General features: G+C 41.0%; 1 protein-coding gene across 1 annotated transcript; it reads left to right on the top strand.

Moving 5' to 3' along the window:
- Positions 1–123,684: 123,684 nt before the first annotated feature.
- LOC144792231 (mucin-4-like) lies at positions 123,685–284,494 on the top strand. The gene is made up of 12 exons (XM_078667137.1): positions 123,685–123,888; positions 136,116–136,190; positions 154,466–154,576; positions 167,692–167,865; positions 167,987–168,063; positions 218,676–218,746; positions 224,812–224,990; positions 226,930–227,086; positions 254,632–254,823; positions 267,113–267,150; positions 279,391–279,494; positions 284,172–284,494. Exons 2-12 carry the CDS (start codon positions 136,154–136,156, stop codon positions 284,286–284,288), a joined length of 1,257 nt encoding a protein of 418 aa, XP_078523263.1. The 5' UTR covers positions 123,685–123,888; positions 136,116–136,153; the 3' UTR covers positions 284,289–284,494.
- Positions 284,495–288,358: the final 3,864 nt, after the last annotated feature.

Below are 288,358 nucleotides of genomic sequence, written 5' to 3'. Positions count from 1 at the left end.
AAACCATACATCCACAGTAATGGCCACAGTGAATTCAGAAAGTACAAACTTACCATCTTCAACGACAGGTATCTATTTCTGTATATATTTTCTTTATTGCTCTTTCTAAGTGCTAAACACACACACAGCTGATTTTATCATGTCTCTTTTATTTTCCCTCTTACTTTGTCTCCATTTTGTTTCAACCATCCCTTTCATTTGCATTTCATGTCTTAAAACTATCTTGATTTTTTATTTCATATTTTACTTTAGAATACTTTAACATATTTATTGCTGAATAAAGGACATGAATAATATTTTGCTGGACGTGACACATACTATGTAACAAAGCACAAATACTGTCCAACCAATCCTGACTGCAAAAATCAATAGACAATAAATCAGCTGAAGGGGTGTTGCTTATTGGCTGCAGTATCCTTTCACCTAAATCTGAATCCACAGTAAAATATTCAATGCAAGTGACCAGTAATTTGTGATTGACATTGGTAAAGAAATTAAATGGAAACCAAAATAATAATTTTAGTAGAAAAACCTCTTCTCAATCACACTCATAACAATTCAATAGCTATAGCTGTGATAATATTCAGATTGAATACCAAGAAAACCAAAATAGAAATGTCCAGTAGTAAGAGTGCTGCCTACATGTTATGCTCTCAAAACCTATTTTGCTGTCATTCGACCAAACTGAAAGAACTGAAAGTTACAGTTTCAGGAATTCTAACAGAGCCAAAATGAAAGTATTCATAGTGGCTATATCATATTATTGACCTACATTTGCTGCCTGCTGTTGTGAGCATCACTAATGTAAATTTTAGATTTTTACATTTGATCTTTAACAATATTAATGTCTTCTGTTTTTCTCCGCTAAAAAGAAACAACAACACCAACGTCCATGGAAACTACCACAGTAACGTCTGAACAAACAAGCACAGCACCTTCAACTGCAGGTATCCTTTTTGGCTCATCATTTTCGTTGTTGCTGTTTTTTATTTTGATGCACAAAAACCTTTCTCTTTCTTTCATCTGCATCATGTTTCCTTCGTTTTGTTTTCTTTCCAAAATTCCTTTCATTTCCCTTTCATCTCTTACTCATTTATTGACTTCTTGTTTTCTGTATTTTACTTTATAAAACTTGAACATTTTCCCTGTTTAATAAGAGGGCCTGAAAAGTAATTTTGTAAAGGTGGGACATCCAATATAACGCATCACATAAATTATCCATCCAGTCAAAATTGAGCATGTAATGTTAATGGTCTCAGATAACCTGATTCACAAAGGTAAATTTAAACATTTTTGCAAGTCTATGATTATTTGCTATTACAAACGTAATTACATGAGTATTATCTTTGCAACTGAGGAATCTCTACATTAGTGACATAAAATCTGCACTTTAAAAGATAGGTAGTAATAAAGATACTACTTGAAATGTATTTGTAAATTGCAAAAAATCTTACATTTACACTAAAGTGTAAATTATTTTCTTTCAATCAGGCTCAAAGTGCCCTGATGGTGCTTCTGTTGCTTTTTAGCTAAAGACTGCTCCTTCTTAAATCTAAAACGATCCTAAAATCCTTTTTACGAGAGGTCTGATAATACCAAAGGGCTTAGAACTCAAATTATATGGCCCTTGAAAATTGTAAATTATTCGGAAATACATCTTTGCTGTTGCAATCTAGCTTGAGGATTCACGAACTGCAGACTGGGATAGTTTTCAGAGGAAATAAAGAGAAATATATGTTGGAGTTGGCACAGTAGGTGAATGGACTGCATTTTATTCTCCAAAAATGTATTTTCTCAATATTGCAGCAATCTGAAAGAGTTGTAACCTATAGTAATAGGAATTCAGAAAGTGGAAAAATTACTTTAATTATAATGGCCCACTCAAGGGTCCAAATCTATTACATAGTGCACAACCCAGCACTGATAACAGTTTCAGAATACTGTTTCAGTTAATTCACAATATGAATATCATTTTTTCTGTAACAAGAAACTTCAAACCATACATCTACAGTAACCGCCACAGTGAATTCAGAAAGTACAAACTTACCATCTTTAACGACAGGTATCTTTTTTCTTTATATATTTTCTTTATTGCTCTTTCTAAGTGCTATACACAAACACAGCTGATTTTATCATGTCTCTTTCATTTGCCCTCTTACTTTGTCTCCATTTTGTTTCAACCATCCCTTTCATTTACATTTCCTGTCTTAAAACTTTCTTGATTTTTGATTTCATATTTTACTTTTGAATACTTTAACATATTTATTTCTGAATAAAGGACAAGAATAATATTTTGCTGGACGTGACACATAATACGTAACAAAGCAGAAATACTGTCCAGCCAATTCTGACTGCAAAAATCAATAGACAATAAATCAGCTGATGGGGTGTTGCTTATTGGCTGCAGTATCCTTTCACCTAAATCTGAATCCACAGTAAAATAGTCAATGCAATTGAACAGTAATTTGTGATTGACATTGGTAAAGAAATTAAATGGCAACCAAAATATTAATTTTAGCAGAAAAAACTCTTCTCAATCACACTCTAGCATAACATTTAAATAGCTATAGCTGTGATAATATTCAGTTTGAATACCAAGAAAACCAAAATTGAAATTTCCACTAGTAAGAGTGCTGCCTACATGTTATGCTCTCAAAGCCTATTTTGCTGTCATTCCACCAAACTGAAAGAACTGAAAGCTACAGTATCAGGAATTATAACAGAGCAAAAATGAAAGTATTTATAGTGGCTATATCATATTATTGACCTGCATTTGCTGCCTGCTGTTGTGAGCATCACTAATGTAAATTTTATATTTTTACATTTGATCTTTAACAATATTAATGTCTTCTGCTTTTCTCCTCTAAAAAGAAACAACAACACCAAAGTCCATGGAAACTACCACAGTGACGTCTGAACAAACAAGCACAGCACCTTCAACTGCAGGTATCTTTTTTGGCTCATCATTTTCGTTGTTGCTGTTTTTTATTGTGATGGACAAACACTTCTCAGTTTATCATCTGTCCATCATCTTTCCTTTGTTTTGTTTTCTTTCCAAAATTCCTTCCATTTCCCTTTCATCTCTTACTCATTTATTGACTTCTTGTTTTCTGTATTTTACTTTTCAAAACTTGAACAGTTTCCCTGTTTAATAAGAGGGCCTGAAAAGTAATGTTGTAAATGTGGGACATCCAATATAACACATCAAATATACTATCTATACAGTCAAAACTGAGCATGTAATGTTAATGGTCACAGATAGCCTGATTCACAAAGGTAATTTTACACATTTTTGCAAGTCTATGGTTATTTGCAATTACAAACGTAATTACATGAGTATTATCTTTGCAACTGAGGAATCTCCACATTAGTGACATAATATCTGCACTTTAAGATAGGTAGTAATAAAGATACTACTTGAAATGTATTTGTGAATTGCAAAAAATCTTACATTTAGACTAAAGTGTAAATTAATTTTTTTCAATCAGGCTCAAAGTGCCCGGATGGTGCTTCTGTCGTTTTTTAGCCAAAGACTGCTCCTTCTAAAATCTAAAACAATCATAAAATCCTTATTAAGAGAGGTCTGATAATAACAAAGGGCTTAGAACTCAAATTATGTGGCTCTTGAAAATTGTAAATTAATCGGAAATACATCTTTGCTGTTGCAATCTAGCTTGAGGATTCACTAGCTGCAGGCTGGGATAGTTTTCAGAGGAAATAAAGAGAAATATATGTTGGAGTTGGCACAGTAGGTGAATGGCCTGCATTTTATTCTCCAAAAATTTATTTTCTCAATATTGCAGCAATCTGAAAGAGTTGTTACCTATAGTAATAGGAATTCAAAAAGTTTAAAATGACTTTAATTATAATGGCCCACTCAAGGGTCCAAATCTATTACATAGTGCACTACCCAGCACTGATAACAGTTTCAGATTACTGTTTCAGTTAATTCACAATATGAATATCATTTTTTCTGTAACAAGAAACTTCAAACCATACATCCACAGTAATGGCCACAGTGAATTCAGAAAGTACAAACTTACCATCTTCAACGACAGGTATCTATTTCTGTATATATTTTCTTTATTGCTCTTTCTAAGTGCTAAACACACACACAGCTGATTTTATCATGTCTCTTTTATTTTCCCTCTTACTTTGTCTCCATTTTGTTTCAACCATCCCTTTCATTTGCATTTCATGTCCTAAAACTTTCTTGATTTTTGATTTAATATTTTACTTTTGAATACGTTAACATATTTATTGCTGAATAAAGGATATGAATAATATTTTGGTGGACGTGACACATACTATGTAACAAAGCATTAATACTGTCCAGCCAATCCTGACTATGCAAAAATCAATAGACCATAAATTAGCTGATGGGGTGTTGCTTATTGGCTACAGTATCCTTTCACCTGAATCTGAATCCACAGTAAAATAGTCAATGCAAGTGGCCAGTAATTTGTGATTGACATTGGTAAAGAAATAAATGGCAACCAAAATAATAATTTTAGCAGAAAAACCTCTTCTCAATCACACTCTAGCATAACAATGCAATAGCTATAGCTGTGATAATATTCAGATTGAAAACCAAGAAAACCAAAATAGAAATTTCCACTAGTAAGAGTGCTGCCTACATGTTATGCTCTCCAAACCTATTTTGCTGTAATTCCACCAAACTGAAAGAACAGAAAGCTACAGTATCAGGAATTATAACAGAGCCAAAATGAAAGTATTTATAGTGGCTATATCATATTATTGACCTACATTTGCTGCCTTCTGTTGTGAGCATCACTAATGTAAATTTTAGATTTTTAAATTTGATCTTTAACAATAATAATGTCTTCTGTTTTTCTCCGCTAAAAAGAAACTACAACACCAACGTCCATGGAAACTACCACAGTAACGTCTGAACAAACAAGCACAGCACCTTCAACTGCAGGTATCCTTTTTGGCTCATCATTTTCGTTGTTGCTGTTTTTTATTGTGATGCACAAACACTTCTCTTTCTTTCATCTGCACATCATGTTTCCTTCGTTTTCTTTTCTTTCCAAAATTCCTTCCATTTCCCTTTCATCTCTTACTCATTTATTGACTTCTTGTTTTCTGTATTTTACTTTTCAAAACTTGAACATTTTCCCTGTTTAATAAGAGGGCCTGAAAAGTAATGTTGTTAATGTGGGACATCCAATATAACACATCAAATATACTATCTATCCAGTCAAAATTGAGCATGTAATGTTAATGGTCACAGATAACCTGATTCACAAAGGTAAATATAAACATTTTTGCAAGTCTATGATTATTTGCAATTACAAACGTAATTACATGAGTATTATCTTTGCAACTGAGGAATCTCCACATTAGTGACATAAAATCTGCACTTTAAAAGATAGGTAGTAATAAAGATACTACTTGAAATTCATTTGAGAATTGCAAAAAGTCTTACATTTACACTAAAGTGTAAATTATTTTTTTTCAATCAGGCTCAAAGTGCCCGGATGGTGCTTCTGTTGCTTTTTAGCTAAAGACTGCTCCTTCTTAAATCTAAAACGATCCTAAAATCCTTATTACGAGAGGTCTGATAATAACAAAGGGCTTAGAACTCAAATTATATAGCCCTTGAAAATTGTAAATTAATCGGAAATACATCTTTGCTGTTGCAATCTAGCTTGAGGATTCACTAGCTGCAGGCTGGGATAGTTTTCAGAGGAAATAAAGAGAAATATATGTTGGAGTTGGCACAGTAGGTGAATGGCCTGCATTTTATTCTCCAAAAATGTTTTTTCTCAATATTGCAGCAATCTGAAAGAGTTGTAACCTTTAGTAATAGCAATTCAGAAAGTGGAAAAATTACTTTAATTATAATGGCCCACTCAAGGGTCCAAATCTATTACATAGTGCACTACCCAGCACTGATAACAGTTTCAGATTACTGTTTCAGTTAATTCACAATATGAATATCTTTTTTTCTGTAACAAGAAACTTCAAACCATACATCCACAGTAACTGCCACAGTGAATTCAGAAAGTACAAACTTACCATCTTCAACGACAGGTATCTTTTTTCTTTATATATTTTCTTTATTACTCTTTCGAAGTGCTATACACAAACACAGCTGATTTTATCATGTCTCTTTCATTTTCCCTCTTACTTTGTCTCCATTTTGTTTCAACCATCCCTTTCATTTGAATTTCATGTCTTAAAACTTTCTTGATTTTTGATTTCATATTTTACTTTAGAATACTTTAACATATTTATTGCTGAATAAAGGACATGAATAATATTTTGCTAGACGTGACACATACTATGTAACAAAGCAGAAATACTCTCCAGCCAATCCTGACTGCAAAAATCAATAGACAATAAATCAGCTGATGGGGTGTTGCTTATTGGCTGCAGTATCCTTTCACCTAAATCTGAATGCACAGTAAAATAGTCAATGCAAGTGACCAGTAATTTGTGATTGACATTGGTAAAGAAATTAAATGGAAACCAAAATAATAATTTTAGCAGAAAAACCTCTTCTCAATCACACTCTAGCATAACAATTCTATAGCTATAGCGGTGATAAATTTCAGATTGTATACCAAGAAAACCAAAATAGAAATTTATACTAGTAAGAGTGCTGCCTACATGTTATGCTTTACAAATCTATTTTGCTGTCTTTTCACCAAACTGAAAGAACTGAAAGTTACAGTCTCAGGAATTATAACAGAGCCAAAATGAAAGTATTTATAGTGGCTATATCATATTATTGACCTACATTTGCTGCCTGCTGTAGTGAGCATCACTAATGTAAATTTTAGATTTTTACATTTGATCTTTAACAATATTAATGTCTTCTGTTTTTTCCGCTAAAAAGAAACAACAACACCAACGTCCATGGAAACTACCACAGTAATGTCTGAACAAACAAGCACAGCACCTACAACTGCAGGTATCCTTTTTGGCTCATCATTTTTGTTTGTTGCTGTTTTTTTATTGTGATGCACAACACTTCTCTTTCTTTCATCTGCACATCATGTTTCCTTCGTTTTTTTTTCTTTCCAAAATTCCTTCCATTTCCCTTTCATCTCTTACTCATTTATTGACTTCTTGTTTTCTGTATTTTACTTTTCAAAACTTGAAGATTTTCCCTGTTTAATAAGAGGGCCTGAAAAGTAATGTTGTAAATGTGGGACATTGAAATATAACACTTCAAATATACTATCTATCCAGTCAAAATTGAGCATGTAATGTTAATGGCCACAGATAGCCTGATTCACAAAGGTAATTTTACACATTTTTGCAAGTCTATGGTTATTTGCAATTACAAACGTAATTACATGAGTTTTATCTTTGCAACTGAGGAATCTCCACGTTAGTGACATAAAATCTGCACTTTAAAAGATAGGTAGTAATAAAGATACTACTTGAAATTTATTTGTGAATTGCAAAAAATCTTAAATTTACACTAAAGTGTAATTTTTTTTTTTTCAATCAGGCTCAAAGTGCCCGGATGGTGCTTCTGTTGCTTTTTAGCTAAAGACTGCTCCTTCTTAAATCTAAAACGATCCTAAAATCCTTATTACGAGAGGTCTGATAATAACAAAGGGCTTAGAACTCAAATTATATGGCCCTTGAAAATTGTAAATTAATCGGAAATACATCTTTGCTGTTGCAATCTAGCTTGAGGATTCACTAGCTGCAGGCTGGGATAGTTTTCAGAGGAAATAAAGAGAAATATATGTTGGAGTTGGCACAGTAGGTGAATGGACTGCATTTTATTCTCCAAAAATGTATTTTCTCAATATTGCAGCAATCTGAAAGAGTTGTAACCTATAGTAATAGGAATTCAGAAAGTGGAAAAATTACTTTAATTATAATGGCCCACTCAAGGGTCCAAATCTATTACATAGTGCACAACCCAGCACTGATAACAGTTTCAGAATACTGTTTCAGTTCATTCACAATATGAATATCATTTTTTCTGTAACAAGAAACTTCAAACCATACATCTACAGTAACCGCCACAGTGAATTCAGAAAGTACAAACTTACCATCTTTAACGACAGGTATCTTTTTTCTTTATATATTTTCTTTATTGCTCTTTCTAAGTGCTATACACAAACACAGCTGATTTTATCATGTCTCTTTCATTTTCCCTCTTACTTTGTCTCCATTTTGTTTCAACCATCCCTTTCATTTACATTTCCTGTCTTAAAACTTTCTTGATTTTTGATTTCATATTTTACTTTTGAATACTTTAACATATTTATTGCTGAATAAAGGACAAGAATAATATTTTGCTGGACGTGACACATACTACGTAACAAAGCAGAAATACTGTCCAGCCAATTCTGACTGCAAAAATCAATAGACAATAAATCAGCTGATGGGGTGTTGCTTATTGGCTGCAGTATCCTTTCACCTAAATCTGAATCCACAGTAAAATAGTCAATGCAATTGAACAGTAATTTGTGATTGACATTGGTAAAGAAATTAAATGGCAACCAAAATATTAATTTTAGCAGAAAAACCTCTTCTCAATCACACTCTAGCATAACATTTAAATAGCTATAGCTGTGATAATATTCAGTTTGAATACCAAGAAAACCAAAATTGAAATTTCCACTAGTAAGAGTGCTGCCTACATGTTATGCTCTCAAAACCTATTTTGCTGTCATTCCACCAAACTGAAAGAACTGAAAGCTACAGTATCAGGAATTATAACAGAGCAAAAATGAAAATATTTATAGTGGCTATATCATATTATTGACCTACCACAGTAACGTCTGAACAAACAAGCACAGCACCTTCAACTGCAGGTATCTTTTTTGGCTCATCATTTTCGTTGTTGCTGTTTTTTATTGTGATGGACAAACACTTCTCAGTTTATCATCTGTCCATCATCTTTCCTTTGTTTTGTTTTCTTTCCAAAATTCCTTCCATTTCCCTTTCATCTCTTACTCATTTATTGACTTCTTGTTTTCTGTATTTTACTTTTCAAAACTTGAACATTTTCCCTGTTTAATAAGAGGGCCTGAAAAGTAATGTTGTAAATGTGGGACATCCAATATAACACATCAAATATACTATCTATACAGTCAAAACTGAGCATGTAATGTTAATGGTCACAGATAGCCTGATTCACAAAGGTAATTTTACAAATTTTTGCAAGTCTATGGTTATTTGCAATTACAAACGTAATTTCATGAGTATTATCTTTGCAACTGAGGAATCTCCACATTAGTGACATAATATCTGCACTTTAAGATAGGTAGTAATAAAGATACTACTTGAAATGTATTTGTGAATTGCAAAAAATCTTACATTTAGACTAAAGTGTAAATTAATTTTTTTCAATCAGGCTCAAAGTGCCCGGATGGTGCTTCTGTCGTTTTTTAGCCAAAGACTGCTCCTTCTAAAATCTAAAACAATCATAAAATCCTTATTAAGAGAGGTCTGATAATAACAAAGGGCTTAGAACTCAAATTATGTGGCTCTTGAAAATTGTATATTAATCGGAAATACATCTTTGCTGTTGCAATCTAGCTTGAGGATTCACTAGCTGCAGGCTGGGATAGTTTTCAGAGGAAATAAAGAGAAATATATGTTGGAGTTGGCACAGTAGGTGAATGGCCTGCATTTTATTCTCCAAAAATGTATTTTCTCAATATTGCAGCAATCTGAAAGAGTTGTTACCTATAGTAATAGAAATTCAAAAAGTTTAAAATGACTTTAATTATAATGGCCCACTCAAGGGTCCAAATCTATTACATAGCGCACTATCCAGCACTGATAACAGTTTCAGATTACTGTTTCAGTTAATTCACAATATGAATATCATTTTTTCTGTAACAAGAAACTTCAAACCATACATCCACAGTAATGGCCACAGTGAATTCAGAAAGTACAAACTTACCATCTTCAACGACAGGTATCTATTTCTGTATATATTTTCTTTATTGCTCTTTCTAAGTGCTAAACACACACACAGCTGATTTTATCATGTCTCTTTTATTTTCCCTCTTACTTTGTCTCCATTTTGTTTCAACCATCCCTTTCATTTGCATTTCATGTCCTAAAACTTTCTTGATTTTTTATTTCATATTTTACTTTAGAATACTTTAACATATTTATTGCTGAATAAAGGACATGAATAATATTTTGCTGGACGTGACACATACTATGTAACAAAGCACAAATACTGTCCAACCAATCCTGACTGCAAAAATCAATAGACAATTAATCAGCTGAAGGGGTGTTGCTTATTGGCTGCAGTATCCTTTCACCTAAATCTGAATCCACAGTAAAATATTCAATGCAAGTGACCAGTAATTTGTGATTGACATTGGTAAAGAAATTAAATGGAAACCAAAATAATAATTTTAGTAGAAAAACCTCTTCTCAATCACACTCATAACAATTCAATAGCTATAGCTGTGATAATATTCAGATTGAATACCAAGAAAACCAAAATAGAAATGTCCAGTAGTAAGAGTGCTGCCTACATGTTATGCTCTCAAAACCTATTTTGCTGTCATTCGACCAAACTGAAAGAACTGAAAGTTACAGTTTCAGGAATTCTAACAGAGCCAAAATGAAAGTATTTATAGTGGCTATATCATATTATTGACCTACATTTGCTGCCTGCTGTTGTGAGCATCACTAATGTAAATTTTAGATTTTTACATTTGATCTTTAACAATATTAATGTCTTCTGTTTTTCTCCGCTAAAAAGAAACAACAACACCAACGTCCATGGAAACTACCACAGTAACGTCTGAACAAACAAGCACAGCACCTTCAACTGCAGGTATCCTTTTTGGCTCATCATTTTCGTTGTTGCTGTTTTTTATTTTGATGCACAAAAACCTTTCTCTTTCTTTCATCTGCACATCATGTTTCCTTCGTTTTGTTTTCTTTCCAAAATTCCTTTCATTTCCCTTTCATCTCTTACTCATTTATTGACTTCTTGTTTTCTGTATTTTACTTTATAAAACTTGAACATTTTCCCTGTTTAATAAGAGGGCCTGAAAAGTGATTTTGTAAAGGTGGGACATCCAATATAACGTATCACATAAATTATCCATCCAGTCAAAATTGAGCATGTAATGTTAATGGTCTCAGATAACCTGATTCACAAAGGTAAATTTAAACATTTTTGCAAGTCTATGATTATTTGCAATTACAAACGTAATTACATGAGTATTATCTTTGCAACTGAGGAATCTCTACATTAGTGACATAAAATCTGCACTTTAAAAGATAGGTAGTAATAAAGATACTACTTGAAATGTATTTGTGAATTGCAAAAAATCTTACATTTACACTGAAGTGTAAATTATTTTTTTTCAATCAGGCTCAAAGTGCCCGGATGGTGCTTCTGTTGCTTTTTAGCTAAAGACTGCTCCTTCTTAAATCTAAAACGATCCTAAAATCCTTATTACCAGAGGTCTGATAATAACAAAGGGCTTAGAACTCATATTATATGGCCCTTGAAAATTGTAAATTAATCGGAAATACATCTTTGCTGTTGCAATCTAGCTTGAGGATTCACTAGCAGCAGGCTGGGATAGTTTTCAAAGGAAATAAAGAGAAATATATGTTGGAGTTGGCACAGTAAGTGAATGGCCTGCATTTTATTCTCCAGAAATGTATTTTCTCAATATTGCAGCAATCTGAAAGAGTTGTAACCTATAGTAATAGCAATTCAGAAAGTGGAAAAATGACTTTAATTATAATGGCCCACTCAAGGGTCCAAATCTATTACATAGTGCACTACCCAGCACTGATAACAGTTTCAGATTACTGTTTCAGTTAATTCACAATATGAATATCATTTTTTCTGTAACAAGAAACTTCAAACCATACATCCACAGTAACCGCCACAGTGAATTCAGAAAGTACAAACTTACCATCTTCAACGACAGGTATCTTTTTCTTTATATATTTTCTTTATTACTCTTTCGAAGTGCTATACACAAACACAGCTGATTTTATCATGTCTCTTTCATTTTCCCTCTTACTTTGTCTCCATTTTGTTTCAATCATCCCTTTCATTTGCATTTCATGTCTTAAAACTTTCTTGATTTTTTATTTCATATTTTACTTTAGAATACTTTAACATATTTATTGCTGAATAAAGGACATGAATAATATTTTGCTGGACGTGACACATACTATGTAACAAAGCACAAATACTGTCCAACCAATCCTGACTGCAAAAATCAATAGACAATAAATCAGCTGAAGGGGTGTTGCTTATTGGCTGCAGTATCCTTTCACCTAAATCTGAATCCACAGTAAAATATTCAATGCAAGTGACCAGTAATTTGTGATTGACATTGGTAAAGAAATTAAATGGAAACCAAAATAATAATTTTAGTAGAAAAACCTCTTCTCAATCACACTCATAACAATTCAATAGCTATAGCTGTGATAATATTCAGATTGAATACCAAGAAAACCAAAATAGAAATGTCCAGTAGTAAGAGTGCTGCCTACATGTTATGCTCTCAAAACCTATTTTGCTGTCATTCGACCAAACTGAAAGAACTGAAAGATACAGTTTCAGGAATTCTAACAGAGCCAAAATGAAAGTATTTATAGTGGCTATATCATATTATTGACCTACATTTGCTGCCTGCTGTTGTGAGCATCACTAATGTAAACTTTAGATTTTTACATTTGATCTTTAACAATATTAATGTCTTCTGTTTTTCTCCGCTAATAAGAAACAACAACACCAACGTCCATGGAAACTACCACAGTAACGTCTGAACAAACAAGCACAGCACCTTCAACTGCAGGTATCCTTTTTGGCTCATCATTTTCGTTGTTGCTGTTTTTTATTTTGATGCACAAAAACCTTTCTCTTTCTTTCATCTGCACATCATGTTTTATTCGTTTTGTTTTCTTTCCAAAATTCCTTTCATTTCCCTTTCATCTCTTACTCATTTATTGACTTCTTGTTTTCTGTATTTTACTTTATAAAACTTGAACATTTTCCCTGTTTAATAAGAGGGCCTGAAAAGTAATTTTGTAAAGGTGGGACATCCAATATAACGCATCACATAAATTATCCATCCAGTCAAAATTGAGCATGTAATGTTAATGGTCTCAGATAACCTGATTCACAAAGGTAAATTTAAACATTTTTGCAAGTCTATGATTATTTGCAATTACAAATGTAATTACATGAGTATTATCTTTGCAACTGAGGAATCTCTACATTAGTGACATAAAATCTGCACTTTAAAAGATAGGTAGTAATAAAGATACTACTTGAAATGTATTTGTAAATTGCAAAAAATCTTACATTTACACTAAAGTGTAAATTATTTTCTTTCAATCAGGCTCAAAGTGCCCTGATGGTGCTTCTGTTGCTTTTTAGCTAAAGAGTGCTCCTTCTTAAATCTAAAACGATCCTAAAATCCTTTTTACGAGAGGTCTGATAATAACAAAGGGCTTAGAACTCAAATTATATGGCCCTTGAAAATTGTAAATTATTCGGAAATACATCTTTGCTGTTGCAATCTAGCTTGAGGATTCACTAACTGCAGACTGGGATAGTTTTCAGAGGAAATAAAGAGAAATATATGTTGGAGTTGGCACAGTAGGTGAATGGACTGCATTTTATTCTCCAAAAATGTATTTTCTCAATATTGCAGCAATCTGAAAGAGTTGTAACCTATAGTAATAGGAATTCAGAAAGTGGAAAAATTACTTTAATTATAATGGCCCACTCAAGGGTCCAAATCTATTACATAGTGCACAACCCAGCACTGATAACAGTTTCAGAATACTGTTTCAGTTAATTCACAATATGAATATCATTTTTTCTGTAACAAGAAACTTCAAACCATACATCTACAGTAACCGCCACAGTGAATTCAGAAAGTACAAACTTACCATCTTTAACGACAGGTATCTTTTTTCTTTATATATTTTCTTTATTGCTCTTTCTAAGTGCTATACACAAACACAGCTGATTTTATCATGTCTCTTTCATTTTCCCTCTTACTTTGTCTCCATTTTGTTTCAACCATCCCTTTCATTTACATTTCCTGTCTTAAAACTTTCTTGATTTTTGATTTCATATTTTACTTTTGAATACTTTAACATATTTATTTCTGAATAAAGGACAAGAATAATATTTTGCTGGACGTGACACATACTACGTAACAAAGCAGAAATACTGTCCAGCCAATTCTGACTGCAAAAATCAATAGACAATAAATCAGCTGATGGGGTGTTGCTTATTGGCTGCAGTATCCTTTCACCTAAATCTGAATCCACAGTAAAATAGTCAATGCAATTGAACAGTAATTTGTGATTGACATTGGTAAAGAAATTAAATGGCAACCAAAATATTAATTTTAGCAGAAAAACCTCTTCTCAATCACACTCTAGCATAACATTTAAATAGCTATAGCTGTGATAATATTCAGTTTGAATACCAAGATAACCAAAATTGAAATTTCCACTAGTAAGAGTGCTGCCTACATGTTATGCTCTCAAACCCTATTTTGCTGTCATTCCACCAAACTGAAAGAACTGAAAGCTACAGTATCAGGAATTATAACAGAGCAAAAATGAAAGTATTTATAGTGGCTATATCATATTATTGACCTGCATTTGCTGCCTGCTGTTGTGAGCATCACTAATGTAAATTTTATATTTTTACATTTGATCTTTAACAATATTAATGTCTTCTGCTTTTCTCCTCTAAAAAGAAACAACAACACCAACGTCCATGGAAACTACCACAGTGACGTCTGAACAAACAAGCACAGCACCTTCAACTGCAGGTATCTTTTTTGGCTCATCATTTTCGTTGTTGCTGTTTTTTATTGTGATGGACAAACACTTCTCAGTTTATCATCTGTCCATCATCTTTCCTTTGTTTTGTTTTCTTTCCAAAATTCCTTCCATTTCCCTTTCATCTCTTACTCATTTATTGACTTCTTGTTTTCTGTATTTTACTTTTCAAAACTTGAACATTTTCCCTGTTTAATAAGAGGGCCTGAAAAGTAATGTTGTAAATGTGGGACATCCAATATAACACATCAAATATACTATCTATACAGTCAAAACTGAGCATGTAATGTTAATGGTCACAGATAGCCTGATTCACAAAGGTAATTTTACACATTTTTGCAAGTCTATGGTTATTTGCAATTACAAACGTAATTACATGAGTATTATCTTTGCAACTGAGGAATCTCCACATTAGTGACATAATATCTGCACTTTAAGATAGGTAGTAATAAAGATACTACTTGAAATGTATTTGTGAATTGCAAAAAATCTTACATTTAGACTAAAGTGTAAATTAATTTTTTTCAATCAGGCTCAAAGTGCCCGGATGGTGCTTCTGTCGTTTTTTAGCCAAAGACTGCTCCTTCTAAAATCTAAAACAATCATAAAATCCTTATTAAGAGAGGTCTGATAATAACAAAGGGCTTAGAACTCAAATTATGTGGCTCTTGAAAAGTGTAAATTAATCGGAAATACATCTTTGCTGTTGCAATCTAGCTTGAGGATTCACTAGCTGCAGGCTGGGATAGTTTTCAGAGGAAATAAAGAGAAATATATGTTGGAGTTGGCACAGTAGGTGAATGGCCTGCATTTTATTCTCCAAAAATTTATTTTCTCAATATTGCAGCAATCTGAAAGAGTTGTTACCTATAGTAATAGGAATTCAAAAAGTTTAAAATGACTTTAATTATAATGGCCCACTCAAGGGTCCAAATCTATTACATAGTGCACTACCCAGCACTGATAACAGTTTCAGATTACTGTTTCAGTTAATTCACAATATGAATATCATTTTTTCTGTAACAAGAAACTTCAAACCATACATCCACAGTAATGGCCACAGTGAATTCAGAAAGTACAAACTTACCATCTTCAACGACAGGTATCTATTTCTGTATATATTTTCTTTATTGCTCTTTCTAAGTGCTAAACACACACACAGCTGATTTTATCATGTCTCTTTTATTTTCCCTCTTACTTTGTCTCCATTTTGTTTCAACCATCCCTTTCATTTGCATTTCATGTCCTAAAACTTTCTTGATTTTTGATTTAATATTTTACTTTTGAATACTTTAACATATTTATTGCTGAATAAAGGATATGAATAATATTTTGGTGGACGTGACACATACTATGTAACAAAGCATTAATACTGTCCAGCCAATCCTGACTATGCAAAAATCAATAGACCATAAATTAGCTGATGGGGTGTTGCTTATTGGCTACAGTATCCTTTCACCTGAATCTGAATCCACAGTAAAATAGTCAATGCAAGTGACCAGTAATTTGTGATTGACATTGGTAAAGAAATAAATGGCAACCAAAATAATAATTTTAGCAGAAAAACCTCTTCTCAATCACACTCTAGCATAACAATGCAATAGCTATAGCTGTGATAATATTCAGATTGAAAACCAAGAAAACCAAAATAGAAATTTCCACTAGTAAGAGTGCTGCCTACCTGTTATGTTCTCCAAACCTATTTTGCTGTAATTCCACCAAACTGAAAGAACAGAAAGCTACAGTATCAGGAATTATAACAGAGCCAAAATGAAAGTATTTATAGTGGCTATATCATATTATTGACCTACATTTGCTGCCTTCTGTTGTGAGCATCACTAATGTAAATTTTAGATTTTTAAATTTGATCTTTAACAATAATAATGTCTTCTGTTTTTCTCCGCTAAAAAGAAACTACAACACCAACGTCCATGGAAACTACCACAGTAACGTCTGAACAAACAAGCACAGCACCTTCAACTGCAGGTATCCTTTTTGGCTCATCATTTTCGTTGTTGCTGTTTTTTATTGTGATGCACAAACACTTCTCTTTCTTTCATCTGCACATCATGTTTCCTTCGTTTTCTTTTCTTTCCAAAATTCCTTCCATTTCCCTTTCATCTCTTACTCATTTATTGACTTCTTGTTTTCTGTATTTTACTTTTCAAAACTTGAACATTTTCCCTGTTTAATAAGAGGGCCTGAAAAGTAATGTTGTAAATGTGGGACATCCAATATAACACATCAAATATACTATCTATCCAGTCAAAATTGAGCATGTAATGTTAATGGTCACAGATAACCTGATTCACAAAGGTAAATTTAAACATTTTTGCAAGTCTATGATTATTTGCAATTACAAACGTAATTACATGAGTATTATCTTTGCAACTGAGGAATCTCCACATTAGTGACATAAAATCTGCACTTTAAAAGATAGGTAGTAATAAAGATACTACTTGAAATTCATTTGAGAATTGTAAAAAATCTTACATTTACACTAAAGTGTAAATTTTTTTTTTCAATCAGGCTCAAAGTGCCCGGATGGTGCTTCTGTTGCTTTTTAGCTAAAGACTGCTCCTTCTTAAATCTAAAACGATCCTAAAATCCTTATTACGAGAGGTCTGATAATAACAAAGGGCTTAGAACTCAAATTATATAGCCCTTGAAAATTGTAAATTAATCGGAAATACATCTTTGCTGTTGCAATCTAGCTTGAGGATTCACTAACTGCAGACTGGGATAGTTTTCAGAGGAAATAAAGAGAAATATATGTTGGAGTTGGCACAGTAGGTGAATGGCCTGCATTTTATTCTCCAAAAATGTATTTTCTCAATATTGCAGCAATCTGAAAGAGTTGTAACCTATAGTAATTGGAATTCAGAAAGTGGAAAAATGACTTTAATTATAATGGCCCACTCAAGGGTCCAAATCTATTACATAGTGCACTACCCAGCACTGATAACAGTTTCAGATTACTGTTTCAGTTAATTCACAATATGAATATCATTTTTTCTGTAACAAGAAACTTCAAACCATACATCCACAGTAACCGCCACAGTGAATTCAGAAAGTACAAACTTACCATCTTCAACGACAGGTATCTTTTTCTTTATATATTTTCTTTATTACTCTTTCGAAGTGCTATACACAAACACAGCTGATTTTATCATGTCTCTTTCATTTTCCCTCTTACTTTGTCTCCATTTTGTTTCAATCATCCCTTTCATTTGCATTTCATGTCTTAAAACTTTCTTGATTTTTTATTTCATATTTTACTTTAGAATACTTTAACATATTTATTGCTGAATAAAGGACATGAATAATATTTTGCTGGACGTGACACATACTATGTAACAAAGCACAAATACTGTCCAACCAATCCTGACTGCAAAAATCAATAGACAATAAATCAGCTGAAGGGGTATTGCTTATTGGCTGCAGTATCCTTTCACCTAAATCTGAATCCACAGTAAAATATTCAATGCAAGTGACCAGTAATTTGTGATTGACATTGGTAAAGAAATTAAATGGAAACCAAAATAATAATTTTAGTAGAAAAACCTCTTCTCAATCACACTCATAACAATTCAATAGCTATAGCTGTGATAATATTCAGATTGAATACCAAGAAAACCAAAATAGAAATGTCCAGTAGTAAGAGTGCTGCCTACATGTTATGCTCTCAAAACCTATTTTGCTGTCATTCGACCAAACTGAAAGAACTGAAAGATACAGTTTCAGGAATTCTAACAGAGCCAAAATGAAAGTATTTATAGTGGCTATATCATATTATTGACCTACATTTGCTGCCTGCTGTTGTGAGCATCACTAATGTAAATTTTAGATTTTTACATTTGATCTTTAACAATATTAATGTCTTCTGTTTTTCTCCGCTAATAAGAAACAACAACACCAACGTCCATGGAAACTACCACAGTAACGTCTGAACAAACAAGCACAGCACCTTCAACTGCAGGTATCCTTTTTGGCTCATCATTTTCGTTGTTGCTGTTTTTTATTTTGATGCACAAAAACCTTTCTCTTTCTTTCATCTGCACATCATGTTTCCTTCGTTTTGTTTTCTTTCCAAAATTCCTTTCATTTCCCTTTCATCTCTTACTCATTTATTGACTTCTTGTTTTCTGTATTTTACTTTATAAAACTTGAACATTTTCCCTGTTTAATAAGAGGGCCTGAAAAGTAATTTTGTAAAGGTGGGACATCCAATAAAACGCATCACATAAATTATCCATCCAGTCAAAATTGAGCATGTAATGTTAATGGTCTCAGATAACCTGATTCACAAAGGTAAATTTAAACATTTTTGCAAGTCTATGATTATTTGCAATTACAAATGTAATTACATGAGTATTATCTTTGCAACTGAGGAATCTCTACATTAGTGACATAAAATCTGCACTTTAAAAGATAGGAAGTAATAAAGATACTACTTGAAATGTATTTGTAAATTGCAAAAAATCTTACATTTACACTAAAGTGTAAATTATTTTCTTTCAATCAGGCTCAAAGTGCCCTGATGGTGCTTCTGTTGCTTTTTAGCTAAAGAGTGCTCCTTCTTAAATCTAAAACGATCCTAAAATCCTTTTTACGAGAGGTCTGATAATAACAAAGGGCTTAGAACTCAAATTATATGGCCCTTGAAAATTGTAAATTATTCGGAAATACATCTTTGCTGTTGCAATCTAGCTTGAGGATTCACTAACTGCAGACTGGGATAGTTTTCAGAGGAAATAAAGAGAAATATATGTTGGAGTTGGCACAGTAGGTGAATGGACTGCATTTTATTCTCCAAAAATGTATTTTCTCAATATTGCAGCAATCTGAAAGAGTTGTAACCTATAGTAATAGGAATTCAGAAAGTGGAAAAATTACTTTAATTATAATGGCCCACTCAAGGGTCCAAATCTATTACATAGTGCACAACCCAGCACTGATAACAGTTTCAGAATACTGTTTCAGTTAATTCACAATATGAATATCATTTTTTCTGTAACAAGAAACTTCAAACCATACATCTACAGTAACCGCCACAGTGAATTCAGAAAGTACAAACTTACCATCTTTAACGACAGGTATCTTTTTTCTTTATATATTTTCTTTATTGCTCTTTCTAAGTGCTATACACAAACACAGCTGATTTTATCATGTCTCTTTCATTTTCCCTCTTACTTTGTCTCCATTTTGTTTCAACCATCCCTTTCATTTACATTTCCTGTCTTAAAACTTTCTTGATTTTTGATTTCATATTTTACTTTTGAATACTTTAACATATTTATTTCTGAATAAAGGACAAGAATAATATTTTGCTGGACGTGACACATACTACGTAACAAAGCAGAAATACTGTCCAGCCAATTCTGACTGCAAAAATCAATAGACAATAAATCAGCTGATGGGGTGTTGCTTATTGGCTGCAGTATCCTTTCACCTAAATCTGAATCCACTGTAAAATAGTCAATGCAATTGACCAGTAATTTGTGATTGACATTGTTAAAGAAATTAAATGGCAACCAAAATATTAATTTTAGCAGAAAAACCTCTTCTCAATCACACTCTAGCATAACATTTAAATAGCTATAGCTGTGATAATATTCAGTTTGAATACCAAGATAACCAAAATTGAAATTTCCACTAGTAAGAGTGCTGCCTACATGTTATGCTCTCAAACCCTATTTTGCTGTCATTCCACCAAACTGAAAGAACTGAAAGCTACAGTATCAGGAATTATAACAGAGCAAAAATGAAAGTATTTATAGTGGCTATATCATATTATTGACCTGCATTTGCTGCCTGCTGTTGTGAGCATCACTAATGTAAATTTTATATTTTTACATTTGATCTTTAACAATATTAATGTCTTCTGCTTTTCTCCTCTAAAAAGAAACAACAACACCAACGTCCATGGAAACTACCAAAGTGACGTCTGAACAAACAAGCACAGCACCTTCAACTGCAGGTATCTTTTTTGGCTCATCATTTTCGTTGTTGCTGTTTTTTATTGTGATGGACAAACACTTCTCAGTTTATCATCTGTCCATCATCTTTCCTTTGTTTTGTTTTCTTTCCAAAATTCCTTCCATTTCCCTTTCATCTCTTACTCATTTATTGACTTCTTGTTTTCTGTATTTTACTTTTCAAAACTTGAACATTTTCCCTGTTTAATAAGAGGGCCTGAAAAGTAATGTTGTAAATGTGGGACATCCAATATAACACATCAAATATACTATCTATACAGTCAAAACTGAGCATGTAATGTTAATGGTCACAGATAGCCTGATTCACAAAGGTAATTTTACACATTTTTGCAAGTCTATGGTTATTTGCAATTACAAACGTAATTACATGAGTATTATCTTTGCAACTGAGGAATCTCCACATTAGTGACATAATATCTGCACTTTAAGATAGGTAGTAATAAAGATACTACTTGAAATGTATTTGTGAATTGCAAAAAATCTTACATTTAGACTAAAGTGTAAATTACTTTTTTTCAATCAGGCTCAAAGTGCCCGGATGGTGCTTCTGTCGTTTTTTAGCCAAAGACTGCTCCTTCTAAAATCTAAAACAATCATAAAATCCTTATTAAGAGAGGTCTGATAATAACAAAGGGCTTAGAACTCAAATTATGTGGCTCTTGAAAATTGTAAATTAATCGGAAATACATCTTTGCTGTTGCAATCTAGCTTGAGGATTCACTAACTGCAGGCTGGGATAGTTTTCAGAGGAAATAAAGAGAAATATATGTTGGAGTTGGCACAGTAGGTGAATGGCCTGCATTTTATTCTCCAAAAATTTATGTTCTCAATATTGCAGCAATCTGAAAGAGTTGTTACCTATAGTAATAGGAATTCAAAAAGTTTAAAATGACTTTAATTATAATGGCCCACTCAAGGGTCCAAATCTATTACATAGTGCACTACCCAGCACTGATAACAGTTTCAGATTACTGTTTCAGTTAATTCACAATATGAATATCATTTTTTCTGTAACAAGAAACTTCAAACCATACATCCACAGTAATGGCCACAGTGAATTCAGAAAGTACAAACTTACCATCTTCAACGACAGGTATCTATTTCTGTATATATTTTCTTTATTGCTCTTTCTAAGTGCTAAACACACACACAGCTGATTTTATCATGTCTCTTTTATTTTCCCTCTTACTTTGTCTCCATTTTGTTTCAACCATCCCTTTCATTTGCATTTCATGTCCTAAAACTTTCTTGATTTTTGATTTAATATTTTACTTTTGAATACTTTAACATATTTATTGCTGAATAAAGGATATGAATAATATTTTGGTGGACGTGACACATACTATGTAACAAAGCATTAATACTGTCCAGCCAATCCTGACTATGCAAAAATCAATAGACCATAAATTAGCTGATGGGGTGTTGCTTATTGGCTACAGTATCCTTTCACCTGAATCTGAATCCACAGTAAAATAGTCAATGCAAGTGACCAGTAATTTGTGATTGACATTGGTAAAGAAATAAATGGCAACCAAAATAATAATTTTAGCAGAAAAACCTCTTCTCAATCACACTCTAGCATAACATTGCAATAGCTATAGCTGTGATAATATTCAGATTGAAAACCAAGAAAACCAAAATAGAAATTTCCACTAGTAAGAGTGCTGCCTACCTGTTATGCTCTCCAAACCTATTTTGCTGTAATTCCACCAAACTGAAAGAACAGAAAGCTACAGTATCAGGAATTATAACAGAGTCAAAATGAAAGTATTTATAGTGGCTATATCATATTATTGACCTACATTTGCTGCCTTCTGTTGTGAGCATCACTAATGTAAATTTTAGATTTTTAAATTTGATCTTTAACAATAATAATGTCTTCTGTTTTTCTCCGCTAAAAAGAAACTACAACACCAACGTCCATGGAAACTACCACAGTAACGTCTGAACAAACAAGCACAGCACCTTCAACTGCAGGTATCCTTTTTGGCTCATCATTTTCGTTGTTGCTGTTTTTTATTGTGATGCACAAACACTTCTCTTTCTTTCATCTGCACATCATGTTTCCTTCGTTTTCTTTTCTTTCCAAAATTCCTTCCATTTCCCTTTCATCTCTTACTCATTTATTGACTTCTTGTTTTCTGTATTTTACTTTTCAAAACTTGAACATTTTCCCTGTTTAATAAGAGGGCCTGAAAAGTAATGTTGTAAATGTGGGACATCCAATATAACACATCAAATATACTATCTATCCAGTCAAAATTGAGCATGTAATGTTAATGGTCACAGATAACCTGATTCACAAAGGTAAATTTAAACATTTTTGCAAGTCTATGATTATTTGCAATTACAAACGTAATTACATGAGTATTATCTTTGCAACTGAGGAATCTCCACATTAGTGACATAAAATCTGCACATTAAAAGATAGGTAGTAATAAAGATAGTACTTGAAATTCATTTCTGAATTGCAAAAAAATCTTACATTTACACTAAAGTGTAAAAATTTTTTTTTCAATAAGGCTCAAAGTGCCCGGATGGTGCTTCTGTTGCTTTTTAGCTAAAGACTGCTCCTTCTTAAATCTAAAACGATCCTAAAATCCTTATTACGAGAGGTCTGATAATAACAAAGGGCTTAGAACTCAAATTATATAGCCCTTGAAAATTGTAAATTAATCGGAAATACATCTTTGCTGTTGCAATCTAGCTTGAGGATTCACTAACTGCAGACTGGGATAGTTTTCAGAGGAAATAAAGAGAAATATATGTTGGAGTTGGCACAGTAGGTGAATGGCCTGCATTTTATTCTCCAAAAATGTATTTTCTCAATATTGCAGCAATCTGAAAGAGTTGTAACCTATAGTAATAGGAATTCAGAAAGTGGAAAAATGACTTTAATTATAATGGCCCACTCAAGGGTCCAAATCTATTACATAGTGCACTACCCAGCACTGATAACAGTTTCAGATTACTGTTTCAGTTAATTCACAATATGAATATCATTTTTTTCTGTAACAAGAAACTTCAAACCATACATCTACAGTAACCGCCACAGTGAATTCAGAAAGTACAAACTTACCATCTTTAACGACAGGTATCTTTTTTCTTCATATATTTTCTTTATTGCTCTTTCTAAGTGCTATACACAAACACAGCTGATTTTATCATGTCTCTTTCATTTTCCCTCTTACTTTGTCTCCATTTTGTTTCAACCATCCCTTTCATTTACATTTCCTGTCTTAAAACTTTCTTGATTTTTGATTTCATATTTTACTTTAGAATACTTTAACATATTTATTGCTGAATAAAGGACATGAATAATATTTTGCTGGACGTGACACATACTACGTAACAAAGCAGAAATACTGTCCAGCCAATTCTGACTGCAAAAATCAATAGACAATAAATCAGCTGATGGGGTGTTGCTTATTGGCTGCAGTATCCTTTCACCTAAATCTGAATCCACAGTAAAATAGTCAATGCAATTGAACAGTAATTTGTGATTGACATTGGTAAAGAAATTAAATGGCAACCAAAATATTAATTTTAGCAGAAAAACCTCTTCTCAATCACACTCTAGCATAACATTTAAATAGCTATAGCTGTGATAATATTCAGTTTGAATACCAAGAAAACCAAAATTGAAGTTTCCACTAGTAAGAGTGCTGCCTACATGTTATGCTCTCAAAACCTATTTTGCTGTCATTCCACCAAACTGAAAGAACTGAAAGCTACAGTATCAGGAATTATAACAGAGCAAAAATGAAAGTATTTATAGTGGCTATATCATATTATTGACCTGCATTTGCTGCCTGCTGTTGTGAGCATCACTAATGTAAATTTTATATTTTTACATTTGATCTTTAACAATATTAATGTCTTCTGCTTTTCTCCTCTAAAAAGAAACAACAACACCAACGTCCATGGAAACTACCAAAGTGACGTCTGAACAAACAAGCACAGCACCTTCAACTGCAGGTATCTTTTTTGGCTCATCATTTTCGTTGTTGCTGTTTTTTATTGTGATGGACAAACACTTCTCAGTTTATCATCTGTCCATCATCTTTCCTTTGTTTTGTTTTCTTTCCAAAATTCCTTCCATTTCCCTTTCATCTCTTACTCATTTATTGACTTCTTGTTTTCTGTATTTTACTTTTCAAAACTTGAACATTTTCCCTGTTTAATAAGAGGGCCTGAAAAGTAATGTTGTAAATGTGGGACATCCAATATAACACATCAAATATACTATCTATACAGTCAAAACTGAGCATGTAATGTTAATGGTCACAGATAGCCTGATTCACAAAGGTAATTTTACACATTTTTGCAAGTCTATGGTTATTTGCAATTACAAACGTAATTACATGAGTATTATCTTTGCAACTGAGGAATCTCCACATTAGTGACATAATATCTGCACTTTAAGATAGGTAGTAATAAAGATACTACTTGAAATGTATTTGTGAATTGCAAAAAATCTTACATTTAGACTAAAGTGTAAATTACTTTTTTTCAATCAGGCTCAAAGTGCCCGGATGGTGCTTCTGTCGTTTTTTAGCCAAAGACTGCTCCTTCTAAAATCTAAAACAATCATAAAATCCTTATTAAGAGAGGTCTGATAATAACAAAGGGCTTAGAACTCAAATTATGTGGCTCTTGAAAATTGTAAATTAATCGGAAATACATCTTTGCTGTTGCAATCTAGCTTGAGGATTCACTAACTGCAGGCTGGGATAGTTTTCAGAGGAAATAAAGAGAAATATATGTTGGAGTTGGCACAGTAGGTGAATGGCCTGCATTTTATTCTCCAAAAATTTATGTTCTCAATATTGCAGCAATCTGAAAGAGTTGTTACCTATAGTAATAGGAATTCAAAAAGTTTAAAATGACTTTAATTATAATGGCCCACTCAAGGGTCCAAATCTATTACATAGTGCACTACCCAGCACTGATAACAGTTTCAGATTACTGTTTCAGTTAATTCACAATATGAATATCATTTTTTCTGTAACAAGAAACTTCAAACCATACATCCACAGTAATGGCCACAGTGAATTCAGAAAGTACAAACTTACCATCTTCAACGACAGGTATCTATTTCTGTATATATTTTCTTTATTGCTCTTTCTAAGTGCTAAACACACACACAGCTGATTTTATCATGTCTCTTTTATTTTCCCTCTTACTTTGTCTCCATTTTGTTTCAACCATCCCTTTCATTTGCATTTCATGTCCTAAAACTTTCTTGATTTTTGATTTAATATTTTACTTTTGAATACTTTAACATATTTATTGCTGAATAAAGGATATGAATAATATTTTGGTGGACGTGACACATACTATGTAACAAAGCATTAATACTGTCCAGCCAATCCTGACTATGCAAAAATCAATAGACCATAAATTAGCTGATGGGGTGTTGCTTATTGGCTACAGTATCCTTTCACCTGAATCTGAATCCACAGTAAAATAGTCAATGCAAGTGACCAGTAATTTGTGATTGACATTGGTAAAGAAATAAATGGCAACCAAAATAATAATTTTAGCAGAAAAACCTCTTCTCAATCACACTCTAGCATAACATTGCAATAGCTATAGCTGTGATAATATTCAGATTGAAAACCAAGAAAACCAAAATAGAAATTTCCACTAGTAAGAGTGCTGCCTACCTGTTATGCTCTCCAAACCTATTTTGCTGTAATTCCACCAAACTGAAAGAACAGAAAGCTACAGTATCAGGAATTATAACAGAGCCAAAATGAAAGTATTTATAGTGGCTATATCATATTATTGACCTACATTTGCTGCCTTCTGTTGTGAGCATCACTAATGTAAATTTTAGATTTTTAAATTTGATCTTTAACAATAATAATGTCTTCTGTTTTTCTCCGCTAAAAAGAAACTACAACACCAACGTCCATGGAAACTACCACAGTAACGTCTGAACAAACAAGCACAGCACCTTCAACTGCAGGTATCCTTTTTGGCTCATCATTTTCGTTGTTGCTGTTTTTTATTGTGATGCACAAACACTTCTCTTTCTTTCATCTGCACATCATGTTTCCTTCGTTTTCTTTTCTTTCCAAAATTCCTTCCATTTCCCTTTCATCTCTTACTCATTTATTGACTTCTTGTTTTCTGTATTTTACTTTTCAAAACTTGAACATTTTCCCTGTTTAATAAGAGGGCCTGAAAAGTAATGTTGTAAATGTGGGACATCCAATATAACACATCAAATATACTATCTATCCAGTCAAAATTGAGCATGTAATGTTAATGGTCACAGATAACCTGATTCACAAAGGTAAATTTAAACATTTTTGCAAGTCTATGATTATTTGCAATTACAAACGTAATTACATGAGTATTATCTTTGCAACTGAGGAATCTCCACATTAGTGACATAAAATCTGCACATTAAAAGATAGGTAGTAATAAAGATAGTACTTGAAATTCATTTCTGAATTGCAAAAAAATCTTACATTTACACTAAAGTGTAAAAAAATTTTTTTCAATAAGGCTCAAAGTGCCCGGATGGTGCTTCTGTTGCTTTTTAGCTAAAGACTGCTCCTTCTTAAATCTAAAACGATCCTAAAATCCTTATTACGAGAGGTCTGATAATAACAAAGGGCTTAGAACTCAAATTATATAGCCCTTGAAAATTGTAAATTAATCGGAAATACATCTTTGCTGTTGCAATCTAGCTTGAGGATTCACTAACTGCAGACTGGGATAGTTTTCAGAGGAAATAAAGAGAAATATATGTTGGAGTTGGCACAGTAGGTGAATGGCCTGCATTTTATTCTCCAAAAATGTATTTTCTCAATATTGCAGCAATCTGAAAGAGTTGTAACCTATAGTAATAGGAATTCAGAAAGTGGAAAAATGACTTTAATTATAATGGCCCACTCAAGGGTCCAAATCTATTACATAGTGCACTACCCAGCACTGATAACAGTTTCAGATTACTGTTTCAGTTAATTCACAATATGAATATCATTTTTTTCTGTAACAAGAAACTTCAAACCATACATCTACAGTAACCGCCACAGTGAATTCAGAAAGTACAAACTTACCATCTTTAACGACAGGTATCTTTTTTCTTCATATATTTTCTTTATTGCTCTTTCTAAGTGCTATACACAAACACAGCTGATTTTATCATGTCTCTTTCATTTTCCCTCTTACTTTGTCTCCATTTTGTTTCAACCATCCCTTTCATTTACATTTCCTGTCTTAAAACTTTCTTGATTTTTGATTTCATATTTTACTTTAGAATACTTTAACATATTTATTGCTGAATAAAGGACATGAATAATATTTTGCTGGACGTGACACATACTACGTAACAAAGCAGAAATACTGTCCAGCCAATTCTGACTGCAAAAATCAATAGACAATAAATCAGCTGATGGGGTGTTGCTTATTGGCTGCAGTATCCTTTCACCTAAATCTGAATCCACAGTAAAATAGTCAATGCAATTGAACAGTAATTTGTGATTGACATTGGTAAAGAAATTAAATGGCAACCAAAATATTAATTTTAGCAGAAAAACCTCTTCTCAATCACACTCTAGCATAACATTTAAATAGCTATAGCTGTGATAATATTCAGTTTGAATACCAAGAAAACCAAAATTGAAGTTTCCACTAGTAAGAGTGCTGCCTACATGTTATGCTCTCAAAACCTATTTTGCTGTCATTCCACCAAACTGAAAGAACTGAAAGCTACAGTATCAGGAATTATAACAGAGCAAAAATGAAAGTATTTATAGTGGCTATATCATATTATTGACCTGCATTTGCTGCCTGCTGTTGTGAGCATCACTAATGTAAATTTTATATTTTTACATTTGATCTTTAACAATATTAATGTCTTCTGCTTTTCTCCTCTAAAAAGAAACAACAACACCAACGTCCATGGAAACTACCAAAGTGACGTCTGAACAAACAAGCACAGCACCTTCAACTGCAGGTATCTTTTTTGGCTCATCATTTTCGTTGTTGCTGTTTTTTATTGTGATGGACAAACACTTCTCAGTTTATCATCTGTCCATCATCTTTCCTTTGTTTTGTTTTCTTTCCAAAATTCCTTCCATTTCCCTTTCATCTCTTACTCATTTATTGACTTCTTGTTTTCTGTATTTTACTTTTCAAAACTTGAACATTTTCCCTGTTTAATAAGAGGGCCTGAAAAGTAATGTTGTAAATGTGGGACATCCAATATAACACATCAAATATACTATCTATACAGTCAAAACTGAGCATGTAATGTTAATGGTCACAGATAGCCTGATTCACAAAGGTAATTTTACACATTTTTGCAAGTCTATGGTTATTTGCAATTACAAACGTAATTACATGAGTATTATCTTTGCAACTGAGGAATCTCCACATTAGTGACATAATATCTGCACTTTAAGATAGGTAGTAATAAAGATACTACTTGAAATGTATTTGTGAATTGCAAAAAATCTTACATTTAGACTAAAGTGTAAATTACTTTTTTTCAATCAGGCTCAAAGTGCCCGGATGGTGCTTCTGTCGTTTTTTAGCCAAAGACTGCTCCTTCTAAAATCTAAAACAATCATAAAATCCTTATTAAGAGAGGTCTGATAATAACAAAGGGCTTAGAACTCAAATTATGTGGCTCTTGAAAATTGTAAATTAATCGGAAATACATCTTTGCTGTTGCAATCTAGCTTGAGGATTCACTAACTGCAGGCTGGGATAGTTTTCAGAGGAAATAAAGAGAAATATATGTTGGAGTTGGCACAGTAGGTGAATGGCCTGCATTTTATTCTCCAAAAATTTATGTTCTCAATATTGCAGCAATCTGAAAGAGTTGTTACCTATAGTAATAGGAATTCAAAAAGTTTAAAATGACTTTAATTATAATGGCCCACTCAAGGGTCCAAATCTATTACATAGTGCACTACCCAGCACTGATAACAGTTTCAGATTACTGTTTCAGTTAATTCACAATATGAATATCATTTTTTCTGTAACAAGAAACTTCAAACCATACATCCACAGTAATGGCCAGGGTGAATTCAGAAAGTACAAACTTACCATCTTCAACGACACGTATCTATTTCTGTATATATTTTCTTTATTGCTCTTTCTAAGTGCTAAACACACACACAGCTGATTTTATCATGTCTCTTTTATTTTCCCTCTTACTTTGTCTCCATTTTGTTTCAACCATCCCTTTCATTTGCATTTCATGTCCTAAAACTTTCTTGATTTTTGATTTAATATTTTACTTTTGAATACTTTAACATATTTATTGCTGAATAAAGGATATGAATAATATTTTGGTGGACGTGACACATACTATGTAACAAAGCATTAATACTGTCCAGCCAATCCTGACTATGCAAAAATCAATAGACCATAAATTAGCTGATGGGGTGTTGCTTATTGGCTACAGTATCCTTTCACCTGAATCTGAATCCACAGTAAAATAGTCAATGCAAGTGACCAGTAATTTGTGATTGACATTGGTAAAGAAATAAATGGCAACCAAAATAATAATTTTAGCAGAAAAACCTCTTCTCAATCACACTCTAGCATAACATTGCAATAGCTATAGCTGTGATAATATTCAGATTGAAAACCAAGAAAACCAAAATAGAAATTTCCACTAGTAAGAGTGCTGCCTACCTGTTATGCTCTCCAAACCTATTTTGCTGTAATTCCACCAAACTGAAAGAACAGAAAGCTACAGTATCAGGAATTATAACAGAGCCAAAATGAAAGTATTTATAGTGGCTATATCATATTATTGACCTACATTTGCTGCCTTCTGTTGTGAGCATCACTAATGTAAATTTTAGATTTTTAAATTTGATCTTTAACAATAATAATGTCTTCTGTTTTTCTCCGCTAAAAAGAAACTACAACACCAACGTCCATGGAAACTACCACAGTAACGTCTGAACAAACAAGCACAGCACCTTCAACTGCAGGTATCCTTTTTGGCTCATCATTTTCGTTGTTGCTGTTTTTTATTGTGATGCACAAACACTTCTCTTTCTTTCATCTGCACATCATGTTTCCTTCGTTTTCTTTTCTTTCCAAAATTCCTTCCATTTCCCTTTCATCTCTTACTCATTTATTGACTTCTTGTTTTCTGTATTTTACTTTTCAAAACTTGAACATTTTCCCTGTTTAATAAGAGGGCCTGAAAAGTAATGTTGTAAATGTGGGACATCCAATATAACACATCAAATATACTATCTATCCAGTCAAAATTGAGCATGTAATGTTAATGGTCACAGATAACCTGATTCACAAAGGTAAATTTAAACATTTTTGCAAGTCTATGATTATTTGCAATTACAAACGTAATTACATGAGTATTATCTTTGCAACTGAGGAATCTCCACATTAGTGACATAAAATCTGCACATTAAAAGATAGGTAGTAATAAAGATAGTACTTGAAATTCATTTCTGAATTGCAAAAAAATCTTACATTTACACTAAAGTGTAAAAAAATTTTTTTCAATAAGGCTCAAAGTGCCCGGATGGTGCTTCTGTTGCTTTTTAGCTAAAGACTGCTCCTTCTTAAATCTAAAACGATCCTAAAATCCTTATTACGAGAGGTCTGATAATAACAAAGGGCTTAGAACTCAAATTATATAGCCCTTGAAAATTGTAAATTAATCGGAAATACATCTTTGCTGTTGCAATCTAGCTTGAGGATTCACTAACTGCAGACTGGGATAGTTTTCAGAGGAAATAAAGAGAAATATATGTTGGAGTTGGCACAGTAGGTGAATGGCCTGCATTTTATTCTCCAAAAATGTATTTTCTCAATATTGCAGCAATCTGAAAGAGTTGTAACCTATAGTAATAGGAATTCAGAAAGTGGAAAAATGACTTTAATTATAATGGCCCACTCAAGGGTCCAAATCTATTACATAGTGCACTACCCAGCACTGATAACAGTTTCAGATTACTGTTTCAGTTAATTCACAATATGAATATCATTTTTTTCTGTAACAAGAAACTTCAAACCATACATCTACAGTAACCGCCACAGTGAATTCAGAAAGTACAAACTTACCATCTTTAACGACAGGTATCTTTTTTCTTCATATATTTTCTTTATTGCTCTTTCTAAGTGCTATACACAAACACAGCTGATTTTATCATGTCTCTTTCATTTTCCCTCTTACTTTGTCTCCATTTTGTTTCAACCATCCCTTTCATTTACATTTCCTGTCTTAAAACTTTCTTGATTTTTGATTTCATATTTTACTTTAGAATACTTTAACATATTTATTGCTGAATAAAGGACATGAATAATATTTTGCTGGACGTGACACATACTACGTAACAAAGCAGAAATACTGTCCAGCCAATTCTGACTGCAAAAATCAATAGACAATAAATCAGCTGATGGGGTGTTGCTTATTGGCTGCAGTATCCTTTCACCTAAATCTGAATCCACAGTAAAATAGTCAATGCAATTGAACAGTAATTTGTGATTGACATTGGTAAAGAAATTAAATGGCAACCAAAATATTAATTTTAGCAGAAAAACCTCTTCTCAATCACACTCTAGCATAACATTTAAATAGCTATAGCTGTGATAATATTCAGTTTGAATACCAAGAAAACCAAAATTGAAGTTTCCACTAGTAAGAGTGCTGCCTACATGTTATGCTCTCAAAACCTATTTTGCTGTCATTCCACCAAACTGAAAGAACTGAAAGCTACAGTATCAGGAATTATAACAGAGCAAAAATGAAAGTATTTATAGTGGCTATATCATATTATTGACCTGCATTTGCTGCCTGCTGTTGTGAGCATCACTAATGTAAATTTTATATTTTTACATTTGATCTTTAACAATATTAATGTCTTCTGCTTTTCTCCTCTAAAAAGAAACAACAACACCAACGTCCATGGAAACTACCAAAGTGACGTCTGAACAAACAAGCACAGCACCTTCAACTGCAGGTATCTTTTTTGGCTCATCATTTTCGTTGTTGCTGTTTTTTATTGTGATGGACAAACACTTCTCAGTTTATCATCTGTCCATCATCTTTCCTTTGTTTTGTTTTCTTTCCAAAATTCCTTCCATTTCCCTTTCATCTCTTACTCATTTATTGACTTCTTGTTTTCTGTATTTTACTTTTCAAAACTTGAACATTTTCCCTGTTTAATAAGAGGGCCTGAAAAGTAATGTTGTAAATGTGGGACATCCAATATAACACATCAAATATACTATCTATACAGTCAAAACTGAGCATGTAATGTTAATGGTCACAGATAGCCTGATTCACAAAGGTAATTTTACACATTTTTGCAAGTCTATGGTTATTTGCAATTACAAACGTAATTACATGAGTATTATCTTTGCAACTGAGGAATCTCCACATTAGTGACATAATATCTGCACTTTAAGATAGGTAGTAATAAAGATACTACTTGAAATGTATTTGTGAATTGCAAAAAATCTTACATTTAGACTAAAGTGTAAATTACTTTTTTTCAATCAGGCTCAAAGTGCCCGGATGGTGCTTCTGTCGTTTTTTAGCCAAAGACTGCTCCTTCTAAAATCTAAAACAATCATAAAATCCTTATTAAGAGAGGTCTGATAATAACAAAGGGCTTAGAACTCAAATTATGTGGCTCTTGAAAATTGTAAATTAATCGGAAATACATCTTTGCTGTTGCAATCTAGCTTGAGGATTCACTAACTGCAGGCTGGGATAGTTTTCAGAGGAAATAAAGAGAAATATATGTTGGAGTTGGCACAGTAGGTGAATGGCCTGCATTTTATTCTCCAAAAATTTATGTTCTCAATATTGCAGCAATCTGAAAGAGTTGTTACCTATAGTAATAGGAATTCAAAAAGTTTAAAATGACTTTAATTATAATGGCCCACTCAAGGGTCCAAATCTATTACATAGTGCACTACCCAGCACTGATAACAGTTTCAGATTACTGTTTCAGTTAATTCACAATATGAATATCATTTTTTCTGTAACAAGAAACTTCAAACCATACATCCACAGTAATGGCCACAGTGAATTCAGAAAGTACAAACTTACCATCTTCAACGACAGGTATCTATTTCTGTATATATTTTCTTTATTGCTCTTTCTAAGTGCTAAACACACACACAGCTGATTTTATCATGTCTCTTTTATTTTCCCTCTTACTTTGTCTCCATTTTGTTTCAACCATCCCTTTCATTTGCATTTCATGTCCTAAAACTTTCTTGATTTTTGATTTAATATTTTACTTTTGAATACTTTAACATATTTATTGCTGAATAAAGGATATGAATAATATTTTGGTGGACGTGACACATACTATGTAACAAAGCATTAATACTGTCCAGCCAATCCTGACTATGCAAAAATCAATAGACCATAAATTAGCTGATGGGGTGTTGCTTATTGGCTACAGTATCCTTTCACCTGAATCTGAATCCACAGTAAAATAGTCAATGCAAGTGACCAGTAATTTGTGATTGACATTGGTAAAGAAATAAATGGCAACCAAAATAATAATTTTAGCAGAAAAACCTCTTCTCAATCACACTCTAGCATAACATTGCAATAGCTATAGCTGTGATAATATTCAGATTGAAAACCAAGAAAACCAAAATAGAAATTTCCACTAGTAAGAGTGCTGCCTACCTGTTATGCTCTCCAAACCTATTTTGCTGTAATTCCACCAAACTGAAAGAACAGAAAGCTACAGTATCAGGAATTATAACAGAGCCAAAATGAAAGTATTTATAGTGGCTATATCATATTATTGACCTACATTTGCTGCCTTCTGTTGTGAGCATCACTAATGTAAATTTTAGATTTTTAAATTTGATCTTTAACAATAATAATGTCTTCTGTTTTTCTCCGCTAAAAAGAAACTACAACACCAACGTCCATGGAAACTACCACAGTAACGTCTGAACAAACAAGCACAGCACCTTCAACTGCAGGTATCCTTTTTGGCTCATCATTTTCGTTGTTGCTGTTTTTTATTGTGATGCACAAACACTTCTCTTTCTTTCATCTGCACATCATGTTTCCTTCGTTTTCTTTTCTTTCCAAAATTCCTTCCATTTCCCTTTCATCTCTTACTCATTTATTGACTTCTTGTTTTCTGTATTTTACTTTTCAAAACTTGAACATTTTCCCTGTTTAATAAGAGGGCCTGAAAAGTAATGTTGTAAATGTGGGACATCCAATATAACACATCAAATATACTATCTATCCAGTCAAAATTGAGCATGTAATGTTAATGGTCACAGATAACCTGATTCACAAAGGTAAATTTAAACATTTTTGCAAGTCTATGATTATTTGCAATTACAAACGTAATTACATGAGTATTATCTTTGCAACTGAGGAATCTCCACATTAGTGACATAAAATCTGCACATTAAAAGATAGGTAGTAATAAAGATAGTACTTGAAATTCATTTCTGAATTGCAAAAAAATCTTACATTTACACTAAAGTGTAAAAAATTTTTTTTCAATAAGGCTCAAAGTGCCCGGATGGTGCTTCTGTTGCTTTTTAGCTAAAGACTGCTCCTTCTTAAATCTAAAACGATCCTAAAATCCTTATTACGAGAGGTCTGATAATAACAAAGGGCTTAGAACTCAAATTATATAGCCCTTGAAAATTGTAAATTAATCGGAAATACATCTTTGCTGTTGCAATCTAGCTTGAGGATTCACTAACTGCAGACTGGGATAGTTTTCAGAGGAAATAAAGAGAAATATATGTTGGAGTTGGCACAGTAGGTGAATGGCCTGCATTTTATTCTCCAAAAATGTATTTTCTCAATATTGCAGCAATCTGAAAGAGTTGTAACCTATAGTAATAGGAATTCAGAAAGTGGAAAAATGACTTTAATTATAATGGCCCACTCAAGGGTCCAAATCTATTACATAGTGCACTACCCAGCACTGATAACAGTTTCAGATTACTGTTTCAGTTAATTCACAATATGAATATCATTTTTTTCTGTAACAAGAAACTTCAAACCATACATCTACAGTAACCGCCACAGTGAATTCAGAAAGTACAAACTTACCATCTTTAACGACAGGTATCTTTTTTCTTCATATATTTTCTTTATTGCTCTTTCTAAGTGCTATACACAAACACAGCTGATTTTATCATGTCTCTTTCATTTTCCCTCTTACTTTGTCTCCATTTTGTTTCAACCATCCCTTTCATTTACATTTCCTGTCTTAAAACTTTCTTGATTTTTGATTTCATATTTTACTTTAGAATACTTTAACATATTTATTGCTGAATAAAGGACATGAATAATATTTTGCTGGACGTGACACATACTACGTAACAAAGCAGAAATACTGTCCAGCCAATTCTGACTGCAAAAATCAATAGACAATAAATCAGCTGATGGGGTGTTGCTTATTGGCTGCAGTATCCTTTCACCTAAATCTGAATCCACAGTAAAATAGTCAATGCAATTGAACAGTAATTTGTGATTGACATTGGTAAAGAAATTAAATGGCAACCAAAATATTAATTTTAGCAGAAAAACCTCTTCTCAATCACACTCTAGCATAACATTTAAATAGCTATAGCTGTGATAATATTCAGTTTGAATACCAAGAAAACCAAAATTGAAGTTTCCACTAGTAAGAGTGCTGCCTACATGTTATGCTCTCAAAACCTATTTTGCTGTCATTCCACCAAACTGAAAGAACTGAAAGCTACAGTATCAGGAATTATAACAGAGCAAAAATGAAAGTATTTATAGTGGCTATATCATATTATTGACCTGCATTTGCTGCCTGCTGTTGTGAGCATCACTAATGTAAATTTTATATTTTTACATTTGATCTTTAACAATATTAATGTCTTCTGCTTTTCTCCTCTAAAAAGAAACAACAACACCAACGTCCATGGAAACTACCAAAGTGACGTCTGAACAAACAAGCACAGCACCTTCAACTGCAGGTATCTTTTTTGGCTCATCATTTTCGTTGTTGCTGTTTTTTATTGTGATGGACAAACACTTCTCAGTTTATCATCTGTCCATCATCTTTCCTTTGTTTTGTTTTCTTTCCAAAATTCCTTCCATTTCCCTTTCATCTCTTACTCATTTATTGACTTCTTGTTTTCTGTATTTTACTTTTCAAAACTTGAACATTTTCCCTGTTTAATAAGAGGGCCTGAAAAGTAATGTTGTAAATGTGGGACATCCAATATAACACATCAAATATACTATCTATACAGTCAAAACTGAGCATGTAATGTTAATGGTCACAGATAGCCTGATTCACAAAGGTAATTTTACACATTTTTGCAAGTCTATGGTTATTTGCAATTACAAACGTAATTACATGAGTATTATCTTTGCAACTGAGGAATCTCCACATTAGTGACATAATATCTGCACTTTAAGATAGGTAGTAATAAAGATACTACTTGAAATGTATTTGTGAATTGCAAAAAATCTTACATTTAGACTAAAGTGTAAATTACTTTTTTTCAATCAGGCTCAAAGTGCCCGGATGGTGCTTCTGTCGTTTTTTAGCCAAAGACTGCTCCTTCTAAAATCTAAAACAATCATAAAATCCTTATTAAGAGAGGTCTGATAATAACAAAGGGCTTAGAACTCAAATTATGTGGCTCTTGAAAATTGTAAATTAATCGGAAATACATCTTTGCTGTTGCAATCTAGCTTGAGGATTCACTAACTGCAGGCTGGGATAGTTTTCAGAGGAAATAAAGAGAAATATATGTTGGAGTTGGCACAGTAGGTGAATGGCCTGCATTTTATTCTCCAAAAATTTATGTTCTCAATATTGCAGCAATCTGAAAGAGTTGTTACCTATAGTAATAGGAATTCAAAAAGTTTAAAATGACTTTAATTATAATGGCCCACTCAAGGGTCCAAATCTATTACATAGTGCACTACCCAGCACTGATAACAGTTTCAGATTACTGTTTCAGTTAATTCACAATATGAATATCATTTTTTCTGTAACAAGAAACTTCAAACCATACATCCACAGTAATGGCCACAGTGAATTCAGAAAGTACAAACTTACCATCTTCAACGACAGGTATCTATTTCTGTATATATTTTCTTTATTGCTCTTTCTAAGTGCTAAACACACACACAGCTGATTTTATCATGTCTCTTTTATTTTCCCTCTTACTTTGTCTCCATTTTGTTTCAACCATCCCTTTCATTTGCATTTCATGTCCTAAAACTTTCTTGATTTTTGATTTAATATTTTACTTTTGAATACTTTAACATATTTATTGCTGAATAAAGGATATGAATAATATTTTGGTGGACGTGACACATACTATGTAACAAAGCATTAATACTGTCCAGCCAATCCTGACTATGCAAAAATCAATAGACCATAAATTAGCTGATGGGGTGTTGCTTATTGGCTACAGTATCCTTTCACCTGAATCTGAATCCACAGTAAAATAGTCAATGCAAGTGACCAGTAATTTGTGATTGACATTGGTAAAGAAATAAATGGCAACCAAAATAATAATTTTAGCAGAAAAACCTCTTCTCAATCACACTCTAGCATAACATTGCAATAGCTATAGCTGTGATAATATTCAGATTGAAAACCAAGAAAACCAAAATAGAAATTTCCACTAGTAAGAGTGCTGCCTACCTGTTATGCTCTCCAAACCTATTTTGCTGTAATTCCACCAAACTGAAAGAACAGAAAGCTACAGTATCAGGAATTATAACAGAGCCAAAATGAAAGTATTTATAGTGGCTATATCATATTATTGACCTACATTTGCTGCCTTCTGTTGTGAGCATCACTAATGTAAATTTTAGATTTTTAAATTTGATCTTTAACAATAATAATGTCTTCTGTTTTTCTCCGCTAAAAAGAAACTACAACACCAACGTCCATGGAAACTACCACAGTAACGTCTGAACAAACAAGCACAGCACCTTCAACTGCAGGTATCCTTTTTGGCTCATCATTTTCGTTGTTGCTGTTTTTTATTGTGATGCACAAACACTTCTCTTTCTTTCATCTGCACATCATGTTTCCTTCGTTTTCTTTTCTTTCCAAAATTCCTTCCATTTCCCTTTCATCTCTTACTCATTTATTGACTTCTTGTTTTCTGTATTTTACTTTTCAAAACTTGAACATTTTCCCTGTTTAATAAGAGGGCCTGAAAAGTAATGTTGTAAATGTGGGACATCCAATATAACACATCAAATATACTATCTATCCAGTCAAAATTGAGCATGTAATGTTAATGGTCACAGATAACCTGATTCACAAAGGTAAATTTAAACATTTTTGCAAGTCTATGATTATTTGCAATTACAAACGTAATTACATGAGTATTATCTTTGCAACTGAGGAATCTCCACATTAGTGACATAAAATCTGCACATTAAAAGATAGGTAGTAATAAAGATAGTACTTGAAATTCATTTCTGAATTGCAAAAAAATCTTACATTTACACTAAAGTGTAAAAAATTTTTTTTCAATAAGGCTCAAAGTGCCCGGATGGTGCTTCTGTTGCTTTTTAGCTAAAGACTGCTCCTTCTTAAATCTAAAACGATCCTAAAATCCTTATTACGAGAGGTCTGATAATAACAAAGGGCTTAGAACTCAAATTATATAGCCCTTGAAAATTGTAAATTAATCGGAAATACATCTTTGCTGTTGCAATCTAGCTTGAGGATTCACTAACTGCAGACTGGGATAGTTTTCAGAGGAAATAAAGAGAAATATATGTTGGAGTTGGCACAGTAGGTGAATGGCCTGCATTTTATTCTCCAAAAATGTATTTTCTCAATATTGCAGCAATCTGAAAGAGTTGTAACCTATAGTAATAGGAATTCAGAAAGTGGAAAAATGACTTTAATTATAATGGCCCACTCAAGGGTCCAAATCTATTACATAGTGCACTACCCAGCACTGATAACAGTTTCAGATTACTGTTTCAGTTAATTCACAATATGAATATCATTTTTTTCTGTAACAAGAAACTTCAAACCATACATCTACAGTAACCGCCACAGTGAATTCAGAAAGTACAAACTTACCATCTTTAACGACAGGTATCTTTTTTCTTCATATATTTTCTTTATTGCTCTTTCTAAGTGCTATACACAAACACAGCTGATTTTATCATGTCTCTTTCATTTTCCCTCTTACTTTGTCTCCATTTTGTTTCAACCATCCCTTTCATTTACATTTCCTGTCTTAAAACTTTCTTGATTTTTGATTTCATATTTTACTTTAGAATACTTTAACATATTTATTGCTGAATAAAGGACATGAATAATATTTTGCTGGACGTGACACATACTACGTAACAAAGCAGAAATACTGTCCAGCCAATTCTGACTGCAAAAATCAATAGACAATAAATCAGCTGATGGGGTGTTGCTTATTGGCTGCAGTATCCTTTCACCTAAATCTGAATCCACAGTAAAATAGTCAATGCAATTGAACAGTAATTTGTGATTGACATTGGTAAAGAAATTAAATGGCAACCAAAATATTAATTTTAGCAGAAAAACCTCTTCTCAATCACACTCTAGCATAACATTTAAATAGCTATAGCTGTGATAATATTCAGTTTGAATACCAAGAAAACCAAAATTGAAGTTTCCAATAGTAAGAGTGCTGCCTACATGTTATGCTCTCAAAACCTATTTTGCTGTCATTCCACCAAACTGAAAGAACTGAAAGCTACAGTATCAGGAATTATAACAGAGCAAAAATGAAAGTATTTATAGTGGCTATATCATATTATTGACCTGCATTTGCTGCCTGCTGTTGTGAGCATCACTAATGTAAATTTTATATTTTTACATTTGATCTTTAACAATATTAATGTCTTCTGCTTTTCTCCTCTAAAAAGAAACAACAACACCAACGTCCATGGAAACTACCAAAGTGACGTCTGAACAAACAAGCACAGCACCTTCAACTGCAGGTATCTTTTTTGGCTCATCATTTTCGTTGTTGCTGTTTTTTATTGTGATGGACAAACACTTCTCAGTTTATCATCTGTCCATCATCTTTCCTTTGTTTTGTTTTCTTTCCAAAATTCCTTCCATTTCCCTTTCATCTCTTACTCATTTATTGACTTCTTGTTTTCTGTATTTTACTTTTCAAAACTTGAACATTTTCCCTGTTTAATAAGAGGGCCTGAAAAGTAATGTTGTAAATGTGGGACATCCAATATAACACATCAAATATACTATCTATACAGTCAAAACTGAGCATGTAATGTTAATGGTCACAGATAGCCTGATTCACAAAGGTAATTTTACACATTTTTGCAAGTCTATGGTTATTTGCAATTACAAACGTAATTACATGAGTATTATCTTTGCAACTGAGGAATCTCCACATTAGTGACATAATATCTGCACTTTAAGATAGGTAGTAATAAAGATACTACTTGAAATGTATTTGTGAATTGCAAAAAATCTTACATTTAGACTAAAGTGTAAATTACTTTTTTTCAATCAGGCTCAAAGTGCCCGGATGGTGCTTCTGTCGTTTTTTAGCCAAAGACTGCTCCTTCTAAAATCTAAAACAATCATAAAATCCTTATTAAGAGAGGTCTGATAATAACAAAGGGCTTAGAACTCAAATTATGTGGCTCTTGAAAATTGTAAATTAATCGGAAATACATCTTTGCTGTTGCAATCTAGCTTGAGGATTCACTAACTGCAGGCTGGGATAGTTTTCAGAGGAAATAAAGAGAAATATATGTTGGAGTTGGCACAGTAGGTGAATGGCCTGCATTTTATTCTCCAAAAATTTATGTTCTCAATATTGCAGCAATCTGAAAGAGTTGTTACCTATAGTAATAGGAATTCAAAAAGTTTAAAATGACTTTAATTATAATGGCCCACTCAAGGGTCCAAATCTATTACATAGTGCACTACCCAGCACTGATAACAGTTTCAGATTACTGTTTCAGTTAATTCACAATATGAATATCATTTTTTCTGTAACAAGAAACTTCAAACCATACATCCACAGTAATGGCCACAGTGAATTCAGAAAGTACAAACTTACCATCTTCAACGACAGGTATCTATTTCTGTATATATTTTCTTTATTGCTCTTTCTAAGTGCTAAACACACACACAGCTGATTTTATCATGTCTCTTTTATTTTCCCTCTTACTTTGTCTCCATTTTGTTTCAACCATCCCTTTCATTTGCATTTCATGTCCTAAAACTTTCTTGATTTTTGATTTAATATTTTACTTTTGAATACTTTAACATATTTATTGCTGAATAAAGGATATGAATAATATTTTGGTGGACGTGACACATACTATGTAACAAAGCATTAATACTGTCCAGCCAATCCTGACTATGCAAAAATCAATAGACCATAAATTAGCTGATGGGGTGTTGCTTATTGGCTACAGTATCCTTTCACCTGAATCTGAATCCACAGTAAAATAGTCAATGCAAGTGACCAGTAATTTGTGATTGACATTGGTAAAGAAATAAATGGCAACCAAAATAATAATTTTAGCAGAAAAACCTCTTCTCAATCACACTCTAGCATAACATTGCAATAGCTATAGCTGTGATAATATTCAGATTGAAAACCAAGAAAACCAAAATAGAAATTTCCACTAGTAAGAGTGCTGCCTACCTGTTATGCTCTCCAAACCTATTTTGCTGTAATTCCACCAAACTGAAAGAACAGAAAGCTACAGTATCAGGAATTATAACAGAGCCAAAATGAAAGTATTTATAGTGGCTATATCATATTATTGACCTACATTTGCTGCCTTCTGTTGTGAGCATCACTAATGTAAATTTTAGATTTTTAAATTTGATCTTTAACAATAATAATGTCTTCTGTTTTTCTCCGCTAAAAAGAAACTACAACACCAACGTCCATGGAAACTACCACAGTAACGTCTGAACAAACAAGCACAGCACCTTCAACTGCAGGTATCCTTTTTGGCTCATCATTTTCGTTGTTGCTGTTTTTTATTGTGATGCACAAACACTTCTCTTTCTTTCATCTGCACATCATGTTTCCTTCGTTTTCTTTTCTTTCCAAAATTCCTTCCATTTCCCTTTCATCTCTTACTCATTTATTGACTTCTTGTTTTCTGTATTTTACTTTTCAAAACTTGAACATTTTCCCTGTTTAATAAGACGGCCTGAAAAGTAATGTTGTAAATGTGGGACATCCAATATAACACATCAAATATACTATCTATCCAGTCAAAATTGAGCATGTAATGTTAATGGTCACAGATAACCTGATTCACAAAGGTAAATTTAAACATTTTTGCAAGTCTATGATTATTTGCAATTACAAACGTAATTACATGAGTATTATCTTTGCAACTGAGGAATCTCCACATTAGTGACATAAAATCTGCACTTTAAAAGATAGGTAGTAATAAAGATACTACTTGAAATTCATTTGAGAATTGTAAAAAATCTTACATTTACACTAAAGTGTAAATTTTTTTTTTTCAATCAGGCTCAAAGTGCCCGGATGGTGCTTCTGTTGCTTTTTAGCTAAAGACTGCTCCTTCTTAAATCTAAAACGATCCTAAAATCCTTATTACGAGAGGTCTGATAATAACAAAGGGCTTAGAACTCAAATTATATAGCCCTTGAAAATTGCAAATTAATCGGAAATACATCTTTGCTGTTGCAATCTAGCTTGAGGATTCACTAACTGCAGACTGGGATAGTTTTCAGAGGAAATAAAGAGAAATATATGTTGGAGTTGGCACAGTAGGTGAATGGCCTGCATTTTATTCTCCAAAAATGTATTTTCTCAATATTGCAGCAATCTGAAAGAGTTGTAACCTATAGTAATAGGAATTCAGAAAGTGGAAAAATGACTTTAATTATAATGGCCCACTCAAGGGTCCAAATCTATTACATAGTGCACTACCCAGCACTGATAACAGTTTCAGATTACTGTTTCAGTTAATTCACAATATGAATATCATTTTTTTCTGTAACAAGAAACTTCAAACCATACATCTACAGTAACCGCCACAGTGAATTCAGAAAGTACAAACTTACCATCTTTAACGACAGGTATCTTTTTTCTTCATATATTTTCTTTATTGCTCTTTCTAAGTGCTATACACAAACACAGCTGATTTTATCATGTCTCTTTCATTTTCCCTCTTACTTTGTCTCCATTTTGTTTCAACCATCCCTTTCATTTACATTTCCTGTCTTAAAACTTTCTTGATTTTTGATTTCATATTTTACTTTAGAATACTTTAACATATTTATTGCTGAATAAAGGACATGAATAATATTTTGCTGGACGTGACACATACTACGTAACAAAGCAGAAATACTGTCCAGCCAATTCTGACTGCAAAAATCAATAGACAATAAATCAGCTGATGGGGTGTTGCTTATTGGCTGCAGTATCCTTTCACCTAAATCTGAATCCACAGTAAAATAGTCAATGCAATTGAACAGTAATTTGTGATTGACATTGGTAAAGAAATTAAATGGCAACCAAAATATTAATTTTAGCAGAAAAACCTCTTCTCAATCACACTCTAGCATAACATTTAAATAGCTATAGCTGTGATAATATTCAGTTTGAATACCAAGAAAACCAAAATTGAAATTTCCACTAGTAAGAGTGCTGCCTACATGTTATGCTCTCAAAACCTATTTTGATGTCATTCCACCAAACTGAAAGAACTGAAAGCTACAGTAACAGGAATTATAACAGAGCAAAAATGAAAGTATTTATAGTGGCTATATCATATTATTGACCTGCATTTGCTGCCTGCTGTTGTGAGCATCACTAATGTAAATTTTATATTTTTACCTTTGATCTTTAACAATATTAATGTCTTCTGCTTTTCTCCTCTAAAAAGAAACAACAACACCAACGTCCATGGAAACTACCACAGTGACGTCTGAACAAACAAGCACAGCACCTTCAACTGCAGGTATCTTTTTTGGCTCATCATTTTCGTTGTTGCTGTTTTTTATTGTGATGGACAAACACTTCTCAGTTTATCATCTGTCCATCATCTTTCCTTTGTTTTGTTTTCTTTCCAAAATTCCTTCCATTTCCCTTTCATCTCTTACTCATTTATTGACTTCTTGTTTTCTGTATTTTTCTTTTCAAAACTTGAACATTTTCCCTGTTTAATAAGAGGGCCTGAAAAGTAATGTTGTAAATGTGGGACATCCAATATAACACATCAAATATACTATCTATACAGTCAAAACTGAGCATGTAATGTTAATGGTCACAGATAGCCTGATTCACAAAGGTAATTTTACACATTTTTGCAAGTCTATGGTTATTTGCAATTACAAACGTAATTACATGAGTATTATCTTTGCAACTGAGGAATCTCCACATTAGTGACATAATATCTGCACTTTAAGATAGGTAGTAATAAAGATACTACTTGAAATGTATTTGTGAATTGCAAAAAATCTTACATTTAGACTAAAGTGTAAATTAATTTTTTTCAATCAGGCTCAAAGTGCCCGGATGGTGCTTCTGTCGTTTTTTAGCCAAAGACTGCTCCTTCTAAAATCTAAAACAATCATAAAATCCTTATTAAGAGAGGTCTGATAATAACAAAGGGCTTAGAACTCAAATTATGTGGCTCTTGAAAATTGTAAATTAATCGGAAATACATCTTTGCTGTTGCAATCTAGCTTGAGGATTCACTAGCTGCAGGCTGGGATAGTTTTCAGAGGAAATAAAGAGAAATATATGTTGGAGTTGGCACAGTAGGTGAATGGCCTGCATTTTATTCTCCAAAAATTTATGTTCTCAATATTGCAGCAATCTGAAAGAGTTGTTACCTATAGTAATAGGAATTCAAAAAGTTTAAAATGACTTTAATTATAATGGCCCACTCAAGGGTCCAAATCTATTACATAGTGCACTACCCAGCACTGATAACAGTTTCAGATTACTGTTTCAGTTAATTCACAATATGAATATCATTTTTTCTGTAACAAGAAACTTCAAACCATACATCCACAGTAATGGCCACAGTGAATTCAGAAAGTACAAACTTACCATCTTCAACGACAGGTATCTATTTCTGTATATATTTTCTTTATTGCTCTTTCTAAGTGCTAAACACACACACAGCTGATTTTATCATGTCTCTTTTATTTTCCCTCTTACTTTGTCTCCATTTTGTTTCAACCATCCCTTTCATTTGCATTTCATGTCCTAAAACTTTCTTGATTTTTGATTTAATATTTTACTTTTGAATACTTTAACATATTTATTGCTGAATAAAGGATATGAATAATATTTTGGTGGACGTGACACATACTATGTAACAAAGCATTAATACTGTCCAGCCAATCCTGACTATGCAAAAATCAATAGACCATAAATTAGCTGATGGGGTGTTGCTTATTGGCTACAGTATCCTTTCACCTGAATCTGAATCCACAGTAAAATAGTCAATGCAAGTGACCAGTAATTTGTGATTGACATTGGTAAAGAAATAAATGGCAACCAAAATAATAATTTTAGCAGAAAAACCTCTTCTCAATCACACTCTAGCATAACAATGCAATAGCTATAGCTGTGATAATATTCAGATTGAAAACCAAGAAACCCAAAATAGAAATTTCCACTAGTAAGAGTGCTGCCTACCTGTTATGCTCTCCAAACCTATTTTGCTGTAATTCCACCAAACTGAAAGAACAGAAAGCTACAGTATCAGGAATTATAACAGAGCCAAAATGAAAGTATTTATAGTGGCTATATCATATTATTGACCTACATTTGCTGCCTTCTGTTGTGAGCATCACTAATGTAAATTTTAGATTTTTAAATTTGATCTTTAACAATAATAATGTCTTCTGTTTTTCTCCGCTAAAAAGAAACTACAACACCAACGTCCATGGAAACTACCACAGTAACGTCTGAACAAACAAGCACAGCACCTTCAACTGCAGGTATCCTTTTTGGCTCATCATTTTCGTTGTTGCTGTTTTTTATTGTGATGCACAAACACTTCTCTTTCTTTCATCTGCACATCATGTTTCCTTCGTTTTCTTTTCTTTCCAAAATTCCTTCCATTTCCCTTTCATCTCTTACTCATTTATTGACTTCTTGTTTTCTGTATTTTACTTTTCAAAACTTGAACATTTTCCCTGTTTAATAAGACGGCCTGAAAAGTAATGTTGTAAATGTGGGACATCCAATATAACACATCAAATATACTATCTATCCAGTCAAAATTGAGCATGTAATGTTAATGGTCACAGATAACCTGATTCACAAAGGTAAATTTAAACATTTTTGCAAGTCTATGATTATTTGCAATTACAAACGTAATTACATGAGTATTATCTTTGCAACTGAGGAATCTCCACATTAGTGACATAAAATCTGCACATTAAAAGATAGGTAGTAATAAAGATAGTACTTGAAATTCATTTCTGAATTGCAAAAAAATCTTACATTTACACTAAAGTGTAAAAAATTTTTTTTCAATAAGGCTCAAAGTGCCCGGATGGTGCTTCTGTTGCTTTTTAGCTAAAGACTGCTCCTTCTTAAATCTAAAACGATCCTAAAATCCTTATTACGAGAGGTCTGATAATAACAAAGGGCTTAGAACTCAAATTATATAGCCCTTGAAAATTGCAAATTAATCGGAAATACATCTTTGCTGTTGCAATCTAGCTTGAGGATTCACTAACTGCAGACTGGGATAGTTTTCAGAGGAAATAAAGAGAAATATATGTTGGAGTTGGCACAGTAGGTGAATGGCCTGCATTTTATTCTCCAAAAATGTATTTTCTCAATATTGCAGCAATCTGAAAGAGTTGTAACCTATAGTAATAGGAATTCAGAAAGTGGAAAAATGACTTTAATTATAATGGCCCACTCAAGGGTCCAAATCTATTACATAGTGCACTACCCAGCACTGATAACAGTTTCAGATTACTGTTTCAGTTAATTCACAATATGAATATCATTTTTTTCTGTAACAAGAAACTTCAAACCATACATCTACAGTAACCGCCACAGTGAATTCAGAAAGTACAAACTTACCATCTTTAACGACAGGTATCTTTTTTCTTCATATATTTTCTTTATTGCTCTTTCTAAGTGCTATACACAAACACAGCTGATTTTATCATGTCTCTTTCATTTTCCCTCTTACTTTGTCTCCATTTTGTTTCAACCATCCCTTTCATTTACATTTCCTGTCTTAAAACTTTCTTGATTTTTGATTTCATATTTTACTTTAGAATACTTTAACATATTTATTGCTGAATAAAGGACATGAATAATATTTTGCTGGACGTGACACATACTACGTAACAAAGCAGAAATACTGTCCAGCCAATTCTGACTGCAAAAATCAATAGACAATAAATCAGCTGATGGGGTGTTGCTTATTGGCTGCAGTATCCTTTCACCTAAATCTGAATCCACAGTAAAATAGTCAATGCAATTGAACAGTAATTTGTGATTGACATTGGTAAAGAAATTAAATGGCAACCAAAATATTAATTTTAGCAGAAAAACCTCTTCTCAATCACACTCTAGCATAACATTTAAATAGCTATAGCTGTGATAATATTCAGTTTGAATACCAAGAAAACCAAAATTGAAATTTCCACTAGTAAGAGTGCTGCCTACATGTTATGCTCTCAAAACCTATTTTGATGTCATTCCACCAAACTGAAAGAACTGAAAGCTACAGTAACAGGAATTATAACAGAGCAAAAATGAAAGTATTTATAGTGGCTATATCATATTATTGACCTGCATTTGCTGCCTGCTGTTGTGAGCATCACTAATGTAAATTTTATATTTTTACCTTTGATCTTTAACAATATTAATGTCTTCTGCTTTTCTCCTCTAAAAAGAAACAACAACACCAACGTCCATGGAAACTACCACAGTGACGTCTGAACAAACAAGCACAGCACCTTCAACTGCAGGTATCTTTTTTGGCTCATCATTTTCGTTGTTGCTGTTTTTTATTGTGATGGACAAACACTTCTCAGTTTATCATCTGTCCATCATCTTTCCTTTGTTTTGTTTTCTTTCCAAAATTCCTTCCATTTCCCTTTCATCTCTTACTCATTTATTGACTTCTTGTTTTCTGTATTTTTCTTTTCAAAACTTGAACATTTTCCCTGTTTAATAAGAGGGCCTGAAAAGTAATGTTGTAAATGTGGGACATCCAATATAACACATCAAATATACTATCTATACAGTCAAAACTGAGCATGTAATGTTAATGGTCACAGATAGCCTGATTCACAAAGGTAATTTTACACATTTTTGCAAGTCTATGGTTATTTGCAATTACAAACGTAATTACATGAGTATTATCTTTGCAACTGGGGAATCTCCACATTAGTGACATAATATCTGCACTTTAAGATAGGTAGTAATAAAGATACTACTTGAAATGTATTTGTGAATTGCAAAAAATCTTACATTTAGACTAAAGTGTAAATTAATTTTTTTCAATCAGGCTCAAAGTGCCCGGATGGTGCTTCTGTCGTTTTTTAGCCAAAGACTGCTCCTTCTAAAATCTAAAACAATCATAAAATCCTTATTAAGAGAGGTCTGATAATAACAAAGGGCTTAGAACTCAAATTATGTGGCTCTTGAAAATTGTAAATTAATCGGAAATACATCTTTGCTGTTGCAATCTAGCTTGAGGATTCACTAGCTGCAGGCTGGGATAGTTTTCAGAGGAAATAAAGAGAAATATATGTTGGAGTTGGCACAGTAGGTGAATGGCCTGCATTTTATTCTCCAAAAATTTATGTTCTCAATATTGCAGCAATCTGAAAGAGTTGTTACCTATAGTAATAGGAATTCAAAAAGTTTAAAATGACTTTAATTATAATGGCCCACTCAAGGGTCCAAATCTATTACATAGTGCACTACCCAGCACTGATAACAGTTTCAGATTACTGTTTCAGTTAATTCACAATATGAATATCATTTTTTCTGTAACAAGAAACTTCAAACCATACATCCACAGTAATGGCCACAGTGAATTCAGAAAGTACAAACTTACCATCTTCAACGACAGGTATCTATTTCTGTATATATTTTCTTTATTGCTCTTTCTAAGTGCTAAACACACACACAGCTGATTTTATCATGTCTCTTTTATTTTCCCTCTTACTTTGTCTCCATTTTGTTTCAACCATCCCTTTCATTTGCATTTCATGTCCTAAAACTTTCTTGATTTTTGATTTAATATTTTACTTTTGAATACTTTAACATATTTATTGCTGAATAAAGGATATGAATAATATTTTGGTGGACGTGACACATACTATGTAACAAAGCATTAATACTGTCCAGCCAATCCTGACTATGCAAAAATCAATAGACCATAAATTAGCTGATGGGGTGTTGCTTATTGGCTACAGTATCCTTTCACCTGAATCTGAATCCACAGTAAAATAGTCAATGCAAGTGACCAGTAATTTGTGATTGACATTGGTAAAGAAATAAATGGCAACCAAAATAATAATTTTAGCAGAAAAACCTCTTCTCAATCACACTCTAGCATAACAATGCAATAGCTATAGCTGTGATAATATTCAGATTGAAAACCAAGAAACCCAAAATAGAAATTTCCACTAGTAAGAGTGCTGCCTACCTGTTATGCTCTCCAAACCTATTTTGCTGTAATTCCACCAAACTGAAAGAACAGAAAGCTACAGTATCAGGAATTATAACAGAGCCAAAATGAAAGTATTTATAGTGGCTATATCATATTATTGACCTACATTTGCTGCCTTCTGTTGTGAGCATCACTAATGTAAATTTTAGATTTTTAAATTTGATCTTTAACAATAATAATGTCTTCTGTTTTTCTCCGCTAAAAAGAAACTACAACACCAACGTCCATGGAAACTACCACAGTAACGTCTGAACAAACAAGCACAGCACCTTCAACTGCAGGTATCCTTTTTGGCTCATCATTTTCGTTGTTGCTGTTTTTTATTGTGATGCACAAACACTTCTCTTTCTTTCATCTGCACATCATGTTTCCTTCGTTTTCTTTTCTTTCCAAAATTCCTTCCATTTCCCTTTCATCTCTTACTCATTTATTGACTTCTTGTTTTCTGTATTTTACTTTTCAAAACTTGAACATTTTCCCTGTTTAATAAGACGGCCTGAAAAGTAATGTTGTAAATGTGGGACATCCAATATAACACATCAAATATACTATCTATCCAGTCAAAATTGAGCATGTAATGTTAATGGTCACAGATAACCTGATTCACAAAGGTAAATTTAAACATTTTTGCAAGTCTATGATTATTTGCAATTACAAACGTAATTACATGAGTATTATCTTTGCAACTGAGGAATCTCCACATTAGTGACATAAAATCTGCACATTAAAAGATAGGTAGTAATAAAGATAGTACTTGAAATTCATTTCTGAATTGCAAAAAAATCTTACATTTACACTAAAGTGTAAAAAAATTTTTTTCAATAAGGCTCAAAGTGCCCGGATGGTGCTTCTGTTGCTTTTTAGCTAAAGACTGCTCCTTCTTAAATCTAAAACGATCCTAAAATCCTTATTACGAGAGGTCTGATAATAACAAAGGGCTTAGAACTCAAATTATATAGCCCTTGAAAATTGTAAATTAATCGGAAATACATCTTTGCTGTTGCAATCTAGCTTGAGGATTCACTAACTGCAGACTGGGATAGTTTTCAGAGGAAATAAAGAGAAATATATGTTGGAGTTGGCACAGTAGGTGAATGGCCTGCATTTTATTCTCCAAAAATGTATTTTCTCAATATTGCAGCAATCTGAAAGAGTTGTAACCTATAGTAATAGGAATTCAGAAAGTGGAAAAATGACTTTAATTATAATGGCCCACTCAAGGGTCCAAATCTATTACATAGTGCACTACCCAGCACTGATAACAGTTTCAGATTACTGTTTCAGTTAATTCACAATATGAATATCATTTTTTTCTGTAACAAGAAACTTCAAACCATACATCTACAGTAACCGCCACAGTGAATTCAGAAAGTACAAACTTACCATCTTTAACGACAGGTATCTTTTTTCTTCATATATTTTCTTTATTGCTCTTTCTAAGTGCTATACACAAACACAGCTGATTTTATCATGTCTCTTTCATTTTCCCTCTTACTTTGTCTCCATTTTGTTTCAACCATCCCTTTCATTTACATTTCCTGTCTTAAAACTTTCTTGATTTTTGATTTCATATTTTACTTTAGAATACTTTAACATATTTATTGCTGAATAAAGGACATGAATAATATTTTGCTGGACGTGACACATACTACGTAACAAAGCAGAAATACTGTCCAGCCAATTCTGACTGCAAAAATCAATAGACAATAAATCAGCTGATGGGGTGTTGCTTATTGGCTGCAGTATCCTTTCACCTAAATCTGAATCCACAGTAAAATAGTCAATGCAATTGAACAGTAATTTGTGATTGACATTGGTAAAGAAATTAAATGGCAACCAAAATATTAATTTTAGCAGAAAAACCTCTTCTCAATCACACTCTAGCATAACATTTAAATAGCTATAGCTGTGATAATATTCAGTTTGAATACCAAGAAAACCAAAATTGAAGTTTCCACTAGTAAGAGTGCTGCCTACATGTTATGCTCTCAAAACCTATTTTGCTGTCATTCCACCAAACTGAAAGAACTGAAAGCTACAGTATCAGGAATTATAACAGAGCAAAAATGAAAGTATTTATAGTGGCTATATCATATTATTGACCTGCATTTGCTGCCTGCTGTTGTGAGCATCACTAATGTAAATTTTATATTTTTACATTTGATCTTTAACAATATTAATGTCTTCTGCTTTTCTCCTCTAAAAAGAAACAACAACACCAACGTCCATGGAAACTACCACAGTGACGTCTGAACAAACAAGCACAGCACCTTCAACTGCAGGTATCTTTTTTGGCTCATCATTTTCGTTGTTGCTGTTTTTTATTGTGATGGACAAACACTTCTCAGTTTATCATCTGTCCATCATCTTTCCTTTGTTTTGTTTTCTTTCCAAAATTCCTTCCATTTCCCTTTCATCTCTTACTCATTTATTGACTTCTTGTTTTCTGTATTTTACTTTTCAAAACTTGAACATTTTCCCTGTTTAATAAGAGGGCCTGAAAAGTAATGTTGTAAATGTGGGACATCCAATATAACACATCAAATATACTATCTATACAGTCAAAACTGAGCATGTAATGTTAATGGTCACAGATAGCCTGATTCACAAAGGTAATTTTACACATTTTTGCAAGTCTATGGTTATTTGCAATTACAAACGTAATTACATGAGTATTATCTTTGCAACTGAGGAATCTCCACATTAGTGACATAATATCTGCACTTTAAGATAGGTAGTAATAAAGATACTACTTGAAATGTATTTGTGAATTGCAAAAAATCTTACATTTAGACTAAAGTGTAAATTAATTTTTTTCAATCAGGCTCAAAGTGCCCGGATGGTGCTTCTGTCGTTTTTTAGCCAAAGACTGCTCCTTCTAAAATCTAAAACAATCATAAAATCCTTATTAAGAGAGGTCTGATAATAACAAAGGGCTTAGAACTCAAATTATGTGGCTCTTGAAAATTGTAAATTAATCGGAAATACATCTTTGCTGTTGCAATCTAGCTTGAGGATTCACTAGCTGCAGGCTGGGATAGTTTTCAGAGGAAATAAAGAGAAATATATGTTGGAGTTGGCACAGTAGGTGAATGGCCTGCATTTTATTCTCCAAAAATTTATTTTCTCAATATTGCAGCAATCTGAAAGAGTTGTTACCTATAGTAATAGGAATTCAAAAAGTTTAAAATGACTTTAATTATAATGGCCCACTCAAGGGTCCAAATCTATTACATAGTGCACTACCCAGCACTGATAACAGTTTCAGATTACTGTTTCAGTTAATTCACAATATGAATATCATTTTTTCTGTAACAAGAAACTTCAAACCATACATCCACAGTAATGGCCACAGTGAATTCAGAAAGTACAAACTTACCATCTTCAACGACAGGTATCTATTTCTGTATATATTTTCTTTATTGCTCTTTCTAAGTGCTAAACACACACACAGCTGATTTTATCATGTCTCTTTTATTTTCCCTCTTACTTTGTCTCCATTTTGTTTCAACCATCCCTTTCATTTGCATTTCATGTCCTAAAACTTTCTTGATTTTTGATTTAATATTTTACTTTAGAATACTTTAACATATTTATTGCTGAATAAAGGACATGAATAATATTTTGCTGGACGTGACACATACTACGTAACAAAGCATAAATACTGTCCAGCCAATTCTGACTGCAAAAATCAATAGACAATAAATCACCTGATGGGGTGTTGCTTATTGGCTGCAGTATCCTTTCACCTAAATCTGAATCCACAGTAAAATAGTCAATGCAATTGAACAGTAATTTGTGATTGACATTGGTAAAGAAATTAAATGGCAACCAAAATATTAATTTTAGCAGAAAAACCTCTTCTCAATCACACTCTAGCATAACATTTAAATAGCTATAGCTGTGATAATATTCAGTTTGAATACCAAGAAAACCAAAATTGAAATTTCCACTAGTAAGAGTGCTGCCTACATGTTATGCTCTCAAAACCTATTTTGCTGTCATTCCACCAAACTGAAAGAACTGAAAGCTACAGTATCAGGAATTATAACAGAGCAAAAATGAAAGTATTTATAGTGGCTATATCATATTATTGACCTGCATTTGCTGCCTGCTGTTGTGAGCATCACTAATGTAAATTTTATATTTTTACATTTGATCTTTAACAATATTAATGTCTTCTGCTTTTCTCCTCTAAAAAGAAACAACAACACCAACGTCCATGGAAACTACCACAGTGACGTCTGAACAAACAAGCACAGCACCTTCAACTGCAGGTATCTTTTTTGGCTCATCATTTTCGTTGTTGCTGTTTTTTATTGTGATGGACAAACACTTCTCAGTTTATCATCTGTCCATCATCTTTCCTTTGTTTTGTTTTCTTTCCAAAATTCCTTCCATTTCCCTTTCATCTCTTACTCATTTATTGACTTCTTGTTTTCTGTATTTTACTTTTCAAAACTTGAACATTTTCCCTGTTTAATAAGAGGGCCTGAAAAGTAATGTTGTAAATGTGGGACATCCAATATAACACATCAAATATACTATCTATACAGTCAAAACTGAGCATGTAATGTTAATGGCCACAGATAGCCTGATTCACAAAGGTAATTTTACACATTGTTGCAAGTCTATGGTTATTTGCAATTACAAACGTAATTACATGAGTATTATCTTGGCAACTGAGGAATCTCCACATTAGTGACATAATATCTGCACTTTAAGATAGGTAGTAATAAAGATACTACTTGAAATGTATTTGTGAATTGCAAAAAATCTTTCATTTAGACTAAAGTGTAAATTAATTTTTTTCAATCAGGCTCAAAGTGCCCGGATGGTGCTTCTGTCGTTTTTTAGCCAAAGACTGCTCCTTCTAAAATCTAAAACAATCTTAAAATCTTTATTAAGAGAGGTCTGATAATAACAAAGGGCTTAGAACTCAAATTATGTGGCTCTTGAAAATTGTAAATTAATCGGAAATACATCTTTGCTGTTGCAATCTAGCTTGAGGATTCACTAGCTGCAGGCTGGGATAGTTTTCAGAGGAAATAAAGAGAAATATATGTTGGAGTTGGCACAGTAGGTGAATGGCCTGCATTTTATTCTCCAAAAATGTATTTTCTCAATATTGCAGCAATCTGAAAGAGTTGTTACCTATAGTAATAGGAATTCAAAAAGTTTAAAATGACTTTAATTATAATGGCCCACTCAAGGGTCCAAATCTATTACATAGTGCACTACCCAGCACTGATAACAGTTTCAGATTACTGTTTCAGTTAATTCACAATATGAATATCATTTTTTCTGTAACAAGAAACTTCAAACCATACATCCACAGTAATGGCCACAGTGAATTCAGAAAGTACAAACTTACCATCTTCAACGACAGGTATCTATTTCTGTATATATTTTCTTTATTGCTCTTTCTAAGTGCTAAACACACACACAGCTGATTTTATCATGTCTCTTTTATTTTCCCTCTTACTTTGTCTCCATTTTGTTTCAACCATCCCTTTCATTTGCATTTCATGTCCTAAAACTTTCTTGATTTTTGATTTAATATTTTACTTTTGAATACTTTAACATATTTATTGCTGAATAAAGGATATGAATAATATTTTGGTGGACGTGACACATACTATGTAACAAAGCATTAATACTGTCCAGCCAATCCTGACTATGCAAAAATCAATAGACCATAAATTAGCTGATGGGGTGTTGCTTATTGGCTACAGTATCCTTTCACCTGAATCTGAATCCACAGTAAAATAGTCAATGCAAGTGACCAGTAATTTGTGATTGACATTGGTAAAGAAATAAATGGCAACCAAAATAATAATTTTAGCAGAAAAACCTCTTCTCAATCACACTCTAGCATAACAATGCAATAGCTATAGCTGTGATAATATTCAGATTGAAAACCAAGAAAACCAAAATAGAAATTTCCACTAGTAAGAGTGCTGCCTACATGTTATGCTCTCCAAACCTATTTTGCTGTAATTCCACCATACTGAAAGAACAGAAAGCTACAGTATCAGGAATTATAACAGAGCCAAAATGAAAGTATTTATAGTGGCTATATCGTATTATTGACCTACATTTGCTGCCTTCTGTTGTGAGCATCACTAATGTAAATTTTAGATTTTTAAATTTGATCTTTAACAATAATAATGTCTTCTGTTTTTCTCCGCTAAAAAGAAACTACAACACCAACGTCCATGGAAACTACCACAGTAACGTCTGAACAAACAAGCACAGCACCTTCAACTGCAGGTATCCTTTTTGGCTCATCATTTTCGTTGTTGCTGTTTTTTATTGTGATGCACAAACACTTCTCTTTCTTTCATCTGCACATCATGTTTCCTTCGTTTTCTTTTCTTTCCAAAATTCCTTCCATTTCCCTTTCATCTCTTACTCATTTATTGACTTCTTGTTTTCTGTATTTTACTTTTCAAAACTTGAACATTTTCCCTGTTTAATAAGAGTGCCTGAAAAGTAATGTTGTAAATGTGGGACATCCAATATAACACATCAAATATACTATCTATCCAGTCAAAATTGAGCATGTAATGTTAATGGTCACAGATAACCTGATTCACAAAGGTAAATTTAAACATTTTTGCAAGTCTATGATTATTTGCAATTACAAACGTAATTACATGAGTATTATCTTTGCAACTGAGGAATCTCCACATTAGTGACATAAAATCTGCACTTTAAAAGATAGGTAGTAATAAAGATACTACTTGAAATTCATTTGAGAATTGCAAAAAATCTTACATTTACACTAAAGTGTAAATTATTTTTTTTCAATCAGGCTCAAAGTGCCCGGATGGTGCTTCTGTTGCTTTTTAGCTAAAGACTGCTCCTTCTTAAATCTAAAACGATCCTAAAATCCTTATTACGAGAGGTCTGATAATAACAAAGGGCTTAGAACTCAAATTATATAGCCCTTGAAAATTGTAAATTAATCGGAAATACATCTTTGCTGTTGCAATCTAGCTTGAGGATTCACTAGCTGCAGGCTGGGATAGTTTTCAGAGGAAATAAAGAGAAATATATGTTGGAATTGGCAGAGTAGGTGAATGGCCTGCATTTTATTCTCCAAAAATGTATTTTCTCAATATTGCAGCAATCTGAAAGAGTTGTAACCTTTAGTAATAGCAATTCAGAAAGTGGAAAAATGACTTTAATTATAATGGCCCACTCAAGGGTCCAAATCTATTACATAGTGCACTACCCAGCACTGATAACAGTTTCAGATTACTGTTTCAGTTAATTCACAATATGAATATCTTTTTTTCTGTAACAAGAAACTTCAAACCATACATCCACAGTAACTGCCACAGTGAATTCAGAAAGTACAAACTTACCATCTTCAACGACAGGTATCTTTTTTCTTTATATATTTTCTTTATTACTCTTTCGAAGTGCTATACACAAACACAGCTGATTTTATCATGTCTCTTTCATTTTCCCTCTTACTTTGTCTCCATTTTGTTTCAACCATCCCTTTCATTTGCATTTCATGTCTTAAAACTTTCTTGATTTTTGATTACATATTTTACTTTAGAATACTTTAACATATTTATTGCTGAATAAAGGACATGAATAATATTTTGCTGGACGGGACACATACTATGTAACAAAGCAGAAATACTCTCCAGCCAATCCTGACTGCAAAAATCAATAGACAATAAATCAGCTGATGGGGTGTTGCTTATTGGCTGCAGTATCCTTTCACCTAAATCTGAATGCACAGTAAAATAGTCAATGCAAGTGACCAGTAATTTGTGATTGACATTGGTAAAGAAATTAAATGGAAACCAAAATAATAATTATTTTTTTTCAAAACCGTAGAAACCAAAATAATAATTTTAGCAGAAAAACCTCTTCTCAATCACACTCTAGCATAACAATTCTATAGCTATAGCGGTGATAAATTTCAGATTGAATACCAAGAAAACCAAAATAGAAATTTATACTAGTAAGAGTGCTGCCTACATGTTATGCTTTCAAAATCTATTTTGCTGTCTTTTCACCAAACTGAAAGAACTGAAAGTTACAGTCTCAGGAATTATAACAGAGCCAAAATGAAAGTATTTATAGTGGCTATATCATATTATTGACCTACATTTGCTGCCTGCTGTAGTGAGCATCACTAATGTAAATTTTAGATTTTTACATTTGATCTTTAACAATATTAATGTCTTCTGTTTTTCTCCGCTAAAAAGAAACAACAACACCAACATCCATGGAAACTACCACAGTAATGTCTGAACAAACAAGCACAGCACCTACAACTGCAGGTATCCTTTTTGGCTCATCATTTTTGTTTGTTGCTGTTTTTTTTTATTGTGATGCACAACACTTCTCTTTCTTTCATCTGCACATCATGTTTCCTTCGTTTTTTTTTTCTTTTCAAAATTCCTTCCATTTCCCTTTCATCTCTTACTCATTTATTGACTTCTTGTTTTCTGTATTTTACTTTTCAAAACTTGAACATTTTCCCTGTTTAATAAGAGGGCCTGAAAAGTAATGTTGTAAATGTGGGACATTGAAATATAACACTTCAAATATACTATCTATCCAGTCAAAATTGAGCATGTAATGTTAATGGCCACAGATAGCCTGATTCACAAAGGTAATTTTACACATTTTTGCAAGTCTATGGTTATTTGCAATTACAAACGTAATTACATGAGTTTTATCTTTGCAACTGAGGAATCTCCACGTTAGTGACATAAAATCTGCACTTTAAAAGATAGGTAGTAATAAAGATACTACTTGAAATTTATTTGTGAATTGCAAAAAAATCTTAAATTTACACTAAAGTGTAAATTATTTTTTTTCAATCAGGCTCAAAGTGCCCGGATGGTGCTTCTGTTGCTTTTTAGCTAAAGACTGCTCCTTCTTAAATCTAAAACGATCCTAAAATCCTTATTACGAGAGGTCTGATAATAACAAAGGGCTTAGAACTCAAATTATATGGCCCTTGAAAATTGTAAATTAATCGGAAATACATCTTTGCTGTTGCAATCTAGCTTGAGGATTCACTAGCTGCAGGCTGGGATAGTTTTCAGAGGAAATAAAGAGAAATATATGTTGGAGTTGGCACGGTAGGTGAATGGCCTGCATTTTATTCTCCAAAAATGTATTTTCTCAATATTGCAGCAATCTGAAAGAGTTGTAACCTATAGTAATAGCAATTCAGAAAGTGGAAAAATGACTTTAATTATAATGGCCCACTCAAGGGTACAAATCCATTACATAGTGCACTACCGAGCACTGATAACAGTTTCAGATTACTGTTTCAGTTAATTCACAATATGAATATCATTTTTTCTGTAACAAGAAACTTCAAACCATAAATCCACAGTAACCGCCACAGTGAATTCAGAAAGTACAAACTTATCATCTTCAACGACAGGTATCTTTTTTCTTTATATATTTTCTTTATTACTCTTTCGAAGTGCTATACACAAACACAGCTGATTTTATCATGTCTCTTTCATTTTCCCTCTTACTTTGTCTCCATTTTGTTTCAACCATCCCTTTCATTTGCATTTCATGTCTTAAAACTTTCTTGATTTTTGATTTCATATTTTACTTTAGAATACTTTAACATATTTATTGCTGAATAAAGGAGATGCATAATATTTTGCTGGACGTGACACATACTATGTAACAAAGCAGAACTACTTTCCAGCCAATCCTGACTGCAAAAATCAATAGACAATAAATCAGCTGATGGGGTAATGCTTATTGGCTGCAGTATCCTTTTACCTAAATCTGAATCCACAGTAAATTAGTCAATGCAAGTGACCAGTAGTTTGTGATTGACATCGGTAAAGAAATTAAATGGAAACCAAAATAATAATTTTAGCAGAAAAATCTCTTCTCAATCACACTCTAGCATAACAATTCAATAGCTATAGCTGTGATAAATTTCAGATTGAATACCAAGAAAACCAAAATAGAAATTTTCACTAGTAAGAGTGCTGCCTACATGTTATGCTCTCAAAACCTATTTTGCTGTCAGTCCACCAAACTGAAAGAACTGAAAGTTACAGTCTCAGGAATTATAACTGAGCCAAAATGAAAGTATTTATAGTGGCTATATCATATTATTGACCTACATTTGCTGCCTGCTGTTGTGAGCATCACTAATGTAAATTTTAGATTTTTACATTTGATCTTTAACAATATTAATGTCTTCTGTTTTTCTCCGCTAAAAAGAAACAACAACACCAACGTCCATGGAAACTACCACAGTAATGTCTGAACAAACAAGCACAGCACCTACAACTGCAGGTATTCTTTTTGGCTCATCATTTTCGTTGTTGCTGTTTTTTTATTGTAATGCACAACACTTCTCTTTCTTTCATCTGCACATCATGTTTCCTTCGTATTTTTTTTCTTTCCAAAATTCCTTCTATTTCCCTTTCATCTCTTACTCATTTATTGACTTCTTGTTTTCTGTATTTTACTTTTCAAAACTTGAACATTTCCCCTGTTTAATAAGAGGGCCTGGGCCTGAAAAGTAATGTTGTAAATGTGGGACATCCAATATAACACATCAAATATACTATATATCCAGTGAAAATTGAGCATGTAATGGTAATGGTCACAGATAGCCTGATTCACAAAGGTAATTTTACACATTTGTGCAAATCTATGGTTATTATTTAATTACAAACGTAATTACATGAGTATTATCTTTGCAACTGAGGAATCTCCACATTAGTGACATAAAATCTGCACATTAAAAGATAGGTAGTAATAAAGATAGTACTTGAAATTCATTTCTGAATTGCAAAAAAATCTTACATTTACACTAAAGTGTAAAAAAAAATTTTTCAATAAGGCTCAAAGTGCCCGGATGGTGCTTCTGTTGCTTTTTAGCTAAAGACTGCTCCTTCTTAAATCTAAAACGATCCTAAAATCCTTATTACGAGAGGTCTGATAATAACAAAGGGCTTAGAACTCATATTATATGGCCCTTGAAAATTGTAAATTAATCGGAAATAGATCTTTGCTGTTGCAATCTAGCTTGAGGATTCACTAGCTGCAGGCTGGGATAGTTTTCAAAGGAAATAAAGAGAAATATATGTTAGAGTTGGCACAGTACGTGAATGGCCTGCATTTTATTCTCCAGAAATGTATTTTCTCAATATTGCAGCAATCTGAAAGAGTTGTAACCTATAGTAATAGCAATTCAGAAAGTGGAAAAATGACTTTAATTATAATGGCCCACTCAAGGGTCCAAATCTATTACATAGTGCACTACCCAGCACTGATAACAGTTTCAGATTACTGTTTCAGTTAATTCACAATATGAATATAATTTTTTCTGTAACAAGAAACTTCAAACCATACATCCACAGTAACCGCCACAGTGAATTCAGAAAGTACAAACTTACCATCTTTAACGACAGGTATCTTTTTTCTTTATATATTTTCTTTATTGCTCTTTCTAAGTGCTATACACAAACACAGCTGATTTTATCATGTCTCTTTCATTTTCCCTCTTACTTTGTCTCCATTTTGTTTCAACCATCCCTTTCATTTACATTTCCTGTCTTAAAACTTTCTTGATTTTTGATTTCATATTTTACTTTTGAATACTTTAACATATTTATTGCTGAATAAAGGACAAGAATAATATTTTGCTGGACGTGACACATACTACGTAACAAAGCAGAAATACTGTCCAGCCAATTCTGACTGCAAAAATACAATAGACAATAAATCAGCTGATGGGGTGTTGCTTATTGGCTGCAGTATCCTTTCACCTAAATCTGAATCCACAGTAAAATAGTCAATGCAATTGACCAGTAATTTGTGATTGACATTGTTAAAGAAATTAAATGGCAACCAAAATAATAATTTTAGCAGAAAAACCTCTTCTCAATCACACGCTAGCATAACAATTCAATAGCTATAGCTGTGATAATATTCAGTTTGAATACCAAGAAAACCAAAATAGAAATTTGCACTAGTAAGAGTGCTGCCTACATGTTATGCTCTCAAAACCTATTTTGCTGTCATTCCACCAAACTGAAAGAACTGAAAGCTACAGTATCAGGAATTATAACAGAGCAAAAATGAAAGTATTTATAGTGGCTATATCATATTATTGACCTGCATTTGCTGCCTGCTGTTGTGAGCATCACTAATGTAAATTTTATATTTTTACATTTGATCTTTAACAATATTAATGTCTTCTGCTTTTGTCCTCTAAAAAGAAACAACAACACCAACGTCCATGGAAACTACCACAGTAACGTCTGAACAAACAAGCACAGCACCTTCAACTGCAGGTATCTTTTTTGGCTCATCATTTTCGTTGTTGCTGTTTTTTATTGTGATGGACAAACACTTCTCATGTTATCATCTGTCCATCATCTTTCCTTTGTTTTGTTTTCTTTCCAAAATTCCTTCCATTTCCCTTTCATCTCTTACTCATTTATTGACTTCTTGTTTTCTGTATTTTACTTTTCAAAACTTGAACATTTTCCCTGTTTAATAAGAGGGCCTGAAAAGTAATGTTGTAAATGTGGGACATCCAATATAACACATCAAATATACTATCTATCCAGTCATAATTGAGCATGTAATGTTAATGGTCACAGATAGCCTGATTCACAAAGGTAATTTTACAAATGTTTGCAAGTCTATGGTTATTATTTAATTACAAACGTAATTACATGAGTATTATCTTTGCAACTGAGGAATCTCCACATTAGTGAAATAAAATCTGCACTTTAAAAGATAGGTAGTAATAAAGATACTACTTGAAATTCATTTGAGAATTGCAAAAAATCTTACATTTACACTAAAGTGTAAATTATTTTTTTTCAATCAGGCTCAAAGTGCCCGGATGGTGCTTCTGCTGCTTTTTAGCTAAAGACTGCTCCTGCTTAAATCTAAAACGATCCTAAAATCCTTATTACGAGAGGTCTGATAATAACAAAGGGCTTAGAACTCAAATTATATGGCCCTTGAAAATTGTAAATTAATCGGAAATACATCTTTGCTGTTGCAATCTAGCTTGAGGATTCACTAGCTGCAGGCTGGGATAGTTTTCAGAGGTAATAAAGAGAAATATATGTTGGAGTTGGCACAGTAGGTGAATGGCCTGCATTTTATTCTCCAAAAATGTATTTTCTCAATATTGCAGCAATCTGAAAGAGTTGTAACCTATAGTAATAGCAATTCAGAAAGTGGAAAAATGACTTTAATTATAATGGCCCACTCAAGGGTCCAAATCTATTACATAGTGCACTACCCAGCACTGATAACAGTTTCAGATTACTGTTTCAGTTAATTCACAATATGAATATCATTTTTTCTGTAACAAGAAACTTCAAACCATACATCCACAGTAACCGCCACAGTGAATTCAGAAAGTACAAACTTACCATCTTTACCGACAGGTATCTTTTTTCTTTATATATTTTTTTTATTGCTCTTTCTAAGTGCTATACACAAACACAGCTGATTTTATCATGTCTCTTTCATTTTCCCTCTTACTTTGTCTCCATTTTGTTTCAACCATCCCTTTCATTTACATTTCCTGTCTTAAAACTTTCTTGATTTTTGATTTCATATTTTACTTTTGAATACTTTAACATATTTATTGCTGAATAAAGGACAAGAATAATATTTTGCTGGACGTGACACATACTACGTAACAAAGCAGAAATACTGTCCAGCCAATTCTGACTGCAAAAATCAATAGACAATAAATCAGCTGATGGGGTGTTGCTTATTGGCTGCGGTATCCTTTCACCTAAATCTGAATCCACAGTAAAATAGTCAATGCAATTGACCAGTAATGTGTGATTGACATTGGTAAAGAAATTAAATGGCAACCAAAATAATAATTTTAGCAGAAAAACCTCTTCTCAATCACACTCTAGCATAACAATTCAATAGCTATAGCTGTGATAAATTTCAGATTGAATACCAAGAAAACCAAAATAGAAATTTATACTAGTAAGAGTGCTGCCTACATGTTATGCTCTCAAAACCTATTTTGCTGTCATTCCACCAAACTGAAAGAACTGAAAGCTACAGTATCAGGAATTATAACAGAGCAAAAATGAAAGTATTTATAGTGGCTATATCATAATATTGACCTGCATTTGCTGCCTGCTGTTGTGAGCATCACTAATGTAAATTTTATATTTTTACATTTGATCTTTAACAATATTAATGTCTTCTGCTTTTCTCCTCTAAAAAGAAACAACAACACCAACGTCCATGGAAACTACCACAGTAACGTCTGAACAAACAAGCACAGCACCTTCAACTGCAGGTATCTTTTTTGGCTCATCATTTTCGTTGTTGCTGTTTTTTATTGTGATGGACAAACACTTCTCATTTTATCATCTGTCCATCATCTTTCCTTTGTTTTGTTTTCTTTCCAAAATTCCTTCCATTTCCCTTTCATCTCTTACTCATTTATTGACTTCTTGAATTCTGTATTTTACTTTTCAAAACTTGAACATTTTCCCTGTTTAATAAGAGGGCCTGAAAAGTAATGTTGTAAATGTGGGACATCCAATATAACACATCAAATATACTATCTATCCAGTCATAATTGAGCATTTTATGTTAATGGTCACAGATAGCCTGATTCACAAAGGTAATTTTACACATTTTTGCAAGTCTATGGTTATTTGCAATTACAAACGTAATTACATGAGTATTATCTTTGCAACTGAGGAATCTCCACATTAGTGACATAAAATCTGCACTTTAAGATAGGTAGTAATAAAGATACTACTTGAAATTTATTTGTGAATTGCAAAAAATCTTACATTTACACTAAAGTGTAAATTAATTTTTTTCAATCAGGCTCAAAGTGCCCGGATGGTGCTTCTGTCGCTTTTTAGCCAAAGGCTTCTCCTTCTAAAATCTAAAACGATCATAAAATCCTTATTAAGAGAGGTCTGATAATAACAAAGGGCTTAGAACTCAAATTATTTGGTTCATGAAAATTGTAAATTAATCGGAAATACATCTTTGCTGTTGCAATCTAGCTTGAGGATTCACTAGCTGCAGGCTGGGATAGTTTTCAGAGGAAATAAAGAGAAATATATGTTGGAGTTGGCACAGTAGGTGAATGGCCTGCATTTTATTCTCCAAAAATGTATTTTCTCAATATTGCAGCAATCTGAAAGAGTTGTAACCTATAGTAATAGCAATTCAGAAAGTGGAAAAATGACTTCATTTATAATGGCCCACTCAAGGGTCCAAATCTATTACATAGTGCACTACCCAGAACTGATAACAGTTTCAGATTACTGTTTCAGTTAATTCACAATATGAATATAATTTTTTCTGTAACAAGAAACTTCAAACCATACATCCACAGTAATGGCCACAGTGAATTCAGAAAGTACAAACTTACCATCTTCAACGACAGGTATCTATTTCTTTATATATTTTCTTTATTGCTCTTTCTAAGTGCTAATCACACACACAGCTGATTTTATCATGTCTCTTTTATTTTCCCTCTTACTTTGTCTCCATTTTGTTTCAACCATCCCTTTCATTTGCATTTCATGTCTTAAAACGTTCTTGATTTTTGATTTCATATTTTACTTTTGAATACTTTAACATATTTATTGCTGAATAAAGGATATGAATAATATTTTGGTGGGCGTGACACATACTATGTAACAAAGCATTAATACTGTCCAGCCAATCCTGACTATGTAAAAATCAATAGACCATAAATTAGCTGATGGGGTGTTGCTTATTGGCTACAGTATCCTTTCACCTGAATCTGAATCCACAGTAAAATAGTCAATGCAAGTGACCAGTAATTTGTGATTGACATTGGTAAAGAAATAAATGGCAACCAAAATAATAATTTTAGCAGAAAAACCTCTTCTCAATCACACTCTAGCATAACAATGCAATAGCTATAGCTGTGATAATATTCAGATTGAAAACCAAGAAAACCAAAATAGTAATTTCCACTAGTAAGAGTGCTGCCTACATGTTATGCTCTCCAAACCTATTTTGCTGTAATTCCACCAAACTGAAAGAACAGAAAGCTACAGTATCAGGAATTATAACAGAGCCAAAATGAAAGTATTTATAGTGGCTATATCATATTTTTGACCTACATTTGCTGCCTGCTGTTGTGAGCATCACTAATGTAAATTTTAGATTTTTAAATTTGATCTTTAACAATAATAATGTCTTCTGTTTTTCTCCGCTAAAAAGAAACAGCAACACCAACGTCCATGGAAACTACCACAGTAACGTCTAAACAAACAAGCACAGCACCTTCAACTGCAGGTATCCTTTTTGGCTCATCATTTTTGTTGTTGCTGTTTTTTATTGTGATGCACAAACACTTCTCTTTCTTTCATCTGCACATCATGTTTCCTTTGTTTTCTTTTATTTCCAAAATTCCTTTCATTTCCCTTTCATCTCTTACTCATTTATTGACTTCTTGTTTTCTGTATTTTACTTTTCAAAACTTGAACATTTTCCCTGTTTAATAAGACGGCCTGAAAAGTAATATTGTAAATGTGGGACATCCAATATAACACATCAAATATACTATCTATCCAGTCAAAATTGAGCATGTAATGTTAATGGTCACAGTTAGCCTGATTCACAAAGGTAATTTTACACGTTTTTCAAGTCTACGGTTATTTGCAATTACAAACGTAATTACATGAGTATTATCTTTGCAACTGAGGAATCTCCACTTTAGTGACATAAAATCTGCACTTTATAAGATAGGTAGTAATAAAGACACTACTTGAAATTTATTTGTGAAATGCAAAAAATCTTACATTTACACTAAAGTGTAAATTTTGTTTTTTTTCAATCAGGCTCAAAGTGCCCGGATGGTGCTTCTGTTGCTTTTTAGCTAAAGACTGCTCCTTCTTAAATCTAAAACAATCCTAAAATCCTTATTACGAGAGGCCTGCTAATAGCAAAGGGCTTAGAACTCAAATTATATGGCCCTTGAAAATTGTAAATTAATCGTAAATACATCTTTGCTGTTGCAATCTAGCTTGAGGATGCACTAGCTGCAGGCTGGGATAGTTTTCAGAGGAAATAAAGAGGAATACATGTTTGAGTTGGCACAGTAGGTGAATGGCCTGCATTGTATTCTCCAAAAATGTATTTTCTCAATATTTCAGCAATCTGAAAGAGTTGTAACCTATAGTAATAGGAATTCAGAAAGTGGAAAAATGACTTTAATTATAACGGCCCACTCAAGGGTCCAAATCAATTACATGATGCACTACCCACCACTGATAACAGTTTCAGATTACTGTTTCAGTTAATTCACACTATGAATATCATTTTTTCTGTAACAAGAAACTTCAAACCATACATCCACAGTAACCGCCACAGTGAATTCGGAAAGTACAAACTTACCATCTTCAATCACAGGTATCTTTTTTCTTTACATATTTTCTTTATTGCTCTTTCTAAGTGCTATACACAAACACAGCTGATTTTATCATGTCTCTTTCATTTTCCCACTTACTTTGTCTCCATTTTGTTTCAACCATCCCTTTCATTTGCATTTCATGTCTTAAAACGTTCTTGATTTTTGATTTCATATTTTACTTTTGAATACTTTAACATATTTATTGCTGAATAAAGGACATGAATAATATTTTGGTGGACGTGACGCATACTATGTAACAAAGCAGAAATACTGTCCAGCCAATCCTGACTGCAAAAATCAATAGACAATAAATCAGCTGATGGGGTGTTGCTTATTGGCTGCAGTATCCTTTCACCTAAATCTAAATCCACAGTAAAATAATCAATGCAAGTGACCAGTAGTTTGTGATTGACATTGGTAATGAAATTAAATGGAAACCAAAATTATCCAATCCAATCCAAAAAATCTTTATTTCGACCTTTTAGGCCATAAAAGATGCATAAAAATATACACACATTTAAAATCCAAACAATTAGAATGCATACAGGGAACGAGTAGCAGCAATTCATAATATTTAAAATCAGTAATATAGATAGATAAAAAAAAACAAAAAAAACAAGCAACAACATTTCCTGTCGTTAAAAAAATGGAATAAGTGGTGTGATAAAAAACGTTAACAGCAGGAGCCAAAAGGTTAACATGTCACAGTGGTGTAGGCATTCATCCTATGATGATTTTGCCTTAATCAAATTGGACCTAATGCGCCACATAGCCAAGAGAAATTTTGCAACTGCGAAAACAATGTGGGGGGAGGAATCAGTTTTCAATATTCTGTAAGATGTAACACAATTCCTTATTGCCATATTCCTACAAAGGGGCACCAGCCAGTATTTCCTGGGTGACTTGTAGGTAGGGCAAAAAAACAGAACATGGATTTCCTCCTCTTCGCAGGAATTACAGCCAGGGCATAATTTGTCCCCTCCATTAGTCCATTTACTAGTAAAAGATTTGATAGGTAGGGTGCCAAACCGCCACTGTATAAAAAGCTATAGATAAAATCCATAAAAGTCTCAAACTTATAAGAATTTTTGGATTCAGTAAAACAATGGGTTAAAGTGCCAATGCTGGGTGCAGTCATGTGGGAAACAAGATTTTGTTCCTTGTAAACTTCCACAAGTCTTTTCCGGGGGACCCTATTACACCCTATTTCCGGGACCTCCCACAGCTCATTAAAACCAAGCCGAAGCAGTTCTTTTTTAACAAAGGCTAGCCAAGGAATCTTATCATTGGGATTTAGATTCATAACATGCACAAGATCTTGCCTGTAGTGGCTGAGCTCCCCTGTTGACCATAGTCTATGCCAGAATCTTAAAGGTTTGGATTCAAGGTCCTCCCTGATGGACGGCAAACCCAAATCTAGACGTAAGGGAAACAGAGGAGTTGCAATTGGGAGGGCCAGGAGACGCCTCATGAAGTTGTTTTCTACACGTACCAACTCACTAGCAGCTTGATGTCCCCATAATTCACTACCGTAGAGTGCAGCTGATTTCGCTTGTGTTTTGTACATCTCAACTGCAGGGGCTATGGGTTTATAGGTTGAGGTGTTCGTAGCCTTTAAAATAGCCCCAGAAAGTTGAGAAAGCCTTATTCGCGCACTCGAAATCTGTGGACCCCAGGATAGGTTCTCTTGGAGGGTCACACCCAGGTACTGAAATGTTTTAACCCTCTCTAAAACCGTGGAGTTTAGGGATGGGTTAGGTCTAGTTGTGGGAGAGGGGTTAAAGATCATAAATTTGGTCTTCCCTGTGTTAATCTCAAGGCCATACTGCCTGCAGAAAAGACCAAATCCATCTAGGATTCGCTGAATTCCCATGGGTGATTTGGAGAGCAGGAGGGTGTCATCAGCAAACATTATTGGCAGGCACCCTCCTGCCTGCCAAAACCGGGGCGTCATTGTCCCTAACGTTAACTAAGTGTGAAATGACACTGTTCACGTAAAGACAAAAAAGGGTAGGGGCAAGGACGCATCCCTGCCTAACCCCCCGGGAGACAGGGAACCTTTTTGTCAAAGCTCCACCCCGCCCACATCGTACCTGGGCAAAGTTACCCTGATGAAGTCTTATTATGGCCTGGAGCAGGTTAGTGGGCACTCCCATCTCCTTCAGGACTTCCCAGAGTTTGTTCCGTGGTACCAAGTCGAATGCTGACTTCAGGTCTACGAACACCATGTACAATCTCCCTCCCTCGATGGTCACCGATTTCCAAAAAAGGAGGACGAGGCGGAAGATTTGGTCCATGGTGGACGTATTTTTCCTGAAGCCAGCCTGGAGGGGACTTAAAATTTCGTTTTCCTCCATCCAGTCCAAGAGTTGGTCCAGTAAAAGTCGCGAATAAATCTTCTGGGGGACATCTATAAGGCTGATCGGCCTGTAGTTGGATGGGAGCAGAGGGCAGCCCTTCTTGAAGATTGGGACTATCTCTGCCCCCAGCCAAGTACAGGGGATCGCCATTTCACTTGCAAGTGAATTAAAAAGAATGTGAAGATAAGGCGCCCAGACCTCTGGGTGGGACCTAAAAAGGTCGCCTGGTAATTTATCAAGGCCGGGGGCCTTTCCCAACGCTAGACCCTCTATTGCGCTGGCCACTTCCCCTAGCGTAAACTCCAAGGTGTCTCCAGGAAGGGAAAGGAGTGATGCAACAACGGCGTCAGTGTTCTCTAGGGTATCTGCGTAAAGTTTACTGAAATGGTCTTCCCATATATGTGCTGCTATATTGGGTTCCACTGCAGCTTTGGGTTCCCCTGAGCCAGTAGTGACTAGTGACCAGAACTTTCTTGAGTCCTTAGATATGAGGGTGATTGAAAGATCATGCCATCTATCCCAGTCCCAGTCTGACCTCGCACGATCCATCATGGCCTTATACTGACGCCGCAGATCGGCCACCCTGTTCCGAGCTTCGCCCTCTTTGACTGCGGTAATAAGGTCAGATTTGGCCTTTCTGCAATCAGAGTTATACCAGGTGGAGGTTCTAGTCTTGTGTTTGGGCTTTGTCACCTCAGGGTAGAGAACCTCTCCTAGAACTCCCACTAGGTCTTCATGAATTAAAGGTAGAATTTTATGTAAATCCTGGGGACTGGATTGACTGACTAGTTCATCCAGGGCCTCAAATTTAGGCAGCACCAGATTGTAGATTTTCCCAATATTTTCTTCTGATTTGGAAAATTTCTGCCATCTCACCCTACGCCTGTTAGAGGATAGTACCAGGTTTCCCTGATCATCTCTGTCCTCGAGTGGTAGTGATCCAGGATATACTGGAAGATAGGCCAGGAGGAGTAGGAGAGCGTCATGATCACTATCTGTGCGGGGGATTATTTTAAAATCCTCTACCTTTGGCCAAAGACTGGTATCCACAAAAATGTAGTCCAGTCGTGACTCATGATTTTTCCTGTTAAATGTACATTTTGAGGGAGTATCTGAGGGCGTACGTCCATTGCAAGCTCTTAACGCAAAATTAAGGGTTAGTGACATAATTTGGACCGCGAGTGGAGACCAAGATCTGGGATGGGGCGATTGGCATACTGGGATACCCCAGAAGTCATCTTCTGCCGTAAGGGCCCCTTCCCTCTAGCCCTCTAAGGGCTCAAAGTGACAGTTAAAATCTCCGCCCATTACCACCTTGTAATCGGTCGGCAGCTGTCCCAAAAAGGACGCTTGATCTTCTAATGTAGTGGATTCCGCCGTTGGGCCAACTGCGCGGGAATAAACATTTATAATTGCCAACTTTTGGGCACCCGGCCAGTTTAATAAAACGCACTGGATGTCTTGAGAGGACGTGGCTATGGTTTCCGCAATGCAACCAATATGACATGCTATCCACACTGCCAGGCCACCCGAGGGCCTCCCCTTACCATTCCAGGAAGCCTGGATTTCGAATACCGCATAGCCAATTTTAGGGACAGGTTCCCTCGCCCATGTCTCTTGAAAGAGACAGATGTCACTATTTATTATTAAAGAGTCCCATTCTTCAGTGTATATCTTATTGGCAATGCCTGCAACATTCCATGACTGTACCCTCAGGGCTCTAGATGGAATGTGTAATGTAGTTCCCTGCCCCCCAGTAGTATCACCACCACTACATACATGTGAGATAGGAATCCCTGGAGGGGGAGATGGACTAAGGTTGGGTGAGACTAAAAGAGTTTGAGTCATGCCATGGGAATCGCTTGGCATCTGAGGAGGAGAGTTTGCACCAGATGAATAAGATTTAAACTCCTGTACGCCTGACCCCCTCTCTAATACAGAATGATCAGGAGAGAATCCCAGGCGTCAATCACAGGAATCCAAACCAGAGAAAGCTTCGAATCTATTACTAACTTCCAGGGGAGTGAAAGGAAGCAAATGGTCCATTCCCCCTGTTTGAAAAGAATAGTCCGATCTCCCATGGCTTAAACCGTAGCCCCTTTGCGGAATGGATTCCCACCCATAAACATTCTTTGAAACCATTGGGCCAGACTGCAGGGAGAAGTGATGGTTATTTTGTTTTGGAGCAATAGGACCTGTCGGGGCCATAGAAGGCCAGGGGCATGACAGGGGAGCTACTAGGGCTCTGGGATAGAAGTAAGTAAGGTCGCACGGCATGATTGATTTGCCTAAGTTCCCTGGCATCCAGCTCAGGATGTGCCTAACAACTTCAGGATCCCTAAAGTTGATCACAATCAAGTCGCCCTCTATATCTTTCTCCCGCCCCCCCAACCAAGAGAGTCGACGCACGTGTACAATATCCCCAATAACATTCTCCGGTAGTGGCCTATTTTTAGACAGCCAGTACATAGTTTTATTTTTAAGCTGCTGTGGACCTTCTCGCTTGTCAGGGTCAAGGGTGGGAACACCCGTAAGCACCACTACATAGGGTAGTGCTTCCGGAGGAAGTTCAACCTGTGGAATTCTACGTTTAAATACTCTGGTTGGGGGTTCCCTCTCCCCAGCCGGCTGCATTGGTCTTGCGACTGTACTATTTCCACCCTTCTGGGTGGCACCATCCATGTGCATGGCAGGTCGGGAAGAAGTGATAGGGGTTGTGATCCCTTGAGAATTGTGAGTCACTGTTTTGGTAGAGACATTAGGCTTGGGGAGTAACACCGTTGTAGTGGTGTTAGATGTTGTATGAGCCACCTTAGCTGAATTGTTAGATGTTGTATGAGCCACCTTGGCTGAGGTAGGTTTTGAGGCGTTAGGTAAACCGACCGCAGCCAATGCTGTATTAAGAATGGGAGGGGCTTTCTGCTTATCCGATTTGTTAAGAATAGCCTTTTCCAGGTTCCCTAGCCGTTGTTCAATAGCCGATAGTCTATCTACAATAGGAGAAGTAAGCGTCCTGAGCATTTGCCCAAGAAGCTCCAGGGTGGTGACTATCGGCTGAGTCTCCTCAGCATTGACACTTGTGGGGGTAGTGGCAAATGTAAGTGGTGGTGTTTCTTGTGTAGTCACTAAAGTGATAACAGGTGTAGTGTCCGCTGTTAATTTTGGGGCAGAGGCTACACCCCCCCTTTCCCTTTGCCAAATTCAGAATGACTAATTTTACCCTTTTGAATAGAGCCCCCCTTCCTCATTCTCTTTTTGGGCGGTGGACCGTGGGTTTTCGGGGCCTCTATCTTCCTCGGTTGGTTTTTAACGATGATTTTACCAATATGGAGGGGAGCTGGTGTTACTTCCTGACCTAGAGCAGAGTTACAAAGTACTGAGGGAGCCGCAGTTGATGGGCTAAGTGGGGCCCTGGGAGAAGATGGTATGGGAGATGTGTCCCTTAAAAGTACTGGAATTCCCTGGGTTGAAAAAGGGTCTTCAGTGATAGGGGACACCCCTGAGCTAGATGTTAATATATGCGGGGGTGATGTCAAAGAGGGTCTGGCCTTATAACCCTCGATGGAGGGACGGCGCTCCACCCTTTTCTCCGCTAGGGCTTCTTCCCTTTCTATTTCCGAAATAGATTTTTTGAAATAATTGTCTAGTGTGCCCTTGTTAAGGTTTGCCCCCGCAGTCCCAGGTGAGGCCGTATCCATAATGCCAGACGAGTGCACAACTATGGAAATTAGACTGGAATATCAAATCTGAAAATGGCCTAGCCAAGCAATACCAGTGAAACAAGAATTAGCGCAAACTATAAAAGGCAGTAACGCGCTACAAACATAGGAGAAATGTGGATATTATTATAGTCGTAGGGAACTCAGGTCTGGGGACAAACACATGGGAATAAAAGAAACGGGGCCCAGCCCAGCCTCTCCAGCCACCTAACGTCCACACAACGGCCCGCTCTTTGCCCGGTCTTCGCCCCGGTCTCCCGCGCGCTCCCGCGCAGCGGATGTTCCGCCCTATGATAGAGGGCAGGGCAAGGGGCGTGGCCGGCAGGGAGAGCGGCCACAGGTGTTACACGCAGGGACTCCTGGTCAATGGAGTCCCTGCTAGGCTGCTCGCAGCCCTGCCGGTGCACGGGAGGTTGATTGGTCTTCTTCTTCCCTCCCGTAGAGACTCCTGGCGCAGCGGGACCCGCGCAGCGGGTCCGGCAAGGTTCAGAGTACTCCCCTCAGCTCAGGACAGATTGGCGACGACAGGCAGCGATTCCTTGGTCCTCCAGGCAGGCAAGCAGCAAACAGGAAGGTTTCCCGCAGTTGGCAGACACAGAGCTGCTTTTACGCTGACGGGGGGCGTGGCCGTCAGGGAGAGCGGCCACAGGTGTTACACGCAGGGACTCCTGGTCAATGGAGTCACTGCTAGGCTGCTCGCAGCCCTGCCGGTGCACGGGGGGTTGATTGGTCTTCTACTTCCCTCCCGCAGAGACTCCTGGCGCAGCGGGACCCGCGCAGCGGGTCCGGCAAGGTTCAGAGTCCTCCCCTCAGCTCAGGACAGATTGGCGACGACAGGCAGCGATTCCTTGGTCCTCCAGGCAGGCAAGCAGCAAACAGGAAGGTTTCCAAAATTATAATTTTAGCAGAAAAACCTTTTCTCAATCACACTCTAGCATAACAATTCAATAGCTATGGCTGTGATAATATTCAGATTGAAAACCAAGAAAACCAAAATAGAAATTTCCACTAGTAAGAGTGCTGCCTACATGTTATGCTCTCAAAACCTATTTTGCTGTCATTCCACCAAATTGAAAGAACTGAAAGCTGCAGTATCAGGAATTATAACAGAGCAAAAATGAAAGTATTTATAGTGGCTATATCATAATATTGACATGCATTTGCTGCCTGCTGTTATGAGCATCACTAATGTAAATTTTAGATTTTTATATTTGATCTTTATCAATATTAATGTCTTCTGTTTTTCTCCGCTAAAAAGAAACAACATCAACGTCCATGGAAACTACCACAGTAATGTCTGAACAAATAAGCACAACACCTTCAACTGCAGGTATCCTTTTTGGCTCAGCATTTTCAGTGTTGCTGTTTTTTATTGTGATGCAGAAACACTTCTCATTTTATCATCTGTCCATGATGTTTCCTTTGTTTTGTTTTCTTTCCAAAATTCCTTCCATTTCCCTTTCATCTCTTACTCATTTATTGACTTCTTGTTTTCTGTATTTAACCTTTCAAAACTTGAACATTTTCCCTGTTTAATAAGAGGGCCTGAAAAGTAATATTGTAAATGTGGGACATCCAATATAACACATCAAATATACTATCCATCCAGTCAAAATTTAGCATGTAATGTTAATGGTCACAGATAGCCTGATTCACAAAGGTAATTTTACACATTTTTGCAAGTCTATGGTTATTTGCAATTACAAACGTAATTACATGAGTATTATCCTTGCAACTGAGGAATCTCCACATTAGTGACATAAAATCGGCACTATAAAAGATAGATAGTAATAAAGATACTACTTGAAATGTATTTGTGAATTGCTAAAATTCTTACATTTACACTAAAGTTTAAATTATTTTTATTCAATCTGGCTCAAAATGCCCGGGTGGTGCTTCTGTTGCTTTTTAGCTAAAGACTGCTCCTTCTTAAATCTAAAACGATCATAAAATCCTTATTATGAGAGGTCTGATAATAACAAAGGGCTTAGAACTCAAATTATGTGGCCCTTGAAAATTGTAAATTAATCGGAAATACATCTTTGCTGTTGCAATCTAGCTTGAGGATTCACTAGCTGCAACCTGGGATAGTTTTCAGAGGAAATAAAGGGAAATATATGTTGGAGTTGGCACAGTAGGTAAATGGCCTGCATTTTATTCTCCAAAAATGTATTTTCTCAATATTGCAGCAATCTGAAAGAGTTGTTACCTATAGTATTAGGAATTCATAAAGTTTAAAATGACTTTAATTATAATGGCCCACACAAGGGTCCAAATCTATTACATAGTGCACTACCCAGCACTGATAACAGTTTCAGATTACTGTTTCAGTTAATTCACAATATGAATATCATTTTTTCTGTAACAAGAAACTTCAAACCATACATCCACATTAACCGCCACAGTGAATTCAGAAACTACAAACTTACCATCTTCAACGACAGGTATCTTTTTTCTTTATATATTTTCTTTATTGCTCTTTCTAAGTGCTATACACAAACACAGCTGATTTTATCATGTCTCTTTCATTTCCCCTCTTACTTTGTCTCCATTTTGTTTCAACCATCCCTTTCATTTGCATTTCATGTCTTAAAACTTTCTTGATTTTTGATTTCATGTTTTACTTTTGAATACTTTAACATATTTATTGCTGAATAAAGGACATCTATACTACTATTATAAAGTAAGAACTGGGAACCTTTGAGGCGGGTAAACTCGGGAACCACAGCGCCAATCCAAACACGATACATCATTGGAATTGTCAGGGTCTGCAGAGTGACATAGGCTATATAACCCCCAAAAATATACGTTCTTTAAAAAATATACCTTACTAAAAAAAATAGTCCCTTGGAAGTAGCGCTGGCCGTGTGCACGAACGTGCTGACATCATCAGGAGCACAAGGAGTACAGCCGTGGGGAGGAAATCGGCGGGAGGAGCACGGAAGAGAGCGGCGGGGACGCGAGGTAAGGGACTTCCTGGAGCGCGGAAAGGAGCTGACAATTTGTGACGGGTGTCAGTATTGCAGGGGGCCCTAAAGCAGCCTTTGGCTCCAGGGCAACGTCGGGACGGGCTACAAATAAATGAATAAACAGGGAAAAAGAAGGCCCCTCGACAACTCAGAAAAATAAATAAAACAGGCCTGTGGTTACTCGGAATCAGTAAAAGTGCGCAGCAATACAGGGACTGAGGGCCCGGATTAACCCTCCACCCCCCGGAGCTACTGAGACTCACAAGAGGCAGAGATAGTTGATAAAAACACCTGAGAGTGGAACATGGACGCGGCGGGGGGGAGGGAGGGGGGAGAGGATCAGTGGTTTGTGATATTCATCGGGTGAAGTCATTTCATATTTGTTGCTGTTTCCACTTTAACACCACGTGCATGATGGGTGGATGCATGATGGATGGATGGGTGGATGCATGAATGAATGGTGTGTGGATTCAGGACGGGTGGGTGGGTGGATGGATGGGTGGATGCATGAATGAATGATGTATGGATGCAGGGTTGGTGGGTGGATGGATGGGTGGATACATGAATGAATGATGTATGGATGCAGGATGGGTGGGTGGATGGATGGGTGGATGCATGAATGATGAATGGATGCATGCATGATGGGTGGATGAATGATGGATGGATGGGTGGATGAATGAATGAATGATGTATGGATGCAGGATGGGTGGGTGGGTGGATGGATGGGTGGATGCATGAATGAATGATGTATGGATTTATTTATTTATTTATTTTTTAAACTTGTATGGCGCACAGCTACCCAAAAAGGGTTTCCCGGCGCCGATGACAGATCAGAACAAGTGGAAGAAAATTGATAAGTGACAGGAATTATTTGTGGAAGAGCCAGGTCTTCAGGTTCTTCCTAAATCTGGCATAATTATCTTCCTTGCGGATGTGAAGCGGGAGCTTATTCCAAAGAGCAGGCCCGAGTACCGAGAATGATCTCCCTCCCATTCTCGCTAGTTTGAATCTCGAGGTTGCGAAAAGTGCCGCGGTCTGGGAGCGCAGTTCTCTAGCAGGAAGGTAAGGGGTAGCAAGAGATAGTAGATACTTTGGTGCAGTACCAGATTTAATCTTGAACATATAGCTCAGGGCTTTGAACTTTATACGGTTTTCCACCCTGAGCCAATGAAGGTCAATTAGATGTTTGGACACACTAGATTTCTTAGGGAGATTGCAAAGCAGTCTTGCGGCCGCATTTTGGGCAAGTTGCAGTCGTTTGGTAACGGCTTGGTTTGAGCCCAGATAAAGGATGTTGCCGTAGTCAAGCCGAGAGGTTACGAGTGCATTGACTACGGTCTTCTGGGTGGCAAGAGGTAGCATCCATAAGATCTTTCTTAGCCATTTCATAATGGTGAAGCAAAGGCCTACCACTTTGTTTGCCTGGTGTTTCATTGAGAGGGTGTTATCAATGATAACACCAAGATTTCTCACATGTGTGGCCGGGGTAGGGATGGAGCCAAGTTCGGCAGGCCAATGAGATGGATTCCACAGGTCTTTTTTTTTCCCCAGAAGGAGGACCTCGGTCTTGTCTCCATTTAACTTCAGCTGGTTTGCTGACATCCAGCTGAAGATATTCTGGAGACCTTGCTTGAGACATGATGGAGTCAGTGGGCTTGCCTCTGATAGGGAGAAGATGATTTGAGAATCATCGGCATAAGTCATCAGAGTAAGCCCAGATATATCCGCTAGATCAGCCAGGGGTCTGAGGTATAAATTAAAAAACAGCGGGCTCAAGATGGAGCCCTGTGGTACTCCGTGAGGGGCATTTACTGACTCTGAGCAAGCTATAGGGGATGTGATTTGGAAGGTTCTGTGTGATAGAAAAGACTCGATCCATTTTAGTGCTTCACCACGGATACCGATTCTCTCTAGGGTGGCCAGGAGTTTGGAGTGGGAGATGTTATCGAAGGCCGCACTCAAGTCTAACAAAATGAGTGCGACTGTCTGGCCATCGTCTAGGAGTTGCCTGATGTTTTCGGTAACTCCTAGTAAAGCAGTTTCCGTAGAGAAACCCGCTCTGAAGCCGGACTGTGATGAGTGGAGGAGAGAATTCTCTTCAGTGAAGAGGGTAAGGGTGGTGTGAACGTGACGTTCCAGCAATTTTGAAAAAATTGGAAGAAGGGAGATGGGTCGGTAGTTTGTTAGAAGTTCGGGGTTGGCTGTCGTTTTTTTTAATAAGGGACTGACCATGGCGTGTTTCCAGAGTGAGGGAACTGTGGAGAGCTGAAGTGAAGAGTTCAAAGTATCAGCAATAATGGTCAGAGAGGGGGAGTCCAATTGCTTAAGAACAGAGGCAGGAATTGGAACACGAGGGGAGCCTGATTTGACGGTTCTAAGAATAGAATTGAGTGATTCCAGTGTGATGGCAGGCCAGTGTTCAATAGTGTTAACACTTGAATTTGGGGGGGTGTCCTCTTCGAGGATATGGGTAGGGAGGTTGCTTTTTATTCCCGAGATGATCGTTTCAATTTTATCACAAAAGAAAGAGGCGAGGTCTTGGCATTGTTTTTTATCAAGCGGCTGGACTGGTGCAGTCGTTTTTTCTCCAGCGAGGTCTTTGACTGTATTGAAAAGTGTTTTTGCCTTATTGTGCGCGGAGTTAATGGTATTTGCCACATAAAGTGCTCGAGCTCTGGTACAGGCTGAATGGTATTCGTTCCTGGCAGTGTGGTATGTTGCTTTGTTTTCGGGGGCGTCGTTTTTCCGCCACTTCCTTTCAAGGGCTTTGCATTTGGACTTTTGTATTTTGAGAAGCTCAGTAAACCAGGGGGCTGGGGGGCGGTGAGTGTTATTTTTAACTCTAGAAGGTGGGAGGCAGCTGTTGACGGCGCTTTCCAGCCATGAGTGTGTGGCTAGAGCTATGCTTTCTATATCAGAGGCTGGGGTTGGAGGATTTTTGGCAAGAGTTCTGTTAAGGTCCCCAATATCAAGCTGTTTCCAATTTCGGAAGACAGAGGTAGGCCAGATGTTTTTAGGTTTAGATGTGGGTAATTTAAGGCTAAAAAATATAAGATGGTGGTCTGACCAACAGATTGGGAATGTGTTAGACCATTTCAGTTCAGGAATGTTTGAAAAGATGGGATCCAACAGATTCCCTGCCCTGTGGGTGGGACCAGAGTTCAGTAAAGATACATTTAGAGCTGTTAGATCGTCCACAAGGTTTGTGCAGGCCGTATTAGTGGGGTCATCAAAGTGCATGTTTAAATCTCCTAGGAGGGTGAAATTTTTTGAGGTGAGATAAAAGGGTGTAATGAGGTTAGCCAGGTTAGCGGCCCATGTAGTGGCGTTTCCCGGAGGTCTATATATTAGGATGCCAGAGGCTGTGAAGTTATGATTAAGGGTCAGTTTGAAGAATGCAGCTTCGCAGTCAGGGATAAGGGAGGGTTCCAGGGTGCAAGTGAATTTCCTGTTAAAAATGATAGCAATTCCTCCGCCAGTTTGACCAACACGGTCTTTCCTGACTATGGCATAATCGGGGGGAGGAGCCGTTGCTATGTCTGGGCCAGAGCTTTCGTGCAGCCATGTTTCAGTTAAAAAGAGGGCGCATGGTTTATGGTCGAGTAGAAAGTTAAAAATATCCAACTTATGCTGTGGCAAAGATCTGCAGTTAACGCTGCAAAAAGAGAATTCTTGGTAGTCAGAATTCCCATATTGTTTTCGCTTAGGGTTGCTAAGTTTGGGGTCAGGGTAGGGCTGAAGATTGGTGAGAGAGAACTTGCAATTGTCGCATGGGGGGCATCCGGTAGGCGTAGGCAGGAGTACAGTACAATCTTTATGGGGTTTGGGGCGTAAGGATTTAAGGTATTCTGCAGTCATACCTTTATTGTGTGGAATAGGTAGCGCATGAATTTGTGCCCTATGCCCCGTACTGTCATGGACGGGCACAGACGGGCGGCTCTTTGGCGGGTCTTCGGCGCGGCTTAGGCGCGGACGTTGCGCGTTCTCGCTGCGCGTCGTAGGAGGCATCAGGTTTAAGTAGAGGACGGGCTCTTACTCAGCTCCGCCTCTACCCGTTCGGCAAATGGGTGCCTGCCTCGGCTGGGAAGCCGGAAAAAGGTGCCTCCCTGCGCCCTCCACTCAATCAAGCCTAGCGCTTGCGGTGGACCGGGGCTGCAGGAGCAAGAAGTTACAGAGGTCAGAGTGTTTTATTAAAATCAAAACAAAAATCAATTACACAGTGCTAATTTTTAAAATTCAATCGGCGCAGTGTTTCTAAAATAGACGGATGGATGCAGGATGGATGGGTGGATGGATGGGTGGATGCATGAATGAATGATGTATGGATGGATGCATGGATGCATGCATGATGGAAGGATGGGTGGATGCATGAATGAATGATGTATGAATGCAGGATGGGTGGGTGGTTGGATGGGTGGATGCATGAATGAATGATGTATGGATGCAGGATGGGTGGTTCGATGGATGGGTGGATGCATGAATGATAAATGGATGGATGTATGGATGCATGCATGATGGGTGGATGCATGATGGATGGATGGGTGGATGCATTAATGAATGATGTATGGATGCAGGATGGGTGGATGGGTGGATGCATGAATGAATGATGTATGGATGCAGGATGGGTGGGTGGATGGGAGGGTGTGTGGATGGGTGGGTGGTTGGAAATTGGATGGATGGGTGGATGCATGAATGATGTATGGATGGATGCATGGATGCATGCATGATGGATTGATGGGTGGATGCATGAATGAATGATGTATGGATGCAGGATGGGTGGGTGGGGGATGGATGGGTGGATGCATGTATGATGTATGGATGGATGCAAGGTGGTTCGGGCTCGCTCGCTACACTCGCTTGCTGGGGTGCAATATGTAAATTAGTTTACGCTCTCCACTTTCAAATGTCACCAGCCGCCCCTGATTGTCTGCACTTTTTAGTTTATTCCTGCATAACGCTTGCGCTGTGCTTGTGAAATCAATTGTATCTATCCATACTAATGTAATAAAGAGAGAGCCCAAACCTTTGAGGCGGGTAATCTCAGGAACCACAGCACCAATCACAACACCCAATACAGCGTTGGAAAGGGCAGTTGCAGCAGAAGGACATAGGCTATGAAGACGCCCACCATATACATTTAAAAGGTAAAAGAACCGTGCCAGAAAAGTAGTCCCTTGTGGGCATGTCTGCGTTGTGCTGTGGGGGATGTGCTGGGGGGCGTGACACATGCTGGGGGCGTGTGGTACGTTCCGCCCTTCATGCCATGCCTCATATCGTGTACTGGGGGTGTGGGCGAGTGCGGGGCACGGGATTGCGGAAAAAAAAGCGAGCGCTGTGCCTAATATTTCATTGTTTTTTCTTCCCAGGTTATGTACATTCCAGCTCCGGGTGTCCACCCTGCTCCCTTAGAATACCCCTGCACCCCATAATCATAACCCACCCTTACTCCTTAAAATACCCCAACACCCTTAAACACTAACCCATCTTAACCCTATAAATATACGCTGTACCCCAAAACGCAAACCTATCCCTAAACCCTAAAAATACCCCTGTACCCCAACACCCAAACCTAGCCCTGAGCCCTATAAATACCCCTGTACCTCAAAACCCAAACCTACCCCATAACCCTAAAAATACCCCTGTATCCCAAATCCCAAACCTAGCCCTCAACCCTAAAAATACCACTGTACCCCAAAACCCAAACCTACCCCTGAACCCTAAAATACCCCAATACCCCTGTACCCCAAAACCCAAACCTACCCCTGAACCCTAAAAATACCCCTGTACCCCAAAACTCAAACCTAGCCCTGAACCCTAAAAATAACCCTGTACCCCAAAACCCAAACCTACCCCTGAACCGTAAAAATACCCCTATACCCCAAAACCCAAACCCAGCCCTGAACCCTAAAAATACCCCTGTACCCAAAACCCATACCTATCCCTAAACCCTAAAACTACCCCTGTACCCCATAACCCAAAACTATATCTGAACCCTTAAAATACCCAAACAGCTCACAACATATACCTCAGTACCCCAAAACATATACCCTTATACCCATACTTACCTTATCCAAACATTAAAAAAAACATGCTTTTACCATTCATGCATTTACAACGAATTTTGTTGTCAATGTATGCATGGTAAAAGCATATAAAATTTAATGGCATTGCGAAGTCATGGTACTTTTGTAATGAAAGTATGCGGAGTGATGGTATGCGGAAAGAAAGTTGCGGAATAATGGGTGTTTACCCTCACCCGGTAAGTACATTGGTGTCACAGCGGCCCACATCTCCAGCAACATACTCATATTTTTTCACCATCCATTTGAAAAATGCACAGGTCTCTCTCATTGATGGCCAGCACCAACATACACTTTTAGACACACCTCACGCCACAAGTTCTAGAATTGCGAACCTTAGAGCTGGGGAGCTACGTTCGAATCTCGGCAACAGCTCAACATCCTGTGATTCCAAGCAAATCGCTTTGTCTCCCTGTGCCTACCACAAATGAATGTGTTCTTCTGTAATGTAAATTGTGCTCATGTCATGTTGTCGAGTTCACGCTATATAATACTGCAAGGAAAAATAAAGTAGGGAAACTCGAGTTCACACACTACTGAACGTGCACGCTTAAGTGCATCAGCAGTGCACTGTGAATTGGAGCGTTTCACAGGCCTGTCACAGATAAGAACGAAATCATACAAAACAATATACTACTGGCCGGCAGCAATTCATACCCGGACAACGTCGGGACGGGCTGCTAGTAAATAATATTTTGGCGGACATGACACATACTATGTAACAAAGCAGAAATATTGTCCAGCCAATCCTGACTGCAAAAATCAATAGGCAATAAATAAGCTGATGGGGTGAAAAACCATTTCTCAATCACACTCTAGCATAACAACATGTTGCTGTTTTTTATTGTGATGCACAAACACTTCTCATTTTATCATCTGTCCATCATGTTTCCTTTGTTTTGTTTTCTTTCCAAAATTCCTTCCATTTCCCTTTCATCTCTTACTCATTTATTGACTTCTTGTTTTATGTATTTTACTTTTCAAAGTTTGAATATTTTCCCTGTTTAATAAGAGGGCCTGAAAAGTAATGTTGTAAATGTGGGACATCCAATATAACACATCAAATATACTATCCATCCAGTCAAAATTGAGCATGTAATGTTAATGGTCACAGATAGCCTGATTCACAAAGGTAATTTTACAAATTTTTGCAAGTCTATGGTTATTTGCAATTACAAACGTAATTACATGAGTATTATCTTTGAAACTGAGGAATCTCCACATTAGTGACATAAAATCTGCACTTTAAAAGATAGGTAGTAATAAAGATACTACTTGAAATTTATTTGTGAATTACAAAAAATCTTACATTTACACTAAAGTGTCAATTAATTTTTTTCAATCAGGCTCAAAGTGCCCGGATGGTGCTTCTGTTGCTTTTTAGCTAAAGACTACTCCTTCTTAAATCTAAAACGATCATAAAATCCTTATTACGAGAGGTCTGATAATAACAAAGGGCTTAGAACTCAAATTATGTGGCCCTTGAAAATTGTAAATTAATCGTAAATACATCTTTGCTGTTGCAATCTAGCTTGAGGATTCACTAGCTGCAGGCTGGGATAGTGTTCGAAGGAAATAAAGAGAAATATATGTTGGAGTTGGCACAGTAGGTGAATGGCCTTCATTTTATTCTCCAAAAATGTATTTTCTCAATATTGCAGCAATCTGAAAGAGTTGTAACCTAGAGTAATAGGAATTCAAAAAGTGGAAAAATGACTTTAATCATAATGGCCCACTCAAGGGTTCAAATCTATTACATACTGCAATACCCAGCACTGATAACAGTTTCAGATTACTGTTTCAGTTGATTCACAATATGAATATAATTTTCTTCTGTAACGAGAAACTTCAAACCATACATCCACGGTAACCGCCACAGTGTATTCAGAAAGTACAAACTTATCATCTTCAATGACAGGTATCTTTTGTCTTTATATATTTTCTTTATTACTCTTTCTAAGTGCTATATACAAACACAGCTGATTTCATCATGTCTCTTTCATTTTCCCTCTTTCTTTGTCTCCATTTTGTTTCAACCATCCCTCTCATTTGCATTTCATGTCTTAAAACTTTCTTGATTTTTGATTTCATATTTTACTTTTGAATACTTTAACATATTTATTGCAGAATAAAGGACATGAATAATATTTTGGTGGACGTGACACATCCTATGTAACAGAGCAAAAATACTGTCCAGCCAATCCTGACTGCAAAAATCAATAGACAATAAATAAGCTGATGGGGTGTTGCTTATTGGCTGCAGTATCCTTTCATCTAAATCTGAATCCACAGTAAAATAGTCAATGCAAGTGACCAGTAATTTGTGATTGACATTGGTAAAGAAATTAAATGGCAACCAAAATAATAATTTTAGCAGAAAAACCTCTTCTCAATCACAATCTAGCATAACGATTCAATAGCTAAGGCTGTGATAATATTCAGATTGAATACCAAGAAAACCAAAATAGAAATTTCCACTAGTAAGAGTGCTGCCTATATGGTATGCTCTCAAAACCTATTTTGCTGTCATTCCACCAAACTGAAAGAACTGAAAGCTACGGTATTAGGAATTATAACAGAGCAAAAATGAAAGTATTTATAGTGGCTATATCATATTATTGACCTGCATTTGCTGACTGCTCTTGTGAGCATCACTAATGTAAATTTTAGATTTTTACATTTGATCTTTAACAATATTAATGTCTTCTGTTTTTCTCCACTAAAAAGAAACAACAACACCAACGTCCATGGAAACTACCACAGTAACGTCTGAACAAACAAGCACAGCACCTTCAACTGCAGGTCTCCTTTTTGGCTCATCATTTTCGTAGTTGTTTTTTTTTATTGTGATGCGCAAACACTTCTCATTTTTTCATCTGTCCATCATGTTTCCTTTGTTTTGTTTTCTTTCGAAAATTCCTTCCATTTCCCTTTCATCTCTTACTCATTTATTGACTTCTTGTTTTCTGTATTTTACTTTTCAAAGTTTGAACATTTTCCCTGTTTAATAAGAGGGCCTGAAAAGTAATGTTGTAAATGTGGGACATCCAATATAACACATCAAATATACTATCCATCCAGTCAAAATTGAGCATGTAATGTTAATGGTCACAGATAGCCTGATTCACAAAGGTCATTTTACACATTTTTGCAAGTCTATGGTTATTTGCAATTACAAACGTAATTACATGAGTATTATCTTTGAAACTGAGGAATCTCCACATTAGTGACATAAAATCTGCACTTTAAAAGATAGGTAGTAATATAGATACTACTTGAAATGTATTTGTGAATTGCAAAAAATCTTACATTTACACTAAAGTGTAAATTAATTTTTTTCAATCAGGCTCAAAGTGCCCGGATGGTGCTTCTGTTGCTTTTTACCTAAAGACTGCTCCTTCTTAAATCTAAAATGATCATAAAATCCTTATTACGAGAGGTCTGATAATAACAAAGGGCTTAGAACTCAAATTATGTGGCCCTTGAAAATTGTAAATTAATCGTAAACACATCTTTGCTGTTGCAATCTAGCTTGAGGATTCACTAGCTGCAGGCTGGGATAGTGTTCAGAGGAAATAAAGAGAAATATATGTTGGAGTTGGCACAGTAGGTGAATGGCCTGCATTTTATTCTCCAAAAATGTATTTTCTCAATATTGCAGCAATCTGAAAGAGTTGTAACCTAGAGTAATAGGAATTCATAAAGTTTAAAATGACTTTAATTATAATGGCCCACTCAAGGGTTCAAATCTGTTACATACTGCACTACCCAGCACTGATAACAGTTTCAGATTACTGTTTCAGTTGATTCACAATATGAATATCATTTTCTTCTGTAACGAGAAACTTCAAACCATACATCCACAGTAACCACCACAGTGAATTCAGAAAGTACAAACTTACCATCTTCAACGACAGGTATCTTTTTTCTTTATATATTTTCTTTATTGCTCTTTTCTAAGTGCAATACACAAACACAGCTGATTTTATCATGTCTCTTTCATTTTCCCTCTTACTTTGTCTCCATTTTGATTCAACCATCCCTTTCATTTGCATTTCATGTGTTAAAACTTTCTTGATTTTTGATTTCATATTTTACTTTTGAATACTTTAACATATTTATTGCTGAATAAAGGACATGAATAATATTTTGGTGGAAGTGACACATTCTATGTGACAAAGCAAAAATACTGTCCAGCCAATCCTGACTGCAAAAATCAATAGACAATAAATCAGATGATGGGGTGTTGTTTATTGGCTGCAGTATCCTTTCACCTAAATCTGAATCCACTGTAAAATAGTCAATGCAAGTGACCAGTAATTTGAGATTGACATTGGTAAAGAAATTAAATGGCAACCAAAATAATAATTTTAGCAGAAAAACCTTTTTCTCAATCACACTCTAGCATAACAATTCAATAGCTATGGCTGTGTTAATATTCAGATTGAATACCAAGAAAACCAAAATAGAAATTTCCACTAGTAAGAGTGCTGCCTACATGTTATGATCTCAATACCTATTTTGCTGTCATTCCACCATACTGAAAGAACTGAAAGCTACAGTATCAGGAATTATGACAGAGCAAAAATGAAAGTATTTATAGTGGCTATATCATAATATTGACCTGCATTTGCTGCCTGCTCTCTTGAGCATCACTAATGTAAATTTAAGATTTTTATATTTAATCTTTAACAATATTAACGTCTTCTGTTTTCTCCGCTAAAAAGAAACAACATCAACGTCCATGGAAACTACCACAGTAATGTCTGAACAAATAAGCACAGCACCTTCAACTGCAGGTATCCTTTTTTGGCTCATCATTTTCAGTGTTGATGTTTTTTATTGTGATGCACAAACACTTCTCATTTTATCATCTGTCCATCATGTTTCCTTTGTTTTGTTTTCTTTCCAAAATGCCTTCCATTTCCCTTTCATCTCTTACTCATTTATTGACTTCTTGTTTTCTGTATTTTACCTTTCAAAACGTGAACATTTTCCCTGTTTAATATGAGGGCCTGAAAAGTAATATTGTAAATGTGGGACGTCCAATATAACACATCAAATATACTATCCATCCAGTCAAAATTGAGCATGTAATGTTAATGGTCACAGATAGCCTGATTCACAAAGGTAATTTTACACATTTCTGCAAGTCTATGGTTATTTGCAATTACAAACGTAATTACTTGAGTATTATCCTTGCAACTGAGGAATCTCCACATTAGTGACATAAAATCTGCACTTTAAAAGATAGGTAGTAATAAAGATACTACATGAAATGTATTTGTGAATTGCTAAAAATCTTACATTTACACTAAAGTGTAAAAAAAAAAATTCAATCAGGCTCAAAGTGCCCGGGTGGTGCTTCTGATGCTTTTTAGCTAAATACTGCTCCTTCTTAAATCTAAAACGATCATAACATTCTTATTACGAGAGGTCTGATAATAACAAAGGGCTTAGAACTCAAATTATGTGGCCCTTAAAAATTGTAAATTAATCGGAAATACATCTTTGCTGTTCCAATCTAGATTGAGGATTCACTAGCTGCAGCCTGGGATAGTGTTCAGAGGAAATAAAGAGAAATATATGTTGGAGTTGGCACAGTAGGTGAATGGCCTGCATTTTATTCTCCAAAAATGTATTTTCTCAATATTGCAGCAATCTGAAAGAGTTGTTAACTATAGTATTAGGAATTCATGAAGTTTAAAATGACTTTAATTATAATAGCCCACTCAAGGGTACAAATCTATTACATAGTGCTCTACCCAGCACTGATAACAGTTTCAGATTACTGTTTCAGTTAATTCACAATATGAATATCATTTTTTTTCTGTAACGAGAAACTTCAAACCATACATCCACATTAACCGCCACGGTGAAATCAGAAAGTACAAACTTACCATCTTCAATGACAGGTATCTTTTTTCTTTATATATTTTCTTTATTGCTCTTTGTAAGTGTTATACACAAAAGCAGCTGATTTTATCATGTCTCTTTCATTTTCCCTCTTACTTTGTTTCCATTTTGTTTCAACCATCCCTTTCATTTGCATTTCATGTCTTAAAACTTTCTTGATATTTGATTTCATATTTTACTTTTCAATAATTTAACATATTTATTGCTGAATAAAGGGCATGAACAATATTTTGGTGGATGTGAACATACTATGTACCAAAGCAGAAGTACTGTCCAGCCAATCCTGACTATGCAAAAATCAATAGACAATAAATCAGCTGATGGGGTGTTGCTTACTGGCTGCAGTATCTTTTCACCTAAATCTGAATCCACAGTAAAAACATCAATGAAGTGACCAGTTATTTGCGATTGAACTTGGTAAAGAAATTACATGGCCATCAAAATAATAATTTTAACAGCGAAACCTCTGTACAATCACACTCTAGCATATCAATTCACTAGCAATGGCTTTCATAGTATTCTGATTAAAAACGAAGAAAAACAATAGGGAAATTTTCTCTAGTAAGAGTGTGGCCTACATGTTATGGTCTCAAAACATATTTTGCCATTAATTCACCAAACTGAAAGAACTGAAAGCGACAGTAACAGGAATTATAAAAGAGCAAAAATGAAAGTATTTATAGTGACAATATCATATTAAGGATCTAAATTTGCTACCTGATGTTGAAAAACATCACTAATGTAAATTTTAGATTTCTACATTTGTTCATTCACAATATTAATGTCTTTCGTTTTTCTCCTCTTAAAAAAAAATAAAACCCACTTCCATGGAAACCAACACAGTGGCGTCTGAACTAAAAAGCACAGCACCTTCAGATCAAGGTATCCTTTTTGGCTCATCATTTTCCTTTCTGCTGTGTTTTATCGTGATGCACAAACACTCTCATTTTATCATCTGTCTATCATTTTTCCTTTGTTTTGTTTTCTTTCCAAAATTCGTTCCATTTCCCTTTCATCTCTTACTCATCTGTTGACTTCTTGTTTTCTATATTTAAATTTTTAAAACTTGAACAATTTCCCTGTTTAAAAAGAGGGCCTGAAAAGTAATGTTGTAAATGTAGGACATCCAATATAACACATCAAATATACTATCCACCCAGTCAAAATTGAGCATGTAATGTTAATGGTCACAGATAGCCTGATTCGCAAAGGTAATTTTACACATTTTTGCAAGTCTATGGTTATTTGCAATTCTAAAAGTAATTACATGAGTAGTATCTTCGCAACTGAGGAATCTCCACATTAGTGACATAAAATCTGCACTTTAAAAGATAAGTAGTAATAGGAATTCAGAAAGTGGTAAAATGACTTTAATTATAATTGCCCATTCAAGGGTCCAAATCTCTTACATAGTGCACTATCCATCACTAATATCAGTTTCAGATTACTGTTTCAGTTAATTTAAAATATGAATGTCTTTTCTTCTGTAACAAGAAACAACAAACCATACATCCACCATAATAGCCATGCTGACATCAGAAAGTACAAACTTACCATCTTCAACACCAGGTATCTATTTTCTTTATATATTTTCTTTATTGTTCTTTCTAAGTGCTATACACAAGCGCAGCTGATTTTATCATGTCTCTTTCATTTTCCATCTTTCTTTTTCTCCATTTTGTTTCACCCATCCCATTCATTTACATTTCATGCCTTTAACATTCTTGATTTTTGATTTCATATTTTACTTTTAAATACTAAAACATATTTATTGCTGAATAAAGGGCATGAATAATAGTTTGGTGGATTTGAGACATACTACGTAATAAAGCAGAAATACTGTCCAGCCAATCCTGGCTATGTAAAAATCACTAGACAATAAATCAGCTGATCGGCTGTTCCTTTTTGGCTGCAGTATCCTTCCACTTAAATCTGAATCCACAGTAAAAACATCAATGCAAGTGACCAGTTATTTGCGAGTGACCTTGGTAAAGAAATTACAAGGCAATCAAAATGATAATTTCAGCAGCGAAACCTCTGTACAATCACACTCTAGCATAACAATTCACTAGCCATAGCTTTGATAGTATTCTGATTGAACACCAAGAAAAACAATATGGAAATTTTCACTAGTGAGAGTGCGGCCTACATGTTATGCTCTAAAAGATATTTTGCCATTATTTCACCAAACTGAAAGAACTGAAAGCGACAGTAACAGGAATAAAAAAAGAGCAAAAATGTAAGTATTTATAGTGACGATATCATATTAAGGACCTAAATTTGCTACCTGATGTTGAAAAGCATCACTAATGTACATTTTAGATTTATTCATTTGTTCATTCACAATATTAATGTCTTGTATTTTTCTCCTCTAAAAAAAATAAAACCCACTTCCATGGAAACCAACACAGTGACGTCTGAACAAAATAGCACAGCACCTTCAACTGCAGGTATCCTTTTCGGCTCTTCATTTTCCTTGTTGCTGTTTTTTATCGTGATGCACAATTACTTCTCATTTTATCATAGGTCTATCATTTTTTCCATTGTTTTGTTTTCTTTCCAAAATTCCTTCTATTTCCCTTTCATCTCTTTCTCATCTATTAACTTCTTGTTTTCTGTATTTTACTTTTCAAAACTTGAACATGTTCCCTGTTTAATAAGAGATCCTGAAAAGTAATGTTGTAAATGTGGGACAACCAATATAACACATCAAATATACTAGCCATCTAGTCAAAATTGACAATGTAATGTTAATGGTCACAGATAGCCTGATTCACAAAGGTAATTTTACAAATTTTTGCAAGTCTATGGTTATTTGCAATTCCAAACGTAATTACATGAGTAGTTTCTTTGCAACTGAGGAGTCTCCACATTAGTGACATGAAATCTGCACATTACAAGATAGGTAGTAATAAAGATACTACTTGTAAATATATTTGTGATTTTTAATTTCATATTTTACTTTTGAATACCTAAACATATTTATTGCTGAATAAACGGCATGAATAATAGTTTGGTGGATTTGAGACATACTATGTAACAAAGCAGAAATACTGTCCAGCCAATCCTGGCTATGCAAAAATCACTAGACAATAAATCAGCTGATGGGCTGTTGCTTTTTTGCTGCAGTATCCTTCCACTTAAATCTGAATCCACAGTAAAAACATCAATGCAAGTGACCAGTTATTTGCAATTGACTTTGGTAAAGAAATTACATGGCAATCAAAATAATAATTTTAGCAGCGAAACCTCTGAACAATCACACTCTAGCATAACAATTCATTAGCCATAGCTTTGATAGTAATCTGATTGAACACCCAGAAAAACAATATGGAAATTTTCACTAGTAAGAGTGCGGCCTACATGTTATGCTCTAAAACATATTTTGCCATTGTATCACCAAACTGAAAGAACTGAAAGCGACAGTAACGGGAATTTTAAAAGAGCAAAAATGTAAGAATTTATAGTGACAATATCATATTAAGGACCTGAATTTGCTACCTGATGTTGAAAAGCAACACTAATGTACATTTTAGATTTCTACATTTGTTCATTCACAATATTAATGTCTTGTATTTTTCTCCTCCAAAAAAAAAAAAACACTTCCATGGAAACCAACACAGTGACGTCTGAACCAAAAAGCACACCACCTTCAACTGCAGGTATCCTTTTTGGCTCTTCATTTTCCTTGTTGCTGTTTTTTATCGTGATGCACAAACACTTCTCATTTTATCATCGGTCTATCATTTTTTCCGTTGTTTTGTTTTGTTTCCAAAATTCCTTCTATTTCCCTTTCATCTCTTACTCATCTATTGACTTCTTGTTTTCTGAATTTTACTTTTCAAAACTTGAACATTTTCCCTGTTTAATAAGAGATCCTGAAAAGTATTGTTGTAAATGTGGGACATCCTATATAACACATCAAATATACTAGCCATCTAGTCAAAATTGACCATGTAATGTTAATGGTCACAGATAGCCTGATTCACAAAGGGAATTTTACAAATTTTTGCAAGTCTATGGGTATTTGCAATTCCAATTGTAATTACAAGAGTAGTTTCTTTGCAACTGAGGACTCTCCACATTAGTGACATAAAATCTGCACATTAAAAGATAGGTAGTAATAAAGATAGTACTTGTAAATATATTTATGGATTGCAAAAAATCTTACATTTACACTAAAGTGTACATTTATGTTTGTCAATCAGGCCCAAAGTGCTCGAATGGTGCTTTGGTTGCTTTTTAGCTAAAGACTGCTCCTTCTTAAATCTAAAACTATCATAAAATCCTTATTACGAGAGGCCTGATAGTAACAAAGGGCTTAGAACTCAAATTATGTGGCTCTTAAAAATTGTAAATTAATCGGATATACATATTTGCTGTTGCAATCTAGCTTGAGGATTCACTAGCTGCAGGCTGGGATAGTTTTCAGAGGAAATAAAGAGAAATATATGTTGGTATTGGCACAGCAGGTGAATGACCTGCATTTTATTCTCCAAAAATGTATTTTCTCAATATTGCAGCAATCTGAAAGAGTTTTAACCTATAGTAATAGGAATTCAGAAAGTGGAAAAATTACTTTAATTATAATGGCCCACTCAAGGGTCCAAATCTATTACATAGTGCGCTACCCAGCACTGAAAACAGATTCAGATTAGTGTTTCAGGTAATTCACAATATGAATATCTTTTTTTCTGTAACAAGAAACTTCAAACCTTACATCCACAGTAACCGCCATGGTGAAATCAGAAAGTACAAACTTACCATCTTCAACGACAGGTATCTTTTTTCTTTATATATTTTCTTTATTGCTCTTTGTAAGTGCTATACACAAAAGCAGCTGATTTTATCATGTCTCTTTCATTTTCCCTCTTACTTTGTCTCCATTTTGTTTCAACCATCCCTTTCATTTGCATTTCATGTCCTAAAACTTTCTTGATATTTGATTTCATAATTTACTTTTGAATACTTTAACATATTTATTGCTGAATAAAGAGCATGAATAATATTTTGGTGGATGTAAGACATACGATGTAACAAAGCAGAAATACTGTCCAGCCAATCCTGACTATGCAAAAATCAATGGACAATAAATCAGCTGATGGGGTGTTGCTTATTGGCTGCAGTATCCTTTCACCTAAATCTGAATCCACAGGAATAACATCAATGCAAGTGACCAGTTATTTGCGATTGACCTTGGTAAAGAAATTACATGGCAATCAAAATAATAATTTTAGCAGCGAAACCACTGTACAATCACACTCTAGCATACCAATTCACTAGCCATAGCTTTGATAGTATTCTGATTGAACACCAAGAAAAACAATATGGAAATTTGCTCTAGTAAGAGTGTGGCCTACATGTTATGGTCTCAAAACATATTTTGCCATTAATTCACCAAACTGAAAGAACTGAAAGCGACAGTAACAGGAATTATAAAAGAGCAAAAATGAAAGTATTTATAGTGACAATATCATATTAAGGATCTAAATTTGCTACCTGATGTTGAAAAACATCACTAATGTAAATTTTAGATTTCTACATTTGTTCATTCACAATATTAATGTCTTTCGTTTTTCTCCTCTAAAAAAAAATAAAACCCACTACCATGGAAACCAACACAGTGGCGTCTGAACTAAAAAGCACAGCACCTTCAGATCAAGGTATCCTTTTTTGGCTCATCATTTTCCTTTCTGCTGTGTTTTATCGTGATGCACAAACACTCTCATTTTATCATCTGTCTATCATTTTTCCTTTGTTTTGTTTTCTTTCCAAAATTCGTTCCATTTCTCTTTCATCTCTTACTCATCTATTGACTTCTTGTTTTCTATATTTTAATTTTTAAAACTTGAACATTTTCCCTGTTTAAAAAGAGGGCCTGAAAAGTAATGTTGTAAATGTAGGACATCCAATATAACACATCAAATATACTATCCACCCAGTCAAAATTGAGTATGTAATGTTAATGGTCACAGATAGCCTGATTCGCAAAGGTAATTTTACACATTTTTGCAAGTCTATGGTTATTTGCAATTCCAAACGTAATTACATGAGTAATATCTTCGCAACTGAGGAATCTCCACATTAGTGACATAAAATCTGCACTTTAAAAGATAAGTAGTAATAGGAAATCAGAAAGTGGTAAAATGACTTTAATTATAATTGCCCATTCAAGGGTCCAAATCTCTTACATAGTGCACTATCCATCACTAATATCAGTTTCAGATTACTGTTTCAGTTAATTTAAAATATGAATGTCTTTTTTTCTGTAACAAGAAACCACAAACCATACATCCACCATAATAGCCATGCTGACATCAGAAAGTACAAACTTACCATCTTCAACAGCAGGTATCTATTTTCTTTATATATTTTCTTTATTGTTCTTTCTAAGTGCTATACACAAGCGCAGCTGATTTTATCATGTCTCTTTCATTTTCCATCTTTCTTTTTCTCCATTTTGTTTCACCCATCCCATTCATTTACATTTCATGCCTTAAACATTCTTGATTTTTGATTTCATATTTTACTTTTAAATACTAAAACATATTTATTGCTGAATAAAGGGTATGAATAATATTTCGGTGGATGTGAGACATACGATGTAACAAAGCAGAAATACTGTCCAGCCAATCCTGACTATGCAAAAATCAATAGACAATAAATCAGCTGATGGGGTGTTGCTTATTGGCTGCAGTATCCTTTGACCTAAATCTGAATCAACAGTAAAAACATCAATGCAAGTGACCAGTTATTTGCGAATGACCTTGGTAAAGAAATTACATGTCAATCAAAATAATAATTTTAGCAGCGAAACCTCTGTACAATCACACTCTAGCATACCAATTCACTAGCCATAGCTTTGATAGTATTCTGATTGAACACCAAGAAAAACAATATGGAAATTTTCTCTAGTAAGAGTGTGGCGTACATGTTATGCTCTCAAAACATATTTTGCCATTAATTCACCAAACTGAAAGAACTTAAAAGACCGTAACAGGAATTATAAAAGAGCAAAAATTAAAGTATTTTTAGTAACAATATCATATTAACGATCTAAATGTGCTACCTGATGTTGAAAAGCATCACTAACGTAAATTTTAGATTTCTACATTTGTTCATTCAAATTAAAACCCACTTCCATGGAAACCAACACAGTGGCGTCTGAACTAAAAAGCACAGCACCTTCAGCTCAAGGTATCCTTTTCGGCTCATCATTTTCCTTGTTGATGTTTTTATCGTGATGCACAAACACTCTCATTTTATCATCTGTCTATCATTTTTCCTTTGTTTTGCTTTCTTTCCAAAATTCCTTCCATTTCCCTTTCATCTCTTACTCATCTATTGACTTCTTGTTTTCTATATTTTAATTTTTAAAACTTGAACATTTTCCCTGTTTAAAAAGAGGGCCTGAAAAGTAATGTTGTAAATGTGGGACATCCAATATAACACATCAAATATACTTTCCATCCAGTCAAAATTGAGCATGTATTGTTAATGGTCACAGCCTGATTCGCAAAGGTAATTTTACAAATTTTTGCAAGTCTATGGTTATTTGCAATTCCAAACGTAATTACATGAGTAGTATCTTCGCAACTGAGGAATCTCCACATTAGTGACATAAAATCTGCACTTTAAAAGATAGGTAGTAATAAAGATACTACTTGTAAATGTATTTGTGAATTGCAAAAAATCTTACATTTACACTAAAGTGTAAATTTATGTTTGTCAATCAGGCCCAAAGTGCTCGTATGGTGCTTCTGTTGCTTTTTAGCTAAAGACTGTTCCTTTTTAAATCTGAAACTATCATAAAATCCTTATTACGAGAGGGCTGATAGTAACAAAGGGCTTAGAACTCAAATTATGTGGCCCTTGAAAATTGTAAATTAATCGGAAATACATCTTTGCTGTTGCAATCTAGCTTGGGGATTCACTAGCTGCAGACTGGGATAGTTTTCAGAGGAAATAAAGAGAAATATATGTTGGTGTTGGCACAGTAGGTGAATGACCTGCATTTTATTCTCCAAAAATGTATTTTCTCAATATTGCAGCAACCTGAAAGAGTTGTAACCTATAGTAATAGGAATTCAGAAAGTGGAAAAATGACTTTAATTATAATTGCCCATTCAAGGGTCCAAATCTCTTACATAGTGCACTATCCATCACTAATATCAGTTTCAGATTACTGTTTCAGTTAATTTACAATATGAATGTCTTTTTTTCTGTAACAAGAAACAACAAACCATACATCGACCGTAATAGCCATGGTGACATCGGAAAATACAAACTTACCATATTCATCAGCAGGTATCTATTTTCTTTATATATTTTCTTTATTGCTCTTTCTAAGTGCTATACACAAGCGCAGCTGATTTTATATTGTCTCTTCATTTTACCTCTTTCTTTTTCTCCATTTTGTTTCAACCATCCCATTCATTTACATTTCATGCCTTAAAAAATTCTTGATTTTTGATTTCATATTTTACTTTTGAATACTTAAACATATTTATTACTGAATAAAGGGCATGAATAATAGTTTGGTGGATTTGAGACATACTATGTAACAAAGCAGAAATACTGTCCAGCCAATCCTGGCTATGCAATAATCACTAAACAATAAATCAGCTGATGGGCTGTTGCTTTTTGGCTGCAGTATCCTTCCACTTAAATCTGAATCCACAGTAAAAACATCAATGCAAGTGACCAGTTATTTGCGATTGACCTTGGTAAAGAAATTACATGGCAATCAAAATAACGATTTTAGCAGCGAAACCTCTATACAATCACACTCTAGCATAACAATCCACTAGCCATAGCTTTGATAATATTCTGATTGAACACCAAGAAAAACAATATGGAAATTTTCACTAGTAAGAGTGCGGCCTACATGTTATGCTCTCAAAACATATTTTGCCATTATTTCACCAAACTGAAAGAACTGAAAGCGACAGTAACAGCAATTATAAGAGAGCAAAAATTAAAGTATTTATAGTGACGATATCATATTAAGGACCTAAATTTGCTACCTGATGTTGAAAAGCATCACTAATGTACATTTTAGATTTCTACATTTATTCATTCACAATATTATTGTCTTCTATTTTTCTCCTCTAATAAAAAAATAAAACCCACTTCCATGGAAACCAACACAGTGACGTCTGAACAAAAAAGCACAGCACCTTCAACTGCAGGTATCCTTTTTGACTCTTCATTTTCCTTGTTGCTGTTTTTTATCGTGATGCACAAATACTTCTCATTTTATCATCGGTCTATCATTTTTTCCGTTGTTTTGTTTTCTTTCCAAAATGCCTTCTATTTTCCTTTCATCTCTTACTCATCTATTGACTTCTTGTTTTCTGTATTTTACTTTACAAAACTTGGTTTTATTTCTGGAAGGGGGACAACTCACCATACCAGGAAAGTTATAACTCTATTTGACTCTGCCGAGGTAACAGCGGACCCGATGGCAGTAATGCTTTTGGATGCGGAAAAGGCATTCGATCGGGTCTCCTGGCTTTATTTGTGGCAGATTTTAGCCAGAGCCGGGATCAAGGGTGGTTATTTGAAAGCACTTCAGACTCTGTATAAGGAACCAGTTGCTGCATTGAGAATAAACGGGGGTACTACAGGACAATTTAAGATTAAGAGAGGAACTCGGCAGGGTTGCCCATGCTCTCCCCTGCTTTTCGCCATGTATATGGATCCATTAATAGGTAAAATAGAATTATTACCAGAGATTATCCCACTTTGCACAACTTTAGGGCCATGCAAGATATTAGCCTACGCTGATGATGTAGCGGTAATAACAACATGCCCTACGGAAGCAACTACATTGGTAGAGGAGGAGGCAATAAGATTCGGACAAGTCTCAGGGTATTCATTGAATGCATCCAAAACTCAAATTATCAAAAATTCGTGGGCATCCTGTGATGACAGGCGAGTGGTTCCAGCAGGGAAGTATCTGGGAATTAATATCACGTCTAACTTAGATAATTTGGTGGAAAATAATATTGCCCCAGTAATCGATAAAGTAAGAAAAGACCTGGATCGTTACGAGAATTTACATCTGTCACTAGTAGGACGAGTCAATATTATTAAAATATTGGTTTTACCTAAATTTTTATACCTCTTCAGGGCAATACCACTTTTAATTGACAATAAGTGGTTTAAAATCTGTGAACACATGATAAATCGGTTTATTTGGGCAAGAGGTAAAACCCGGAGGGCATTAAGATACATGTCGCTCCCCAAGGAGAAAGGAGGGTGGTCATTACCGGACCTAAAGGTCTACTATTGGGCTGCAGCACTACAAGGAATGGTGGGACTAATTGGAGGGGCAGAGAAGGATGGTTGGGATAAGATAGGCTCGCTTGCTATTTATGGTATAGTTTTGGGTGCAAATGCTGAAAATATTTTTTTGAGATTTACAGATGGAAGTTATTTTAAAAGAACACGATTTAAGACAATTATTGCTGCTTATAACATATGGAAAGGATTTACTAAAAAGGTTGGAATAGGGAAATACAATGCATATACAAGATTAAAAAATAACCCTACTTTACCTAATGCAGTGTTTTCAGGAATGGTATATCAAGAATGGGAAAGACGAGGGATAGGTAAAATTGGTGACATGTTGGATGATAATGGTATGATGCAGTTTATAGACTTGAAAAATAAGTATATGTTAAATACAAATCATTTTTTTAAATATCTTCAAATAAGGAGTTGTTTACTAAATAAAAAAGGGGGTCCACTAGGTTTTGGGAGGAACATAATGATGGATCTTATACAAAATGGTCATGAATGCACTATAAAGAGATTCTATTCAGAAATGACAAAGTTAAAGAAGGATGATCTTGAGAAATGGGCAGTCAAATGGTCTTCAGATTTAGACATAGATAGAGAAAGGGATATTTTTTTTGAATCACTTGAGATGGGAAGTAAATTATTGTGCTCATCGTCCCTTCAGGCCCAGCATTACAAGACTTTGTATCATTTGTATTATACGCCATGGAAAATTGCTCAATGGGGGGGTTTATCCGGTACTACTTGTTTTAAGTGCGGCAGTATGGAGGCTAATTTGATACATATTTTTGCTACCTGTCCGCACCTAGACAAGTTAAAAAATGATATTGAGAAATTTCTCAGAAATGTTTTAGAAACAACAATTGAGTTAAACCCGGTGACCATTCTGCTAGGGGTATACCCCAATGGGCAAATAAATTGTAAATATTTTATGTTTGTAGCAATGGCGATATTTAGATTGTTAGTGGCTTCAGCTTGGCTTGATCCAAATCCTCCAACGTATCATCAATGGCTAGGCAAAACATTATCAATACAAAAATTAGAAACAGCTATATATGCCAGGAAGGGCAAAAAGGGTAAAAAACTGGGGATACAAATCTGGGGACCTCTGATTCAGTGGAAGTCTGAAACTGAATAATGTAATGTGAAGAACAAGCAGCTCTGAATGTAGATATTTATGATTTTGTTTGTATATGCATAGTCTGAACCCGTATGTATTAAGTTTACTGTAATATTTTTCTCCAATTTTTATGATTTCTTTATATATCTCAATGTGTTCTGTCCATGTAATTTGGGGGGGGGGGAAATGAGGGAAAAAATTACTTTTCAATAAAAATATTTAAAAAAAAAGAAATACACTAAAGTGTAAATGTATGTTTGTCAATCAGGCCCAAAGTGCTCGAATGGTGCTTTGGTTGCTTTTTAGCTAAAGACTTCTCCTTCTTAAATCTAAAACTATCATGAAATCCTTATTACGAGAGGCCTGATAGTGACAAAGGGCTTAGAACTCAAATTATGTGGCCCTTGAAAATTGTAAATTAATCCAAAATACATCTTTGCTGTTGCAATCTAGCTTGACGATTCACTAGCTGCAGGCTGGGATAGTTTTCAGAGGAAAGAAAGAGAAATATGTGTTGGTGTTGGCACAGCAGGTGAATGACCTTTATTGTATTCTCCAAAAATTTATTTTCTCAATATTGCAGCAATCTGAAAGAGTTTTAACATATAGTAATAGGAATTCAGAAAGTGGAAAAATGACTTTAATTATAATGGCCCACTCAAGGGTCCAAATCTATTACATAGTGCGCTACCCAGCACTGATAACAGTTTCAGATTAGTGTTTCAGTTAATTCACAATATGAATATCTTTTTTTCTGTAACAAGAAACTTCAAACCATACATCCACAGTAACCGCCACAGTAACCGCCACGGTGAAATCAGAAAGTACAAACTTACCATCTTCAACAACAGGTATTTTTTTTCTTTATATATTTTCTTTATTGCTCTTTGTAAGTGCTATACACAAACACAGCTGATTTTATCATGTCTCTTTCATTTTCCCTCTTACTTTGTCTCCATTTTGATACAACCATCCCTTTCATTTGCATTTCATGTCCTAAAACTTTCTTGATATTTGATTTCTTATTTTACTTTTGAATACTTTAACATATTTATTGCTGAATAAAGGGTATGAATAATATTTCGGTGGATGTGAGACATACGATGTAACAAAGCAGAAATACTGTCCAGCCAATCCTGACTATGCAAAAATCAATAGACAATAAATCAGCTGATGGGGTGTTGCTTATTGGCTGCAGTATCCTTTGACCTAAATCTGAATCAACAGTAAAAACATCAATGCAAGTGACCAGTTATTTGCGATTGACCTTGGTAAAGAAATTACATGTCAATCAAAATAATAATTTTAGCAGCAAAACCTCTGTACAATCACACTCTAGCATACCAATTCACTAGCCATAGCTTTGAAAGTATTCTGATTGAACACCAAGAAAAACAATATGGAAATTGTATCTAGTAAGAGTGTGGCCTACATGTTATGCTCTCAAAACATATTTTGCCATTAATTCACCAAACTGAAAGAACTGAAAAGACAGTAACAGGAATTATAAAAGAGCAAAAATTAAAGTATTTTTAGTGACAATATCATATTAAGGATCTAAATTTGCTACCTGATGTTGAAAAGCATCACTAATGTAAATTTTAGCTTTCTACATTTGTTCATTCACAATATTAATGTCTTCTGTTTTTTTCCTCTAAAAAAAATAAAACCCACTTCCATGGAAACCAACACAGTGGCGTCTGTACTAAAAAGCACAGCACCTTCAGCTCAAGGTATCCTTTTTGGCTCATCATTTTCCTTGTTGATGTTTTTTATCGTGATGCACAAACACTCTCATTTTATCATCTGTCTATCATTTTTCCTTTGTTTTGTTTTCTTTCCAAAATTCCTTCCATTTCCCTTTCATCTCTTACTCATCTGTTGACTTCTTGTTTTCTATATTTTAATTTTAAAACTTGAACATTTTCCCTGTTTAAAAAGAGGGCCTGAAAAGTAATGTTGTAAATGTGGGACATCCAATATAACACATCAAATATACTATCCATCCAGTCAAAATTGAGCATGTAATGTTAATGGTCAGAGCCTGATTCGCAAAGGTAATTTTACACATTTTTGCAAGTCTATGGTATTTGCAATTCCAAACGTAATTACATGAGTAGTATCTTCGCAACTGAGGAATCTCCACATTAGTGACATAAAATCTGCACTTTAAAAGATAGGTAGTAATAAAGATACTACTTGTAAGTGTATTTGTGAATTGCAAAAAATCTTACATTTACACTAAAGTGTAAATTATTGTTTGTCAATCAGGCCCAAAGTGCTCGGATGGTGCTTCTGTTGCTTTTTAGCTAAAGACTGTTCCTTTTTAAATCTGAAACTATCATAAAATCCTTATTACGAGAGGGCTAATAGTAACAAAGGGCTTAAAACTCAAATTATGTGGCCCTTGAAAATTGTAAATTAATCAGAAATACATCTTTGCTGTTGCAATCTAGCTTGTGGATTCACTAGCTGCAGACTGGGATAGTTTTCAGAGGAAATAAAGAGAAATATATGTTGGTGTTGGCACAGTAGGTTAATGACCTGCATTTTATTCTCCAAAAATGTATTTTCTCAATATTGCAGCAACCTGAAAGAGTTGTAACCTATAGTAATAGGAATTCAGAAAGTGGAAAAATGACTTTAATTATAATTGCCCATTCAAGGGTCCAAATCTCTTACATAGTGCACTATCCATCACTAATATCAGTTTCAGATTACTGTTTCAGTTAATTTACAATATGAATGTCTTTTTTTCTGTAACAAGAAACAACAAACCATACATCCACCGTAATTGCCTTGGTGACATCAGAAAGTACAAACTTACCTTATTCAACAGCAGGTATCTATTTTCTTTATATATTTTCTTTATTGCTCTTTCTAAGTGCTATACACAAGTGCAGCTGATTTTATCGAGTCTCTTCATTTTCCCTGTTTCTTTTTCTCCATTTTGTTTCAACCATCCCATTCATTTACATTTCATGCCTTAAAAAATTCTTGATTTTTGATTTCATATTTTACTTTTGAATACTTAAACATATATTTGTTACTGAATAAAGGGCATGAATAATAGTTTGGTGGATTTGAGACATACTATGTAACAAAGCAGAAATACTGTCCAGCCGATCCTGGCTATGCAAAACTCACTAGACAATAAATCAGCTGATGGGCTGTTGCTTTTTGGCTGCAGTATCCTTCCACTTAAATCTGAATCCACAGTAAAAACATCAATGCAAGTGACCAGTTATTTGCGATTGACCTTGGTAAAGAAATTACATGGCAATCAAAATAATAACTTTAGCAGCGAAACCTCTGTACAATCACACTCTAGCATAACAATCCACTATCCATAGCTTTGATAGTATTCTGATTGAACACCAAGAAAAACAATATGGACATTTTCACTAGTAAGAGTGAGGCCTACATGTTATGCTCTCAAAACATATTTTGCCTTTATTTCACCAAACTGAAAGAACTGAAAGCGACAGTAACAGGAATTATAAAAGAGCAAAAATTAAAGTATTTATAGTGACAATATCATATTAAGGACCTAAATTTGCTACCTGATGTTGAAAAGCATTACTAATGTACATTTTGGATTTCTACATTTGTTCATTCACAATATTCTTAATGTCTTCTATTTTTCTCATCTAAAAAAAATAAATAAAACCCACTTCCATGGAAACCAACACAGTGACATCTGAACAAAAAAACACAGCACCTTCAACTGCAGGTATCATTTTTGGCTCTTCATTTTTCTTGTTGCTGTTTTTTATCGTGATGCACAAACACTTCTCATTTTATCATCGGTCTATCATTTTTTCTGTGGTTTTGTTTTCTTTCCAAAATTCCTTCTATTTCCCTTTCTTCTCTTACTCATCTACTGACTTCTTGTTTTCTGTATTTTACTTTTCAAAACTTGAACATTTTCCCTGTTTAAAAAGAGGGCCTGAAAAGTGATGTTGTAAATGTGGGACATCCAATATAACACATCAAATATACTATCCAACTAGTCAAAATTGACCATGTAATGTTAATGGTCACAGATAGCCTGATTCACGAAGGTAATTTTACACATTTTTTCTAGTCTATGGTTATTTGCAATTCCAAACGTTATTACATGAGTAGTTTCTTTGCAACTGAGGAATCTCCACATTAGCGACATAAAATCTGCACATTAAAAGATAGGTAGTAATAAAGATACTACTTTTAAATATATTTGTGAATTGCAAAAAATCTTACATTTACACTAAAGTGTAAATTCATGTTTGTCAATCAGGCCCAAAGTGCTCAAATGGTGCTTCGGTTGCTTTTTAGCTAAAGACTGCTCCTTCTTAAATCTAAAACTATCATAAAATCCTTATTACGAGAGGCCTTATGGTAACAAAGGGCTTAGAACTCAAATTATGTGGCCCTTGAAAATATTAAATTAATCGGATATACATCTTTGCTGTTGCAATCTAGCTTGAGGATTCACTAGCTGCAGGTTGGGATAGTTTTCAGAGGAAATAAAGAGAAATATATGTTGGTGTTGGCACAGCAGGTGAATGACCTTTATTTTATTCTCCAAAAATTTATTTTCTCAATATTGCAGCAATCTGAAAGAGTTTTAACATATAGTAATAGGAATTCAGAAAGTGGAAAAATGACTTTAATTATAATGGCCCACTCAAGGGTCCAAATCTATTACATAGTGCGCTACCCAGCACTGATAACAGTTTCAGATTAGTGTTTCAGTTAATTCACAATATGAATATCTTTTTTTCTGTAACAAGAAACTTCAAACCATACATCCACAGTAACCGCCACGGTGAAATCAGAAAGTACAAACTTACCATCTTCAACAACAGGTATCTTTTTTCTTTATATATTTTCTTTATTGCTCTTTGTACGTGCTATACACAAACACAGATGATTTTATCATGTATCTTTCATTTTCCCTCTTACTTTGTCTCCATTTTGTTACAACCATCCCTTTCATTTGCATTTCATGACCTAAAACTTTCTTGATATTTGATTTTATATTTTACTTTTGAATACTTTAACATATTTATTGCTGAATAAAGGGCATGAATAATATTTCGGTGGATGTGAGACATACAATGTAACAAAGCAGAAATACTGTCCAGCCAATCCTGACTATGCAAAAATCAATAGACAATAAATCAGCTGATGGGGTGTTGCTTATTGGCTGCAGTATCCTTTGACCTAAATCTGAATCAACAGTAAAAACATCAATGCAAGTGACCAGTTATTTGCGATTGACCTTGGTAAAGAAATTACATGTCAATCAAAATAATAATTTTAGCAGTGAAACCTCTGTACAATCACACTCTAGCATACCAATTCACTAGCCATAGCTTTGATAGTATTCCGATTGAACACCAAGAAAAACAATATGGAAATTTTCTCTAGTAAGAGTGTGGCGTACATGTTATGCTCTCAAAACATATTTTGCCATCAATTCACCAAACTGAAAGAACTTAAAAGACCGTAACAGGAATTATAAAAGAGCAAAAATTAAAGTATTTTTAGTGACAATATCATATTAAGGATCTAAATTTGCTATCTGATGTTGAAAAGCATCACTAATGTAAATGTTAGATTTCTACATTTGTTCATTCACAATAATAATGTCTTCTGTTTTTTTCCTCCCAAAAAATAAAACCCACTTCCATGGAAACCAACACAGTGGCGTATGAACTAAAAAGCACAGCACCTTCAGCTCAAGGTATCCTTTTTGGCTCATCATTTTCCTTGTTGATGTTTTTATCGTGATGCACAAACACTCTCATTTTATCATCTGTCTATCATTTTTCCTTTGTTTTGCTTTCTTTCCAAAATTCCTTCCATTTCCCTTTCATCTCTTACTCATCTATTGACTTCTTGCTTTCTATATTTTAATTTTTAAAACTTGAACATTTTCCCTGTTTAAAAAGAGGGCCTGAAAAGTAATGTTGTAAATGTGGGACATCCAATATAACACATCAAATATACTATCCATCCAGTCAAAATTGAGCATGTAATGTTAATGGTCACAGCCTGATTCGCAATTTAATTTTACAAATGTTTGCAAGTCTATGGTTATTTGCAATTCCAAACGTAATTACATGAGTAGTATCTTCGCAACTGAGGAATCTCCACATTAGTGACATAAAATCTGCACTTTAAAATATAGGTAGTAATAAAGATACTACTTGTAAATGTATTTGTGAATTGCAAAAAATCTTACATTTACACTAAAGTGTAAATTTATGTTTGTCAATCAGGCCCAAAGTGCTCGGATGGTGCTTCTGTTGCTTTTTAGCTCAAGACTGTTCCTTTTTAAATCTGAAACTATCATAAAAGCCTTATTACGAGAGGGCTGATAGTAACAAAGGGCTTAGAACTCAAATTATGTGGCCCTTGAAAATTGTAAATTAATCGGAAATACATCTTTGCTGTTGCAATCTAGCTTGTGGATTCACTAGCTGCAGACTGGGATAGTTTTCAGAGGAAATAAAGAGAAATATATGTTGGTGTTGGCACAGTAGGTGAATGACCTGCATTTTATTCTCCAAAAATGTATTTTCTCAATATTGCAGCAACCTGAAAGAGTTGTAACCTATAGTAATAGGAATTCAGAAAGTGGAAAAATGACTTTAATTATAATTGCCCATTCAAGGGTCCAAATCTCTTACATAGTGCACTATCCATCACTAATATCAGTTTCAGATTACTGTTTCAGTTAATTTACAATATGAATGTCTTTTTTTCTGTAACAAGAAACAACAAACCATACATCGACCGTAATAGCCATGGTGACATCAGAAAGTACAAACTTACCATATTCAACAGCAGGTATCTATTTTCTTTATATATTTTCTTTATTACTCTTTCTAAGTGCTATACACAAGCGCAGCTGATTTTATCTTGTCTCTTCATTTTCCCTCTTTCTTTTTCTCCATTTTGTTTCAACCATCCCATTCATTTACATTTCATGCCTTAAAACATTTTTGATTTTTTATTTCATATTTTACTTTTGAATACTTAAACATATTTATTGCTGAATAAAGGGCATGAATAATAGTTTGGTGGATTTGAGACATACTATGTAACAAAGCAGAAATACTGTCCAGCCAATCCTGGCTATGCAATAATCACTAGACAATAAATCAGCTGATGGGCTGTTGCTTTTTGGCTGCAGTATCCTTCCACTTAAATCTGAATCCACAGTAAAAACATCAATGCAAGTGACCAGTTATTTGCGATTGACCTTGGTAAAGAAATTACATGGCAATCAAAATAACGATTTTAGCAGCGAAACCTCTATACAATCACACTCTAGCCTAACAATCCACTAGCCATAGCTTTGATAATATTCTGATTGAACACCAAGAAAAACAATATGGAAATTTTTACTAGTAAGAGTGCGGCGTACATGTTATGCTCTCAAAACATATTTTGCCATTATTTCACCAAACTGAAAGAACTGAAAGCGACAGTAACAGCAATTATAAGAGAGCAAAAATTAAAGTATTTATAGTGGCGATATCATATTAAGGACCTAAATTTGCTACCTGATGTTGAAAAGCATCACTAATGTACATTTTAGATTTCTACATTTATTCATTCACAATATTATTGTCTTCTATTTTTCTCCTCTAATAAAAAAATAAAACCCACTTCCATGGAAACCAACACAGTGACGTCTGAACAAAAAAGCACAGCACCTTCAACTGCAGGTATCCTTTTTGGCTCTTCATTTTCCTTGTTGCTGTTTTTTATCGTGATGCACAAATACTTCTCATTTTATCATCGGTCCATCATTTTTTCCGTTGTTTTGTTTTCTTTCCAAAATTCCTTCTATTTCCCTTTCATCTCTTACTCATCTATTGACTTCTTGTTTCGGGAATTTTACTTTTCAAAACTTGAAAATGTTCCCTGTTTAATAAGAGATCCTCAAAAGTAATGTTGTAAATGTGGGACAACCAATATAACACATCAAATATACTAGCCATCTAGTCAAAATTGACAATGTAATGTTAATGGTCACAGATAGCCTGATTCACAAAGGTAATTTTACACATTTTTGCAAGTCTATGGTTATTTGCAATTCCAAACGTAATTACATGAGTAGTTTCTTTGCAACTGAGAAATCTCCACATTAGTGACATAAAATCTGCACATTAAAAGATAGGTAGTAATAAAGATACTACTTGTAAATATATTTGAGAATTGCAAAAAATCTTACATTTACACTAAAGTGTAAATTTATGTTTGTCAATCAGGCCCAAAGTGCTCGAATGGTGCTTTGGTTGCTTTTTAGCTAAAGACTTCTCCTTCTTAAATCTAAAACTATCATGAAATCCTAATTACGAGAGGCCTGATAGTGACAAAGGGCTTAGAACTCAAATTATGTGGCCCTTGAAAATTGTAAATTAATCCGAAATACATCTTTGCTGTTGCAATCTAGCTTGACGATTCACTAGCTGCAGGCTGGGATAGTTTTCAGAGGAAAGAAAGAGAAATATGTGTTGGTGTTGGCACAGCAGGTGAATGACCTTTATTGTATTCTCCAAAAATGTATTTTCTCAATATTGCAGCAATCTGAAAGAGTTTTAACATATAGTAATAGGAATTCAGAAAGTGGAAAAATGACTTTAATTATAATGGCCCACTCAAGGGTCCAAATCTATTACATAGTGCGCTACCCAGCACTGATAACAGTTTCAGATTAGTGTTTCTGTTAATTCACAATATGAATATCTTTTTTTCTGTAACAAGAAACTTCAAACCATACATCCACAGTAACCGCCACGGTGAAATCAGAAAGTACAAACTTACCATCTTCCACAACAGGTATCTTTTTTCTTTATATATTTTCTTTATTGCTCTTTGTAAGTGCTATACACAAACACAGCTGATTTTATCATGTCTCTTTCATTTTCCCACTTACTTTGTCTCCATTTTGATACAACCATCCCTTTCATTTGCATTTCATGTCCTAAAACTTTCTTGATATTTGATTTCATATTTTATTTTTGAATACTTTAACATATTTATTGCTGAATAAAGGGTATGAATAATATTTCGGTGGATGTGAGACATACGATGTAACAAAGCAGAAATACTGTGCAGCCAATCCTGACTATGCAAAAATCAATAGACAATAAATCAGCTGATGGGGTGTTGCTTATTGGCTGCAGTATCCTTTGACCTAAATCTGAATCAACAGTAAAAACATCAATGCAAGGGACCAGTTATTTGCGATTGAACTTGGTAAAGAAATTACATGTCAATCACAATAATAATTTTAGCAGCGAAACCTCTGTACAATCACACTCTAGCATACCAATTCACTAGCCAAAGCTTTGATAGTATTCTGATTGAACACCAAGAAAAACAATATGGAAATTTTATCTAGTAAGAGTGTGGCCTACATGTTATGCTCTCAAAACATATTTTGCCATTAATTCACCAAACCGAAAGAACTGAAAAGACAGTAACAGGAATTATAAAAGAGCAAAAATTAAAGTATTTTTAGTGACAATATCATATTAAGGATCTAAATTTGCTACCTGATGTTGAAAAGCATCACTAATGTAAATTTTAGCTTTCTACATTTGTTCATTCACAATATTAATGTCTTCTGTTTTTTTCCTCTAAAAAAAATAAAACCCACTTCCATGGAAACCAACACAGTGGCGTCTGAACTAAAAAGCACAGCACCTTCAGCTCAAGGTATCCTTTTTGGCTCATCATTTTCCTTGTTGATGTTTTTTATCGTGTTGCACAAACACTCTCATTTTATCATCTGTCTATCATTTTTCCTTTGTTTTGTTTTCTTTCCAAAATTCCTTCCATTTCCCTTTCATCTCTTACTCATCTGTTTACTTCTTGTTTTCTATATTTTAATTTTTAAAACTTGAACATTTTCCCTGTTTAAAAAGAGGGCCTGAAAAGTAATGTTGTAAATGTGGGACATCCAATATAACACATCAAATATACTATCCATCCAGTCAAAATTGAGCATGTAATGTTAATGGTCAGAGCCTGATTCGCAAAGGTAATTTTACACATTTTTGCAAGTCTACGGTTATTTGCAATTCCAAACGTAATTACATGAGTAGTATCTTCGCAACTGAGGAATCTCCACATTAGTGACATAAAATCTGCACTTTAAAAGATAGGTAGTAATAAAGATACTACTTTTAAGTGTATTTGTGAATTGCAAAAAATCTTACATTTACACTAAAGTGTAAATTTATGTTTGTCAATCAGGCCCAAAGTGCTCGGATGGTGCTTCTGTTACTTTATAGCTAAAGACTGTTCCTTCTTAAATCTGAAACTATCATAAAATCCTTATTACGAGAGGGCTGATAGTAACAAATGGCTTAGAACTCAAATTATATGGCCCTTGAAAATTGTAAATTAATCGGAAATACATCTTTGCTGTTGCAATCTAGCTTGTGGATTCACTAGCTGCACACTGGGATAGTTTTCAGAGGAAATAAAGAGAAATATATGTTGGTGTTGGCACAGTAGGTGAATGACCTGCATTTTATTCTCCAAAAATGTATTTTCTCAATATTGCAGCAACCTGAAAGAGTTGTAACCTATAGTAATAGGAATTCAGAAAGTGGAAAAATGACTTTCATTATAATTGCCCATTCAAGGGTCCAAATCTCTTACATAGTGCACTATCCATCACTAATATCAGTTTCAGATTAATGTTTCAGTTAATTTACAATATGAATGTCTTTTTTTCTGTAACAAGAAACAACAAACCATACATCCACCGTAATAGCCTTGGTGACATCAGAAAGTACAAACTTACCATATTCAACAGCAGGTATCTATTTTCTTTATATATTTTCTTTATTGCTCTTTCTAAGTGCTATACACAAGTGCAGCTGATTTTATCATGTCTCTTCATTTTCCCTCTTTCTTTTTCTCCATTTTGTTTCAACCATCCCATTCATTTACATTTCATGCCTTAAAAAATTCTTGATTTTTGATTTCATATTTTACTTTTGAATACTTAAACATATTTATTACTGAATAAAGGGCATGAATAATAGTTTGGTGGATTTGAGACATACTATGTAACAAAGCAGAAATACTGTCCAGCCGATCCTGGCTATGCAAAACTCACTAGACAATAAATCAGCTGATGGGCTGTTGCTTTTTGGCTGCAGTATCCTTCCACTTAAATCTGAATCCACAGTAAAAACATCAATGCAAGTGACCAGTTATTTGCGATTGACCTTGGTAAAGAAATTACATGGCAATCAAAATAATAATTTTAGCAGCGAAACCTCTGTACAATCACACTCTAGCATAACAATCCACTATCCATAGCTTTGATAGTATTCTGATTGAACACCAAGAAAAACAATATGGACATTTTCACTAGTAAGAGTGCGGCCTACAAGTTATGCTCTCAAAACATATTTTGCCTTTATTTCACTAAACTGAAAGAACTGAAAGCGACAGTAACAGGAATTATAAAAGAGCAAAAATTAAAGTATTTATAGTGACAATATCATATTAAGGACCTAAATTTGCTACCTGATGTTGAAAAGCATCACTAATGTACATTTTAGATTTCTACATTTGTTCATTCACAATATTATTAATGTCTTCTATTTTTCTCATCTAAAAAAATAAATAAAACCCACTTCCATGGAAAACAACACAGTGAAATCTGAACAAAAAAGCACAGCACCTTCAACTGCAGGTATCATTTTTGGCTCTTCATTTTTCTTGTTGCTGTTTTTTATCGTGATGCACAAACACTTCTCATTTTATCATCGGTCTATCATGTTTTCCGTTGTTTTGTTTTCTTTCCAAAATTCCTTCTATTTCCCTTTCTTCTCTTACTCATCTACTGACTTCTTGTTTTCTGTATTTTACTTTTCAAAACTTGAACATTTTCCCTGTTTAAAAAGAGGGCCTGAAAAGTAATGTTGTAAATGTGGGACATCCAATATAACACATCAAATATACTATCCAACTAGTCAAAATTGACCATGTAATGTTAATGGTCACAGATAGCCTGATTCACAAAGGTAATTTTACACATATTTTCAAGTCTATGGTTATTTGCAATTCCAAACGTTATTACATGAGTAGTTTCTTTGCAACTGAGGAATCTCCACATTAGCGACATAAAATCTGCACATTAAAAGATAGGTAGTAATAAAGATACTACTTTTAAATATATTTGTGAATTGCAAAAAATCTTATATTTACACTAAAGTGTAAATTCATGTTTGTCAATCAGGCCCAAAGTGCTCGAATGGTGCTTCGGTTGCTTTTTAGCTAAAGACTGCTCCTTCTTAAATCTAAAACTATCATAAAATCCTTATTACGAGAGGCCTTATGGTAACAAAGGGCTTAGAACTCAAATTATGTGGCCCTTGAAAATTGTAAATTAATCGGATATACATCTTTGCTGTTGCAATCTAGCTTGAGGATTCACTAGCTGCAGGCTGGGATAGTTTTCAGAGGAAATAAAGAGAAATATATGTTGGTGTTGGCACAGCAGGTGAATGACCTGCATTTTATTCTCCAAAATGTATTTTCTCAATATTGCAGCAATCTGAAAGAGTTTTAACCTATAGTAATAGGAATTCAGAAAGTGGAAAAATGACTTTAATTATAATGGCCCACTCAAGGGTCCAAATCTATTACATAGTGCGCTACCCAGCACTGATAACAGTTTCAGATTAGTGTTTCAGTTAATTCACAATATGAATATCTGTTTTTTCTGTAACAAGAAACTTCAAACCATACATCCACAGTAACCGCCACGGTGAAATCAGAAAATACAAACTTACCATCTTCAACGACAGGTATCTTTTTTCTTTATATATTTTCTTTATTGCCCTTTCTAAGGGGCCGATTCACAGAACTAACTTAAGACAAAATCCTAAACTTACTATTTTTGGTATTCACAGAAGTTAGGATTTTGTCCTAAGTTTGTCTTAAGACAAACTTAAGACAGACTTAAGACAAACTTAAGACAAAATCCTAACTTAAGTCTGTCTTAAGTCTGTCTTAAGACAAACTTAAGACAAAACCCTAACTTCTGTGAATACCAAAAGTAGTACGTTTAGGATTTTGTCTTAAGTTACTTCTGTGAATCGGGCCCAAAGTGCTATACACAAAAGCAGCTGATTTTATCATGTCTCCTTCATTTTCCCTCTTACTTTGTCTCCATTTTGTTTCAACCATCCCTTTCATTTGCATTTCATGTCTTAAAACTTTCTTGATATTTGATTTCATATTTTACTTTTGAATACTTTAACATATTTATTGCTGAATAAAGGGCATGAATAATATTTTGGTGGATGTGAGGCATACTATGTAACAAAGCAGAAATACTGTCCAGCCAAACCTGACTATGCAAAAATCTATCTATACTACTATTATAAAGGAAGAACTTTGCACCTTTGAGGCGGGTAAACTCGGGAACCACAGCGCCAATCCACACACCCGATACATCTTTGTAATCCTCAGAGTGTGCAGATGGACATAGGCTATATAAAGTAAAAAAATATGTTATATTTAAAAAAATAGTCCCTGAGAAGTAGTGCCGGCAGTGACCTGCGTGCTCACGTCAGACATGGCGCGGGGGAGGAGCGGTGACGAGCGGCTGGTGAGGAGCAGCGGACCGGGCGGACATGGTTATTGATTAGGGCTTCATGTCATATAGTCTGATTGCCAGTAAGTTCATCTTGCGTTACAAGTTATGTGGTTTCTTTTCTGTGAATTGTTGTTTTTAAAACTCGAAATGTCCAAAGACTGTTGGCAGGTTTGCGGCTCCGTACCCGGTCCCAGGCAAGCCAAGCACTTCACGGCCTGCTGTTCGCCCGAGTTTGGTTTCGTCTCTGCTTTCCAGGGCGGGCGGAGGGGAGAGAGTGGGCGGAGGAGAGAGAGCAGGCGAAGGGTAGAGAGCGGGCGCTGGACGGGTGAATCAGACTTTCAGCAGCAGACGAGGGAGTGAAGAAATCTGCTGCCAAATGAACCCAGTTTGTTCGTAATCCATCATCAGAAAGAGACATTTGAATGCACTGCATCTACCTGCAAAATAAACCCATTGTGTGTGATGCATGCGCCAATGTTCCAGTCCAGGCCAAGCAAAAGAAAGCAAACAGTGCTTATCTGAGCCCCGTCTCCCTTCTGTTCTTGCATCTGCCCTTGCATTCTCGGAGTCTGGGGGCCGCAGAGGGCAGGCCAGGGGTCGTAAGGGGCATGATGCCAACTGAATTCCAGGAACATGAAAGGTCGGGGGCTGCTGGCGGGTGCCGTTGTGTAGTGCCCCCTGCACACACACAACCCCTCACAGCAGACAGCGGCTCTCGGACTCATCTTGAGCGAGTTTGGGGTGCTGCTGCTCCCCGGGCGCCCAGTCTCTCAAGGAGTCGCACCCCCGGCCCTGTCTTGGCCCTGCCTTCGAACACTGCTTTAAAATACCAGAGGTAGAAGAACAAGAAATAATGCTTTAGCACACTGGTGACTGAGGAACGCAGAGGAATGTTTTCATCCATGGTGTAGACGTACAGGACGGCACGGCACTTTATACTCCCACACAAGATGGTGAAGTGAAGTGCTTTGTAACACAGGAACAGCAAGGAGACAAACCTGGAAGACAACCACATTGAAAGGTGTCTGCAGGACTCGTGCGCCCGCTCGTGGTAAAAAGATGTAATGCACGGCGTGTGCACATAAGGAGGTAGTTACAGGGAGGATAAAACCAGCCAGACTTTGTGGGGATGCAGTGTGCAGGCTGACAACTTTACCCTCTGGATCCTGGCCCACCATCACATAGCACAGAACCTGACCGTCTCCCACACCCGGCCTCAACACTGCACAGGAGGTGTTGAATGAATACGTCTTTATTGTATAAAATCTATATCTATATCTATATCTATACTACTATTATAAAGGAAGAACTTTGCACCTTTGAGGCGGGTAAACTCGGGAACCACAGCGCCAATCCACACACCCGATACATCATTGTAATTGTCAGGGTGTGCAGATGGACATAGGCTATATAAATTTAAAAAATATGCGTTATTTAAAAAATTTACATTAAACAAAAAAGTAGTCCCTTCGAAGTAGCGCCGGCTGCGACCTGCGTGCTGACGTCAGGAGCGCGGAGAGGAGCGGCGTCCAGGAACGCAAGGAGGAGCGGCAGACATGGCGCGGGGGAGGAGCGGTGGACATGGCACGGGGGAGGAGCGGTGACGAACGGCGGAATGGCGGTGAGGACCGGCGGACAGGCGGGAGGAGCGGTAAGCGTCGAGGAGCGGCGGAGCGGTGAAATGAGGAGCGCGGGGGAGGAGCGGCGGCTGTGGTAAGGCTCCAGGCAGGCAGGGGTCGGGGCAGGCGGGGGGCGGGCGGGGGACGGGACGGGGCGGGCGGGGGCTCAGGCTGCTTGTTAATGTCGGGGCAGGCGGGGGACGGGCGGGCAGGGGAGGGGACGGGGCGGGTGGGGGCCCAGGCTGCTTGAAAATGTCGGGCCGGGCGGGGGGGCCGGGCTGCTGCTGCACAATGTCCGGGCGGGCGGGGGTCCCGAAAGCATGATTGCTCCCGGACAAGGTCGGGACGGGCTGCTAGTAGAATATAAATCAGCTGATGGGGTGTTGCTTATTGCCTGCAGTATCCTTTCACCTAAATCTGAATCCATAGTAAAATAGTCAATGCAAGTGCCCAGTAATTTGCGATTGACATTGGTAACGAAATTAAATGGAAATCAAAATAATAATTTTAGCAGAAAAACCTCTAGTCATTCACACTCTAGCATAAGAATTCAATAGCTATATCTGTGATAATATTCAGACTCAATACCAAGAAAACCAAAATAGAATTTTCCGCTAGTAAGAGTGCTGCCTACATGTTATGCTCTCAAAACCTATTTTGCTGTCATTCCACCGAACTGAAAGAACTGAAAGCTACAGTATCAGGAATTATAACAGAGCAACAATTAAAGTATTTATAGTGGCTATATCATATTATTGACCTACATTTGCTGCCTGCTGTTGTAAGCATCACAAATGTCAATTTTAGATTTCTACATTTGTTCTTTAACAATATTAATGTCTTCTGTTTTTCTCCGCTAAAAAGAAACAATCAAACCAACTTCCATGGAAACTACCACAGTAACGTCTGAACAAACAAGCACAGCACCTTCAACTGCAGGTGTCCTTTTTGGCTCATCATTTGATGCTCTTTTTTATTGTGATGCACAAACACTTCTCATTTCATCACCTGTCTATCATTTTTCCTTTGTTTTGTTTTCTTTCCAAAATGCCTTCCATTTCCCTTAAATCTCCTACTCATCTATTGATTTCTTGTTTACTGTATTTTACTTTTCAAAACTTGAAAATTTTCCCTGTTTAAACAAAGGGCCTGAAAAGTACTATGGTAAATGTGGGACATCCAATATAACACATCGAATATACCATCCATCCAGTCAAAATTGAGCATGTAATGTTAAAGGTCACAGATAGCCTGATTCAAAAAGGTTATTTTACACATTTTTGTAAGTCTATGACTATTTGCAATTCAAAACGTAATTACAGTAGTATTTTTGCAACTGAGGAGTCTCCACATTAGTGACGTAAAATCTGCATATTAAACGATAGTTTGTAATAAAGATACTACTTGTAAATGTATTTGTGAATTGCAAAAAATCTTACATTTACACAAAAGTGTAAATGTATGTTTGTCAATCAGGCCCAAAGTGTTCGGATGGTGATTCTGTTGCTTTTTCGCTAAAGACTGCTCCTTCTTAAATCTGAAACCATCAAAAAATCCTTATTACGAGAGACCTGATATTTAACAAAGGGCTTAGAACACAAATTATGTGGCCCTTGAAAATTGTAACGTAATCGGGAATACCACTTTTCTGTTGCACTCTAGCTTGAGGATTCACTAGCTGCAGGCTGTGATAGTTTGCAGAGGAAATAAAGAGAAATATATGTTGGTGTTGGCACAGTAGGTGAATGACTTGCATTTTATTCTTCAAAAATGTATTTTCTCAATATTGCAGCAATCTGAAAGAGTTGTAACCTATAGTAATAGGAATTCAGAAAGTGGAAAAATGACTTTAATTATAATTGCCCATTCAAGGGTCCAAATCTCTTACATAGTGCACTATCCATCACTAATATCAGTTTCAGATTAATTTTTCAGTTAATTTACAATATGAATGTCTTTTTTTCTGTAACAAGAAACAACAAACCATACATCCACCGTAATAGCCTTGGTGACATCAGAAAGTACAAACTTACCATATTCAACAGCAGGTATCTATTTTCTTTATATATTTTCTTTATTGGTCTTTCTAAGTGCTATACACAAGTGCAGCTGATTTTATCATGTCTCTTCATTTTCCCTCTTTCTTTTTCTCCATTTTGTTTCAACCATCCCATTCATTTACATTTCATGCCTTAAAACATTCTTGATTTTTGATTTCATATTTTACTTTTGAATACTTAAACATATTTATTACTGAATAAAGGGCATGAATAATAGTTTGGTGGATTTGAGACATACTATGTAACAAAGCAGAAATGCTGTCCAGCCGATCCTGGCTATGCAAAACTCACTAGACAATAAATCAGCTGATGGGCTGTTGCTTTTTGGCTGCAGTATCCTTCCACTTAAATCTGAATCCACAGTAAAAACATCAATGCAAGTGACCAGTTATTTGCGATTGACCTTGGTAAAGAAATTACATGGCAATCAAAATAATAATTTTAGCAGCGAAACCTCTGTACAATCACATTCTAGCATAACAATCCACTATCCATAGCTTTGATAGTATTCTGATTGAACACCAAGAAAAACAATATGGACATTTTCACTAGTAAGAGTGCGGCCTACATGTAATGCTCTCAAAACATATTTTGCCTTTATTTCACTAAACTGAAAGAACTGAAAGCGACAGTAACAGGAATTATAAAAGAGCAAAAATTTAAGTATTTATAGTGACAATATCATATTAAGGACCTAAATTTGCTACCTGATGTTGAAAAGCATCACTAATGTACATTTTAGATTTCTACATTTGTTCATTCACAATATTATTAATGTCTTCTATTTTTCTCATCTAAAAAAATAAATAAAACCCACTTCCATGGAAACCAACACAGTGACATCTGAACAAAAAAGCACAGCACCTTCAACTGCAGGTATCATTTTTGGCTCTTCATTTTTCTTGTTGCTGTTTTTTATCGTGATGCACAAACACTTCTCATTTTATCATCGGTCTATCATTTTTTCCGTTGTTTTGTTTTCTTTCCAAAATTCCTTCTATTTCCCTTTCTTCTCTTACTCATCTACTGACTTCTTGTTTTCTGTATTTTACTTTTCAAAACTTGAACATTTTCCCTGTTTAAAAAGAGGGCCTGAAAAGTAATGTTGTAAATGTGGGACATCCAATATAACACATCAAATATACTATCCAACTAGTCAAAATTGACCATGTAATGTTAATGGTCACAGATAGCCTGATTCACAAAGGTAATTTTACAAATTTTTTCAAGTCTATGGTTATTTGCAATTCCAAACGTTATTACATGAGTAGTTTCTTTGCAACTGAGGAATCTCCACATTAGCGACATAAAATCTGCACATTAAAAGATAGGTAGTAATAAAGATACTACTTTTAAATATATTTGTGAATTGCAAAAAATCTTACATTTACACTAAAGTGTAAATTCATGTTTGTCAATCAGGCCCAAAGTGCTCGAATGGTGCTTCGGTTGCTTTTTAGCTAAAGACTGCTCCTTCTTAAATCTAAAACTATCATAAAATCCTTATTACGAGAGGCCTTATGGTAACAAAGGGCTTAGAACTCAAATTATGTGGCCCTTGAAAATTGTAAATTAATCGGATATACATCTTTGCTGTTGCAATCTAGCTTGAGGATTCACTAGCTGCAGGCTGGGATAGTTTTCAGAGGAAATAAAGAGAAATATATGTTGGTGTTGGCACAGCAGGTGAATGACCTGCATTTTATTCTCCAAAATGTATTTTCTCAATATTGCAGCAATCTGAAAGAGTTTTAACCTATAGTAATAGGAATTCAGAAAGTGGAAAAATGACTTTAATTATAATGGCCCACTCAAGGGTCCAAATCTATTACATAGTGCGCTACCCAGCACTGATAACAGTTTCAGATTAGTGTTTCAGTTAATTCACAATATGAATATCTTTTTTTCTGTAACAAGAAACTTCAAACCATACATCCACAGTAACCGCCACGGTGAAATCAGAAAATACAAACTTACCATCTTCAACGACAGGTATCTTTTTTCTTTATATATTTTCTTTATTGCCCTTTCTAAATGCTATACACAAAAGCAGCTGATTTTATCATGTCTCCTTCATTTTCCCTCTTACTTTGTCTCCATTTTGTTTCAACCATCCCTTTCATTTGCATTTCATGTCTTAAAACTTTCTTGATATTTGATTTCATATTTTACTTTTGAATACTTTAACATATTTATTGCTGAATAAAGGGCATGAATAATATTTTGGTGGATGTGAGGCATACTATGTAACAAAGCAGAAATACTGCCCAGCCAAACCTGACTATGCAAAAATCTATCTATACTACTATTATAAAGGAAGAACTTTGCACCTTTGAGGCGGGTAAACTCGGGAACCACAGCGCCAATCCACACACCCGATACATATTTGTAATCCTCAGGGTGTGCAGATGGACATAGGCTATATAAAGTAAAAAAATATGTTATATTTAAAAAAATAGTCCCTGAGAAGTAGTGCCGGCAGTGACCTGCGTGCTCACGTCAGACATGGCGCGGGGGAGGAGCGGTGACGAGCGGCTGGTGAGGAGCAGCGGACCGGGCGGACATGGTTATTGATTAGGGCTTCATGTCGTATAGTCTGATTGCCAGTAAGTTCATCTTGCGTTACAAGTTATGTGGTTTCTTTTCTGTGAATTGTTGTTTTTAAAACTCGAAATGTCCAAAGACTGTTGGCAGGTTTGCGGCTCCGTACCCGGTCCCAGGCAAGCCAAGCACTTCACGGCCTGCTGTTCGCCCGAGTTTGGTTTCGTCTCTGCTTTCCAGGGCGGGCGGAGGGGAGAGAGTGGGCGGAGGGGAGAGAGCGGGCGAAGGGTAGAGAGCGGGCGCTGGACAAGTGAATCGGACTTTCAGCAGCAGACGAGGGAGTGAAGAAATCTGCTGCCAAATGAACCCAGTTTGTTTGTAATCCATCATCAGAAAGAGACATTTGAATGCACTGCATCTACCTGCAAAATAAACCCATTGTGTGTGATGCATGCGCCAATGTTCCAGTCCAGGCCAAGCAAAAGAAAGCAAACAGTGCTTATCTGAGCCCCGTCTCCCTTCTGTTCTTGCATCTGCCCTTGCATTCTCGGAGTCTGGGGGCCGCAGAGGGCAGGCCAGGGGTCGTAAGGGGCATGATGCCAACTGAATTCCAGGAACATGAAAGGTCGGGGGCTGCTGGGGGGTGCCGTTGTGTAGTGCCCCCTGCACACACACAACCCCTCACAGCAGACAGCGGCTCTCGGACTCATCTTGAGCGAGTTTGGGGTGCTGCTGCTCCCCCGGCACCCAGTCTCTCAAGGAGTCGCACCCCCGGCCCTGTCTTGGCCCTGCCTTCGAACACTGCTTTAAAATACCAGAGGTAGAAGAACAAGAAATAATGCTTTAGCACACTGGTGACTGAGGAACGCAGAGGAATGTTTTCATCCATGGTGTAGACGTACAGGACGGCACGGCACTTTATACTCCCACACAAGAGGGTGAAGTGAAGTGCTTTGTAACACAGGAACAGCAAGGAGACAAACCTGGAAGACAACCACATTGAAAGGTGTCTGCAGGACTCGTGCGCCCGCTCGTGGTAAAAAGATGTAATGCACGGCGTGTGCACATAAGGAGGTAGTTACAGGGAGGATAAAACCAGCCAGACTTTGTGGGGATGCAGTGTGCAGGCTGACAACTTTACCCTCTGGATCCTGGCCCACCATCACATAGCACAGAACCTGACCGTCTCCCACACCCGGCCTCAACACTGCACAGGAGGTGTTGAATGAATACGTCTTTATTGTATAAAATCTATATCTATATCTATATCTATACTACTATTATAAAGGAAGAACTTTGCACCTTTGAGGCGGGTAAACTCGGGAACCACAGCGCCAATCCACACACCCGATACATCATTGTAATTGTCAGGGTGTGCAGATGGACATAGGCTATATAAATTTAAAAAATATGCGTTATTTAAAAAATGTACATTAAACAAAAAAGTAGTCCCTTCGAAGTAGCGCCGGCTGCGACCTGCGTGCTGACGTCAGGAGCGCGGAGAGGAGCGGCGTCTAGGAACGCAAGGAGGAGCGGCAGACATGGCGCGGGGGAGGAGCGGTGGACATGGCACGGGGGAGGAGCGGTGACGAACGGCGGAATGGCGGTGAGGACCGGCGGACAGGCGGGAGGAGCGGTAAGCGTCGAGGAGCGGCGGAGCGGTGAAATGAGGAGCGCGGGGGAGGAGCGGCGGCTGAGGTAAGGCTCCAGGCAGGCAGGGGTCGGGGCAGGCGGGGGGCGGGCGGGGGACGGGACGGGGCGGGCGAGGGCTCAGGCTGCTTGTCAATGTCGGGGCAGGCGGGGGACAGGCGGGCAGGGGAGGGGACGGGGCGGGTGGGGGCCCGGGCTGCTTGAAAATGTCGGGGCGGGCCGGGCTGCTGCTGCACAATGTCGGGGCGGGCGGGGGTCCCGAAAGCCTGATTGCTCCCGGACAAGGTCGGGACGGGCTGCTTGTAGAATATAAATCAGCTGATGGGGTGTTGCTTATTGCCTACAGTATCCTTTCACCTAAATCTGAATCCATAGTAAAATAGTCAATGCAAGTGCCCAGTAATTTGCGATTGACATTGGTAACGAAATTAAATGGAAATCAAAATAATAATTTTAGCAGAAAAACCTCTAGTCATTCACACTCTAGCATAAGAATTCAATAGCTATAGCTGTGATAATATTCAGACTCAATACCAAGAAAACCAAAATAGAATTTTCCGCTAGTAAGAGTGCTGCCTACATGTTATGCTCTCAAAACCTATTTTGCTGTCATCCACCGAACTGAAAGAACTGAAAGCTACAGTATCAGGAATTATAACAGAGCAACAATTAAAGTATTTATAGTGGCTATATCATATTATTGACCTACATTTGCTGCCTGCTGTTGTAAGCATCACAAATGTCAATTTTAGATTTCTACATTTGTTCTTTAACAATATTAATGTCTTCTGTTTTTCTCTGCTAAAAAGAAACAATCAAACCAACTTCCATGGAAACTACCACAGTAACGTCTGAACAAACAAGCACAGCACCTTCAACTGCAGGTGTCCTTTTTGGCTCATCAATTTCGTTGATGCTCTTTTTTATTGTGATGCACAAACACTTCTCATTTCATCACCTGTCTATCATTTTTACTTTGTTTTGTTTTCTTTCCAAAATGCCTTCCATTTCCCTTAAATCTCCTACTCATCTATTGATTTCTTGTTTACTGTATTTTACTTTTCAAAACTTGAAAATTTTCCCTGTTTAAACAAAGGGCCTGAAAAGTACTATGGTAAATGTGGGACATCCAATATAACACATCAAATATACCATCCATCCAGTCAAAATTGGGCATGTAATGTTAAAGGTCACAGATAGCCTGATTCAAAAAGGTTATTTTACACATTTTTGTAAGTCTATGACTATTTGCAATTCAAAACGTAATTACAGTAGTATTTTTGCAACTGAGGAGTCTCCACATTAGTGACGTAAAATCTGCATATTAAACGATAGTTTGTAATAAAGATACTACTTGTAAATGTATTTGTGAATTGCAAAAAATCTTACATTTACACAAAAGTGTAAATTTATGTTTGTCAATCAGGCCCAAAGTGTTCGGATGGTGATTCTGTTGCTTTTTAGCTAAAGACTGCTCCTTCTTAAATCTGAAACCATCAAAAAATCCTTATTACGAGAGACCTGATATTTAACAAAGGGCTTAGAACACAAATTATGTGGCCCTTGAAAATGTTAACGTAATCGGGAATACCACTTTTCTGTTGCACTCTAGCTTCAGGATTCACTAGCTGCAGGCTGTGATAGTTTGCAGAGGAAATAAAGAGAAATATATGTTGGTGTTGGCACAGTAGGTGAATGACTTGCATTTTATTCTTCAAAAATGTATTTTCTCAATATTGCAGCAATCTGAAAGAGTTGTAACCTATAGTGATAGGAATTCAGTAAGTGGAAAAATTACTTTAATTATAATGGCCCACTCAAGGGTACAAATCTCTTACATACTGCGCTATTCATCACTAATATCAGTTTCAGATTACTGTTTCAGTTAATTTACAATATGAATATCTTTTTTTATGTAACAAGAAACAACAAACCATACATCCACAGTAACCGCCGTGGTGACATCAAAAAGTACAAACTTACCATCTTCAACGGCAGGTATCTTTTTTCTTTATATATTTTCTTTATTGCTCTTTCTAAGTGCTATACACAAACGCAGCTGATTTTATCATGTCTCTTTCATTTCCCCTCTTACTTTTCTCCATTTTGTTTCAACCATCCCATTCATTTATATTTCATGTCTTAAAACATTCTTTATTTTTGATTTCATATTTTACTTTTGAATACTTAAACATATTTATTGCTGAATAAAGGGCATGAATAATAGTTTGGTGGATTTGAGACATACTATGTAACAAAGCAGAAATACTGTCCTGCCAATCCTGGCTATGCAAACATCACTAGACAATAAATCAGCTAATGGGCTGTTGCTTTTTGGCTGCAGTATCCTTCCAGCTAAATCTGAATCCACAGTAAAAACATCAATGCAAGTGACCTGTTATTTGCGATTTGATCTTGGTAAAGAAATTACAAGGCTATCAAAATAATAATTTTAGCAGCGAAACCTCTGTACAATCACACTCTAGCATAACAATTCACTAGCCATGGCTTTGATAGTATTCTGATTGAACACCAAGAAAAACAATATGGAAATTTTCACTAGTAAGAGTGTGTCTCTTTCATTTTCCCTCTCACTTTGTCTCCATTTTGTTTCAACCATCCCATTCATTTGCATTTCATGTCTTAAAACTTTCTTGATTGTTGATTTCATATTTCACTTTTGAATACATAAACATATTTATTGCTGAAGAAGGGCATGAATAATAGTTTGGTGGATGTGAGACATACTATGAAGCAATGTGTTACAGATAAAGGGGTATACCCAAACGAGTCACTGGGACCTGGATCGCAAATGGTACAGTAATAAATGGTCCCAGCGTGGAACCATCAAAGAACAAAAAGAAAGGAAACTTACAAGTTTAAGAAAAGGAGTTAGAAGAAAGTAATCGAGATTCAACATTAATCAATCACATGGAATCAAAAGACAATATATGGTTCACAATTTAATTCAGTCACAAGTAGGTTCAATAATTTAAAAAAGGACCAAAAAGCAACAGTGCCCCGGGGAGGGAAGGGGATAGTGCAAGGAAATGTGTGGGTTTGAGAGATAGATAGTGAAATAATACTGGTCAGTGGGACCCAATTTTCAACAATAATTGCAATGTGTGTTGGCTTATAAATTCAGCCACACTAAGTACATGAATGTTATACAACATTGATACACAAGCCTCCAAAAATAACCATTTAAGTTAATATAGCAATATGTTTTTTTCGTGGGCAAAATGAAAGATCGTCGATGTTTCAACTCCTCTAATTCTAGGTAGCGGTGTAACCTTAGGCTGGGGTCTTTATCAGGACAAACGTGGAAGGGGAAGGGAACCTGTGGGGAGGTGGGGGCAGAGAGTGAAAACGATGCAAAGCATAAAAGAGGAAATGAATCATTTGTAGTTAATATACATGGACAATAATGATTACCATGATTAAAAATTCATTGCAGATCTACGACTACATGGTGGGTATGGGCCAAAGGCTCCTAGCGAGACGGTGGTATAAAGACTATTTCTAAAAAATATACAATGAAAAGAAATACGCGAGTAATACAAAACTCCCAATTATGATGAGCACATTAATGCACAAGAACTCAATGACAAGCATGAAACCAACTCACTTGATCCAGTGGAGTAATTTCAGGACACCATCAAATAAATAACGCCGCCAGGGATTGGTCGGCACAAACCACAACCTGGGAGAATGAGTGACAATGAGAAACTTGGCGGCATCGAGCTGAGCTGCTGTGGTGCTCTGAGCTCGAGCTCCCGCTGACGGGCCGTTATGCCAGGTTTTGATCGCTAGAGATGCGGTCTGGAGGTTGTTTTATTCCCCATGCGATATATGGTTTTATTTTTTCTGAGAAGTTTACCGTTTTAGTTGCCGCATGGTTACTTCTCCACAAGCTTCACTGTTTCCTGAGGTTTTGCTACGGGAGTTAGGTCTGTCTTTCCGCTCCATGCATTTGGAGGGGCGTGTCCGTCATCGTTGGAGCACCCGCGATCGGTGTTGCTGGGTCTGTCGAGCACGCCGAGTCTGCCGCTGTTCGCCTTGGTTCCTCTAGACTTACAGCCTTGGTCCTGGGCCACCCTGGAGCTCAGGGGAGGCAGAAAGCTCCGTAGTCTCCTTCTAGGCACCAGCAGCATTGCTGCTGGGCCCCTGGGGAGTGGGGAAGTTTTAAGAGCAACGGAAAAGGCTTGGGAACCATCTCTTCAGCTGCCAGAGGAATCTGCTAAGAACACTGAAGGGGCTGGACAAATTGGTGAGGCTACTGTTTCTTCTATTTTGGCGCCACTTTTGCCGTCTTTGTCTGAAACTGCTTCTCCTGTATGCACAGCTACAGGAAGAAGAGATAAGCGTGGGCCTAGAAGGAAGGACTTTAGTGGGGTCAGAAACACGGATCTCGTTGTAACTTCAGAGCTAGGTACTAAGTTAAGTACTAAGGGGGGATCCTCAATTCCAACTCAGAGCTTTAGTCCGGATTTAAGCACAGTAAAACAGAAAAAGAAAAACTCTACATTTCTTTGTGCAGAGGTTAAAGCAAAACGCTCACAAAAGTGCAAAGCAGCTAAGGGTCTTAAGACTGTTGTTAGTCTTGGGTCTAAGATCACACCATCTCTCCAGTCTTATTTTAAGGTAATACCACAAGTATTAGACCTATCAGAGGCCTGTGATACATCTGGATCTGTGTCTTTGATTTCTCCCTTTTCTCCTATGGACTCTGAGCTATCTTCTCCACTATCTAAGACTCCTCTGGCCGGAGTCATGAATGTAGTAACACCGGTGGAGAAAGTTAAGGTCAGTGAAGGGAGCGCTATGGCCCTGGTTTCTGTTCCCGCAATATCATCTCCGCTAAGAACTGCTCAGCAACCTGTAATATTAGAAGAGTTAAGTGAGGTGGATGCCAAAGCACCAAATGGGGCTGCTACAGTGGCAGCGGCAGAGGTTGGCTTACCAGTGATACAAGGGCAACACGGAGCTCCATTACAGGACTGTATGGTCTTGCTCCCTAATGGTATTATGGAGGGTGATGATACTGGCGGGATGGACGCTTCCCTGCAACTTATGTTCCCTTCCCTGTCTACAGATATTAAAAAAGGCTTTGATGCGTCAACCACAAACCAGCTGGAGATTAGGAATTTTTGCGAATCCCTGGAGAACAAGATAGACGGCCTTACCTCCAGAACAGCTGTTCTTGAAGAGACTGTGGCTGGTCTTTCTTTGCATTCAGATCAGGCTAAGGGTGATAATATTAAGCTTAAAAAGGAAGACCTTATGTTATCTGAGAGATAGGAAACATTGGAAAACAATGCCAGGCGCAACAATTTCTGCATTCTTAATGTTCCTGAGGGGAGTGAGGGTACAGACATCAAACAATACGTAATCTCACTCCTAAAAGAATCATTGAATTTTGAACAATCAGTGGAGGAGCTGGCTATTGATATTCAACGCATCCATAGGGATACCTTTAGAAAGAGCCCTCAAAGGTCTAAACCTTGAAAGATCCTAGTAAACTTCCACACTTATACTCTGAAGGAAGTAATTCTTAACCTTGCCCTGCAGCAGAAGTCCTTGTTTGGGAAGGGATTCAATTTCCAGATTAGGTCAGATCTTTCCAGGGTCACCTTGGAAAAACAGTGGGAGTTTGAAAGGCGGCTCGATGCTTTTAGGAAGTTAGGCGCAACCGCACAACTCATGTTTCCAGCCGCGCTGAAGATAATGCATAATAACAAGATGTATAACATCAGATCTGTTCAGCCGGCAGATGAGTTATTGCTGGCCTTGGGGAGGGATAAGGGGTCCTCTGGTTAGGTATAAGTCATAAGCTTCTATCACGCTAATGTAGTTCCATGGTTTCTAATGTACCTAGTTCCTCTTACTTGGTTCCAGACGAAAAATAAGAGAAAACAAGGAATATAAGGAGAGGAAAATTAAAAAAGAAAAAAAACCTAAAATAATAAAATCCTGTATATTTGGAAATTACACATAGAAGGGGACGGGTGGAGTTTAGTACAGATAGATTCTTAAACTCTACCTTTTTGCTTTATTAGTTGAATTACTTGGTTAGGGGGATTACTAACTTTTTTCGGTACACTTTTTTATTATATTTCTTTTCCGCAGTCTCTAGTTTGTACAATTTAGAGGCCGGGCGGGAGTTTCGGGTTGGGGCACTATCATCTGGACTTGCTCCGGATAGATAGAGCAAGGGTTTCCCAAGGGGGGGGTATAGTTTAGGGCACTGGGGTAGTGGGTGGGTGTGGCAAGGGAGAAAAAGTAAAAATTTCCTCATTTGCTGCTTGGTACTGATTAGTTTTAGCGATGAGCGATTCTTTTGCAATAGAGTGGGAATTGCTGGCTTTTCTTTCATAGGAGGTTTGATGGCGGTGGGTCTTGACTCTTATGAATAGTTTGAGAATTCTCTCCTGGAATGTCAAGATTATGCAGTATCTGCGATATTCTGATGTGCAGGTCATTGTTCTCCAGGAGACGCACCTCATTGAAACTGAAATGCTCGCTTTAGCAAAAAAAAATAGATGGATTGACTTCTCTATTTTAACTACACAATCCATGAATATTAGGGGCGTTACGATCATTTTCAAGAGACCTTTAAAAGCAAGGCTAGTTTCTAAACTAGTGGACCCAGGTGGCAGATGGGTTATTGTAACGGTAGTCATTGCTGGGGCCCAAATTACTATCTTAGGTTATTATGGGCCTAACCAGGATGATCCATCAGTCCTGAAGTCTATTTTCTCTCATTTATTGTCTTTCCCGGAACCGACCATTCTGGCAGGGGACTTTAATATAGTATTGGACCCCTTTCACGATAAAACCCCTGGTAGCCATCTTTTAACTCTTTCTAAAACTAGGGTCTTCTTGCTTAATTGCATGAAGCAGTATGGCTATAAGGACATCTGGAGAATTAAGTCGGGCCAGATTCAGGGCATTTTGTTTAGTAATAAAAAATACCATCACCAGTCAAGAATCAACTTTATTTTAATTAGCCAGAAACTGGCTGATCTGGTTAAGAACGTCTGTTACCTTCCCTCTCATTTATCGGACCACTCTGCTGTATTTATGGAACTTCTTGGGTTCCCTAAAGTTCCCCCTAGAATTTGGTCTGTTGACCGCTCACTACTCTCGGCGTCAGAAGACAACGCTTTCTTTATAACTAAAACGCAGTGCTTTATGAATGATAATATTGGCTACCCTGCACCAGGGACTGTATGGGACTCTTTTAAGGCCTTTTTAAGGGGTGTAATTACTAATAAGGTCGCTTATCGGAGGAAACTCCATAGGGAAGAGGTATCATCTATAGAAGCTGAGATGGTCAAAACTCAAGCTGAAATTGATGTAAATACTGGCTCGACCACCGACGCTTTACAGCTATTGCATAATAAGTTGCTTTCCTTAAAGGGCCAGTTGGGCTCAGTCCTAAACAAACGGATTCTTGAAAAATGGGAGGCATTAAAATTGCACATTTTCAGTATGGAGAAGGGGCTGGCAAACTATTGGCCTGGAAGGCAAAAACCGACCAGGTTCGTAACAACATAGATTCCCTCACCTGTAACAATGTTGTATTTACGTCGGATGATGATACCAGAAAATTATTTCGACAATTTTTTCAAACCATCTACCACGAAGACAAACTAATCAAACCAGAGCAAATTGAGAGTTGGTTGAGTGGGATTTCTCTCTCCTCTTTGACCTCAGAACAGCGTATCTCTCTTGATAGCATTATTACGGAGGAGGAGGTTAGAGCAGCTATTTTATGTAGTAAGAAGGGTAAGGCTGCAGGAACTGATGGCCTCCCTGCCGAAATGTACAGGGCTCTGGAACAGTCAATTGTCCCCTTCCTTACTACATTATTTAATCAAATCCTGCAGGAAGGTCTGCCACCTCCCCCCTCCTGGGATAGGAGGGGGGAGGTCAATAACACTGTTCTTAAAACCAGGGAAGCCAGCATCATACTGCCGGTCATATAGACCAATTTCCATTTTAAATGTTGATTATAAAATCTTTGCCACAGTTTTGGCTAGAAGGTTGGGAGCTGTAGCACCCAGTATTCTACATCAAGATCAGAAGGGATTCATCAAGGGCCGTCAACTTTAGGAATTGACATACGATCTGATAGGAGCCATTGACATGGCAACATCTGACTCCCTTCCTTTGGCTGTTCTGACCCTCGACACTACCAAGGCCTTCGACAGGGTGAATTGGTCTTACCTGTCGGGGGTCTTGGCAAAATTTAACATCGGTGACAGATTCTGTTGAGCAATGAGATTGCTCTATCAGAACCCAACAGCTTGTCTGTTGGTAAATGGAGAATTGTCAGACCTGTTCACTATCACAAGGGGAACACGTCAGGGCTGCCCTCTCTCCCCTCTCCTATTTAACTTATATATAGAACCCTTTGCGCAGAGATTGAGGGATGATAATAACATCAAATCTTTTAATTATAGAGGATGGGAGAAGAAGGTGGCCCTGTACGCTGACGACATCCTGATTTTCTCTTCAGAAATAAGCACAGCCCTTCCAGCTGCTATAAAGTTGGCCTTGTAATTTGGGGAAATCTCTGGTTATGAGGTTAATGCCTCAAAAACTGAGATGTTAGTCTGGAATGATGATGGCTATAGGACAGGTATTCAGCCTAGTCCAAGTTTGCGTTATCTAGGACTTAGTATTGTTAAATATATAGATAAAATCGCTACAATTAATTTTGCTGCCGTAGCAAAAGACTGTTTTCGACTTATGTGATCTTGGTCACAACTCCCATTATCCATCTTGGGAAGAGTTAATTTGATAAAGATGACCATTTTACCAAAAGTTTATTTTTTATTTAACACTATCCCGCTTTATTTTGAACCATCATCTTTGTCGAAACTTCAGAGTGAAATTAGTTATTTTATCTGGGATAAACATATCCCAAGGATCACCGGGAAAAAACTCAGGGGACGCAGAGAAAAAGGTGGCTTAGCAGCTCCAGATCTCCAACTATATGCATGGGTGTTTCAGTTTTCTCATGCACGCATGTTATTAAAGATGCCCACAGATTTCGGCATTGGATGCATGTTTTCAGCCTTGCTCAAAGGGGAAGGTGTGGCTCAGACTGGCTTTTTGTTTAAATTTGGAGATCCTAAATTTTTTAAGAAGATTAAACTGAAGGTATTCTATAAAGCTGGGGTATTTCTCTAGCGGGTCACCATTGTGGGATTCTCCTGGGAGCCCTGGGTGGCTGATGGACAGCTTAGCTGTGCCTCTGAGACTGGCAGGCTTAGAGGCTTGGGGTGATCTGTTTGTGGAGGGTTGTTTGCTATCATGGGAATCCCTGACGGTTAATGTTGGGCCAAATCTTTCTAGATTTAAATACATCCAGATTGCAATTGGGCCCATTCATATGCCTCATACACTTCTTATAGTAGCAGATTTCCAGTAGGACGGGGTAGCCACCTGGAGTCTCTATTGCTCGATAAAGCCCCAGCTAGAAAGGAGGTCTCCTTATTGTATAACCTAATGTTAGAGGAGGCGGATGGCGAATTCCTGCTGCCAGAAAAATTGTGGGGTTCCTCCTTAGCAGGTCACAACGTGGAACATTTGTGGTATACATCGTTCAAAGTAATGTGGGACATTGTTAAGCCTGCTTTGCTTTGGAGGAACGATTTTTTCACCCTTCACAGAGCTTATTACTCTCCACGGAGGCTTTCAAAATTCTCTAACGACATCTCTGTGGCATATGCTAGATGTGGGTTGACAGCTGCCTCAGATGCTCACATGTTCTTTGAGTGTCCCCTCCTGAAGTCGTTTTAGGACTCTATAAGTGTTTTACTCACGACCTCTTCGGGTTTCCAAATTTTGATTGACCTTCCTCTCGTAATCTTTGGGGTCATAGACGGGGCTCGAAGTCCAGCTAAAAATCTTCTCTTCTATTCTACCTTATTGGCCAGAAGGGAAATCTGTAAAAAATGGAAAAATTGCGCACCATCCTCTATTTTGGACTGGCGTGCCTCTGTTTTGCAGGTGTCAAAACTTGACTTGGTCAGGGCTGGCAACCAAGAGAAAAGAGTCTTCTGGTTTCTGCTGAAAAGGGACTAAAACACAAATCTCGGCTGTGGGGTTTTGTTTTTTCCCACGGTCCAATGATTATGCTGCGGTGGTTTTTAACTCCCTGCTCTATCTGTACTCCAGAATGAGTCTTGTGACGCGAAGACAACAACCTTTTTCATTTTTATGGTTTCGCTACGGTGTAGCCTCTGAGAATCTAACATTGCTGTAGCGGGACCCCAGTTCATCTAGCGTTCCCTCCCAGTTATACACTGTGACAGTGTGTTGCTCTCTATCGGCTTTATCACTGAAAGCCACGGTGGAAAATGAGGACCAAAAAAAAATAACATTAAATCACAACCTGGGAGAATAAGAACTAACACTTAAAATGCCCACAGTAGTCCTAGGACTAAAACAACATATGCTTGTGATCAATAGGTAAATGGAGAAATGTGTGTACGAAAAGACCAGTACCTTAATGCCAAAAACAACAAAACGGGTGCACAACATTGCGTACTTCATTCATTCAAGGCTAAAGGTGACAAACGGTAATCGGACGAATAGTGTAGACGTCATAGCGTCTCTGATTGGAACATGACTGGATGTAACTCAATGCGATCGATCGGTAGCGAGGATTGCAAATGCGGTTGGTGAACTGATTTGAGTTAAGACATACCATGAAAGAGATGCGTACAGTCAAAGCCTGTATTAAAGGGCCCAGGGAGGGAGGTTGTCATAGTGGGAGGAGTGAAATGATACGAGCCCACCGGTGCTTGGATGAGTGGAATGCGAGCCGGGCCAGGGTTCGTTATCGTAGTATTCCCGAGTAGTCAGAGGCACCCTAGTTACCCGTAACACCCAGTGAACTGATAAGAAGAACACGCCAGATACTTACAGTTTGCAACCAAATGTGATGCAATCTTTTAGCAAGGAACGGGGTTACCGCCTGATAAGGTCCGGACTCATGTTCTACAAAGGGGAACGCAAAATGACATCCGTTGAGGAAAAACATGAATGGCCGGGGGTACTCGCTGGGGGAGGAGAAAACGATGTGAGCCTATCTATCTCTTACCAGAGTGCCAGAAAGGGCCGCAACAAAGTCGGTCATGTTGAATCTGGGACCGGCTCAAACTCACTGGTTAAGTGAACGCTTTCAATGGGCTGGCACGAAAGTAGAAGGGGGTCGAAGGCCAGTGTATGAGCTCTTCGGCGGGGAGACCGAGTTCCTGAAAAAATATCGAAGTCGTATTTTACGGAAAAATTTGTGCAGCTCTGATTTGATCGAACATCTGTTGGGTAGTGCAGTCGGGACAAAGGAAAGCCCTCTACTGAGGAGGTGTAGTTCTTCTTCCTTCAATTGATAGGAGGAGATATTGACCACTGGGTGAACTTCTGGACTCACCACCGGTATACCTTCCTCCGTGCGGAGATCTCCCCATGTTGTTCCGGCTGGAATCGGACTTGCTTGGGCCCCCTGCCCCGTCTGGTATCCCAATTCACGTTGGGTGACTGTTGACTGCACTGTTGGCCTCGTGGCTACCACCAGGGGCACATCGAATAACAATATGCTGACTGTCTGTTTTGCTCTCCATGTAAGACACCTGTTGAGGCCATTTCGCCCTCTTGCATTGAGAGGCGCTGACCTGCTCCTTTCATCTGAACCAATAATTGACTGTCTCGTGACAGCGCTGTGTATTTGTAATTATATTTATATTTTGTGGCCCACAATTATTTGCTCATTCTTGCTTTTGCCTCCCGTTTGCTTAGAGATGCATTTGTGTTCGCCTTTATTGTTTCTGTACCCGTGCCCCAAGGCTTCACTTATACCGGGTGGATTCACTATTTTCTGTGTAATCCGACAATCCTCACTCCCTGCTGACTGGTTTCCCTGGAAACCAGTTAGACTTGAGCGGCTTTCTATTCACCACCCTGACGCACGCAAGCAACCAGCCCAGTGACAGCGTTCACTTAACCAGTGAGTTTGAGCCGGTCCCAGATCCGATGTGACCGACTTTGTTGCGGCCCTTTCCGGCGCTCTGGTAAGAGATAGATAGGCTCACATCGTTTTCTCCCCCTAGCGAGTACCCACGGCCATTCATGTTTTTCCTCAACGGATGTCATTTTGCTTTCCCCTTTGTAGAACGTGAGTCCCGACTTTATCAGAAGGTAAACCCGTTCCTTGCTAAAAGATTGCATCACATTTGGATGCACGCTGTAAGTATCTGGCGTGTTGTTTTTATCAGTTCACTGGGTATTACGTGTATCTAGGGTGCCTCTGACTACTCGGGACCACTACGATAACAAACCCTGGCCCGGTTCGCATTCCACTTGTCCAAGCACCGGTGGACTCTTATCCTTGCGCTCCTCCCGCTATGACAACCTCCCTCCCTGGACCCTTTAATACTGGCTTTGATTGTACGCATCTCTTTCATCTCTTTCATGGTATGTTTTAACTCAAATCAGTTCTCCACCCACGTTTGCAATCCTACCTACCGGTCGATCGCATTGAGTTACATCCAGTCATGCTCCACCCAGAGACGCTATGACGTCTACACTAATCGTCCGATTACCGTTTGTCACCTTTAGCCTTGAATGAATGAGGTACGCAATGTTGTGCACCCGTTTTGTTGTTTTTGGCATTAAGGTACTGGTCCTTTCGATCACGCATTTCTCCAACTACCTATTGATCACAAGCATATGTTGTTTTAGTCCTAGGACTACTGTGAGCATACTAAGTGTTAGTTCCTATTCTCCCAGGTTTTGGTTTGTGCCGACCAGTCCCTGGCGGCGTTATTTATTTGATGGTATTCTGAAATTACTCCACTGGATCAAGTGAGTTGGTTTCATGCTTGTCTTGAGTTCTTGTGCATTAATGTGCTCATCATAATTGCGAGTTTTGTTTTACTCGCTTATTTCTTTTCATTGTATATTTTTTTAGAAATAGTCTTTATACCACCGTCTCGCTTGGAGCCTTTGGCCCATATCCACCATGAAGTCGTAGAACCTTGATGACTTTTTAATCACGGTAATCATTATTGTCCATGTATATTAACTACAAATGATTCATTTCCTCTTTTATGCTTTGCATCATTTTCACTCTCTGCCCCCACCTCCCCACAGGTTCCCTGCCCCTTCCACGTTTGTCCTGATGAAGACCCCAGCCTAAGGTTACACCGCTACCTAGAATTAGAGGGGTCGAAACGTCGACGATATTTCATTTTGCCCACGAACAAACCATATTGCTATATTAACTTAAATGGTTATTTTTGGAGGCTTGTGTATCAATGTTGTATAACATTCATGAATTTATAAGCCAACACACATTGCAATTATTGTTGAAAATTGGGTCCCACAGTATTATTTCACTATCTATCCCTCAAACCCGCATATTTCCTTGCACTATCCCCTTCCCTTCCCGGGGCACTGTTGCTTTTTGGTCCTTTGTAAATTATTGAACCTACTTGTGACTGAATTAAATTGTGAACCATATATTGTGTATTGATTGCATGTGATTGATTAACGTTCAATCTCAATTACTTTCTTCTAACTCCTTTTCTTAAACTTGCAAGTTTCCTTTCTTTTTGTTCTTCGATGGTTCCACACTGGAACCATTTAAAACTATATAACAAAGCAGAAATACTGCCAAACCAATCCCGACTATACAAATATCAATAGACAAAAATCAACTGATAGGGTGTTGCGTTTTGGCTGCAGTATTCTATCACCTAAATCTGAATCCACAGTAAAATCATCAATGCAAAGGACCAGTTAGTTTCAGTTGACCTTGGTAAAGAAACTACATGACCATCAAAATAATAATTTTAGCAACAACACCTCTGATCAATCACACTCTAGCATAACAATTCACTAGCTATAACTATGATCATTTTTGGATTGAACAACAAGAAAAACAATATGGAAATTGCCACTAGTAAGAGTTCTGCCAGCATGTTATGCTCTCAAAACATATTTTGCCGTTATTTAACCAAAATGAAAGAACTGCAAACAACAGTAATAGGAATAATAAAAGTGCAAAAATTAAAGTATTTATAGTGGCAATTTCATAATAAGGACCTTCATTTGCTACCTGCTGTTGTAAGCATCTCTTAAGTCAATTTTAGATTTCTACATTTGTTTATTCACAATATTAATGTCTTCTGTTTTTCCACTCTAAAAAGAAACAACAAAACACACTTCCGTGGAAACCACCACGGTGATGTTTGAATCAACACGCACAGCAACTTCAACTGCAGGTAACCTTTTTGGCTCATCATTTTTGTTATTGCTGTTTTTTATCATGACAAACAAACACTTTTCATTTTATCATCTCTTACCTATCTATTGATTTCTTGTTTTTTTGTATGTTACTTTTTAAAACCTAAAGGGAGCATAAAGAAGCAAGAGAGGTACAGAAAGAGAAGTATAGAAAGTAGCAACAAAGGGACAGAAACTGAGACAAAGAGGTGCAGAAAGAAGCCCGTCAAGGTCAGACAGAAGTAGCCCAGGTGCAGAAAGAAGCTACTGAGGAGCAGAAATAAGCAAATGGGGTGCAGAAAGAGGCAAGAGAACTGGAGAAAAAGGCAACACAAGTGCAGAAAGGTACAAGAGAGGTGCAGAAATAGGCATGAGAGGTGCAGACACAGGGAAGGGGGTGCAGAAAGAGGCTAGAGGGATATAGAAAGAAGCATGAGATGTGCCAAAATAGGAAAGATAATTACAAAAAGAAGCAACAGACTTGCAGATAGAGGCAAGAGAAATCCAGAAAGAGGCAAGAGGGGTGAAGAAAGAAGCAAGACCTGTGCAGCAAGAAGCAAGAGAGGTGTGTAAAAGAAGCAAAAAAAGTGCAGAAAGAAGCAACAAAGGTGCAGAAAGAGGCAAGAGAGGTACAAAGACACAAGCGAGGTGCAGATATAGAAAAGACAGATGCAGAAAGAGGCAAGAGGGGTGCAGAAAGAATCAAGAGAGGTGCAGAAAGAAGAAAGAAGTGTAGAAAGAGGCACGAGTGTGCAGAAAGAGTCAAGAGAAGTTAATGTTAATGTTAATGTTATTTGGGATTTGTTGAGCGCTCGTACGCCCGGAGGCTTCATGGCGCTATAGGAAGGAACCAGGCAGGCAGTCAGTGAGTGGAACTATACTGTCAGTGATGAGCTTGAGAAAAAAGCCAAGTTTTCAGGGATTGTCTAAAGCTGAGGATGTTATCATTCAGCTTTATGTGAAGAGGGAAAGAGTTCCAAAGAACAGCAGCAAGGTGGTCGAAACAGCTACCTCCAAGGCGCTTCCTTTTGAATAGAGGTACAGTCAAAAGAGATTTATAAGTGGATCGGAGGTGACGGGAGGGGCAGTATTTTTTGAATAACTCTCTGATGAATAAAGGGCCAGAGTCGTTCAGGGACCTGAACAAAATACATCCGGCCTTAAAGGCCACACGCTGCTCGACAGGCAACCAGTGTAGCTGTTTAAGGCCAGATCTGATGGATTGCCTCCTGGGTATATTCAAAAGAAGCCTGGCGGCTTGGTTCTGAACAAGCTGGAGACGTTTGAGCTCTCCAGTTTGGAGGCCAAGATAGAGACTGTTAGAAAAATCCAGCCTGGACAGAACCAAGGAGATGACAATCTGTGTGAGGGCTGCTGAGGAAAAGAAGCGAGCAATTTTTTTTATTTTCCTCAATTGGAAGATACTGGAAGATACCACCGCTCCAACCTGTCTTTTTAGCGAGAGATCCTCGCTGATGAAAATACCTAGGCTCTTGACCACGGATGACTTAGATGGGGGGACTCCCATACTAGTAGGCCAGAAGCTGGAATTCCAACTAAGTAAGCTCTGTCAGGGCAAGACCAACTCGGTCTTGCCCGGGTTGAGCTTCAGGTGATTGCAGCTCATCCAACTCAGTATATGGGACATAGTTCTTTGAAATTCAACCACTGAGTCCTTGGTGTTAAGAGGGAAGATGAGCTGCAAATCATCCGCATAGTTAAAAATAGTTACATTTGCATTCCGAAGGGAGTGCAAAAGAGGGCGTAGGTATACATTAAAGAGCACGGGAGACAACGTGGAACCTTGTGGCACCCCGCAGGTGGTAGATATAGTGGGAGCAGAAAAGGAGCCCAATCTAACCGATTGTGTGCGGCCCGTAATAAAAGAGCGGATCCAACTCAGAGCAGGGCCCCTGAGACCTGCCTGTTCGACACGGTCGACCAAGATGGTGTGGTCGACCGTGTCGAATGCAGCGGAAAGGTCCAGTAGCACGAGCGCCTGGTGAATTCCTGCATCTGCATTCCGCCTCAGAGTATTTAGCACCGAGAGAATGACCGCCTCGGTGGAATGGCAAGGTCGAAACCCTGCTTGATTCGGTGCCAGATACTCAGATTTTTCCAAAAAGCTGGAGATACTTTCACAAACATGTGACTCCAGCAGTTTGGCGCAGTATGGCAGCAACGATATGGGCCTATAGTTGATAGGATCTAGCGGGTTTGCTCCTGCCTTTTTTACGAGGGGAACGAGAAGAGCCTTTTTCAGATTGCATGGGACTTTGCCCTGTACGAGTGACCCATTCAGTAAGGAGAGTGAACACCCAGGAAGATTGGTGCCCACTTCCTTCAGGATGTGAGGGGGACAAATGTCATCAGGGGAACCAGTTTTGACTTTGGTTAGAAGTTTGAGTAAATTGACATTGTCTATGAGAGGATAGGAGTCTAAAGTGGCAGAGTTGTACGAAGTATCTGCAAACAAAAGAGGGGGCTGAGTGATGCGGATACTTTGTTTAATAGTGCAGATTTTATCAAAGAAAAAAGTGTTAAGTGTGTTACAGAACTCTTGGGTAGGGACCATCGGAAGAGAAGTTCTATCGCTAGAGCTAAGATTTTCCACGATATTGAACAGCACTTTTGACTTATTTGGGCCTTAAGAGGCAAGAGAAGTGTAGAAAGGCAAGAGAGGTACGGAAATAAAGAAACAGGTGCAGAAAGAGGCAAGAGGGGTGCAGAAAAAAGCAAGAGGTACAGAAAGAAGAAAGAGAAGTGCAGAAAGAAGAAAGTGATGTGCATAAAGAAGCAAGTGAGGTACAGAAAGAGGAAAGAGAGGTACAGAAAGAGGCAAGATACATGTACAAACAAGAGAGTGAGGTGCAGAAAGAGGCACATCAGGTAGAGAAGAGAAAGATCCAAGAGAAGTGCACAGAAGAGCAAGAGAGGTACATAAATAGGGAAGAAAGGTGCAGAAAGAGGTAAGAGGGACGATGAAAGAGGCAAGAGAGATACATAAAGAAGAAAGAGAAGTTCAGAAAAAGGCAAGAGGGGTATAAAAAGAAGAAAGTGATGTGAAGAAAGCGACAAGTGAGGTACAGAAAGAGGCAAGAGACATGCACAAACAAGAGAGTGAGATGCAGAAAGAGACAAGAGAAGTGCAGAAAGAAGGAAGTGAGGTGCAGAAATATGCAGGAGAGGTACAAAAAGAATAGAGAAATGTGCAGAAAGAGGCAAGTGGTGTGCAGAAAGATGCAAGAAGGGTACAGAAAGAGGAAAAAGAGGAGCATAAAGAAGAGAGTGAGGTGCACAAAGAGGCAAGAAAGATATAGAAAGAGGCAAGGAAAGTGCTGAAAGGAGAGGGTGTGGTGCAGTAAAAGGCAACTGAGGTAAGGAAAGAGTAAGTGAGGTGTAAAAAGAGGCTAGTGAGGTACAGAAAGAGGCAAGCGAGGTAGAGAAAGAGGCAAGAGAATTGCAGAAAGAGACAAGAGAAGTGCAGAAAGAGGCAAGTAAGGTGAAGAAAGAGGCAAGAGAAGTGCATAAAGTAGCAAGAGGTGCAGAAAAAGAGAAGATTAGTGCAGAAAGAGGCAAGGGAAGTGCAGAAAAAGGCAAGCGAGTTGCAGAAAGAGGCAAGCAAGTGAGGTGCAGAAAGAGGTGCCGTAAGATGAGAGTGAGGTACATAAAGAGGCAAGAGAAGTACAGAAAGAGGCAAGAGAGAAACAGAAAGAATCAAGAGAAGTGCAGAAAAAGGCAAGTTTAGTGCAGAAAGAAGTGCATGAGGTGAATAAAGAGGCAAGTGTGGTCTAGATTCTAGAAAGAGGCAAGTAAGGTGCAGAAATATGCAAGAGAGTTACAGAAAGATAATAGAGAAAAGCAGAAAGAAGAGAGACAGTGAGGTGTAGAAAGAGGCAAATGAGGTGCAGAAATAAGATCGTGAGGTCCAGAAAGAGGCAGGAGATGTACAGAAATAGGCAAGAGATGTGCAGAAAGAGGCAAAGGAAGTGCAGAAAGAGGCAAGTAAAGTACTGAAAGAGGCAAGAGTAGTGCACAAAGAGGCAAGAGAAGTGATGTGAAGAAAGCGACAAGTGAGGTACAGAAAGAGGCAAGAGAGGTACAGAAAGAGGCAAGAGACATGCACAAACAAGAGAGTGAGATGCAGAAAGAGGCAAGGGAAGTGCAGAAAGAGGCATGTGAGGTAGAGAAGAGAAAGAGGCAAGAGAAGTACAGAAAGGGGCACAAGAGTTACAGAAATAGGGAAGACGGGTGCAGAAAGAGGCAAGAGGGGTACAGAAAGAAACAAGAGAGGGGCAGAAAGAACAAAGAAAAGTGCACAAAGAGGCAAGACAAGTGTAGAAAGAGGCAAGAGAGGTACAACAAGAGGGCAGACTGGTGCAGAAACAGGGTAGAGTGGTGCAGAAAGAGGCAAGAGCTGTGCAGAAAGAACCAAGAGAACTGCAGAAAGAGGCAAGAGAAGAGCAGAAAGAACCAAGAGAAGTGCAGAAAGAGCCAAGAGAATAGCAGAAAGAGTCAAGAGAGGTGTAGAAAGAGGGAAAGGGATACAGAAAGTGGAAAGAGGGATACAGACATAAGCAAGAGAGGTGCCAAAAGAAGAAAGAGAAGATCAAAAAGAAGCAACAGACTTGCAGATACACGAGAGAAGAAGTGCAGAAAGAGGCAGTAGAAGTGCAGAACGAGACAAGAGAAGTGCAGAAAGAAGGAAGTGAGGTGCAGAAATATGCAAGAGGTACAGAAAGAAGAGAGAAATGTGCAGAAAGAGGCAAGTGGTGTGCAGAAATATGCAAGAAGGGTACAGAAAGAGGAAAAAAAGGAGCAGAAAGAAGAGAGTGAGGTGCACAAAGAGGCAAGAAATATACAGAAAGAGGCAAGGAAAGTGCTCAAAGGAGAGGGTGCGGTGCAGTAAAAGGCAACTGAGGTAATGAAAGAGTAAGTGAGGTGTAGAAAGAGGCTAGTGAGGTACAGAAAGAGGCAAGAGAGGTTGAGAAAGAGGCAAGAGAATTGCAGAAAGAGACAAGAGAAGTGCAGAAAGAGGCAAGTAAGGTGAAGAAAGAGGCAAGAGAAGTGCATAAAGTAGCAAGAGGTGCAGAAAAAGAGAAGATTAGTGCAGAAAGAGGCAAGGGAAGTGCAGAAAAAGGCAAGCGAGTTGCAGAAAGAGGCAAGCAAGTGAGGTGCAGAAAGAGGTGCAGTAAGATGAGAGTTAGGTGCATAAAGAGGCAAGAGAAGGACAGAAAGAGGCAAGAGAGAAACAGAAAGAATCAAGAGAAGTGCAGAAAAAGGCAAGTTTAGTGCAGAAAGAAGCGCATGAGGTGAATAAAGAGGCAAGTGTGGTCTAGATTCTAGAAAGAGGCAAGTAAGGTGCAGAAATATGCAAGAGAGTTACAGAAAGATAATAGAGAAAAGCAGAAAGAAGAGAGACAGTGAGGTGCAGAAAGAGGCAAATGAGGTGCAGAAAGAAGATCGTGAGGTCCAGAAAGAGGCAGGAGATGTACAGAAATAGGCAAGTGAAGTGCAGAAAGAGACAAAGGAAGTGCAGAAAGAGGCAAGTAAAGCACTGAAAGAGGCAAGAGTAGTGCACAAAGAGGCAAGAGAAGTGCAGAAAAAAGAGAGTGAGGTGCAGAAAGAGGCACATGAGGTGCAGAAAGAAGTACAGCAAGAAGAGAGTGAGATGCAGAAAGAGGCAAGCGAGGTACAGAAAGAGGCAAGAGCAGTGCAGAAAGAAGAGAGTGAGGTGCAGAAAGAGGAAAGTGAGGTACAGAAAGAGGTACAATAAAAAGAGAGTGAGGTGCATAAAGAGGCAAGTGAGCTACAGAAAGAGACAAGAGAAGTACAGAAAGAAGGGAGTGAGGTGCAGAAAGAGGCAAGTGAGGTGCAGTAAGAGGCAAGAGTGGTGCAGAAAGAGGCAAGTGAGGTGCAGAAAGAGGCAAGAGAGGAACAGAAAGAGTCAAGAGTATTGCATAAAGTAGTAAGCGAGGTGCAGAAAGAGGCAAGAGAGATACAGAAAAAGGCAAGATTAGTGCAGAAAAGGGCACAAGAAGTTCACAAAGAGGCAAGAGAAGTGCAGAAATGGGCAAGAGATGTGCGGGATGCAGAAACAGTGAACAGAAGATCAGAAAGAGGCAAGAGTGGTGCAGAAAGAACTAAGAGAGGTATAGAATGAGGCATGAGAATTGCAGAAAGAGGTAGTAGAAGTGCATAAAGAGGCAAGTGAGGTACAGAAATAGGCAAGAAAAGTGCAGAAAGAGGCAACAGAGGTACACAAAGAGGCAAGAAAAAGACAAAGAGAGTGAGGTGCAGAAAGAGGCAAGTGAGATGCAGAAAGAGGCTAGAGAAGTGCAGAAAGAAGAGAGTGAGGTGCAGAAAGATGCAAGTATGCATGTGAGACTGGCTGCAAGTCAGGAAAAATGTCAGTCAAAGAAAAGTTGACATACCAAAGCTTTCATCAACAGTATTGCATCGATAAACATAATGGCTGAAGACAAATGCAATGAATTATCTCCATTACCATGACCCACACCATCAAAACCCAAAGTGTACATATGGGTTCATTTGTGGAGACAATGAAACAAAAGAAAACGAAGGTGCAAGTACCCACCATGTGATTCAAGGTACAACGTCAAGTACCTGTCTGCTCAGTTTCAGTACAGCTGCTGATATGAGACTAATATTGATGAACTGCAACATGAATGCTTATCACGAAATAAAAAGACCTCAAATTATTACTTAAATTGACATTATTGAGCATTCAACTGCACTGACACCATGGGTTTCTCCCATAGTATTAGTGCCCAAAAAGGACAGTGAGGGAGCTGTATGCATACGCATCAACATGTTTCAAGCAAACAAGTCAATTGAACAAGAACAGCTTCTATGTCTACATATTGCTGGCAATGCAATTGAATGGTGCAAAGGTCTCTCGCCTGATTTAAATAAAGAGTATCAGTTGGAACTCGAACAAGATTACAGATACATTACAACCTTTTCTGCACATATTGGTCTGTGTTGGAGATGGCCTATTGATTTTTGAAGCTACACAGAAAAAACATGAGAAAGCTCTCACACAAGTATTCTATTTTTTTACTAAGGCAGGGTTGACTTTGAATTCAGAGAAGCCTGAGTTTCACAAGACAAAGCGCCTTGTTAAGAGTTTCAGAGGTCCTGAAGTGGGTGTCACACCACCGATCCACTCCAGGACTACTGAAACTCCCTGCCAACCAAATTACAAGTAATCTTGTGGTCTGGCGGGCAGGCGGTGTGGCGTCCCAGAGGCGGTGATGTTTATAGGCTCACCGTGAGCCTTAAACAGGAAAGACGTGGGACTGTCAGTGCACATTCTTGCATGGGAAGGAATGCACAAGACGTTTCTATGGTATGTTCATCTCTTGGCATGGCCAGTTACTATTAAAGTTACATACAAGAGTTTGCTGCTATAAGTGCTCCATTACAAGAGTTAATTAAGAAAAATGTTTATTTAAGTGGTCACTCATAAGAATGTGGGAGAAGTTTAAAAATATTAACAAGCCACTGAAACTTTTGTTGAAATGTCCTGCTCCAATCCAAAGCTCAAAGGCATATTGTGACATTTGCCAGCAAACATTTGTCCCAGACAGAATGTGCTTACTCACAACCTGAGAAAGAAAGTTCAGCCATAGTATGGCTTGTGAACATTACTATGATTCCTGTACAGAAAGCTGGTAACTGATTATCAATCTTTACTGACTATCTTTGACAATCCAAGATGCCTACCGCATTGAACATTGGGATTACAATTTCAAGAGTACAATTATACTGCTGTGCATCATCCAGGGAAGGAACAAAACCCTCCTGACAACTTTTCCAGAGTTCCTACATAAGGTCAAGGTCCTCCATCCAAGTCGGCTGAAGCCTACATTAATTTCCATGTAAATTCAAATATGTCAGCTGCTATATCATTAGCCAAGTTCATCAGAAGGCCAAGTTCATCATGATAGGGACTTGCTGAAGATGAAATATATAATTACTCATCAGTCATGGAATCAACACACTTGACCTCTCACTAGTGATGATTAATATCAAAATGCTAAAATGTTAAAGATGTACTGTCTGTAACTCAGAACGGAGTTATACTGCAAGGGTCGAGAATCCTGATTCCAGAGAATCTGTGACAGAAAGTAATTAAAGTAGCTCACAAAGGACATTGTGATATTGTTGCCACCAAAAGAGATCTCTGAGTTCGAGTTTGGTTTCCTTACTTTAAACGGTTGAAAAGGAACTGTCATCTATGTAACTGCTTTCAACATTACTCAAAATACTCATAACATGTCAGAACTCCTTAAGCATGCATGGGAGAGAATAGCCATCAATTTCTTTCGTTCACTTGATAATGGACATGATCTGATTGTAATCCTGGTCGAGTTCTCACATTTTCCATCAATAGAAGATCTCTTATCCACCACTTGCGAGAGGGTCTTTGAGAGACTAGATCATTGTGACATGGGGCGTTCCAGCCATTTTGAACTATGATAATGGCCCACCTTACAACAGTTAAGAATCCAAGAATTTCCTGGAGCATCTGAACATAAAGCATTAGAAGCCTAAACCATTTTTGCCACAGGCCAATGGACTCATCGAGCATTTTATGTGGATGCTAAAGAAAGCAGTATAGTGTGCCACTTTTGAAAGGCTCAGTTTAAAAACCCTATTGAATTCTGCCCTGTGAGTCTATTGTACAAAACCTAACTCGACCACAGGTGAAAGTCCTGCTATCTTGATGTTCGAGAGAGCAATGACAACCAAGTTACCTCAGTGGACCAACAAAAGAAAAGGAAGTGAGAACACAATTCATAAAAAGGATTGATTACCAAGCAAAAAATGAAAGCCTATGCAGTCAATAGGCAACACGTAAAGAACATCAAGTTTAAGAAAGAAGATCTAGTCATTGCAAACAAGGAAGTCTGATGCTACATATGATGATCCACCTTTTCATGTAGAGGCCACCAAGGTACAAATGGTGACTGCCCAGCATCCTGTAAAAACTGTTACCAAACACTCTTCTCACTTTTTGCACTTGTTTCATGGGTCTTCTGATTGAGATAGTGAAGGAAAGACTGACCCTGAAAACTCAGTCACTACTGTGAAAGTCTTCAAAAATCTCCGACATTGAAGATGACAGCTGCCAGCTAGCTTCCAGTACCCAGATCAGGTTGAATAATTAAAGCAGCAAGAAGGTTGATTAAAGAGATATAATTGTAAATATATATGTAAATTGTAATTTGTAAAAAAACCAAAATAATAACAGAGGGGGGATGTAAGGTCTTGTGAGTTTTATGACGGAACTCTTTTGGCATGTTGAGCTGTGACGTAGGTGTCAGATTGGAATTTTTTTAATATGCAGTTACACGTAGATGAATAAAGATGTGTAATACTAATCACCCAGAGTGAGGTAGTCATTGACAGGTACCCAGGCTGGGGAAGATGCTACACATTCCTTCCTTGTAAGCTTAAAAAAGGAGTAACCTCTGCACTTAACCTTCTACGAGTATGGCACCCTAACTTGCAGCAACAACGTCGAGTGGAGGGTGTATGGGGATGTTAATGTTGGAACCTATAAAGCAAATACTGCGGACCCAGTTTGTAGAAGACCCAATGTATAGAGACCAGTGCCTTAAATAGGACCCTCTTCTTTATCGGGAACCAGTGCAATTCATACAAAATGCTGGTAATGGGTTCCTGTCTGTGAATGCCCAGAACCAGGTGCTTTTTTGTCCATTCTTCAGGGAAACCCAAATACAAGATGCTGACATAATCCAGCTCTTGTAAAACCAGCTCTATGGTTTTCTTCTCAGCTCAAAGAAGCTAAGACTAAACTCTGTTGTTTAGAAGTGCATCATGGATTAGCCCATTCAATTTATGCTACAAACATATGTAAAGCAAAAATTATAACGTATAAACAATTACTTTTTACGAATAAACAGAATTAACATTCCAACAAAATAGCGACTTTTGAAAATAATCATAAAACTGAATTTCATCTAATGAGGACCTTTCCGATGCCACTAAAGTGCAGTTTAAGATTGGGCCTTCACAAGAACTTTTTGATCAGCTTAACCACTTCTTTAATTAAATAAAATCACCTTAATTAGAGATGAGGTGGATCAAGGAAGCTTTCCTTCTAGTTAGCATAATCACAAATTTGGGCTGCCCATCACTTCTCCTTGATTTCAATTGCTCCATATTTTGCAAGTGGTCCAGAACACAGCAGCTCATTTTGCTCTCTCCAGGTCCTAGCCTGCAGAAATTGCAAGAGATCTTTGGTGATTGTGCGCTAAAAAAATTATCAAATACTTAACATAAGATCTGTAAGTAAAGTGCGTACATATTGCTTAATTCATGGATGTTTACATCCCCACTGTAACTAGATTTGAAAGCTAACTATTTGAAGATATTTGCAGGGTGGCTATTCGCTGCACTGCCTGTTCTTCCTCTTAAAAATGTACTAGTCTTCCTCAGTGCTTAAACTGAGCTGGTGGTTGCAGGCTGGGCCCACTGGCACTTACGTTTCAAGACCGGCACTTATTTTTCCTCAACAGACTTTGATATAGAGCAAGAGAGAAAAAACCACAAAAGAGATGGATGGTTAAACTGCGACAAAGGTGGGAGGCAGGTATTAAAACAAACCTGCAATAGTGCGATAAAGAGGCAGGGAGTGTCTAGTGGTGAATGAATGAGGCAGTGAAATCAAGACTACGCAGCCGTGAAATTCTACACCAAGTCCATCGATTGGCACTGAAAAAAATCTTTGGGCCCCAGCACTTATGATTTTACAAATTAAGCACAGGACTCTTCAGTAAGAGTTATACTAGTTAAATCCCTGATTTTAGGCATACTGGCTTTCCAGAATCAATGCATTGGAACTCCCCCAGATGCCATACGTTGCACCTTTGCATCTTTACCCTCTGCACATCTCTCCATCATATTTGGAAGGTATAAAAAACAGCGTTTCTGTTTGCATTTACTTCTACATTTTAGTTTCACATAGCTTTGTGTTATTTTGCAATTAGTTACACTTTTCATTTTTCGATCGCAGCTACTCACATGTTTCGCTGTCTGAAGGCAGATCTATTGTTTCCTAAACATAACACATTCTTTGAGTTGATTTTAGATCTGCCCTGGCTCATGACTGGATGGTTTTGTTATCTATCTAAAAAGTCTGCTCATGATTCAATTGTTGTCTTCCCTATTTCTGACTCTCATACATTTCGATCTCACTGGGCTCTGATTGGATGAGTTGCATTCAACTACTGTCAACTTTGGTGGAATTATTTTTTGTTCTGTACCCCATTAGAATGTATGTGTTTTCTTACCCTCTATCCAGTTTTCTCCTCTACCTGCTCCATGCAATCTTTTGTCATTTCCTCCTACCCTGCTCTCCCAATGCTCCATACCAACTTCCTTAATTATTCTTTTTTTTACTTTGTACAAGGGCTGTATTGTGTTGAAAGCTAGCTCACTTTCTTTCTGCACTTCACCCACACTTGTCCTTCACTGCTTTATTATTTTAATGTAGCTTTCTAATAAGGTTTCAATGTTAAAGCACTAAAATAAAAATGCCTGTCATTCATCATGAGGCAGGACGCATTTGTCAGGATGCACATGTCAAGACGAACACCTGCGCATGATACATGCCATCTTTGAATGGTTTATCTTCAACAGAAAATCCATTTCAAGATTGCTGGTCATACTTGTACCTGTGTAATGCCACTTGTGTTATCATGCAACAGGTAAATAAGCATTGGCAAAGCCAATAGGTGAGCCTTTTCAGAAATAAGACTCACTGTTTTGACCAGTGTTTATTTTATACTCAGAATAGAGAAATGACATGAGATAGATAATAAACAGCTTCATATTTCTTCTCCACTCATGTCTGGTACTTAAATAGTATTGGCTTATGTTGCTAATGGAAACAAATGTGTTGTCTGTTTAGTCATGGAGCTAAAGGAATTTAATTAAAGGTATGAATAACATAAAATAATACTGCCTAGCATTTCTGATAGATACATCTGCCTTGTGGATTCCTCACCTTGTGAATATCCCCCTTGCGTCAGCAACGTTCGGATTTTTTCTTTGTAGCACGCCGGCGTGTTGGACGTCATAGGAACGCGGCATCGCGCGCGACTCCGTCTGACGTCACAGACCCCTTATTAGGCCTACGTCGGCGTGATGACATCAGTTCCCTTTTTTCCGCGTCGTCGACGCTAACGGTTTCAGGGATCTTCTGTAGTTACAGATAGAGACTTTGTTTCATTTTGTCTGTTACTGTTTCTGTTCTTCGTCGAGGATGTCGTTGAAGAAAACGGGATTCAAGCAGTGCGGCTCGTGTGCCAGGATGATGTCAATTACTGATCCACACAAGGATTGTTTATGGTGTTTGGAATCAGATCACGACGTCAAGGGCTGTCGATCCTGTTCAAAAATGAATCCGAAGGCTCTAGGTGAACGAGAAGCTAAACTTTTATTGGCCAAAATTAAAAGTAAAGAAGCCGATAGATCTTCAAGATCAAGACACTCCAGGTCGAAACCGAAGTCAAGATCGAGGTCGCGATCGAAGTCATCGAGGTCGCGATCGAGGTCGAGGGCCAGATCGGAGTCGGCGTCGAAGTCTGCTTCTGCACATGCTTCGGGTTCCTCGAAGAAAAGACATAAGAGGAAGAAGCATAGTTCTCGCCATCATTCGAGGTCTTCGGACTCCAAGAAGAAATCTTCTCGTAAGCATCACAAGGACTTTGTATCTCCGTCTCCTGTTGATGGTGCCACTCCGGTAAGATCTCGAGAGCATACACCGGAGCTGGAACTGGATCCGAATCCGGATTCGGATCACTCTTCGGAACATGAGGACGTCGTGGAGGTTCCTTAATCTCCGATTCCAGAGGATGAACCGGAAAATCAAAAGGATCAAGAGGAGCTGAATCCAGTACAGCCTCCTACTAATCCTATGGGTTCTTACCCTTCTTTTCCTGGTCAAGATCCATCGCATTTCCTTAATGCTATGTATGGAGTGTATGCAAGGACAATGTACCCCACTGGAGCACCTGCGGGTCCTATGGGTCCTTTGTCTTTCAACTTGGGTGTTCCCCAAGCTTATGCACCGGCGCCTTTTCTACCTTTCATGCCGACTCCATATCCTTCATGGATCGGTTCGGCGCCGCCGAGGTCATCGACTCCGCGCACTGCTTCCCCATCTCCGGAGCGACCTTGGAATTCGGATCGGGGCTCGACGCCGGTTCCTGTTTCTCAACCCTCTGTTGTTCCAGCTCCTCGATCGACGCCGGCTCCGACTCCATCGGAGTCGTTGCCGAATCCATCGACGTCGATCCGTATGGAGTGGTCGAGATGTAGAGCCCAGCGTCTACTGGAGGAGAAAGAGTATATGGAACCTGAAGTGGAGGAGGGCGAGCTTCAGGAACATGATGATTGTTTTGAGGATCTTCATTCTGCTAGCAGTCTTGAACTTTCTCCTGAATGGGGGTTACCTGTGGTTTCAGATGCACCCTCAAAAGATGTGGTACTATACCATGTAGTAATTAGGAAAGCTGCTGATTTACTGAACTTAACTTTACCAACAGTTGAGTTCAAACCTAATATCCTCACAGAAGTCTTGCATTCGCCTTCTTCTATCATTGAGCCTACTCTACCTTTCACTGAAGCTCTGACCGAACCAATTCTGGAAGTTTGGAAAAAGCCTTTGTCTACACCTGCAGTATCTAGATCGGTAGCGAGACGTTATAGGGTGGCTCCTGGAGATCCTGAGTTCTTGTCATCTCACCCTTCGCCAGAGAGTCTGGTAGTTCAGGCTGCTTGTGCGAATAGATCGGCTGGCTCCTTTCCTCAAGTTCCTGGGGATAAAGACTCCAAAAAGTTGGATCAGGCCACTAAGAAGGTCTTCTCCTCAGGTAGCATGACCTTAAAATCAACAAATGCTACTTGTTTGCTTGGCAGATATGTGCATGCCTTGATGGACTCGGTCAAACAATTATCTGCTAAACTTCCAGAAGAAGACAGGAAAAACTTTAATGAGGTTGTTTTGGACACTCAGGCTGCAGCCCGCCAAGTTATTCAGAATGGCATGGACACTGCAGACTCTGTGGCTAGAATAATGGGTTCTTCAATAGCCACCAGAAGAGCTGCTTGGTTAAAGTCCTCAGAGTTTTCCACTGATGTACAGGCTACTCTTTTGGATTTACCTTTTGACGGGGTTGGTCTCTTTGGAAAAAAAGCAGATACAGCTCTGGAGAGGTTCAAAGATAGCCGAGCGACGGCTAGATCTTTGGGTTTGCAAGCGAAAGGTACAACCACCAGAAAGTTCAGAGGCTTTGACAGATCTTCCTTTCGTCCTTTCAGGCAAGGCCAGCAACAGCAGCAGCAACAGAACCCTCTGTACAAGTCTTATAGAGGTAGACAGAAGGGTCGTGGACGTGGATGTCAAGTCTCTTCCTCCTCTACTTCCTCCTCTAATACCCACCCCCCACCTGCAGCAGCAAAGCAGCCCTAGATCCGCCATTCCAGATCATGCAGGTCCGGTAGGGGGTCGGCTTACTCATTTTCTACGGGATTGGGAATCGGTTACATCAGATCTTTGGGTTCTCAATCTCGGAGAACATGGGTATGCCCTTCCCTTTCGGGAATTTCCTCCCAATTACCATCCTTGCCAAGGTTATTGTTCGGAGGACCACCTGCTTCTCCTGCAGGAGGAAGTCCTGGCGTTGTTCAGAAAGGGTGCGATAGAGGTGGTTCCGGAGCAGAAGAGGGGTCAGGGATGCTACTCCCGGTATTTTCTGATCCCCAAGAAGGATGGCAGGCTTCGGCCAATCCTGGATCTCAGGATCTTGAACTTGTATCAGAAACAAGAAAAGTTCAAGATGCTCGCTCTTGCGCAGGTTCTTCAGGCGCTGTTGGAAGAAGACTGGATGGTGTTGATCGACTTGCAGGATGCTTATTTTCACATCCCTATCCTGAATTCGCACAGGAAGTATCTCCGTTTTACGGTGGGTTCGCAACACTACCAGTTTGCGGTCCTTCCGTTTGGACTTACTACTGCGCCTCGAGTTTTCACCAAGGTGATGGCAGTGGTGGCAGCACATCTCAGAAGGTCGGGAATTCCTGTATTTCCGTATCTGGACGACTGGCTCATCAAAGCCGAGTCGCCAGAGAAGGTGCTCCTTCATTTGCAAGAGACAAGTTGTTACACAGGTTGGGTTTTTCAATAAATGTACCCAAGTCTCACCTGGTGCCCTCCCAGCACGACCTGTTCATAGGTGCGGTACTGGACACTACTGTATGTCGTGCATTCCCTCCACCTCAAAGGGTTCGCGACATACAGGGAATGATTCCTTTATTTTTCAATGGAGCGGTTGTTCCAGTCCTGAAGGTCCTTCGTCTGCTTGGTCTGATGGCTTCTTGCATTCTGTTGGTCAACCATGCACGCTGGCACATGAGGGCACTCCAGTGGTGCCTCCGCAGGCAGTGGTATCAGCACAACGGAGATCTCAGGGAGTCAGTGAGGATCTCCAGAGAAACTGCGGCGGAGCTGTCCTGGTGGAGTGTGGAAAGCAATCTTTCTCAGGGAAAGCCTTTCCAGCTGCCTCCATCGGTGGCCACAGTGATAACAGATGCATCCACTCTAGGGTGGGGTGCTCATCTGGGGGATCTGGAGGTCAAAGGTCTTTGGTCTCCAGAGGAAAGGTTGCTTCACATCAACCTTCTAGAGTTACGGGCGATACGTTTGGCGCTCAAGGCCTTCCTCCCTTCCCTTCGCGGTCAGTCGGTTCAGGTCCTGACGGACAACACGACCGCGATGTGGTACATCAACAAGCAGGGAGGAGTAGGGTCGCAGTGTCTCTGCAGAGAGGCTCTGCGTCTCTGGTCCTGGGTTCAGGACCATCAGATTTGTCTGATGGCAAATCATCTGGCCGGAGTTCTGAACGTTCGTGCAGACGTTCTCAGTCGGCAGTTCTCTGCCGATCACGAGTGGAAGCTTCACCCGGAGGTTGTTCTCGACATCTTTCAGATGTGGGGGACTCCTCGGGTGGACCTGTTTGCCACTCGCGAGAATGCTCAATGCCCGTCATTCTGCAGTCTCCAGTATCCAATGCAAGGAGCTTTGGGGGACGTGTTTCAGTTGAGTTGGGGAAATCAACTCCTTTACGCGTTTCCCCCCATACCCTTGATTCCTCGGGTTCTGAGGAAGATTTGCCAAGACCGGGCACGCATCATATTGGTCGCCCCGGATTGGCCAAGAAGGGTGTGGTACACGGACCTACTCCACCTCTCCTCTCACCTGCCGCTCCATCTCCCTCTCAGGGCAGATCTCCTCTCCCAGATGGAGGGGCAGGTTCTACACCCCCACCTCCAGACATTACACCTTCATGCCTGGAGATTGAACGGGGCAACCTGAACTCTTTTTCTCTCCCTCACGATGTGGTGGATGTCATACTTTCGGCCAGGCGCGACTCCACCAAGTCCATCTATTCGTACAGATGGTCTAAATTTGTTGATTGGTGTAGGGAGAAGGCTGTTGACCCTTTGAGGGCTCATCTGTCTGATATTTTGCAGTTTGCTCTCTCTTTGGCGCAGCAAGGATTTGCTGTTGCCACTGTCAAAGGTTACCTTTCGGCGTTATCGGCATTTCTCTGCTTGCCGGACCAGCCGTCTCTTTTTAAATCTCCAGTGGTTTTGAGGTTTCTGAAGGGCCTCACAAATAAGTTCCCTCCTTCTCCATTTATCGTGCCTCAATGGGATTTAAATCCTGTCTTTCTTGATGGGTTCTCCCTTCGAACCCTTACACAAGTGTCCCATGAGGCTTTTGTCTTTCAAGACGGTCTTCTTAGTAGCAATCACCTCGGCAAGGAGGGTGAGTGAGCTTCAAGCTCTTAGTTCTAAGCCCCCATTCCTGACCATTCATGCTGAACGAATGGTTCTTAGGACCAGGGCTGCTTTTCTGCCTAAGGTGGTAACTCCCTTCCATCTGGGACAATCCATTACCCTTCCTACCTTCTTTCCTCCCCCTCACCCTTCTAAGGAGGAAGAGAGACTGCCCCGTTTGGACCCTAAGAGGGTGGTGTCTTTTTATCTGGATAGAACTAGAGACTTCCGGATTGACGACCAGCTGTTTGTTGTTTTTGCTGCCTGTCGGAAGGGCAGATCGGTGCACAAGGGCACACTTTCCAGGTGGATAATCCTGTGCATCAAGATTTGCTACTCTCTGGCGGGTAAGGACCCTCCTGAGGGTATAAGAGCTCATTCTACCAGGGCAAGGTCTGCTACTTCTGCATTGTCTAGAGGTGTACCTATTGAGGACATTTGCAGAGCCGCGACTTGGGTCTCCCTCCACACTTTCGCGAAGCATTACTGCTTGGATACCGAAGTGAGGAGGGACGGCCACTTCGCGCGTTCTGTCCTCCAAGATTTCCTGGTGTAGCAGAGTGGACACCCTCCTCCGGGAGTGGGGACTGCTGTGGGACTCTATTCACAAGGTGAGGAATCCACAAGGCAGATGTATCTATCAGAAGAACAAGTTACTTACCTTCGGTAACGCTTTTTCTGGTAGATACAGTATCTGCCTGTGGATTCCTCACTGACCCGCCCGCCTCCCCGTTGTCCACTCTGCTATACCTGGTCTTATTTGTACATTTATTTGTATATTTATTGGGTTTTTGATACCTTTGCTACGCACTATGTGTGCTATTATGGTTTGTATGTACTGTGTACACTGTATATATGTATATTTACTGTCATTGGTCCGTCCGGGTGCCTCGAAGGCACGGAAAAAGGGCGGAACTGATGTCATCACGCCGACGTAGGACTAATAAGGGTTCGGTGACGTCAGACGGAGTCGCGCGCGATGCCGCGTTCCTATGACGTCGTCCACGCCGGCGTGCTACAAAGAAAAATTCCGAACGTTGCTGACGCAAGTGGGGATATTCACAAGGTGAGGAATTAACAGTCAGATACTGTATCTACCAGAAAAAGCGTTATCGAAGGTAAGTAACTTGTTCTTTAGACCTCAAACCCCTTTGCTACACATTGAAATAGCATGTGTCTGTGCCCAGATGCAGTTGTCTCTCTTGACATAAGTTCTCGCTCCCTGAATAAAAGCAAGTCCTCAGTGTGACATTGGATGATTGCTACATCCACATACATGATTGTGTGAGTGTGTATGTTTGCCCTTTTTTGTCTCCTAGATATATTCCCATTTGGTCCCCTTGTTTTACACCCCTGCTGTCTTCCTGCTCCTTAGGTCTACTTTGCAGTGATGTAAATGAATGCTCAAACAGCCCATGCCATCAAAACGCAACCTGTGCTAACACGTTAGGAAGTTACACCTGCACCTGCAACTCTGGATACAAAGGTAACTCTAGAGGCGTGATGGGTGGCATGAGTTTTGTGACTGTGCGAAAGAGAGCGAAAGAGGATGTATAAAGGTACGTGCGTAATACAATCCAATATTGTAATTGAGGTTCACCAGAACCCCAAGATGGCAACATTGGATTGCATTACACATGTTATCCATTGGGTAGTTTTTATGTTACATGTTTATATTAGGGTAGTTGGCTTGAACACATGGGTTTCTTTAAAGAGCCTTTAAAAACAGACACATGGAGTTCAAATGTTTAGGTTTTGTTTAAATTTCTTGAATACATTTTTGATAAAACCAAGGGCAAAGGTGATGGTCAGTGCATTTGCGGCAGTGATGTTCATCACACAACTAAGAATGAACAATTTTCCCCACAACATTTGCTACATTATTTGCAACATTTGCATTTTTCACCCAAAATTGTTTTTCTGGAAGACATGGATTAAAATAATACTGCCAGAGACTTTGTCCCGTAATTTGCATTTTTTGCTAGACAGTTTAGTCCACATAATCAAGTAGTCCTGGCGACATTGAAACTCTTCAGATTTATTTGGACGATAAAATCCGTATTTCACAGGCAACCATGAAATATTTTTTCAGATTTCTCGGTTCTCTGAAATATATTGGTTTTCTACCTCTTTGCACTGCATTTTGTGCAGTAAAAGTCTTTAAAGCACACTGTTAATAGTAGAGCTACATGTTCAACAGACCTGTCCTCAATATGGAAGAATCTTCATAAGGAGTGTCCCCTAATCAAGCCTTCAGAGCACACATTGGTGGAGGTTTGACCACAGTAGAGTTTCTCAGGGGGTGGACTTAATCAACACCTGCAGAACAAATTCCAGCACAAAGAACACTCTGCCCAAGATGCTTTTCCAGGGATTTAAGCAATTAGTAAGTGGTCCTTCACCATTTCAATATTTGTAAAGATTTTATTCAATTTGCTTTCATTGTGCCTATCATCTGCTTAAGTAAGCATCCTGGCTGGATAATGATCATGCTGTTGCGTTGTTATAAAAAAAAATTGGAACCCTCATTAGCACCACAGTATCATAGGGCCTGATTGTTTTTTGCAATTCATGATGCAAATTAGATTTATATTTCAGGATGCTTAATTAGTATTAATAGAAAACCTGCAGAGCATGCATCATACTTTAGTACTCAAACACTCTTGTGGTTTTCAGTATGATAGAATTTAGAAAGCATTGAGGTATACCCTGGTGATAGAAGAATGAATAACCATGCAACAGTATCCAGTAATACTTTAGAGAATGTTGGATTACAAATAATACTGTAGTTTCCTGTTGAGGACAGAGATAAGGAATTGTATGCCAGCATCCATGTGCATCCTGGAGAGGGCAGGAAGATGGTTTGCTAATCCTGGGGAGGGTGGATGATAAACTGCTTAGCAATAGCCAGGTATATTCTCAAGTTTGCACAATGATGGATTGTATATATGTATACATGTATATAGGGATATCCCAAGGAATTCAAGATGATTACTCACATGACCCCATGTAGCATGTTTATGTAGTATAGATTGCTTCAAGTGTAATAGTGTTGAGACCGGCTTATAGTGTTGCATCTCTGTACACAGTAACTTTGTGTGCCCTGATTTACATGCACTGATTTGGTGAGTTCAGAATCATGCTGGAGGTTGGTAATCTAGTTGAATGCATCATGTGATGACAACAGTTAGAATGTTAATAGTGTGGGAGGATAGAACCATATTTCACTTTAGAGACTGACTGTTTTTTGTATTTGCCAGGTGGTTATACAGACAATGTATGTATGTCATATTTATATATGACAAACAAGCCAGGGACAGCTACAGGGCCAAATGTGAAGAAAACATCAGAGAGCATCTTCCAACAGCAATGGAAGGAGGCCGTTGAGACCTGCATGGGAAGGGGGACATTTACAGAATTATATTTATCGTCCTTTGAAAAGATGTGCGCTCAGCTCTTTCCTGACCTGAAAAAACGCTTAGGTTGAAGTACATAAATATATGGGTGTTATTGACTGTCCTGGGAACATGTTGGATATGAGATCCTTTGGGAAATACAAGTGTTGATCTTGATGGCTTTGAAGACAATGGTGCTGGGAGGTTACAAGAGCTGAAGAAGATTGGGGGTGGTATGAGCAATTTCTTTAAGTCCTGGGTGAGGCATTAGTTCATCTGTTGGATAATTCTCATGGGTGCTCATGTGGGGTTTGATTGGCTGTGGAATATGACATTGCCACCATCTAGATGTAAGAGTACAAATGTCTGGATGGCAGTTCTAATGTCCCTATCTAGGAGGAATATTTCCACTTTCTCCGGTAACGTGAGCTAGCACTATCTTGGTCTTCTTGGTGATGTGTTCATTGAAGGCAAGTTCAGTCTCAAGGTTGAATTCACAGACTTGGCACTGGGTGGTACGTGAAGGCTGAATCAGTCCAGGTTCATGGAGTTGAGCCAGGTTTGGAGAAGCTGTTGATTTCAATCGTTGTTTAACAAATAGTATTCTACCTTATTGGATATCAGTTTCAGATAAGTGCTGGACATCCAGGACTGAATAAGGTTCAGGCAGTGCTTGAGGCCGGAGAAGTTTGAAAAGGAAAGTTGTAGGTGGTCATCATTTTGGTGACCCCTGATGCTGTTATCAGAGATTGGAAAGCCAAATAGCTCCATAGAGAGGATGAAGTTGATATCAGACTGTATGATTCTGTGGAGTACTCTGACAAGTGATGTTGTGCTTCTAGGATCTACAAATGATCATCTACATGGATGGGTCTATAAATTAATTAATTAATTTTGTATTTATTTTTGGAGTTTCATATAGTGTCAACTTTTTCTGAAGTTATCAGAGCGCTTTCACAGTAACATTTATAAGGAATACACAAGAAAATATAGCAGGCATGCAGGGTGATAATATATAACAATTGGTGAAATAGATGAACCATATAATTTGGAGGTTGTGATAAAAGGTTATTTCATGGGTAGTAGGAGTATATTAACAGATTATTTCCAAAGCTAGTGAGGTTTAGGCTGTTTGGTGGTTGAGGGGGAAGTGCATCAAGGCAAGTTCATGTATTTGTTGAAAATAAGTAATTCGAATTATTTTCTGAAGTGTAGTAATGAATGATTGTCATGTAGATCCTATGGCAAAGCATTCCAAATTCTAGACACATTCCCAGAGAAGGAGCGGATAAGTGTTTTTTTCTACTTGAATTTGGACAGAATCAGGAGTAGTGTGTTTGAGGTTCACAGAGGCATCTTTGAGCCAGTTTGTTTACGAGGTAGATAGTTTTTTGGTTTAGAGAGCTTTTTGGAATATGCAGCCAGTTTTGGATATGATTCTTGCTTTGATTGGTAGTGAGTTGAGTTTCTTAAGTGTGGGAGTGATGTGATCATAGTGGCTCTCCCCAGAGACAAGTCTACTTGCTGCGTTGAGTACGGATTTATTAGGGATAAGGTGGTTTTTATGGGCACCAGTGATTGTTGCATTATTTTTCCAAGGTTTTTGCAATGTGTACAAAGCACTTTTTTGCTGAAGCATTCATATGGTCTTTCATGCCCAAGTGTTTTCAAGTGCAATCCCTAGTGACTTAACAGAGTTGGAGATAGATAGTTTACAGTTTAATTCAATTAGGATGTCAAGACATTTATGGATAGGATAGAACTTTCCTTTTGGCTAGATGAGTAGGAGTTCTATTTTGTTGGATTTAAGATTTAGGTGGTTGTTGGTCAGTCAAACTTACACCATGGAAAGAGTGTTGTAATGTGCTTGATGTTTTTAGATGACAAGATTTTAAAGAGGAGTTAGGTGTCATCGACATTAAGATGATAGTCAATTCTGGCTTGTTTCAAGGTCACTGCAAAGGGGTTCCATGTGGAGGTTGAACAAGTCAGGGGATAGGATTGATCCTGGGGGACTCCTTGTGGGCCTGGTACTGCTGGTGATGTGGAATTGTTTAATTTGATTATGAAAGATCGTTGGTCCAGATATGAGGCAAACTGCTGAAGGGCAGTACCATTGATGCCTGCAGGCTGTGAGAGGGTGTTGAAGAGAATGTTGTGGTTGACTGTATCAAGGCCGCAAAGAGGTCGAGGAGGATTAGGAGGCAGGCCTGGCCATGGTCTAGAGATCTATGTAATTCATTGGTGATGTTCAGGATTGCAGTATCCAAACTGCAGCCTTTCCTGAACCCAGATTGGAAGGTGTAATGTAGGTTTACTTTTTCGATCTGGTTGTTGAGTTTTGAGAGCACACATTTGTCAATAGTCTTGGCAAGGAGAGGAATATTAGTTATTGGTCTGTAATTGTAAAGGTCATTCGGGCTAGCATCTGACTTATTGATAGGGGGTGTGACTTGGCCAAGTTTTAGGCATAGAGCCGATTGATAAGGAAGATTGAATGATTTTAGTCCACGGTGAGGAGATGACGTTTCTGAGATTTTTGACAAGAGTAGAGGGAAGAGGGTCAGAATGGTACAATGCTGGCTTTATAATTGCAAGTGTTTTAACAATTTCATCTTGAGTAATATTTTCAAACTTGTACCAGGTTGCATTGATTTTCAGTTGTATGTGATTGTGGTTGGTGCCCTGGCCCACTGGGGGGGTGTTTTGGGGGACTACCATTGATTGGTGGTGTGATAGTGAGGGTATCATCATTGGTAGAAGGGGTGAAGAGGTGGTGCAGTCCAGGGAAAATTGATGTTTGTTATTTTTTTTGAGAAAAAGTTGCCAAACTCTTCATGGTGCTTAGCAGAGTCATCAGTTGAATTTTGAGGGAAAGAGGAGGTTTGCAGTTTGATGATGTTGGAAAGGTCTTAAGTTCTTTTTCTGGGGTGGTCAAGTCGGGTTCAAAAGAAAGAGGATTTCTTTCTGTAGATATTTCTTTTGTATTTTAGGCATTCAGCTAGGAGGAGAGGGAGATGGGTCAATGAGGGTTGTTGTCTCCAGATTTTGATAACCAGCCTCAGTTCTTGTCTCTCCATATTAAGGTTGTTATTGAACCAAAATCTGTATGGGATACTTCTTGATGTCTTGGGTTTTAGATGGGTGACTGTGTTGAGATGTTGTGCCATTTTTGTGTTATAAAGGGAGCTCAGGTCCTCAGCAGACGTAAGAATAGAGCATGATCAGATTCCCCTTGGGGTATCCTGGCATTGATAAAAAATCTGCTAACAATGACCAGTTGGCTTAAGGAAACTGACAGAGTCAGGTTTAAGAAACTTGCAGAAGGCCAGGACATTGCTCTAAGAGTAGAGCAGAGGAGGAAGAGTAGCCAGTCAACATATATCCAACTTGTCCAGAGGATAAGGCTGAATCAAGGTAACACATAATATTTTTGGTTTCAGTGACATAAAGGACCAGAGAGTGAATGGTCCTTGCAGAATTAGGATCTGAATCCTATCACTGCTAAGGCTAAAACATGGATGAACTAATGTTGGTTGGGCTGGTAGGTGGATGACTAGTGAAGGACATTGGTCGTGAGTCCCATTTTGAATTTCATTGTTTGGAGGAGAAAGAGATGGTTGATAATATTATGGGAGTCTGATAGTGCCAGATATTATCTTTATATGAAGTCAAGATGTTTTCATCTACAAATTGGAAAGTGACTGCTTCAGTGCTTCAGCATTTTCTGAAGCTTGTGAGCCTTGATGTGATATTGTAATTTTAGGTATAGGCTTCAATTAATGACCTTACTGATAATGGTTCATGGTTGATGGACTTGAAGTTGAGTAGATCATCAGGATGGATGGTGAATTTCTTAAGGAGGAAAATGATCTAGCTTAACTTGCAGGCTCATGAGAACAAAACATTGGGCAAGGGAGGTGTTGATAATTGTGAGCAGGGGCGAGAGAGTGTCTCCAGAAAGGGCTTTGATGAAGACTGAGGATGTGGCTTAAAGAGAAGATACCATATGCTCATAAAATTGTTTCTTTGTTTCTGCTGATGCTGCACCAATGGTGAAATGTGGGCAGTTTTGAACTTGTTAAGAAATGCTGTATATTTGTTTTGCAAGATATAGGAGCTTGTATCCATTTGTGCTTACTGCAGGCTATGTTTGTGGTAATAAAAGGGAAATAACAGTAAAACCCGACCCAACAGACCATAAAACAGAGCCATAAAAAGCCCAAGCAACGACCCTCACACTGACCTGTCAGACCAGCCCATGTGACATGCCCAATGTGCCCTTTAGGCCAATTCGAACCCGCCTCTAATCACCCTAACTCTGCACTTAGTACATATGTTGGGGTACGGGGCAGATGGACATATTGACAGTTGTAACTGTAGTCTCACTAGCACTGGGTTTAGTGTAAATGCTTGTGGCTGTTATATTTATTATTGTCACGCCAGTCTCAATAAAACTGATGATATTATAAAAACAGAGATACGTTTATTTACTGTTTTAACCTAAGACAATGTAAAATATTGTTATTGTGAAAATAGATATATCTATGTTATATAAATGTATTGTAGATGCATTACAAATGTATTTAAAGTAAATGGATATTATTAAGATTTAATAAAGAAACATTTTTTTGGTAAATAACTTCATATTACCTTTGAAGCACTCTAATTAAAACAATGAACACATATTCATTCCTCTCTCTGGAGATTAAACATACATCTAAATCACTGAGGCTGAACATCTCACCTGTCCCACATAGCAGATGTTCCTGTGAGATTTCATATTCCACTTGCCAAAAACAAAACATTTGCACATTCGCCAAATGCTCCCAATAAATGAACAACCTACTAAAGCACTGGACATTTCATACAAACAGCAAAGGCTCTACCCGGTCTGGATTTTCACTAAGAAACACCCCATACAGATATCTGTGCTTACAAATTGCATTAGTCAGACAACTTCTTTAATCCTTTCAGAATCCTCACCTTAATACACCTTGTTCAAGCTAAAACAGAGATAAAAATGTTAAAATCTAAAGACCTCAAATAAATTGACAAGAAACATTGAGAAAACCATAAGCTCCACATATGTGCAGGCGCATGGGTGCGTAGCGGGTACTTAGTAATGAGTTTGTAATATTTTAACAACATTATTTTAAGTTGGTGACACTTATGTATGAGCATATGTTAAAATATTACAAATGCCTTCAAAGGTGGACTTTATAAACAAGACAGAGCCACCCAATATTCCTGTAAGGACTGGGTATTATCAATTACAAAACACAAAATGCCCCCACAGGATTTGTTTCACAATACTTCAATAAATGCAAATCAGTCACCAAACAGTGATCTTCAATCAACAGAATGCAGGAAATACAATTTATCGTGTTATTTATTCACAATTTTAAAAAGATGAAATATGGCAACGTACATACTACTCGAATATTTGCACTTAGTCATCAGTAGTATAAAACACTTTTCGCTCCTTTATATGGACCAGTAAAAAGACCATACATCACATTGGGCCCGATTCACAGAACTAACTTAAGACAAAATCCTAAACTTACTACTTTTGGTATTCACAGAAGTTAGGATTTTGTCTTAAGTTTGTCTTAAGACAGACTTAAGACAGACTTAAGACAGACTTAAGTTAGGATTTTGTCTTAAGTCTGTCTTAAGTCCGTCTTAAGTCTGTCTTAAGTTTGTCTTAAGACAAACTTAAGACAAAATCCTAACTTCTGTGAATACCAAAAGTAGTAAGTTTAGGATTTTGTCTTAAGGTCGTTCTGTGAATCGGCCTCTCTCTCTTTAGAATATCAATGAACCCATTCTGAGGTCATAACCATGATTTTTATATTTGCGAAACAGTGTTTAACTGTCGACCTTTCGGTCCCCCCTAGGTCTATACAATCCTCGGGATCATTATCAGGACGGACAAGTTGCACATCAATATCTACAAAGGGAGCAGGGATATAGGTCTGAGGTTGGCTAGCTCATCCCAGGGAGTTGCAGTGTTTTTCCTGAGCGGTTTGACCAGAGCCTTTGTCCATCCTTTCGAAACCTGTCCTGTGCTCAGCGAGAGGTTTATCAGCCTCTGGATAGCAGGTCCCAGATCCATTGCCAATGTGGGCATAACACGTGCAGGGATAATGTCCAACGGGCAACCACTCTTTATCTGGGAGATGAGTGCTAATACTTCCTCAATCGAGATGGGGGGAAATACAGAAAGGGAATGCATGACCGTTGTTGATTTTTACAGATCAAATCAAAAGGCATTGGTGACTTTTTCTAAGTACTTAGAGGCATGTTTCTCCTATGGTTGCGATATTGTTATAGAACTGTTGAAGAAACTGATAGTAGCTTTGTGCTATATTGTATTCCCTATGTTCAGCAGATCAGAGGAAAATAGAGTTACGTCCAGAATCTCAACTTCCGGCTGGAAGTGATTGGTAATGATGGTTTACCCATTACTAAATAACTTAAGATTTGGTATTATATGGTTATTACAACTTAATGGGTTCTAGCACACTCTCCACACCAATTAATATGGGGAACTTTCTGGTAACACTTTGGGTGTTGGTCACTTGGTTTGTTTTGTAAGTGAGCAGACGATACTTCATATGCAGGGAATTTAGGGTTTTCCTTCTTTTTGATTGTATTTATTTGTAGATATTGATGTGCAACTTGTCCGTCCTGATGATGGTCCCGAGGATTGTATAGACCAACGGGGGACCGAAACGTCGACAGTTAAACACTGTTTCGCAAATATAAAAATCATGTTTATGACCTCAGAATGGGTTCATTGATATTCTAAAGAGAATGTGATGTATGGTCTTTTTACTGGTCCATATAAAGGAGCGAAAAGTGTTTTATACTACTGATGACTAAGTGCAAATATTCGAGTAGTATGTAAGTTACCATATTTCATCTTTTTAAAATTGTGAATAAATAACACAATAAATTGTATTTCCTGCATTCTGTTGATTGAAGATCACTGTTTGGTGACTGATTGATTAATTGAAGTATTGTGAAACAAATCCCGTGAGGGCATTTTGTGTTTTGTAATTCAAAGATGGACATCAAAAATGCGTGTGCATCCATGGTTGTTTTTGAATGGGTTTATTAAAACAATTCAAAGATCGCTTCTATAGATATGTGGAAATACATGGCAGTCATTTCTGAATGTGTTAGCAATATTTTATTGAAAACCCTTCACAGATGGACAATTTTGGGGCTCACTTAGGGCCATATTATCAAGAAAGGGCGATACATTATCGCCACTTTTATCGGCAGGAAACTGCCGCTAATGCGGCGATAATGGGCTTGATATTATGCCTTTGTGAATTCCCATAGAACCCAGGTTCTGGTGTTAACCTGGGCTTCTATGGGAGTTCACAAGGGCATATTATCAAACCCATTATCGCCGCTTTGGCGGCAGTTTCCTGCCGATAAAAGCGTCGATAATCTATCGCCCTTTCTTGATAATATGGCCCTCAATGCTTTGTATCTGGCATGGGGGCATGCTAGGCTAGATTTGTACTTTGAATTTGAGAGCACATTTTAAAATGATGCATCACTTTTAATATTGTGAAAAGTAATGTGTTTGTAATGTACTTTTACTTATTACACTCTTCCTACTGTGGTTCTCTCCCTGCTCCTCAGCCAGTGATGACATCAGATGGAATGTTGGTTGTGTTGGTTTGTATGAGTATGTCAGTTGGTGTGGTTGGGCTGAGCAGTGGAGAGCCTGCTCCTGGTGGGGCATTCCCATGGATCTAACTACATCTGGTCACCTGTAACTAAGAAGAGATCTAAAGAATAAAGCAGAGATCTTTATACCTACTTCACCTGGTCTACGCCTCTTTTACCGTTTTAACACTGGCGACGATTCAAAGAACCCATGGAGCTACCTTGATGGATTAACTTTTAAAGACAGAAGTAAATGAAGCTGCTTTGAAGGAGTAAGAATATTAAGAAAAGTTTCCTTCAGTTTGGAAATTTATGAGACTTAAAAGACCCAAGTAAGTGAACATTGACATATGGATATGCTGAAACTAGGCACACAATTGCCCCACCAGTAACCCTGCCAACGGTCGCCCTTAACTGAATTGTGCCAGTTTCTGTATCCTTGCAGGTTTTGAAAAAGGACTGACAGTCTATGTTATATTCTTTCATATAACAGCTTTGAGAAATACTGCCCTTGCGTGCTAGAGCGTTTGCCTGAAGCTGCAAAGTGACATTCTTACAACCACTTTATGGCAGTACATGATGGACTTTCCTTTTTCCTGCCTGCCAACAGATTATAGCGTGTTCTCTATGTATGCCTGTTTAAGCTTAACATCAAAAGACTGTATACTACGTTATGTAGAAAGAGAGTTTGACCCTTGAACTACCGTTTTTAAGATGTAAAAATCGAGCGTTTTTGACACTATTTACAAGAAGAGAAGTGCTCTGAATTGAACACCCTTTTGAAACATTGCTATACGACCCTTTGGAGAGTGAACAGAGCTCAATATGGGTCATTAATTCCGTGTTTGTTTATTTGATAGCAGACAGCATGAAAGAAAACATGATCAAAAGAAAGTGAACAAGAACTTCACTTTCGGCAGCTCAACTGCTTATGACCCATGACAGAGAGTTCATAGCACCGCGTTGGATATTCACTTCGATAATTCATTTGGGGAGCATGTAACATGGTGTTAAGCAATTTTGGAAGACTGTTATTCAATTTGAAGCCATGCTGGGTACAAGTTTTTAATTAACCGGAATGTGATTGCAATAGTCATTGAAGTGTGCGAGGTTTGAACTTTTGTGAAAGTTCGGTTTTCACACGCTCACATCTTACCTTGCCTGCGTGTCTTCAGTATGACGTCTGATCCTACGTGAGGTGGTTCGAGAGTATTGTGCTGATTATGCACGCGATGATGCCTTAACGTACCGGTAGCCACCCGGGACAACGTAATCTGCGTGCTACCATTTTAAAAGTTTGGCGCAGCTATCTTTTGGCACGAACAGTTGTGTGGGAGCACTTCTGGAGTCATTACCATGGATATTCCAACCGCGTTCCTGGCAAACTGCAAGCAAGCCATAACACTCTCAATCAGCTGTGTGAGCAGACGTGAGGTGACGATTTTTAAATGTATAATGCTTCATGCTACATTACAAGAAAATGTACTGTTTATCAAATTACCAATGGAGGGGGTGTTTTTCAGCAGACTTATTGGTAGATTTTTTGGACATCTATGGATTTATAATAATACTAGCAGACTACGGATTCAGATTCAAGACTTCGGGTGAGAGATCGCTCATCGGACCACATGAATGTTAATAATATTATTTATACTGGTCATTGAAATGTTATTTTGTGTGTGAGTTTTAGTTCAAGTTTGTGTGTGAGGCCTGGACTCATATATGTTACGCTGAGTGTTCATGTTTGGGGAAGTCATATTTATTATTTTATGGAGTGATTGGAGTCCAAATGAGTTTATTTTTGTGTAGTATATGCCCCGGAGTCATGTAATTGTGGGGTTGTCATGGGTTTGAGGATACCCTAGATTGTCTTTGGGTTATGGAATACCTATAATTTGTTGGTTTTAGATTTATGGTTCCCAATGGAATTATTGTCTGTAATTTGGATTAAGGGATACCCTGGTTTAATTTATGTTTGGACTGTGCGTCATTGTTACGCACCTGGTGTGTTTTTCGGACTGTGTGTTACGGGTGCACACGTGGGAAGTTTACCTTTTGTGTAGCTTCTCCTATTTGGTTTTAAACCCTGTATGTGGTTAATGCCTTTAGTAAGTGTTTGGACTGTGCTATTTGGTTGTGCACTTTGAGTTTGGTGATTCATATGTTAGGGGTTTAAGCTTACCATAATAATGGTTGCTTTGGGTTAAAAGGATACCCATTTTAGTGTTTTGGTTTGTACAGTTGGGGGTTGTAGATCCCTCTTCTGCCTCTGTTGTGCGCCTTAGTTTATGGTGCATTTGGCTACTCATAATTGTGCCCATAGTTTGGGACGTGAGTTATGTGGATAGTTTCCACTGGTCTTGAAGTATGTTTTAATTAACTTGGTTTTTTTGTTTGTGATCTTTATGAAAGGGAGATGGGTGTAGTATTTGAGTTCTCATCCATTTTCGTTTGTCCTCAATTGTATGTTTGGCAACTTTCATGCTTTGTTGTTCGGATCACTTTAGCTTGGGGATGTTGTATAATTTTTCTTATTATTGCATCCTCTTTTGTTGGAACGTGTGTTTTGTCATCTTCACATGTGTTGTGTTGTTTGTTTTCTTTCATTGTAAAGCGGGGGATGTGTTGTAATGTACTTTTACTTATTACACTCTTCCTACTGTGGTTCTCTCCCTGCTGCTCAGCCAGTGATGACATCAGATGGAATGTTGGTTGTGTTGGTTTGTATGAGTATGTCAGTTGGTGTGGTTGGGCTGAGCAGTGGAGAGCCTGCTCCTGGTGGGGCATTCCCATGGATCTAACTACATCTGGTCACCTGTAACTAAGAAGAGATCTAAAGAATAAAGCAGAGATCTTTATACCTACTTCACCTGGTCTACGCCTCTTTTACCGTTTTAACATAATGCATAGTTGGCGCAAGGGGCTTTTAAATAAGCCCATGAGTGCTTCTCCTTTCACAAAAAAGCAGCACAAAAGCCTGCTTCTATTTCAAGCATTTAAGCATTTCATTAATGGTAAGTGAACTACTTGGAGAAGCCTCTTTTGTAGGAGGGGGAACTTAAAATCTGGGAGTTTTGAACTAATATTGTCAATTAATAAAGTTCAAATCAAATATCTCAGAATTCAAAGTGCTGATGGATAGCAAACAGGAGGGGATTGAAGTCTCAGTGATGATGTGGATAATAGGAGTATTCTTGACAGATTTGGGGATAGAGCTTTGAAATTTCTGAGTTCCATCTGTGAGCTACTCACTCATGCTTGAAAACCTGCTTGCGAGAGTTACATTTATGGACATTTTGAAACTTCACTTAATGGACACACCATAGACATCAGTTAGGGATACCAAAACCAGATGATAACACTCCTATCATCTCCCCTCCCCCTGCCTTTTCATTCCAAAGCTTTCTTTAGAGAAACACCTGAGAATAGTTGGCTTTGCCACTGCTTGTTTTTCATGTCATTGTTTATCCACTTTTTAAACCATAAACCTAAGTAGATGTATGCTGCATTTTTGCAGGAAGTGGAACGTTTTGCTGCTCTTCAGAGTGCGACGCGAACCACTGCCTGAACGGAGGCACGTGTCTCCTCTCGGGCGCGCGCTGCGCGGAACAGATCTGCACGTGCCCTGCTGGGTACGAGGGAGAAACGTGCTCAGAGCAAAGCCTGTTTTTTGTGCCAGTGGCTAGTAAAGGTAAGTCCAAAATAGCTCAAAAAGGCTAAGCTTAAATGTCAGCTTTCTTCCTCTGCTTTGTGAAAATACATTGTAGTTTTATAATCCATGTCACTAAATATGTTCAAATTACTTTCATCAGCTAATATCCCAAAAAGAACTGTCATTCTGGTTTTGTCTTCAATATTTGCTTTCAACAGCACAGATGCAGAGTGCAAGGTTAGTCACTTTCAGTTCAAATATTCATGTTATCTGTGTAAATATGGGAACCAGATGTAATGCCATCTGAAAATAAAAAAAGCAGCATTAGTGCACCTGAATGAATAAAAACTGATGTAGTTTTCATACAATACAGCATCTCAAAAAAGAAAATCCTTATTTTTAGAAATATTTATAGCTTTTCTGCCAATTGATTTCATCCATCGTTGGGTATGTTGGCTTCTAGTGTGTGAATAGTGTCAGTAAAGATAAAACCTCAGTAACCCAGTGGGAACACAGGAAATACCAAGCAGTAATGTGTAGGACGGGGGATTTAAATCAATAAACTGATGAAGAAAGAAGGATGAAATAAAATAAAACCCATCCACTAATAGACCACTACCTTAAGTAACATTATGAAAAACTTCAAGATATACGAAATATTATGCAGCAAACTAAACGAAAATATTTAATATTGACGTCTTATTTTGGATATCTTAAAAATAATAACAAAACGATAAATATTCATGCAGCAAAACTAAGGGATTGAAGCTCTCAAAAAGGGAGAAGGGTCCTACAGAAAATTTGGTTCATGATCAACAGAATTTGTTTTCCTCTTTAAAAATGAATGTGGTAGACATGTTTTTGTTAAAGCCTTCCTCAAGACCAAGACAGCTTTCAGCTGTGTAGTTGTACAAAATCATCACAAAATGGACAGGCGAAGGTGGCATGGGTGGTGTGGATGTCCATGATGGCGACATACCTTATAAAGAAGGATCAGATTAGCAGCTGGTTGTTTAAATTGTGTCTAGAAATACAGGGGCAGATTTACGAGTTCTTGCGCATCTCTGCAAATCTGCAGGGATGCGCCAGAAAAGATGCGACACGCAATTCCCTCCCTGCGCCACCACAAATGCATCGCATTTACCCAATGCTGCGCACCTTGGCACAAGGATAGGGCGATGTGTGTCGCACCCTGTGACGTAAGGGTGGCACATTGCTGAAGTTGTGTCGCTGGCGCGACGTGGTCCACCAATGCTCAGGGGCGCCCTATGCCTAACATAGTGCGTCACTCCTTACACCTGCTTTAAGCAGGCGCAGGGTTTTGACGTACCATGGCCGTAAAAGTGACTCAGTGAAATCTTTCTATGGCAACATATACCCCCTCATTTTGTTCCTTTTTAAATTAAAGGTTTTAAGAGTTGCCACTTTATTCCAATCAAGATGGCTTCAGGTGTGCCATACCTTTGTAATAAGTAGGACTGTTAGCGCTCTAGTTGTTCTTTAGAACACTCTGGGAAGCTGCAGTAGAACACAAAGGAATCAACTGACAGTCTCTGTCCTTGTTGGATGTACATGTTTTACTGAGAATGTCAGCCTTCATTCTCACATGACTAAGAAAGATAATGTGAATTTGCAGAAAATATGCTTTCAGTTTAGCTTATAGATCCCCTTCCAAATGACTGTGGGAAAAGCATGAGATAATAGTTTTCTTTCAAACATGATTTATGATATCCCAGCAGAAGGCTTTTTCACATGGTAAAATCACCTTAGAACACACCACAATTCCTAAAATGAGTATGGTACCATCAACAAATGATTTATAATGTAACTAAAGTCCTAAAACCTTCTATTAACTGAAATGTGCTATCACGTATATTGGTCCCAAGATGGCTGCCAACACTTCTTGGATGAAGTGCTGACAGCCAATCAGATCTCACGATGAGATGTGTGGTTAGGCTCCGCCCAGATATATACATTTTTTCACATTTGATTTTCTCAACAACTACTGGAGGGATTTACACCATTTAAACAAAAAGGCGATCTGCGAATCAGACTCTACCATTTTGCCAAATTTCTTGTAATTCTGTTCAGCCGTTCGGGCTGCAGCCGTGTCTAATCGTCCTATGGAAATTAACATGGGGAAAGCACGTTTTGGGACACCCCTTTTTTCTCGGCCCCCGCTTGACGAATCTTCCCAAGACTTTCAGGGAAGGAGCGGAGTCGAGCGGGCCATCTTCTTTGAAAGATTCGCGAAGATTCAACAACCGGCGCCAAAGTTATTCCCAATAGAATGTTGCGGATTTCCTATGGAAACTAGGTCCTAACTATAACTACCTACTGGCGACCGCCAGTAGGTAATATATATATATATGTATATATATATATCTATATATATATATTCCAAATCCTGGTCCTCTATTTGCTGAACCACTTCAATCGAGTGCACACAAAAAGCCATCCAAGGGGGTTAAGGCAATATTCAAGATTTATTGTACGCTTCTGCTACAAGTTGACAAACTCGTTTCAGCGTTTCTGCCTTCGTCAGTGTCAACCAAAACTTTACTCATTCGTGTATAAGTAAAAAAGTGCATCACAGTTCATGAACATAGAAAGTTTCATGTGCAGTAAGTATCAACAAAATGAAATAAAAATAAAAAAAATGAAATAAAAAATAAACTAAAGTGCGGCGGCCATCCTATAATGGGTCTTTTTGTATCTAAACCAGTAAATACATTTCTGATAGATACATCTGCCAGTGGATTCCTCACCTTGTGAATATCCCCCTGCGTCAGCAACGTTCGGAAAACTCTTTTATAGCAGGCCGGCGTGGACGACGTCACAGGAGCACGGCATCGCGCGCGACTCCAGCTGTCATCACCGACTCTTTATTAGGCCTACGTCGGCTTGATGACATCAGTTCCCTTTTTTCCGCACCGTCGATGCTAACGGTTTTTTGGGATCTCTTGTGTTGCGGATAGTAACTTTGTTGCTATTTGTGTGTTATTGTATCTTTCTCGAGCCACTGTCTATCGCCGAAGATGTCGTCGAAGAAGACAGGATTGAAGCAGTGCGGTTCGTGTGCCAGGATGATGTCCATAATCGATCCGCATGATGATTGCTTGTGGTGTCTGGGCTCGGACCACGATGTCGGAGGCTGTCGTTCCTGTTCCAAAATGAACCCAAAGGCTCTGCGTGAACGAGAGGCTAAACTCCTTCTGGCCAAGGTAAAAAGAAAGGATGCCAAGAGGTCTTCGAGGTCAAGATCCAGACGCTCGAGGTCGAAGCCAAAGTCGAAATCGAGGTCGAAGACGCGATCGAGATCGAGGCCGAGATCGAGGTCGAGGTCCCATTCGGAGTCGGCGTCGGAGTCGGCTTTGGGTCATGCTTCGGGATCCTCGAAGAAAAAACATAAGAGGAAGAAGCATAGCTCGAGGCATCATTCCGGCAGGGAGTCGGATTCGAAGAAGAGGTCTTCACCTCGTAAGCATCATAAGGACTTCATGTCTCCATCACCATCTCGTGAGCATGAAGGTGTAGCCTCACCTTTTCAGTCCCGAGGGCCATCTCCGGATCCGGAACTGAATCCGACTTTGGATCCGTGTCAGTCTTCAGCGCATGAGGAGGATGACGTTGAAGATCCTCAGGCTCCGGCGTCTCCGGTGCATCACCCAGAAGAACAGGAGGGTCAAGAAGGAACAGTTCCGGTGCAGCCACCTCTGGGGCAGCCAGTGGGTTCTTACCCTCCGTTTCATGCTCCTGGACAGGACCATTCACATTTCCTTAATGCAATGTATGGCGTGTATGCCAGGGCAATGTACCCCACTGGTGCACCGGCTGGTCCCATAGGTCCATTATCTTACAACTTGGGCGTTCCTCAAGCTTACGACCCGGCGCTTTTTCTGCCATTTTTACCGACGCCATATCCACCATGGCTTGGTTCGGCGCTGCCGAGGCCATCGACTCCGCACATGGCTTCGCCGACTCCGGAGCGACCTGGGGATCGGATTCGAGATTCGACGCCTGTTCCAGCTTCCCATCCTCAGGCTGTTCCAGCTCCTCACTCGCCGGCCCCGACTCCATCGGAGTCGTTACCGGATCCGACGACTTCGGTTCGGTTGGAGTGGTTGAGGCATAAAGCACAGCGTCTCATGGAAGAGAAGGAGTATGAGGATCCAGAAGTAGAGGAAGGAGAACTTCGATCAGGAAGATTATTGTGAGGATCTGCATATTGCAAGTGGTTTGGAATTTTCACCAGAGTGGGGGTTGCCTGCAGTTTCTGATGCACCCTCTAAGGATGTGGCTCCATACCATGTTGTGATTAAAAAGGCTGCAGAACTGCTGAACTTGACTTTGCCTTCTATAGAGTTTAAATCTAACATCCTTACTGAGGTTCTACATTCACCTTCTTTTGTTGTTGAGCCGACTCTCCCGTTCACTGAGGCTCTTACTGAACTGATAATGGAAGTCTGGAAAAAGCCTCTGACTGCTCCTGCGGTGTCTAGAACTGTGGCGAGACGCTATAGGGTGGCACCTGGTGACCCTGAGTTCTTAACTTTCCCATCCTTCACCAGAAAGTCTGGATGTTCAGGCGGCTTGTTCAAAGAGGTCTACTGGTGTTTTTCCACAGGTTCCAGGGGATAAGGACTCGAAAAAATTGGATCAGAATGCCAAAAAAGTATTCTCGTCAAGTAGCATGGCCTTGAGGTCTACAAATGCTACTTGTCTGCTGGGCAGATTTGTAAATGCTTTGATGGACACGGTTGAGCAGTTATCATCTAAGCTTCCGGAGGAGGATAGGAAGAATTTCAATGAGGTTGTGTCTGACACGCAGGCTGCAGCTCGCCAGGTGATTCAGAGTGGCATGGACACGGCAGACTCTGTGGCTAGAATAATGGGATCTTCAGTCGTCACTAGAAGGGCCGCTTGGTTAAAATCGTCTGAATTTTCATCTGATGTCCAGGCTGCTCTGATGGATTTTCCTTTTGATGGCACTGGCCTTTTTGGGAAGAAGGCTGATGCTGCCCTAGAAAGGTTTAAAGATAGCAGGCTCTTCCACCAGGAAATTCAGGGTTTTTGGAATGTCTACTTTTCATGCCTATAGGCAGAACCAACAGCAGCAGCAACAGCAGAATCCTTTGTACAAGTCCTACAGAGGTAAATAAAGGGGTCGTGCCCGAGGTCGTCAAGCCTCCTCCTCCTCAACTTCCTCCTCTAATACCCACCCCCCACCTACAATAGCAAAGCAGCCCTAGATCCACCATTCTGGATCATGCGGGTCCTGTAGGGGGTCGGCTTACCTATTTTCTACGAGATTGGGAATTGGTTACATCAGATCTTTGGGTTCTCAATCTCGTAGAGAATGGGTATGCTCTTCCCTTTTGGGAATTTCCCCCCAATTACCCTCCTTGCCAAGGTTATTGTTCAGAGCACCACCTGCTTCTCTTGCAGGAAGAAGTCCTGGCTCTTTTCAGAAAGGGTGCGATAGAGGTGGTTCAGGAGCAGGAGAGGGGTCAGGGATGCTACTCCCGGTATTTCCTGATCCCCAAGAAGGATGGCAGACTTCGTCCAATCTTGGACCTCAGGGTTTTGAACCTCTATCTCAAACAGGGGAGGTTCAAGATGCTCACTCTTGCGCAGGTTCTTCAAGCGCTGCTGGAAGAAGACTGGATGGTGTCAATCGACTTGCAGGATGCGTATTTTCACATTCCGATCCTGAAGTCTCACAGGAAGTATCTCCGTTTTACGGTGGGTTCGCAACACCACCAGTTTGCGGCCCTTCCGTTTGGACTTACTACTGCGCCTCGGGTCTTCACTAAGGTCGGGGATTCCAGTGTTCCCCTATCTGGACGACTGGCTGATCAAAGCAGAGTCGCCGGAGAAGGTGCTCCATCATTTGCAAGAGACAACTCAGTTGTTGCACAGGTTGGGTTTTTCAATAAATGTACCCAAATCTCACCTGGTGCCCTCCCAGCGCAACCTGTTCATAGGTGCAGTACTGGACACTACTGTGTGTCGTGCATTCCCTCCTCCTCAAAGGATTCGCGACATACAGGAGATAAATCCTTTATTTCACAATGGAGCGGTCGTTCCAGTCCTGAAGGTCCTTCGTCTGCTCGGTCTGATGGCTTCTTGCATTCTGTTGGTCACCCATGCATGCTGGCACATGAGTGCACTCCAGTGGTGCCTCTGCAGGCAGTGGTATCAGCACAACGGAGATCTCAGGGAGTCAGTGAGGATCTCCAGAGAAACTGCGGCGGATCTGTCTTGGTGCGGCGTGGAAGGCAATCTGTCTCAAGGAAAGCCTTTCCAGCTGCCTCCATCGGTGGCCACAGTGATAACAGATGCATACACTCTAGGGTGGGGTGCACATCTGGGGGACCTGGAGGTCAAGAGTCTTTGGTCTCCAGAAGAAAGGTTGCTTCACATCAACCTTCTGGAATTGCGGGCCATACGTTTAGCACTCAAGGCCTTCCTCCCTTCCCTTCGCGGTCGGTCGGTTCAGGTCCTGACGGATAACACCACCGCGATGTGGTATGTAAACAAGCAGGGAGGAGTGGGGTCGCAGTGTCTCTGCAGAGAGGCTCTGCGTCTCTGGTCCTGGGTTCAGGGCCATCAGATTTGTCTAATGGCAAATCATCTGGCCGGGGTTCTGAACGTACGTGCAGACAGTCTCAGTCGGCAGTTCTCTGCCGAACCCGAGTGGAGGCTTCACCCGGAGGTGGTTCGTCATGTCTTCCGGACGTGGGGAACTCCTCAGGTGGACCTGTTTGCCTCTCACGAGAATGCTCACTGCTTGTCGTTCTGCAGTCTCTAGTTTCCGATGCAAGGACCACTGAGAGACTCGTTTCAGTTGAGTTGAGACTCGCAACTCCTTTACGCATTTCCTCCCATACCCTTGATTCCTCGGGTTCTGAGGACGATTCGCCAAGATCGGGCCCAAGTTATTTTGATCGCCCTGGATTGGCCAAGAAGGGTGTGGTACACAGATCTTCTCCACCTCTCCTCGTGCTCGCCGCTCCGTCTCCCTCACAGGGCAGACCTTCTCTCCCAGATGGAGGGGCAGGTTCTACACCCCCACCTCCAAACCGTACACCTTCATGGCTGGAGATTGAACGGGGCAACCTGAGTTCTTTTTCTCTCCCTCACGATGTGGTGGATGTCATCTTATCAGCCAGGCGTGATTCCACCAAGTCCATCTTTTCCTATAGGTGGTCTAAATTTGTTGCTTGGTGTGGGGAGAAGTCCATTGACCCTTTAAGGGCTCGTTTGTCCAATATTCTACAATTTGCACTTTCCTTGGCCCAGCAGGGTTTTGCAGTGGCAACTATCAAAGGGTATTTGTCGGCCTTATCGGCTTTCCTTTGTTTGCCTGACCAGCCCTCTTTATTTAAATCTCCAATTGTTTTACGTTTCATTAAGGGCCTTACAAATAAATTTCCTCCTACACCTTTTATTGTACCTCAATGGGACTTGAACCTTGTTCTTACATTCTTGATGGGTTCTCCTTTTGAACCTTAACACTCATGTCCCTTGAGACTTTTGTCTTTCAAAACGGTCTTCCTCGTCGCAATTACCTCGGCAAGGAGGGTTAGTGAGCTTCAAGCTCTTAGCTCTAAGCCCCCGTTCTTGACCATTTATGCTGATAGAATGGTTCTCAGGACCAGGGCTGCTTTTCTGCCTAAGGTGGTAACTCCTTTCCATCTGGGGCAGTCTGTTACCCTTCCTACCTTCTATCCTCCCCCCACCCTTCCAAGGAGGAGGATAGGCTTCATCGCTTGGACCCTAAGAAGGCAGTGAGCTTCTACCTGGACAGAACAAGGGAGTTCAGGTTGGATGACCAGCTGTTCGTTGGATTTGCTGGCTGCAGGAAAGGAAGATCTGTGCACAAGCGCACTCTTTCAAGATGGATAATAATATGCATCAAGATCTGCTACTCCCTGGCGGGTAAGGACCCTCCTGAGGGTATAGGAGCTCACTCTACTAGAGCAAAGTCTGCTACATCTGCTTTGTCTAGGGGTGTACCTGTTGAGGATATTTGCAGAGCCGCGACTTGGGCCTCCCTCCACACGTTCGCAAAGCTTTACTGCTTGGATACCGAGGTGAGGAGTGACGGTCACTTTGCACGCTCTGTTCTCCAGGATTTTCTGGTATAGGAGAGTTTACACCCTCCTCCGGGAGAGGGGACTGCTGTGGGATTCTATTCACAAGGTGAGGAATCCACTGGCAGATGTATCTATCAGAAGAACAAGTTACTTACCTTCGGTAACGCTTTTTCTGGTAGATACAGTATCTGCCTTTGGATTCCTCACTGACCCACCCGCCTCCCCGTTGTCCACTCTGCTATTCCTGGGTTTATGTATTTTTATGTATATTTGTATTTATGTTTGTATATATATTGGGTTTTTCATACCCTTGCTTCTCACTATGTGTGCAGTTTTGAGTTGTATGTACAATGTACACGGTATGTATGTATATCTACTGTCATTGGTCCGTCCGGGTGCCTCGAAGGCACGGAAAAAAGGGCGGAACTGATGTCATCATGCCGACGTAGGCCTAATAAGGAGTCGGTGACGTCAGCCGGAGTCGCGCGCGATGCCGTGCTCCTGTGACGTCGTCCACGCCGGCGTGCTACAAAAGAGTTTTTCGTACATTGCTGATGCAGGGGGATATTCACAAGGTGAGGAATCCACAGGCAGATACTGTATCTACCAGAAAAAGCGTTACCAAAGGTAAGTAACTTGTTCTTTGCTCATTATATCTTTAAATCATAAGTACATCAAATTAAATAAAGCGCGTTGATTGCCAGTCATCTATATACACAATGTGAATCATATTATCAATCTATGAGTGCATATATGTACTACAATAAACTTATGTCACAACAGAAATATTGAAAATATTTTATCGTCAATCATTGTATGTAATTATTATAACCGGTTTGTTGGTCGCTTCATTTACAATCACGCCCTGGATGGGCTTTTGAATATAACAGCACGTACATGATTCCTAGGAAATTAGTATTACTCTGATATGAGATTAATATTCTTAGACTTAACATAGAAATTGTGTGCTCTCCCTATTACGGAAATTGGTATGTGTGAAGTAAGGTCAGAATCTTATTACATTAGCCTACATGGACCCACATTTCCTCTTCATTGTTGAGTCCTTTCGGTGCCTTTATCTGCAATCTAATAATGTATTTAGATTCTAGTGTGCGAAGTTTCCTCACATTATCCCCCCTCTCTCTGATTTTACCATTTGGTCCAAACAGAAAAAGGTTAGGAGACTACTGTTACTGTCATGTTCTTTTTCAAAGTGACGTGCGACCGGATAATTAGGGTCTTTATTATTGATCGCTCTTAGATGTTCCAAAATTCTTTTTTTGGCAGGATGGATGGTGCTCCCTACATATTTCTTACCACATGGGCAAGTCAAACAGTAGATTGCGTAATCTGAATTGCAGTTAAGCAACTTTGTAATTGGCACTTTTGCTTGTCTCCATGGTACTATATAGTCTTTAACCTTACAGCTGTATCTGCACGCCTTACATTTCATACAGGGGAAGAATCCTGTTACTGAAGTAAATTTCTTTTTCTTGGGATCTTAATGGCTGTTGACCAAGTGGTCCCTTAATGAATTTCCTCTCCTGTATGTTACTAAGGGATATTCTGGGAGCTTCTTTCCAACTACTAAGCATGGGCGTAAAATCCGTTCCGCTCGCGGATTTTGCGGATTTTCGGTAAATTCGCAATCCGCGAACTCTCGCGAACTTGCCGAAAATTCGTAAAATCCGTGCGAAGCGGATTTTTTGCTTGGTCGCACTTGCCAACTAGAATACTATACAATTTCGCGGGAGTAAATACTTGCAAACACGTAGATGCGGCGGGCAGCGACAATCTCGCAATTGCGAGATTGCAAAATTTGCAATTTCGCACAAGAAATCCACCAGCAGGCAGCATAAACCTTGAAAATTATGATTTTTATCAGAATAACTCCTCAGGTTGACATTTGCCTGCACTTTTTCTTTGCAAGGAGTCCATTTTGGGGGGTGGGGGTGGGAGGAAGGAAGTGCCCCACAGTCTCCAACTTCCTGTTCCTGTCCACCAGGCTCCTCCCAGTGCTTTCTTCATGTGCTGGTCACTTTGATTTGGATCTTGACCTGGAAGGATTACTTTTGTGGATGCTGCTGGATATTTGGATTTTTGCAAAACTGAAAGCACTCAGCAGGTGCAAAAGTTCAATCTTATCTTTAGTAACCATTCCCTGTAGTACTTCCTGCGGGGCCCCTTCAGAGTTCATTTGCCTACTTGCAACTATTCTATGACCCTGCTCTGACCCTCACAGCAAGCTCAGAGAATAGCTACAAGTATACAACAAAGGTCCTGTTAAAAAAATTACACTGCAACAGAAAGCAATTACAGACAAAACTGAAAGCACTCAGCAGGTGCAAAAGTTCAATCTTATCATTAGTAACCATTCCCTGTAGTGCTTCCTGAGGGGCCCCTTCAGGGTTCAGCAAATTACAGATAAGGAAGCAGGTGCCAGCCAGACTGGAAGTTTAAATTCAGTGACACATTAATCAACCCCAAATTAATTCATGTCAGTTGAAGCAGGGCAGGTGTGCTTGCTTTTTTTCACCCCCATAATCTACAGTGATAAACCAACCAGAGGGTGGCAGTGATGTACCAGAGGGTGGCATGGGTGTACCAGAGGGTGGCAGTGGTGAAACAGAGGGTGCTGTGAACCTGTGATGATGAACCAGATGTAGAAACAACATAGTCGCGGCTGTTGCGAGCCGACAAGTAAGTTCGCAATTGCGAACTGGTACAGAACCCTCGCGAACTGGCAGAAATCCTTGCGAACACACAAAAAAAATCCGCAAATTCGCGAGAGTTCGCGGGTTTTGCGGATTGCGAATCCGTAAATACGCAAGTTCGCGGATGTCCCACTTGTGGGACACCCCCGCGCCGCACGGCCACCAGCTGCTGCGTGTGCCCCCTCTCCTCGCTCTCTGCCTCGCTGCCTGCCTCGCGGCCGGCTGACCCTGCAGTCGTCCGTTTTTCCCTGTTTTGCTGTAAACTTGTGCTTGTATTTTTTTCTCATAGTGTTTAGCCCGTTTTTCCCTGTTTTGCTGTAAACTTGTGCTTGTATTTTTTTCTCATAGTGTTTAGCCCGTTTTTCCCTGTTTTGCTGTAAACTTGTGCTTGTATTTTTATCCCTAGCGCTTTGCCCGTGTTAGATTGTTTTTGTCTACATTTGTGCTTGTTTGGCAATAGCTTTGCCCGTGCTAGCGCCCTCCTTCTGTTCCCGCCCTCCTCGCCGCCCCCCGTCTTCCCTCCCCGCTCCCCGCTTCCCGCCACCACCGCAGACCCCGCCCCTTTTTTCTTCTGTTCCCTCCCCGCTCCCGCCTCCCAGCTGCTCCGCCCACCCGCGCACTTCGCCTTATATGGCGACCGTGCGAACGTGCAGCGACCACGCGCAGCGGGTGCGCCGATTGTGCGCCGAAGGCGCGCCAAAGGTAAGCCCGTCTGCGCCCGTCCGCGACCGGACCGCGACCAGTGCCAGGACCCCTGGCCCACGAAGACCCCGACCGACCCGCCTGACGTACTCCGCCGCCACCCTCATCGCACTCAACACCGGCCGACTCCCAGATTGCCACCAAGCCACCCCACGACGCACCCACGGACCTTTCAGCTGCCACGCCTGCGAGTTCACCTGCACCCGGACCTGCCTCGCACCAGCACCCGCCAAGTCAAACACCAGCAGCACCCACCTCAAGTGCATCCTGCTCAACACCCGCTCCGTCCACAGACACGCCATCGAACTCTGGAACCTCCTAGACGCCACAGCCCCTGACGTCGCCTTCCTCACGGAGACCTGGATGAACGCCTCTTCAGCCCCCGACATCGCCATCGCCATCCCAGAGGGCTACAAGATCGTCCGGAGGGACCGCAACACCAACCAGATGGGAGGAGGCATCGCCATCATCCACAGGAACACCATCCGTCTCACGACCAGCACCGACAACACCCTGACCAACGCCGAACATCTGCATTTCCAGATCCACACCAACCCAACCACCACCCTTAGAGGCACCCTGATCTACCGACCCCCGGGACCACGCACACAATTCAGCGAGGACATCGCGGACTTCATCAGCCCGCATGCCCTCCCCTCCGCTGACTACATCCTCCTGGGGGACCTCAACTTCCATCTGGAGAACAACAACGACCGCAACACCAGCACCCTGCTCGACAACCTCGCCAATCTGGGACTCAAGCAGCTGGTGTCCACCCCCACCCACCTCGCCGGACACACACTCGACGCCGTCTTCTCATCCAGCACAGACGTCGCCTTCAGCCACGCCACAGAGCTTCACTGGACGGACCACAGCTGCGTCCACTTCACCTTCAGGAGAAAGACGACTCACCACCACCAGCGACAGGCCGCCCGCAGAAGCTGGAACAAGATCACAGCAGACCAGCTCGCCACCTCCCTGAGCCAGCACCCTCCTGCCAGCTCAGCGAACCCCAGCCAGGCCGCCGACAACCTCACGAAGTGGATCAGCATCTGCGCGGACGAGCTCGCCCCGCTGAGAACCCCGCCCAGCAGACCCGGCAGCAAGAAAGCCCCATGGTTCACCGACGAACTCAAGAGCTCCAAGAAGAACTGCCGAGCCCTCGAGAAAGTCTGGAGAAGGGAACCTACACCGGACAACAGGACCACCCTCAAACTGGCCACTCGGAAGCACCACCAGCTGATCCGCGCCGCCAAGAAAACTGCATTCAAAGACCGGCTGGACAACAACGCGCACAACAGCAAGGAACTCTTCAACATCGTGAAAGAGCTATCCAACCCCAGCGCAGGAACCAACGACATCACCCCATCGCAAGACCTCTGCGACTCCCTCGCTTCCTACTTCCACAACAAGATCGCGGACATACACAACAGCTTCAACGAACAACCAACGCACACCATGACCGAACAACCTCCCCCCACCACCACCCTCCACGCCTGGACCCCGATCAGCACCGAAGACACCATCCGCACGATGAACTCCATCCACTCCGGATCACCGACCGACCCCTGCCCTCACCACGTCTTCAACAAGGCCGACGCTGTCATCGCACCCCACCTGCGAGACATCATCAACACATCCTTCAACACCGCCACCTTCCCTGAGAGCTGGAAGCACGCCGAACTCAGCGCTCTACTCAAGAAACCAACAGCGGACCCCACCGAACTCAAGAACTATCGTCCCATCTCGCTTCTCCCGTTCCCGGCCAAAGTCATCGAGAAGACCGTCAACAAGCAGCTGGCCGCCTTCCTCGAGACGAATGGATCCCTCGACCCCTCACAGTCCGGCTTCCGAGCCAATCACAGCACCGAGACCGCCCTCATTGCCGCCACCGATGACATCCGAGCCCTGATGGACAACGGAGAAACAGCGGCCCTCATCCTCCTAGACCTCTCCGCGGCATTCGACACGGTCTGCCACCGCACCCTAGTACAGCGCCTCAGCAACGTCGGAATCCAGGACAAGGCACTGGAATGGATCATCTCCTTCCTCGACGGAAGAACACAGAGAGTCCGCCTACCACCGTACAAGTCAGAGGCCTCCGAAGTCATCTGCGGCGTCCCTCAAGGATCCTCTCTGAGCCCCACCCTCTTCAACGTCTACATGAGCCCCCTCGCGGCCATCGCACGCCAACACAACCTCAGCATAATCTCCTACGCCGACGACACCCAGCTGATCCTCTCCCTGACCAACGACCCCGCCACCGCCAGAGCCAACCCACACGAAGGGATGAAAGAGGTAGCCGAGTGGATGACGACCAGCCGCCTGAAACTGAACTCGAACAAGACGGAGGTCCTCATCCTGGGCTCTTCACCCTCCGCCTGGGACGACTCCTGGTGGCCTCCCGCCCTGGGCACCGCACCCAAACCGACAGACCATGCACGCAACCTGGGCTTCATCCTGGACTCCTCCCTCTCCATGACCAGGCAAGTCAACGCCGTCTCCTCAGCGTGCTTCAACATCCTACGCATGCTACGGAAGATCTTCTGGTGGATCCCCACCGAGACCAGGAAGACCGTCACCCAGGCCCTCGTCACTAGCCGACTGGACTACGGCAACGCCCTCTACGCCGGTACCACCGCCAAGCTTCAGAAGAGACTCCAGCGGATCCAGAACGCCTCAGCCAGACTCATCCTCGACATCCCACGACACAGCCACATCTCCGGACATCTGAGAGACCTTCACTGGCTCCCCGTCAACAAAAGAATCACCTTCCGCCTCCTCACCCACGCACACAAAGCCCTACACGACCAAGGCCCGGGCTACCTCAACAGCCGGATCAACTTCTACGCTCCCAAACGCCGCCTCCGCTCAGCCAACCACGCCCTCGCCGCCGTCCCCCGCATCCGAAGAGCAACCACAGGAGGAAGGTCCTTCTCCTACCTGGCCGCCAAGACCTGGAACTCCCTCCCGACCGACCTGCGCCTGACCCAAGACCACCTCTCCTTCAGGAAGAAGCTGAAGACCTGGCTGTTCGAGCAGTAGCGGCACCCCCCCCTCCCCTAAGCGCCTTGAGACCCTATGGGTATGTAGCGCGCTCTATAAGTGTCAGTGATTGATTGATTGATTGATTGATTGCCAATTCTTAAAATCCGCCCATGCTTACCCACTACATTGTCTGATTTTATTATGTTCCAGTTTTTCCTTAGAATCTGGTAGACTTCAGATGATTTTTCTGTGTAATTACTGATCAGTCTTACACTTTTGTCCTCTACCTTAATTTTATCCCTCAGTAAGGTGCTTCTTTCTGTTTTATTACACCTTTGTTCCGCTTTTTCGAGAAAGCCTCTACAGTACCCTCTCTTCTTAAATCTTTCTTTTGCATGATCTATTGCCTTGTTACATTCTCTCGATGTTGAACAGTTCCATTTCATCCTTAAAAATTCACCTACTGGGATGTTTCTCACTATTCTTTTTGGGTGACTACTTCCTGCATGGAGGATAGTATTCCCCGCTGTGACCTTGCGATACAGTGCAGTTTCTAATTTGTTGTTATCAATATATACTTTTAAATCCAGATAAACAACTTCTTTGGCACTGATGCAACCGGTGAATTTAAGATTGAGGTCATTCTCATTCAAGGCTTTTATGTAATTTTCAGCCTCGCTCCTTGAACCACGCCACACAATGAAAAGATCATCAATGTATCGCGCCCAAAGAGCGATTTTGTCCATACATTGTTTATTTGACTCCGCCCAGGCCACGTGCTTCTCCCACCAGCCGACGAATACATTCGCATAGCTGGGGGCGAAGCACATGCCCATCGCGGTCCCCTAATTCTGCAGGTACAGCTGCCCTGAAAAAGTGAAAATATTGTTATAGAGGCAAAACCTAGCAAGTTCCATCAACATTTGATTATGTTTACGGAAATTTAAAGGTCTTTGTTAAGAAAAAAATTCATAGCAAGGAGGCCCTTCCCATGGTCTATCGAGGTATAGAGACTCGTAATGTCTAGAGTTATCAGAAGCATTTCAGAGACCCAACATGTTCCATCAATGATCCGTAAGAAGTCTTTAGTGTCTCTTAGATACGAATTCAAATCCTTCACCATCGGAGATATAAAATGATCAATGTAGATTGATGTGTTTTCTAAGAGACTCTTCTTCGATGAAACAATTGGTCTTCTCGGCGGCCAAGTTTTACTCTTGTGAACTTTGGGCAGATGATAAAACGTTGCCAATTCTGGATATTCACATTTTAGAAACTGCCAGTCCTCCTGATCCAATGTTCCTTCATCTCTCCATCTCGATATCAATTCATTGAATTCTTCAACACTATTTAGATATTTCTGTCTGTTGATAGGGATATAATGTTCCTTATTCCTTAGTTGGGAGAGGGCTACATCTTCATACTGTGATTTATTGAGGACCACTACATTTCCCCTCTTGTCTGAGGGTTTGAATATTATAGTGTCATCCTCTTTCAATTTCTTCACAGCATCCCATTGATCTTTCGTCATATTTCTTCTCCTTTGGTTGAATTTCTCAGTTTGTAATTTTTTCAAATCCTCTATAACAGGGGTACTCAAAGTACGGCCCGTGGGCCAGTAGCGGCCCGGCGAGCCTTCAGTGGCGGCCCGTGGAGCTTGAGACATCGCACCTGTGTGTTTAACTACAGCAAACACCTCAGGGACCAGCAGTGCGAGTCAGGGACACTGCTCTGTGGGGGCCCGGGCGATTCCAGCCACCATCAAGAGTGGAGCTGCAGGGGCGCTAAGAGGTGAACAAAGCCTCATTAACAAACAAATGGTTGTTTAAAGACCTGTGAAGTACTGGGGTGCCCGGGAGGCTGTGTCAGCCAGGATGACGCACAGGGGAGAGGGGGTGGGAGGGGGGAGGACAGCATGGAGTGAGAGCCCGGGTGAGGGAGGTGAAGGGCAGAGCAGGGAGTGAGAGCCTGGGTGAGGGAGGTGGAGGGCAGAGCAGGGAGTGAGAGCCCGGGTGAGGGAGGTGGAGGGCAGAGCAGGGAGTGAGAGCCTGGGTGAGGTAGGTGGAGGGCAGCAGGGAGTGAGAGCCTGGGTGAGGGAGGTGGAGGGCAACAGGGAGTGAGAGCCTGGGTGAGGGAGGTAGAGGGCAGAGCAGGGAGTGAGAGCCGGGGTAAGGGAGGTAGAGGGCAACAGGGAGTGAGAGCCTGGGTGAGGGAGGTCGAGGGCAGAGCAGGGAGTGAGAGCCCAGGTGAGGGAGGTGGAGGACAGAGCAGGGAGTGAGAGTCTGGGTGAGGGAGGTGGGAGGGCAGAGCAGAGCAGGGAGTGAGAGCCTGGGTGAGGGAGGTGGAGGGCAGAGCAGGGAGTGAGAGTCCGGGTGAAGGAGGTGGAGGGCAACAGGGAATGAGAGCCCGGGTGAGGGAGGTGGAGGGCAGCAGGGAGTGAGAGCCCGGGTGAGGGAGATGGAGGGCAACAGGGAATGAGAGCCTGGGTGAGAGAGGTGGAGGGCAGAGCAGGGAGTGAGAGCCTGGATGAGGGCAGTGGAGGGCAACAGGAAGTGAGAGCCCGGGTGAGGGAGGTGGAGGGCAACAGGGAGTGAGAGCCTGGGTGAGGGAGGTGGAGGGCAGAGCAGGGAGTGAGAGCCTGGGTGAGGGAGGTGGAGGGCAGCAGGGAGTGATAGCCTGGGTGAGGGAGGAGGAGGGCAGAGCAGGGAGTGAGAGCCTGGGTGAGGGAGGTGAAGGGCAGCAGGGAGTGAGAGCCCGGGTGAGGGAGGTGGAGGGCAGAGCAGGGAGTGAGAGCCCGGGTGAGGGAGGTGGAGGGCAGCAGGGAGTGAGAGCCTGGGTGAGGGAGGTGGAGGGCAGAGCAGGGAGTGAGAGCCTGGGTGAGGGAGGTGGAGGGCAGAGCAGGGAGTGAGAGCCTGGGTGAGGGAAGGGGGGCAGAGCAGGGAGTGAGAGCCTGGGTGAGGGAGGTGGAGGGCAGCAGGGAGTGAGAGCCTGGGTGAGGGAGGTGGAGGGCAACAGGGAGTGAGAGCCTGGGTGAGGGAGGTAGAGGGCAGAGCAGGGAGTGAGAGCCGGGGTAAGGGAGGTAGAGGGCAACAGGGAGTGAGAGCCTGGGTGAGGGAGGTGGGAGGGCAGAGCAGGGAGTGAGAGCCTGGGTGAGGGAGGTGGAGGGCAGAGCAGGGAGTGAGAGTCTGGGTGAGGGAGGTGGAGGGCAGCAGGGAGTGAGAGCCCGGGTGAGGGAGATGGAGGGCAACAGGGAGTGAGAGCCTGGGTGAGAGAGGTGGAGGGCAGAGCAGGGAGTGAGAGCCTGGATGAGGGAGGTGGAGGGCAACAGGCAGTGAGAGCCCGGGTGAGGGAGGTGGAGGGCAACAGGGGGTGAGAGCCTGGGTGAGGGAGGTGGAGGGCAGAGCAGGGAGTGAGAGCCTGGGTGAGGGAGGTGGAGGGCAGCAGGGAGTGATAGCCTGGGTGAGGGAGGAGGAGGGCAGAGCAGGGAGTGAGAGCCTGGGTGAGGGAGGTGAAGGGCAGCAGGGAGTAAGAGCCCGGGTGAGGGAGGTGGAGGGCAGCAGGGAGTGAGAGCCCGGGTTAGGGAGGTGGAGGGCAGAGCAGGGAGTGAGAGCCTGGGTGAGGGAGGTGGGGGGCAGAGCAGGGAGTGAGAGCCTGGGTGAGGGAGGTGGGAGGGCAGCAGGGAGTGAGAGCCTGGGTGAGGGAGGTGGAGGGCAGAGTAGGGAGTGAGAGCCTGGGTGAGGGAGGTGGAGGGCAGCAGGGGGTCAGAGCCTGGGTGAGGGAGGTGGTAGGGCAGCAGGGAGTCAGAGCCAGGTGAGGTGGGAGGGTAGAGCAGGGAATGAGAGCCCGGGTGAGGGAGGTGGGAGGGCAGAGCATGGAGTGAGTGCCCGGGTGAGGGAGGTGGGGGGCAGCAGGGAGTGAGAGCCGGGTGAGGTGACAGAGGGTAGCAGGGAGTTAGAGCCGGATGAGGTGGGAGGGCAGCAGGGAGTGAGAGCCAGGTGAGGTGACAGAGGGCAGCAGGGAGTGAGAGCCGGGTGAGGAAGGTGGAGGGAAGAGCAGGGAGTGAGAGCCTGGGTGAGGGAGGTGGAGGGCAGCAGGGAGTGAGAGCCTGGGTGAGGGAGGTGGAGGGCAACAGGGAGTGAGAGCCTGGGTGAGGGAGGTAGAGGGCAGAGCAGGGAGTGAGAGCCTGGGTAAGGGAGGTAGAGGGCAACAGGGAGTGAGAGCCTGGGTGAGGGAGATCGAGGGCAGAGCAGGGAGTGAGAGCCCAGGTGAGGGAGGTGGAGGACAGAGCATGGAGTGAGATCCTGGGTGAGGGAGGTAGGAGGGCAGAGCAGGGAGTGAGAGCCTGGGTGAGGGAGGTGGAGGGCAGAGCAGGGAGTGAGAGTCCGGGTGAGGGAGGTGGAGGGCAACAGGGAATGAAAGCCCGGGTGAGGGAGGTGGAGGGCAGCAGGGAGTGAGAGCCCGGGTGAGGGAGATGGAGGGCAACAGGGAGTGAGAGCCTGGGTGAGAGAGGTGGAGGGCAGAGCAGGGAGTGAGAGCCTGGATGAGGGAGGTGGAGGGCAACAGGGAGTGAGAGCCCGGGTGAGGGAGGTAGAGGGCAACAGGGAGTGAGAGCCTGGGTGAGGGAGGTGGAGGGCAGAGCAGGGAGTGAGAGCCTGGGTGAGGGAGGTGGAGGGCAGCAGGGAGTGAGAGCCTGGGAGAGGGAGGAGGAGGGCAGAGCAGGGAGTGAGAGCCTGGGTGAGGGAGTTGAAGGGCAGCAGGGAGTGAGAGCCCGGGTGAGGGAGGTGGAGGGCAGAGCAGGGAGTGAGAGCCTGGGTGAGGGAGGTGAAGGGCAGCAGGGAGTGAGAGCCCGGGTGAGGGAGGTGGAGGGCAGAGCAGGGAGTGAGAGCCTGGGTGAGGGAGGTGGAGGGCAGAGCAGGGAGTGAGAGCCTGGGTGAGGGAGGTGGGAGGGCAGCAGGGAGTGAGAGCCTGGGTGAGGGAGGTGGAGGGCAGAGCAGGGAGTGAGAGCCTGGGTGAGGGAGGTGGAGGGCAGCAGGGAGTGAGAGCCTGGGTGAGGGAGGTGGAGGGCAACAGGGAGTGAGAGCCTGGGTGAGGGAGGTAGAGGGCAGAGCAGGGAGTGAGAGCCGGGGTAAGGGAGGTAGAGGGCAACAGGGAGTGAGAGCCTGGGTGAGGGAGGTCGAGGGCAGAGCAGGGAGTGAGAGCCCAGGTGAGGGAGGTGGAGGACAGAGCAGGGAGTGAGAGCCTGGGTGAGGGAGGTGGGAGGGCAGAGCAGGGAGTGAGAGCCTGGGTGAGGGAGGTGGAGGGCAGAGCAGGGAGTGAGAGTCCGGGTGAGGGAGGTGGAGGGCAACAGGGAATGAGAGCCCGGGTGAGGGAGGTGGAGGGCAGCAGGGAGTGAGAGCCCGGGTGAGGGAAATGAAGGGCAACAGGGAGTGAGAGCCTGGGTGAGAGAGGTGGAGGGCAGAGCAGGGAGTGAGAGCCTGGATGAGGGAGGTGGAGGGCAGCAGGGAGTGAGAGCCGGGTGAGGGAGGTGGAGGGCAGAGCAGGGAGTAAGAGCCTGGGTGAGGGAGGTGGAGGGCAGAGCAGGGAGTGAGAGCCTGGGTGAGGGAGGTGAAGGGCAGCAGGGAGTGAGAGCACAGGTGAGGGAGGTGGAGGGCAACAGGGAGTGAGAGCCCGGGTGAGGGAAATGAAGGGCAACAGGGAGTGAGAGCCTGGGTGAGAGAGGTGGAGGGCAGAGCAGGGAGTGAGAGCCTGGATGAGGGAGGTGGAGGGCAGAGCAGGGAGTGAGAGCCGGGGTAAGGGAGGTAGAGGGCAACAGGGAGTGAGAGCCTGGGTGAGGGAGGTCGAGGGCAGAGCAGGGAGTGAGAGCCCAGGTGAGGGAGGTGGAGGACAGAGCAGGGAGTGAGAGCCTGGGTGAGGGAGGTGGGAGGGCAGAGCAGGGAGTGAGAGCCTGGGTGAGGGAGGTGGAGGGCAGAGCAGGGAGTGAGAGTCCGGGTGAGGGAGGTGGAGGGCAACAGGGAATGAGAGCCCGGGTGAGGGAGGTGGAGGGCAGCAGGGAGTGAGAGCCCGGGTGAGGGAAATGAAGGGCAACAGGGAGTGAGAGCCTGGGTGAGAGAGGTGGAGGGCAGAGCAGGGAGTGAGAGCCTGGATGAGGGAGGTGGAGGGCAGCAGGGAGTGAGAGCCGGGTGAGGGAGGTGGAGGGCAGAGCAGGGAGTAAGAGCCTGGGTGAGGGAGGTGGAGGGCAGAGCAGGGAGTGAGAGCCTGGGTGAGGGAGGTGAAGGGCAGCAGGGAGTGAGAGCCCAGGTGAGGGAGGTGGAGGGCAACAGGGAGTGAGAGCCCGGGTGAGGGAAATGAAGGGCAACAGGGAGTGAGAGCCTGGGTGAGAGAGGTGGAGGGCAGAGCAGGGAGTGAGAGCCTGGATGAGGGAGGTGGAGGGCAGCAGGGAGTGAGAGCCGGGTGAGGGAGGTGGAGGGCAGCAGGGAGTGAGAGCCCGGGTGAGGGAAATGAAGGGCAACAGGGAGTGAGAGCCTGGGTGAGAGAGGTGGAGGGCAGAGCAGGGAGTGAGAGCCTGGATGAGGGAGGTGGAGGGCAGCAGGGAGTGAGAGCCGGGTGAGGGAGGTGGAGGGCAGAGCAGGGAGTAAGAGCCTGGGTGAGGGAGGTGGAGGGCAGAGCAGGGAGTGAGAGCCTGGGTGAGGGAGGTGGAGGGCAGCAGGGAGTGATAGCCTGGGTGAGGGAGATCGAGGGCAGAGCAGGGAGTGAGAGCCTGGGTGAGGGAGGAGGAGGGCAGAGCAGGGAGTGAGAGCCTGGGTGAGGGAGGTGAAGGGCAGCAGGGAGTGAGAGCCCAGGTGAGGGAGGTGGAGGGCAGAGCAGGGAGTGAGAGCCTGGGTGAGGGAGGTGGAGGGCAGCAGGGAGTGATAGCCTGGGTGAGGGAGATCGAGGGCAGAGCAGGGAGTGAGAGCCTGGGTGAGGGAGGAGGAGGGCAGAGCAGGGAGTGAGAGCCTGGGTGAGGGAGGTGAAGGGCAGCAGGGAGTGAGAGCCCAGGTGAGGGAGGTGGAGGGCAGAGCAGGGAGTGGGAGCCCAGGTGAGAGAGGTGGAGGACAGAGCAGGGAGTGAGAGCCTGGGTGAGGGAGATGGGAGGGCAGAGCAGGGAGTGAGAGCCTGGGTGAGGGAGGTGGGAGGGCAGAGCAGGGAGTGAGAGCCTGGGTGAGGGAGGTGGGAGGGCAGAGCAGGGAGTGAGAGCCTGGGTGAGGGAGGTGGAGAGCAGAGCAGGGAGTGAGAGTCCGGGTGAGGGAGGTGGAGGGCAACAGGGAATGAGAGCCCGGGTGAGGGAGGTGGAGGGCAGCAGGGAGTAAGAGCCCGGGTGAGGGAGGTGGAGGGCAACAGGGAGTGAGAGCCTGGGTGAGGGAGGTGGAGGGCAGAGCAGGGAGTGAGAGCCTGGGTGAGGGAGGTGGAGGGCAGCAGTGAGTGATAGCCTGGGTGAGGGAGGAGGAGGGCAGAGCAGGGAGTGAGAGCCTGGGTGAGGGAGGTGAAGGGCAGCAGGTAGTGAGAGCCCGGGTGAGGGAGGTGGAGGGCAGAGCAGGGAGTGAGAGCCTGGATGAGGGAGGTGGAGGGCAACAGGGAGTGAGAGCCCGGGTGTGGGAGGTGGAGGGCAACAGGGAGTGAGAGCCTGGGTGAGGGAGGTGGAGGGCAGAGCAGGGAGTGAGAGCCTGGGTGAGGGAGGTGGAGGGCAGCAGTGAGTGATAGCCTGGGTGAGGGAGGAGGAGGGCAGAGCAGGGAGTGAGAGCCTGGGTGAGGGAGGTGAAGGGCAGCAGGTAGTGAGAGCCCGGGTGAGGGAGGTGGAGGGCAGAGCAGGGAGTGAGAGCCCGGGTGAGGGAGGTGGAGGGCAGCAGGGAGTGAGAGCCCGGGTGAGGGAGGTGGAGGGCAGAGCAGGGAGTGAGAGCCTGGGTGAGGGAGGTGGAGGGCAGCAGGGAGTGAGAGCCGGGTGAGGTGACAGAGGGTAGCAGGGAGTTAGAGCCGGATGAGGTGGGAGGGCAGCAGGGAATGAGAGCCAGGTGAGGTGACAGAGGGCAGCAGGTAGTGAGAGCCGGGTGAGGTAGGTGGAGGGCAGAGCAGGGAGTGAGAGCCTGGGTGAGGGAGGTAGAGGGCAGCAGGGAGTGAGAGCCTGGGTGAGGGAGGTGGAGGGCAACAGGGAGTGAGAGCCTGGGTGAGGGAGGTAGAGGGCAGAGCAGGGAGTGAGAGCCTGGGTAAGGGAGGTAGAGGGCAACTGGGAGTTAGAGCCTGGGTGAGGGAGGTCGAGGGCAGAGCAGGGAGTGAGAGCCCAGGTGAGGGAGGTGGAGGACAGAGCAGGGAGTGAGAGCCTGGGTGAGGGAGGTAGGAGGGCAGAGCAGGGAGTGAGAGCCTGGGTGAGGGAGGTGGAGGGCAGAGCAGGCAGTGAGAGTCCGGGTGAGGGAGGTGGAGGGCAACAGGGAATGAGAGCCCGGGTGAGGGAGGTGGAGGGCAGCAGGGAGTGAGAGCCCGGGTGAGGGAGATGGAGGGCAACAGGGAGTGAGAGACTGGGTGAGAGAGATGGAGGGCAGAGCAGGGAGTGAGAGCCTGGATGAGGGAGGTGGAGGGCAACAGGGAGTGAGAGCCCGGGTGAGGGAGGTAGAGGGCAACAGGGAGTGAGAGCCTGGGTGAGGGAGGTAGAGGCAGAGCAGGGAGTGAGAGCCTGGGTGAGGGAGGTGGAGGGCAGCAGGGAGTGAGAGCCTGGGTGAGGGAGGAGGAGGGCAGAGCAGGGAGTGAGAGCCTGGGTGAGGGAGGTGAAGGGCAGCAGGGAGTGAGAGCCCGGGTGAGGGAGGTGGAGGGCAGAGCAGGGAGTGAGAGCCCGGGTGAGGGAGGTGGAGGGCAACAGGGAGTGAGAGCCCGGGTGAGGGAGGTGGAGGGCAGAGCAGGGAGTGAGAGCCTGGGTGAGGGAGGTGGAGGGCAGAGCAGGGAGTGAGAGCCTGGGTGAGGGAGGTGGGAGGGCAGTAGGGAGTGAGAGCCTGGGTGAGGGAGGTGGAGGGCAGAGCAGGGAGTGAGAGCCTGGGTGAGGGAGGTGGAGGGCAGCAGGGAGTGAGAGCCGGGCGAGGGTGGTGGAGGGCAGAGCAGGGAGTGAGAGCCCGGGTGAGGGAGGTGGAGAGCAGCAGGGAGTGAGAGCCTGGGTGAGGGAGGTGGGAGGGCAGCAGGGAGTGAGAGCCAGGTGAGGTGGGATGGCAGAGCAGAGAGTGAGAGCCCGGGTGAGGGAGGTGGGAGGGCAGAGCAGGGATTGAGAGCCCGGGTTAGGGAGGTGGAGGGCAGCAGGGAGTGAGAGCCTGGGTGAGGGATGTGGAGGGCAGCAGGGGGTCAGAGCCTGGGTGAGGGAGGTGGGAGGGCAGCAGGGAGTGAGAGCCTGGGTGAGGGAGGTGGAGGGCAGAGCAGGGAGTGAGAGCCTGGGTGAGGGAGGTGGAGGGCAGAGCAGGGAGTGAGAGCCTGGGTGAGGGAGGTGGGAGGGCAGCAGGGAGTGAGAGCCTGGGTGAGGGAGGTGGAGGGCAGGGCAGGGAGTGAGAGCCTGGGTGAGGGAGGTGGAGGGCAGCAGGGAGTGAGAGACGGGTGAGGGTGGTGGAGGGCAGAGCAGGGAGTGAGAGCCCGGGTGAGGGAGGTGGAGGGCAGCAGGGAGTGAGAGCCTGGGTGAGGGAGGTGGTAGGGCAGCAGGGAGTCAGACCCAGGTGAGGTGGGAGGGAAGAGCAGGGAGTGAGAGCCCGGGTGAGCGAGGTGGGAGGGCAGAGCATGGAGTGAGTGCCCGGGTGAGGGAGGTGGCGGGCAGAGCAGGGAGTGAGAGCCTGGGTGAGGGAGGTGGAGGTCAGCAGGGAGTGAGAGCCTGGGTGAGGGAGGTGGTGTGCAACAGGGAGTGCGAGCCTGGGTGAGGGAGGTCGAGGGCAGAGCAGGGAGTGAGAGCCCAGGTGAGGGAGGTGGAGGACAGAGCAGGGAGTGAGAGCCTGGGTGAGGGAGGTAGGAGGGCAGAGCAGGGAGTGAGAGCCTGGGTGAGGGAGGTGGAGGGCAGAGCAGGGAGTGAGAGTCCGGGTGAGGGAGGTGGAGGGCAACAGGGAATGAGAGCCCGGGTGAGGGAGGTGGAGGGCAGCAGGGAGTGAGAGCCCGGGTGAGGGAGATGGAGGGCAACAGGGAGTGAGAGACTGGGTGAGAGAGGTGGAGGGCAGAGCAGGGAGTGAGAGCCTGGATGAGGGAGGTGGAGGGCAACAGGGAGTGAGAGCCCGGGTGAGGGAGGTAGAGGGCAACAGGGAGTGAGAGCCTGGCTGAGGGAGGTGGAGGGCAGAGCAGGGAGTGAGAGCCTGGGTGAGGGAGGTGGAGGGCAGCAGGGAGTGAGAGCCTGGGTGAGGGAGGAGGAGGGCAGAGCAGGGAGTGAGAGCCCGGGTGAGGGAGGTGGAGGGCAACAGGGTGTGAGAGCCCGGGTGAGGGAGGTGGAGGGCAGAGCAGGGAGTGAGAGCCTGGGTGAGGGAGGTGGAGGGCAGAGCAGGGAGTGAGAGCCTGGGTGAGGGAGGTGGGAGGGCAGCAGGGAGTGAGAGCCTGGGTGAAGGAGGTGGAGGGCAGAGCAGGGAGTGAGAGCCTGGGTGAGGGAGGTGGAGGGCAGCAGGGAGTGAGAGCCGGGTGAGGGTGGTGGAGGGCAGAGCAGGGAGTGAGAGCCCGGGTGAGGGAGGTGGAGGGCAGCAGGGAGTGAGAGCCTGGGTGAGGGAGGTGGGAGGGCAGCAGGGAGTGAGAGCCAGGTGAGGTGGGATGGCAGAGCAGAGAGTGAGAGCCCGGGTGAGGGAGGTGGGAGGGCAGAGCAGGGAGTGAGAGCCCGGGTTAGGGAGGTGGAGGGCAGCAGGGAGTGAGAGCCTGGGTGAGGGATGTGGAGGGCAGCAGGGGGTCAGAGCCTGGGTGAGGGAGGTGGAGGGCAACAGGGAGTGAGAGCCTGGGTGAGGGAGATGGAGGGCAACAGGGAGTGAGAGCCTGGCTGAGGGAGGTGGAGGGCAGAGCAGGGAGTGAGAGCCTGGGTGAGGGAGGTGGAGGGCAGCAGGGAGTGAGAGCCTGGGTGAGGGAGGAGGAGGGCAGAGCAGGGAGTGAGAGCCCGGGTGAGGGAGGTGGAGGGCAACAGGGAGTGAGAGCCCGGGTGAGGGAGGTGGAGGGCAGAGCAGGGAGTGAGAGCCTGGGTGAGGGAGGTGGAGGGCAGAGCAGGGAGTGAGAGCCTGGGTGAGGGAGGTGGGAGGGCAGCAGGGAGTGAGAGCCTGGGTGAAGGAGGTGGAGGGCAGAGCAGGGAGTGAGAGCCTGGGTGAGGGAGGTGGAGGGCAGCAGGTAGTGAGAGCCGGGTGAGGGTGGTGGAGGGCAGAGCAGGGAGTGAGAGCCCGGGTGAGGGAGGTGGAGGGCAGCAGGGAGTGAGAGCCTAGGTGAGGGAGGTGGGAGGGCAGCAGGGAGTGAGAGCCAGGTGAGGTGGGACGGCAGAGCAGAGAGTGAGAGCCCGGGTGATGGAGGTGGGAGGGCAGAGCAGGGAGTGAGAGCCTGGGTTAGGGAGGTTGAGGGCAGCAGGGAGTGAGAGCCTGGGTGAGGGATGTGGAGGGCAGCAGGGGGTCAGAGCCCGGGTGAGGGAGGTGGGAGGGCAGCAGGGAGTGAGAGCCTGGGTGAGGGAGGTGGAGGGCAGAGCAGGGAGTGAGAGCCTTGGTGAGGGAGGTGGAGGGCAGAGCAGGGAGTGAGAGCCTGGGTGAGGGAGGTGGGAGGGCAGCAGGGAGTGAGAGCCTGGGTGAGGGAGGTGGAGGGCAGCAGGGAGTGAGAGCCGGGTGAGGGTGGTGGAGGGCAGAGCAGGGAGTGAGAGCCCGGGTGAGGGAGGTGGAGGGCAGCAGGGAGTGAGAGCCCGGGTGAGGGAGGTGGAGGGCAGCAGGGAGTGAGAGCCTGGGTGAGGGAGGTGGTAGGGCAGCAGGGAGTCAGAGCCAGGTGAGGTGGGAGGGTAGAGCAGGGAGTGAGAGCCCGGGTGAGGGAGGTGGAGGGCAGCAGGGAGTGAGAGCCCGGGTGAGGTGAGACAAATAAAGATAGAGACAAATAAAGACATATAGAGACAGATAGAGGCAGAGACAGATAGAGACAGGGACAGACAGAGCTAGATAGGGTCAGAGACAGGGACAGACAGAGACAGATAGAGGCAGAGACAGATAGAGGTAGAGACAGACAGCAATAGAGACAGACAGCGATAGCGACAGATAGAGAGACAGACAGAGAGAGAGACAGACAGAGAGAGAGACAGACAGAGAGAGACAGAGGGAGAGAGGGAGACAGACATAGGAAGGGATGGAGACAGACTGAGAGAGACAGACAGAGGGAAACAGACAGAGGGAGAGAGGGAGACAGACAGAGGGAGAGAGGGAGACAGACAGAGGGAGACAGACAAAGGGAGGGAGACAGACAAACAGAGTGAGGAAAACAGACAGACAGAGGGAGGGAGACAGAAAGACAGAGGGAGACAGACAGATGGAGGGAGGGAGACAGACAGAGGGAGGGAGGGAGGGAGACAGACAGAGGGAGGGAGGGAGGGAGACAGAGGGAGAGAGGGAGGGAGACAGAGGGAGACAGACAGGGAGACATACACAGACAGACAGACAGACAGACAGACAGACAGACAGAGGGAGAGAGACAGACAGACAGGGAGGGAGACAGAAAGACAGAGGGAGATAGACAGAGGGAGGGAGACAGACAGAGGGAGGGAGGGAGACAGACAGAGGGAGGTAGACAGAAAGACAGAGTGAGACAGACAGAGGGAGGGAGACAGACAGAGGGAGGGAGCGAGACTGACAGAGGAGGAAGGGAGACAGAGGGAGGGAGGGAGGGAAACAGAGGGAGAGAGGGAGACAGACAGAGGGCAGACAGAACGAGGGAGACAGAGGGAGATGGACAGTGGGACACAGATAGAGGGAGATAGATGGAGGGAGACGGAGAGAGGGAAGGAAAGAGAGGGAGGAAGACAGAGAGAGAAAGAGAGGTAAGACAGAGAGAGACAGAGGGAGAGAGACAGAGGGAGACAGAGAGAGAGGGAAGGAGGGAGCGAGAGAGAGAGAGATAGAAGGAGGGTGACAGAGGGAGGGAGAGATAGAAGGAGGGAGAGAAAGAGAAAGAGAGATGTGTGTGTATGCTGGTCTGTTGGCTCAGTGGATGAACGCGTCAGCTGCAGGGGCCTGTGGTCAACTTCATGGTCACAGTTTTTTTCTTTCTAGCCCCTTCCCCTTCCCCCACTGACCCCGCCTCCACCGATGCGGCCCTCGGCCACAAACCACACTGTAAATTTGGCCCCCCGAGAGAAAATTTGGTGCAGATAAATAATGAAATTACTAAATTATAGTGATTGTGTTATTTTTCTAAGTGTTGCACTCCCTAAGGTGCGTTATATGTTAGAGGGGGATTCCCTCTTGCTTTACTACACATAACATATAGGACATAAACAGACGTACATGGTAGAGTCATGTTAGCATGATATGGTGCTTTTCACATCATTTGCCGACTTGTAAGGTGGGTGCTCGACCTATATTCGGCGAGGGTGTGATCATGTCAGAGACATAACTTGCGTGGGTGTTTATCATAGAACCGATTGTAGTGGTGGTGAGCTAAAACAGCGGATATTAGCATGGTGAGGTACAGGTAAGTAAAGTCTAATTTCATTATTTATCTGCACCTTTTTCACATACTCACTTGGTCCTGAGGAAAGCCAGTTTTAAATTAAAAGGCCTGGCTGAAACATGTAGACCACACAGGACGGAGGAGGTCATAATTCGCACTCCAACACGTCCATCTGCCTTTCTAGTTGCTAACAGAGGCCCAGTGATTAAAGTTTATCTATTTACCCTCGGGTACTGGGACCCACTGTATAGCTTTTAACCTTTACTTTCTCACTCACCACACTGCACACTCAGCGAACATACCAGCTCCGCAGTAACACTGGCGTCGAAGCACACCCGGGACACACTCGGTGTCACTGTGGTGGGCCCGATGATGAAGCATGCCACCAACTAGGTTGGTGGGTGAGGGTTTCATGAACAAACCAATGGGTTTGCCAGCACACGTACCTCATTGAGTCTCCCTCCCCCTAAACATAGCTAGTCCTTATTGATTTTGACGTATAATCCTGGGGATACGGACTAGCTTACCTAGTCCTCACTCTCTCCTTTGATTTGGCAAAAGCTGCATTAGTCATCTTCCAGCATAAATGCTTGATAAAACTATGGCAGTTTGATTTTAATATCTGCATAATACAGTTTTCTATTAGTTTTCAAGGTAAAGTGCATAGTGCCATAATAAACAACATTCATGAATAATCAAGTGTTCAATTAAATACAACTGTGAATTAAAAATAATGTGTTTAAATATGTGCAATAGTGATGTTTTACTATAAAAAAAAGTGATACAAAAGAATATCTAACTTTAAGAGGCAGCATGTCAACACCACACATTATCTTTGGTGGACAAAGGACGAGACTATATTCCTCCGCCAAAGTCTCAATTTACCCAGCAAGCCTGCTGGGTACAAGGGCTACATATGTGATGGTTAGATAAAGAAATCAATATGTGCAAAGGATTTATGTGTTAAGATTTATTCTGGCAATCCCAACCTATCAGGGTTAAAATGTCCTAAAAAACACACATAAAAACACACATACAAAACATCATTAAAAAAGAGGGGCAGGAAATCTGAAATAGTATGAGTGTGTCAAGAAAAATTAGCAGCTATAGGAAACCAGGCTTATAAAAATGTATGCATGTCCTCTGTATTATTTAAGCCGTTAATAAATTACTATGGAGTTCCAAAATGAATCTTGTTTCTCTTTGTCTTAGTAATTTTTCCCGATTGCCTCCTCTGCGAGGCGCGGGTACAGGGTCAATGACAAAGTATGTAAGGCAATTAACATCATTATTATGTGCTTCCTTAAAATGTCGAGCGACGGGGTAGGATGGATCATTATTGATGATGGCTCGGAAATGCTGTGAAATTCTCACGTGCACCCGTAGTTTTATACTTCCCACATATCTAAACCCACAGGTGCACGTGAGAATGTAAACCGCATGATCCGCTCTACAGTTGTAATTCCCTTTGATCTTGATCTTATTCTCACTAAATGGAGTCTTGTATTCAGATGTGTTTGCTCCAAATTTGCATGTGCGACAAGATGCACATTTAAAAAAGCCTTGTCTAGGTTTTAGCCACGTTTCTCTTACAGCTGTCTCCGGATTACTCTTAGAAAGTATGGACCCCATACAACGCGTTTTTCTGAACGTTACAGTTGGTTTGGATGGGAGTCTGCTATTCAAGACACTGTCAGTCAACACTATAGGCCAGTTTTTGTTGATTATAGCTCGTATTTTCCTTTCTTGTTGACTATATGTTGTTATTAGTCTAGGAGTGTCATTGTTAGTATTACAGGAATTGACCTCTTCTTTTTCTCTTTGTACCAACAACGACTCTCTTGACCTATTCTCAGATGTTTTGACAACATCTTCCAGCATTTTATTGGTCTATCCCCTCTTTCTAAGTCTGGCTAAGGTATTCTGTTTGCACTTCTCAAACTCATCTTCTGTAATGCAAACACGTTTCAACCTTAAAATCTCACCAAACGGGATACTAGCTATTAAATGCTTAGGATGAGAACTGGTGGCATGCAATGTTGCATTACCTGCTGTAGGTTTTCTATGAATTGTAGTGGCAAGTTTACCTTCCTGTGCAAAGACGCTCACATCTAAGAACTCTGGGGCATATTATCAAGGGGGTTTATCTCCGCTTTTTTGGCTTTAAAAGCCAAGAAAGCGGAGATGAAATTATCTCCCTATTACCTAGCTGTCGCTAACACCAGTTAGCGACAGCTAGTAGGAGATAGCGACCATCTTGGGCCCCGCTTTGCATGTCAGTGATATTTATCACTAATGACATGCAAAGTGGGCGTGTCAAGATGTTAGCGACTGGAAACAGTCGCTAACATCGCTATCTCCTATTACCAACTTTTGGAGATATTCGCGCTAAGCGCGAATATCTCCAAAAACTAACAGCTGCCCTGAGCAGTACTTAGCCATGTTATCCAATGGGAGGTGGATAACATGGCTAAGAGCATTAGCTCGGTAATGCATGAATATGGCTGACTTTCAGCGATATTCATGCATTGCGGCCGTTTTTTATCGCATTTGCGATAAACCTTGATAATAGCAAGGTTTATCTGCGATAATTTCTGACGATGCTTAGCGGTAAAAAATTTGTTGCTAAGCATCGTTAGCGATAAATATCGCTTAACGTTGGTAATATGCCCCTGTATTCTGGCCTGACTGAAATGTGAAGTGAAGTGCAGGTTCATATCATTAGTGTTAATAATTTGCACAAACTTTTTAGGACTTTCAATTTCGTCATTCCAAACAATAAAAACATCATCGATGTAGCATAACCAATGTATTATTTTTTGTGAGAAAATGTCCTGCTGTTGTACCATGAGGACCCGCTCCTCCCAATAGCCCACGTGTAAACACAGGTAGCTAGGGAAGAAGCAGGCCCCCATGGCAACACCCTGAATTTGACGGTAAATGTTCTTGCCAAATGAAAAGAAATTGCTGTACAGGCACCATTCAATCAAGGCTACTAACATTTTGTTGTGTTGGTAATATTCACAAGACCTTGATTCCAAAAAATGTCGGACAGCAGTTAACTCGAACTTATGATCAATGCTGGTGTACAGCGACTCTATATCTAATGTTATTAAAATCAAGTTATGCGCCCACTGAATATCCCCAATTTTGTTGAGAAAGCCCCCTGTATCTTTCATGTAGAAGGGCAATGATTTAACTAGGTCTTGTAGGAAATCATCCACATAGATACCCACGTGCTCAGTCATACTCCTTATCGCTGAAATTATGGGGCGGCACTGAATTGGGGTAACATTCTTGTGGACTTTGGGCAACAAGTATGGGAATGGTAAAACATATATTGAAATTCATTGGTTGTGATGAAACCCTCTTGTTTCCAGTGTTGTCATTCCTTTTTTATAGAGTTTTTTGCTTTGTTGTACTCTTTCATCGTTGTTTTTACATAGCAGCATTCATTGTTAAGCTGTCTCATTGATTCCTCTACATAGTCCTTTCTTGGCCACAGCACTGAGGGGCATATTATCTAGATGTGCGTTATATAAAGCACATCGCACATTTCCATATCGCCGGTATCGCCGGATTTTTTCGCCGGGTTAGCGCGTAATTATCAATGCGCAACACGTAGGCGAAATTAAATCTGGTGATAGTCGGCGATATGGAACATTAGCGCATGAAATCAAATGTTGTTTTCACGCGCTAATGTGTGCCTTGATAATATGGGGAGTGTGGATTCAGCGTTATGATCCACATCCCCATGTTATCAATGCCATAACACCTGGTCAGAGCAGGCGTTGGGATACCTGCGATAAACAAGTTTATCGCAGGTCTCCTTCTCCCAACGCCTGCCTTGGTAATAGGGTGTTCCCACCTCCAACCACATTTTACATGTGGTTGGACGTGGGAACGCCCACTTTGCATGTCATTAGCGATGTTTCTCGCTGACATGCAAAGTGGGCTTGAGGCAGGCACTAGCATGCCCTTGTTAATAGGGCGCTGGAAGTATCGCCGCTTTCTCGGCACAAATCACCGAAAAAGGGGCGATACTTCAGCTTGGTAATATGCCCCTATGTTCCCACCTTTGTCGGATTTTTTTAGGATAATTTCCACCTCTTTACTGAGTCTATTCCTTAGATTTTGTAGTTGTGCTTGCTTGTATTCCAACTTGCCTCTTTCATTATTCACTTTGCGAAGCAATTTTTTTATTTCATCTATGACGCAATCATGAAAGGTATCCACCACGTCTTTAGGCATTAGTAGTAGAAAAGTTGATTTGGGTTTGTATGGACTTTCACCAGCTCCTTTTTGTAATAGGATGGGTTTAGGAATCAACATGCAAAATCAAAACGCACCCTCACACACGAGTAAACCCATTGCTATTCACAAACTGCAGTCCTAAAGTTACTGCAACCAAAAAGGTCTAAAAAATATTCAAAATATATTCCAGCCAGGGGCTTAAATTACCTCCTTAGAAAATAATACTAAAATAAATGCATTTAGTTTGAAGTTTAAAATAAATAAATACAAAATAAATAAATGTATACAGTTGAATCAGTTAGAAACATTACATATAATATTTATGATTTAAATCTTTTATTAATTTTGAAAAGCATGCAGTAGTATTTTAAGTGTCAATATTATAATACATTTAAAACATGTATTAAGTAATTATTACAATTAAAATAATATTCCTGCATAAACTTCAAATACATTGGAATACACATTAAATAAAAAGAGACATTTTAATGTAGGTGGGATTTTTAATTTATTAAGGAAATTATTTTAATGTTAAATAAATATATCTCTTCTAATTAATTATTTAATGTGATTTTATTTTGATACAGTGCAACGTTTTTATGTAGTTAATTATACATTTAAAATAAATATGTCATATTATGTTGCTTTAATATTTTATCGTAAAAGATATTCGTTGTCTTTTAGCTTAATAAATGTTAATACATTTGCTGTACTTTACCATTGGGATATCTCTGTCTGGTAGCTGAGATCTCCACCTATTTGCGTTAATTTACAAGTAGAAACTTTAACCTCATAAACCCAGTTCTGAAAGGCCCCACCAAGGGGTCGATTCCGATTCGGGAAAAAAAACGTCCGTACGATTTGTATCCGGAGCCCTCTCCGTACGAATCGTACCCGTCTGTCCGAGTCACGAAGTACGATCCGTATTCCGTGAATCCGTCCGAATCGTCGCGATCCGTACGTATTGCAAGGCTGAAACCGTGAACCGTACGACTCGTACACATACCGTACGACTCGTACACATGCCGTACGACCCGACGACTATGATCCGGACCGGGGTATGAGGACGCGATTCGTACGGTCCACGTCAGGTAAGGGCGAGTCATACGGAAAAGCACACAAACACATACACACTGTACGGTCCGTACCCCCCATAATCGCAGGGGTACGCACCGTACCCCTGCGATCATGGGGTGTACGAGCCGTACCCCCATTGTACGATCGGTGTACGAGCCGTACCCCCATTGTACGATCGGTGTACGAACCGTACCCCATGTACGATCAGTGTACGCGCCGTACCCCATGTACGATCGGTGTACGAGCCGTACACCCATCGTACAATGGGGGTAGGGCTCGTACACCGATCGTACATGGGGTACGGCTCGTACACTGATCGTACATGGGGTACGGCTCGTACACCGATGGTACAATGGGGGTACAGCTCGTACACCCCATGATCGCAGGGGTACGGTGCGTACCCCTGCGATCATGGGGGGTACGCACCATACCCGGGGGGGGCCGTTCCGTACCTGTTTCGGCGCAAACTCTGCTTTTACGGCTGTTTTCAGCTCCCGTAGAAAATGGGTCGTACGTGCGTACCAGACACATATCGTACTTGCTGGGTCATAAAAACCAGCCACGAACCGTACAGATGTCGCGTATAGCGGGTTCCGAGGGAAAATCGTACGGAGATTAGAGTCGTATGGTGTCTTGTACGACTCGTACGGAGTACGGCTCCTGGTACCAATCGTACTTCGTCGTACGTACGGAACGTTTACAGGTACGATTCGTACGGGGAAAAAACGCTCGTACGACGATTCGGAGCGCTTTTTACCGGATCGGAATCGACCCCTAAGTAGCTGAATCGACCCCTAAGTAGCTGAAACACTACAGCTAGGAGTAAGTTTACACTCGGAAATGGTGATTAACAAAAAAGTATAAAGTTACTCTTGCTTCCAATAGCAGATTTATACTTTTAGAAAAATCTATTCAAATAAATGTAAGTTTGTGAATAAGCCCTGGGTGTCTACACTTCGATCTAATACTACCTTCTTGAGTAGTGTTTCTACCTTGCTCCATTGCTTATATTTGAAAGGGTCCACACTAGGCCCTGGCAACATTTTATCTGTAATGAAATTGTTATTGGCATGATTGTTATGACAAATGTGTGAGAATATGCCATGGTGGTATAGGACTTTGTTCCGGTAAAATTCCCATGGCTGGATCTAGGGAAAAACCTGAACAAACTGAATGCAAGTGGATTTCAATTCTGTCACAATTGCTTGCTTTTCTTGCAGCACAAATGGACACAAGAGCTTTTTACACTAACAAAAAATTCTGACACAGCACTTTGCATATTTACGCATGACTTTGTGTAATTCTTTTGGGTATTTCAATAATTTCTGTAAAAAAATACACAAACTGTGCCTATGCCTAATGTAGACCTAAGCTGTCTATATAATTTTAGGAGGCGTATGCACCCAGTTATGACTATAATTAAGGTTCATGTTATGTTATGTTATGTTAATAACTTTTATTCGGCGCACAGCTGCCCCAGCGAAGGGGCGTCCTGGCGCCTGTCCAAATGCCACAACACAACAGATCAGAGCCGGAAAGAGAAGAGATCAATTGCCAGAAGCGAACAAGTGGGTTTTAATAGCGCGCCTGAAAAGAGTAAGACTATCCAGGGCACGGATGTGTACAGGGAGAGAATTCCATAGGTCAGCTGCCAGGACACGAAAGGAGCGCCCTCCCATCCTACTCAGTCTGAACCTAGGCTTAATCGCCAGATGGTGAGATTCAGACCTAAGGGACCGTGTGGGCAAATACGAAGCAATGAGGCCCGCAAGGGCAGGAGGGGAGGAAAGCTTCAGAATCTTAAATGTCAGACAGAGAGCCTTAAATTTGATTCTCTGTCTGACCGGAAGCCAATGAAGGGAGGTCAAAACAGTGGAAACAGAGCACCGTCTCGGGAGGCCCACGATGGCACGCGCAGCAGCATTCTGCACAATCTGAAGCCTAGAAGCCTCAGCCTGGTTCACTCCAAGTAGCAAGGCGCTCCCGTAGTCCAATCGTCCGTAGTTCATCCTATATTCCTTCTAAAAATGCAAACTAAATGGTGCACAGAAATCTAGTGCTCCCCTTTATGGACTATTAATTTCAACAATGGTTATAGCTAATTTCAATATCATCATGGTAATGTATGGATAATTGACTATGAGACCATTATCCTTCGTGCTATTGATCTACTCACTAAAATCACACTTAGAAAAAAAGGTGCTGTCTCTTTAGTCATCCTAAGCACATTCTTGTCACTCCCATCTAAGGGGCATATTTACAATAACTGGCTCATCCCTGAAAATCAGCAGGGATGCACCAGTTATTGTGCGCCACAGCTCTGCCATTATGGATGCGCTGCATTTACAATGCGGCGCACCATGGGGCAAAAACGGCAGAGATGCGTGACGCATCTGTGCCGTAAAAGTGACGCATTGCTGGAGTTGCGTCGCAAGCGTGATGCAGCTCCAGCAATGCTCTGGGGGCCCTATCTAGTTAATGCTGCGTCAATCTTTACGCCTGCTTCAGGCAGGTGAAGGGTTTTGACGCAGCACGGGCTTAAAAGTGACTGAGTGAAATCTTGTAGATTTCATTTAGCCACTTTTAGGAGGCGTTCCTGCGCAGGAACGCCCCCCCCCTGCACAGGAACGCCTACATGTGGCGCAGATGCGTCACGTTGTAAGTACCCCCGCACCATGGAGCAGGATTTGCGCCGCCGCTGCGTCACAAAAGTGACGGCACGGCGGCGTAAATGAGGCGCAAGGGGCTTGTAAATCTGCCCCGTAGTATCTGAACAATCCTGCTGTTCTTCTTAATACTTGCATATCATAGCTCTTGCAAACAATATCATACATGCTACCAGGCCTAAATAATCTTTCCTGTATCAAACTGAAACAATTGCCTCCTTCTCCATGTGAGTGGCTATGAAGTTGCAATCTACTTATGTACAAACCTTCAGAATGGTTCCACCCTCAGACACTGATGACCACGTGGGTGTCTTATTGTCCTTCATTCTTTCATTCTACATTCTTTCGACACTGAGAATCATCACCACTCATCTCTTTCTTTTTCCAGTACAAAAGAACGGCATAAAAAATATTCTACATACAATGCACATACAATCATATTAATCCTAAAAACTTTAAAATATAAACATATGCACAGTTTTTTAAAAAGTTAAAATTATATAATTAGGTGAAACATGGCTAAGAGGGATAGAATTTTTGTATGAAAAATTCATGTATTATTATCAAAGTATTTTAAGTTACGGTAATTAATTGCTTATTTTTTTGGCGCACCATAAAAGCAAGGCCAGACAATAGCATGTGAATGGATCGGATGTATGACATTACAACGCATGCTTTTACCACGCATGCCTTTACAACGCTGTTTTTACAACGCATGCCTTTACAACACATAGTGCTTTGGGGCGCTGGATAGTGAATAGTTTAATTTACTATTCCAACTCCAGTCCCCGTGGATAGTAGGGAAGGTGTTGGATAGTAAATTAAACCTATTCCCTATCCTAGAGCGCCCCCCAGAGCAATGCGTTGTAATGGTTTGCATTGTAAAAGTTGCATCGTAAAGGCACTGCGTGGTAAAAGTTGTGTTGTAAAGGATGTTTCCCAAATGGATCGGGTGACAACTGTGAAATATAAAGAGCTGGAAGATATTGTCAGAATTTAAGGCTACGCATGGGTGGAAAAAATATATTTTCCTTTCCTCAATATACAAGCTGCAGAAGAATAAAAGATGAAGCTCCCCTTGTGGGGACCGTGCATCACTTGGGCAAGCTGAAAGAGCATCTACAGAATAAGAATTAGACGGAAAGCCTAACTTAAAGGGAATAAACTTTAGACGAAACCTCAGCAAGAGAAATCTATGTTGAGCGCTTGTAACAAAGGATAAATATGTGGTATCAATATTGTTTATTCTGAATGCAAATTGTACTGTATGACCCTGGACTTAGTACAGTTAGCATCCCATCCATCTCTCTATACAATTCCTTCTATCAATTCCTTTAATTCAGCCTAAGAAACAGATGAACATGTTGGTGGATTGTCAAATAATGTGCCCAAACCAATTGTATATAGGGTGCTTTTTACATATTGAAGACAATTTAACTTGCTTATACCATCTAAGGTTAGACAGTCGTGCAGAATTCTTCAGTTATCTTTAGTGAGAATCCCTTTGTTCTTACATAGAATCTTTACCTTGTTGCCCCCTTGTGAGGAATGAATGCTACATGACAAGGCATAGGTACCTGTCCTCTCTAGGATTATTTTCAAAGTATCTCGGCAAGAGATGCCAAAAAAAGGTAATGACTATTGGTCTTGAATAGAGGTGTGTACAACAGTGATCCCTATGTGCAATAGTTTGAGGAGAACTATAATAACCTATTTGACTCCACCTAGGGTTGTTCTAGTCTAGCAACTAAATCATCCACTGCTGACCATATTCACTGTGTCAGTGCACAAATGTACTGGGGAATAGTTACAGAAAATGAGTATGAACTGGATCCATATTAAAAGAACTAGACATGCCCAGATCTTCCAAATATAGGTAATATGCTGTGTACAAATAGCATACAGTGTGCCCAGTGCCTTCCTGGGTCTTTTACTTCTGTATTCCTCTTATATTTAAGAATCTCCAAATCCCTGTGGTTGCAAACAGCAGTTAGCGGAAACAGACAACAAGCAATGCATGCCGGGAGCACAGTATGATGATGAATTCCTTCATCTCCCTTCTCCCAGGGAACTGACATAAGGAATCCTAACTCTTAAACATTTTAATGTATGGCAAGTACACTACCAGAACATGAGACATCCTTCCAGAAAAAGTCTAGGAGACTGATGCAAGTTTTGTGGCCTGTGATGTTGCATTTTGTCAGGAAATGTTATTAAAGTTATGTAGAATGTTACAAATTTTTACAAAGTGAAGCTAAGCAGTTTCTCGTGTGAAATTGCAATACTAGGGACTACCTTGCACACATTGGTCAAGCTAGATATGGTATAAAATGCTAAAAAAAAAGGGGGTGGTGATAGACAGAGCATCTGAACCAATCAAACACTCACACCCAGTCAACAGATCTGGGTTTAATCCATCACCGTTCTTTAGCCCACTCTGCCACCCCAGTTCTGACATGGCTATATGCAAATCAGACTGACCCTGTGCCTCATGGGAACAGTCCAGCCCGAACTGCCAAGCCATGCCTTCCCTGGACCGGAAACAAGCTTCCGAGGACCAGTTTCTGGCATTTGAGCCGTCTTTAGCCCAGCTTGCTTGAATCCAGTGGCAAAGGGAGCAAGGGACTCATGTCTGAGCATACCCTGCCACACTTATGGCGGCCAAAGCGGTACAAAAGGGGGTGGTGATGGACGGAGCATCTGAACCAATCAAACACTCACACTCAGTCAACAGATCTGAGTTTAATCCATCACCGTTCTTTAGCCCACTCTGCCACCCCAGTTCAGACATGGCCATATGCAAATCAGTCTGACCCTGTGCCTCATTGGAACAGTCCAGCCCGAACTGCCAAGCCATGCCTTCCCTGGACCAGAAACAAGCTTCCGAGGACCGGTTTCTGGCATTTCAGCCGTCTTCAGCCTGGCTTGCTTGAATCCAGTGGTAAAGTGAGCAAGGGACTCACGTCTGAGCATACCCTGCCAACTTATGGCGAACAAAGTGGAACAAAAGGGGGTGGTGATGGACGAAGCATCTGAACCAATCAAACACTCACACCCAGTCAACAGATCTAGGTTTAAACCAGCACCGTTCTTTAGATCTGTTGACTGGGTGTGAGTGCTTGATTGGTTCAGATGCTCCGTCCATCCCCATCCCATTTTGTACCACATAGATTTGGAATAAGCCTGATCCAATGTCTCTGTACCTGCACAACATTTTCTGTTAAACTACACTTCCATGAATAAAAATAATGTAAGATGTTACAAATGTTCTTGACATTTATGTAACCTAATGTACTGCATGTATATTCTTTCTCTCTTAAGCCTACAGGGCTAACAATCTACTCCAAGTGTTGGTTGCCAGAATGGTGACATACATGTCTGGCCCACTTAGTGCATTCCAACTGGGATCGAGCAGCGTTGACCCCTGCTGGGGCTATGACCATTCATCCTTAGGATTGGCGAAAGAGTCAGGCCACTCAAACCATCATGTAATAGTGGCTCTCCTTGCTTCTAATGTCCCCCTGTCCAACTCTTGAGATAGCCATGCCCTTGGGGGTCCCCTTCACAATGGGGTGTCTGTCAGAGGAACATTCTGCAGTTACTGTCTCACAAGCCTCACTAGAGGAGTCATCTCACATCAGCTCTCTGTACCTCCGCAACTACCACAATATTGACTCAGAAAGAAGCAAATGAGGGCAAACCAAAGCACAAGTAAAATACACTTACCATTTAAGTGTATGTGACTGGGATAAACCAGCTCAGGCAACTGTTAATAGCTGAGAGCAGCCAATGAAGATCAGGCAGGTAGAATGCAGCCCCTCTGGTCTTTTCATGCTGAATCATTTTATTTATTTATTTAATGTTTTCTATAGCGCGAACATGACCCAGTGTAGGGTATCAGAGCGCTTTACAGTAGCGTATCATCAAAAGAGTACATTAGTGGAAAAACCAGAACATACGAGGACAAAACCAGTCATTACAGAATCACACTTCAGTATAGCATATCAACATATATACAGTCAATGTTTGAGTGACCAAGGCATATCTAAATAACAGGATCATCTTTGTACCAACATTGGATAGCGGAGCACTGAATGCAAGTGAGCAATTTATATATAAGTGATCAAATTATAGACAAGCTGTCGTCCAATCAGTCCTATGGGAGAAATTTGCTCATATAGAATGATTTTGCTTCCTTTTTGAAGGTTGCGATGGATGTGATTCTTCTAATGTTTGGTGGGAGTGCATTCCAAATTCTTGGTGCTGCTCCTGAGAATGCTCGGTCATAAGTCTTTTTCTTGCGGAAACGAGCCGGTTTCAGAAGTAAGTCTGTTTTGCTCCTAGAGGGTCGGTTAACTCCGGAAAGAGTAAGTTTTTGAGCCAGGTAACCTGGAGTATTGTGATGGATTGCATTATGGGTGATGCATGCCAACTTGAAATGAATTCTTGCTTCGAAAGGCAACCAGTTTAGCATTTTCAAGTGAGGGGAGATATGGTCGAATTTTTTGGAACCCACAATCAGCCTTGTGGCTGCATTAAGACAGGCTTTCAATGGGGCCGTTGTGATTTTGGGGAGCCCTGCCAGGGTAGTGCATCCATATTCAATCCTTGAAATGACCAGTGCTTGAACTGCAGTTTTAAGGTCTGTTTTGTTCAGGAAGGGTTTAAGTTTTCGCAAGTAACTTAAATGGAATCTGGCGTTTTTTGCCATTGTATTGATATGTGTTGACATGTTCAGGTTTTTATCTAGAGTAATTCCCAGTGATTTGGTAGAGTCGACAATCTTTGGAGTACAATTTAGGGCAGTGATAAGGTTGATCCATTCTGTTGTTTTTAATTTGCTTTTCTGCGGTGAAATAAGTAGGAATTCAGTTTTCTGAGGGTTTAGTTTCAGATGATTCTTGGTTAACCATTGGAGGGTTCTTGATAGTGCATGGTTCATTGTCTTTATCTCTTCTGTTGATACAACCTTGATGTACAACTGAGTATCATCTGCATACATGTGGAAAGCAATATTTGCTTTTTGTAATATTTCCGTGAGTGGTTCAACGTATAGATTAAAGAGCGCTGGCGAAAGTGTTGATCCCTGTGGAACTCCGATTGTATTATTGGTCGGGCCAGAAAGGGTTTGGTTGACAATGAATTTTTGGGATCTGTTCTCAAGAAAGGAGCTGAACCAGTTGAGTACTGTACCCTCTAGGCCCATTCGGTTTTCCAATCTATCTAGGATTTTGGCATGGTTCACCGTGTCGAACGCCGACGACAGGTCCAGTAAGATTAAGAGGCAGGTTTCATTGTGGTCAAGAGCCAGCAATGCGTCATCTACTATGTGCAAAATTGCGGTTTCTGTGCTGTGGTTTGGACGGAAGCCCGATTGGCAAACATTTAGCAGGTTGAATTCGGAAATGTGTAGACTCAATTGTTGTTGGACACATTTTTCCAATACTTTGGCTAACATGGGAATGTTAGTTACAGGTCTGAAATTGTTTGGCACAGAGGGGTTCTCTGTTGGTTTTTTTAACAGAGGAGTGACTTGTCCTGTTTTAAGGCAGGCCGGGATTTGTCCTTGTGATAGTGAGGCATTTATGATCTTCGTCCAAACTGGGATTAACAGGTGGTTAAAGGTGGACCAACATTTTGCTGGTAGGGGATCGTTGTAATGGTTTTTAGGTTTAGTGGTCGACATGATCTTTGCAATGTCTAATTCACTGATCGCTTTAAAACCTGACCATCTTGCATTGTTTTTAGGTTTCGTTAATTCTTGTTGAACCAGTTCTTCGTCATCCATATCCTTCCTACTTTCCATGTCTTCGGCTGCTTTTTTTAGTTCCCTCTCCAAATCGTTAGCTTTATTTGTAAAGAAGACTGAGAAATCTTCACTATTTAGACTTTTTGTAGTAATAGATGGTGCTACTTTAGCTGATTTGTTAGATTGTTCTTTGAGTAGATCAAAAAGTTTCCTGGGTCTGTTTACAGCATTATCCAGTTCTTTCCTGAAAAATTCTTTTTTTGATTTGATAATGCTTTTATTGTAAGCTTTTCTTGATTGTCTCAGAAGGGATAAGTGGGGCGAGGACGGGTGCTGTCTCCATTTGCGTTCTGATAGTCTCATTGATCTTCTTTCTTCATTAAGGGCATCATTGAACCACGGGTTTTTGACCTTGTCAGTGATCCTTTTCAGTTTTAATGGGGCTATGTCCTCAAGAATAGTTGACATAGATTTGTTATAGTGCAGAGTGAGATCATTGACGTCAACCATGCATTTGGGAGCTTGCAAATCTAATGTACAGCGTGCGGTTATATTTTCCATATTAATTCCTCGAGTGTCCCTGATCCATTTTTTTGGTTTAACCATTTGTGCAGATGATTTGATTTTTTTGAAGGGAATTTTGAAAGTGATTATATGGTGATCTGACCAATCACATGGTGTGATTACAATGTTCTCTATCGCTTTCTCTTTAGCTATAATCCAGTCTAAAATGGATCCTTTAGAATGGGTGGGAAGAAGGCATCCTTGGACTAACGATTGCTCTACCAGGAAGGTTTTAAGGATTGAGATATGACTATCTGTCTGATCTTCCCAATGCATATTAAAGTCTCCTAAGAAGATATCGTTAGACTGCAGATTAGAGTTGGTGGTCATGATTTCTATTAGCTGGTCTAAGAATTTGGTCTTTGTACCTGGAGGGTGGTAGAGTGCATGGAGTTTATAGTTTTGGTTATCAGCTGTTCTAAGGGACATGCCCATATATTCACAAGATTCTAATGGGTCAGCATGAATTTTTATGATGGAGATGTCTGATCTGTAAATACACGCGATACCTCCACCCCTACCTTCCTTTCTGTCCTGTCTCATGATTTGGTAGTTCGGTGGGACTAACATGTCTAAACAGGGCGAAGATGTGTCTGATAACCAAGTTTCAGTCAAGATGGTAACGTCTGCTTCATGGCTAAGAATGATGTCGGCTATGTCAGCCGCATGTTTATTTGCTGAGCGACAATTTAGTAGTATACACCGCATGTGTTTCTGATCATTGGTCCTAGCCGAGACAGACACTTCCGGTACTAACGGCACATTTTTAAGGTTGTTGGCATTAAGCCCTCTTACTTTGGACTGATAGGTTCTGTCCCCATTCGTTGTGATTGTTTTGATTGATTGGATATGGTTTTCTCCTGTCCCATTATGAACAGTGGGAGAAGGTTCATAGGACGATAAAATGGATACAAGTTCACTATTTGACAAATAGTTGAGTTGGGATCGTGGACGGTGAATTCTGTTTGATACCGCCATGGGGGTGGATCTGTGTTTAACTTGTGTTTCCCTCGAGGTAACTTGAAGGACCTCCATTCTGGCAATCCATTTTTCTGATAGGCACAGCAGATTTTTCATATCTTTAATAGCAGATAGCATAGCTTTGTAAGTCTTGCAGGTTTGCGTGCTGAAATCTATAACATCCCCATTTATGAGATGTGGTCTTGTTATTCCGACGTCCGAACTGTGGGGTATACTAGAAAGTTGTTGTGTGGGTGTTCTTATCGAACTGTGGGGTATACTAGAAAGTTGTTGTGTGGGTGTTCTTATCGGATGGCAAGTTTTGATTGTCTCTGCAGTAAGTGTCTGTGTATTTTTAAGCCTGGAAACGGGTCCGCCACTCCCTGTAAAGTCATCCTGCGTGTCACTTCCTCTACCAAGATCTACTAGCGATCTATCCACCCGTCTGACCATTCCCATTTGAAGGTCAAGATCATTGTTCAGGCTAGGATGAGAGCAAGACTCAAGGGGATACGATTGTTGGGGCTCCTCGTTAGGTAACGTGTCATTTAATGCTAAGGTAGTAACTGACTGTTGAGTTTCTAGAGTCATGGTGGATCTAGTTTCACTATCATTAGAGACATCATCTTCCTGGGAAGATATTTGGGGCTCGATCCTAGGGTTTAAGATAGCTAGTCTACCTTCGCTACCAATTGTATTAGGCTGCGAATTAATAGTTACCTGGTATAAAGGTTGAGGTTCTTCATTGGTGTTAGTACTACCAGACGAACTAACTTGACTAGACTGTTGTAATGCACTTTCCCTGCCTATTTCCATCGTATCAGGTGGGTTCCCAAGAGGGACCATTGCTTGAGGGTTCGTATGTGGATTAGGTTTTCTGGACGTGGAACTGCTGATGACCTGATTTTTTAATATAGAGAAGAATCTTTCAAAGCGTTCCAGATCACTGTTGGCGGCTTGAATGAGCACTGTGCCATTTTTATAACATGTAATATTTAATGTTGCTCGCAGTTTTCTAGATGGCGTGATCAGTAACTTAGTTCCATAGGGAATATTCTTTGATTCCTGAATTTTTAGTGAGTTGCTTATTGTATTTTTCCATTTGGCCATTCTGTTTGTAAAGAAAATAAAGTCATTAATGAACACGCCTTTTTTAGAATTGGCAGATGTGTCCAGAATTAAAGTTTCGGGGTTAGTTCTAATAATGTTTTGTTTAAAGCATTTGGACGCATTTTTAGACATACTGGTAGGGTAAATTATTGAGTACGAGTTCGATTCTTCTGGCTTTAGGTGGTGACCTGCCATGTTGTAGACTAGAGAGATTGTGTCTTAATTGACTAAATACTCTTCTGGAGTTAGAAATATACTCTCCCTAGATTCATCAATGGTAAACCGAGCCAGTGAGAGAGAAGAAGGAAATCATGAATCTAGGAATCTAGAAATCATGAAACAGAGAATGTGCTACAATATATTTCCCATGTGGGTGCTTTAATCAGAGTGCTTCAATGTGATTGTTTTACCCTTTGATGTCCACTTTTCATGCCTCTATTTTTTTAGGTTAATATTGTGTTATGATTTTTACAAAAGCCTACTTTGGACTTTTAAGGCCTTCATCTTTTAACTGGTTTGCTACTTGAGTTGCTGTTTCTCTAACAGAAAAGTAAAATTTGACAAGATTTAGGCCCTTCTTACAAACTCCCCAAATTACGATCCTGGGATACGGGGGGACTGCATAACCCACGGGTTCTGAGTTACTTCTACACAATAAGGCATAACACGTGGACTTGTGAATAAATACCATGTTCAAATCCATGGGTTTTTTACCCACTATGAGAGTCATGATGGGCACAAAACCACATCTATTTACCACCTACATGGACATGGGTAAAGCTTCTGATGGGAGAATAGGGCCATCATTTACAGTGCCTCACATTTTTCAGGAGAAGGACAGTCTGGGGCCAGGCACAACTGTGGCATGCAACCCCCACCCACTAATACATGGAGGTTCAGGTCTAGAATTTTCATGTTTCTGGCAATACTAAGACTGTATTTTCAGAACTATTAATCCCCAGCCCTGAATCACCAAGCTACTAAGAAGGTGCTGAGCATTGTCACCCTGGTGAGTGGTGTCTCCAGGACTCCTGTCCAGTAATAATATAAGGGATAAAGCACCCCTGCTGTTTATTAGAAGGATATTGCAAGCCACTGAGGAGTTCCATGACTATATAGAGGAACAAGGTTGAAGGCCAAGTTTCTTTATATGGTAATGGGACTCTGAGGTGACTTACAGTATCCTTAGCATGTACGGCAGGGAGTCGTTTAATCCATGTAATACATGCTCACACTATCACCTTTCCTGCAAACCACTAAAACCGTTGGTGTGTAGCTCTTTCACATGAAAAAGAAAGCAGATTAGTAAACATGAGGATTACAAACTGAAACTCTAGTGCAAAATTAAACACATCAAAAGGCTATTTAATATCTGTTGGAAAAATGTATTAGAATAATTTAATACAAGATCGTTCCTGCCAATAGACCCGAATCAGGTTGTTCCTCTGTCTCAATAGAAGTCAATGGGGTAAATACATTATCCCAATATATATTTTTTAATCCCATACTTTGCTCTTCTAAAATATTGGCATGTATGAAAGTCAATTTATAAATGTGCAGAAACATGCAGAAAGGTTATCACTTTTCTTACCTAAGGAGTGCAAACAATCAACATGTTACCGTAAATATCGCCTTTCCTCATGTCACTGCACAACTAGTAAAACAGAGGAGAAAAAACAAAAGCCACCCATCTTTTTCATTCTTTAACTTTGTTCAGTGACTTGACCTGCTTTCCTGTCCACTGCTGGCTCTGAAAACAGGCATTGTGATGTCAGAACTCACTGGACTCAACTGTAATAATTCATTACAATTGAATTCTGACATCATTTCTTTATAAGAAGAGACTGGGTGTGTCACTGTAGTAATAGAAGTAATAAGTTTATTGTGCAGGTAATTAAAACCATTACAATGATTGACCCACTATTATAAACAATAAAACCTCAATTTTTTTTATGAGAAGGCTGATAGCCATAGTTAAAAATAAATGCGTTAAGATTGGAAAGAAAATCCAAACCCCCGGCCTCAGTAATCCATAATCTTGTTTCTTCATTTCGTCCGGCGAATATTAGTAACTGTCAATGAGATAAAAGTAACCCCCTTATTAGAGTCTTGGCTGCAGAATGATTACAGGCCGAGAGGCGCCGATTTAAAGTGCATAGTGCTGCCTCGGCTTCCATTGGATTGTGCAAAATATGTCATATAGTTAGCCTTTCGATAGTTTCCTTGAGGCTTGGGTGTGCAAAAAGACTTGACATTGTATGCTTAAAACACTGTTACGGTTGTGTGCACTTTTTTTTAAAATGTAGGTAAGCTGCGATTAAAAACTTTACCAGACAGCAGCTTAGTTGAGTGTCTTGGCCAGAGAAGCTTGCAAGCACCGCTTGTCTGCACGACCATATCTGTTTTTTGTTGAAAATGGGTCTGAGTAGTAGCCGGCGCTCCTGCATCCGCTCGCAGCAAATGGTTATAATATGGACTATGTCTTCCTCTCCTTCCCCACAAAGACGGCACATTGCTGGCTTTGGAGGGCGCAGCCAGGACGGGCAGATGGTATGCTGTCGGCAACAGATCCTTACCGAAATTTCGGAAACTTCTCTTTGATGATTCTGGAGAGGTTAGAGAGGAGGTAAGCTCGAGGAGTCGCTTTACTATAAGATTGTATAGTGAGCCAGCAATGCGAGCCTTCGGTCAAGGCCGCTTTGTCTTGTAAGATGGACTCTTTTTTAACAATGTTATTTACGATTTTCTTGAAGCTTGCCATGGTCCCAGGCGTTGCCCAGAGTTGCCGTAACCCCAACTGGTCCAGTGCAGTGTCCAAGAAATGTCTGGCTGGGCAAGTTTCTTTCGTTTCTACTTCTCTCCACAAGTAGAAATTTAAAGTTTCTGGTTGCCCTTTTTTGATCTTGAACCAGGTTTTGACAAACTCTCCTTTCCTGGCTAGCTCCTGTTTTTGTATCCCAAATTCCAGCCTCATTTGCGCTGGAGATGTGTATCCAGGCAGCCCGTATATAATTCTTAGCGCTCTGGCGATGGTACCATTTAAAGTTTCCGTATCCCTCCCTCTCATGGCTTCGCTTTCATAGGTGATAGATGGTATGAGTTTGGCCTGTATCACCTTGGTCAGAGGGAGGAAGCTCGAGCCCGCGGTTATGTTCTTCAAGTTTCTTAGTGCTACTGCTGTCATAAGCCCCCTCTTTTTTATAGCCTCAAATTGTACTTTGTAATTGCCTTTACTAACGATCATAACCCCCAGATATTTGTAGTCTTGTACGACTTCAAGCTTGCATTTAGCCGGGTGTGTCACTGGTCACCGATAATATATGGATAGACACCCCCTCTCCATATGGGTCTCACAGGCTTTATTATACCTCGCTACCCTGCTTTGAACCTCCCACGCACAAATGTGTGTTTTTACTGTGGGTGGTCCTCACATGGTGTGTATTTTTATTTCTTAAACAATATTATCATCAAGTAAAAACCATACATTAAATCACAGAAAACTTTACAGTCAGCGCTCTCAACATTCGGCACAGAATTCTCGAATCTCTTATGTCGGCCACCAATTTCCGATCTATAAGAATCATCTTCATACACTTCTCTTCAACGATTCATCTATTTTTTACACTTTACACCATAATTCAGACACAGGCCCTTTTTCCAGAATCCAGCTCATTTCAATGTGTCTTTTTGCAGTTGACGTCCAAATGATACTCCATTGCATTATGTGCATTTTCCCCTAGGAATTAGGTACATTTTATTGGAAATGAATTATTAGTAGTGATAAGTACTGACTTAAATCATGTAAAAAGACCCCAAATAGAGTAAGAGGGTCAGTCAAGGTCTCAATAAATTGTTCCCTTGCTCAACACTTGGTAGTTGGCAGTGAGCAGGCAGTGCAACTTAGGCAGCAGGTGCATAAAGCATTTAAAAATACAATTACATTAAATAAGTAAGACACAACACAAAATAAAAATGCAACTCTAATTTAGAAAAATAGATTATAATTGTTTTAGCTAATAGACTAAAAAAAAGCAAAAATCTAATGTAGAGAACCTGCGATATGAGTTTTTAAAGAATAAACACTTTTGAGTGTTCAAAAACATGTAGCGCCACTTTGGGACATCTGGTTGTACTTTACTCGGACAGTGTCAAAGTTTGAGGTTGACAAAAATGGAGTCCTCGTTGGATACACTAAGCGGGAGGCCTTCGTCAAAATGTGACCTTCAGACTTACAAACTTTTCTGGAGGATTTTCTCTCGATGTCGAGCTGTCCCCTTCAGCAGGACAATTTTGATGTGACATAGTTGGATAACTTCTCCATGAGGCCCCAGACAAAATTCTGGAAGTCTGAAGCCTTGGAGCTTTCAGTGGGGCAAACCTGAAATCCAGGCTGGGTCGCGGTTGTAGGTAGCTGGATTGACTCTAGACGTTGAGTCGGTTATCGTATGGAGCTTTTTCCCAAATTTCCTTTTAAACTTCTCCAAACTTCTGGAACTTCTTCCTGAAGTTCCTCTTGAGAGTTAAAGTGTCCAGAATACAAATCCAAGGGTCTGGAATCTCATAGATGGTCCTTTAATTGTCTAGACAGCAATTCCAACAATTCATCTGGCCAAATCCTTAAAAGTCCACTGGACTCACTCCAGGATGGGGAATCTTGATGGAGATAATGCAGCCGGACTCTGTTAACTTGTAGCTTGCAGGGAGTCCACTCCTTAACCCTTCTTGAAGCAAGACAAAGTTGTTAGGGCTGTAGTACCACATTGTGCAGTAGGTGTAGCCCTTCAAAGCGCAATCCTCTGTGTGGAGATCCAAGTACCAGCAGGGCAGACCTTCTTCTTGTATATTCAGGCAGAATATTTGAGTAGCTATACAGCTCTCCCATATTGGTTCACAGTTTCTGGACGTCAAGTAGGGGGCCACCACTGACCAATGGAATGCAGGGTGCCACTCAGGCATGACCAATTTGTCCAAACTGTGGCATATTCTTTTCCCAGAAAGCATCATTCTCTCAAACTACAACATGGAGAAGGTCTCTCCTTTGGTGTTAGATGTGGCTATGCCAACCCACTGGTGTGGCTACATTTCCTAAACACTCCCCTTCCAAACCTCATCCGAATCTAATTACAGGAGCTCCTGTGTGGCTGGGGTGGCAGGATATGGGGTCAGACTGTGCTGTCCTGAAGTATCATGCTCCCTTTAAAGACCAGTTTGGCTACCCCTCACCTCCATTTTACCATCTGCTCTGTAGCGTGTATTTCTCTGCCCATAGGAAACCCATTGTCTCTCTAGCAGGACTTTTCACACCCCATTAGAGCAGCCTGGCCAGCATGGGCAGAGGCTCACCAATCAAGAGAGAACAGCTGAAAGGCTTGATTTTGTCTTACGGAAAAGAAAGTTTAATGTCATGGTTTTTATAAATCTAACAGTGGAAAGTTGTTGGACTTATCTTAACTATTAGTTTGATACCTTGAAGAATATTTTGCGTGGCTCCCATCAATATTTATACTCAAATAAAAAGTTACAATGTTAGCCTATGGAGTCATTCACTACAATGGAGAAAAATGAAATTGGCACTTTTTCCCTCACAAGGGCTTATAAAACATTGTTTATAAAGTCCCTGCTTATAGTTACAAGGCACTCTACCCCTGGTGGGCCTAGGGAAGACCTAAGGTGTGACTTATATGTACAGAAAAAGTAGATTAATACTTTAGAAGTACCTTAAAATACAAAGTCGAATTTGCATATAATTTCAATTTATAAGCAGCCTGTAAGGCACAGCTGGCTTTTAAAATGACAGTAGACACCAAAGTAGTGCACTCTCCATTGCAGGAAATCCATTGGGCCTCGAAACCTCCCATCCCTATTATATACTAAGGACGTATAGGTAGATTGAAGTCTGCCTTTACCAATTGTAGTTATACCAAATTACCATGTACTTTTTACGTAGAGCACAGGCCCTGAATCTGGTTAACAGAGCCCAGGGAACTGCCAGAGTCAGAAAAGCAGCACCCAGTAGTGAAAATGGTTGTAAAAGGTGAGTGGACACTGCAAACAGGTCTTGATTTCTCACACAGGCCCACAGTGCAATGCTGAATATTTTATTTTAACATAGTTCCTTCTTCGGTCGGTAGAGTCTGCAGATTTCTATCCACCAGTCTCCAATACCATCCATGACATTGCAAGACTGAATCAATTGCACCATGTTAGCCTAGGCCAGCCCACAGGAGTTGTGGAATTATTTTTACAGAGAGCAAGGATCGTAAGATATGTTCTCTGCAGCCATTTAAAGTACATAACTCACCTTCTATCTATTTCTTTCCAGATTCAGGAAGTCCTTGCAGATCTACCAGTCAGAGGGCTGTTTAATAACAACAGTACCCACCGCACTGCAGTGTAAGTACTTACCGAACTGAGCAGCACAGAGTCACAACACACAACAATCCATATACAAAAGCAGGAAAAGTGCAGCGACCTGATACAACAGAAGTGTTTAGGTAGAAATTCAGGGCTTCATTTACAATGTTTTGCTGTAAGGCAGTGCCACAAGCCTTCTGCTCAGATACAGTGCATTCATGTCCTCTTTCCCTGCGCTGGCGCTCAATTGACTGCCATGCACCTTCTTGCTCAAAACAATCAATGGAGGCGACTTCCTCTTTCTATATGTGCACCTCCCCTATGCCTCTCCTGGTGAGGCATAGGCTTTTGACACTTTCCCAGGTTTACAACGTGTTGTAAATCTGGGACTGTGTCAAATGCCATTGGTGTTACGTGGCTACACCCACTGGAACGCCCATGGCATGCCTCCCCATCTTAGATTGAGGCAATGCAGTGACTTACACACTGAATACATGGGTCAGACTCTGTCACAATATAGTCTTCTGCTTTTGTCACTACAGATGGGATAGGAGTGTCCACTTATACCATCATGGCAGCTAAATTAATTTTCCCTAGAGGACATCACATTTAGGGACTCTTAGGCGGCCAGGATTACTGAATGTGTTGGTTCCAACTCAGGCACAGCGTTGAGCTGTGGTGTTGAACGGGAGGCTTTCAAGGTAGTGATGCAAGGGCACAGCCTGGGACATTCAGTGGGTATGCGACCTGATTTGGAGCTAGATCTTCAGAAAATGACAGAAGAGCTCAATGACCGAGCAGACAAGCTGGGTAGCAGCCCCCGAGCCCTTTTGTGATTGCTATTAATATACGAACAATTCAATGTGACTTTGTAGTGGCTGCAAATCCATGTGTACAAAAAATACTTAAACAGGTTACACGAGGAGGAGGGATGAATGGGACAGTTTTTTGCCTGGTTGCTATGGGCAGATAGTAGTGGGGCTCCTATTACTTGCCTGGTGTCATTGGAGAGAACGGTTGTTTTCCAGCTGAAACATATAAATGAGGCATTCAGTTCTTACTATATGTGTGCCTCTTTATCGATTGCCGGAGCTAGAAATTCTGAAAGCATTGAAATCTTTCTGGGAGAATTAGCTAGTCAAGTATCAGATGTCGAGGTAAGGGAAACTATAAAAGACTTGACAATAGGTATAACATGTGGTGCATACGGGTTTGTTCCTCATAGAGTTTTATAAGGTGTTTGTGGGTCATATGGCACCTAAGTTGGTAGAAATGAATGAGGAGGCCTATCAAAGGGCATACTCAGTGTAACGTAAAGATAGGCTCAGGTAGTGCCCCTGCCTAACAGTGCTTTTGCAGAAATGTGGCTTCCCCGGACACGTGACACTTATAACAACCTGGGAAGAGTCTATTCAATTCTGTACGCCCATGAACTACCACCATAATTGTGTCAGCACTCCGGGGGGACAAGGTGGCCTGTTAACTAGGCCTGGGCAGTAAATTCCGTTCCTCTCGCGGAATTTGCAAAATGTGGGTAATAGCGCATTCCACGGAGAACGCGGAATTGGCAAAAATTCCCTGATCTGCAGCTTCGTGGAATTTTTTGCTTATCGTGCTTTCAAAATGTGTGTTCGCTGGATATTTCCCCCAAGCACGCAAACAGCGTTAATGAACAGGGAAAAAGCATCATGAACGGGTGGAACAAGCAATTTGACGTGTTTGCAGAACGTTTGCATGCTCACAGAGATTTTTTAACATTAGTTGGAGCTTTGCGTGGCGGGACTATGCAAATTCTGCCCACCCCTACTGTTATCGCGCCAGCTGCGAGCTCCGCAGTCTCCGCTGTACTGAGGCTTCCTTATTGCATGGGCTGAAGCTCTCCTTCTCGGCTTTCGACGTCTTCCCAGGCATCACGTTGCCCTCCTGTCGCCAGCAACACAGTAGGCCAGTCTCTATTTCAGAGATACCCTCCCTTGCCAGTGCTGGAGGGGGAGGAACTAGCCCAGGAAGACATAATTGTGTCAGTGGATCTTGAGAAAGCTTTTGAGACAGTGTGCTGGGACTTCCTGGATTCACTATACATTGCTTGGGCCTTGGTGCTAATTGGGTGAGATGGATCAGTGTGCTCTACACTCACCCAATGGCTAGGGTTAAAACAAGGTGCACGATTTTGATGGGCTATGAAGTGTTTAGGGGAACAAGGCAGGGCTGTCACCTGTTGCCCCTCTAATTTGCTCTGGTTGTAGAGCCAGTGGTGGAAAAATTTTGAATGGAGAGAATGGACTGGGGGATTAGACAGGATGGCTCTGCACATGTTATTTCCTTATTTGTGGATTATCTCATTATTTATCTCTGGGATGGTGCAACAGATATTCCTCTGGATTTGCAACTCCTGAAAAAGTTTGGAAAGTGTTTGGGCCTCTATGTACACAGGAGTAATATGTGTTTGTTACCTGTGGTCACAGGTTTGGATCACCCAGTTTCTTTCCATCTGACATAATCTAGGCTCCAAGAACCTTTAGATACTTCGATATCCGGATCGTCCATGATCTGGTGGACCTGCGGGAGGGTACTCAAGGTGGGGGGGGTGTTTGTCCTGTGTTTCTTTTTTGGCATAAATGTAAACTACCAACCATGGTGCGTGTTGCACTTTCTAAAATATTCATGCTCCCTAGACTTCTCTACTTTAAAATAATCTTCCAGTGAAAATTCCCGTTTGATGGTTCATGAGACTTAATACACTCCTTTGTGACTTGATTTGGGATTGGTGGGTGTCGGAGGGTTGCATTAGCTACCCTCTTTCACTACCCACTTGAGGGTGGCCTGGGAGTATTGGACTTTGAATTGCACTTTCTAGCAGCTTAAGTCAGTAGATAATAAGATAGCTTGATGGAGTGGGCCTAGTGGATCTTGGCCTGGTAGGTCACAAACGTATCCAGGAACTTCTGTTTACAAAGCTGTTATCTCTGGCAATTCCCGCCCGACTAGCCTTTTGTATACTGCCCTAATCTGCTGGTGATGTGGGCTACGTTGCACTTGTATGGAGTCCCCTTATGACCATGAACTTCCATTGGTGGGACTACCTCATGGTGAACCATTGACTTTCTTTTGTTCAAGGTAGATGGACCCCTGTGTTGAGGAAGGGTCGTTGACCCTAGGAGAGCGTTTCCAAACAAATGCTTTAATTCCCTTTGGAGAGCTGGTGGAACAGTCAGGCCTGCCTGTGGGACATTTCATTACTTATGAATTCCTTACTCATGCTCTACAGAATTTGTGGGGGAATGCGGATGTGGAACCACCAACACATGCAGTTCTTCAGTTGCTTCTGACCATGGGATTGGGATCTCATTTGGTCTTGTGGTGCCTTAAGGCCCAAAATGGGCTAGTAATGAATGGCTTGGGTGCTCCCAGGGCTCGTTGGTCTGCTGATTTGGGAAGAGATATGATAGATGCTGAATGAGGGAGGGTACTTACATATCAAAATAAGGTTTCTCACAACACACATCTTCAATACATTCAATTTAGGTGCATCCATAGGACATTACCCACTCCCCACGGGATCCATACAATATATGATGGGGAGCGAAGAAGGTACCCTTCCTCCGAAACTCTACGAGCAGAATTTGGACACACGACCTGGGAGTGTCCAGGACTAATAGGGTTCTATGGGGAAGTCATTGTGTATCTTAATAAGACATTGTCTAGATCACTCACTAATACACCTGCTGTTTATTTACTTGGTCTCTTCCATAGGCAAGACTTCAAGAAGGTGGGGTATATATTGTGAACTTGGCCCTGGCTTTTGCTAGGTGACATTTGGCCGTGGCCATGAAATCACACACTGGACCTAGTGTGGAGACATGGGTGCCTGATGTTAGTCACTGGGCCCTGGTTGAAGAAATAGCAGTTCAGAGGGAGAAAGCCAGGGGCGTACGTTGCAGACCTATTGCTCTTCTCTTGAGGAAAGTTAAATGGGAGTCCCCTGGTGATGAGGGTACAGTTGGCATTGAGGAAGGGTAGACTGTGGGGTGGAGTCCTCGCAGGTGGCGCGTAGATGCTGCTGTAGATAGAATGTATTGCCTTTTCCTGCCCCCTCACCTGCTGCACTGACTCTGCAGCAATTGATGTTGTCCTGCCATCCTATAATAAGCCTTAGACACGCATAGACACAGTTAATGTTTATATTTTAATGTGTATATTTTAAATACTGTATTAAGATGCCTGAAAAAGAGTGCATAACCCCCCCCCCCATGACAGGCGTTTGATTTGTGGGCATACTATTCTAGATCAAACAAATTTATTCAGTACATATTTTGAACTGCATTACTATTAGCTGTAATCTCAGGAATCTGACTCAGATTTGTCACTGCACCACATTGTTGTGTTTTTTTTTAAATGCCTATAAACAAAAGTGTATAATAAATAAAAAAATGAAGGTGTGTCCTCTTAGTACAGACAACTTCGTGCATTGTAGTAAACTACCCCTTCCTTACCCATAGAATGAAGGCCACAATTATGAAGAAAATACAAACAGATCTGAGATTAGCCTAATTATGAGGCATATTTTCTTCTTAATCTAGGAGCAGAAGAAATATAATTACCTAATTGCAATTCATAGAAAATCACAATTGGGTAATCGCTATTCCAAAAATGTGCACACATTGCTCTTAGAGCTTTGCCTGAGCACTCTTTTACCTTTTTAGGAATTCACGAAGACTATGCCTTGAAAGCTACACCGGTTTCCAGGTGCACTTAACAGAGTATCATGTGACTTTCCAAAGGCTCCTAGTCATCCCATTGCAAAGAACTACGGGGCATATTATCAAGGGGGGTGATAGGAAATTATCGCCGTTTTCAGCTGCTAAGCGGCGATAATTCTATCGCCCTATTAGCAAGCTGTCGCTAACAGCAGTTAGCGACAGTTTGTAGGCGATAGCGAGCGGTTTGGGGCCCGCTTTGCATGTCAGCGATATTTATTGCTAATGACATGCAAGGTGGGCGTACCCAACCTGTTAGTGACTGAAAGCAGTCGCTTACATCACTATCACCTATTACCAACACAGGCGTAGCGATGGAAATATTCGCGCTAAGCACGAATATCTCCAAAACTAACGCCTGCTCAGACCAGTTCTTAACCATTATATCCAATGGGAGTTGGATATAATGGCTAAGACCCTGTTAGCGATAATGCGTGAATATCGCTGTATTCTCAGCGATATTCACGGATTTGCCGCTATCGCTGGGAATTTTATCGCTTTTGAGATAAACGTTGCTAATAGCACGTTTTCTCAGCGATAAAATTCGGTGAAGCGCGGTGATAAAAAAATTGCCGCTAAGCCTACTTAGCGATAAATATCGCTATTTGTTGATAATATGCCCCTAGCTTTAGGGCAATTGGAGCTTCCTGTGGAAATGCATTTTTTTTTCTCAACAGAGAAAACATTTTTCCCCATGGAGAATAGGTTAATCTATTCCCCCTTCCTTTTTTAAAAGAAAGTTACTCCAGTCCTTGGCTGGACGAAATTTCCAACTATTTCAATTGTGGAAGGGGGTTGAGATTTTAGATTGCCAACAAAAGTTCTTGTTTGTGAGTTTTCTCAAAGTTTCAAGGAAAACCAAGATTCTGGCAATGCCCACTTCTCGCCAATTGAATAAGATTTATCACTGCAGATTTTTCCTTCACTCATAGTTAAGAAAGTCACCAGTAAAATCAATTTTCACGCTGTGGATTTCTAGGAGTGTAAAATTTGTAAATTCAATCGTAATGTTATATTTAGGGCTGATTTCAACATTGTAAAAAGTACCCATTAATTCCTACATTGCCCAAAAACAAAAGGCTGCTGAAGATACCTAAATTATTTACAGACAGGAGTAAATTGCTGTAATAAGTGTAATGAAGCAGAGGGGTGAAAAGTTTGGTAACCTAATATTTTCCACATTATTTATTGAAGGTTCTTCCAAAGAATCTAAAATGGGAGCAAACAAGTACATCTTACATAAATGTAATGCACATCTGAGATTTTTTTTCATTTCAATTTGGCACAGATGTCTATATGCTTTATGCTGTGGCAATTATTTATTTGTATTTATGTCTTTCTTTTCAGTCAAGGTGCTGCACACCTCATGAATGTCACGACTCAGTTTAACTACAGCGGGGTTGCTGCTGAGATCAAGTACTTGAACGAGCAGTTGGTCCCGGCCTTAAACCGTAAGATTGACAGTCTCAGAGCAGTGAAAGCCACAACAAAGATTGCTTTTATTGGAGTCATCAATGGCAACTTCAGTAAGTGAATCTTTTTTTTGTTGTTAGGAATCGCTATATTGAAAAATTCCATTAACAAGAACAAGATTAACAATATATCCATAAAGATTCCACAGAGAATAAGATCAATAAACAAAGGGGCAGATTTACAAGCCCCTTGCGTGTCTTTTACGCCGCCGTTGCGTCACTTTTGTGACGCAGCGGCGGCGCAAAAGATGCGATATGGTGCGGGGTATTTACAACGTGACGCATCTGGGAGATGCGTCACGTTGTAAAGCCCTGCGGCAGAAGGAGGCGTTCCTGCGCAGGGAGGGGCGTTCCGGCGCAGGAACGCCTTCTAAAAGTGGCTGAGTGAAATCTACAAGATTTCACTCAGTCACTTTGGTGCCAATGATGCGTCAAAACCCTGCGCCTGCTTGAAGCAGGCGTAAGGATTGATGCAGCATTAACAAGATGGGCCCCCCAGAGTATTGCTGGAGCTGCGTCGCGCTTGCGACGAAACTCCAGCAATGCGTCACTCTTACGGCACAGATTCGTCACGCATCTGTGCCGTTTTTGCCCCATGGTGCGCCGCATTGTAAATGCGGCGCATCCATGGTGGCGGAGGCATGGCGCACAATAAATGGCGCATCCCTGCTGATATGCAGGGATGCGCCACTTATTGTAAATATGCCCCAAAATACTTAATATTTAAGTATTAACATTTAACTAATTGCATTATAGAGGCTTTTAAGAAAAGTACATAGGCAATTCATTATTAAGACTTAGCACTTGTATGTGTTTTTTTTGTTTACAAAAAAGAAGGAAATTCAGAAGTGATAAAGGAAAAAGAGAGAGTGAAGAAAAAAGGAGAAGGTATAAACATGGTCACTACTACCTGGCTTTCCTGCTTTGGAACACCCACCCTGAGGGAGAGGTGTGGCGCAGCGGTCAGAGCGGCTGACTCTGGAGTGTGGTGTTCATGGTTCGATTCCCAGAAGCAGATTAGCTCAGCATCACGTGACTCTGGGCAAAAGCTCACTTAATCTCCCCAACGGCCCACAGCTCCCACAGACCCTTATGGGTGATTAGTTCGCTCTTTACAAATACCTGGTTATTTATTTCCCCTGTATACATTGAATTCCTAATTATGTGCTTTTTTCTACACAAATCATACTATGCTAAATCTGGTTTTCTTTTTGAAAATCATGAAAAAAAAACTGTTCCGCTTGCCAGGAAAGTTATCTCCAATGGGGAGCATTGGAGATAACTTCCATGGCAAGGGGGACAGGGTAAACAACCTTTACAACGTAACTTTTACATCGCAGAGCCTTTACAACGCAACCATTACAACGCAAACTATTACAACGCATTGCTCTGGGGGGCGTTCTAGGATAGGGAATAGGTTAATTTACTATCCAATAACCTTCCCTAGTGTCCCCGGGGACTGGAGTTGGAATAGTAAATTAAACTATTCACTATCCAGCGCCCCAAAGCACTATGCGTTGTAATGGACTGCGTTGTAATCCTTGCGTTGTAAAGGCATGCGATGTAAAAGCATGCGTTGTAACGTCATACATCCGAGGGACAGTATTCACTGCCTCTTACCCCCAGATTTCTATGCGGGGAGGGGCAGTGAAAACTGGCCTGTATGTAGGTGGGAAGGCAATGAGGTCAAACTCCAACAACCCTTACTCCGTCGGGCCATCGGAGGGTCTAACTACAGTAGAGTCAGAGTAGTCTTCTCTATGGTCTGCCCGCATCTGAATTCAGCATGTGGACCATCATCTTGGCAATAAGATAGAGAAACTTTACCTCCAGGAATGAAATATTCCCCTAAGTGCCCCCAGATGGCTCACAATGGTGAAGTAAATGAACACAAATCTGAATGCTTTAATTCTGATGACAGACTTCTTAAAGATAATATATTATCTTTCTGAAGTGAACCTGATGCCACTCTCTCCTACTCCTTTATCTGCAGCAAGTCAGGATGACCTGGTGAAATACTTTTCCTGCAGTGCCTTTCAACAGGATGCTTACACACTGAACAACAAGACATTTTTTTGTGAGTCCCAGTGCATCAATTATTGCCAGAACCGTGGCAGCTGCACCCTGACCTTCAATGGCCCTCTCTGCAGGTATGGTAAATCAACTTTCATCCGATGCCTTCACCAGGATCCTTCTCTTGATTGACCACCATAACTTGGATGACTGGTTAGATGCAGTAGTAGTATCATGTTTATTTCAAATTACAAATCCATAAAACATCCTATGAAACATAGCAACTAGCTCAAATGCAAACAAATAAATATACCATAGTTCAAATGCACATTCCATTCATTAAAAACAATCAACTGTAACAGATTACTCCTACAAACAATATCAACATGGAAAATGTTCTATCTTTGTAAAAGCAACCAAACAACATTAGATGCTAAGGGGTAATCGAGAAGCAACACCCACTTCCCCCCAAAAAAGCCAGCAGTATTTTACAGTTCAGTGTCTTGACAATCTCTTAATTAATTGTGGCGATTGAAACATAAGAATAAAGAGAATTATTCCAAAGGGGGATGACAAAGCCCACAGTTTTAAACACTTGCAAATTATCCAGGCTGCCTGTAAAAACTTGGCTAAACCAACCACCATCACTTTTCTTGTATCAGGCTTAAATATCCTAAGAGCTACCTCTGAGATCCTAAATCCACAGTGGGATAATCCATTTCTTGTGTGGTGCTGGTTAAGCAGCACACATGAATAAAAAATTGGAGATAGACTCAGAATTGTCTCTTCATGCTGGGCACAATTCGGAAGCACTATTGGACTGTCCCCATCTGGAGGTAAACTGTGCTAGTGGGAGCACCCCATATCTACAGTTCAGACACAGTTGCCTGGGCAATGAGCCTTCTACAGCATCAAGTGCAACTTCATAAAATGGCATGATCAAGAAATTGGTCTGTCAGGCTACGTATCTTGCAGCTTTTGATCACTCCTAGTAAGATGCAGTTTCTGGCAGCATCATGCCTACCAGTTCTGTCTTTCCATTGCTATGCCAGCAGTGTCTGTATCCTTCCTCTACATGTAAAATGAGGAGGGGAATGGATAGAAGGGTTGTTGGAACTTTCAGTCTCTTCACATCAGACTCTAAGGGGTATAATTACTTAACTGTCTCACAGTGCAATGCAGCCCCCAGAATTCCTGCGTTGCTCGCGAGGGAGAGAGCAGGAAAGTGCCTTATCCACAGAGATATGAAAGTGTTCTCTAGTTCACTTCTATAATCAAGCTGCTAGTGCCACACACACACACACCCTTGCACCTTAGTGCATGAGTGTGTATGTTTGTCTAGCATGGATGTATGACGTTACAACGCACACTTTTACAACGCATACCTTTACAACGCATTTTATACACCGCAACATCCATTACAACGCACACCTTTACAACACATACCATTACAATGAATTCTTAAAAAATACCTTTACAACGCATTCCACTACAACGCATACTACCTTTACAACGCATACCATTACAACGCATTACATTACATTGCATACAAGGTAAGTGTTGGATAGTGTAGGGGTTAAAATTACTATTCTAACTCCAGGGGGTGCAACAGTAGGGAAAGTTTTGGATAGTGTAGGGGTTAAAATTACTATTCTAACTCCAGGGGGTGCAACAGTAGGGTAAGTGTTGGATGGTAAGTTTTGCGTTGTAATGGTATGCGTTGTAATGACTGCGTTGTAATGGTATGCGTTGTAGTGGTGTGCGTTGTTGTGTCATGCGTTGTAATGACTGCGTTGTAAATGTATGCATTGTAATGGATGTTGCGTTGTAAAAGTTTCGTTGTAATGGTAGTGCGTTGTAAAAGTTGCGTTGTAAACGTTGTATACCGTCTAGCATAGGTTTCCAGTACATAATACTGTGTTTAGACTAACTTTTTAACTTTTCCTACTTTGTATGTGCACACAAACAAAGTAGGAAAAGTTTAAAATATAGTCTAAGCATAATATTACCTTCTTTGCCCATCCCAGCAAGGACGTTAATGGTCCAAAGTACCATTGTGAGCAGACTTGACTATTGTAATGCACTATTTCTTGGCTCCCCTGCATATTTACTCAAACGATTGGTGTGCATTCAAACAGCAGCAGCTAAATAGGCCCTGAACCAACCCAGATCTTCAAATTTAACACAGGCTTTTGTTAAACTTCATTAGCTTCCCACTGTATTCAAAGCTTTTTTGCATAACTTTTAGAGTGGCACATAAGATAGACCTGTTATTTCTACAAAGAAAATGTATACACTATACTCCATCTAGAGCCTTGCATTCCTTTAAGGCATATGTATCCCCACTCTGTCCCTAAATTTAAGAAAGTCCAGACTGGGGGTTGGGCAATTTCAGTCAGAGCTACACAACTAAGGAACAGCCTACCACTCTTTTTGAGATCATACCAGATTATAGGAGTAGTTCATGCTATTCAAGAAAGCTTTAAAAACCTCTATCTATTCTGTCTACAAAAATTCCTCAAGTTCAGTTACTTAGGGTGCCAGAGCCAAAATGCCATTGTGGTCTCAGTTGCGTTTTATAAAGTACATTTTAATTTAATTTAAAATCTGGAAAACACTGGAGAAATTAAAGAATTCATCTTCGATAACCCAATGTATTAAAAAATCATGGATGGTTACATGGGAGCACCCACGCACAAGGCATGGAAGGCCCCTTGATGGTAAGTATTGCATTGCGTGGACAAAATATTGAGTGAAGAATATTGAGGACAAACATATTGTGAAGGTAAACTTCTGTAGGCAAGCAAGCTTTGCTATACGTAATTCCACATATATGTAGCATGAGAAGGTATATAGCTTTATCATACGTAGCATGGGCTGAAAATTCGTTCCGCTTGCGGAATTTGTGGATTTTCCGCGATTTCGCGATCCGCGAATCTCGCAAAATTGCGGTAAAACCCGCGAATCAGCGGGGACGAATTTTCAGCCAAGCACTTACAGGGTTACAGCAGCAGGTGCAAAAGTTGAAGATAATTTTTTGTAACCTTTTACAAAAGGGTTACAAAGAAATTAACTTCAACTTGGGCACCTGCTGCTGTAAGCCTGTAAGTGCTTCCTGGCGCCTCGTTTGCCTACTTGCAACTAGTCTCTGACCCTGCTCTGACCCTTGAAGCAGGGACAGAGAATAAAAGTAGGCAATGAGGCGCATGTCAAGAAAATTAAACCTCAACAGGAAGCACTGACAGATATAAAAACAAGCATTTGCAATGCAATAGGTCTCGCATTAGGAAAGTTTGAGCTATTGGTCTTGTAAATGACAATTTTTTTTATTTTTGTGTTGGTTTTGAAAATAGCTAAATTAATAGCTTTGTCATTTACAATGCCAATAGTTATAACTTTCGCAATGTGACACCTATAGCATTTGTAATGCAACATGTTTTGTATTTACGTGACTTAGCTGTATTGATATTACAAATTACAATGGCTTTTAATTTTTTAAAATAATTAATACTTATATAAAAGTGATTTTAATTTATAATGGTAATAGCTTAAACTTTTGTAAATAACTTTTGTGAAGATTATGTTCAGTGTATTTTATTGTGATGAAAATCCAAGAACAGAAGTGAAATATTAACATCTTTTTGTGACATTTGTAATAAAGTTTGAAACATTGAGAGAACATATTTGAACCAGTTGTTGTTGAATGGTTGCGCAGATTGATGCTGGGGTGGCGCTGAGTGGTGCTGTGGTGGTGCTGAGTGGTGCTGTGGTGATGCTGAGTGGTGCTGTGGTGATGCTGAGCGATACTGGGATGGTGCTGAGTGATGCTGTGGTGGTGCTGAGTGGTGCTGTGGTGATGCTGAGTGGTGCTGTGGTGGTGCAGAGGGTTGTCTGACATAATATCGACAGACAGAATATCGACATACAAAAATATCGACACAAAAATATCGAAATCAAAAATATCGGAGTCATATCTTCATAAAGGTAAGTACAAAAATATCGAAAAATTAATATCGTAGTACAAAAATATCGAAATTAAAAATATCGTTTTTTCTAAATGTATAAATAATAATGTAAAAATAATTTTAAAATACATATAATTTTACAAATATTAAATAAAAACATTAAAACATAATTAAAAAATTAAAACTAATACATATACATTTAAAATAAATTAAAAACGTAATAATTTAATGTAATTTTATTTTTTTTCAATTTCATTTAATTGATTTAATTTAAATATAAATTTATTTTATTTTTACCCTGTACGCCTGTACCCCAAAAACCCAAAACTGACCCTGAACCCTAAAAATACCCTTTTACCCAAAAAACCAAAACTGACCCTGAACCCTAAAAATACCCCTTTACCCAAAAACCAAAAACTGACCCTGAACCCTAAAAATACCCCTTTACCCAAAAACTGAAAACTGACCCTGAACCCAAAAAATACCCCTTCACCCAAGAACTAAAAACTGACCCTGAACCCAAAAAATACCCCTTTACCCAAAAACTGAAAACTGACCCTGAACCCTAAAAATACCCCTTTACCCAAAAACTAAAAACTGACCCTGAACCCTAAAAATACCCCTTTACCCAAAAACTGAAAACTGACCCTGAACCCAAAAAATACCCCTTTACCCAAAAACTGAAAACTGACCCTGAACCCTAAAAATACCCCTTTACCCAAAAATTGAAAACTGACCCTGAACCCAAAAAATACCCCTTTACCCAAGAACTGAAAACTGACCCTGAACCCTAAAAATACTCCTTTACCCAAAAACTGAAAACTGACCCTGAACCCTAAAAATACCCCTTTACCCAAAAACTGAAAACTGACCCTGAACTAAGCATGGGCGGATCTAGCGGATCTCGCGTACGCGAATTTGCGTATTTACGGATTCGCAATCCGCGACAATACGCGAACTCTCGCGGATTTGCGGATTTTCCCGTTTTTTGTGTTGGCGAGCGTTCGCGCGGATTTTGGGACAATTTCGCAATTGCGAACTTACTTTTCGGCTCGCAACGGCCGCGACTATGTTGTTTCTACGTCTGGTTTATCATCACAGGTTCACAGCACCCTCTGTTTCACCACTGCCACCCTATGGGACACCCATGCCACCCTCTGGTACATCCTCACTGCCACCCATTAGGTTTGTTTATCACTGTAGTTTATGGGGGTTGAAAAAAGCAAGCACACCTCCCCTACTTCAACTGCCATGAATTAATTTGGGGTTGATTAATGTGTCAGTTATTTTGAAAGTTCCAGTCTGGCTGGCACCTGCTTCCTTCCTTATCTGTAATTTGCTTTCTGTTGCAGTGCAATTTTTTTTCACAGGACCTTTATGGTCTACTTGTAGCTATTCTATGAGCCTGCTGTTTGGGTCATAGCAGGGTCATAGAATAGTTGCAAACTCTGGAGGGGCCCCTCAGGAAGCACTAGAGTGAATGTTACTAATGTTAAGTTTGAACTTTTGCACCTGCTCATTGCTTTCAGTTTAGCAAAAATCGTTTTTTTCTGCAATTTCGCGCGTTTTTTGGGGCACGAATCCGTGCGAGATCGATTTCGGAAGCCGCGAATGCTTGCGAATACACTAAGTTTTTCTTTGCGACGTGTATGTTCGCGTGATTTTGTGCGTTAGCGAGGCGCTTGTAGCTATACGTTTGCCAAGTTACCCTAGCGGTCGTACACGGGCGCGGCCATCTTGTTTGCGTGACGTAATTCCGTTTCCGGCCGCTATGTGTAATCTCGCAAACTGTGCTGCTCGCTAGTACAATTTCGCGCGTGCTCGCGAGGAAAATCTCGCGCGAACTTACCCACGCGGTCGTGAACGGGCGCGGCCATCTTGTTTCTCATTCATTGCTATGGTTCTGGGCATGCTTTCTGTATCCTCTCTGAATCTCTGCCATCCTTTGCTTGTTTGAAGTTTATTTGATCTATTTTACTTATTATCTATCCCTCTATTTTTCTAGCTCTATATTTTTGTGTTTTCTGCTGCTTTTAGTTACTTTTAAACTACTTTTTTAAACTCTTTTCTTTTCTTCTTCACTATTCTATTTCTTCTTTATCATTTAACTTTATTTCTGCCCAGACCATGGTAAAGGGAGCCGGGAAGCACCCTGAGAAGGGGAAGGGTCCCGCACCCCGTGCCCGGCTCCCGTGCGGGCGTTTGAGGGGGGAGCAAGTGGTGCCACGGGAGATCTTTAGCGCGGAGGAGGTGGCCGCACTCATCTTCCACATCCAGCGCCGCCTCCCCAAGACGATCCTGGGAGGCGGCAAGATCGCAACCGGCTATGGCATCCGGGAGCGCCGGAAGCGGTGGGAGAAGGTGTGCCGGGCCATGTTTAAGCTCTCTGGGGTCCGGCGCACATATAACCAGGCCACCCACCGCTGGACAGATGTCATGGACCGGGAACCGGACTTGCTGGACGCGCTCGGCGTAGAGGTCCCCGGGCTTGGTGAGTAGTAGTAGCTATTCATCACTACTCTGTTTTATCCGGCTCTGTCATTTGCAAATCTTTGTTCTTTACCAAGAGCAATAATGCTGCCGATTACATTGTAGGTAAATTATATTTCAAAATCTTCTATGCATTTCAGGTGCACTGCTCTCCTTCTCAGTAGCCTTGCTTGCTACTATGCTTATTTGTTTTGTATTTTGTGTTCATTTCATTGGCCTGAGAAATTATGTATGAGTGTAGTGTAAAGATAAGAACTGCGTAATGCTAGACACTAAGGGTCATATTTTCAATTACCAGCGCATCCCTGCAAAGTAGCAGGGGTGCGGCAGTAATTGTGTGCCATGCCACCACCACCCATTGGCCCAAAATGTCACAGAAGCCTTACGCATCTGTGCCGTAAAGGCGGCGCATTGCTGGAGTTGCGTGCCAACGATGGCGCAGCTCCAGCAATGCTCTGGGGTACCCTATCTCCCCAATGCTGCATCAAGCCGTACGTCGGCTTCAAGCGCGCAGGGTTTGAGTCATGCATCATTGTCCTAAAAGTGACTGATTGACATCTTGTAGATTTCCCTCAGCCACTTTTAGGATTCGTTCCTGCGCAGGTACGCCCTCCCTTGCGCCGGAACGCCCCCTGATGGCGCAGGGCTTTACAACGTGATGCATATATACGCCGCACCAACACCATGGCGAGTCTTTTGTTCTGCCGCTGCGTCACAAAAGTCACGCAACAATGGAGGAAAATGAGCCGCAAGGGACTTCTAAATCAGCCCCAACAGACTGAAGTCCAGTCCTTCCTTTAGATACATGGCTATAAGAAGAAATAGTGGCGGTGGTCGGTGGATTGATAGTTTGAGTATTCACTGATCTGCAAGCAGGATGGACTTTGTCTGTCACTTCGCGTGCTGCGGACTGCTGCCTGCCAGGCCTAGGCAAACCTCTTTAGTAGTCTGTTTATTGAGTTACATAGGAACTTTCTAAGTCAACGGTCCGCAAATCAGGCAATACGAATAACGTAGTATACCACATGAGATAGATCCCGTGGAATAGTTGTCTATCTATTTGCTATTTCTCCAAAATATTTTGTTATTGTTCTTTTGAAATGTTTGATTTGGTTGACAAATCTCATCCATGTTTTCTGGTCTTTCTTTCTTTCATGTTGTACATCAGCTCCCCCCAAGGGCAAGAGGAGTCGGACACAGGAGGAGGAGGAGGGTGCTGTTCAGGAGGATGCACGCCAGGATCGGGCAGGCGAGGGCTCCTTTGCTGGACCCAGTAAGTTTAAATTTTAATAAAGAGTACCTATTTTTTCCTAGCGTTCCTCATTCGATTTTTTCTAAATTGTCTTTGATCTTCTTGTAGACTGGATATAAATTCTTATCCTGCCTCGAATATGACTCCATGTGGTATTACTAGATTATTCTTATTAGTCTGTCTGTGTAGCTAACTAAGATTGGACATTTGGCAATTCCATTGTACTCCCATTCTATTCAGCAATAGCTCTATGCACTGTCTCCTTACTGACTAGATAGTGTGGCAGAGTCATTTAGCTCCCGAAGTCACCGATGATTGATCCCCAATGATCTTTAGATTATCCTACGCAGGACAAGAGTACGGAGTCACAGTCAAGAAGTGTCAGAGGCACTCATGCTTGCAAAAATTCCAAAACCTTTAGCTCATCCACTCTAGTCTGGAGGACCAAAAACCACAGAGTCTATTTAAGTTTAATAGCTTTATTAAAGGTAAACACATTTATTAAAATCAACTTTGTCATAAAACTATTTAACTGAAAACGGAAAAGTGCTTAGTGCTGACGATTAATTGGACACATTTCTTGTGGTCGAGCCGAGCTCTCACCTGGTTTGAACTTGATCCTGGACTCGTGTTCTTAGAAGTCAAGCTTCTGTCTGTTAGGAGAAAAAGTGGTGCGTGTTAAAAATAAAAAGCAAGCATTCATCAGTTGTGCATAAAAGTGCAGCAAGACAACAGCCTTCCCTGGAAAAAGGGACATTTTTACTTTAGAGTAGACAGTCACAAATTATTACATTGTATTCTGTTTTTTTAACATTTCTTTATTACTCCTAGACCAAATATTATATAGTAGTGAGTGGTGTATTCTAACATTCTTAAATGTACTTTGTAGGTGGAACATCTGGTGGCGGGGCCAGCGCGGAGGTGGCGGTGTTGGGCGAGGACTCGGAGGACTCTGGGGAGGAAGCGGTGCAAGAGCCGGCGGACGGTCCTGTGGGGGTTCCCACGGTGGTGGCGGGAACAGGTAAGCTATATATTCCTTACTTATTGAGATTGAAGACTGCATAGTGTGCTTTCTGCACAGGTGTATTACAAATCAACCAGGTAGTAGCCTCCTCGAAATGTACTCCGACTTAGCTGTGAAGTTTTTGGTGAGAAGAATCCCAATAAGATCTTAGATGAACGTGATGGATGGGATGAACGAAAAGCGAAAGAAGGGTGTAAGTAAGTGGGACGCGAAATTTTATGATGGCTGGCAAAGAAGAACGATATGTGTTTGCTTGGCCCCCGAGGTGGCTGGGAAGGAAAGAATATGGTATGGTGCATGGCTGGGTCAATGATGAAGCAAGGATGGGTGGAAGGACAGCAGCCTGGGTGGGTGAAACAGAAACTGTATGTGTGCGTATACTTTGAATGAATGGATGCCTGGAGCATGGTATTCTCTGACTCTTAGATAGCACATGTGTATCTAGAGAGAGTAGATGGTCGCTGGATGAACTAAGTGTTACCTTGAAGAGCATGTACCACCGCACCCGCACGTCCGTTCCAGTGTAGGGAAGGCAAGGAAAAGAAATTGTAAATGTGTCCAATACTACCATGAATAGTAGCAGTACTTTGTATTGCAAATGCAAGCACAGCATATATCCGGTTATTACGGTGGACACTCCGTACCTCTCTTAATAACTTTAGTTTAGTTGTAGTACGTCATTCATGTGTGGGTGTATCACTGTTCACTCAATATTAAGCAAAGCACCTAAAGTCATCCCATATGTCATCAAATACGTCCCATGTGAAGTGATAGATAATCAAATTATTTAGCTTCTTCATTTTCCTTTTCTAGTACTCATTTGCACTGTAGGGTGAAAGGTAAATTAATTAAGCAGTAGCCCTTGTAACAGAGTATTCTCAGTGCCACCCGTAATAGAAAAGTAATAGCTTCACCACCTGCATGTACTGGACCGGTACAGTAACGCCAGTGTGTCTCACTCATCATGGTGTGCAACTGTTTTTCTCGGGTGCAAGTTCACTGTGCTGCCATTCTGCCGGCTTGCATAAGATAACGTACCAATTTTCCTAAACAAGAGAGAAGAAGAAGAATAAGACTGGGGTACTGTCATAGTCGACTGTAATGGAAGTCCATAGTGGTCGTAGAATTTGTTCATTAAACTACCACTAATGTTAGAGCAAGGATGCAGAAGTGGGAGGTTACATAGATACTGTCCTCAATAGTTATGTACTGTGCTTTCAATTTGCTACTTGTACTGTGACCCAACTTTCGGCTCATTCACTTTGTGTTATTAATGCTAAGGAGCATTGGTTACAGACTGTGGAGAAGTGTGGCTCAGGGGTTAGAGGCAGCAGACCCGGAAGCTGAGATCGGTCCTGGACCAGGGTTCAATTCCCCGCCTCGGCGGGTCTTGGGCTAAAAATTCCACGGACTCGATAATTCTCGCCCCGGTGCCTCCTCGACTCACGTGTTCACACTCTGCGACTCTGGGCAATAGCTTGCTTAATCTCCACAACGGCCCCTCGCGGCGGGATGCCTGACTTTCACCTTGTGGATACCCTGCTATCTCACAGGGGAATACCAGGACGGGTTCCCTAAGCAAGCGCCGGGAAACCCACTGCGGGTAGCTGTGCGCTATATAAGCTCAACTACATTTACATTTACTATGTCTTTCTTTCTTCATATAGTTGCTCCTTCCAAATCAACATCACGGAGGGAGCAGGCTCGAATGGCCCGGCAACGGAGGCTGGATGCCACTGTCGCCGAATATCGGCGGCTGGAGGAGGAGGAGGACACGCAGTCGACCAGTGCAACCACCACAACATCCTCGACTGGGACAGCTGCATCCTCCTCCGTGACCCCACGGGCCGCCAGCATGCGCAGTGCTCCAGCGGTACGGAGCCGGGCTAAGAAAGCCAACCGCCACCGCCAAGCAGCAGAAAGACCAGCTGCCCCCCACAGGAGCTGCAAGGCACGCCAGCGCCGCCTAGGAGTCCGAATGTCCTACCTGGAGCAGGAGGTCCTTACGTACAAGAACTTGGTGGAGGGCCTCCGCTTCGACCTTGCCACCCTCCGCAAGGAGTATGATGCCCTGGCCGCAAAATTCACCAGCACCCTCCAGTAGTGGAGTGTCCCTTGCCCTTTTTTTAGAGACTTTTGGGGGGTGGGATTTGGGAGTTGGGTTCTTTTTGGGACTTTTCAAAGACAATCGTTGGGGTTAGGGAGTGTCTTGAGGGAGATTATTTTGTTAGGGCTACATAAATATACTTTTTTTAACTTTATCTGACCATACCTGTTTTTTACTGCTTTTCAGTCTGGTGGGTGGGGGTGTAACAGTAAGTTTGTTTTCCTGAACAGTCGTAGGACTTTAGTAGTACTACCGTCAATCTCTCGTCTAGTCCTAATACTCCATTATACTACCTCCCACCAAACGCTTATCTTACCTGTAATTTGTGTTAGAAATTAGGGCTAGGCCCAGGGCTGGCTCCACGTGAAATGGGGATTAACGTTGGCAATCCTGGGCGGGTGAAATTTCCTCATTGCGGTGGTACTAGTGGTGTGACACAGTGGCAGTTGCATGCCTATGGAAAAAAAGAAAACGTTTCCTGGTTTGTCCTTACTGTAGCATTACAACAGTTACGGTACGATCGAGAATATAGCAGGTGACAGTACACTAGAACAGTGCCATAATGTAGCCTAACAAATGGTAAAGTATTTGCTTGCAAGTATAACTAGTACTTGCGTTGAATGTATTTGACATTGGCTCCTACTACTAGAAGAAATAGTACTGAAGCTGAGTAAGTCTAGAAGATATCCTCGTATTCCTTCGCCAGCCTGTTGCTATGACCTTATCCTCCCCAGCAAGTGTGTGGAATTATTGATGTCATTTTAGTCAGACATCAAGCAAAACAACACAGCCCGGGGGAAGAGGGTTAGGGTTTGGAAAATGGATGGGAATGGGGGTTTCTTTTTGGGTAGGTTTTGTGGAGAGAAGAAAAAAAATGCACAGCCTGCACAAACAATAATTGAAGATAAAGAAATCTTTTGGTACAAACTAAAGCTAAGCACATGCAGTCACACTCATAGAAGAAAACAATGGATACTGTATCTGTATTCTGTATGTTGTTGGAGTTGTCCTGTTGAATTTGGTAAGTAAGTTGCATGCAGCAAACAATTCCTCTTATTAGCGGCACTCCTCCATTCCAGCTGACGCTTCGTCCATCAATGTTGGTGACCACTGACAGAAGACACCCTGTCCACTGCCTGCCTGGCGGATGTTGACTGAAACCCGGCCTGTAATTATTGAACGGAAAACAGGAAGTGCTATTACAATACCACTGATAAATAAATAAAAGGTATGTACGCTGTGTGGTGCAAAAAGTCACACTTTGATTTCCCTAATAGACAGTACAATATTTTTGAAATTGCGTGCTCTGTCTGAGTCACCTTTTTAAGGATAAATAAGTATGGCCAAAATATTATAGCGGATCTTTCCCCTCAAGGTAGGTGTACTGTAAACTGTGTTTTAGAACACAATTTGACCTTCCCAGCAATGCTCCCACCAAGACCCTTACTAAAGCCAGTCGCAAAAATGTAGAAGACCCCCAATCAGATCTCCAAAAACGATGCCTAGCAGAAAAATGGTGACAAAACGTACTTTGAAAGTAACAGTAGGCCCAAATACACCCTTACCGACTGTGGATTGTATTCAAACCACTTGCAAGCAAGCAAAAGTATCCATAGCCAGCATCGCTCCAACAGTGCTCTAAAACCCCAGAACTGTGTTGCAATAGAACACCCCGAAACACATGCAATCCTGCTGCTAGGGCTAACCCTAACGAACCCTAACTTACAAAAAGTGCCAAAAGGTGTTTCCTTATGGATTTTGTCCAAAACACTTCTATCCGTTATTAGACCTTCCCAGGAATGCCCCAGCCAAGACCCGCCAACCCACCCGCAAAAAAGCACGCGACAACACCCCCAAACAGCGAAAAAGATAAATCTCATACTTACTATATCTCTCGGCCTTCGGTCCAAACGCGCTGTGCAGCTAGGTCATCATCATAACTCCTGTTTTCCACCACGGATTTCCTGAAAAGCAAATGCAATCAAGATTAGACTGTCGCAGCAGTGCTTCGACAGAGACCACGGCCGCAACCCACCCACGAACAGCAGGAAGCCCCCCAAAACGCTACATTGAGCAAGATGTCAGAAGAAATAGCAAGAAAAACGCTTTTCCTTAAGGATTTTGTCCAAAACACTTCTATCCGGTATTAGACCTTCCCAGGAATGCCCCAGCCAAGACCCGCCAACCCACCCGCAAAAAAGCACGCGACAACACCCCCAAACAGCGAAAAAGATAAATCTCATACTTACTATATCTCTCGGCCTTCGGTCCAAACGCGCTGTGCAGCTAGGTCATCATCATAACTCCTGTTTTCCACCACGGATTTCCTGAAAAGCAAATGCAATCAAGATTAGACTGTCGCAGCAGTGCTTCGACAGAGACCCCGGCCGCAACCCACCCACAAACAGCAGGAAGCCCCCCAAAACGCTACATTGAGCAAGATGTCAGAAGAAATAGCAAAAAAAACGCTTTTCCTTAAGGTTTTTGTCCAAAACACTTCTATCCGGTATTAGACCTTCCCAGGAATGCCCCAGCCAAGACCCGCCAACCCACCCGCAAAAAAGCACACGACAACACCCCCAAACAGCAAAAAAGCTAAATCTCATACTTACAATATCTCTCGGCCTTCCGTCCAAACGCGCTGTGCAGCTAGGTCACCAATCATCATAACTCCTGTTTCCCACCACGGATTTCCTGAAAAGCAAATGCAATCAAGATGAGACTGTCGCAGCAGTGCTCCCAGACCCCAAAACTCACCCACAAACACCCGGAACCCCGCCAAAGAGCACCTCAAAGGCAAGCAAGTCAGCAAAAACGGCAAGAAATTTCCACCTCATATTTGGTCCAAAACACTTTTATCCATTATTAGAGCTTGACAGCAATGGGCCCAAAGCCGTCAACTCACCCGCAAAGAAGTAGAACACCCCCACAAGTGCTGAGTCTTTCTTCATTGGGCGTAATCCAGCACTCTGCTTTGAGGGAAATCGCAGTCTGGAGGAGGAGGATAGAGGAGCATATTCTTCTGAACTTGTGAACCTGAGGAATGTAGACTGCGGCACCTTCAAATCAATAAGCAAACAAGTGAAGACAGTTCTGCTGATGGGCTTGTTTTTGTGGTTAGGTGATTAAAGTTTGAATTAAATTAACTGTGCAAAACAAAGAAAGACAGACACACAGGAATAAAAGTGAATAAGGACGAAAAAGAAAGTTATTGATTCATTGTCTCATTTTCAGGGCTCGGTGTCAGGGAATAAGAATAAGAGTTCGTCATCATACTCTGCGAATTCAGGCAGGATGAGGTCAGCGTCACCGAACAGAGAACAAATTCCCTCATCTACGTTGCTGTCCTCCTCGTCTTCATGCGGCGTGCTTTCTCGTACTTTGTAATCTGGTGGTATGAGGTGCTGATTCATCTTGATCATTGTTAGCCTCTCCACATTTTTGGGCGAGAGGCGGCTCCGTTTGGGAGTTACAATGTCACCAGCAGCACTGAAAACACGTTCAGAAGACACACTTGCGAGTGGGCAAGACAAGTAGTTTATAGCCAGGTTGGAGAGCTGTGGCCACAATTGTTTTTTGCCATGCCAATACTGCAATGGCTCATCATTAAGAAAGACCTCTGTTGAGTCATTCAGATAGTCCTGCACCATCGACTCAAGGTCATCAGCGGTTCCTCCACTTTGCTTACTTTTTGCTGTGCCTGTGACTTTTTTTCGAGAACCATACCCAAGCAAACTTAGCCAATCCTCTACAGCAGCCACTGTTACTGTTGTGTGTGGTGCAGATGATCCAGTTGCCGGTGTCTTTAACGGCTGAGAGGTCACTTGTGCCCCAGCCACAGGTGCAGAAGTGGATTCTTGTGACTGGGGATGGCCTGCTGATGCTGATGCTGATGTACTGCCTTCTCCTTCAATAACCTGCCGTTCTTTTTCAAACCTCTTGGCTGACCAGGCTAGCCAATGTTTGTACTTTTGAACATCTTCATCAGTAAAAGGAAAGAATGCTTCGCCTGCCAGCGCCTTTTTGTAGCGTGGATCCAGAATAGTAGCACAAATGTAATGCTGTTCTGACTTGATCTTTTGAAGACGTTCATCACCACGTAGGCGCTCTAATAATTTCTCAGACAAAATAAAAGGGTCTTTTTTTTACATCTTTTTCAAACTCAGAAGACACCGCCATCAGTTGGTGCTCCAGCATGCACAACAATGGGATAGCTTTTCCCAAATTACAGTCCTCCTGGCTGACTGCACGCGTGAAGAACTCAAAAGGACGAAGCATGTCTGTCAGGCTTTTAACTATTTCCCATTGTGCCGCAGCCATCCGCAGGTCCTCCTTCTGAGATGTACCCTCTGTTAAGAAATAGTGATCGAGTACCGTATACTGCTCATACAGACGCTCAAGCATGTAGAAGGTTGAGTTCCAACGTGTTGCCACCTCCTGGATGAGTGCTTTCACTGGCATTCGACGTTCAAGTAGCAGCCTCCTCAGATGCTTCCGGGCCTTAAAAGAATGGCTGAAATGGTTGCACATTTTGCGGCAGGTGGCCATTACCGCGAACGCTGCACTGTCTCTATCACTCAAGAATTTTTGAACTACCAGGTTGATACAGTGCGCCAAACACGGCACTCTGAAATAGCCACCCAGCGACATGGCCTTAACTACATTGGCGCCATTATCCGTGGAAACATAACCAATCTGGCGTTTTTTTGGGGATAGCATTTTCGAGACCTTTTTGTTAAACTCGTCCAAAATGTTTTCGGATGTGTGACTTTTCTCCAAGCCAAACATGGCTAGTGTTGCATGTTTCCGAGCAGCTTTGAAAACTTGGTCCGGGTCAACACCTGCGTTTAGCTTTGCTTTAACACCTGAAAAAGAGACCCAGTGTGCAGTGATGCGCCACTGGTCCACATGTCTGTTGTCAGATGTATTGTGTGAACAGCACTCTTCTGCAAAGCTGCCCCAATCGCCTCCAGCACATCTTTATGTAGTGCTGGAACCGCAACTCTGGCAAAATAGAACCGGCTAGGAACCTTCCATTTAGGGCAGAGCGTTGCCACTAATTCTAGAAAACCTACCGCTTCTACAAAAGAAAAAGGGAGAAGGTCCACAGCTAGCATTTTAGCCAGCTTAGTGTTATACAGACGCGTCAGTGGGTGGTTGCGTTCATATGGCACGTCTGAAGAAAACATGGTTCTAATGTTGCCCTGGACCAAGCATTTACGGGCTGATAATGACTTCGTTGACCCAATTTTGCTCGCTGGTGAACTTTTGTGCGTTGGTGTCTCACTCGCTCCACCACTCTTAGTGTGCCTCACATTGGGTGTGCTGCTGACAGGGGTACTGGGTGTAAGGGAAGTGTTTGACACGTCTTCTTCCTCCTCGTCATCATCAGATGCAACATCAACGTTTTCTTGAATTCGGGCTTCCTTGATCGCATCTAGGTGCGCAAACCGTTGGACAGTGTGCTGTCTCCTAAGATGACCTCTCTGGCCTCCGGTACCATAGTTGGTACCTGACTTACCACGACTAACTGCAAGCTTACAAAGGGTACAAATGGCAAACTTTGGATTTTTTTGACAAACAGTAAAGAAGTCCCAAACTGGGGACTTGAAGTGTCTGTGGGGCCTGGAGGAGGCGGCGATACTGGTGGTGGTGGTCATGAAGCTAATGCCAGTTGAAGTGGAGGATCTGGATTGCCCAACTTTTGTACGTTGTGCACTTTCACCGCCACTAATTAAGGTCGAGGCGGATGGAGGTCCCTTCTTGCCAGAAAGAAATATGGAAGCGGGACGAGTTGGTGTACTACTTAACTCCAATGATTGTGGTGTTTCCACTGCCTCCTCATCGACAACATCATCATCATCACGCTCAGCAGCTCTTCGGGCTAGGGTCAAAATGTCTGTTTGCTGCATGCCCGCTGGGGCTGCAGTGACCTTTATGATGACTGGGTCGTCGTTGTCAGAGTCTTCATCAGCAGCAGTATCCGCCACTTCTTGTTGAGCCTCATCACACTCCATAACTCTGAGACTTTGGACGAGCTTCCTTTTACGCTTAACTACCTTTGTCAGATCATGGTGTGCCTCACTCTCAGACGGCAGTGGTGCTGGTTCCCAAGTTTGATCCATATCATCAGAAGGAGGTGTGCTTGAAGAAGATGTAGACACCACCCTTGATCTCTTCCTTGCTAGGGGTGTGAAAGACAATGAATGATCATCAGGAGGAGTGGCTTCCTCAAATGATACCTCGCCTTGATTGTCGATTTCCTGATGTGCCCCTACTTCGGGAGGAACAACTATTGTGGGCACTTGTGACCCTCCATGCACCTCTGCTTGCGCATCTCCTTGCGCTGCCTCTCCTTCCACATGTACTTGGGCTTGTACTTGCACATGTGATTGTTGTTGCGGCTGTGGTTGTTCAACACTCGTCAAATGAGCTACAACAACCTGTGTTGATTGAGGGACATTGCTGCTGCTTTCTTGCGATGAGCCAACATCACTGGTCGATGGTGATTGAACAAGTAGATTGGCTGCCTCTGCAGCACTCAAGGGCTTGGACTTAAGTTGGCGTGGTGGTGGTGGTGGCACTGAGCCCAATGGAGCGGGGGTGCTGCTGCCAGCTTGGTCCCCAGCAGATCCCGCTGCTGCTGCAGGCATACTTTTTTTTTTACTCCCAAAAAAAGGGGCGGGCGGCACACCAGTCTCCTTGGTAACTTGCTTCTTCTGCTCCTTACTGGCACCTTTCTTGCTAGAGGAGCTACGGGTAACTTTTTTTGGGGCCATCTTCTTCAGAGCAGGTCAGAACAGCAGGCAGCAGTTGCACGAGTTGCAGAGTTGTCTGTGTCCAGACGTGACGTCGCGTGACGTTATGCTGCACACACACACCGCTGCAGGACTTCTTCCTGGCACTGGTGGTTCTCTTGAGTCTTGTGCACCTAAAAGCAATGGAAGACAGAGGAACATCAGTTCAGTTATACACCCCAAAAAATCGACAAAACACAGAAAAATCAGCACAATCCCATGCCATCCATGATGTTTACATTGAAGACACCCCACAGAAAGACTAGGGCCATGCAAGTATGCAACACTCACTACCCCTGGGCATAGTGGATGAAAAGTAGGCAAAATAAGTGCAGGCCTCAGACACTGCCTCTCTTCAAAATGGCCCCTTACACCCCAAGCCAGTCCACATCAACAGTACACCCCAAAAAAACAGAAAAACAGCCAAAAATCACCACAATCCAATGCCATCCAGGATGTTTACATTAAAGAGAGTGAGACCACACTACATGCACACTCAGTCCATGCACCACTAGCCCTGGGCAAAAGGCCCCACCAGCAGCCCCAAAAAAACGACAAAAAACAATAAAATCAGCACAATCCCAGCCCATCCATGGCCTCAATGGTGTTTAAATTCAAGAAGACACCCCTCAGAAACACTAGGCCCATGCAACACTCACTACCCCTGGGCATAATGGATGAAAAGTAGGCAAAATAAGTGCAGGCCTCAGACACTGCCTCTCTTAAAAATGGCCCCTTACACCCCAAGCCAGTCCACATCAACAGTACACCCCAAAAAAACAGAAAAACAGCCAAAAATCACCACAATCCAATGCCATCCAGGATGTTTACATTAAAGAGAGTGAGACCACACTACATGCACACTCAGTCCATGCACCACTACCCCTGGGCAATAGGCCCCACCAGCAGCCCCAAAAAAACGACAAAAAACAATAAAATCAGCACAATCCCAGCCCATCCATGGCCTCAATGGTGTTTAAATTCAAGAAGACACCCCTCAGAAACACTAGGCCCATGCAACACTCACTACCCCTGGGCGTAATGGATGAAAAGTAGGCAAAATAAGTGCAGGCCTCAGACACTGCCTCTCTTCAAAATGGCCCCTTACACCCCAAGCCAGTCCACATCAACAGTAGACCCCAAAAAAACAGAAAAACAGCCAAAAATCACCACAATCCAATGCCATCCAGGATGTTTACATTAAAGAGAGTGAGACCACACTACATGCACACTCAGTCCATGCACCACTAGCCCTGGGCAAAAGGCCCCACCAGCAGCCCCAAAAAAACGACAAAAAACAATAAAATCAGCACAATCCCAGCCCATCCATGGCCTCAATGGTGTTTAAATTCAAGAAGACACCCCTCAGAAACACTAGGCCCATGCAACACTCACTACCCCTGGGCATAATGGATGAAAAGTAGGCAAAATAAGTGCAGGCCTCAGACACTGCCTCTCTTAAAAATGGCCCCTTACACCCCAAGCCAGTCCACATCAACAGTACACCCCAAAAAAACAGAAAAACAGCCAAAAATCACCACAATCCAATGCCATCCAGGATGTTTACATTAAAGAGAGTGAGACCACACTACATGCACACTCAGTCCATGCACCACTACCCCTGGGCAAAAGGCCCCACCAGCAGCCCCAAAAAAACGACAAAAAACAATAAAATCAGCACAATCCCAGCCCATCCATGGCCTCAATGGTGTTTAAATTCAAGAAGACACCCCTCAGAAACACTAGGCCCATGCAACACTCACTACCCCTGGGCGTAATGGATGAAAAGTAGGCAAAATAAGTGCAGGCCTCAGACACTGCCTCTCTTCAAAATGGCCCCTTACACCCCAAGCCAGTCCACATCAACAGTACACCCCAAAAAAACAGAAAAACAGCCAAAAATCACCACAATCCAATGCCATCCAGGATGTTTACATTAAAGAGAGTGAGACCACACTACAGGCACACTCAGTCCATGCACCACTACCCCTGGGCAAAAGGCCACACCAGCAGCCCCAAATAAACGACAAAAACAACAAAAAACAGCACAATCCCAGCCCATCCATGGCCTCAATGGTGTTTAAATTCAAGAGGACACCCCACAGAAAGACTAGGCCCATGCAAGTCACCACCCCTGGGCAAAGGGCCCCACCGGCAGCCCCAAAAAAACGACAAAAAACAATAAAATCAGCACAATCCCAGCCCATCCATGGCCTCAATGGTGTTTAAATTCAAGAAGACACCCCTCAGAAACACTAGGCCCATGCAACACTCACTACCCCTGGGCATAATGGATGAAAAGTAGGCAAAATAAGTGCAGGCCTCAGACACTGCCTCTCTTCAAAATGGCCCCTTACACCCCAAGCCAGTCCACATCAACAGTACACCCCAAAAAAACAGAAAAACAGCCAAAAATCACCACAATCCAATGCCATCCAGGATGTTTACATTAAAGAGAGTGAGACCACACTACAGGCACACTCAGTCCATGCACCACTACCCCTGGGCAAAAGGCCCCACCAGCAGCCCCAAAAAAACGACAAAAACAATAAAATCAGCACAATCCCAGCCCATCCATGGCCTCAATGGTGTTTAAATTCAAGAAGACACCCCTCAGAATCACTAGGCCCATGCAACACTCACTACCCCTGGGCATAATGGATGAAAAGTAGGCAAAATAAGTGCAGGCCTCAGACACTGCCTCTCTTCAAAATGGCCCCTTACACCCCAAGCACATGTTGCCTGTACCAGCCAGCACTCAAGATGGCCACCACCACCACCCACATGGCCAGTCCACATCAACAGTACACCCCCAAAAAACAGAAAACCAGCCAGACATCACCACAATCCAATGCCATCCATGATGTTTACATTAAAGAGAGTGAGACCACACCACAGGCACACTCAGTCCATGCACCACCACCCCTGGGCAAAAGGCCACACCAGCAGCCCCAAAAAAACGACAAAAAACAATAAAATCAGCACAATCCCAGCCCATCCATGGCCTCAATGATGTTTAAATTCAAGAAGACACCCCACAGAAAGACTAGGCCCATGCAACACTCACCACCCCTGGGCAAAGGGCCACACCAGCAGGCCCAAAAAAACGACAAAAATCAGCACAATCCCAGCCCATCCATGGCCTCAATGGAGTTTAAATTCATCAAAACAGTTGTATCATGCACCCCTAACCAACCCTGGTCCTACTGGATACTGTGGCTACCCACAATATAATTTATTTAATGCTCTGAAAAAGTTCCAAAATTGTACTTGCAGCAACTGTAATGCCCCAAACAAACTTACTTGTGAAAGTTGATTTCTAATCCAAAAGTGATCCAAAGACAGTCAAAAAGGCCTCAAATCCAAATATCCAGCAGCACCCACAAAAAGTAATCCTTCCAGCTCCAGATCCAAATGAAAGTGACCAGGAGATGGAAAAAGCACTGGGAGGAGCCTGCTGGACAGGAACAGGAAGTTGGAGACTGTGGGGCACTTCCTTCCTCCCCCCCCCAAAAATGGACTCCTTGCAAAAAAAAAGGCCATGCAAATGTCAACCTGAGGAGTGATTCTGATAAAAACCATAATTTTCTGAAGGTTTATCCTGTTTGCTGGTGATTTTCTTGTGCAGAATTGCAAAATCTCTATTTCGCGAGTGCGAGATTGTTCCTTTCCGCCGCAACTACGTGTTCGCAATTGCGAACTCTCGCGAGGTGTGCTGTGCAAGGTGGCAAGCCGCGATTACGTATTCGCGGGCGCCAAACTCCCGCGGGATCACGCAGCAAGATCTAAAATGGCGCGGCACTAGAAAAATATGATCAAGAAAAACAACTCGGCAAACGCTTAATGACGGAAAGTGAACGCCGTGCACCACGCCGCGCGCCGCAACCAAGCAAAAAATCCGCCGCGAGCGGATTCACGGATTTTCGACAAATTCGCGAGAGTTCGCGGATTGCGAATTTGCCGAAAATCCGAAAAATCCGCGAGCGGAGCGGATTTTACGCCCATGCTTACCCTGAACACTAAAAATACCCTTTTACCCAAGAACTGAAAACTGACCCTGAACCCTAAAAATACTCCTTTACCCAAAAACTGAAAACTGACCCTGAACCCTAAAAATACCCCTTTACCCAAAAACTGAAAACTGACCCTGAACACTAAAAATACCCTTTTACCCAAAACCTGAAAACTGACCCTGAACCCTAAAAATACCCCTTAAAAAAACTAAAACATATAAAATTTAAAATATTATTATATACTTACCTATACTTACGTTGTAATGGTATGCGTTGTAAAGGTACCTGCGTTGTAAAAACATGCGTTGTAAACACATGCGTTGTAATGGTTTTTGCATTGTAAAAATTTAGTTGTAATAGTAGTGCGTTGTAAAAGTTGCGTTGTAAAGGTTGTTTCCCCGGTGGATAGCGTAGGGGTCAAAATTACTCTTCACACGCCAGAGGGTGCATTAGTAGGGAAAGCGTTGGATAGCATGGGGGTAAAAATTAATTCCCACACTACTCCCACTTTAACACACAACACACTACACATATAAAAAAGACAATTAATATAAATTTCAATTAATCAATTAATAACAATTAATATTACTAAATTGATGTAATTATAAATGAACTAAATAACACATATTAATTACTAATTAATTAACAATAAATACCAAAGAAAATTACAATCTCTTTAATTAATTACATTTAATTATATCACACCCTATCCCCCTATAAACACACAACCCACTACACAGAAATAAATCATATCATTTATTCACTTAATAATTATTAATTACCAATTAATTATTATTTAACAATAACAAAAAATTAAATATATTAGCACATTAACTCTAAATAATGTAATTACATAATTAATATTATTTAATTATCAATTAATTATTAATTAACAATAACAATAAAGTAAATATATTAGCACATTAGCTGTAAATAATTTAATTTACTAATTAATATTATTGTTTCCCAATTAATTAATTAACAATAACAAAAAATTATATATATAAAAAAATTACTCTAATTAATGTAATTAACTCATTAATATTAATTAATTACCAATTAATTATTAATTAAAAATATGTACAAAATTATATTAATTAATTAACTAATTAATATTAATTAATTACCAATTAAGTATTAATTAAAAATATTTACAAACATATATTAATTAATTAATTATTATTAAATTACTTCCCACCCTATTCCCCTATAAACCCACAACCCGCTCTGATACTAAAACGCAAAATGTATACAAATTTACAAATTTTCAAACATACATTACAAAACATGTTTAACAAACATATAAACAACACATTAAAATACATAACACTAAACAAAATTTCGATATTAGTAAAATTCGATATTAGTAACATACATACCTTAAAAAAACGATATTCTGTCTGTCGATATTTTGGACATCGATATTCTATACTATCGAAATTAAAACATCGATATTATTGTATATCGATATTTTAATTTCGATATTTTGTCTCACTACCGGTGCGGAGTGATACTGGGATGGTGCTGAGTGATGCTGGGGTGGTGCTGAGTGGTGCTGTGGTGGTGCTGAGTGATGCTGTGGTGGTGGAGTGTTGTTGTGGTGGTGCTGAGTGGTGCTGTGATGGTGCTGAGTGATAATGTGGTGGTTCTGAGGGATGCTGTGGTGGTGCTGAGTGATGCTGTGGTGGCGCTGAGTGGTGCTGTGGTGGTGCTGATTGGTGCTGTCGTGGTGTTGAGTGATGCTGTGGTGGTGCTGAGTGATGCTGTGGTGGTGCTGAGTGGTGCTAAGTGGTGCTGTGGTGGTGCTGAGTGATAATGTGGTGGCGCTGAGTGATGCTGTGGTGGCGCTGAGTGATGCTGTGGTGGCGCTGAGTGGTGCTGTGGTGGTGCTGAGTGATAATGTGGTGGTGCTGAGTGATAATGTGGTGGTGCTGAGTGATGCTGGGGTAGCGGTGAGTGATAATGTGGTGATGCAGAGGGCAGAAAGGCACAAAAAGCAGTCTAACAAAGGGCAGAAGGGCAGAAAAACAAGGGAAAAACGAGTCTAACAGAGGGCAGAAGGGCACAAAAAACCAGTCTAACATAGGACAGAAGGGCAGAAAAACAAGGGAAAAACGAGTCTAACAGAGGGCAGAAGGGCACAAAAAACTAGTCTAACGGGGCAGAAAGGCACAAAAACGAGTCTAACAGAGGGCAGAAGGGCACAAAAACAAGGGAATAACAGAGGGCAGAAGGGCACAAAAAACGAGTCTAACAGAGGGCAGAAGGGCAGAAAAACAAGGGAAAAATGAGTCTAACAGAGGGCAGAAGGGCACAAAAAACGAGTCTAACAGGGGGCAGAATGAATTCCGCCCTGCGTGTTTGTCCACGAAGATACCACCTTTTTGTGCGATACCTCTACTCAACTGGAGTACTTTCTACTGTCTAATCAGTAAGTGCTCCCTCGTTGGCTAAATGTATAGGGGGAGATTTACAGTAACTGGCGCATCCCCAGGGATGCACCTGATATTGTGCGCCGCAGCGCTGCCGCCCATGGTGCGGCGCATTTACAATGCGGCGCACCATGTGGCAAAAACGGCACAGATGCGTCATGCATCTCTGCCGTAAAAGCAGCGCATTGCTGGAGCTGCGTCGCGCTTGCAACGCAGCTTCAGCAATACTCTGGGGGGTCCTATCTCCTCAATGCTGCATCAAGCAGGCGCAGGGTTTTGACGCAGCATCGGCCTAAAAGTGACTGAGTGAATTCTTGTAGATTTCATTCAGCCACTTTTAGGAGGCGTTCCTGCACAGGAACGCCCTCCCCTGCGCCGGAACGCCTCCTGATGGCGCAGGGCTTCACATTGTTAATACCCAGCACCATGGCGCATCTTTTGTGCTGCCGCTGCGTCACAAAAGGTCTCGGTAGGGAGTGGCAGTGGTGAACCAGAGGGTGGCAGTGATGAACCAGAGGGTGACAGTGATGAACCAGAGGGTGGCAGGGGTGAACCAGAGGGTGACAGTGCTGAACCAGAGGGTGACAGTGCTGAACCAGAGGGTGGCAGGGGTGAACCAGAGGGTGGCAGTGATGAACCAGATGGTGGCAGGGGTGAACCAGAGGGTGGCAGTGGTGAACCAGTGGGTGGCATGGGTGAACCAGAGGGTGGCAGTGGTGAACCAGAGAGTGGCAGTGGTGAACCAGAGGGTGGCAGTGCTGAACCAGAGGGTGACAGTGGTTAACCAGAGGGTGGCAGTGGTGAACCAGAGGTGCTGTGATGAAGCAGAGGGTGGCAGTCATGAACCAGAGGGTGGCAGTGGTGAACCAGAGGGTGACAGTGCTGTACCAGAGGGTGGCAGGGGTGAACCAGAGGGTGCTGTGATGAACCAGAGGGTGGCAGTGGTGAACCAGAGAGTGGCAGGGGAGAACCAGAGGGTGGCAGTGGTGAACCAGAGGGTGGCAGTGCTGAACCAGAGGGTGACAGTGGTTAACCAGAGGGTGGCAGTGGTGAACCAGAGGTGCTGTGATGAACCAGAGGGTGGCAGTCATGAACCAGAGGGTGGCAGTGATGAACCAGAGGGTGACAGTGCTGTACCAGAGGGTGGCAGGGGTGAAACAGAGGTGCTGTGATGAACCAGAGGGTGCAGTCGTGAACCAGAGGGTGGCAGTGGTGAACCAGAGGGTGACAGTGCTGTACCAGAGGGTGGCAGGGGTGAACCAGAGGGTGCTGTGATGAACCAGAGGGTGGCAGTAGTGAACCAGAGGGTGGCAGGGGTGAACCAGAGGGTGGCATTGGTGAACCAGAGGGTGGCAGTGCTGAACCAGAGGGTGACAGTGGTTAACCAGAGGGTGGCAGTGGTGAACCAGAGGTGCTGTGATGAACCAGAGGGTGGCAGTCGTGCACCAGAGGGTAGCAGTGGTGAACCAGAGGGTGGCAGTGATGAACCAGAGGGTGGCAGTGGTGAACCAGAGGGTGCTGTGCCCATACACGACCGCATGGTTAACTTTGCCATGCAAGCGTCCCGCGAACACGCAAAAAACCCCGCGAACACGCAAAAAACCCTGCGAACACGCACAAAACCCCGCGAACACGTAAAAACCCAAAAATCCGCAAATTCACATGAATTCGCGGATTTTGCAGATTACGAATTCGATTTCGCATGAATTCACGGAACGCGAATTCGCAAATTTCGCCCATACTTACCTATTTGCACTTACCTTCTCGGTATTTTGGTCCTTGCTATTTTTGACACAATATTCTGGCCACATGATATTTTTAGCTTCAACAGTCTTTCAGACAACCAAGTAATACAGAAAAGCACATGATATTTTATCTAATGCTGGTGGAAACAGAGCACTTATGAATCCATGGAGCACTAATTTAAAATTGTTTACTTTTTTGTGTTTAAATTGATTTTGCAAAACTCTGTAGAACTATCATAAAAGACTATCAAACTTTTTACAAATGTGTGGCAGAACCTGCATTCAGTATCTGAGGTTGGAAATGTGTCACACGGAACTTTAATACTCTATTTCAGCTCCCATTGCTCTATCTATCTCACAGAGTGTCATAATAAATAGCAATTACCAACTCTGCTATTCTGAGAAGCCACAATTCACATACATAATTCTGTTGGCTATTCTTTTTTGCAGCAGTTAAGGGATGTCTTACTGCCTAAACACTCCCTTTGGCAGTCTATGTGACCCATCAAAATGACACTTGACTCTTTAATTGGCATGATTAGGATGTCTTGTCTATGCTGACATTATTATATATTCAAATTGTGTAGGATTTACGCCATCCCAAAATATGCTTCATATCTTCAGATGATCGATGTTTGTTATGCTTGTGCTTTCCAGATCAGCAACTCTCTGGATAAGTGGCACCTCTCTGTTCCCTCATTTATTCTTACCAATTTTGCTTAATGAAAATATGTTTTTTCCTCAGAGCAAAAGTTCCAGCCTCCCTACTATATGGAATAGAGATAATTGATCTAAAAAATTGGAGCTTTTTAAATTCCTCAGAAGGAAAAATTTCACGTAGTCTATTAGCCGTTTGCTCAGCTAACTCAACTGCTGCCCTAAGACAGGAACTCGGCCTACGCAGTAGCTGGGTCCAAGGTCTTGCAGGAATCGTACGCTGGGTTGTTAGCCTTGCAAGGAGTGAGCCCAATACTTTAAGACATCTTATAAAAAATGAGTTGTTGGGAAACTTTAATGACTATTCATTGATTGTAAAAAATTTTAGATACGCAGTGGGTCAATTACAACTAGATGAAGACGTTTTATTTTCCATATCTTCTTATCAGTTAAAAACCCTTTTGAAGTCCTCCACGTGGGAACTAGGGTTCAGGCTGGACAGAGATTTTCGGATGTTGAAAAAAGGCTCTACTCCTGTCATTGATTCCTGCCTATTGAGTAAAGCTCAACCATATACTCAATGGAACATTCCTCATGGCGTTAGACGCCTATTGTTTTTGGTAAGACAAGATTTGCTCCCGTTGAAATCTCTTTATTCCAGATGGTATGGCCATTTTGCGATTTGCGATTTCTGTCAGATGTATGAGCAAGATTTGTCCCATGTCATTTTCGTTTGTCCAGCCCTGATGTCTCTCAGGCGAAGATGGTTAAGACCAATCTGCCTTCAACTGAACATTTCGTCTGCCACTGCTTTCAGTGCGGCTATGATTAACCCTCCAAATGAAATGTTTTGTTTTAAACTGTATACATTTTTTAAATGCTTTTTGGATCTGTATTAAGTTGGTAATCTTTTTTTTCCTCAGACTGTTCTGTATTTGTACTTGCTTGTTATTTTACTCCTAATGTATTTGGATGCAATGCACTTGCTGGTCATTTTACGTTTAATGTTTCTTCTGTACGCATATTTTTGCTCTTTTATGTGGACCTCGTAATGAGTTCCGATATCATAATAAATAAAACTTGAACTTGATCCTCAGAGGATTTGTGTTTAATTAATTAAATGAATAGTTAATAATCTAAAAGGCTGCAAAATAGCATCTAATGAAAGGTTGAACTTTCTTGTCTCCTCTCCCTGTGCAGGTGTGTTCCTTTCTCAATTTATACCACGTCTGGTCCAACCTGTGACACCATCGCCATGAACCTCAACGCCTTCTTTGGCATCCTCTTTGGGGCTCTTGCATTCCTTTTGCTGCTCATAATTGCCATTGTCCTTCTAGTCTACTGGCGCCGCAAGAAGAAGAAGAGCGAAGTCTATGAATGCTATGATGATAGGTGAGTGCTATATTTGAGGTACTAATAGTTAATAATGTGTTAGTCTTGTCATCACCCTCTTTCTTGAACTTTCTTTAATTGGAGCCATGTGGGAAGGGACTGTTGTTTTGCTGACAAATATTCTGGGTGAGCCTCAGATGACCTTCCTGGGCCTCACTTGAGCCGCTCCTCTTTCAGAGCAACTAGGAAAAGTCACACATGCAGGCAGACATTTTTGGGATCCACCCTATATCATAAATCATCTATCATGCATAATAAACTTTGGCCAGTATATATAAAGTGAAAGTTAGAAATAAAAGGTTAGACTTCTCAGTTTCATAACACAAAAGTGGTGCTGGACCACAGACAGTGGCCTTGCCCTTTGGTGGCATCCCTCGGGTGCACACAACAGCCTGCCTGGTTTCAGGTGATGTATCCGAGTAGGTTGTGGTCTCCAGGTGGATAGGGGTGGGTTCCCTATTACAACAATTATGGCAATCATCTTAGGAACATCACACAGTGAGAAGCAGCGGCCTATGCCCCTCAGAATCTCATTCAAATATGCTGGACAACACAGATCTGTCTTGAGTCAAAACTTCTTTTGTGCAGTACACCACATGGGCAGCATAATGAGAAGGGACTACTTCTCTTGTGTTGTCAGCAATGGTAGCACTCTTGAGAACAGTTGGCCTCTTCTGGCGGATGTATAACGTTTTTACGCATGCGTTTACAATGCATGCCTTTACAACACGGTCAATACAATGAATGCGTTGTTACCACGTGATCCATTACAATACAAGTCATTACAACGACTTGCTTTAGGGAAGCACTGGAGATTGGAATTGTATATTATACTATTCCAACTCCAGTCTGTTCCACAGTAGGGAAGATGTTGAATTTTAAATCCAACAATGAGTTCCGTAAAGCAAGTCATTGTAATTACTTGTGTTGTAATGGAGCACATGGTAATGACACGTTCGTTGTGGTGCCTGCGTTGTAATGGCACTGCGTTGTCCTGACAGCGTTGTAAATGCTGTTTCCCCTTCTGGCCATTTTTACATACCAGGAACATGGCTGGGCTTCTCCTTATGAACATTCTCTTCTCCTCCAGGGCAAGTCACAGACTTTCCATTTCTAAGCAGACTTCCTAGCATTTATTTGGAAAACCCTCAGCTTTTCCAATAAGTTCAGCAGATTTCAGGTGGTATCCCCTCACCTCTGGACATAGTCACGCAGTCATCAGTCCTTGTCTCACAGCAGCGTTTTGAGAACTCTGCAGAACACTTTCATTTAAGGTCAGTGATGCAGCTTGAAACTGGAACAAAGTGGTGTGGTTTGCATCTCACCTTTATACTAATTTTCCGAACAGGGGATCTTAACATGGATTTTTTGGAAAAAACACTTGGCCAGAGTAGATCAAAACATCTTATAGGCACAAATCACAGTATTTTGATTTAACATAAATATGTCCCTAATTATATCTACAACAGGACAGCTTTATATCAAAAAATATATTTTTCTTTGTCTTTTCTTTAAACGTTTGATTTCAGATAAAAATGGATACACATTTTTTTCCCAGACAGATATCTGTTCTGTTCAATACATTTTCATTTTTTTTATAAACTAATACATTTTCAAACTGCATTTATCTAAAACACATTTTATTCAAAATCATTGCCATGTTATTTTCTCTATGGATGACAAGAGTTTAACAATTTATAGTTTGATGAGTACTGGCGGATTGCATTGCGCGCGTTTCGGCTTTCGCCTTCATCAGAACTCCGTCATGAAAATCTGTATCTTATATCTTTGGTGTTTATGTTGTTCTTATTTCTATGAATCGTCAATAGGATATTCCTGATCTTTGAGCTTATAAAATCCTTGTAGGTCTTATTTCTTCTTCGTGTTATACATCAGGTTTTGCGATATTTTAGATGATTTATGTTTCCAGGTCAGTGCTGCCCGGTTAATATACTCTTTAGATTTCTGTAATTCTATTTTCAAAAAAGTTCTCCCTCTGATGTACAGCGATGTCTTTATGTTATTCATTTCAGTCCAGATCCATATATTTTATAGATGGCGAGCAAGTCTCTATTTCCTCTCTCGAAAAGCACTCATTAGTGTTGATATTCTCCTGATGTAAACTCAAATCTGTCAAAGTCGGTCACCCTCATGGGTGACCGACGTGGATTCAAGCTAGTCTGGCTGATGAGGGGCAATACTCCAAACCCAGTCCTGGGGTCCTTGTTTTTGGTCTAGAGAGGACCTGGCCTGGCAGTTTGGGCTAGACTGTTCCCATAGGGAGCAAGGTCAAGTTGTGATTTGCATATGGCTGGGTCCAACCTGGGGTGGCATGGTGAGCAAAAGAATGATGGATTTAACCTAGATCTCTTGACAGGGAGTGAGTGCTTAAAAAGCTCCAGCACTCCATCCATCATCTTGTTTGTGCAGCTCAGACATAAACATCATCACAATTATTATTTTATCACACTCCCAGTCTCTTCTTCCAATGAGCTGTTAAAATCTCTATATACTACTCAAAGACAGTCCCACCAAGGAATTTTTGCTACCAGTAATGTCAGAAAAATGTGTTGTTTTACAACTTCAGCCTAAAAGCAAACCCCTTTTTGCAAATGTATCCATTAATGAGCTATACAAATTAAAGCTACACAAATTCCGGGGGAGTGCTCCGGGTGGTTTATGATTATTGAATGCTGGCTGGCTGCTATTTATGTTTTTGCCTTTCTATCATGCGATAGACTTGCTGGATTGCGTAATTGTTTGTTGATTTGTTTTCTTTTTTTTTAGCCCTATGTGAGTTCCCTATTGGTCTACCCTACGGGGATCAGGGGGTCAGGGAAGGGTATCCCTTCCCTGACCCTTAAACACATTGGGGCAGATTTATGATGCCCTTGCGCCTCCTTGCGCCGCAATTGCGTCACGTAATGTGATGCAACGGCGGCGCAAACAATGCGCCCTATTTACAACGTGACGCATCTAGGAGATGCGTCACGTTGGAAACCCCTGTGCCATAAGGAGGCGTTCCTGCGCAGGGGGGGGCGTTCCTGCGCAGGAACGCCTCCTAAAAGTGGCTGAGTGAAATCTATGAGATTTCACTCAGCCACTTTCTACGTCAATTCCTTACGCCTGCTTGAAGCAGGCGTAAGGGTGACGCACAATGCATAGAATAGGTGGCCTCTGTGCATTGCAGGAGTCATGTCGCACTTGCGACATGACTCCTGCAATGCGCCGCCCGTGCGCCGAGAGATGCGTCACGCATCCTCACTGCCTTGCACCATGGTGCGCCGCATCATAAATGCGGCGCACCATGGGTGGCGGAGCAGTGGCGCACTGTGGCGCATGTTAACTGGCGCATCCCTGGGGATGCGGCAGTTAACATAAATCTGCCCCCTTTTCTTTAAACTCCGGGACAGGAGACAAAGTATTTGAGTCCTGTAATGGATGCCAGCAAAAGAAAATTCAAGTTGCTGGCAGCCAATCAGAGTGCTCGCTCCCGCAAAGAGCGAGCTGGCCCAAGGGAAAAAAAACTCCCTGGGTCAATCAGAATGCTCTATTTTTGAATTGCCGCTCCCGCAAGAGTCTCTCGAAACTCTCATGGACACAGCTGTCAAGATATACAATTATTTACTTAATTTCTCAAAAACTACTGAGTGAATTTACACCAAATCTCAAAAAGCACAATCTTAGGACCAAGATCTATCTTCCTACCAATTATGTTGTAATTCCATTCAGCAGTTTTTTTCTGTAGCCCATCTTAAAGAAGTCTATGGAAAATACATCAGGATTTTGCATTTTGGCAACCTCCCTTTTCTCAACCTCTACGTGGCGGGTCACCCCAAAACTTTCTAGGAAGAAGCTGAAGTGGATGAACTTATGTTTGGATAGGTTTTGTGAACATTCATCAAACGGAACAAAGTTAATAGCAAACAAAAACAATTCTTTCTATGGAAAATTAGACTCAGCTATAACTACATAGCAGCTCATTTATGGCATTTAGCTTAAAAAATTTGCAGTAGTAATGGAAAAAGACTTTGTCCATTTCTATCTCGGCATGGATAGCACTGTACTAATCCTACGCTTAAAGACTTTGATAGAAAAGCAGACATTTGGGGTGAGCAAATTTAGAGTGTTTCTGATGTTGAGGATGCTCAATACAGGTGTTGCTTTCCACCTAAACTTGAGAATTACCCAGAGTTCTCTGCTTCTTCTTTGCATAATTTATGCTTCACTCCATGCCTTAAAGGGTATCGTTTTGACATATACTGGGAGCTCCTTGTGTCTGGATAAAGCTATACCTCTCTGAAGCAGAGAGCCTTTCGCCATAGCCCCACCTTCACAGCCTTGCATGGATCAGCAACAGTTCAGAGTAACAAGCCTATGTTTCTTTTAAAGAAGCTTACTCTCATCTTCTTTTCATAAAATGTTTTGTTTTTCTGCATTTCTATTTTTCCCTTCCTTTTACAGGCAGTTTGTTATACTCAGGCATTTAGTTATACCGTCCTGATGATGATCCCATTATCTCTCTAAAAGGGATCGAAACGTCATCGACCTATGAAACATATTTACACGTTAAACCATTGCGTTAAAACCAGTGTGATAATTGTTTATGGAAAGCTTGTCATTTATCATCACTGATCATAAGCCTCCTCTGTTTTTCGCCTGAAATACTAAATGTCCAAATGTAATTGTCTTTTGTTTATGTGTAGGACACAGGACTGTGACCCACTCTATTTTTTTGTTTGCTCTTGAATATGTCTAACATTTCTTTGATTTATTAAATTGTGTGTCTGGCTGGACATCCTGCAATATAGTACTGATCCTAGTCTATATTTATTATTGTCTTATAATGTTTCTTAAGGACCATTGTTTATAATATATACCTCTCTGAAGAGCTCAAATGAGAGTGAAACAGGTGCCTGGAGTTGTTTTTATTTATTTATTCTTTTCGTGTTGGTGTGGGGGGTATTTTATTAATTCAAAGCTGTATTACTATTCCTGGAGTTGTAAAAGGCTTTTTTTCTGATAGATACATCTGCCAGTGGATTCCTCACCTTGTGAATATCCCCCTTGCGTCAGCAACATTCGGAAATTCTTTTGTAGCTTCGCGCCGACGTGGACAACGTCATAGAGGCACGGCATCGCACGCGACTCCGCTGACGTCACCGACACTACAATAGGCCCGCGCCGGCGTGATGACGTCAGTTCCCTTTTTTCCGCGTCGTCGGCGCTAACGGTTTCGGGGAATCTCTGTAGCCTCTTAGTAACTTTGTTGCTATTTTCTTCACTTTTCTGTTTCTTTGTTTCCTTCACGATGTTGTCAAAGACGACCGGTTTTAAGCCTTGCAGAGAGTGTGGGAAAATTATGTCCATCACGGACCCGCACGAAGATTGCATCTGGTGTCTTAGCTCGGATCATGATGTGGATGGATGTTCGTCATGTCGGAAGATGAACCCAAAGGCTCTGCGAGAGAGAGAGGCCAAACGTCTGGTGGCGAAGCTGTGAGGTGACAAGGGTAAAAAGTCTTCGAAGTCTCGCTCGAAAAGGGCGAGGTCGAGGTCAAGATCGGCGTCGAGATCAAGGCCTCGAGCGGAGTCGACTTCGAGATCATCATCAGATCATGCTTCGAAGTCGAGGAAGAAGCATAAGAAAAGAAGACATGAGTCCCGACGTCACTCCGGTAGGGATTCAGACTCGAGGTTGAAGTCACCCAAGAAGGTACGTTCGAAAGTGGTTCCACCAGAGGTGGACTTGGATCCGGAAGGTGAGGCTTCGCCTTCGGAGTTGAAGGTTCCGGCTCCGTCTCCGGTACCATCTCCGGCGCCGTCCCCAGCCCATGAGGATGAGAAAGAAGTTCCGGAAGGTGAGAATTCCGCGCCTGTGGAAGAGCCGAATTCGGAACCTCCTCAAGGCCAGCCTGAGGGTTTTCAACCGCCCTTTCCGGCCCCGGGCCAAGACCCATCAGCGTTTTTGAACGCTATGTATGGCGTGTTTTCAAGGGCATGGTACCCCTCTGGTACGCCTTTGGGTCCCATGGGTCCATTAGCCTTCAATTTAGGAGTTCTGCACTCCTATGCTCCGGCTCCATTTATGCCATTCATGCTGGCTCAGACACCGCCATGGCAATACCCGGCTCCGCCGAGGTCGTCAACGCCAATACTGACGTTGTCTGCTCCGAGTCGACCTCGAGACCAAGCCACTATGCCTTCGGATTCGATACCGACGTCGGTTCCGGCTCCGTCGGAGTCGTTGATGGATCCGGTGGCTTTGCGTGTGAAGGAAAGGTCCAGGAGGGAGTCTCAGCGCCTCATGGAAGAACAGAGGTATACAGAAGCTCAAGCAGAAGTGGAAGAAGTAGAGCTTGAGGATGACTATTTTGATAGTTTGGCGGAGGGTAGTGGCCTGGAGTTTTCTCCCGAGTGGGAGTTACCTTCCGTGTCTGATGCCCCTTCGAAAGATGTTGAGCCTTATCATTTGGTTATGAGGAAGGCGGCGGAACTTTTGAATTTGACCCTTCCTACAGTAGAATTTATGTCCAATCTACTGACTGAGGTGCTGCATTCACCCAGTTCTGTGGTGGAACCGTTACTCCCCTTTAATGAAGCTTTAACGGAGCCTATTATGGAAGTTTGGAAAAAGCCGCTTTCGGCACCAGCTGTTTCCAAGAGTGTGGCAAGAAGGTACAGGGTCGCTCCTGAATACCCTGCTTTTCTGACTTCTCATCCTTTACCTGAAAGCTTGGTAATCCAGGCAGCTTGTTCCAAAAAGACTGTGAGTGCATTTCCTCAAGTGCCTGGGATAGGGATGCCAAGAAACAAGATCAAGTTGCAAAAAATACCCTTTCTTCTGCGAGTATGGCATTAAAGTCAACCAATGCCACTTGCCTTATGGGGAGATATGTACATGCTCTCATGGATTTACTCCGTCTTCTGGCACCTAAGATCCCTGTTGACAGCAGGAAGGATTTTGAAGAGGTGTTGACGGATGCGCAGTCAGCGGCTCGTCAGGTAATACAAAGTGGACTGGACACTGCGGATTCGGTGGCACGCATCATGGGTACTGCGGTTGCTTCAAGAAGGTCAGCATGGCTGAAATCTTCAGATTTTTCAGCAGATGTTCAGGCCGCTTTGATAGATCTGCCGTTTGATGGTGCTGGACTCTTTGGTAAAAAAGCTGACACAGCCTTAGAAAGATTTAAGGACAGTAGGGCTACTGCCAAATCGTTAGGGCTTCAGACCAGGGGTTCTTCTACCAGAAGGTTCAGAGGAATCGGACGCTCTTCCTTTCGCTCCTATCGGCAAGGTCAGCAGCAGCAGCAGCAGCAGCAAAATCCCTTGTACAAGTCATACAGGGGAAAACAAAGAGCTCGTCCTAGAGGACGTCAAGCCTCTTCCTCCTCCACCTCCTCCAAACCCCCCAGCCACAGAAAAGCAGCCCTAGATCCGCCATTCAGGATCATGCGGTCCGGTGGGGGGTCGGCTTACCCACTTTCTACGGGATTGGGAATCGGTTGCATCAGATCTTTGGGTTCTCAATCTCGTAGAAAATGGGTATGGTCTTCCCTTTCGGGAGTTTCCTCCCAATTACCCTCCTTGCCAAGGTTTATGCACGGAGGAACACCTTTTACTTCTGCAAGAGGAAGTGCAGACTCTTTTAAGAAAGGGTGCGATAGAGGTGGTTCCAGAGCAGGAAGGGGGTCAGGGATGCTACTCCCGGTATTTCCTGATTCCCAAGAAGGACGGCAGACTTCGTCCAATCCTGGATCTCAGGATCTTGAATCTTTATCTGAAACAAGAGAGGTTCAAGATGCTCACCCTTGCGCAGGTTCTTCAGGCGCTGCTGGAAGAAGACTGGATGGTGTCGCTCGACTTTCAGGATGCGTATTTTCACATCCCAATCCTGAAGTCGCACAGGAAGTATCTCCGTTTTACGGTGGGATCGCAGCATTAACAGTTTGCGGTCCTTCCTTTTGGAATTACTACTGCACCTTGAGTCTTCACCAAGGTGATGCCGGTGGTGGCTGCACATCTCAGAAAATCGGGGGTTCCAGTGTTCCCCTATTTGGACGACTGGCTGATTAAAGCAGAGTCGTCAGAGAAGGTGCTCCAACATCTGCAGGAGACAACTCAGTTGTTGTACCGGTTGGGTTTTTCAATAAATGTGCCCAAATATCACCTGGTGCCCTCTCAGCGCATCCTGTTCATAGGTGCTGTACTGGACACAACTGTATGTCGTGCATTCCCTCCTCCTCAAAGGATTCGCGACATACAGGAAATTATACCTTTATTTCACAATGGAGCGGTCGTTCCAGTCCTGAAGGTCCTTCGCCTGCTCGGTCTGATGGCTTCTTGCATTCTGTTGGTCAACCATGCATGCTGGCACATGAGGGCGCTCCAGTGGTGCCTCCGCAGGCAGTGGTATCAACACAACGGAGATCTCAGGGAGTCTGTGAGGATCTCCAGAGAAACTGCGGCGGATCTATCTTGGTGGGGCGTGGAAGGCAATCTGTCTCAGGTAAAGCCTTTTCATCTGCCTCCCCCGTTGGCCACAGTGATTACGGATGCATCCACTCTAGGGTGAGATGCTCATCTGGAGGATCTGGAGGTCAAAAGTCTTTGGTCTCCAGAGGAAAGGTTGCTTCACATCAACCTTCTAGAGTTACGGGCGATTCGTTTGGTGCTCAAGGCCTTCCTCCCTTCCCTTCACGGTCGGTCGGTTCGGGTCCTAATGGACAACACCACCGCGATGTGGTATGTCAACAAACAGGGAGGAGTGGGGTCGCGGTGTCTCTGCAAAGAGGCTCTGCGTCTCTCGGTCCTGGGTTCAGGACCATCAGATTTGTCTGATGGCAATTCATCTGGCCGGAGTTCTGAACGTGCGTGCAGACATGCTCATGCAGTTCTCGGCCGACCACCAGTGGAGGCTTCACCCGGAGGTGGTTCGTCATGTCTTCCGGATGTGGGGAACTCTTCAGGTGGACCTTTTAGCCACTCGCGAGAATGCTCACTGTCCGTCATTCTGCAGTCTCCAGTATCCGATGCAAGGAGCTTTGGGGGACGCGTTTCATTTGAGTTGGGGAAGTCAACTCCTTTAAGTGTTTTCTCCCATACCTTTGATTCCTCGGGTTCTGAGGAAGATTCGACAAGACCAGGCCCAAGTTATTCTTATCGCCCCGGATTGGCCAAGAAGGGTGTGGTACATGGATCTTCTCCAACTCTCCTCTCACCCGCCGCTCCGTCTCCCGTTCAGGGCAGATCTCCTCTCTCAGATGGAGGGGCAGGTTCTACACCCCCACCTCCAGACATTACACCTTCATGCCAGGAGATTGAACGGGGCAACCTGAACTCCTTTTCTCTCCCACACGATGTGGTGGATGTCATTCTTTCGGCTAGGCGTGACCCACTAAATCCATTTATTTCTACAGATGGTCTAAGTTTGTCTCTTGGTGTGGGGAGTCTGCTGACCCTTTGAAGGCTCATTTGTCCGATATTTTACAATTTGCTCTTTCCTTGGTTCTTTTGCTGTTGCCACAGTCAAGGGTTATCTTTCGGCGTTGTCGGCATTTCTCTGTTTGCCGGATCATCCGTCTCTTTTCAAGTCTCCTGTAGTTTTAAGGTTTTTGAAGGGCCTCACAAATAAGTTCCCTCCTACTCCCTTTATTGTACCTCAGTGGTATCTAAATCTTGTTTTAACCTTCTTGATGGGTTCTCCTTTCGAACCCTTATACAAGTGTCCCATGAGGCTTTTGTCTTTTAAGACGGTCTTCCTCATTGCGATCACCTCGACAAGGAGGATAAGTGAGCTTCAAGCTCTTAGTTCCAAGCCCCCATTCTTGTCCATTCATGCTGAACGAATGGTTCTTAGGACCAGGGCTGCTTTTCTCCCTAAGGTGGCAACTACCTTCCACCTAGGACAATCTATTACCTTTCCTACCTTTTATCCTCCCCCTCACCCTTCCAAGGAGGAGGAGAGACTACAAAAGGGAAGTGAGTTTTTATCTCGATAGGACTAAGGACTATCGGGTGGATGACCAGCTCTTTGTTGGATTTACTGGCTGCAAGAAGGGAAGAGCGGTGCACAAGCGCACTCTTTCAAGATGGATCATCCTCTGTATAAAGATCTGCTACTCTTTGGCCGGTAAGGAACCTCTAGAGGGTATAAGAGCTCACTCTACTAGAGCTAAGTCGTCAACTACTGCTTTGTCTAGGAGTGTACCTGTAGAGGATATTTGTAGGGCCGCGACTTGGACCGCCCTCCACACTTTCGCGAAGCATTACTGCTTGGATGCCGAGGTTAGGAGGGAAGGTCACTTCGCGCGCTCTGTCCTCCAGGATTTTTTGGTATAGATGAGTGGACACCCTCCTCCGGGAGTGGGGACTGCTGTGGGACTCTATGCACAAGGTGAGGAATCCACTGGCAGATGTATCTATCTGAAGAACAAGTTACTTACCTTCGGTAACGCTTTTTCTGGTAGATACAGTATCTGCCTCTGGATTCCTCACTGACCCACACGCCTCCCCGTTGTCCACTCGTCCATACCGAAGTTGTTGTAGTTCATTTACTTTATTGTGTAAAAGTTGTTTATTTCAAATGTTTTATTGCATTTGCTTCACACTATGTGTGTCATCTTGACATTTGTGTACTGTGTATACCATGTATATTTCTACTGTCATTGGTCCGTCCGTGTGCCTCGAAGGCACAAAAAAAAGGGTGGAACTGACGTCATCACGCCAGCGTGGGCCTATTGTAGTGTCGGTGACGTCAGCGGAGTCGCGTGCGATGCGTGCCTCTATGACGTCGTCCACGTCCACGTCGGCGTGAAGCTACAAAAGAATTTCTGAATGTTGCTGACGCAAGGGGGATATTCACAAGGTGAGGAATCCACAGATACTGTATCTACCAGAAAAAGCGTTACCGAAGGTAAGTAACTTGTTCGTCATTTTACAGCTCAGCATGGATGTCACTGTGCTAGTACTATGCTTAAAAACGTTGCTGTAGAAATGGCAAAAGACTTTGGAGCATATGTACAAGCCCCTATCGCCACCTCAACATCACTTTCAGTGACGTTGTGATGGTGATAGGGGCCTTGCCTTATTTACGAGGCAGCGTTAAGCCACTGAACGTGGCTTAACGGTGCCTTGTAAATAAGGCACCCTTTCACGCTGTATTTAGAGTGAAAAGGGAGGGTAATGGGTGTAGCGATGGGCATTCCACTGCAACACCTATTGATTTTGAAGCTGCCCCCTATTTACAAGGGAAGCATAAATAGGAGGCAGCGCCAAAATTAAGACAAGGAAAATCAAACAGGCAAAAAGAGTAGAACTGCTTAATTTCTCCTCGTTTTTGCTATTTCCATGTGTGCTGACTTGACATTGTAATGAGGCCCCAAGTGTCCGGATGGGGCAGGGCCAGCATTGCAGAGTGGGCAGTAGCAGAGCTATGCACTTTAAAATGCCTGGGTCTCTTTGGCTGGCCATCTTGCGATGGCCAGCCAGACATGCGCATTTTAAAGTTCTCTACCCAACTGTCTTAGACAGCTAGGTTAGAGAAAGGGCAGGCCTCCAGTGCTCTTAGGCGTTCTGGGAGAGGCCGCTCTATCCAATACTGGTGCTACTTTCAATCTGTGAAAGCAGCACCAGGATTGATTAGTACAGTTTCCTGCACTGGGAACTTCTGTGAGGAGAGAAGACACTAGAGGGAGGTAAGGATTATTTTATGCTGCACTCACCTTACCACCTTTGTTGCAAGCCAGCCGCCACTGCAAATTGAAACACACTTAATTAATATTAATTAGGTAGATTGTTCTCCAATCTCCTACAGTTCTTTAGTTTTGATCGAGAGATCAAAAAATTAAATATTGGTTGCAAAACGGTGAGCTGTATGTAACCACTTTTTGCAGCTAGAAGGGTAGTGCATCGACCACATAGCTTTTGGAAACCTGCTGAAATAAGGTAGGGTGGTTTGTTCTCAGGTCAGCCAGAAAATAGTTTTTCAGAGTAATGCTGCTGCCTCAGAGAAAGTTTGATTTTGTGCTTATTATGAAAGCTGGTGTTATGTTTTATGAGAGACAGAAGTGATAGGCAAAGAAAACAACGGGGAATTGGTAGAAAAATGTAAAAAATGTTGTGGGAACATTTAAATGAAGGTAGCTAAAGAGACAGCAGACACAGAGAGACATACTTGTCATCAATTGTGGGAAATACTGAACAAGTGAGAAAATGTAGATGTTCTAATTTGAAAAATATTCTATTGACAGATTTAAATTTTCCTATTCCATTTTTCCTCATACAGTTTCCTCCAGACCAGCTTATACCATACAACTTTGACTGGTAAGTAGATATTCAGGGATTGTCTTGTCTGAGTCAATCAGTCAATCTTACACTTTATTTCGGTCGACCATAAAAATGCAACATGCAGTACAATACAATATATACTACTAATATAAAGAGAGAACAGAAACCTTTTGGCAAGGTAAACACGGGAACAACAGCGCCAATCCACACACCCAATACATTGTTGGAATCCTCAGGGTGTGTAGATGGACATAGGCGACATAAAATAAAAAAAAGTCGTACATTAAAAAATAAAATTTTTAAAACAAAGTAGTCCCCTAAAACTAGCGCCGGCCGTGATGGAGCGCTGACCGCGACCTAGACGTGATGACGACATGCGGGGAGGAGCGGTGACGTGCGGCGAGGAGTGGCGGTGAAGTCCGGAGCGGGCGGCTTAGGTAAGGCAAAGGCAGGCGGGAGGCGGCAGATGGGCAGCGGGCGGGAGGCTCAAGGCGCGAGGCGGGAGGCGGGCTGGACAATGTCGGGGCGGCGGCGGCGATGCGGGAGGAGGGAGGGAGGGATGCGGTCTGGGCAATGTCGGGGCGGGCGGGAGTGCACAGAGGCTTAAAATGCTGCCCCCAGCCCCCTTCTGCCCCGGGCAACGCCGGGGCGGGCTGCTAGTACATGATAAAAAAAAAGTTAAAATGCCTGATAAAATACATATATTACAAAACACAATTATTAAGGATTAAGCTAATATCAAATTAAAGCCCACATTATCAATCATCCTTCCGTTTCAGCAAGTAAACCCAACAGCAGCAAAAAACCTCTAAAAACGACCTAAAAGTGGGCTAAAAAGGGTCCATTATGCTGTGTAGGTTCTCCAGTCCAGCAGGAGAGTATATGAGCCCTAGTATATATTGCTATAATCTTGTTCCAAGAACTAAAACACAGTAAAACCATTACTATCTCATAAAAGCACAGTAGATGTCAACATTTGGGGGCCAAAATAGCGGCATTGTACAAACAGGGCTGCAGGTTACATCATTTTAAATGAATAATCATAAAAGTACAAATTCACCTGATGGATTTAAGTCTCCCGACTATTGTCTGTGTCAAAGACCCTCTCACTACCTATGGAATGTTGTCTCTTGCTGCATAGGCGATTGCTAGAGGTGGGTGTATAGATGGGGATAATTAGTTCTGAACAGAGGGAAACTTGAAGGGAAGGCACAAGGTTGAAAACCAGGCACAAACTTAGGGGCATATTTAATAGGAAGCTATGGAGTGGAGCCCAGGAAGTCAACTTGCTGGGCTACACTCCATGACTGGGAAAGGGCAGGAATGTACCATATTTTACATAATATGCCTAGCACCAATGCAGTCACTCTTGAACCATGGTTCAAGGGTGCCTGCACTGCAGGCAGGTTGGTTGTTGTGCAGGAAGAGACACCTTCCTGGAGAAGTGTGGCTCGATGGTTAGATTGAGCACGCTTTATGACATAAGGAGAAAGAGGATGAACTTGATGAAAGATGGTGTGCAGCCCACCCCCATATGTTGTTTCAAAGTATCGGCTCCATGGGGCTAGCACCCACTAAAAATTGGATGAACAGTATTTCACAGAAGAGCGCACAGTTCAAAGCCACGAGCAAGGCGTAACACCTGTTTTCATTCGGCATGTTTATTTTTAGATACGTCAGAAGTTTCTTGGAAATTAGATTGTTCAACATATTATGACAATGTCCTCGGTACGAATAATTTTTGAGTAAATTAAATATTTGTTTATACACGGGTGTTCAGGGGAGTTGGTTTTACAAACACTGATAATGCTGTGTATAAAGGTCACGGGAGGAGCATAGTATTTTATGGTGCCACTTGGGAGTTGGAGTAGCGGGGGATGCCCGGTTCGTTTGCAGTCATACACATGTTAATTAGATCGCGTTAATGGGAGGTCTGCTGTTGGAGGAGGGACAGAGGAGGTGTTTAAATGCAAGGCGCGCAGCGCACTATGGGGCCGATTCACAGAACTAACTTAAGACAAAATCCTAAACTTACTACTTTTGGTATTCACAGTAGTTAGGATTTTGTCTTAAGTTTGTCTTACGTTTGTCTTAAGACAGACTTAAGACAAAATCCTAACTTAAGTCTGTCTTAAGTTTGTCTTAAGACAAACTCCTAACTTCTGTGAATACCAAAAGTAGTAAGTTTAGGATTTTGTCTTAAGTTAGTTCTGTGAATCAGGCCCTAAGGGTCAGTCTCACTATGGTTAGGTTAAGAGGTCGACAATTTTGCAGCAGGTACGTGATTTGGGAAATTGATGAGAGAATTGGAGGGAGGGAATGAAGTATGTTTTATGAGTTCTTAGCCGTTTGATTCACAGTGTTTCATCGAGTTTTAGACTCAGATACGGTAATCAGTAGTGGAAGACTGTTAAGAAATGAAAAATACGAATGGATAACGAAACCACCCGATTGCATCTAACGAAGTGAAATGAAAAGGCGGCTAGTGCGGGTGTTTGTTAATCACGGGAACATCAGTTGTTTTGGTTATTCACCTTAACAATGGAGCAGCAGGATAGTGTGAAGACTGGCAACGATATTTAGGGGAAGAGAGGTGGGACGACAAGGGGAGTTATACTGTGAGGATACCTTTGCACACAGGCGATTACGTGACTGCATGTAATGAATTAGAATGTGCCATAAAATTGATACAAAAGAATTAATTTACATTCTACGGATAGATTGTATAATGTTTATGAATTATATGTTTGTTGTTCCCAAATAAGTAAAACGTGATAATGTGATAATTGTTTAGTCCATCCAGTAGCGTATTGTATGTTAATATGTGTTTAATTAATTTCACAGTTACCCCTGACGAAGGGCCCCTGGAGGCCCAAAATGCATTGGGTTTTTAATAAACTGCTTATGATGAAATACGCCTCCAGTACGTATTTTTGAATGAAGAGGCTCGGATGGCCCATCAAGGATATGAGAAATTTAAGTAAATTGGCATTCCCTTGCCCGTGGATGAATCATGATTACAGTTGGTTGAAGAATAGAACTAATGGTACATAACTGATTTAAGTGGAAGAAGAAAAAAAAGTTAAAAAATGGTTGCATTCGCACTAGCAACAGTGCCATGGTTTGGGACATCGACACAGTGTCCCATCTCAGTGACTTAATGTTTATACGTGCCTAGGAGCTGGGCACGCTACCATTGAGCACGCTTTATGACATAAGGAGAAAGAGGATGAACTTGATGAAAGATGGTGTGCAGCCCACCCCCATATGTTGTTTCGATGGTTAGAGCGGCAGACCCTGATGCAGAGGTCTAGGCTGGGACCAGGGTTCAATTCCCCGCCTCGGCGGGTCTTGGGCTCAAAATTCCACAGACCTGATAATTCTCGCCTCGGTGCCTATTCCAATCATGGAGTCCCACTCTGCAACTCTGGGCAATAGCTTGCTTAATCTCCACAACGGCCCCCACAACGCTAAGGATGCCTGGCCTCCACCTTGGGGGTGCCCAGGAGTGGACACCTCACAGGGAAAGCCAGGATGGGTTCCACAGCGGTATTCGTACAAGCGCCTTGAGACCCTTGCGGGTGAGTAGTGCGCTGTACAAGTATCAATTTACATTTTTTTTTAAATTTTTCATGGACAAAAACAATCCCCTCAGGCATTTTCCTCTTTCTATGTGTGATTCAGAATGTAGCGCACATGGAAAGAGTGAAAAACAAGGAGAAGCATAGCAGTTTTGGCAAGTTCCTCGTTTGGTAAACCTAGGAATGTATAAAAATCCATGGGTTTTTCATCGGAATATCCTCACACCACCTATGCAAAGCCTACCCAGGGTGGAGCAACGCAATGCCGTGATTTGTGCTGCGTTGCCTTACTCTGGGTTTATCAAGCCACTCAGGCCATGCAAGGGGTCCTTGCATGGCTTGATAAGTCGCGTCTTAATGGTTGCGTCACTTTTGCACACTGTTGCACTATTAAAAAAGTATGCAACCCTTTGATAAAAATGGCCCTTACTTTTGTGTTGGGTTATCACTTTGCACCCGCTAGTGGATTAACACAAATTGTGTTCACTTCTTGCCTTTTGCACAAGTGATTTCTGCCATGTCCACATTTAAAAGCTGAGCAGGCATACAATGTGGTAGGTGCAAAGCATTACACAAGAAAGATTGCAAAAACTGGATTTTTCACTTTGTATCCCATTGACAAGTTCTAATAAGGAGCAAAATCCAAAGCAACACCATTTGCAAACATTCAATTAGCATATTTTGTGCCATACTCTAACATGCTGCTCAGAAGACCACAAGTATGTGTAGTACTACCTGTGTGTTTGCATAGAATACAGCATATATCCATTTATTGTCTTGTGTTAAAAGTGTGCTACTATCTATGTGACAAATGCTTTCAGCAAAACAGTCCCCATTGGTAAATTAATAAATGGCCCTTAATCTCAGAACTTGATCATCTAAGGATGAAGATTTTGACCCAGTTTATGAAACAAGCCACGGGGGGGGGGATGTCACGCCATATAACATTCAGACTGGTTCAGTCAGCTGATCTGAGGCCCAATTAATAAAAGTCTACACTTTTGCATAGAAATGAGAAAGTGTGGATTTAAAATCCTTATTGATTATCAAAATCTTAAAAATGTGCAGATCTTCCCACAGTGATAGGGGGTTGCCAACTGGAGTGTTGGGAACTGGTCAATGCAAATGGGATGATCATCAAAAAGCCATAACTTTGTGAGCAGTTCTCAGAACTTTGTAATGCTTTGTAATGCTTTCGCCATAGATGGCTCCTCTTCTACACCTTTACCTAAATTGACAACATTGTAGTTAGGGCAGAAGATTTGGCAAACTTGAATCAATACCTTTTATATCAGACCATGTGTCAGAATAAATTCACAAAAAAATCCTCAAATTCTAAAGGTTCAGTAATGAAATGTTCCCATAGTTAAGGAGAGCACCATGACAGAGAGTGGCTGTCTTGCAGTTCCTGTCTGAAGTCCTTCACATGGTGGCGATCACTGCTCTCAGTTGGTCCCTCCTTGTGCTGCCTCTAGTAGAGTCCTGCATTCAGTGATGTGCTTGAGGCACTGTGATCCTGCCCTCCCCCCACTATCTGTTTATACCACACAACCTGAAATGATGGCAGGAATTACATTATCTGTTCTGCACAACCATTTTTGTCTCATTCATGGCAAATTAAAAAATACTACAATTTTTGTGGTGAATATGCCACACTCAACACTTGGTTAGAGTAGAGTTTATTGTAATTCACCCGAGCACGATAAGGAGCTGCACCAACCTCCGTTGCTCGCTTCTCAGGTTAACGTCAAATTACTGTCCATACAACAGTCCCTATTCTCTCCTGCCTCATCACATTCTGGCATATACACAGTACGGTATTACAGCCTAGACAAACAATATACCATTCTATACTAACACACTTGGGGGCATATTATCAAGGACGGGTGATACATTATCGCCACTTTTATCGGCAGGAAAGACCACCCGACAGCATTAGTCCTATTCACTCTGATTGATCACCGAGTCAACCATTGAGAGCTGGAATTATCATGGACTCGCCTTGCCCTTGTGACATGCAAGGTGACACAAGGGCAAAGCGGGCCCTTAAGTGAGATTTACCATGCATTGCAGAACCACTTTGCATGCCTCAGAGTGGTAAATCTGGAATAGTGCAAAGCCGTGCAAGTCACTACTTTGCATTAGTCTACACTTTGATGGTGTTCCATGAGTGGAGCACGGGTGCTCTCATGCCTCTACCCAAGGATTTTAGCACATTCCCAGATGCGTTAACACAAGAAAACCGGAAAATGCATCAAAGTGGAACGCCTCCCCAGGGGAGACCTAACGAGGAAAAATATGTTTATTTCTCCCTGGTGCTCATGTAGAATTAGGAAAAAGCCTCAGAGGATTGTTTTTGTGCTGGAAGGTGTTACATCCTGCACAAAGCAATCTTGACAGTAACACAGGCAGCCTTGCACCATGATACAAGGGTGTCTGCATTGGCGCTTGGCAGACACAAGAGCGTCAGCGCAGAGATGGAGCAGGAATACACCATATCTTAGTGGATATGATGCATTCATGCCCTCTCCATTTAATGTAGTACTCACTGCAACTTCTCTTGCTGTGTTGCGTTGCACCAAATATTAGTAAATCTGCCCCTAACTGTCCTAAATGATATCTGAATGATCTTTATGGGATTGCAGTCTTTTAGCAAAATGACACACTTGATAAGACACAATGGAGAATCAATGATTGTAAGAAACACCACTTGTTTTCATTACTGCTATTCAGCCTTCTCAAATGCCAAATAAAACACTGGATGTCTTTAAAGTTCCCACATGGAACTTTAAATAATACTGATCCTTAGTCAGTTCTTGGCATCTAGTGGCGACCCAGGCGATTTGAATACCTCTGCCTAGTCTATTTCTGTCTGATTGATTGTTCACAGCTTCTCTCTCACTTCTGGTCCAAATTTCACTCCCTCTTTTCTAAACTTAAATTTCCCTGTGAACAAATCTAGGTGAATACCTACAATCAATCACACACACACACACACCTACATACACACTCTCTTTCTCCCTCCCTTTCTTTCACACCCTCAGTACATTTCAACAAGTAGGCAAGGCTAAAGTGTTACTCAGAATATATAAGAAAGACCAGCAGTGTATTGAAAGTATGAGTGGGAGGAAGATTCTGGGATCTCACAGTTTCAAACTGGGAGAAAGAGTAGGGCTGATGATCAAAACAAAAATGTCCCCATTAGCAAATCGCTTAGGAAACAATGTGGCCCGCATCTGCATATTAGGGCAGTTGTACCATGTAAAGTCATGATGTATAAGTGTTTTCCTAGGTATGACAGAGTTCTTGGTTTTGTGCTCACTGCAGGTAATGTTTGTGGTAGTGTCAGGGAAGTGAAAAGTGAACAATTATCAACCATCCAAAAAACTGTCCCACCCACTGACCTGGTGCTTTTGAGCACTGCCAGATTGCCCTGCCTGCCTGTTCCACCCTGGCTTGTGAGTTCCATTCATCTACCTTTTCTGAGAGCTATCACTGATAGGCTGACAGAGCCCCGGCACCTGCCGGTTAGGATAGAATGGTCAGAGGTGTAACTAGGGTGTGCCTATATGATGGGGAAGGGTGTTTATGGTGCACATTCAGATATGTGCAGTACTGAGACATCATTTATCTTGACACATTGAATTGCTATCAGAGCATTCCTGACCACTGAGTTGCAGCTACAGGTCTCCATTTGAAAAATCAACCAGGTAGACACAAGTGGTTGCGATCTTAGAATTGGGACCACACTGCACAATGCAGTCCAAAATTATATGATGTCTATTAGAGTATAGGATCTGCAAGCAACAATGCTTGTTTCATATAAGCAACCCACCAGAATTTTTAAGTATAAGTACCATACAACTTTCCTATTACAGAACTTGCTTCTTGAACGAGTCTGTTAGATACATTATTGAGGTGACCCTGTGCATCAGCTCCTTACTTCATTAAAGTCAAGTGTGTCTAATGTAGGGTAAATTCACGATGCTGGTGGGGATAAGTGGAACTATATGGAAGAAAATAATATAGTTGCCAAAAATATTTTGGCAAACATATCGCTTATGACAATATTGTGTTCTTGCACTTACAAAGGTAAGTAGTATATTATCAGAAAAAAATATTGTGGCCGTTAATATCGTCCAAAAAAAGAAAATATATTGATTTTGTAATATTTACATATAAACTGTTGTGTTGTATGTTTAATAATTGTGGCTTCTAAGCAGTAGGGCTACAAAGAGTTGTGCGTGCTCATGATATTTAGTAGGATACACTAGTGTAACGTTAGGGCCTACACTGCTGGTGCTCATCTTTTGCTTACATAAAAACATATGGTTAGGAAGATCTATATCTATAAAGTAGCTTAATTATCAAAATCAGAATTTACATGATAATATTTTGCAAATATTTTCAATACATTCAAATTTGAAAAACATTAAAATATAAACAATGCAAAAATAAAATATATTAATAAATGTAGCCAATAAATAAAATATTGAAACATTTAAAATTTCAAAAAAACATTCATTAAAAATGCTATAAACGTAAAAAAACATTAACAATATAAAAAAGAAACAGAATACAATAAAACCTATATAACCAGTATTAGGAATAGTATTGGAGTCTGAGAATATTGAAAGTATCTATTACCACTCCAGTCTAAGCACCAGTAGGATCATTGGTAGCCTTCAAAGGGGTTAGATTTATTATTCCTACTTCAGTCAGCATAACAATATGAAAAGAGTTGGACTTTTGATGTTTTACATTTCTTATTCCCACTACAATCAGCGCAAGAGTGGGAAGAGTCTTCGACTTTGCAGGGGTTAGTTATACTATTCCTGCTCCAGTCACTGCAACATGGGAAAAGTGTTGGTCTGCGGAGGGGTTAGCGTTACTATTACCAATCCAGTGTAAGCAACAATAGGGAAATCATTGGACTTCAGAGGGGTTAGATTTACTATTCTGACTCCAGATTAAGGAGCAGTAAGGAATGTGTTGAACTTTGGAGAGAATAAACTATTCAGACTCCAGACCAAGCAAACATATAGAAAGTGCTGGATTTCATAGGGGGTAAATTTACTATTCCCATTTCAATCTAAACAAGTAGGAGCAGTGTTGCACTGAAAAGGGATTAGATGTAATATTACAATTCAATCAGCACAATCCTAAGGAAAGTGTTATACTTTGGAGAGGTTAAATGTACTAGTCACACTCCAGTCTGAGCACAGTAGGAAAAGAATTGAAGTTAGGAGGAGTTTGATTTACTATTCCCACTGCAAGCTATGCAAAAGCAGAGATAGTTTTAGACTTTAGAAGTAATACATTTATTATTCCCTCTTAATTCTAATCAACTGTAAGAAAAGAGTTGTACTTTGGAGGAGGGAATAGATTTGCTACCCCACTCCAATCTATGCAGCTACTGGGAAAGTGCTTGACATAAAACGTTTTTACATACATAAATACGTATCCTATTAAATTAGTAGAAAAGCTTGAACAACTACTACAGAACTAAATATATATTTATGGAATTTTGTAACAAGGAATATAAAATGACATATAATTATATATTCTTCACTGACTACAGAAAATAACAGCAATGAAATGAGAACTTATTTAACTTCAATTAATATATTAAAAGAAATTTTTGAAGTAAAAAATATAATTTCACAAAGACATTTTCACGAACACTTGCCATTGAATCAATTAGTTTTTTTGAAGAAATTATACGTTTAAAAGCATTATACATACTTAATTTCAATAAATAAATTAAATAAAAATGGAAAATAATTTAAAACATGTGATCTATTTTTATTTTCTTGACAAATACTCACCTAAAAACTAACACATCATTGATTAATACATGTTTAATAGACATATAAGATATATTTAAAAAAAAGCATTACAACAATTAAACAATAAATAATACATTAAGTAATGTCGCTTATTAAAAAAACAAGTCAACCGCCCCATGTCCCTCCCTAACACCGAAATCAAACTCTATGCCACCATTCTGGCCCAGCACCTGAAACCCTATTTAGCCACATTGGTACACCTGGATCAATGTGGATTCATGCCGCAGCGGGGGACCCACCATTGGTTCCGAAGATTGCAGTCGGCCCTGGCACACCGGCACCTGATTCCACCTTACTTGGCACTCCTGTCTTCAGACTTTGAAAAAGCCTTTGATTCGGGGGAGTGGGGTTACCTCCAGGGCGTATTGGCCGAAATGGGATTTCGGACCCACTTTTGTTCTCTGGTCCGAGTCATCTATGCCCGCCCAAGATCGCGAGTTCTGGTCAACAGGGTGCTGCCAGAGGCCTTTCCCATTGCCAGGGGCACTAGGCAGGGATGTCCCCTTTCTCCTTTACTATTCGCCCTGGTGATGGAACCCTTGGCGTCCCTGGTGCGGGCTGAGGATCGCCTCTGCTGTTGGGAATGGCCACATACGGACAGGGACAAGATCGCGTTGTATGCGGATGATGTGCTGGACTTCCAGTCTGACCCCGCCTCCTCCGGGCCACAGTGCCTCCGAATCTTGCATGATTTCGAGCGGGCCTCAGGACTGTGGCTTAACCCCGGAAACTCTGTGCTAGTCCCCCTGCATCACTCTAGAGAGTGCTTCGAGTGGCAGACCACCATACCACTCCGGAGGCTGTCCTTTAAGTATCTGGTGATCTTGATCACCCTTCTGCCTGAACTGGGCTGGTCCCTCAACGTGGCTCCTTTGGTTAGGAAGGCTAAAGAGGATATGCTTAAATGGAGGGCGCTGCCCCTGAACCCCCTGCGGAGTGTAGCTCTCTTTAAAATGATGATCCTCCCCAGGTTCCTCTACGTCCTCCAGAACATCCCCTTCTGGTATTCCAAGGTCTGGTTTACGGAACTGGACACTCTGATCACTAAGTTTCTCTGGAGCAGTGGAAGGGCCCGGGTGGCTTTGTCTGTCTCTCGGATTCCCTCTTATGATGGTGGCATGGGATTAACGCACCTATATCTTTATTTTATGGCGGTACGCCTATCAGTGATACACGATTGGTTTAATGGGGGCTGGTCAGACCCTGCCTATAGGCTTGAATTGAGTGAACTGGGAATAACGGGCGTCCAGGCCATGTTATATGGGGAACCCAATCCGAGCCGGCTTCCAGAAGTAACGCGATCAGTGTTGTTGGCATGGCGGGCTTCGCTCCGACACACGGGGTGGTCAGGGAAACTGACCCAGTGCACCCCCCTTTGGCAGGGGGCCTGGGTTCGTCAAGTCAGCGGGTAGAGGGGCTTTAAACCTTGGGACCTTATTGGTAGTTCCCAATTAGGAGATATGTCGGCAAGAGGCCAGATGTTGTTCTTCCAAGAGCTCCAAATCTGCTACTCCCTGCACTCCTCCTCTCAACATTATAAATATCTGCAGTTGCACCATGCCCTCCTCACACAGATCATGGGTGACACGAGGCTCCCTGAATACAGCCCCACTGAGGCTCAGACAGTGATGGGAGACTTGGAGAGTGGGGGTGTTTCTTGAATTTATCGTACTTTAGTCAATAACACCCCCACATCACTAGACAAGTTGAGGAATCAATGGGTGGTATGGGTGGCCCCCCTAGATGATATGAACTGGTGCGATGCCCTTATGGCCCCCAGAACAGTTACTGTCTCCGCCAAACTCAGGTTGATTCAATTATACTATCTACACGCTGCGTATCTCACCTCCCTGCGCCAGCAGCGAGCGGGTTTGCATTCAGCAAAGGGGCGTGCCAAGAAATATCGTAGAGTGTGGGGGAAGTGGCTGGGGGCTGTGGAGGGTCCAGATTGACTGGATTCCAGCGTCTGATAGGGGATATGTTTTTCCTTTTTAGAGGGTCCGTGATTGGGGAATACAGCGACGATCTGAATGAACTCATATCCGTGATTTCCGTGCAATGGCTGATTTGTTTTGCTATGTTTTTAAAATCAATAAAAATTTGCTTATCAAAAAAAATAAGTCAAAATATTATTGATAAAAAAATCACATTAAATTAAAATACATTTAATTTAATGCAACTACCCACCTGCTTCCCCTACACACCAGGCAACTCACAACGTAATATAACTTAAATAAATCAGTACTAAACAAACTATTTTCATATTTAGCACTCATTTAAATAATAATTAACAATTATGAACTAATTAACAAAAATATATATTATCTTTAGAACTTAATGAACTTTCCCCCTTACCCTATTAACCCAATAAGCCGCTACTAAAATATACCTTACTGTAACTAATATTAAAACCACATTAAAAATTGAAATGTATATTTTAAATAGAATATATAATATAGCTCTTACAAATGTGCATGATTAATATTCAATTATTTATTACAGAATATAAAATAGATTTACAACAAATAAAACATATTTGTAAGTTAAAAAACTTCCCACCCTTCCCCATACAAACCCAAAACCACAACAACACAATAAATCACTGGTGGTAGTGGACAACACAGTCCACTCTTCCTATAAAGCCAGCATTTGTGGTTGATTGAACTACTTCCTGTAGTTATGTTCCATGTCTAGACAGACACCTGTTTGATGTCCTAATGGTTATTCGGTGAAGCTATGCTAAAACATAACAGAAATACTTGCTGATGCTTGGCTACATGGTTGCATCTTCGAATGACTAGAGATAGAACTAAAACTGTTCACTGAATTTTCTTAAATTCTTGCAGGATATGAGAATGCCCAGGAAACTCAGGAGCCTGAGGCCTCCAGAAACAACCCAGTTCTTTTAGACAGGACAGCCCAGAGTGAAATTGGGGACACATCCATGAAGGTATGTGTAAAGGATAGGGGACAATTTCTGAGTTGATTATGAACAAAGTGATGCAATGTTTTCAATGTGAACCAGAATGTTTTCGTTCAAAGAGGCTCTGGCTAATGCAGAGTTTCTGACCAATAGACAGGGGAAATTTAGAGGGGTGTGGGTGGACCACCTATAGCCACCCATGCACCCATTATTTCAGCAGAGACTATAGCCTTTGTCCCCCTCGCAGAGGACAGGCTTTCCTACTCATAGAGCCCCTCTTCTTACACAGGACTCTGTATTAGGCCTGGGCGGTAAATTCCGATCCGCTCGTGGAATTTGCATAATTTTGCATTCCACCGAGAACGCGAAATTGCCCAAAATCATGCGGTCCGTGGCTTCGCAGAATTTTTTGCTTGTTCACATTCTCAAAATGCGTGTTCACGAGATGTTTCTCCACGAGCACGCAAACATCCATCTAGAACAGGAAAAAAGCATCACGAACAAGCAATTCGGCGTGTTTGCGGAATTTCTGCGTGTTCGCTGATATTTTTTACCATTTCGTGGAACTTTGCGTTGCACGACTACACGAATTCCGCCTACCCCTACTCCGTATAGTAGTCCTCATCAATGAAATCTAGTAACCAATGACCACGCAAATATTTCATATGAACATTTTATGCTCAGGTTTGCACAGGTGGTGTTCAATTAACAAAAACCTAATTTCTAATGCATTTCTTAATTCACAGAATGGACTAGCCCATTTTAGAAAACCCCCAATTAGGTACATCTCCTTTAGCGCCATACTATATGTTACCAGGATATTGCAAGCCACTGATGGTGAACATTAGGCCAAAGGTATGGAATACTGAGGGAACTATCAGCCACAGTGTGTGACACATAAACATCTTTAAAACTCTTTTAATTGATGTTTTAAGTCCTGATTGACCATTGATTGTAAATGAAAAGTCCACTTGATTTCTGTAGGAAATGTTAAATGCAGATTAGAATCCACTGGTGGAATAGCTTCCTTTATATTATCTTATGATAAAAAAGATCACTTAATTGCTAAGTTGAATGGTAAATATTGACAATGCATGGTAGAAATAAACACACAAATATTGCAAATTGTAATTTGTTGCGAATATGTTTTTTTACATAATGTATGCAAGTTTCATACAAAACCAGCTGTAGTTTGAAAAGTGTTGTAGGAAGCACATAGTTTCTCACTTCATGTTAACAATAAGAAAGGAAGTTGAAAATAGAGTTTCCATTTACTTGGTCAAGGGACTGTTTACTGGGTCAATAGCTGTTCATGGTTTGCTTGGTTACAGGACTGTTGGCTTTTCTCACTGTATTTTGCCTCTGCAGTGGCAGACACTGCTGAACAGTACTATATAGGTGCAGTAGAGCAGAGATATAATTTTCTTAACAAATATAAGCAGTGGGTTCACACCTGGACTAATGAAAGCGCAATTTCTGTATGCTTTATACAGTGGTTACAGAAATCCATTAATATTGCTTACTCCACTCCACATGGGCCGTGGATCCTGGCCAGTGTGAGACTGATCATGTTGACAAACATCACTGGTTTAACAGACACTTACAGCTTCAACCTCACTTGGATTACTGCAACAGCCTATACGCAGGGGCAAAAAAGGTAGTGCTGAAACTAAACTACCTAGGAGGTACTAGGCCACTAGGCCACAGCAGCACTCAAAACCCTCCACTGGCTGCCCATACATTAAAAGATTGTCTTCAAAATCCTTGTGATCATATTCAGAACCCTCAGGAATACAGGACCCAAATATCTATGATCCAGAATTAAACCATATGTTACCCAACGGCTTTCCTCAATCATCCTCGGAAAATGTTCTTGCACTCCCGCCTTCCACCTCTCATCGGGCCCGATTCACAGAACTAACTTAAGACAAAGTCCTAAACTTACTACTTTTGGTATTCACAGAAGTTAGGATTTTGTCTTAAGTTTGTCTTAAGACAGACTTAAGACAGACTTAAGACACAATCCTAACTTAAGTCTGTCTTAAGTCTGTCTTAAGACAAACTTAAGACAAAATCCTAACTTCTGTGAATACCAAAAGTAGTAAGTTTAGGATTTTGTCTTAAGTTAGTTCTGTGAATCGGGCCCATTTAGAGGGGGAAAGTCAATGGCAGTCCTGGGAACTAAAGCCTGGAATAGCTTGCCCACCCAGTTTGGACTGGTACAGTCTGAACCCATGTTCAAGAGACTCTTAAAAACCTGGGGGCATATTATCAAGGACAGGCGCAGGAAACTGCCGATAAAGCAGCGACAATGGCCTTGATAATATGCTCTATGAATTCCAATCCAAGCCCATGTTAGATGTGAACACATCTAACATGGGCTTCGATTGGAATTCATAGAGCATATTATCAAGGCCATTATCGCTGCTTTATCGGCAGTTTCCTGCCGATAAAAGCGGCGATAATATATCGCCTGTCCTTGATAACATGCCCCCTGGATCTTTGCGGCCCCAGACCATTTAGTGCTATTGCATTTATGACCTTTCTACCAGACTGTTCTCACTAATTCCTCACCACAGCCCCCCCCCCCCAGTTTCCAACAGTGCCAAGATGCTCCTCAAAGTGAACATTGTGCTTTATAAGTTCAATCATTCATTCATTCATTCAGGCATGATGTCTATAGTCACATGTTCCAACCTGTGTGTGAAAAAGGGATGTTGGGCTGGACATCATGCTGGGCATGCAGGTGGCAAACCTGAGATGATACCTAGGAATGTGTGGTGTGGTGATGGCCAAAGTTATGAACATTGCAAATGGGATTTCTGCTGTTGCTAGAAAGACCACATTCAACTCATCCCTTTTGCCTGCCTATGCACAATGCATTCAAAATGTGCTTTGTTAGTCCTTGATTTCAACTCTTCGTACATTAGCATCTTCACACCAGTTTTAGACATTACTGGGAAAATTTATAGATTTTTGGCTAAAGGCAGTCCAGCAACCTAAGTTGTGTCAAACGGGGAAGAAACAGCGCACCATATCAACTAAGAAACCTTGCTGTTTATTCTCTCCCCCAGTGCTGGGCCCTTCCGACTGCCATGCACCAACGTACAACCTTGCACCATAGTACAAGGCTGTGTGTAATTTCTGGCATATGTTTTGTACAGGAAGGGTAGCATTCCAGTAAGGGTAAGTCAAAAAACGCAACCGATGCCCCCAACACTCAAGAGGTTTTCTCCTAGTTCTTGAGGACATTTGTGTAATCATTCTAGCTGGGACCTCCGTAGCTTGCAAGGCAGACCCAGATGGGTACAATATACCAATGTGAATGCATTGTAAGGGCGCACCTACTACCATGTACAATACAAAGTTGGCTAAAAAAGATTTAAATGATTGGCACATCTTTCTCTTGTACCACAACTCTAGATCACAAATCCATTCTTTGTTGTTACATGGCTGCATAAATCCCAATGCAACCCTCTCCCTGTAATTCGTAGAGTCATAATATCTTTATTTTCTTTAAAATTGTTTCAACAAGATAAGAACCATGTAGATAATCAGTGATAGGTTTCTCAATATTTCTGAAATCTCCTTCTTCATCTTTCTCACTGTAAAAATCTGACTGCACATCTACGGCTCACTCAATTTGTTCATCAATCTTGTATATTTATCCTCACTCTTGTACTACCCTGAAACTCGCAGTTATCTCCCAAATAAAAGGCTTCTTGCTCAATAGAGACCGTGGGGCATTTTATCAAGGGGGTTTATCTCCGCTTTTTTGGCTTTAAAAGCCAAGAAAGCGGAGATAAAATTATCTCCCTATTACCTAGCTGTCGCTAACACCAGTTAGCGACAGCTAGTCGGAGATAGCGACCACCTTGGGCCCCGCTTTGCATGTCAGTGAAATTTATCACTAATGACATGCAAAGTGGGCGTGCCAAGATGTTAGCGACTGGAAACAGTCGCTAACATCGCTATCTCCTATTACCAACTTTTGGAGATATTCGCGCTCAGCGCGAATATCTCAAAAAGCTAACACCTGCCCTGAGCAGTTCTTAGCCATGTTATCCAATGGTAGGCTCGGTAATGCATGAATATCGCTGACTTTTCAGCGATATTCATGCATTTCGGCCGATTTTTATGGCTTAGGAGATATACCTTGGTAATAGCAAGGTTCCTAAGCGATAAAAATCGACGCAGCTCGGCGATAAAAATATCGCCGCTAAACCAGCATAGCGATAATTATCGCTAGTTGTTGGTAATATGCCCCCGTGTATTGCCAAATATCTGCACCAAGCAAGAGCTCATCTGATAAATAATATTGTGAAACATGTTAGTGTCCTACCTCTGGTACATATGACACAAACATAACAAAGAAAATCCCATAAATCTTCTTCCAAAGTGACCTAACAAGTTGCTTGCCAGACCTTTTTAATCTTTGTTGATACTTTATTCAGTCAACCTAGAAGAGTCAGAACACACTGTAAAGGTATCTTTTTAAAGGCCACGTATGCGTAAAAGTACTTTAACACATCCCAATGTAATTGTATTATGAAACTTGTCTACTGAGTCTAAGCTACCCTTATGTAAACCATTGACGCAGTGTCCTAAACTGAATAGTGTTTACATTGTGCTATGACTTCACTCTTCACCCTGAAAAATGTTGTAGGGTCAATTTTAAATGTCAGTTTGGGGTTTTTCTTCCAGGAAACTACAGGCCAACCAAAAAGGCAAAGTGAAATGATATACTCTACAGATCTTGGACCGTTCCCGACCCCCACGCTGATCTACTGTGATGTTTTAGCTGCTTCTACTGAAAGCTGAGTGTCAAAGAAACTGCATCATTACAAGAAAATAGAGGTTCAGTGCAGAAATAGGGCCACTAAAGCAAAATGGCTTCCAGCATTACATGTTAAAGAGCATTGCATACTGGGATGTGGCATCACAGTCAACTGATTATTTACGGAGAGGCTACACTGTAACCTCACAGAAGAGGTTACATTATTTTGAGCCACTCATTGCAATCCAGTGGCCAAATGTAGTTTTCTCAGATGTGTTTCAGATAATGTATAATAAAGTTTTTGTATAATACTATTGGTGCAATTGTACGTATAACTATGCAAATATGAAGCAAATGCTGGCTCAGGTGGTTGTGGCGAAGGATTGCATACTGCTGGTAGGGTATTATCAGCTCTCCCAACACCTGAGCACCCTCTTCATGCAATACTCTTTATGTCACAATGGCCTGAATTACTTACTGATAACTATATTTTCTAAATCCTGTATAAATTTTATGTGAAAAAACAATGGTTTTTCACTAAATGCTGTAATTTCATCAGGAGTGAAATGCCACTTGACTCAGTCAAATGTGGTGAATTGCAGTGCTGGAGGAGAATGTTGACCTGCTTTGAAACACCTTAACCCCTCCCACGCTTGTGACGGACGGTTCCATCACGGCCCTCGGGTGGGCTGTGCTGGTGACGGAACGGTTCCGTCACGGCCCGCTCGCCACGCCTGCGCGGCGCCAATTCCGCACCTGCGCTGGACGTTCCATTGAGCGGGCGGGGCCGTGACGGAACCGTTCCGTCACAAGCACAGCTCACCCATGGGCCGTGACGGAGCGGTTCCGTCACAAGCACGGTGCGCCGCGCGGCCCCCCCCCCCGCCCGTTACCACTGCGGCTGAATAGCCGCCGCAGTGAAAGGGTTAAAGTGGGCCTGCTTGACATAAGTGCCAGTCTACCTTTTAATAGTGTAATTTGATGAAATTGCTTCTTCATGGTGTGGACGGTAAACTTAGATCTAAAGTCTACGTTTAGACCTGAAGTCTAAGTTTAGATCTGAAGGAAGACTAGAATTGCAACAAAATTACGCAGAATTATACATAATTATGTGAGGATTGTAATCCTGCAATTAGTGCTATTTTGTTTGCAGAAAATGCTCCCTCTTGTCCAAAATGGACCCAGCGGATGCATTTAGGGTAAGAAAATACCACTAAATGAAACAGAACATGATGAACAGAAGTTGCTAGCTGCTGCTCCACCTTGCTGAGTTCGAAATTCCTGTGTTCCCGTGATAGGATGTTTACAAAAAAGTGCTCTGAATTATGTGAGCTGGTATCTCTGTGCTGTCTAGTGGACTTTGGATTTGGTACTGGTTAACTGCATTCATTGTTGACGGTTCGACCCTACAGAACATCAATAATGGTCTTCTTCAGGACGAGGGGAAAAGCAGCCTAGAGTCGGCGATTGTTGTAGTTCAACTGTACTGAATCCAGTCTGATGGACAGCATAGGAGATTCAATATACCACAGGGTACAGTCAGAACTCATAAATCAGATTATCTTAGGCAACCGGTTTCAAGTAACCTGGTACATTTATTCTACACAGCCATTTCTGATAGATACATCTACCAGTCGATTCCTCACCTTGTGAATATCCCCGTGCATCAGCAGGATCCAGAAATTCTTTTTGTAGCTTTGCGCCGACATGGACCGACGTCACAGAGGCACGGCATCGCACGCGACTCGGCTGACGTCACCGACACCATATTAGGCCCACACCGGCGTGATGACATCAGTTCCCTTTTTTCCGCGTTGTCGACGCTAACGGTTTTCTAGGGATCGTCCGTAGCTTTTGCAGTAACTTTGTTACTTTGTGTTGTTCGTGTTTCATTGTCTTCTCTTGCGACATGTCTTCGAAGAAGACCGGATTTATACCTGTGGGGAATGCGGGAAAATCATGTCCATTACGGATCCACATGAATGCTGCTTATGGTGTTTAAGCTCCGTCCACAGCGTCGAAGACTGCCAGTCTTGTAGGAAGATGACACCTAAGGCCCTCCGGGAGAGAGAAGCTAAGCTTCTTGTGGCGAAGTTTAAAAGAAGTAAAGAGAAGAAAAAATCGAGGCCGCGGACTCGACGTTCGAGGTCAAGGTCTCGTTCGAGGTCGTGATCGGACTCGTCCTCGGCCCATGCTTCGAGATCATCTGAAAAGAAGCATAAGAAGAAGTCCCATGAATCCCGACATCGCTCGAGGAAGGACTCGGGTTCTAAGCCGAAGTCGCAGGTGAAGCTAGTTGAGAAGGTTGTGGTATCTTTGGGTTCGGAAGATCAGGACTCTGGGGGTGAGGCGTCGCATGCGAATTCGCCAGGTTCTCTGAGGCAGACGGCGAATCCATCTCCGGTTCCATTCCATCCTCCAGATCGGGAGGATGAAGGTGAGGGGGAGATGGTTGGAGAGGGAGAGGCTCAGTTGCCCGAGGGTCTGTCGACTCCGGTGCACCAGTCCGAAGAGGAATTCGATGTCGTATCGACTCCACGCCCTCAAGAGCAGCCCGGGGGTTCGTACACAGCCTTCCCGGCTCCAGGTCAGTATCCAACGCATTTCCTAAATGCAATGTTTGGTGTATATTCCAGGGCTATGTACCCCTCTGGGGCTCCTGTTGGTCCCACGGGTCCGATGGCATTTGGTCTGGGTATTCCCCAATCCTATGCACCTGTGCCCTTTATGCCCTTTATGCCGGCTCCGGCGCCGCATTGGCATTTTCCTACGCCGGCGAGGCTTTCGACTCCGAAGCCATCGACGCCGAAGTCGTCGACGCCGAATCCTTCGACGCCGATTCCATCAACTCTGATGCCGAACCCTGAGCGACATCGTGGGATTCTTCCTCGTCCGGCGTCGGGATCGGCGCCGGCACCGGCTTCGACGGAGCCGACAGTGGATCCAACGGAGTCGAATGTGAAGCTCAGGTCGAGGCGTGAAGCCCAGAGGCTGATGGGGGTAGAGTCGTATCGTGAGGAGAATTTGGAGGAGGGTGAGCTGCAGGAGCCTGAGGACAGATGTCCAGTCTACATTGATGGATCTCCCGTTCAACGGGTCTGGTTTATTTGGCAAGAAGGCAGATGCTGCTTTAGAAAGCTTTAAAGACAGCAGGGCGACGGCTAAGTCGTTGGGCCTTCAAACCAGAGGCACTTTTGGGAGACGTTCTAGAGGATTTAGCTGATCTTCTTTTCGATCCCACAAGTCAACACAGCAGCAGCCGCTGTACAGGTCATATAGGGGCAAGCAAAGAGCCCGTTCTCGAGGCCGTCAAGCTTCCTCCTCTTTCTCCTCTTCCCCGTCCCAGCCCCCTGCCAACGCAGCAAAGCAGCCCTAGATCCGCCGTTCAGGATCATGTGGGTCCAGTGGGGGGTCGGCTTACCCATTTCCAACGAGATTGGAAATTGATTACATCGGATCTTTGGGTTCTCGATCACATGGGGAATGGGTATGCTCTTCCATTTTGGGAATTTCCCCCAAATTACCCTCCTTGCCAGGGTTTTTGTACGGAGGACCACCTGCTTCTCCTGCAGGAAAAAGTCCTGGCGCTGTTCAGAAAAGGTGCGATAGAGGTGGTTCCGGAGCAGGAGCGGTATTTTCTGATCCCCAAGAAGGATGGCAAGCTTCGGCCAATCCTGGATCTCAGGATCTTGAACCTTTAGCTGAAACAGGAAAAGTTCAAGATACTTACTCTTGCACAGTTTCTTCAAGCGCTGCTGGAAGAAGCCTGGATGGTGTTGATCGATTTGCAGGATGCGTATTTTCATATTCCCATCCTGAAGTCGCACAGAAAGTATCTCAGTTTTACGGTTGGGGCGCAACACTACCAGTTTGCGTTCCTTCCGTTTGGTCTTACTACTGCGCCTCGAGTCTTCACCAAGGTGATCAGGAGGTCGGGGGTACCTGTATTCCCGTATCTGGACAACTGGCTGATCAAAGCAGAGTCGCCGGAGAAGGTGCTCCATCATCTGCAGGAGAAAACTCAGTTGTTGCACAGGTTGGGTTTTTCGGCAAATGTACCCAATTCTCACCTGGTGCCCTCCCAGCACAAACTGTTCATAGGTGCGGTACTGGA

Source organism: Lissotriton helveticus, chromosome 11 (genome assembly GCF_964261635.1).
Source record: "Lissotriton helveticus chromosome 11, aLisHel1.1, whole genome shotgun sequence".
NCBI classification, from domain to species: Eukaryota; Metazoa; Chordata; class Amphibia; order Caudata; family Salamandridae; genus Lissotriton; species Lissotriton helveticus.
Note: the sequence above shows the minus strand (reverse complement) of the source record. Positions and strands in the feature narration are given on the sequence as shown.

Coding starts and splice junctions, on each gene's coding strand:
- LOC144792231 (XM_078667137.1), top strand. CDS start 136,154: ATGTTTGAATCAACACGCACAGCAACTTCAACTGCAG. Junction 136,191..154,465: donor CACAGCAACTTCAACTGCAG/GTAACCTTTTTG, acceptor CCTGCTCCTTAG/GTCTACTTTGCAGTGATGTA. Junction 267,151..279,390: donor ATACCATACAACTTTGACTG/GTAAGTAGATAT, acceptor AAATTCTTGCAG/GATATGAGAATGCCCAGGAA.